The 288,358-nt window shown below is 41.8% G+C and overlaps 1 protein-coding gene across 7 annotated transcripts; it reads left to right on the forward strand.

The window, feature by feature from the left end:
* The first annotated feature begins 10,524 nt into the window (after nt 1–10,524).
* Nucleotides 10,525–241,395, forward strand: ARHGAP24 (Rho GTPase activating protein 24). Of its 7 annotated transcripts, XM_054825404.1 has the most exons (10): nt 10,525–11,145; nt 53,711–53,910; nt 97,585–97,672; nt 205,172–205,294; nt 217,919–218,126; nt 231,913–232,045; nt 234,288–234,361; nt 235,173–235,294; nt 238,885–239,953; nt 240,657–241,395. In XM_054825404.1, the coding sequence occupies exons 2-10, from the start codon at nt 53,731–53,733 to the stop codon at nt 240,898–240,900; spliced, it is 2,241 nt and encodes a 746-aa protein (XP_054681379.1). In that variant the 5' UTR covers nt 10,525–11,145; nt 53,711–53,730; the 3' UTR covers nt 240,901–241,395. The 7 variants fall into 7 exon arrangements, with proteins under 7 accessions (XP_054681379.1, XP_054681384.1, XP_054681382.1 ...); XM_054825409.1 differs by lacking the exon at nt 53,711–53,910 and having other exon boundaries at nt 10,533–11,145; XM_054825407.1 differs by lacking the exons at nt 10,525–11,145; nt 53,711–53,910; nt 97,585–97,672 and adding exons at nt 152,986–153,232; nt 153,803–154,078.
* Nucleotides 241,396–288,358: the final 46,963 nt, after the last annotated feature.

A 288,358-nucleotide genomic window follows, 5' to 3' on the forward strand; every position in this document is an offset into this window, starting at 1 on the left:
CCGCACCTGTTTTGCGTAACGTTGGGGAAACTGTGACAGGGGCTTAAGATAGACCTCTGTGGCAAGCATAATATAGATGCTTTAAAATATTCAGATGTAAAAATCCTGTTATTGTGGGCAGGGTTCTTCTTGGGTAAAGGGTCTTGATGAAGAAGGGATTATCCATACAGAGGTCTAGCAGGAGGAATAGCAGATGACAATAAGATTGCGAGAGAGAAACCCAAGAGCTAGTTGAAATTTTTTCTGTTGAAAGATTTTTATTAAGGACTGGGAAGGCATAAAATATATAGCGGAAGTACTCTGAGTCAATTGAATGGTCTTGAAAACAGCTTGTATGTGGGAGAAGAATGGACAGATGCTACAGTGGGATAGCAGAAAGAGGTCCCTATTTATGTTTTATCAAAAGGAAGTATGCAGAGTGGCAAATGGGGCTTTTGGACTATGAAGATAAAAGCCTTATTTTGCTGTACTGTTAAAATTAAATGGCTCAAGAGCTCTCTAGTATTTTGAAGTAAGTGCCACTGAGCTGGAGGATTGTCTGTCAGTCAGGCCTCAGGATGCATCCGAAGGAATGGAAGAGAAAGGACTTTGGACTGCTGTGTTTTCTTTTAATATTGAATCTGTTGCTAGAACTATCTGTCACTTGAATCCTCTGTTGGAATTTGAAGAGCTTAATTGGGAGATCCTGAAAGCTCCCAAAGCAAATAGTGGAGCAGAGTAACTGTTAAGCAGCTGTCAGTGCTTAAAAACTCAACTAGCTCCCCAGATGAAGTAGGGAGCTGTAGCTGTGTTTGTTCTAGCTCTCGGCTCTGTGCTACAGTGTAGCAAATAGTTCATGCTTATCCCCAAAACCTCTGGTCATGCTTTAAGAGCTCACAGCTGACTTTCTGCAGAGCGATAGCGAGGACTGTGTGCAATCTGTCTTCTTTAAATCCATGTGATTTCATTAGTAGTTCTTGATGCCTTTCTGAACGCTGTTTTCAAAGAAAAAGGGGACAAACATAGCAGGTCAAACATAACTGGAGAAAGTCTTGTAGAAAGTGGGCATGCTACTGAGTTTGGGAAGTGATGGATATCATATTACTTAACTGTCTGCCTTCACAGTGTCCTAACACGGGGGAAGGGAAACAAGTCCAAGTGATGCATAACGTTTGGTGAGGCACTGAACAGTTCGTAACCACTTTTGACCTGGGTGTCTAAGTAGACTAACTGCAGAGATACACCTTAATATATGGCTGAAAAAAGCCCAGGCATTTAGTGATATCACTAATAAAATAAAATTTTAAAAAGCAAAATGAGAGAAAGCAACAGTAGCCTTAATAAAAGCATTTTAAGGGCTAGGGTAATAAAAATGCATTCCTAACATTAACAAAAAAGCTGGTGAGTCTCCTAGAAGGATTTTGAGGAAATGAACAAATATTGTCCACTGTAGATGCAAATTGGTAGTATTAATACACCTTGATATATTACTCAATGGCAGACTGACAGGGTAAGCTATTCAGAGGGGTAGGAAATGATAACATATCTGGAAATATTTGTTGAAGTAGTAACATGGTGGATGTTAACAGCCCCTGATGTAGCCTACCTGCATCTGTCCTTGAAGGAAGCAGTGATGGATATTCCAGGAACGCATTGAAATTACTGCAGTATAGATCTTCCAGGCAACATCCTGCAAGCAGATCATCTGTGGCTTTACGAAAGCTCATTGAAAGTGACTGAGGTTCCCCTGGCATACAATGTGTTCATGGAATCACAGCATCAGAGATTGGTAGGGGTTGGAAGGGGCCTCTGGAAATCATCTAGTCCAACCCCCCTGCTAGAGCAGGATCACCTAGAGCAGGTTGCACAGGATCACATCCGGGCAGGTTTTGAATATCTCCAGAGGAGAGTCCACAACCTCTCTGGGCAGCCTGTTCCACTGCTCTGTCACCCTCAAAGTAAAGAAGTTTTTCCTCATACTGAGATGGAACTCCTGTGTTCCAGTTTGTGCCCATTGCCCCTTGTCCTGACCCTGGGCACCACTGAGAAGAGTCTGGCCCTGTTCTCTTGACACCCACCCTTTAGATATTTGTAAGTGTTGATGAGATCCCCTCTCAGTCTTCTCTTCTCCAGGCTAAACAGACCCAGCTCTCTCACAGCCTTTCCTCACAGGAGAGATGCTCCAGTCCCCTAATCATCCTCATAGCCCTCCGCTGGACTCTCTCCAGTAGTTCCTTGCCTTTTTATTGAACTGGGGAGCCCAGGACACAGTACTCCACATGTGGCCTCACCAGGGCAGAGCAGAAGGGGAGGATAACCTCCCTCGACCTGCAGGCCACACTCTTCTTAATGCACCCCAGGATACCATTGGCCTTCTTGGCCATGAGGGAACATTGCTGGCTCATGGAGAGCTTGTTGTCCATCAGGATTCCCAGGTCCTTCTCTGCAGAGCTGCTTCCCAGCAGGTCAATCCCTAACCTGTACTGATGCTTGGGGTAATTCCTCCCCAGGTGCAGGACCCTACACTTGCCCTTGTTGAACTTCATATGGTTCCTCTTTGTCCAACTCTCCAGTCTGTCCAGGTCTCACTGAACGGCATCAGAGCCTTCTTGTTTATCAGCCACTCCTCCCAGTTTTGTATCATCAGCAAACTTGCTGAGGGTACACTCTGTTCCCTCACCCAGGTCATTGATGAGTATGTTGAGTAACAGTGGACCCAGTACTGACCCCTGGGGCACCACCCCTGTTGGTGATAGTAGGTCCAGATTTCATGCAAGTATTATATATTCACAGCATCTAACCTGTGACAATTGCTATCACAACAATGTAATGAGATAAGACTAGAAAAGTTACTTGAACCTGGAACAACATCTGTGAAAAGATGAGATTTGCATGGTCTGGGAAACAGTATGCTCAGTTTGTAAGGCACTGTGCAGGTCATGATAGTAGCAGTCTTGACACAGTAAATATATTGGATGAATTCAAGGCATTTTAGTGGTCCTCTTTGACGCATTCTTTAAAATAATCCTTCAGTAATACCGAACAGAGTGCTTTCTTTCCATCACTCTTGCTTACTTTTGCTCACTAATGAAAGCTGACCAAGAAACGCTCTATGTGGGGTTTTTTACTGCCTTATACAAGTTTTCAAAATCAAAATTTCTAATTTGTCCCTGGTAACTAAGGCTGTTGTCTCATGCAGGAGAGTGTTTTGTGGACAAATTGTGTAAGAATTGTGTTTAGGTTTTGGTCTCTTGTTTTTTGTTGTGATCTGGTCATGTCCATCTTACCTCTGTTTCCCTTTGCATATGAGGCTTGTCACTCTTCAGAGCTGCAGCCCAACAGGTCAGGACTGCCCTTGGGGAATCCGTGTCAATGTTAAACATTGGTTCTGCTAGATTCCTCCTTTTCATGTGCCACCAGGGTAAAATACAATGCAATGGTTGTGTTCATTCTCTCAACTAAAAGATACAGATGTTTCTTAATGAATTCCTACCCCTCTATGCATGTTCTTCACTGATGTAACATAACAGCGACTGACTCAGAGGGTGAAGTTTTGCTGCAGATGTCAGCAGAAGTCATTGCTGTGATAGATTTGGACTCGGGGATTTTTAAATGGACACAAATTGTGCTTCGTGCAATAACTGTACCTGTACACATGCTGTAAAAGCTTTTTGTTACAAGAACGCATAGGACGGAGTACAATATCACCCCAAGAGGATGTTCTCTGTGGTGTTTTCATAATTCTACTCGGAGATGAGCCTTGACAGTTAGGTGAATTAGTGCCCTCTGGACAGGGTGTGCAGACAGCTCAGTAGAAGTCATGGGGATTGTGAAATAGAGACACAGTGACACTTACATAATTTCATGGTTGAGGGTTTTCTGAATTCTTTACCTGTTGACTTAGCTGTGTTAAATTCATCACATCTCATGCATTTATTCCTGCAGTCAGGTTCACTGTGGGGTGCTGGTTTTTCCTTGTAAATTTATTGGTGCTTTATAGGGTGGATGTTTCTGATTTTCCATCCAGTCTATCAAGAGGCAATGTAAACTGGAGCGCCTGTTTACTGTTGATGAATAACATTCACTTCCTAGTGACTTGAGAAGATTGCTTGGCGTAGTGTTGAGACCCTCTGAGCTCTTACGCTTTGTTTTGGGTTTGGGGTTTTTTTTCTGCTTAAGCTGGTACATTGCTTATAAAAGTGGAGTTGCTCAGAATTTGCATCTAGGAGAAGGTGAGACTATGTATTTAAACACCAGTTAGCAGGAACACAACTCTACTATTAAGTTCTGCTTGCATTCTTGTGTGTATACGTTTTAAGTGTATCACCGAAATAAATACTGACATGCAATATTTTGGGTTTGCTAATTTCAGCTAGGCCGCTGCAACTGCTAAATGGACAACTGAAGAGTTTTATGTAATATATTGCAGAATATAATGTAGATGTTAATTTTTAAGGGGAAGACATCTTTTTCTTTTTTTTTTAATTTTTTTTTTTTTTTTTGCAATGTCAGTGTTCCCAAGAGGGACAAGCTAAAAAGCTTGTGAATTTCAGCTTCTAGGAAGATCCTGTTCTTTGGGGGTTCTAATGTATTAAAAACCCCACCAATATTATTTTTGCATGGCACCAGGACTCTGTGAAATGTCCATTGTAAAACTGGGAAGAAAACCCATGCTCTCTGTATATTTGAAGGTTTTACTCTCTATATAGAAAGGAACTGAAGTAAAACATTCTGTTCTAAACTGTCCTGTGCAAACAAGATCCAGAATTTGCTGGTTTGAGCTTTGATTTATAATAGTAAATCAAGATTCATTGTTGGAATGGCTACATTAGACAGGAGATTTTTATTTTTATTTTATTTTTATTCCTTCCTACCTGCTGCCATCCCTTGTAGGGATACATATGCTTGTGTTCGGTGCTTCTGACCAAAGACACAAGGCAGTTCCCTTCCACCTGTCCTGTGAGTCCAAATGAAATTTGCTTTATGGGTGGGAAAGAATAGTGTGTTTATGCTAGTGAGGGCTAATTCCAAATTAACCTTGAAGCAATACTGGAAGATCTTTAGGAAATCAAAGTCAAGTGGTGTAAAATCAGATCTAATCTGAGATTCTGGCAACAGCCTTGTGAAAGAGTCAAATCTTGTAGTTACCGAGCGCTTAAACAAAAACATTAAAAGTTTTCTGTTGATGTAGCTGATCTCGGTTGTCTTGTTTCTACATTTCTGCATTGATCTGTCACACCATAAATCACTATATCTACTGAAGCTCTATTCTGTGTCTTCTGACACTTTTTCAGTTCTAAGGAATTAGCATGGTTTGAAGCATATGTTACTTGGGTGACCATCTTTTTCTCAGTTACAACACAGTTGAATCAGCTTCCTTCTGTGTCCAGGATAGCCTCACTTTGTTTTTCATAATGTTTTTAATACAACTCTAGACTCAACAATCTAAACTTGAGGGAAGTAGACCAGATAAAATTGTTTGGGCTTTTACGAGAGGATGATAAATTCTCTTCTGAATACTGACATCCAACCTAAACACTAGGTCATTCTGCGCACTTGCACAGAAGGGAAGAGGGAAGTGATGTAAAACGTTTTTTTTTTTTAATTAAATATTTTGGTTCTCCCATGTGACTTGTGGTATGACATACACATCTTAAGAGCCCTACATTAGTCCCAGTTAGCTAGACTGGAAAACAGAACATGTAGTTAGCAATTATGTTGCTGAGTGCAACTAAAAGTTGTACCTGATGTTCAGTTGCCAAGCACAGGGCTGGGAGAGGTTGTAAGGCAAGGAAAGCAGAGAATCTACAAACTGGTGGAGTATCTTGCTGCAGTTGAGGGAAGTGGATGTGAAAGTGGCTGGAAGCCCATGGGGTTTTTTGAGACAAAATGATTCCCAGCTGGACAGCTAGATTTTGATAGATTTGAAGATACATAAATTATCCAAATATTCCTGATGACTATGAGTAGAAGTTTCCTGTATGTGTAGGGAAGATCTTACACTTTCCAATTCATTTTCAGATGTGTCAGGTTTTGGCCCTGTCTCTGAGCACTTGCATGTCTGTGCTTCAGGGCTATTAGTGTAAGTAGCTTTACTGATTTGTGAAACATCTTGCAGAATCTGTCCCTGTGGAAACAGTAAAGATGTAAGCCACTTTTCAAGGTGTTGTCAATTAATTCTTAGTGTGGCTTGTCCTTTTCTTGCTAGGGACTAATGTTACAGAATACAATTTCTTTGGTGAGCTGTGGTTGTGTTTTCTAACTTGTGGCCTTAAATTTTCCTGAAACCTGTATTAAATTCCAGTTCTTTCCTTATCGACAACTGTAAAATTGGATGAATGAAGGAAATAGTGGTGAGCCAGTACTCAAAAATATCCAATAAAAGTTGAAACAGCAGTGTTTAAAAATCCTACATCTTCCAAAATATTCCAGGCTCTGGGGAGATAAGAGAGATTTCATCTGTGAGTGAGTTAAGGATAAAGTGAACCGATTTCCATGAAAATGAAAATGGAAAATGACTGTCCAGCCTGTTTTATTGCACAAAATAACCAATAAGAATAGGATGGTAAGATATTTCCTGAAATGTGTAGTGAATTCAGTACCGCCTTCTCCATCATTATTAGCCAACAGAAACAGCAGGGGCAGCAGATGCCTTCTGGGTTTAGTTACATTGAAAAAAGTGGTGGTTTTTCCTGCTTGTTTATACATTTGCCCCACTTTGCTCATCAGACTGCAGTGATGCCTGCAGAGAAGCCCTATTCCAAAGTCTGTGTGTGTATATACATACACAGGCTGAAAAAGTATATACGTTGACAGGCTGAGAGAGTTGGGATTGTTCAGCCTGGAGAAAAGAAGGCTCTGGGGAGATCTAATTGCGGCTTACCAGTACCTGAAGGGGGCCTACAGGAAAGATGGTGAGGGACTGTTTATCAGGGAGTGTAGTGACAGGACAAGGGGTAATGGGCTCAAGCTGAAGGAGGGTCAATTGAGATTAGATGTTAGGAAGCAATTCTTTACTGTTAAGAGTGGTGAGGTACTGGAACAGGTTGCCCAGAGAGGTTGTGGATGCCCCATCCCTGGAAGTGTTTAAGACCAGGTTGGATGAGGCTTTGGGCAACGTGGTCTAGTGGAGGGTGTCCCTGCCCATGGCAGGGGGGTTGGAACTAGATGATCTTGAAGGTCCCTTCCAACCCAAACCATTCTACGATTCTATGAACACACAAAGGAAGAGCGAGTCTCCTATATATGCTCTATGAAGTCCACAAGGTGTGCAAACCCACTCTTGCTAGATCAGAAAATGCCTGCAAAATAAGCGTGACTTACTGAATTAAATACTTTTTTTTTTTTTTTTTCCTGCTTGGGTTCCTGGGCATCAGAACTCTTCAGCATGTATCTTCAGGTGTTAACAGCTACGCAATTACCTTTAGCAGTAGATTTAAAACAAATAACCTGTTATGCCTTCTGCAGTGACCAAGTGAGAACCAGAGGCTCTGCACGGAGCAACAAAGTCAATTTGCTGCTTCCACTGGCTTTAAAGGCAAGAGCTTTAGTGGTGGACTGTAAGTAGTTCAGTGGTGGTAGTAATTACAGAACCATTTCTACATAAGATGAGCAAGGGAGAGGGAGCTTGGCTAAAATACTCTGTGACCCCCAACTACGTGACCCCAAAAAAGCATGTTTGACTAGAGGGGCAGAATTACCTTTGGAACTGCCTGTACTTGGCCATGGGTATTCCACGCCTGAGCAGGCCCAAACTGTCCCATGCAAATGCAGATTTCATCCTTCCCATTTGTTTGATTGCTTGGTAAAGATGTGGCCTGATTTAGGCTAGGATAGAGTTTTGGGGGAAAAAAAAAAAGTGTTTTTCTTCCAGAGGGAAAGATTCAAAATCTTAGTTCTCTGCCATGCAAAGGTCAAGTCTTTGAAGTCCTACAAATGAGCCCATAATGCTGCAAATATGAATTTTTATGGTCTGAAACTCAGCTTTAGAAGGGTATCAGCTAGCAAGCCATAACCACTGCAGAAAGAACAGTAGCAAAGGGCCACCAATAAGCAAACTAACGAAGGAGATCTGATTACAAAGGGTCTCTTCATTGTTATTGTTGTAATTATGTATTAATAGCCAGACTTCAATGTGCAGTTCTTCAAGGATGTGAGTGGTTTTGCAGCTCAGTTTTTGAAAGCACCTGCATAGTGGGCATAAGGCTGTGAGCTTTCTCCTGTGTGCGAGCAGGTCTGGTGCAGGACCACGGGGTCTGCATGTACCCACTACTGCAGCCAGCAGTTCCAGTCTGCCCTGCAGCTTGCTTCCTGTGTGTCTCTGTGCTTAGGAAGTACATTGTGCTACTCTCCTTTCTCTCTGGTAGCTGGAAATTTCCCTGGGGTTACTTCTCTCTTAAGAGAACTGTACACTAACAGAACAGTAATTTCCTATAATTTAAACAAGAGGTCTTGTGTGTTAATATGGCTGTTGTTCAAATAAAGGCACAGAGCTGTGGAGACAAAAGTTACAGAAGTGCCTGAGTTAAGTTTTTATATAATGTTGATTACTGTGATGCATAAAGTGAGGCTCCCATATGTACAGGCACCTCATCAGAGCAGGCATGGTCCTTGATGGTGGAAGGCCTTCCAGCCCATTAAAAAAAATGTTTTTTCTAGTATGTCATTCTGGCTGCTCTCCCTGTGAGCATGCATTTGGCAGCTAAGCAAACCGAAGGCCAGCACAGGTATCCTGCTGTGTGTGTGTTTAATTCTGTCCTCCTCCTTGCCATCTGAAGTTTATGCATGTTTACTTTCTCTTCCTGAGCAGCCATGTATCTGTATAACCTGTTTACTCTTTGAAAAAAAAAAAATTACACTGGCATAGTGTCAGCAAGACTCAGTGGTTTCTTCAAACTGGTATGGTCGTTGGGACAAGCTGCATTTTGGTGGAGTGCAGCATGCTGTCCCTGATGGGGAGAACCTCTGTTGGCCTCATCTCTGAATTTGGCAGAGAGATGATAGGAAGGGCTTTGCTCTGCCTCCTCCTTGTTTTATATCTGTGGACTTTTTTCCCAGGGACAGGAGCAGGGACCAGCCCTTGTGCTGAGCGGCTGGCTTAGTTCTCTTTTCTGGCTGGCTATCTCACTACAAGCTGGGAAGGTGAGGAAAATGTCTTGGGTATTCCACTTGGGCTGGCTGATGCAGGTCTCAACCTGTGCAGCATTAGTGAGAGGCAGAGTTCAGAGATTTGATTCAGTATGGATAACCAGGTAGCTGAATGATTTGTTTTCTGTTAAAAGTAGAAGCTGCGCCAGTGCAGTGGTATCCCATTATCACTGCTGCAAGGTATATAATGTTACAGTATGTAAATGTTCTTCAGACCTCATCTATTGAAAAACTTAGTAGATCTGAGGAATTTCTTAGAAAACCAATTTAAAAAAAAAACCTTTCAAAAGGCTGTAACTAATTCTTTTAGCACTCAGGATTTTTTAGTGCTGTCACATTGGGTGGAGTTGGAACCAGCAAACACAGAATTGTGAGAAATCGGTCATGGGAGGGAAGTCAGTGGGAGTGTGTCTAGGTCTGTCCAAGCTGCACACTCATCAGATGCTGAGATTCTGGGTCATCAAAAACACTTTTCCAGCTTCTATAGTTTTGCCAGCTCCAGTCATTAGAAGATGACCACATGCCTGGCATGTGTAGCTGAAAACAGGCAGAGTTTTGTTGTTAGTGGGTACAGTATGCAGAACCCTGCTTGGGCTTCAAAGTGTAATGTTGTGCTGTTTTCAACTATTCTTATTAGTAATTTTTTTCTTATGATCTCATTGTGGTATAGTATTAGAAACTGCTTTTTGTCTCCCAATGGGGATCTGAAAGAAGAAACCAGTAACACAGAGCAATTAGGATTTTCCAAGGGAGGTTGTGTTTCCACCTAAAACCAGTACTGTGGGGTCTTCTATACTGGACTGAGATGGTAGGAAGGAGAATGGAGGTTACACATCATTCATTGCCCTCTATGAGTATGTGGAAGAGTGCAGACTCACGCTCACTGAGTCACCTGGGACCAGACGACAGTCATGCCATTCAGAGAGGCAATGGCAGCTCCTGAAACCCAATTACAGCTGCAGTTTCCATCATAATTCCCATTCTGATCTCTGCTGTGCAACTGAGTCAGAGCTGGGCCTGCAGAGAAGGCATGCAGCGCTCCTGGTACAGGCCCCATGAAGACCTCTGTCAGGTCCACACAAGGTAAAATCCTCAGTCCTCCTTAAAACAGATCATTGTACTAAGTTGCAGAGATGCGGGCTGTTGGAAGTACATGAGTCAAGACCACTTAGAGTGTGTTTAGTTGACTAAAGAAGTATCACACAGGCAAAAATAGAAAAAGGCGGAGGGGGCGGCAAAAATCTGCATAGGGCCACAGGGTGTCTCTGTGTCAGTTGGTGGCCGCCTCCTACACGTGCAGCAGGAGAGCAGCCCCGTGCCCCGAGGGCGCGATCGAGTTGCTGCTGCGTGTGTAAGGTCTGGCAGAGGCGCACGGCGGTGCCGTGAGAGATCAGAGCGCGTTGTGTCGTGCCCCTGAGGAGCACGGGCTCCCTAGCACCAGCAGCGGCAAGCACGGTGAAACAGTTAACGGAGGGTCTCCAGGCGCTGTCGGGGCGGCGGGTGCCGCGTCGCTGGGATTTCCAGAGATGTCTGGGCAGGGAGCCGGATTCCTCCCCGGCGCAACAGCAGTGCCGCTGGCGCGCTCCGAGCTGCCAGCTGCCAGTGAAATCTGAAACCTGGCGCTGCGTCTGAGGGCTGGCCCTGGGAGGCCGTTCCAGCCTCTCGTACTGTATATTTACGCGTTCGTACACACAGAGCCACTCTTTCTAACTTCTTGGGCTGCTCCTCGCCCGGCGGCTGGGATTTCTCGAGGACGTAGGGTGGGAGCGCGGAGCTCCCGCGCGGTGGTGGAGCCCTGCGCGTGCACCGATCGTCTGAGCGGCTGACAGCGCGGCGAGGAAAAGAAACTTATAAGTGCAGTCAAGCCGAACCAAGCTGTCACTGTTTCCGAATTCATCTTGAGAAGCCCCGGCGTTTATGGGTGAGAATATTGACCCTGCTTGCGGAAGGTAGGAGTCCTGGTCCGGGGCAGTTTTGGAGCTCTCGCTGGATTGGGTCAGCACTGCAGCTAAAACCAGGGTAGGTAGCATCGGTGCGATTTTTATCTTGGTGACAAAACCGTGTGATCTTCGCAGGACAAAAAATTGCTGCAGACCAGGAAGCAGTGGCAGCAGCTGTCTGTGCGTGTTACGGCTGTTCTTGTCTGATGTGCGTGTGTGTGTACGCGCGTAGGCATCTTCAAGTGGTGTGGTGTGCTGTTATTTCTTAACAATGTTAAATACTTCATAAAAGGATTCCTTTTTATTGGTTTCAGGGGTACAAGCAGAGTACGTATCATCAGACTACTTGTCTTAAATATAAGTAAAAGCCTTTTGTGCTTTCTGCAATCTCCATGTTAATGCTCACCTTTGGATTTGTGATGGTTGTCTTGAAATCTTCCTCCTTCTACACAAATATCTACAGCAGACTTTCAGAGATAAGGTGCTCACTGGGATGGACTTTACAGTAAGACTTTGATTGTAATCACAAGAGAGGTGGGGAATCTTCAGTGGATTTTTAGAGTTACTGAGTGGATTTCTTTTTAAGATAAGGGAGTAATTGTCTTCTCTTTTTTTTTCCTCCGTTGGGCTTGTATGGAATATCTGTCTGTCTTAGCAGTAATATGCTCGTATGTTGTCAATTTGGGGGTTTTCTTTCAGCAGAGTGGAGAGTAAAATAATTCATGTTTGATGATGTTAGAAACATTTTTACAACAGATGACTGGAAATAAACAGTAGGTGTTTTTTAGATAGGTACCCTTGTCCTGTATGGGTAGAAATAAGAAACCAAATTAATTCCCTGTGTAGCATAGTGACTTATAACACTGAATTTGTCTAATATTAATCTGAATTCTGTTTGTCTGTATTAAGAAGCATGGTTGCTGGGAGAGGGTGATAACTCTTATTAGACCAGTAGGTATTAAGATGCTGTTAGGTTAAGTTTTTCTGTTGCGGAGTAGTTCTGTATCTGGAAGGTGACAATAACTTCTGTATGTTCAGGGGAAAAGGATTCCCCGTGAGCTAAGAATTAAGGGAGGCGAATTTATTAATACAAGTGGCAAAGCATCTTGTCCCAGCTAAAAATCATTTAAGTGGCATCTCATAGATAGAGGTAGAGAGAAGGAAGGACTGAGAATCAAGTGCTTGTTTCCAGTCCCATGAAATTTTCATGTTGTGGCAGGTTTTGTTATTGCACAAGGCATCCTCTAGTACGTGATGCAGTGACTTATGGTAAAAATAAATGGCTTAGAACTCATGTTTCTTTGTGCATGGTATCTAAAGTTATTTGTCTGTCTCTTCTTTGGTTGTCCTGTCTCTCAGGTGCTTTTTTCTTCGCTTGTTCTTTACTTGGCTTTCATTCTTTAATGAAATTACATAGGTGTAGTTTGGAACAGTGTGCCCACCCAAAAAAAAAAAAAAGCGCGCCCTACAGTAAGTAAAAAATGTAAAGCCATGTAGAAAGTTCAGCTAACAACATGATTCTGTGTGGAAGGCACAACTTCATTGCACTGTATGGCAACGCGCTTTTGGGCACAAGTGAGAGGGAGGCTGTGGGTTATTCTTTTAAGACGTGCCTCTCCTGTGTTTGTAGGCTGGTGTGTGAAGATCGCTTTTATTAGTGGTCCTATAGCTAGGTTCGGTTTTCTGAAGATTTTTCTGAAGATGGAGTTTAGAAAACTAGAAATGATGATCCCTTAAAGGAAATTGCCTCACAAGAAATAGTTTGAAGTCCTGATAAGGTCACATCTTCAGAAGTAAGTAGAATAGAAAACCCCTGCGAGGCCCATGTGCAGCTGTAGAACACAGGCATCTCTCAGGAACTTTTCGTCTCTTGCTGCTTGATTCAATATCTGATTTTTTTTAAACACACACCATGGAAAAAAAAAGGGCGTTGAAATTCATGGTGGGTCGTTTGAAGTGATTTGCATCCTATTACCTTTAGCTGTCTTCTCTACAGGCTGTTTGGTGTTTATTGTGACCTGATGGCCTTTGGAAGTATGCTTTATTCCTGGAGCTATTACTGGCTTTATCTATATTGGGCAGAGGGAATGCTTGACATGATTTTTTTTTTTAAATAATCTCCTGTAACAGCGTGTGACACTTTATCATATTGGGGTGGCATTTGTGTTGTAAACTGTGTTGCAGGTGAATGAACAGTATGTTAGCTTTCAGACAGGAAGAAAAAGAAAAGGTTGTCTTCTCTTGGCATTCTAAACCAAGAAAAACACTGAAGGGGAGTATCTGGTATAGTTTTTCTTCGTTTGCTGTCTGGAACTTGGCTTTCTGTAATGTTGAGGACTCTGGGTAAGATGAATGGCTGATATTTTTGGGCGATAAGGAAACACAGCTTTTTATGAAACTTGTTACTCCACTGCCAGTCTTGGAGGAATAGAAACTTAAAAAGATAATAGAGGCCAAATTTCCAGCTTAGATTCTCTTCCTATACGTAAGACTGCAGAAAGTGCTAGTGGTAAGATTTGGTCTATGTTAGCTTCTATTATTATTCTAAAAGGAAGGATTTCAAGATAGAAATTTTTTTTATAGTTGTTGATTGCATTTATTTAGAAAACCTTGATTAAGTTGCTATTTTAATTGGGAGAGAGAAGGTGGCTCAGTTCTATAGGACTCAAAATGGTATGAAAATACCAGACATCTCAAAGATGGGTATACTTTAGCTTCAGCAGTAGACAGCCCTGTGTTGAGACAGATAAATACATCTGCAGAGATGTAATCAAATGATGCTGAAATCCCAGCCTTACAGCAGCAGGGAGGGCACACAGCCTTCGGTTGCAGCAGTAGTGTGGGAGCCAGGAGAGGCCGCCTTGCCTGCACACTGTGTGTGAGCTCCCAGTAGCAGCTGGGTGGTGTTAGGAAGCAGCTTGCTTTGGTCCCCGAGCTGTCCCAACCTCAGGAGGGCAGCCAGCAGCTGATGCCTCCCAAGCCTTATGGTTTTGTCATCTTTGGTTTCCATAGGTACTCCCAGGGTATGCCCACAAGCCAGCTGTGGCAGCCAGTCTGCAGGTGTCTGAGCTAGGTGTGAGGAGCTGCATGCTGAGAAACTTCTTCCTATTCTGCAGCTTCTTGTACATTTCCTGACTCTTTACTTCACCATTTTGCCAGTTACATTCGGATCATCAAAGTGTGGATGGTAAGGACTGAAGCTGTAAATTTATTTGTATTTAATTGATTATGAATCCAAAATGAACCGTAAGGGTCCTTGATTAGCTCCCATTATAAGCTAGATCATTTATTTTCAAAAAATTTCCTGTTTTGCTAACAGAAAGTCACTTGATAGACTCTCAGTGCTCTGCAATATATTCTCTTGGTGTAATTATCATCAGTCTTAAATTATATGCTTTACTCCTTGGTTTTTTTGACTGTCTTTAACTACTAGCTTTGTTAGCTCTGGTTCTTATTAGCTCTTTGTATGTTTAATAGTCTTCTCTATCCAAACTTCTGCTCCCTCTAGAGTTACTATCTTATTCTTTACCTTCTCTTGTAAAAGTGGAACATAAAGTTCCTTCATTACGTTCTCCTGTTCATCAATTGTTCCAACCTTTTTTAAATGGTTTCTAGTTTTCCAAAATGCTTCTAGATGTTTGGATACCAGCACTGGAGGTAATACTTAGGGTGTGGTCCTGTGAAATCCAGAGGCACGATGATCTTCATACTTTCTTTTTCCTTGTTACGTAGTCTTGTGATGACACCAGAGACGGGGCTGTTGTGTTGAACAGGGACCTTGGTTTTTCCTTCAGGAGGATGCTCTCAGGTGCTGTCAGTTCTTCACAACTTGTGCATCTGCTGAGCAAGAACACACAGGCTGGTGCACAGATGACTGTCTTGTCAGTCACCTTTCCTCTTTGTAGTTAACGGCTTCCTCGGTACTTGTCACCTGCACAGTTTTTCAGTCATGAACTTTTTTCTTTTTTTTTCTTTTTTTCTTCCAAGTCATTGACTAAACTGCAAAATAAGATAGTTCCCCTGAGAGTAGAAACCACCTGCAGTATGATGCTTTTTTGTTTACGGTCATGGTTTTTAACTTATCTGTTAACTGTTTGAATTAATTTTGTCTGCCTGGCTCAGCTCTTGTTTCATTGGGCTTTCCTAATGAAAATGTCATGCTCCACTAAGCTAGAGACCTTGAAGGAGCACACAAGCTCAGTGCTTTTAACTTTGACAAACTTCTGTTGTTTACTGTTGTACTAGTTAGTTTGAAAGGGCTTTCGTGCTCTATGGCTCAATTGAGACAAACTTCAGCAACACGTGTTGAAATCCTTGGCAATGTTTTTGTAGTTTCTTGTCATGAAATACCTTTAATTTTCCTATATTTAGTTCTGTGCAATTTTGTAAAATACATAATTAGTAGCTCTTCAGCAAATACATTTTTCAAGTCAGTTACTTCCAAGAAGTAACTGGTGTGTTCCTGTTGTTCTTCTCCCACATCTGACTTTGCTTTTAGAGCAGCTTAAATTTTAACTGGACTGGTGTTCTTGGCCTGCCAAATTGAACAATCATGAAGTGTTATAAAAAATAAAATGCAAAACCCCAGCAATTTGCCTGTGTCTGGGAGGCAGTAAGATCCCTCTAGATGTCACTAATTGGGAGAACCAAACATGCTTTTTCCTGGGTTACTGTGGTCTGTGCCAAAATGTGTTGGCTATTTCCATATTTTGAGCTATTTCCATGTTTTGGAAGGATATAAAGTGCTCCTTCAGTAGGCAGAGAAAGTAGCCTTCCAGTTAATCCTTATTCAGATGACCTGACCTCAGCTGCAGTGGCAGCATCCTGGATTTTCCGTGAGCTGCCTTTCTAGCTGTTTCTTTCACCTCTCCCAGTTACCACATCCTCTTTTGTGAGAAGAAAAATGTGAAGAAGGATAGAGGTGACACCAGGGGGAGTCCCTTGCTGCCCGAAAGTGCTAGTAGTTTGCAGCTTAAGCTGGAAAAGGTTTTAAAAAGGGCGACAAGAATGGTCAAGGACACAGCACAGCTTCTGTCCAAGAAACAGTGAAGCAAGGAAGGAACTTTTCAGCCTGGAGATAAGATGATGAAGAAAATTGCATTAACTAGTGGCAGGGAAAGGGTGAGCAGAGGCCAGTTCTTCCCTTATTTTCCAGTAAAGGAATCCCAGGCTGTATCCAGGAGTGATGGATGCAGGCTCAAAACAAATGAAGGGAGGTAGTACTGTGCCCAAGATGTAAATAAGGTGTAATTAAGATGCACAAGTACTTGCCAGAAAGTGTTGTGGTTAGTAAAGGGAAAACACAGTTTTAAGGGGTAGCCAGCTGAAAGTATTGTTGCATGCTTCTTAGTTATCCTGCTTTTCCCTGAGGTTTTACTTTAGTCACAGATGGAGAGGGGATGCTGGGCTGGGTGGACTCTTTCCATCCCATTGTAGCTGTCCATTTGGTCAGTTTTGACCCTTTTTTAAGTTTGCATTTTACTTCTGTAGAGGAGAAAAAAATCTGATATTCTCTTTGTGGCTTGATGGAAGGGAGCTGGATGACCACAGCAGACCGTTGCTATATGTGATACGTGAAGGCTTGCCTTCCTCAGTTGGAAATGTGTGGACATAAGGAAGCATAAGAGTTGGTGTTGCAAAGCAAGTTGTGATGAATCTTTGTGCTTTTGATTTTTAAAGATCACAAGCTTGTTTCCAAGTAGTGCTATGGGCATGTGTGGGTACAGTTTTACAGGATGAGTATTTAGAAAATGAACTACAACAGTGGATCACATGAATTCAAGTGGAGCAGACCCCCTGAAGCATGCTGGAGCTTACTCAAGTAGAGAGTCTTTCTCTACATACCCTGCTTGACAGCCAGCACTGTAGAGCTGGAAAAAGAAGAAGCTGAAGTGCTACCGTGCTCTGACAATCCCAGTATGCTAAATGACTGTTTAGCAAATGGGAGAGCACTACTGTCAAGGGTGACTTAAAGTATGCTTAAGGCCCCTCTTGAGTTGCTTGAGAAAGAAAAAGATGCAGCGTCTGCAGACAATTAGCTTTGCTTCTCATTCTTCAAATCCTACTCTGTGGATCAGCTGGATGTGGTGACTGCCCCCCATGGCCAAAATGGTTGATCATTCTTTCAGTATTTTTTTTGGGGAAAAAAAAAGCTTCAGTAAATCCCTAAACCTTGAGGAACTCTGCATTCTACAATAGCTCCAAGATCTTGTTGCCAACATGGTCATGTGTATTTAGAACTGGCTGCTTTAATTTAGTTGATTATTACTGTAATGGAGTGCTAATCATATTCTCCTTACCTACATGGGCTTGGACTGAGAAATAAGAATTGTGGTTATCAATATATAGCACAGAGCATGATAAAACTCATTCTTCACGCTTCCTATTGGAGCATAACAGATCGCTGCAATTTGAAGACAAGTATGTGAATGCAGACATGTGTCTAGGAGATAAAGACAGCCTTCTGGAAATCTATTTATTTAGTGATATCATCGCCAGATTATCAAAGTATTGAAAAGTGTGTTGAGTACTTCGGGGTCTTAGTGTTGTCGTTAAATGTGAGATAACAATGAAGGAAAAAGCTGTGCTGTACATCTGCTTCTAATTGTAAACTACTGACCATGGTATTTTGATTGTCCACAAGGAGTCAGAGCGAGCAGCTTATTTATTGTATAAGCTTTTATATGGTGGAGCCTCTAGACACTTCCTTCAAGGATTTGGGTTTCTGGTTGTTTTGTGCATGTGTGTGTGTTTGTGTGTCTGTCTGTGCCTGTCTCTATGGTGGGCTTGTGTTGAGCTTTTACCTCCTATCTGTGAGATCAAAATTGCGTGTCAGATGCATGGATAGTCACTGTGGTTATCCACTATTAAGTGGTCTTGCAAAACACAAAACAAGAAATCCTGGATGCTAGAAAGAAATCTTATCTCTGGCAGTTGCAGTATTTGTGCAGCTGTTCCCACAGATGTTTCTTTTTTCTTCTCTTTTTTTTTAATTTCTCCTAAGAAGGAAGCAAACCGAGGGAGAAATATTAAAGCGCCTGCCTAGAGAAAGAGAAAACTTGTAGTGCCTTTTAGTTTGGACATAATTATGTACTTTGTTTTAAAAGGACTGTGAATTCTTAATGTTTGCAAGTACAAAGCCTCCTTAGGCTCTGTATTCAGTAGAACTAAATGGGCTTTGAGAGTCAGAATCTGACTGTAGTAGTTTGGGATCTTAATAGCATTGCTGGAACCCAAATTTATTTGATCTCAATAACTTCAATGTAAAATTTGCTGAGTTTAGAAGTGAATAGGAAAAGTCCCGGTCAAAAAGCTTGTTCTGACAGAGTTCTGCAGTGTGGCTAAAAATGAAATTTCAGAATGAAAGCATAGTAGCAACCCCTCCCTCCCTCCTAGTCAATAACTGGTTTTGAGATTGGGGACTAAATTTGTTCATATGTATTACAAAATATCATTCAGCATCCATGGTAAGACAGGTTTATTCACTGGTTTAAAAAAAAGCAAATATAATTCCATCATATGTCAGTGGGAAGCCTTGAAGGTGCCATTGTAAATACAGTTCAAGTAAAAATTCTTCAAAAGTCAATAAATTAATTGGAATGTAAAATATTATTAACATTTGATACATGATGCTGAAACCCCTTCTCCTCCTAGGAGAGTACAGGGCTCAAAATGGAGTCAGTTAACTTTATCCTCCAGAAATGTATAATAAATGATATTTAGAAAAACATACATTTTTATAAATAGAGATCTGTGTCTTGATGCCTGCAGGCTTTCTTAGGTTGAGTTTTTCTCTCTGGGGGGCACAACTAAATAAGCGGCAAGAAGCTGTAAGAAGCATGTTGTAAGTAGTGTTTTTGAGTAATGAAAACTTAGAAAAAAACAATACATATCTCTCCGTAAGCAAAAGAGACCTGGTGCTTTTGGGTTGTTTCATTTTTCCATGTAACCTGGTATGTGTGTGATGGCTGCTGCCTAGACTTAACAAGCCATGCTTCAGTCCTGTTTCTTAAGAGAAAATCAGACCTGGCTTTGTGTATTCTAGTGAAAATGAGAGGGCAGCCTTAATCTCTGCACATAAATATATCAGGTGGGTAAACATCAGGAAGGGAGCAGAACTATTTTGGGTGGCAATGCAGGAGTAAATTGGTGTAAACTGTCCATGAATGTGCTGGGATGAAAAAAAAATTTCTAACAGTAAAGAGTTCCTGGGTAGCCTTGGGACTGCTAGGCCGGGGGTGAGGGGAGATGATACTAAAATAGCTGTTTTGATGGTGCTTTTTTGCTATCTGAAAGTAACTGTGTTTCTGGGTCCCATGGGGCTTCAGAAGCTGGCCTTAATGAATTGGGAGGTCCTTTCCGGTCCTGCCTGTTTGTCATATGTGGACAGTTGTAAAAGAATAGTCTAGTCCCTAATCATAGGAATATTTTATATGTATTATAAGATGTGCAAGGGCAAAAATATAATCAACTGCAAATCAACATGCTCACAGTAGGATCCGTACTATTTTCACTGTGATGATTCTGTCCTGTAATGAGCTGACAATTAATTTCTTGAAACTTTACTGTTTTTGAAGAATTTACTAGGTTTTAGCATTGATGTTACAAACACTTCTGGTCACTTGCCATGATGATTCAACTCCTGATTTGGTTGGCTGTTACTGGTAGGCTTTACCACATTTAGAAATGGTTGTTGACTCTGCCCTTTGCAGTGGTCTGTGCGTCTTTGTATGGGAGTAGCCACATTAGTCCCTTCAAATGTTGCCTTCTGCCAGGCTTAAGGGGAGAGGCAAGCTTCTGGGAAGGAGCAAGGGGCAGCTGTGATGATGACTGTAAACTGGGGAGCTTGGCACATTTTTTTATGCACAGCACTTAAATTATCTTGCAGTTGGCTGTCGAGTCCTCTCCTGTTTAGTATGTGCTGAATTTCCACGTGTACCTCTTGCGCTCCTGCTGTCAGCCTGGGCTCACAAAGCTCGCAGTGCTCTTGGCTGACACCAGCAAAGGACTGAAGCAGCCGGTTGAGTGTGCAGCACATAGCGCATTCAGTGTCAAGACTATTTATCACGTAACGAGATTAAGCCATCATGCAGCACTGCCGTACAATGCAGGTTCACACAGGTCCTGATACCTTTCCTTGGCAACTGGAAAAGTGCAGAACAGGAGTTTGGCATAGGGGTGATCCTCTGCTAGCATTAGAAATAAAATCCTAAATGCTGAGACTCCCTTCAGACGTTTGCATGTTATTTGATGGTGTCACTCCTGGGACACTGCTTCGGAGATCTTCATCTCCCAGCATGAACAAGAAGGCTGTGAAACGTGAGTTTTACCATTTCTTGCTTTCATAGGGACTGCCAGAAAATGGTATCATAGCCAAAAGGTACATACTAGTTATTGTTAGTCTATGGATGACTATGCAGTAAGTATTTTGCACCTTAGGTGTGCAGTGAGTAATGATAAATTACTGTGCAAGACCTGGTGGAAATAGTAAAGGAAATAATTTCTAGTCTGTGCTGTTATACCAAATGCTGAATGAACCCCGGACAATGAAACAATAAAGAAAAGGTCATGCTAGTACAGTGTCAGGGGAAAAACTGGAACAATGGGATACAAGCAGTGCTACTGAGAAGTTTCAGAGGGACATGTCTTTGCAGTATTTCACTTTCTTTTCTGAGGATGTGAAAAACAGTTATCACTGAGGTGTTGCTGTGGACAGGTAGGTATGACAGGGAATAGATCCAATTTCACTTGCAGGCCAATTGTCCGATAGTGCGGCTGGACTCCTAAATTGTAGACAGAGTTGATTGGGATGTGTTGATAGATGTGAAAATGTGGCATGAGGAGCTAATTATTTCTCAAATAACTAGCCAGAAAATTTTTGCGCTTTTTTTTGCCTCACAGTTCATGAAAAGCTTTCACCTGCCATTTAGCTCTCCCTTATAAGTCATTATAACCTTGAGACAAGAAAGATTCTTAGGTTTCTGCTTTGAAAATACAGAGCTGCTTATGCCTCCTCTGGCAAGGGCAGGTCTCTGCTGCTGGGCTGTGCACCGAGCCTCCAGCCTCATTGGAAAGGAAGAAGGGGTCTGTATAGAAGCATTCATAGTGCGTAACAGATGTTTTGTAGGAGGTGATGCTGCTCAAAATGCACAGCTGGGCTGCAAGCCCCTGGTGTCCCTTGAGCTTAGACTTCTGAGGAAAAGTTAGCTTTGGTAACTTTGCTCACCATTGTGGCACTATGACATACGTTGTTAAGGAGCTGAATACCCTCCTCTGCTTTATAGCTGCGATGTCTTAGGCTGGTGGGATTGTCTGGGTATAGACAAAACCCAAATTGAGTGTCTGGGGCCTGTGATGCCACTCGGTTATAAAGATACTTTAAGCGAGGTCATACTTATTTTCTAATGCCATAAAATGTCCAGCAAATCTCTCTATGACATGGCTGTTGGGGGGAAAAAGAGTGTGGTGACTGTGATAACATTTTTTTCACAGAATGATTTGATTTTTGAGCTGCAGGAACATTCCTCTTCTTTTTGTACTTTCTTCTTGGAGAAAAAGTTTAGCATTTTCTTCTGAATCGTGGAGGTACCACATGATGGACTACTGTGTGTGTGACAAGTCAGTGGGCTATTCAGTTTCCTCTGTCACGTACCTTACATAGACAGCTCTAATGTGAATAGATTGTCAGATACCTTACTGAGTCATAGCCTCATTTCTCCTTTCATCCCTAGCTGGGGATCAGGGGTCCATTGTGACATATGGTTTGTACGGATCTTACTCAAAGTAGTCTTGAAGTACTCAAAAAAATCCCATAATACTTCCTGTTAAATTTACATCTTTCTCATGAAAAACTATCTTTGCATGTTACTGACTTTTATGAAATCTGTTCTTTAATGTGTGATGCACACCTCCTCTACATTTTTATGTGTTGAAAGACAATGTTTGTTTTCCATTTGCAGTTCTGTAACTTCTTAAGTCTGGGATAGAAAGGCAGATAGGATAGAAAAGAAACCTATTTTACTTGAAGAATGGCCCGTCTGCCCATTTTTACTGTTATGGCATACTCACGTAAAAGAAAAGGTGGACCATTAGCCAGATCTTCTGCTGAAGGAATATACAGTAATATCAGCAAGGTAAGGTAGCCTGGGATTTCCAGAAAGAACTGCTCTTCTGCCCATCTCTTTTACCTGTGTAGAATTTCTGCTATTTAGAAATTGTGACTTGCAGTTCCTACAGCTGAAAGTCTTGCATTTACCCGCCCCAGTGCTTTTGAGAATGAGTAAATAAGTAAGGTAGAGTACATTTTCTTTTATATCCCTAGATAAGATTTATTATTGCCTTTGATCCACCCTTTCATGATTTCAAGTAGTAAAGAGGAAATGTTGCCCTGCAGAATAACCGAAGGTATTAGGGAATTGCCTAGAAGCATGGAAACCAAGTAGCTTTTAGCTAAAATCTCTCTGTATGGGGAGATCACTGACAATTTCAGCCAGTGTGTGTTGAATATTGGCTGTGGTATGACAGTACAGCTGAAAGGACGAATGCAAACTTATGGATGCTAACTTGGAAAATATTAAGTGTGGAGCTGGTGGTAGCAAGGTCCTTTTTAGGCTAGTGTGAAGTGTGAAGTTAATCATAGAATCATAGAATGGTTTGGGTTGGAAGGGACCTTCAAGATCATCTAGTTCCAACCCCCCTGCCATGTGCAGGGACACCCTCCACTAGACCAGGTTGCCCAAAGGCCCACCCAACCTGGCCTTGAACACTTCCAGGGATGGGATATCCACAATCTCTCTGGGCAACCTGTTCCAGTGCCTCACCACCCTCACAGTAAAGACTTTCTTCCTGATATCTAATCTAAATCTACCCTCCTTCAGTTTAAAGCCATTACCCCTTGTCCTGTCACTACACTCCCACATAAACAGTCCCTCACCAGCTTTCCTGTAGGCCCCCTTCAGGTACTGGAAGGCTGCAATTAGGTTTCCCCAGAGCCTTCTTTTCTCCAGGCTGAACAATCCCAACTCTCTCAGCCTGTCCTCATAGGAGAGGTGCTCCATCCCTCTGATCAGCTTTGTGGCCCTCCTCTGGACTCATTCCCAACAGCTCAGTGTCTTGTACTGGGGCCCCCAGAGCTGGAGGCAGTACTCCAGGTGGGGGTCTCACGAGAGTGGAGTAGAGGGGCAGAATCACCTCCCTTGACCTGCTGGTCACGCTTCTTTGATGCAGCCCAGGACATGGTTGGCTTTCTGGGCTGCAAGCACACATTGCTGGCTCATGTTGAGCTTCTCATCAATCAATACCCCCAAGTCCTTCTCCTCAGGGCTGCTCTCAATCCATTCTCTGCCCAGCCTGTAGTTGTACGTGCACCAACCCGTGTGCAGGACCTTGCACTTGGCCTTGTTGAACTTCATGGAATTCGCACTGGCCCACCTCTCCAGCCTGTCAAGGTCCCTCTGGATGGCATCCCTTTTCTCCAGTGTGTTGACTGCACCACACAGCTTAGTGTCGTCGGCAAACTTGCTGAGGGTGCACTCAATCCCACTGTCCATGTTGCTGACAAAGATGTTAAAAGAGTGCTGGTCCCAATACTGACCCCAGAGGAACACCACTTGTCACTGATCTCCACTTGGACACGGAGCCATTGACCGCAACTCTTTGAGCACGACCATCCAGCCACTTCCTTATCCACTGAGTGGTCCATCCATCAAATCCATGTCTCTCCAATTTAGAGAGAAGGGTGTTGTGTGGGACAGTGTCAAATGCTTTGCACAAGTCCAGGTAGATGACATTGGTTGCTCTTTGCTTATCCACCAACACTGTAACCCTGTCATAGAAGGCCACCAGATTTGTCAGGCCTGATTTGCCCTTAGTGAAGCCATGCTGACTGTCACCAGTCACCTCCTTATTTTCCATGTGCCTGAGCATAGTTTCCAGGAGGATCTGCTCCATGATCTTGCCAGGCACAGATGTGAGACTGACCAGCCTGTAGTTCCCCAGGTCTTCCTTTTTTCCCTTTTTGAAAATGGGGGTTATGTTTCCCCTTTTCCAGTCGGTGGGAACTTCACTGGACTGCCACAACTTCTCAAATATGATGGAGAGTGGCTTAGCCACTTTGTCAACCAGTTTCCTCAGGACCTGTGGATGCATCTCATCAGGTCCCATGGACTTGTTCACTTTCAAGTTCCTTAGATGGTCTCGAACCCGATCTTCTCCTACAGTGGGTGGTTCTTCATTCTCCCAGTCCCTGCCTTTGCCTTCTGAGGGTTGGGTGGTGTGGCTCAAGCACTTGTTGGTCAAGACTGAGGCAACAAAGTCATTGAGTTTCTCAGCCTTCTCCATAACCTGGGTAACCAGGTCTCCCCTATAATTCTGGAGGATGCCTACATTTTCCCTCGTCTTCCTTTTATCACTGATGTACCTATAGAAGATGTCTGTGCTTAAAAAATAGGATGAAAACTTGAGCTCAGAAATGAGCCGTGTGTGCTGCTGAAGGTCTGGAAAAAGTAGATTTTTTTGTGTGCATTTTCAGAAGCACAGCTTTTTGGCATCTGCTGTAGATGAATAGCAATGAAGGGCTGAAGTCTTATCACAAAAAAGCAAAAAGATGATTTATTGGAAATGTCAGGAAATAAATCACAGAGCCTAATAGGCCTGTTAAACAAGCTTCTTGGTTTGGGTATGTTTAAAAGCAAAGAGGCTTCAATGGTTCTTCTAGTTTATAGACTTGGATGCCTAGACAGATTGCTTGGAAACTGATATGAGCAAATAGTTTGTTCTGAGATTCATTGAAAGTGGAACAAAAAGAAACTGTGTTTTTTTGGCTAGTCCATCATTTGCAGAATTTTTGAGGCTAATAAGGTAGGAAAAAGTAAAGTACTGTGGAAATCGTGACATAATCCTGTAATTTCTCCCCCTTTAACTGGCTTATTAAAATTTTACAGAGCTCTTTCTTTAAAGAGTGTTTTTCAGCTGCAACTTGTCATATTTTTGGTGGTGGTGGTGCTGAAATACCTCTGTAGAATGACCGGCTGTTTTAGCTGAAAGCTTATGTGAAAATGTATTAGTTTTGACCAAGTTGTCATCAAAAGGTCACTGAATTCCAAGATGGTGTTGGTAAGACAGAAGATACTTGTTGCTGTTTGGTTGGAGTGATCTGATTTTTTTTTTTATATATTACAAGATTTTTACTGACCCTGTTTAATATATACATGCTGTGTCATATAGTATAATAAAATCGTCAGTTCCATTGGTTTAAATTACATTAGAAATGAAAAACAAATAGTGCTTTACTTTTAAGTAGCATGTCTCATTAAGGCCTAGGTGCTCCATTGTAACATTAGAACGGCTAATTGTTTTGGTCATGAATTTTGTGAAACAGTAAAGGAAGGTGCAGAGGTTGAAAAAATTTCTCATGGTAAGTGTTCTAGAGATGGGAGAATAATACTGAAGCCTCTGAAGTTGGGAAATTGGGAAGAAAGCCTTGGTCTTAACACTTGCACACTTAGGACAGGATTGAATTGACTTGATAAACTGGTGGTGTTCAGATAGGGAGTCCATGGACAAGGAGGCAGTGATTTTTTTCTTGCATGTTTTGTGTCTTTGTAGATATGTAAGAGCTACTTTGTCTTAGAAATCCTAAAAACAGTCCTAGATCCATTGCTGCCAGGTTTTGCTAGTGCCATCTAGGCTTAAATTTGGCCTTGTGAGTGAATTACAACTTTTTTGTTTGAGTTGGCAGCGTTTCAACAGCTAACAAATGAAATTCAGATGTATGCGATTGATTCTTGATGCCATATCACTGTATTTTCTAGCATTACATATTTCCTCATGGAATGTCTAAAAGTGCTTAATTTTCTAGTTGTAATGTTTTTTCTACCGATTTATCTTTTGTCACCCATTGCTGTGTCATATGCTGTGCTAGTTTACTTTGAGAAAAACTTGTAGAATGACCTTGATTTGCAGGGAGATAAGTGAAGGTGGTTGTCTGCAAAATGATGTGTAGAGTGGGGATCTACAAAGTTCTCTGCTGAAAATGCATTGTGGAATCTGGAAAGCATATTACAGGAAAAATAAGACACTTCAGCCTGCCTCCTTGAGAAGTACCATGGAATTGTTTTAAACATTGTTATTCTTGTTGTCTATACAGATGAGAAATTTAAATGGAATGACGTCATTTGTGGAGCTGGGGAAAAAAAATCTCCACGGTAGAAAATCAATAATTGCCATTGCTCTCCTGGCTTTTGCACCACTTTACCCAAGTTGGCACTTATTCGGTGTATTTGCTTCTTGTTAATAGTCATACTTTATGTCATTTAGTAGCATGAATGTGTGTCCCTACACAGCTGTTAAACTTTCAAAAAGGCATTTGTGAAAAGGAAATATTAAATGTGAACAGTTTGCAAGTGCTCCCTTGCAAGGAAATAAATTCTCTCCATCAGTCAGGAAACAGATACTGTATTGTGTTATTGATCACAAACATCAAGCACAACCAAGCAAAATACTGGATTTTATCTTGCTGTAGAATTCAGGAAAACTTTGAATAGTTCAGGGTATCATTTCACAAAAATGCTGTGTTAATTTGAGCATGGGGGGGTGGGGGAACAAAAACTTAAATTAAGTGATTACAAATTATCTTAAGTGTTTTAGTGCCTTGAGAATTGTCTTGAATATTAGGGTGAACTTGAAACTGCTGGTTTTTTTGAGCAATGATGAAAATGAGTCCCCCATTATTTCAGTTAGCTATCCATGATTTCATGTTCTCACTTAGGATATGTTGCAATGTTTTAGCAGCCACATAAATAGGTTTAAGCATCAGCAAATTATAAAGTATGTTATGAATGATTCAGTCATTTCTCAATAATTAATTTAGAGCAAAGGTCTTCAGGATAACATACTTTTTTGCATAGTTATGCTTATTTTGCTGTGGTTTTTTGCAGCTAAAATAGAGAAGCTGTTAATCAGAAAAGTTTTAGTTGTTCTCAAAGTACAGTGGACTCTTGTAAGCTTGTGTGATGGCTAAATACAAATATGCTATAATAAGAGCAAATTTTTATAATTCTTGACAGCCAGATTTTGAGTGGTCCCTTTGTGGCTGTGCTGGGCTGGTAAATAAATAAAAAAAAAAAGTCCTCTGGAGACAACAGAAGAGAAGCTTCCAAGTGTCTTTGTAACCTACCTGAGAGCTGGTTGTAATGTCAGCCTCTGCGTACAATGGACCAGAAGGAGTAATACTTCATTACTGTGTGCATTCATTCAGGTAACATACATGGCACATGTCTAACACAGGAGAGGGCTCTGAGAATTTCATGGACAGGTTTAGGGTGAGTATGTTCCTCGTATGTGCTGAAATTGTGGGTCATTTCCACTGAGCATCTCCTATCCTCTCTACGTACCATTATGTTTTGCAGTTTGCCATGTTTGCTTTCAGACAGGTTCTTAAAAATTGTCAGAGACCTTAGAAAACCCTGCAACTGCTGTGCAGAAATCTGGGGATGGTTAGCTGTGGATACTAATGTGCCTTCAGTGCTTTTTGGACTTACTGTGGTTCAGTATGTGGACTTAGTACTGTTGTTGTTACCCTAAGTATCGCTGACAATGTCTTGGCATTCTGTTTGCTTGAGGGATCTGGTTTGTGACCTCAAGATACATCTGCTGTGGGCTTTTGATAGCTGATGTAATTTTTCCCCAAAGTCGTCCATTTATATTGTGTTCAGTATCTCCTGAAACCCAATAAAAATGGCAGAAAAAGTATTGCTGAGAAAAATGCAACACATACCAATAAAACAAGAATCAGGTAAACATAGTATAAGAAACAACTGTAAAGCCAGTAGTGAGTTGCAAAATGTGGAACGTATAGTTTTATGGTTATTCCAGTTGTTTGTGTCAATCTACAAACTGAAAGAGGAAAACTTCCTGCAAACAAAGTCATGTAAGTAATGGAATAAAAATTACTTTAATTGTTCAGAGGTAAAAATGTTTCATCATTACTGCTGTTTTGTCCATCACACATCCACAAGTTTGTTCACATGCTTAAATTCTTGGGTTCGACCTGTACAGGGTAGATGCTGTCTTAGTAAAAAACACTAAAAATGGCATGATTTCTTCAGATATGGTGGAAGTAATTAGCAGTGGGGGATACTAAGGTGTGTTTTCCTGAACTGCTGTATTTTCATAAATTCAGAACCACATTTAACATTTTGAGCTTGCTGTGAAATCATGCAAACCTCAAAACATGGGAAATCTGAAACAATTGGTGGTAGCAATACTGAGAAATCTTTTGGCTAAATAGCAAAATAAATGTCTTCAGAATACACATTTTGTGGTTTTGTATAGGGTCCTCATGAACAGCTTTGGGTTTATGGATCATAGTCATCAGGATGATGAAGGTGTTTGAATACTATTCAGAGCATCTTTTTTTAGTACGAATTTGGATGAAGGTGTAGAGCATGGAAAAACTGAACTTGTGCCAAATGGTGTACATGCATTTCTGGCTCTGAAGAAATGGTTTGATACGGGAGTAGTCCTCACTGAACACTTGAAGGCTTTTGCTGGGCAGTGGAAAGGTGGTGCTTGTTTTCATTCTCTAAACAAGGGACTGTTTGCTCTTTTAGGTATGCTGTGGGAAGGTAACTTTGAATGTTTATATTGCTGCCAGTGGATATTGCTGATGTACTTCCCGAGCCATTGATCTGCTTGCCTTAGTGAGCTGCTGTTTATCATCTTCCCCTTTAAGTTGTTGTTTTTCTCCTTGGTGTTTGCACCCTTCAAACATTTGTGGAATGTTTTGTGTTCTTTTCTTGGCTGTCACAGTGTCAGTCCAACCAAACACTCATCTTCATTCCTCTGCCCTGAATTTCTTCCGAGTTGTCTTTGTTGTTTCCAGTGGAGAAGAATCAAACTCAGTAAACAAGCTGATGATGGTATTTTGATATGATGTGTTATTTTCCATACTGAATTGGAAAGCAAGTTTGCAAATAATTCGATATATTACCACTGTTAGGGAACTATAATGAAGAAAGAAATCTATGTTTACTCTGTATTCCTTTCAGGCTATTTTTATCAGAGAAGGCAAATTGTATTTTTCATATGTGAATCTTACAAGAAATAGGCCAGAGTTGCAGTGTGTTCTTTGTCCATCCAATGTGATTCTTGCAGTTCTCATGAGGATCAAATTGTCTTAGAAATCTTAAAGGCAGGTTTCTATCCAAGAGCAACCACTTCACTGCCTTAGGATAGGGAGGAAAAAGCCAGAATAGTTTTGACAAAGTCTGAGTTTTGTAAATTGTTCCATCACTTCCAAATTACCACTATCAAGCCTTTTTTTCATGGATGCTAGGACAGCTTGCTATGGTTTTGCTTTGCAAATTCAAGCTTTAAATACTTCCTTGGGAAAAGATTTGTCGCAGGGCTGCTTGAATGGTAGGTTCTTAAGAAAATCTGGACCATGAGGTGAATTATGCCAGGATGCTTCCCAAGTCCCAGACATGAGATATGTTTTGGGGTACCCCAGGTTCCTCAGCAGTCTCTCAGGAAATGTCGCACTGCTGTGAGAGCTGCTTATGTCCTTCCTTCCTTTCAGCAAACATGAAGTAAAATTCCCTAGTGAACCATAATAAAGATGATAAAGCAGCTTTGTTCTGGAAACTGTGTTGAAATCTGTTCCTCTTAGAACTCATTTTGATTTTTTTCATTCCATTATGTCCTATGCTGCTTATCATGGGCGTTTTCCAGCAGAAACTTGCCCTTTCTTCTGTTTTTTTCTTTTTTTTTTTTTTTTTTTTTTGTATTTCTAAACTGCAATTCAGATAACTTGGGATTAGAGTTTAGCACATCTAATGCATATTTGTCAGAGAGAAGAACTAGAAGTCAACTTCATAATATTTTGCTTTCATAATATCCAGATGTGTCTAGACTTCCTTTGTCTGTCAACTATGGTGATGACATCTCAGTTTTCTTCTTTTCCTTTCACTTTGTGTTCTTTACAATTGAGTAATTCAAAGGATAAACTGTGGCTTAGTCCTCCATGTAAACTATGACACAGGGACATGATCAGATTCCCCTCAGCATCTGCTCTGAATTGAAGTCATGTTCTGTCTGCACAGAAGAGCTATTGTTAAGTGTGTGTCACCTTTTCATACTGTTGGATTCCTGTTTCTAGGAGTTGTGCAACACTCCAGGTGGGTATTGTATTGAATAGGGCTGGTCAGCAACTTCCCAAAACACTTTCCCGCCAGAAATTACAAATTCATGTAATTGTAACCAATAGTGGGAAATTATCACTTACATGATTTTTTTGTTAATTGAAATACTGCATTAATTGATTTTGAGAGCATATTGTAAACTAGTGTCTAATATAACAAATAATGTTTGCTGTGTTGACTTTTAAGATATTAGGATGTTTCTGAAATTATGAGTTTCAATGAAAAGTAGGACTCTAAGTTTGAGATGAGAAAATATTTAGAAAGGTGGGGGGGGTCTTGAGAATGTCAGTAATGTCTGGTAGGAATGTAGTCATAATTGCACTTTTAACAATCTTAAAATGATGCTATTCATCTTCTCAGGAGCTGTTATGCATACTTGAGCTTGTACATGGATTTGGCAGTAAATCACATATGAAGATTTATTACTAGGTATCAACTTAAAGTGATCACCATGATAAATGTCTACTTTTTTTATATTGTTGTTCATTTAAAATTCTATATAAATCTTGCCTCTGTAATACTGTGAAAGAGCTGCCATCTGACAACTCCCTCTTTTTTTTTTTTTCCTACCAGTGTCTCATTATCTTCTAGATGCAAAGACCTGGTTGTGTTGTTTTCTTCAGACTTTGAATTGTCTCTTGTAACTTCTGTGTGATGGCGCAATAGCTGTAGGCCCTGGATATATAACATCAGTGATATGTTGGTCACTAGGTTCATCTGTCCCCCTGACAAAAAGAGATTTCTTCAGAGATGGTCTCATCCTCGCTTTATGGTGGCTTTGGGATTGAAAAGATTATAATTGGGCCCTAAAGTTACCGCTCAGGTTGTGGTTCCCAGTTCCTTTTCTGTCCTCAAACTCTCGTTTTATCTTGCAGAATTAGCAGTCTGGAGCAAATATCACTGGCAGAGTTAGGTACTTCTCTTGAATGCCTTTTTCAGACTCCTTCTACAACATAGTTGGTAAATGTTTCAAGGTTGCAAAACCAAGTAAAATTGAGAGGTCATGGCTTTGTGTGAACTCTTCTCCTCTTTCTGTGCATTGTTTTCCAGTGAAAACTGCTTCACAAAATACTCTGATGTGGACCTCTGTTGCACCATTTTCTGCAAAAATTTGTGTATCCATGACTGTGGTAGATATTGTCAGTCTTGTTACCAGCAAATCAAACTGCCCTCTTGGTACAGCAGACAGGTTTTTTTGGTTGCTAAAAACGTGCATTCTTAGCTCAATATCCTTCTTGGGAAAAATGAACCATTTAGTATGGAGGGGAGCATTTTCTTACACTCTTCTTTACAGTGTACAGGTATGTTTAGGAAGGGGAGGGACAGTAGGTGGAGACTGGTTTTAGCTTCTCTGCTGCCTTTGAGAGAGGCAAGTGGAGTTTTTCATGACTGCCTTTGCCCTGTCTCCCTTATGTATTTCTCAACTGTTGAACCAGGTGTAGAGCTGTTAAAGGCTCAACACAGCTGCACAGCTGTGCCAGTGTTATGGTTGGATCACCTAGATGGGTGTTTGTGCAGGAAAGCTGTGTGACTGAGCTGGATAAAAGTAGTGGTAACTAGATCATTGCCTAGTAAATTCCTGGGAACGTATTTTGCTTGTCCCAAAATATTTACAAAGGGAATGTTCATTTGCCAATTTTGAGCAGAAGAAAATAAATTGAGGTAAATTTACAAAAGTACTGTTTAAGAAGGGGGCAGGGGGAAAGGAGATGGTTTAAAGTCAATGGGTTTAACATACACACTCCTCCTCCACCTGGAGTTTTTTGGATCCAGAAAATGAACCCAGGCCTCTTTCCCATTCATACTAGTTATTCAGAATTGGAAGCTTTATAGGTTGTTCAACAAGCTTTACAGAACAATGTGAATTGTTGCAAGTGAAATTTTTCAATGATTTCCTTAGTGAGTAATAGTAAAATACATGTCAGATTTTTTTTTTTCAAGTAAAACTACTTACTGGATCTTGTCCCATTCTGCCAAAAGAAGACATCGGTTCATGTCATCCTTAGGGATAACTTTGGTGCAATCTACAGTGATCTGTTAATAGTGATGAAAATTAAGTAGTTCTTTCAGTGATTTAGCTCTACATATTTTGCACTTAGATTTAGAACTGACTGTATTCTTTAGCCAGTGAGAGTAATTAATAATTTTGAAAAAGATGGGCTGTACAGGATTTTGGATGCTCAGATGCTGAAAAGAATCTCATCTGATCAGTTTTGGTGAAAGATTAGCAAGATCCTTAACTTGTTACTGGGGAGGGGGGATTTGAAGATCAAAGAGGTGGTGCATCTCAAGAACTTAGTTCTCTTTAAGATTTTGCCAGGAATGGATTCCAGTATTTCCCTGTCTTGCCAACCAGTAAAGCAGCTTGCACAGTTGCGAGCTAGGTCAGCTACAAATACCTATTTGTAATTCATCATCTGAGCTATGGGTTCAGTAGAGGAGCAAACCTGAGAAAGTGAGATGATTGACCTTGTTTTGATTCATACTAGTTCCTTACGAAAATTAATTTATCTAAAATGTATGAATGAAACAAGTTATAGGTTAACTGAGCTGTATTTCCTGCATAAACAATAACATTGTACTGGACCAATTAATTAAGAAACTTATTTGCTGACTGCATCCTAATCTGCCCAACCTGACGATGTGGCTTGATAGACATGCCATTTTGAAGTGCAGTTTCTGACACCATCTGACACTACCGTCATCCCTCATCGGGTCTTACTGTTCCTTTTTTATTTTATCCATTGCAAAGTCTGTAGGGCTGAGCATTGCTTTTTAATGCACTTGTAAGTTGTAGTTCACACCTGCTTTATAGACCAAGGAATGTTAAAAAGTTCATGTGTCTGTTTAAAAACAGAGTATCCCAGAAACAGAGATGTAAAGCAATAACTTTTTGACCGTAAGTGAAAATTTCACCTGTAGTACAACTCATGCTACTCTGGAGCATACTCTTGAAACTCTTTTGTAAAAACTCATTGTAGAGCAACTTCCTCCCTCCACTCCAGAAGACTGAAGCTTACCTGGACTTAAATTGAATTTAACTTCTCATAGTACCTTGCAGGCTGGCCATCTTCTCAGAGTTTGTATTTTTGCTGGTACACACACAAGGTTGAGCATACGTGAGTTTCCATTGCAGCAGTTGGGTCTGCTGTCATTTGGAGCAGTAAATACTGACAGTTAAGATAGATACACTATTGATAGGACAGTGCTCTAGCTGTGTTCAATACTATAGATGATGTAAGAGTGGAACAGATACACATAAAACCCAAACAGATTTGTGGTTTTCTTTTTCTGAATCCAGGCAATACGGGTTGTACTTGCCTTCTTCATAGCAAATTTATTTTGGAACATGTTCTTAATAGAGATAGTTGCAAGAACCTGCGTTCCCTGCATAGGCAAAATCTCAAAAAAAACCCAAACCCAAAACAATTCAGTGGAGATGGTGAGTTTTGAAAGTTGTGAAGGTTCTAGCTGAATTTATTCGTATTTCTCGTGCAACTGAAGTTGCATGAAAAGGAGGAAAAGTTGACAAAGTACAGGTAAGTTTTCAACAGTACTAGAACTGAAGGAGTTTGGAAATAAACCTATGTAACTTCTTCAGTAGCTGTATCAATGTGAACAGGATATCCGTATGACTAGATCAGTAATACTAGCCATGCTATGTATTTTACTCATGTGAGTAGTCCCAGTGAAGTGCATATATGTCTGATAAGAAATATTTGACACTACTTGAACACCAAAGTGTGTTTATGCTTGGAAATGCCGTGGTAATGACTGAACTTTCAGACTATTCACAAAATTTTTGTGGCACTTCAGCCAGAAATAGTAGCTCCTTTGAAGAAGTTTCAAACATATTCTAGGTGAGGACTAAAGCATCAACTTGTAGCGGGGATAGACAATTTCCTGAATAATCAGCAAGTACTAGAGAAAGGTATCATACAAAAAATTTACATCCTACTCCCAAGTGTCAAAACTACTTAGTGCAGAGCTTACAGGTCAAACTAATTCCTGTCAAACTGTGTGCCAAAGGATGGAGCTTTGGAAGGAGAATTTGTTCACCATTATATAACTTATAATGTGTAGAAATATTTTCAGAATGGGGAAAAAACCTGGGAAGCTGGGATTTAAGTGTGTGCTTTTAATGTTTTGGATTCAGTCAATGTTATGTTAATATTCAAGGACAAACTGAACATTGAGGAAGATAAAAATATGGTTAAACTTGTGTTTGCTGCCTGCAGCACCAATTAAAAGAACAAAGCCACCTGCACATGATGGAGAGAATGGCTTTGTTTCACAGTGATACTCAGAAGTTATATTAGCAATGGATATACAGAAATGTTCTTTCTGTGCTGTGAATATTCAAACAATAAAATGAGCAAGGTTTGTATACTGATGGCTGAGATTGAGGACTGCAAGTACTTGTGCTTTCGGTTCTCTCTTGGTTAAATATCTTACAGACTTTGGTCTGTCTTGGGGGTGTTGGGAAAGTGATGGATTTAGTTCTTTGGTCTTGGGTTTCCTGGGGCTGCCAGTACTGAGAGGTGTACATTCTTTCCCCTTTTGTCTAATTTCCTCCCTTTGAAGTGGAGATCAGACTTCCATTGAAAGCAGAGGTTGTCCAGATACATGACACATGGACATCTGACTTTATTTGAGGGTACATGAAAGGCTTTTATTACTTTCTTTTAACATTTCTGTCTCGTAATACCATCCTAAACCACACTATGAAATGAAATCATAGTAGTTACCGACTAGATTCCCTGTGTGTTGTAGAAAGCTTAATGCTTTATGTACAGGATCTTTCAAGGCCTAGCTGAGATTTTAGCTGCATTGTCTTCCATATGTTTGGAAAAAACCCTTCATCATCTGAATCTAATTTAGCAGAGAGCTAGAATGCCGGAAACATATTTTTGTTCCTGAAGAAATATAACTGCAAGTACTTTGTGAGTGAAAGCATCAAATTGGAGTGGTTCCTCTATTTGTGTGAAGTGGAGAGGATTTCAAAGTTCTAGCTGCTTTTATCTATTTATAGGTTATGGTCCATATCTCTTTGGTTGGACCTGAACCTAGAGGGCTGCAGTGAGCCAATGTTGAAGTCATCAGGTCAGCTGTGGTTTGACAGTTTTTGGTGTAGGGTAGGGGAGCCCTGGTGCTGCTCAGCTCTTGCTGCATGTATTTGTGTGATGATCTAAAGTCCTTAATGAGCTGGCTCCTCTTGTAGGTTTCTCGCACATCCTAACAAAAGATACTTGGTGATGTTTGATATCTTAATATCTTGTGCTTAGACTCTTCAGTTGGCCTTGATGCAGAAGGTAGGTGGATAATACTGCTTTATTACAATGCCTAGTCACAAATAGCAACTGAATTAACAATTTTATTTGTTGTGTCGCTGAAGCACGTGGCAAATTTCATCATCCTAAGTGGCAAAGTGAGTTGGTGCTTGTAAGCATTCGTGTGTTTTGTATGTATTTCATCCAGATTCCTTTATCAGCTTATTGCCAGGGAAGCTGAATGCCTTCCACAAAATCAGTCTGACATCTGTTAGCTGTGCTTGATTGGGTTTCTCTCTATCAGTTCTGAAAATATGATGTGTAAAGTTATTTTTTATTTCTTTGAAACTTCCAGGGCATTTGGCCATTTTGTTAGGAAATGCAAGGTCAAAGAATTCTTTTTGATGAGTCTTGCTGTTTACTCCACAGTTCTGAAGCGACACCAGCAGTCCTGTCTTCTAAAAGACAAAGGCCTTAGGAATAATTGAAAACAAAAAAGTGAAGAATTAGAAAACCTTTTCCAAAGCTAATGTAAACAGAGAACTCAGGTCACAAGACAGAAATTAGGGCATCTGTTCTGCAAACTCCCTAAGTATGAAGTTTTTTGTGTTGTCTAGAAAACACAATTGTTGCTGCAATGTCATCCATTACTTACACTGGCTATCTTTTTTTTTCAAAAGGTTAATTATATTTTTCCATTTGCAAACATTGAAAATCTGTCTTGAGAACCATTATATCGATTGGAAGATAAGTTGAAAAATCTACCTCCATCTGCATCTGTTCCATTTATACTTAGTTCCTAAATTTAGGTAAGTAAGTGTTGAATCAAGCTGATGTAGAACAGACAACTTTGAGCAAAAATTACTGCCTATGGGGTTCATATCTAGAAATTTTGCCTTCCAACTTGAAAGAACAGAGTTAACTTTCTAATCATTATCTTATCAAGAGTAGATGAAAAAGTAAGAATGTAGTTAGGGTTGCAGATGCAGAGAAAAGGGAGTCAAGTATGAAGTTACTAGAAAAATAGATTAATTGCCTTACATTGGCTTTTCTGCAATGGCTGTTCTAGAGGTTGGTTGTAAGTATAATTCCTTGGGGAAAATTGGACATAACCGATAGTTTTAAAATAATAAAAGTCGCAGCTGTTGCTTTTACTCAGCTCTACTGCACTGGCTTGCATATGGAATAAACTGTGGTGCTGATTACTGTACTTCTCTTAGCAGTCACCTCACGTAATTCATACTTTCCAGAATGCACCTTATTCTGCAAAAATAAATCCTCAAGCAACCTGTGCTTAGGCAAGTTAAATCAGCTGCACTGATTTAAACTTCTGTTGGTTTCCTGGAGTGAGAAAACATGTTGCTTTTGAAATGCAGGATGGTGTTGGTACAGGTTATAGATAATCTGGAGGTTACAAGCAAGGAAAAAAAGGTGTCCTTTCCTTCTTTCTAAAAATAACTATGTTTGAAATTACTATTTTGACACCTGCTGTAGATGACAGAGGAAAAAAATAATTATTCTGTGAAAGGAATTTGATTTTGTCCTGTTTTCCTTAACCTGTAGCCACCAAAAAGGAGGGAAAGACAGGGCAACTTACATATGCATTACTCAGTGCTACTGAAACTCCTGGAAGAGCAAAACTGCAGGAATATGAGGATGAATTGGTCCTTCAACAAAGCTTGAAACTGGGTATGGTAACTACCGTGTACAAGTTGCATGAAATGCAAGAAAGGAAATAAACAGTTCAGCTAATAATAAGAGATTAATAATATGGGTAGGAATTCTTGCAAAATAGCACTTGGGAATCCTGACATCTCTCTTAATGAGGAAAATAGTGTATAGAAGATATACTTGATATTTAAGTGCAATTCTCTCTCTTTTTGTCTACTGAAGTCCTGGATTGGAGTATGAATTAGGTCAGTGCAATTCTATTTTCCATCCTTTAAAAATATGAGTCCTTGTTCATACTATTTGATTTGTGATCAAGCTTCCTTGATTTTATTGTTATGGGCATTGCATAGCAAGTATGTCCCTCCCAGCTTTTCAGTGAGTTCATTAGGCTGGGAAAGCCCTGTTCATTCTGATGTGGAAGTGATGTTCTACAAGTACAGTAGTAGTACTACACAGTACAAGTATGTGTAGGAAGGCCTTTTTGTAGTATTTCCTTCTTTATTATTCTGTGTTGTTTACTGATTAACATTGGCTAGCTGATTGTACGTATCACAGAGCTGTTACAGTTTCTCATCTCACGATGACAATTTTTAAAGGACTGGTGTCACCAAAGGGCTGAAGCTTAAAGATACAAAAGGAGAGTCACTGGGAGAGGAATGCCTATTTGTCATGTTGCATGAAACTGCTTCTCCACTTGAGGTGAACAACAAAGAGCAGTCTGCATCGAGAACAAGAATGTACTTTTCTGCTAATCAGGAACAAGCTAACCCTGTGCTACCTCAAAGGCGAGGAACTCAGGCGGCAGTGTTGCTAGAACCGTTAGCCTAGCAAAATGAGCAGATCAGCCTGGTGATCCTAGTCCTCAGACCATGCTTGCTTGGCAAGTCATGACTGTTGCCTGCTGTTCACTTGTATTTCTAGTATCTATGTGAATGTGGTTACTTTCTCCTGCCCTGTAATTTATCGCTTCTGATGGCATGCTGCAATTTGAAATGAGTTTTATTCAATCATGATTGAGGATGTAATTTGGAGGGAGACGGGGGCAGGGATGGGGATGACATAGTGTTATTAGCTAGCTGAGCAAACTAGTAGGTAGTTTACAGAGACTGTCTTGACATTTAGAGTGCAATATTATGTAACTTGGTCTCCAAGCATGTTGATGTGTTAGCATGATGACTGGTGGCTTTCGGCAGCTCCCCAAGAAACTAATATCAATCAAGAGTTATCCTAACATGTTCATTTCCCTGTTGATTTGTTACAGTCAGCAAATTTTTGAAAGATGAAAAAAAAGTTGAAGTGTGATGAGTAACTTATATCATCACAAAAAGGAAATGTGTATCTTGGCAATTAAGCTGGCATTATTTTCAGAGCTAGTGCTGAAAACATTTCAGAATTAAGCACCAAGTAAGCATGTCATAAGTATGGGTGTGAAGAAAAGGAGGCCTGTGTTAGTGAGGGACAAACATGCTTTATTTAATATAGCACTGTATCTTTCTGGTAGTGCTGCGAAGATGACCCACATTCAGGTCCATGTATATTCCTTGCGACTTCATGCTGTAGGGGATGAGCTCAGTTAAAATGAGTGGTAACATGAGGAACACTGAAGTAAATTCTGCACCTTCAGGTTTGTAAAAAGAGAGGCTGCAACAATGAGGCTTTTTTCCCCTTTCACACACAAACTAGAGAAATCTGTTCATGGGGTTCATGTTTCAAGGTGTGCTTGTCCAAGGCAGTAGTTGCAGGCTTGTGAAATCACAGCCATTTAAATGGGGAGAGAAAGAAACATCAAGAAAGCAACAGTGCAGAGCAATGATGTCCGTATAGAGAAATGGGCTATTTTGGGGGGGAGGGCAGCAAGGCTTCTCTGTTGCTTTGACTACAGTAATGTGAAATAGTAAGGCCCTGTGAACATAGGTGATAACCTGCTTTCCCTTGGGCACGCTGCTAATCTGATGTGCAGGTAGTGACTTGCGTAAAACAGAGGCTCTCCTTACTGTAAAGGGAGTTAATGAGAGAAGGTAGATCTTGCTGGTTTGTTCTTAACATTTTATGCTGTTAATGAGCTCTGTCATTCATAGCAGGAGGAATTTATATTTTCAGGATACCCTGCCTCTCTTAAAGTAGATGCTGAATAAATTGAACTACGTAAACATGAACATGCTTAGCACAGTTTCAAAGTGGCTGCTGATTCAGGACCTGCCATCTTTGGATTGTTTCTCTTCTGCTTTTGTAGCTGTTTCTCTGAAGTGGTAGTCCTAGCTAATGCAACTGTCTCTCTTTTTGTGGCCTACTTAAAACCCAGAGAGTGCCTAATGTTGCTTTGCTACTAGCTGGTGCTTTTTTTAAGTAAACAAAACAATAAATGTTTACCTTAAGTTTTGTGTAGGTAAGTAACGTGCATGTCTCCTGTTTCTGAATCATTTACTAGGTGAATAACTTAATTTGGTTTTCACTTTTTTTTTCTTTTTTTTGGTGGAGCAGTGCCAGAAAAAGATGTTTACATGGTTTTAGCTAGCTTTCGGGTCACTGAAGATAAGCAGTTACTTGCTAAAGTGCTCTTGACTTTAGTTCTGCTTCTCAGTTCACATAGCAGATGAGTGTGAGGAGGAAGGCTACCCACTGTGGCAGCATGCAGTTATGCTCTACGTTGTGCAGATTTCAAGTGCATTTTATGTAATGACCAGAAAGATATATGTGAACACAGGATGCTCTTAAAGAAGGTGTGTTCACCTTTTAACTGTGGGTTATAGTAACAGAGCCTGAAGTCTGTGGGTGCGATATAGTAGAGAGTTGTATCTTTGGCTTTAATGATTCCTTCAGTGCAAGCTGGAAAAGTATGTGTTAGCATCCATGCGCAGATTGACCTTTCAAAGGATAGGGACCACATGAATTTATACTGTTCCTCCATATCAATTAATTTCATAGTCAAGGGGTAGTTTTCTTGATGCAGGCTTAGGACTTTGGGGAGAGTATTTGCTTAGCGCTTTACTGGAAAGTGCAGTGCCACAATGGCTTTATTAGTGTAGTATAGCATAATTTTTCATTTACTAAAACAATTTTGATGGCATAACATACTCACTACTGCTTTCTGAAATATATAGGAAGGATTGTGGACTCTATTTTTCCAATGCAAACTTGGTTTTAAAAAAATGAAATGTTAATTCCATAAGTACAAACTAATGCTTTTCTTGGGCAGAAGATGGAAATGTTAACTACCAAGTAATGGTGTTTATTTTGAGTTGGCTTTTTCTGTGGAAAGACGCACATCTGCTTTTAAAAATTTTGACTATATTGTCTCCAGTATTCTAACACAGAAATTTATGCTAGTATGTTTAATGTTAAGTGACAGAGGCAATTACCATTTATATAAAACATTTCTAAACAGCATTAAATCTGTACTGATTTCTGTTTAAAAGTAGGTCTATTTTAAGTTTAGGTCCTGCTGGGGTTGGCACACAGAGAGGACACAAATCTTGGCTCTGGTGCTGAGTTTAGTAGGAATGGAAGCGGATCCGCCCTTGAGTGCGCCAAGTTTGAGCCTTTGGTTCTGACTTGCCCAAGTTTATTTCAGTTGGGACAGTGCCAAGATACTCCCTGAAGCTGGGTGGGTGCTCCCTACCTATGTGCAGTACGTGCCTACCAGTTTACTATCCATATGCTCTTTTGGATGCATATGGTACATGTGTAACATGAGCACACACGCCCTTACAGTTGCCCCCAGGTGCTGCACTGTCCATGTGCCTCTGGAGGGCGTGAGAAATGGATGCGGTAATTCTGGATTTCAGTGCAGGCAGGTGCTGTAATTCTGTCAGTTCCTCTGAGACACTGGGGCAGGATGCTCCTAAGTGCACATTTCAGTGATGCTGTGGTCCTTCTGGGGAACACATTTCCAAGTGTGAGATGTCTACTTCAGAGGAACTCTCAGCAGAATACCAAATGGTGCTGTTACGTGAACTTCTTTGAACTGAAAAGGAAACACATTACATGTACTTAACACAGCAGAAGGAAGTCATTTTGCATTAAATGTTAATAGTAAATATGTCAAAAATAAGTCCACAGACCTCTGTTTATCAAATGTGAACTAATGTAACACTTCAAAGGTAATTATGGGGTGGGTTGAGGTGCGTTGAATCTTCCTTTGTTTCCACTGTGGCTTCTACAGAGGCACCTAAAAATAAGGTTCTTCCTGTTCTGAACATCTGTGTATCAGGAGAGACGTCACCAACCAGTACTTACTGTGCTAGCCCCTTGCTGCCAGAGTTGGGACTTTGCTGGGGCTGTATTTGCTCTGAGCAAGAGAAGAATTTGAAGTGTGGTGCAGGCAGTAAATGTTCCTCTTCCTTCCTCCCACTCTCCACCAGCCGCAAATGCTCTTTGCAGAACCTGTTTGCTCCTTCAATTTAGAAGAATTGCAGCAGGTTTGGGAGGAGGGTTTTGCTGCCGTAGACAAACTAGAATGTATTTTTCCCACCTGTCAGCATGCTTAGTGAATGTAACTTATAACATCTTAATTTTCTTGGTCAATTTTACAAGGAATGTGGAAGGCCTGAACTGCTGTGAATAGGACAACATGGAAAGTTCTATTGTGTTGGATTTCCTAAAAGAGCATGCAGCGTCGTTCCACTCTGTGATTTACTGTCAGAGAGCTGTTGACATCCATACTGAGATGCCTTTTGCCATCAGTCTTTGAGAACAAGGAGTAGTGCCAGAGATTATTTTTATATTTTGAGAGATTATCTGTTGAGATCATGCTTGGAGACAACTCTTAATCAATTCTCTTGTAAGTGAAGTATTCACCACTCACATGTGGGAATTAAGTTACTTTTAAGCTGTCCTTATGATCACTTTCTCCATGTAAAGTATGATGCTGTAATCAGGGTTTGAGGTTTTTCAGTGTCAGATATTCAGAGGCAGCGTAACCCATTGGTTGGGAGAGACATCTGGAGTTGGAATATTTTTTTCGTGTTCCAGATGCTGCTTTTGACTTGCTCCCTGACCTTTTCACTGCTCAGTATTTCAGCTTGTGGGACTTGCCAACTGTTCTGTATTTCTTTGTCCATCTTGCAAAACTTGACCCTTGAGCTACCAGAGGCTCCTTGCTGTCTTGTCTGTAGTGTTGTATGCTTCTCCAGTTACAGCTGATTTTCTGCTGTATGCAATTTCTCCCTAGCATTGCCAGTTTTACAGAATAAGACACCTGAAGTGGAAGCCCAGGCAGAAACCTGAAAGATTAGGGACCGCTCCATTCTAATCATACCTTCACTTTTTTGATCACATTGGTAGCAGCAACCTTGTATTGCAACTGTGTGCTACCATGTGATGAAAAAGCTGAGGACAGATGTGCATGATAACTAACATGCAAAAGTGTAACAGAGACAGTGTTATCCTTGCAAATTGCTCCTCAAGCCTTCAAAACCCTTTGTTGTTGTGTGACATTTCATAATTGCTGCAAAATCAGACATGGTGTATCTGCACTTAAAAGACAGCTGGACAGATTGTATGTAAATGTCTATCAGTTACATAAGTCTTCTATAGGTGGAGTCCATCTTGACTCAGAAAAGGCAGTGGGATTAGGAAGTGAGGGAGAGAACAAAATGCCATTTCTAGGTGTCAGAAGAGAGTCTGTAATGACAAACCGCTCTTAGCTGTGCAATTTCATTATGTCTTCTGCAGCACAACACTAGTGGAAGGACAAGAAAGGGTTTGTCTGAATGTTGCTGGATGTATTTAAACAGACCTAATGGCAAAGGCAGCAAAAGTTAACCTATGACAATTACCCAAAATATTGATCTGACAGCATGATGCTGTAGTCACAGAACTGCCACAGTTGCTTTGTTTTACATAGCAGCAGCTGACAGATGTGGGGAAACTTTGAAATACTTTCTTACCCAGCTATCTCTACAAAGGAAGCCAATATGATTATGTTGCTATATGGGGGAGAAATAAGTTCTAGCAAGTAGAGAAATTATGTGTTTAGGACTCACTCTGAACTCCATTTGGTGCTGACTGCAGAAGGGACAAAGGGGAGGCAAGAGGATTTGACTATGTGGTCCCCCCATCTGCCAGCATTTGGTATCAAAGACCACAGTAAATACGGAGGCACTACCATTGATCATTGCTATTTCAAGAACAATTGCAAAGCATCTGGCACACTTCAGTTTCCAATTTGCCAGCTTTGGGCTGAGTGCTGGCCTGAATGTAATAGGGCAGAAGTTTTTTGAGAGACTGCATGGTTCCTAAAAGGTAGGTCTGGTGCCCGTCAGTGACCCCAGACCATGGGCAGATTCATACTGGGACAAATGCAGCTGGTACTCTGGGATTATGGTGAGGGGAAGTGAACTAGTGTCCAGACCTCATCTGTAGGCCTTAAACTGTGCACGTGTATACTAACAGTAGTCACAACCACAGAGGATAAATATGCTCACACAGAATTTGACATTTTTAAAGGTGCATGACAGAATTTGTTAACTAATTTCCACTGTAATTCACAAGAAGTTGAATACCTTCTTATGTTCTTTCTAAATTCTCTAATTCCATTTTATTTAGGTTATTTATAGCTGTGCTTGAATTCCTGTAAGCAAACAGTAGGCTTGTAAAAGTTTGACTAGTGTAGGAATATCTGTAGGATAGTTCTGGTGTGGAAATGCAAATCATGTACTAAAGAGTTATATTTGACCAAGACCTCAATTTTCTGGCAAAATTATTTGGTCTTGGTTTTGGAACTGATACCAAAATGCATTGAAAAGTAGTGGAAGTCTTTCCCTTAGCTTCACTGGGCAGGGGATCAGGCTTTCTACAATCCGACTGCTGATAACACCTCTCTCAACTTTTTTATTGCCTAAGTAGTAATTATTTAGGCCTCGTAAGTGAAATTCTTTCAAGCAAAATATCTTCAGGCTGTCCATGATAGGACAAAGATGAGAGTGGGGAATACAGAACAGCCAGATGCATCTGTGATTAGGACTGTTACTGCCAGTAGTACAAAAGGTTTCTCAGATGTCTCAGAAAACCTTCTGGATAAAAGTATAACGTCTGTTCTAAAGGCTGTGGAGGAAAGCTACTAGCAAGTGCATTGCCACAGCTTTTGAAAAAGAACGAGACTGAAATGCTGAAAATTGTAAAACTGAGACATGCTCCTTGCAGTGTGCATCTTGTAAAAATGGTTGCTAAGCACTGGCAGAAAGTCAACTCTCCTTTTAACTATTTTTTTACCTCTGTGACATGTTTTTTCCTTCCATGTGCAATATCCTGTTGGCACAACAGATGAGTAGTAGCGACTGATTTGAAGCACCCTGATGGTGAGAAATAGGCCAGTCTTGCTTCCTGCAGCAGTTGCTCACAAACACATGCCTGGGTTGTAGCAGAGATTCAGGTGTCCTGAGACACATTATGAGTAAGGGAAATGCATACAGTGTTTTCACATACTAAATGGTTTTACAAAGTTGTTATTCAGCCAGAGTAAATCAAGAAAAATCAAAAGGAAACTCAATGGTCAGAGGCATCATTTCGCACCTGAAAGATACTGATAACCTTAAATTTAGGCACTTATGCTCTATATAGCTCATGGGAAGGAAGCAGGAAGGAACCCAAAATTAGACATCACTTGGAAAGTGAGTTATATCTCTTCATGTAAGTGTTGCAGTATTGAAGTAATTAATTTTATAGAGAACCATTGTGTCACATATATTCTTATTAATTTTGCACATGTATATGTGTGTATATATATATATTTGGCAGATATGTTCATCAATGACCAAGTCAATTGTTGCTGCAAAATTGCAGCCTTTTACTGGATATCTGAATGTGTCTGACACGGAGAAGTCATCTCCATGCAATGGTGTATTGCTTGCCCTTTTGGAAGAACAAGGAGATTCAACCTTGCAACAGGCTGGAGGAGTATGGTTCTGGGCCAGGCGCTTTGGTGGCTTCTCACCTTTATCCATTTTGTGCCAGGCTGACATTGGGCTGAAAAGGACCTGACACTGCACCTGAGCAACAGTAAAGCTGAAGAAGGGTTGCTGGAAGTGGATGCTGATGGTGTTTTCCATGCTTGAAATGTGCTATCTTGGGCATGAGAAATTTCAGTGAGAATAAAAACATACTGCAAACCATCAGGGTTTCATGCCAAACAGGTCATCTTGGTGCAATCCTGTGGCTCTTCATTGTAACTGGATTTGCTGTGCTTTAATGACTTTCTCTGACTATTTCCTGGCAAAGTGCTGGGATCTGGGGGAGCTGCTCAATTTCCTATTTAAGTATCGAGTGAGTGGTAGCTGAGGAGAAACACTTCCCTGCTTTCTGTGCATGGCACTAGCACAGCTCTTTCACATTGGTGAGGAGAACATAAATGCAGCTATTTGCCTTCTAGGCAGACTGAGAGAGGCATATGCCCTTATGGGAGCAGAAAAAGGTTGGATTTGGGCTAGCAGTGGTAGATGGCGATGGGCTCTGTAGACCAGGAGATGTTGATGCAGAGCCAGTGCGTCAGGCAACATTTCTCATTTTGTTTACTTTGCACTCCCGATGTCCAGACAAGCCCAGGAGAGTTAGCCCACAGCCAGCCCCAAACGAATAGACCATGTAGCATTTGTTCAGTTCTGGTTATTACCTAAACTGGAGGTTGGCCAAGTCAGTAGAGTTGACTCTGGCAGCAAGTACAAGTTGTGTTTCCCTTTCAGAAGATGGGTTTGAGGAATATGCTCATTCAGTGCTTGAAAATGCATGGCTTTCTGCCTCGTCTCATGAGAGTGAGAGGACTTGGAGTATGTTGATGTAATTCCACACTTTGTCATGTGTTATTTACATACTGTTTGCACCTCACTGTTCTCTGCATCAGTGCCAGAACCCTGATATTTCTGCAATTTATTTTTATGATCTTGGTGTTGAAACAGCTGTAAAAACAACTAGTGAAAGTGAGCCAGCTGCTGGAATTTCTGATTCTGAGTCTGGTTTGTAGTAGGCAGATTGTGAAAGGGAAGGAGAGATGGAAAACAACAAATTTAATCTCATGACTAGATACAATTCCTCATAACAAAACCAAGTTAGGTGGCTGAAATTTTATATGTTGAAAAGAATTAAATCACTAATAAATGAAATAATACAACTGTTTTGTACAGAAAGTGTCCAAGGATATATTACTGCTTTAAAGTAGATCTTACACTTGCCTGTGAGGGCTTGGGAGCAGTAGTATGTCATCTCTCCTACACCTCATTTGGTTTAGTATTGCAGAAATAGTTTAAGATATAAATTTTACCAAAGAGATGTAGATCAATTAACATTTTCCCTGGCTAGCTAAAATTGAAATACTTAGTTTGTACAGTGGTGTCAATACCAGTGAAATGTGACTTTGTGGAACAAAATTAAAAATAGCCTTTCATCCAAGTAGTTAATTGCTTTTGACTTTGGTATTTAGATTCTTTTTTGTGGTCCAAGTGTAATAGGGACCTGGTGTCCTTAACACTGTAGTGATACACATCATTACTGTATTTAAATTCTTCCTTTATTCCTGCCTTGAGGCTGGCCCAAGCAGCAGAAATAAACTGATCAGGTTAGCTGAAGATGAGCGCTGTGATTTTCTTCAGTTGTGCAGCAAGGAGCAGGGGGTAGCCTATGGGTAATGATTTGTTCCCTGCTTTTTTCAGTTGCAATAGCCTACCTGCTGTTTATAATGCTTTCCATAAAATATTTGCTAATTCACTTTCTAAGGATGTGAGTTGGAGGATGTCATGTCAGCCGGCAGCTGAGCACCATGTTTCTGCTCGTGGGTTGGGATAAGGACAGTTTAGTAGGAGAGCAAAGGAAGAAGAAAATAACAACAACAGTACTTACAACAGAATATACAAAACAGGTGATGCACAATGCAATTTGCTCACCTGACCCAAAGCCCAGCCTGTCCTGGAGTAGTGGCCCCTCCTCCCCAGCCAAACCCCTTTATATACTGAGCATGACATCATATGATATGGAATATCCCTTTGGCTAGTTTGGGTCAGCTGTCCTGGCTGTGTCCCCTCCCAGCTTCTGGTGAAAATTAACTCTATCCCAGCCGAAAACCAGGACAGAGGGCTGCTTCTTGGCATCTGCTTTGGCTCAGCCAAAAACCAGCAGCATCCAGGAGAAGTCTGCTCATGTTCAAAAAATGCCAGTTATGAGTTGTGTGCACTTTGTTTTGGAGGGAATGAGATAAGTCTGTCCTCATTCCTGATACATTTTCACCACACATGGCGATAAGCAGAGATAGGGTACAAGTCAGTTTATTAAAGCCCGGATGAACTCAGTTCTTGGAGATGATCTGGTCATTGCTTATTGCAAATTATTTCATTTAACCTGTTTTCCTCCTCCTAAAGAAATAAGGTAACAAGCGAGACAGCTGGGGCATCCAGGGACAAAGCTGTAGGGCTTTCAGAGGCTGTTTGGCCACTGCTTTGTTGCATTCATAGTTAATTATTACAGTGCAAAGTGCATGATAAATATTACAAGAGCCCAGACCACCTTGAAGTGTGAGCAGATGTTTATGAACAAGGCACTGAGAAAGCAAGCTATTAATTTTTCTAGTGGTAGCTGAATCTCCATTTACAGTTCCAGACTGGAAGGAGACAAGGTTCAGTTCAGAAACTCACTGCAACATCTAATATACTCTGCAGCCCTAGAGCTGCAGTTTTCAGAGCATGTACTCTGATGGTACATAACCCTGACAGAAACCCTCTGTCAGTGTGGTCGGAGGGTTTATCAGCTGGTTCATTCTTGTTAGGATGTAATTGTAACCCCAGGCAGAAAAATAATCTTTGTCTCTTCTGCTGAGAGCCAGACACATTTGTATGTTTTGCGGAACACTTTGCTGAAGTAAATGTAGCAGTACAAGTGTTCTGGGTGACTCTAGGTGAGCCCTGAAGAGGCAGGAGAAAGATTTTCTTTTCCTTTTTCTGAGAAGAATACCAAGCAATTTAAGTTTTGATCTTGCAATTTGTACTTTGCAATGAAACCTCTGTGCTCATGTTGAAGCCCGTTAACCTCAGTGGCACAGGCCAGTTAAGAGTTTTAATCATGGACATTGGATTCCAGCCCAAAGCAGGGATGTCACAACAGACTGGGTGCAGCTATTAAAAGCAACGGTGTAATGCACAGCAGAGATGGCAGCTAGAGAAGTTGGTCCAAAGGAGGGTAAGTGTGAATGTGAATGGTAGGAAGAAAGGAGCCAAAGGAAAAATGGGCTGAAAACACTCCTGACTGGAATCTCTTGATCTATTTATTTCTTCTTCCTTGATTATATTGCAATTTATTTTACAATGATGTAATACTATCCAAAGTACCTGTATTAATTTTCAGAGGGATGGTCTTGTCTATCAAATGAATGCGTAACTCCGTTTCTAATCTACCTTAGAAGCTGAGCACATACCTTTGCAATGCTGATGTCTGTTACCATGTTCAGGAACAGTATTGTTGCTGTCTGGGGGACCGGAGCAGGAGTGCCAGGCTTGGACTCACCAATATGTTTTGCCAAAATCAGAACGGAAGGCTTTGATCTAGGTATTCTTAGTCAGAGATGTCTCCTGCCTGCAATGTCTCGAATATTTTATTCTTTTCCCACCCTGATGTTTAGAAACAATGAATACATTACCTATGAAGCTGGCTTTCCTAGGCCCTAACAGCTGTGCAAGTTCCTGATTGGGCAAGAAAAGCTGCCAGTGGTAGTCTAGAAAGAAAAGAAACATGTTGTTCTTCAAGCACTTACAGATGTTGAAGTTGCACCACTAATTTTGCACACTGCTGTGTTTGTGGTTATAGTCACATTTTATTCTGTTTAGGTATACACTATTTGGCACATGTAGGTCTCAGTTTGATTTGTATTTCAACTGAAAATATCAGAACTTGCAACTCAAAATCCTGACTTTGTTGAGCTCTAGACTTAATAGGGGATCACAAAGAGCCTGTTTGACCACGAAGGTTAAGCATATGCCTGTATGTATGTGGTGGGTTGACCCCGGCTGGAGGCCAGGTGCCCACCAGAGCCGCCCTCTCACTCCCCTCATTCACCAGACAGGGGAGAAAAGGCATAATGAAATGCCCGCAGGTCGAGACAAGGACAGGGAGAGATCACTCACTAACCATTGTCACGAGCAAAACAGACCGAACTCAGAGAGGGAATTCATCTGATTTATTACTAGGCAAAACAGAGTAGAGGAATGAGAAATAAAATCAACTCTTAAAACACTTCCCCCCACCCCTCCCATCTTCCTGGGCTCAACTTCACTCCCGGCTTCAACCTTCCCCCCCTCAGAGGCACAGGGGGACGGGGAGTGGGGGTTACGGTCACTTCATCACACGTTGTTTCTGCCGCTTCTTCATCCTCAGGGGGAGGACTCCTCTCATCGTTCCCCTGCTCCAGCATGGAGTCCCTCTCACGGGGTGCAGACCTTCAGGAGCAAACTGCTCCAGCGTGGGGTCCCCCATGAGGTCACAAGTCCTGCCAGCAAACCTGCCCTGGCATGGGCTCCCCTCTTCACGGGTCCACTGGTCCTGCCAGGAACTTGCTCCAGTGTGGGCTTCCCACGGGTCACAGCCTCCTTCAGGTGCCTCCACCTGTTCCGGCGTGGGGTCCTCCACGGGCTGCAGGTGGAATCTCTACACCCCCTCATCCTTCCTCCATGGGCTGCAGGGGGACAGCCTGCCTCACCATGGTCTTCACCACGGGTTGCAGGGGGATCTCTGCTCCGGTGCCTGGAGCACCTCCTCCCCCTCCACCTGCACTGACCTTGGTGTCTGCAGAGTTTCTTACATCTTCTCACTCCTCTCTCCGGCTGCAAAAGCCCTCTCTCTAAGTGTTTTTCTTCTTCTTAAATATGTTGTCACAGAGGCGCTGATTGGCTTGGCCTTGGCCATTGGCGGGCCTGTCTTAGAGCCGGCAGGCATTGGCTCTATCAGACACAGGGGGAGCTTCTAGCAGCTTCTCACAGAAGCCACCCCTGTAGCCCCCCCCGCTACCAAAACCTTGCCACGCAAACCCAACACAATGTACAAAATCCATCAGGAAGATTTGTGACTGTCCAGAGATGGTTAAAAAGTATAGTTTTAACAAGGCCGAAAAGCCACATAAAACTTTATCAAGTTTAATTCCACTCTTCAGCTCTGGTTTTGACACACTTCTCGTGCCTTGAGTTGGTGCGCCAAAATTCTGTGTGATTTGCAAAATGTCTGTAATAAGCATAGCTGGACACACACCCACTTCAGTCAGGGGATTGCTTGTATAGAATCATAGAATCATGGCATCATTTTGGTTGGAAAAGACCTTTAAGGTCATCAAGTCCAACTGTTAACCTAGCACTGCCAAGTCCAACCACTGAACCATGTCCCTAAGCACCACATCTACACATCTTCTAAATACCTCCAGGGATCGTGCCTCAACCAGTTCCCTGGGCAGCCTGTTCCAATGATTGATAACCCCTTCCATGAGGAAATTTTTCCTAATATCCAATCTAAACCTCCCCTGGCACAACTTGAGGCCATTTCCTCTTGTCCTATCATTTGTTACTTGGGAGAAGAGATTGACACCCACCTGGCTACAACCTCCTTTCAGGTAGTTGTAGAGAGTGATAAGGTCTCCCCTCAGCCTCCTTTTCTCCAGGCTAAACAACCCCAGTTCCCTCTGCTACTCCTCTTAAGACTTGTTCTCTAGACCCTTCATCAGCTTTGTTGCTCTTCTTTGGACATACTCCAGCACCTCAATGTCTTTCTTGTAGTGAGGAGCCCAAAACTGAACCCAGTATTTGAGGTGCATCCTCACCAGTGCCAAGTACAGGGGAACGATCCCCTCCCTAATCCTGCTGGCCACACTATTTCTGATACAAGCCAGGATGCTGTTGGCCACTTTATCCACCTGGGCACACTGCTGGCTCAAGTTCAGCCGGCTATCAACCAACACTCCCAGGTCCTTTTCTGCCAGGCAGCTTTCCATCCTCTCTTCCCCAAGCCAGTAGCATTGCCTGGGGTTGTTGTGACCCAAGTGCAGGACCCAACACTTACTCTTGTTGAATCTCATACAAATGGCCTTGGCCCATGGATCCAGCCTGTCCAGATCCCTCTGTAGAGCCTTCCTACCCTCAAACAGATCAACACTCCTGCACAACTTGGTGTCGTCTGCAAACTTACTGAGGGTGCCCTTGATCCCCTTGTCCAGATCATTGATAAAGATATTAATCAGAACTGGCCCCAGTACTGAGCCCTGGGGAACACCCCTTGTGACCAGACGCCAACTGGATTTAGTTCCATTCACCACAACTCTTTGGGCCCAGCCATCCAGCCAGTTTTGTACCCAGCGAAGTGTACACCCATCCAAGCCATGAGCAGCCAGTTTCTCCAGGAGAATGCTGTGGGAAATGATGTCAAAGACTTTAGTAAAAGTCCAGGTAGACAACATCCACAGTCTTTCCCTCATCCACCGAGTCAGTCACCTTGTCAATAGAAGGAGATCAGGTTAGTCAAGCAGGATCTGCCTTTCATGAACCCATGCTGATTGGGCCTGATCACCTGGTTGTCCTGTACCTGCTGCGTGATGGCACTCACTGCGTGATCTGCTCCATAACCTTCCCTGGCACCGAGGTCAGACTGACAGGCCAGGAGTTCCCTGGATCCTCCTTCTGGCCCTTCTTGTGGATGGGTGTCACATTGGCTAATCTCCAGTCAACTGGGACCTCCCTGGTTAGCCAGGACTGCTGATAAATGATGGGAAGGGGCTTGGTGAGCACTTCTGCCAGCTCCCTCAGCACCCTTGGGTGGATCCCATCTGGCCCCATAGGCTTACGTGTGTTTAAGTGGTGTAGCAGGTTGCGAACCATTTCCCGTTGGATTATGGGGGCTCTTGGATCATTCTGCTCCCCATCCCTGTCTTCCATCTTAGGGGGCTGGGTGCCCAGAGAACAATTGGTCTTACCATTGAAGACTGAGGCAAAGAAGGCATTAAGTATCTCAGCCTTTTCCTCATCCTTTGTCACTATGTTTCCCTGCACATCCAATAAAGAATGGAGATTCTCCTTAGCTCTCCTTTTGTTGTTAATGTGTTGATAGAAACATTTTTTTATTGTCTTTAACTGCAGTACCCAGGTTAAGTTCTAGCTGGGTTTTGGCCCTTCTAATTTTCTCCCTGCAGAACCTCATGACATCCTTGTAGTCCTCCTAAGTTGCCTGCCCCTTCTTCCAAAGGCCAAAACCTCTCCTTTTTTCCTTGTGTTCCAGCCAGAGCTCTCTGTTCAGCCAGGCTGGTGGTCTTCCCTGATGGCTCATCTTTCAGCACATGGGGACGGCCTGCTCCTGCACCTTTAAGATTTCCTTCTTGAAGAATGTCCAGCCTTCCTGGACTCCTTTGCCCTTGAGGACTGCCTCCCAAGGGACTCTGTCATCCTGTCTCCTAAACAGGCCAAAGTCTGCCCTCTGGAAGTCCAAGGTAGCAGTTCTGCTGACCCCCCTTCTAACTTCTCCAAGAATTGAAAACTCTATCGTTTCATGATCGCTATGCCCAAGATGGCCTCCAACCGTCACATCACCCACAAGTCCTTTCTCTGTTCACAAACAACAGGTCCAGCGGGGCACCTTTGCTAGTTGACTCATTCACCAGCTGTGTCAGGAAGGTGTCTTCCACACACTCCAGGAACCTCCTGGACTGTTTCCTCTCTGCTGTATTGTATTTCCAGCAGACGTCCGGTAAGTTGAAATCCCCCACAAGAACAAGGGCTAGCAATTGTGAGACTTCTCCCAGTTGCTTATAGAATATTATGTCTACATCTTCATCCTGGTTGGGTGGTCTCTAACAGACTCCCACTATGATATCAGCCTTATTGGCCTCCCTCCTTCTTACCCATAGACATTCAACCTTATCATCACAATCATCAAGCTCTAAACAATCGAAACACTCCTTAACATGTAGGGCCACCCCACCTGAGGGGATATGCAGTTATTCTTGTATTTACTGTTGCTATTCCATTAAATCGACTTTACTAAAACAAAGCAAAAAAAAACCAAACCTGCTTGTTTGGTGGGGTATATTAAGCCCCAGAGAAGAAGAGGCTTCTTTAACATCCCCTGAAGGCCCCAAGCCTGTCAGGGAATATTACATGGGGATGTCTGGTAGTGAGAAGCACACTGCTTTCCTTAGTCTGAAGACATACTGTAAATTCATTCCTTGCTACTGCCTGTAATCCAGCAGAACTCACCTCAAGAAACAACTGATATTTTCCTCAATGCCAGTTAAAATATCGTATACTGTATTTGAACAAATCTTTTGCCTCTTGCCTGCTTTTTAGCATCTTAGTTCATTATTATTATTATTGTCTTTTATAGACAAGTAATATTCTCTCAGCTGATGGGGTCCTAGTATGAGAATAAGCAGACCAATGGTAAATGCTTTTCTAGCATGCCTTTGTCTTGGGGGTGTGTTTCTTTTCCAGATGTGTTGAAAGGAGCAAGTTACTGCCTGGATAATCATCTATTTTACCTTTTCCTCTTGTTTTCTCAACAGGAGAGCTGCCCAGTCCCACTATGGAGGAACACAATGGCTCTGCAGAGACTCCTCTGCTGAGCCAAGGGCGGCACAGTGCCATTAAGTGTGGGTGGCTGCGGAAGCAAGGAGGCTTCGTCAAGACCTGGCACACACGCTGGTTTGTTCTCAAGGGTGACCAGCTTTACTATTTCAAAGATGAAGATGAAACCAAGCCTTTGGTAAGTGAAAGGAGGGGATAGGCTTGGAGGTGAGGGAGGAAAATAAGTTAACGCAAGCAGAATTGTCTGGTGTTTAAAGAACCAAACCTCTCCATCTCTGTCACTGACTCAGTACAACTTGGGATTTTGATTATAGTGAACACAAAACCAAGTCAGGGCTGGGCAGTTAGCATGGTTTCCCCATCAGGCTTGTTTCTAAAACTTCCTTTTCCAGGTCAGGTTTTCTCATTGCAGCATTTTCAGGGGAGTGAAACGTACACGAAGTAGCAAGTACTCAAGTAGCAACAGTCAGTCAGGTGGACTTGACTGACACAGATGAATAAGCTGTATTTGAAAAGGTACTGCTTATTTTTTTGCTGTTTAAAATGTGGAGTATCCTTGCTTTGTGTCTTCCCAAATAGGAAATCCCTTAAGACTGTAGCCTGAATACGTTGCCATCTGTAATGTGGAACAGACTGCTGTCTGCTGCCTGGTTCTGTTGTGGTAATTTACTGCTGCTTAATGCTCATCTATTTTCCTATTTATTTAGCTTTTTTCACCAGCATGCTTTAGGGCCACCTATCTCTAGAGTACCATAAGAGTGGAGTAAATAATGCTGCCTCTTAGGGCAGGGCAGGCCTGAGCCGTAGTGATGATAATTTAAGAGAGATCTTGTGTTAGCATCTGCAGGAGTATGATAATCCTATGTGTTAATAATTTTCTAGATGCTTGTGAGTTCAGAAAAACCTTTGATGTCTGTGAGTTACCTTTGTGCAGATATTAAAATATAACTGCACTCCTGTTTTTTATGCCTACTAAATTTTTGATGGTGTACCTTTATGTGGAGTTCATAAGGAGTTCTCAGAGATGTAAATCCAATCTCATCTAGCTTCCTGTATGGAACAGGTCATGACACATTGTCAAGCTTTACAGCTTGCGTTCTGATGCATGTGTTAAGAAAACCTTTCAGTCTTGAGGTAATTGTTCCCAAAGAAGGTTCTTGTATGAGTTATTTTCTAAGTACCAGTTTCACAGCCTTGGTAGCTGTTTGCCCTTAAAATTATCCCAGATAGTATAGGTTAATTAAATAACACACTGTGTATTTACAAATTATATGTTAGTATGACTACTTTGAATATGAAATAGCTAATAATTTCTGGGAAATCAAATGCATCTTTTACCAGATATATATTGTTAATCAAGAGTGTAAAAAGCAGCCATCAAAATAAAAATGTTTATGGGCCAGAACCTGGGTTTCCAGAATACAACTCTGCTTCCTAGTACCTGACATCTGCCAGTATGTTTGCATGCAAGGACTTCATTGCTTTTTGAGAGGTGACACACTGCTGTACTGCATGGAACTTTGTACAGCACTAGGGAGCCCAAATTACCATCTTGTCTGTCTGCTTCTGACCTGTGGGATGACTTCAGAAGATCCTATTGACTTTGCTGCTTCTCTTTTGTGAAATGGAGGTGGTGATTCTGATCTTCTGATACCTTTGATAACTTAGGTAGCAGTTGGTTAAGTAACTAAAAGTTCTAGTTTTCCACCTATGTCTCAAGTAAGTTCATAAAGACACCTAGAGATACAAATTGGGGGTGGGGGAGAGAAGTGCCAAGAGAAGCGTAGCTTAAAATATGCCAGTAGGTTTGGAAAATGAATGGGCCTGTCCAAATTAGGATCAGTCAATATCTCATCTTGGTGTAGCTTTGGAATGTTTCCGAAATATGTCCCGGGTTCAATGCCATGTACAGAAATGATTTTTTGCCATTTAACTACATTGAAAGGTTTGCTGCATTTACTTTGACAAGAAAATCGCTATGACCTTCTGGGAACCCTGTTGTTCTTACTGTGGAGAGCTAAAGCAAAGAACTACACTGATACCATGAGTTTTCAGTGCATAGGGATATCATTAGGAAATGGCAAGCAGTCTTTTGTTATATTATTATATTAGCCATGTAGCACTAGATCTGTATTTAGGATAAATACCTGTTTATTCACTACTGGATTGTACAGTCTGTACAATGTACAATTGTACAATAATTCTCTTAGACAATAATATAATGGAAGAGAGTTAATGAGTTTGTTTTCTTCCAAATTGGATTATAGTTTTTATTTTGCTTACTGGTTGGTTATGTTTGGAAGGAGGCAGAGAGTGGTGATTATTTGTCCTAATGAATGCTCTAATTGCACACCTTGTGCATATATATTTATGTAAGGTGGGAGAGCTATAGCTGGAGAGGACAAGGCAAGCCAGTGAGTTTATGTTCATGGCCTCGATGTGGGTTAGATAAAAGCAGAACCCTGTTTCTGGTGTGAATTCATCAGGTGTTCTGAGCACTAGTCTGCTTAACATTTTCTCTTGGGTTCTGTCCAGTCTGTACCAGAAATTGCACCATGATGCTTGCATTTTTGAAAGTGATGGAGACGTGAATGGAACTGAATTTCAGAAAAATATTATTATCTGTTAGACTTTATTCTACAAGTGACTGTGTATAATGGGAGTAAAGAAAAGAAGTAACATCTCTTGTCTAAACAATCAGTAAATGCTTTGGAATTCCTGAAGAATGCTCATTTCCTGCTAGTAATATAGGTAGCTACCACATGCACTTTAGTCAATATATGTGCATCTCCTTGGTGTCAGACTATTAAATTTAAAAGTCATTAACTATCAGTGTGAGTGTGGGGAAATGTCTCTGCCTGCCTGTGTCAGATGCCTACAGGCACACAGGGCTATTGAAGAACAACAGAAGAAAAAGCAGTACACGTCTTATGGTCAAGGTCACTGAATTGTCATTGATTCTTTATCATCATCAGATATAAGAATCTTTCCCTTGTAATGTTTTATCAGTAAGAATAGCAGCTACCTTTTGCTCTGATATCCTTGAAACGGCTCTGGGGATCTGGCAAAGACAGCATTTCTGTTTACTGAAGACGTGGGTATGGATAGCAACAATCTACTTAATTCCTGAAGACAAAAAAGCTAATGAATAAGTGAGCAAGGCATGTGAAAAAATAAAATCTGACTTCTGATAATTCTGCGTAATTTTTACTTCTTGGAAGTGATACTGGATTTTGCCTTGTTAATTCTTGTTACCATCTTGGTAAGTCACCTTACTCCTGACAGCCCATTTTGCTTTAGAAAGCTACTATTATGTCAGATCTGAAGGTCAGTTACCCAAGCTTGAAATGTGGGCAGCTGAAAGAAATAAGCATTTAGCATTCCCCTTTTCACAGTACAGCTGTTGTTTAAATGCAGCCCATGAAAATGTATTTCTTGCTTTCTTCTCTGCCTATGGTTAACTTCTCCAGCTGTGTCTGGGTTGGTATGGTCTTAATTGAAGATTGGGGGGAGGAAGTCAGTGTGGCAGCATGCTTTCTCTGTGGTTTTGTGAGCAGCAGGAGGGTGCTTCTAAGCATCGTCTCTTTGTTGCAGCTCTCCTGGTGTTACTGAGGAAGTGAGTTTATGGGAGCAAAGCTAGTTAATCTCTACTGATGGAGCATCATTGATATGAGATTGTAAATGAACAAGAATTGGCAAGTTCATCCAGTCAAAACAATGTTTTAGGCTTAGGCACCTATTTAATGTTGTTGACACTCAACTTGTTTTATGGATTTGAATTTGAGATGCGTGCAATAGAGAGATCTTAAAAGAACTATGAAGTAGCCTTCAAGAAATACTTGTTGGTCTATGCCTGAAGGCAGACAATGATCTGTTATTTCAGTTTATGTCCCATCCTGAACATTTTGGTGTGCAATTTTTGTCCTCTAGATCTTGTGAAGCTCCTAACTGTTTGGCTTAAGTAATGCTAAACAGTATTCAGTGGCTCACAGTATCTTAGACAAACCCTGGGAAGGGGCAGCAGATTTGAATGTGAAGGTATGAATCTTAAACATGGAATTGGAATCAGTCTTTGATTGAAACTAAGTGGCAGCTGGAATCTTAAGTACAGGTCACCATTTGTCTGTAAGGGAAAGACCGTCTCTGATGTAAAACCAATATATTTTGAAGTATTGCTTTCTGGCAAAATATGTGCTTCCCATTTAATTAATTTTTTAAAAATTTATTGACGTAAAATGCATTTAACTGCATTAATAAGAAACACGACAAATTTCAATTGCATTTTCAAATTAAAATAAAGCTTCTAATGAAAGTGTTAAATAGAAATTAATATGATAATTACATAATTTGAAACTTAGCCTTTCAGTAGGGAAAAATCTTTCAGTATTGGTGTTGAATATTATTAACAATTGAGCATTGTGCTTTTTTTACAGGTTAGAAGGGAATGGATAACATTTCTGGGTGGAGGGATAAGCCCTAATTGTATATGCACTTTAGAACTGCATCACAAGAAATGACCATCTCTCCTTGTTGCCTAGAGGATTTTCAGTAAGGAACATCAGAGTATTATTCACTCTGGTCCTTTGCTTGGAAAGCCACAAGAACCAGCTTTCATGTGAATGCTGAAAAGCAGTGTAGCAAATGAAATAGCTTCTCAGTACATATTGCTTTGACTTGTAAGAGCAGCTCCTTCGGTCTTGTGAGTGAAGCACGAAGTCTGCACACTTAGCTTCATGGACCTTGCTCAAAATTCCACCTTTCATGGAGCAAATTCAGGGACTTGATGTGAAAACAGCAAGGAGTGTCCAGACCACTGATTTTATTTATTTATTTATTTATTTATTTATTTTCTTTCCTCATTGTAGGCAAAATACTTGCTATTAGTCTAGGAAACAGAAATGGTCTTGGGATGGACATGTGCTACTGGGTGAGCCCTCACCTGTGTAGGAGCAGTGCTTTGAAATACTGAGTTACCTAAAGGCTATTGCAGACTGTTTGGGAGAAATTAATCAAATACAATTATCCAGGTGTCACAAGAAATGGGGGGGGTTGATAGAGAAAGCATGTTTCTGAGGAATTTCACTGGAAACTAAATATACTGGATGAAATTATATAAGATTTTCTTGAGATCAGTAGTGATGTATGCCAGTAATGAAAAGATTTACCAGAAAGGCTGTTACTGGCTACCTTTTTTTTTTTTTTTTTGAGGGTGGTAAATATGGAACTTAAAAGCCAAACAAATAAAAAGCCTCCACAGAATATCCATCTTATCCAGCACACCTTAAGCAGTTCACGTGAATGCAGTGGAATGCAAGGATGTTCAACACACCTTAGATGAAGGTTTTAAAAAAGTCAAATTACATGGTATTCTGCAAAGGTAGTCAACTGCCAATGTCCTCCTGAGACAGTAACATGCTCTGGAGCAGTCCTGATAAAAGGTTTCCAGCTGGTCTTGATGAACTTTGATTTCTTTTTTTTTTTTTTTTTTTTGACAAAGTGGACAAGAAATAGTGGCCCCATTTTTCAGATGTCTGAATGAAGCCTCTTTGTGACTGACTGCATGCCCTTTCTAATGATTTCTGCTCGGGGAGTCCTTGTTGGGTAAACGCACTGCAGGTTGCAGTAGAGCAGTTGGCTCGCAGTGAGCAAGGCGCTGTCGTGGCCTGGTTGTTCTTGCTATCCTGTTGTCATTTGGCAGTCTGGAGTGTGATCTCTCCTTTATTTTCTTTCCCTTCACAGCTTTTGACTTTGCATATGCTCACTAAAGTAAGGTACTACTCGTTGCAGTTTTGCACACGTCGTGCAAACTAGAAACATATTTAGGGTTAGCCATGTGTTCTTGGTGTAATGATATTTCCTGTTTCTTGAAACGCTTAGTTGAAGGAAGAGAAGCCTCTGTGTAACATACCTTTCTATTTATGAAAAGTGGATTTTTTTCCTTTCTGATCATTCTTGATCTCCATCCACTGAACATAAGGTCTCTCAAGTTTTAAACTGAAAATCAACTTCTTAACTCTAGTACTGATTGAGTTTCAGGTGAGGAAGAAGAATTGTATCCCATCTGATGTGAGTAGCAGAATCTCTTGCCTTTTTTCTATGATGTGAGGCAGAAACAGGTATGACCCAGCATGGCAACAGGCAAAGCAATCTAAAACCTGGTCTTTCTCACATAGTGAACTGCTGCAGTGGTGGCTGTACAGTGCAGAAAGTCAAGTGAAAGCCCCCAAACTGCGTTGGGCATTTTTTATGGGTTTTCAGGGAATGGCTCCTCAAGTATATAAATATAAGCAGACTTTTGCAACTCAAGCACTGAAATTTCTCGAATACAGGGACGGTTACTGAAGGATAGGTCTGAAAGTTCTTCTGTGTGTGCCTTTGTAAGTTTTTAAGTCATTTATTGCTGCAGGTTTCAGCAACTTATTCGTAGACAAACTTTTTATTTTTACTCAAGTGACCTATGTCAGTGCTATTAAAGGTGTAATACACTTTGGTCTGTAGATACCCATGGGAATTTCGTACAAAAGAGATTAGTGTGATAAGGCTAAGTTTATTTGAAACCAGGGTGTTTCTAATACCATTATTATGTTGCTTGGGAAAGGTTTCTCAAATTTGCAGGACTGAATTTCTGTCCTCAGCCTGAGAAAAGTAGCCACAAGGTCCGTCACTGAGGTGCTCAACTTGGAGGTGATCAAATTCCAACTTTTATCCTTCTGCTGTTTTCTGCTTCTCAGACCAAAAATGTGAATTTGAATTCTCGGTAATTGTTCTTTGTTTTGTTCCTTTGAAAATCTTTGGAGGTCTAGGGCTTGGCCCAGTAGGAGTCTTAAAAATTTTCACAGGAAGAAAAAAGGTTTCTCTTCCAGCACTAACTGCCACATTAATTACAGGAGGGTCTCTAAACACTGTGCAGGGTTATGGATTCTGTGCCAAGATCAGGCAGTTACTGCTCAGTGCTTTGCCCCAGCTTATGCTGTTGGAAATTCAGTTCCTCCATGAAGATGGTTTTTAGGTTTCAGTGCAATGCAAGGAGTATTCAGTGTCTCTCTTAGTCAGCTTTCAATGTAGCAGTTGTGTCATTGTCTGTGACTGTACTGGTAACATCTACAAACTACTATCCTGCTATTGTACCAATTTGTTTAAATCTGTACGTACTTCATTCCTGAGGGCTTGTAGCTTTTCATTCTCAATTGAGCTTGAGTGAAAACAGCTCTCGGGTGCAGTTTTTGTCCTTGCATTGCTGCTGTTCTCCCTCTTCAGATCCAGCTCTGACCCCAACTTCCCCTGGGTTTGCCTTTGCCTCTGAATACATTGGCTGGTGAAATAACTGCCCCCCTCCTCTCCCAGTATCTATAGCTTTCATAAAGGGCCAGCTGTACGGTTGTTGCTCTCTGACGTGGTTCAGTGTCTCCATCCCAATTTGATGACTTGGAAATAACAAATTAAATTGGTTACCTTCCTACTCCCCATGCCCCCAGCAGTTTCACTAGCTGCCTGAGTAGATCTTCAGTTCAAACTAAAACTAAAAGTTTGTAACTATTTTCCACAATCAGCCTCTGTGATGCATTTTTGACACCCACTTGCCCCAAAACAAAAAAAACAAACAGTGGGCCTAGATGCTGTGCAAATCTGAGAACGTCTGTCTCCTTTTAGGCTTCAGAAAACCAGTCCAGTGACTGAAGTTCAAAATTCTCCTGACCTGAGGCAATTTTGTAGGTGGGAAGTGTGGACCTTTCATGGTGTTTGGCCTTGTGTATTCCACTGAGACTTTTTGTTGTTATAACCAAACTCGGAAAGTCAGGATGGTGAAGAAAAGATGATCCCGCCTGAGTCTGCCTGTTTATGTGGCAGGCAGTACAGCCCCAGGTCCTCTTCCAAAGTCATTTGGGAACAACAAATACGTATTTCCAGACTTCTGTATATTTAATCAATCCAAACTGTGAAATTAGTTTTAGTAAACATTTTTATAATGGAACAAAGCAAAAATGGCTCATGGCATTGATTGAAAATGCTAGCACCATTGACCTGTGTGTGCATTCAGAGCTAAAGCTCTCTAGTATGCTACCATGTGTTGTATAAACACTGTGTATAATTAGACTCAGCCAACAGCTGCTGTTAGCTTGGAAAAGATAGGCGCTCTAATAAGATATAAACTAGCCAACAGCTTAATTTCAGTTCTTGGTGGCCAATGCATCTGCTTAGTCCAAATGTTCAGAGGACTGCCCCCACCTTTCACTTTGTGGCACCAGGAAACTAGCTTGTTTGTAATAGCTTGCTAACTCTGAAGTAAAGTTAAACCCTCAGCATGCTTCATTGCATTTCATGGATGAGCAATACTTCCAGATGTAAGAAACTGCTACATGGTACAAAACTGCTTTTCCATGGTGGTGGGGCTGCCCGGTCTGTTACTGTCTTGAGTCGTGCATTTCTTTTTATGCTTGCACCATCTTTCCCTCCCTCCTTTCCTCTCCATTTCTGGCTCGTGCAAATTGACAGGATTTGGGACAGAGAAAAGAGAGGAGATACTCTCTGCTTTTCTCTGTTGCCTGCCAGATGAAAAGTGCATTTCTAGTAGTTGCTAATGAATGTATATTTAACGGTTAATGAAGTTGTGTGGAGAGGACGGTGTCAGGCTGCTGCAGCTTAAAAAAATATACCTGATGTTACATTGTGATGGTTGTCATTAATTCTTTTCTTACTACCACCTTCTTGTCTGAAAGACTGCTGATCTACATTCCTAATAATGGCAGTGGTTTTGTATTATCAACTCCAATGCAGTGCAATGCCTTTTGTTGTATTCAGTTGGACAGCAATGATCTGCTGTAAATGTTTCTGTCTAGCGTTCCTTGCTTAATAGCTGTTGTACCAGTAGGGTAAAGAATGTAATGTGACTACTGCTACATAGCATGTGTGAGGGTATAAGGTGAAGTTCTGTGTAAATCAATCTCCAAATTAATCTTCAAGTATATTTAATGCTTTCTCTTTCAAGCATATGTGGAGCCTTAACCATTATAAAAGTAAATTTTTAAATTATTTTTGCGCTCCATTAATTTGGGCAGCAGAGGCTATGTGGTAAGTTTGTCTTGTCTAAGGGCAAACACTTGAGATAATAATGAATAGATACGGATGTTGTGTTTTGGAGCCTGACTGATTCAGTGACATTTGATCAACTCATAACCTGGAGCTGCTGCAGGTAGCTTCTGGCTTAGCGTACACTATTAATAGAGTGCTTGAGATGTGGACACGTTCAGTCGGTGCTGCATTATCTTGTGTAGGCCATGTCCCTATTTAAAAGAAATCCTAGGTGTACTTGCTTATTTCCTTGCATATTGCGAAGAGACTTATTTAATGTTGTTGCTGAGGACCGATTCTAGCAATAATTTTTAGTGGCATTTGTACAAGTCCACTGATTTCAGCTTCATTCAGTTGGATTCCATAAATGTGTGCTTAGGCTCATCACATGAAAAATCACCTGAATCCCATGCAAGTTCAAATGCAGTGAAATGGTGAAGACGTGCTATGTAACATAGACACTGTGGACCAAAAAAACCTTCCTCGGTGTCTTGGTTATTAGAGCCTTTGGGTTGCCACGTGTTCAATGACAGGCTGAGCCAGACATTTCAAATCCCTTCGTACAGAACAAGTTTATGAGAATGGCCATCACAGGTGATATTTGCATTGGCAGCCTCAGAACAGAGGCCAAGGGTTGAATGGTAACAGAAGCAGCTAAATTAACTTCTAATGCTGGAGGGACATCCTTTTCAGTAGACTTGCAGCACAAAAGTTGAGCTAACAAAAGCTTTCTCTGTTACTGCCTGGGCTGCAGAATAAAACCCATTAAAAGCCTATGCAGCTACCCACAAGGAGCTCCTGCTCTGAGTGAGTAATTGCAGCATCTCCAAGAAAAAGCAAATGCTTTTAACTCTTGAATAATGACCACAAGCAATTGAAGGGTACTACGGGCTTTCATAGACACAGGCATGTGTTTTGGAAGCCTGTTGACTTGAACCAAGCATTAGTGTAATAATCTGGTCATGCAGGTGATAGAAAACAGGAGGCTGTGATTTAAGTAATGAGCTGATGCTTTAGTAAGCCACTATATGTGCATTTGCCAGAATACAGTGGGGACCTCACAAGAATCTTATTGTATGATGGCACAGCAGCGTAGGCTTTCCTCACCTAATCCACAGGTTTCAGCTCTGGTTTAGGACTACTCACCTTCCCCTTTTCCCTCTGTGTTTCCATAATGTCTGTTGCTTCAAACTTAAGTTTTCCTTTCTTCCCATAAGCAAAGGTAAAATTGCAGGTCTCCTGTACTTTGGAGGGATGACTGTTTCAGCCTTGAAATAGTGCTAGATATGTGAAGGATGGGGAGCAATGAAAAGCCTGCATGCCATGGTCCTATATCTATTAGAGTAATTAGTGTGTTTCTGTCCTTATGCTGTGAGGAGCGTATCAGCCACCCTTCAGGCTGCCCACTTGGTCTTTGGTGAGGACTGTCCTGGCTTTCAGCTGGGATAGCGTTAATTTTCACCAGAAGCTGGGAGGGGACACAGCCAGGACAGGTGACCCAAACTAGCCAAAGGGGTGTTCCATACCATATGACATCATGCTCAGTGTATGAAGGGGGCTGGCTGTGGGGGACTCGCTGCTCGGGGATGGGCTGGAACTTGCGTTCCAGGAGGTGAGCAAATTGCATTGTGTATCACTCGCTTTGTATATTCTTTTATTAGTATTGTTGTTATTTCCCTCTCCCTTTGCTGTCCCAGTAAACTGTCCTTATCCCAACCCGTGAGTTTTACCTTTTTCTTCCCATTCTCCTCCCCATCCTGCCAGGGAAGGGGTGAGCGAGCAGCCACGTGGTGCTCAGCTGCTGGCTGGGGCTGAACCACAACAAGGACCACCTCCTTTTTTTGCCTGTTTAATCAGAGCTTTCGTATCCTCAAAATGCATTTTAAAAAGCACAAACACTCAGCAGGATGCAAAAAAAATAAAAGTGAACATCTTGAAAAAAAATGGAAGTATTTAGATATTTTGGAGCCCAGTGAGAATGAGGCACACTTGCAGTTTTTTTTCCCCTCTTCCTTCTTTGCTTTTTCCTCCCTTGATGAGCAATAAATAATGCTTTACATCTGAAGAAGAGGTTTATTATTTGTGGGGAGAAGGGATATTGTTAAAAACTTCAGGTTGTCATTTGTATTAAAGTTACTATTTGCTACATACTGCCTAGTGTTAAAGTGCCAGATTTTCTCCTTGAGCTTAAAAGTGATGCCAATCCCATTGTGTACTAGCAATTACTGAAACTCTGTTTAGCTTTTGTAAGCTGAAAGTATATTTACCAAAGTATTTATATGTTGTGTTTCTCCTGATGTTTTTTCTGCAAACGAAGTTGCTGCTCAGTACACTCTATTATAAAACCTTTCATTTCTAATATGGAATCACTAACCATGGAGTATCTGGGAGCGAGCTTCACAGCTTTTCTTGGTATGTTTTGTTGAATGCACTATTACCTCTTCATCTGCATACTCTTAAATCCAACTTAATGATCTAGTTTCCTGTGAGACAGATGATGTGCTATGTAAACCAACTTTTAGATGTTACAGAAATAATCCCTTTCAACAGGGAAAAGATTGCCTAGAGGAACTTCTTGAGAAAACACCTCATGAGAAATGCTAGCGTGATTGGTATTAGTTACAACTCCTGTTAACACTTCTCTGAAAAGGATAAAGAAAAAAGACAGACTGAGATCAATCCATTTTCACAATTCCTTACATAAATGTTTAAGAGCAGAGAGCTTGGATGAGACATTCAGTGGTGTCGGGAAAGGAGATGTAGCAATGTGAAGTTTACTGTGCTGAACCTTCTTTGCGCCTCTCAGAAATGCCAGATCAGTCTCACAAGCATCAAACCTGCTTCATTTCCTTTAAATGGAGGTGTGTTAAATTCCATACAGTATCAAAACTCTTCTGTCCCCAAGTATCTTGCCAGGAGTGAAAAGCTACATGGAGGTGAGGCTTAGCAAGGTATGTGTAATAGTGGATTCCTGAAGGTATGTTCTTTGGTATGGGAATTCACAGATTAGTCTGGAAGAAGTCCAGTGTTAGATTTCATTCACAGTCTAGGCTGTAAAACATATATGTTGCATTTAACTAACTTCAGATCAACAGAAGATCTTTTTCCTTTTTGCTTCCTGGGTTTGATTGTTATTCCAGGTGTCTTTCTTAATTTTCTTTCTGTATTTACATAATGTCATTTATTTAACTAACACTATCTGGGAAAAAGAAGTACAAGTCACAGCTGAAAAATAAAACATACAGAGCCTCTATGTCAGCCTTTTTGATGTACTGAAGTTTTTGGCTTTCAATTTTCTGGCCAATTGCCTCATTTTTTAATAGGTTAACCTGAGCTGAGGTGGAGGGTACAGAAAAACTAAATCTGTGTTTTATAATATGACAGTCAGAAGAAATGCATACAATAAGTTTCTACCCTCTGGTTCTTACCAAGGTGAAGGTAAAATCTAGCTAGTAATTAAGCTGTTCTCAACCACTTGAAGACAAGGGTTCACATATCTTATATCAAGGAGATATGGGAGAGGAAATGTTGAGCTTTTTTCCTTAAAATAGTCTCCACGTTCTAATAAAGCACTTGTTCCAATAAAAAGACTCAGTCTAGCAAACATCGGTGCTATCACTGGCTCTTGTCGGCTGTGGAGCAGCTCTTTCACTGGAAAGAGAAGGCCAAGTCCTCCTCCTTTCTCCTCTGCAAGTAGGAGCTTTACATTTTCCAAGGCACTTGTGACTTTGGAGCATAGAAATTCAGCCTTTACTCAAATGAGGGTGAAATCAGGATTTTAAGACCAGTGCATTATGACCCTTGGTTTTAGGTGATGTTTCTCACAAGGCCTGTGGATGTGTTTGTGATTGTGATTGCAAGAAACAGATTACATCCAATTTTAAAAACAAACAAGTGTGCATGATGGCATTTGTTTTAACCTCTTCAGTGTATTAGCTAGTGTAGTAAACACAGTGATTATTTTAGTGTCCCTTTGCTACACTGGAAAGAAGTATCCAATTAACTGAGTAAAGAAAACACATCTACTGCTCTCAATGCACAAAAGGCTGATTTAATGTCCAAATCTGAAAGTATCTAACATTGAGTGTAAAGTTAATTAAGGTATTAAGCTGACATGAAGGAAACACCAAGTAAAACCGAGATACCCATTCTTGGCTTGCATTCACAACACAGCTGTATTCTTGCACTTTTTTTGATATGATGACTCATACATAAGTACAGTAGTACTAATGAAATGATTAATTAAACAGAAGGAAGGTCTGCTAGGTTAAATTGTTGCTGCTTTTCTTGGTATCCCAGAAGATGACAGCATTGGGACTTATCATGGTTATTTGTGTCCTGCTGAAAATACTGATGTAATGTTCAGAATAGTTGTGTATATGTGAGCTGTTGTTCTTTCAGTTGTTGGAGTAATTTTGTCCTAACTAAAGCAGTGTTGTGTATAGAGTCTGTACTACAGATGTGTCTCTCAGTATCTTTTCCATTGCTGGGGGTCCTGCTCAATTTGCTGCCTCTACATATTTCTGGGTAACATGGGGTCTCTGTTACAAAACCAGCAGTACCGGTACTGCTGTTAAAAGACACCAGGTTTCAGGAGTTATAAGGGTTTCATTAGTCAAATGATGCATATTCACTGTATTAAAAAACAAAACAAAACACCTGTTTTCTCCAAATGTTCCAATATTTCTCAGATACTTTCTTTCCTGAATATGTTTAAGTATCAGACATTTAGTACAGCTCTCAAAAGCAGCACATGGTAATTCAGTTGTGTGATGTACTCTGTAATGGCAGCCATATGACTTGCATCCAGTGCAGTGATCAACAGTTATATGTCTCCAGTATGCTGCAGGACCCCAGAAATGCAGAATGCTTTCCAGACCCTCTTCTCTTACTTTGAAAGGCTTGAGTTCACTTGTGTACCTAAGCGGGTATTCCATCATAAGTTTTCAGGTTACCCTATTATCCAAAAGAAAGTATTACCATTGAAGAGAAGAGCAAGCTTCTGTACTTGACTGGGATGGAGTCTGCTAGAAAGTGTCTATTCTTTAGTTTGGTTTTAGTTTATATTGTTTTCTCCACTGTAAATGTTCACAGTGTGCTCCTGCTGTTCTCCCTCCCTATCCCATCGCACTGTGCTTTGGGAAGGAGCAGAGCTGGGGAAGTAGGAGGAGACTGGCAAGGGCGAAAGGCCTTTAAGCACTGTTCACACTTGGCTTCCTCTAGCAGTATCCATGTGTCAGGACTGAGACCATCTGCAGGGCATAGGTGATGGATTTCCATCACCCCTGTCCCGCCATCTCTTTGCTGCTGGAATGGGAGTACTGGTGGAAAGACAAGAGGAGATGGATACTGCTCAATACTGAGATCCCAGTGAGAACGTGCTTTGTGGATCTAGTAGCTCAAAAGTGAACTAGTCCAGTTGATATTTGTAGCTTGCAGAGTGTAATTTGAGCTGGCAGCATTGAGAGGGTGCAAGCGGTGGAAATTTTGGAGAGAGGTTAAATATATGCATGCAGAGCGGTGCAGTCTTTTTCAGATGAGGGGTTTGAATGTGGTGCTGTGGGAGTTTGGATGCGAACGTAAGCATTTGACCTTGGGAGGGAGGGTGAAGTTGTCAGAGGGGCCTGTATGAGAAACTTTAGCTGTGTTGTGTAGGCTCAAAGAATGTAACCTGAGATTGAGGGAAGAGCATGTTAAATGAGTGGCTAGAGAACAGGACCAGGGTTTCACAGCAGGTGCGGGAGGAAGAGCTGGACTTCCAGACCTAAAGAGCTGGTAAGACTTTCATTAATCTGCTAACCACCATTCTTCACATTCTCTCAGTTTTCTTCAGAGGATAATTACTTGCTTGCATTATTCTGCTTGGCTCAGCTTGTGAGACACAGCATGCATCTGCAAATGGCATTAGCTTCAGTATTTGGCTTGTAGTGCTTTTTCATAAAAGACTTCAGCCACTATTGTTTTTAAAACGTTAGGCAGCTCACAGTAGAGCTCATGAAGGTATGTTCTGTGGATGACACAGGGACAAAGGGGCTTTTTTACAGAATGCTCTCTAAGTCTCAGTGTGTAGACACTTTTAAATTAATGTTTGACAATAGAATAATAATGTTAAACAAACTAGACAGTAAAATGCCAAGACATTTCTGAAATGTTAGAAAAATACATATGCTTCTCTCAAACTGGTGGTAATGCCAGCAACGGGACAAATGGCTGCTGAAGAATGAAACCAGCTAAAGGCAAAAGGCAAGCCCCCCCTCCCCGCCCCATTATCCTGTTAACTGTGTCCAGCAGGTCCCCAGTGTGTTGCAAACATTCAGGAAGAGCATAAAGGCTTTTTATGTAGGGTGGCTGTGAATAATAGCTACTATCCAGAAAAGAATTGCTGCACATTGTGGAGTTCATTAATGCATGTGTAGTCAGCAAGATGGTTGAATGACAGATTTCTCTATTAACTGCTTACACAGCTGACAATTCGGCCACTGTGTCCCCAGCAGGACTGAGGTGGTAGAGTCCCTCTGGAGAGGAAAACTGTGATCATCTGCTTTGAGAGATGCAATGGTCAGGGTTGGGAGGGAAGAGAAAGACCTGTCTGCAAGAGTAAGTACTGGGAGAAGGCTTTCTCGCTTGACCCAAAAGGTGATGTTGCAGTAATGTAGGGTTTGCTCTACCTAAATCATTTCGGGAACAGATTTACTAAGGGATACAATTATCTGCGTGAAATTTTGGAAAGCCCACATAATTGTTTTCTTATGGGCAACACTGGTGCATATCTCTCAAATAGTAGCAGTATCACCAGGAGCAAGGAATGCCATTATTGCCTGCCCTCTTCAGGGCAATATATGGAGGAGAGGGGGAAGGAAGGTTTCAGGGAGGATTGCTGAGCTCAAACTGGCTGTGGATCTGGCTGGATTTTGGGCAGTGGTGGAGTTGAGCTGGGGAGGAGGCAAGAAGCTGTGCTTCTTTAAGAGAAGAGCTAACGTGTTAAAGACTGTCTGAAAAAAAATGCTGAAGATATAGTATTTTAATGGAAGAGTGTTGGAGATGTCTTTTGACTTCCTATCTGAAGCATAAGTGATCCTGCATCATGCTTTGAAGCTCCTAGTTCATGTTACTTTCCAAATGAATCCAATGGGTTTTTGTGAGCTCTTTCTAAGAAAGCCAGAATTTCTGGGACAAGCCATTTTACATGTAGAGCCTGGTAAAAAGATTAGAATTAATTTTAGAACAGAGGCTCTGGAAACCAGGTAGATAAGAGTGAAGCTTTGGTCTTTGGCCTTGATGGTTTGCATAAAAGCAAAGGGAAAGACTAAGGAGTGAGGGTTTTGGATAGGTACACACATGCAGACTCTGTATATTAATCTCACACTTGTTCTTGTCGGGTGAAAAATGTGCACAGTCTAGCTGACAGTGTTGAGTGGATTTTAAAAGTAGGTCATTCAGCACCATTTCTTCTGTTATTGCAAGGTTTGCTTTCTTTCAGGTATCCCAGTTTTACTTCACTGCAGACTTATGCTGGAGCCTCGTATCCCTTAATGACTGTTGTAGCATTGGGTATCAGTGTATCAAGTTCTTTGCAGCACCTTGGAAAATAAATAGGACTGGTGTAATGGGTGGTAACATCACGATTATCTTAAGTGGAGACTACATGCCATTTGACAAGTGCCTTACTAGATCTCACTGTTTTCAGGTAGAAATAGAAAATATTTTAGGTTTTGTATCCAGCTTGACTGACATACCACTGGTTAAGTACTGTGAAAAGCATTGTCTGTGCACAATACAAAGAAAATGAAGGTGCTGACAGGCGTATGAACCTGAAGACAAACATGTAAAAGCAACCTATACCTTTGCTATTGCAATGACCTGGTAGCTGTGTATCTCTGAGTGGAAATGTCACTTGGGGGCTTATGAATATTGTAGCAGTTCAGGAGTTAAATTTACTTTTTTTTCTGAGACACAACAGATGTTCTATCACTTTAATGACTCTAGGTACAGTTTCATTTATTTAAACTTTATTATACAAATTTTCCAAACCTGTATAAATACCTTACTCCATATGTGCTAAACCTGCCTTTTTTTTTTTTTTTTTTTTTTGTGTGATGGTGGTAATTTGTTTCCTTTGCTATCTTTTCGGTTTAAGGCTATTTAGGTTGTAACAGTGAAAGTAGTATTATTGAGAAATGCCTTAAATCCTATTATAAAAATGGATCCTGGCTTTCTACTTTATTTTAAACAAACAAACAAACAACCCACAAAAAACTACCACCAACAACAAAAAAACCCAAACCAATAAAACCCACTGAAATTGATAATAGACTGATACACAATAATGATTACTGTAGACTCCTGACTGGCATGAATGTTTTGGAATAGACCTTGATGTTACCTGCCAAGAAGGGGCACTTGCAGCACTTCCATGGGACTCCTAAATTTAGAAGGTGGTACTGAAATGGGTGCCTGGGCAAGTTTTCACTGGGATGAAAATGGAGTAAGATCTGAAAAGACTCTTCTGGGTTTTTTTTTAATTATGCTGGGCAATAGTAGTTACATCTGGAGAGATGAAAAAACAGATTCTGTGATGGCTGAGATGAGTTCCTGAGCAGCAGTGTGTGCCAGGCAATGTGGTGATTATGACTGTTTTTCTCTGGATTTCTCCAAATGCTTTTCTGAAAAACACAGTCATAGCAAAGTCATGAGTTTGGTTTAAATGATGTGGAGACACAAATAAGAATGGGAGGAATGTCAAAATAGAATACTACAGCTTTTTCTGCATACTAGCAAAGGGGCAGGGGAGAGAGTTTGCTGACAACCAGGAGAAGCAGTTTTGGAGGCAGGAGACAACAATTGGTAGTGAATCAGGAATGTCAGGGGTAAGTTACTTGCCTTGCCAGGGATAATTATTTAGACAACTAACTTTCTTCAGCTGTGTGCTGGCAATCCTCTTGCCCTGAGTTGGGTGAGTAGTGCAATGCAGCTGTTGCACAATCTCTTTTAATGATTGGGTTCTCAGACAGCATCTGTGTCACCTAGGGCAACTTAAAAGCATACTGTGGACTACACTTCATGCAACTGCTGGTAGTACAGATTTTGCACTGATCTTGATGTGCTGAAGGAGTTTGTGGTGGCCAGTGTTCAGGCCTGGGCATTTCTCTTTCTCCCTTCAAAGCAAGGAGTTGTTACTTAAGTGTGCATATCTCTTTCTGAAATGGCTTGGTAATGGAGGAGGAATAACCACTGAAAAAATGAGTGCTTCAGGTGAGTGTGAGGAGAGTTGTGCTCTGTGTATGCCTGTGTTTGTCCTGAGTGGCAGAAACTTGAATACCTTTGTCACTTAGCTCTGGTGACAAGTCCCATTTTGCATCTTGCATTCTGATGTAAAGCATGCTCAGGATGCAATTGTGTTTTGACATAGTGTTACTCCAGGTAACGCTGGCCTTGCGCGTTCTCCCCACCGTTGTGTTGGTTAAGTGGAGTGGAAGGACAGTGTGTCAAAAGAAGCTTGGGGGTGGGAGGATATTGGGAATGTTTGGAAAGAATAAAAGGGAGGCTGGGGTCTTGGGGAAGAGAAGGACAGGAAGCCTAAGGGCATAGATCTGGGCAAACATTCATCCCTAAATGATCATCTGCCCTATGTAGCACGGCAGGTATCCGAATGAACAGAGAGATTTTCTGAACTGTAATTTCAGAAAGTGTTACATATTACGTGGCTTGCAAAATGTATGAAGGTTTGTGCAGTCTTCTGTGGGGAGAAATTTAGTATCCCAGAAGGAAAAGCCTAGGTCTGTGGTTTTCAGATATTTTCAATTATCTGCAGTTAGTTTTAGTATATGAATAATTTAATAAACACTTTTAAAATCATTGCCAAATGTGAGTGAAAGCAGGTAGGGATAAGATTTTTAATAGGATTTGAAAAGAAGATTCAATTGTAGTTAATATTTTGAAAATATACAGATCTTAGCGGGGGGGGCTTGTAGCATATTGAAAAAGAATCAAATGGACTTGACGATCATTAATTTAGTTTCATCTGTAGATTAAGACCACAATAGGATGCACATTTTTGTGTACTGTGATACAGATTTTTGTCTAAGACAAAGCCACAGATTCTGTCAGGAACCTGAAGTGGCATGGTAGAGCTATCTTAATTAAGGTGAGATCTTTTCAAAACTGTCAGCTGCATAGGTAAATTGAGTCACCAGTGTTATAACAGTTGAAACACTGATTTTTAACCTAGGTTGAGATTGTCATTGCAGGAGCAAGTGCCAATGCTAGGCTCTGTCATCAGCAAGATGGACAAATACTCATCCCATTTATTTTTTTTCTGCAGCACTTTATAGAGAGTTCCAGGAATTACATTTGTTGTTGTTTTCTGCCTTTTAGTGGAAAATAGAGGAAAAAATCCTTCAGAAGAAAGAATTAAAAGTTTCATGCATTCAGCACTTGTGTGCACAAGCAACCCAACCAATCCTGTGAAAATGAACATAGGAGAATGAGATTTTTTTTTCTGTTCACCTGAAAGAACTTGGTGAAACTACAAAGTTAGGCTCCTAAAAGAAAAATGTTCTTTTAAACCTATGGAGTATATTTTGTAAGGCACAGAGGGGGTTGATGTCCCTGCGGCTGCAGAGAATGGGAGCAGTGTGTCATATAAAGACTCCGTGAAAACAGCAACTATTCATTGCAGCCTGGCTCTTATTGTCCAGGATCACAATGGTGGAAATAGCCTTTATAAACATGCTTAAGAACACTCAGATCTGAATATGTTTAGAGCTTGGATGCGCTTTGTTGAATTGCATAGATATCCTGATGTTGCCTTCAGTGTGTTTGTAAAGGGTTGCTGAAAGAGTGCCAGATCTAGGGAATACAAGTGGGGTGAGCTAGTGCTTTGGGATAATATCCTCTTCCACAGCATGGCGTCTGAACGCTGTGGTATGGCTGCTGGTGGTGACAGTTCTGTGCCGGTCACCTATAAGAAGATTTGTAACCATTTTAAGGACAAATAAAACGGCTTTTGTATTATCACGGAATGGTACAGTTGGAAGGGACCTCTGGAGATCATCTAGTCCAACCCCCCTGCTAAAGCAGGATCACGTCCGGGCAGGTTTTGAGTATCTCCAGAGGAGACTCCACAGCATCTCTGGGCAGCCTGTCCCAGTGCGTGGTCACCCTCAAAGTGAAGAAGATTTTCCTCATATTGAGATGGAGCTTCCTGTGTTCCAGTTTGCACCCGTTGCCCCTTGTCCTGTCACTGGGCACCACTGAGAAGAGTCTGGCCTTGTTCTCTTGACATCTGCCCTTTAGATATCTATAAGTGTTAATAAGATCCCCTCTCAGTCTTCTCTTGTCCAGGGTAAACAGACCCAGCTATCTCAACCTGTCCTCATACAAGAGATGCTCCAGTCCTAATTGTCTTTGTAGCCCTCTGCTGGACTCTCTCCAGTAGTTCCCTGTCTTTCTTGACCTGGGGAGCCCTGAACTGGACACAATATTCCAGATGTGGCCTCATCAAGGCAGAGTAGAGGGAGAGGATAACGTCCCTTGACCTGCTGGCCGCACTCTTCTTACTGCACCCCAGGATACCATTGGCCCTCCTTTTGTATTATCTCTAAATTTACAATAAATTGAATATAAGCACAGCTGGCAGGAATCTGCAGATCTGCATTTGGAATTTCGTAGCTCTTCACTAGAAAATTTTTCTGTATGACCATAGTTTCTTTGGTCTGCATTGCTTATTTCACTTATCTGCAGGAGGGAACCATAAGCTTTGTGTAGAGTAAACTAAAAAGAAAACATACTATAATGTTGTCATTTCTAATTTCTTACAAGAGACAGTAACTGCCCTGTCTTGAAAAAATGAGTAAGGGCCCTGTACCATCAGCTCTGGGGAAGTAAAAAAGGAAGGACTTTTTATAACTTTCTGTGAGACTGGAAGTGCATTATTACTACTGAGTGTAGTAGTAAAATACATTGGACCTTGCACACTGTCCATGACTTGTACAGGGCTGGTGACACAGTGAAATAATAGTGTATGAAGTGTTTGCATATGGGCAATTATGTTAAGTGCTTTCCTAAGAGATGACATCTGTAGGAATTGCATAATAATGCTGGGATTAATGTAGTCACTTAGCATCAGGCAAGGCCCAGGCAGGAAGCTCCTCTCCATCCGCTCTGGTTTTGCCTCCTAAGTTTATTGATGGGTGAGTGAGTGACTCTTCCAGTGTCACATAAGCTGAACGGGCAGGGAGAAATCACATGTATGTGATGGAGTACTGCCAAATCCATTTCTTTGCCAAATATATCCAGTCATCTCTGGAAATATGCATTCTTCTGCTAGCTTAGCTCATAAATGAAAATGGGCCTCTTCTCATATGCATGCTTTTATAGATATCAGCACTGTGATACTAGAGACTGGTGGGTGTTTAGTTCCTGTAGCTATTTCCAGCTAGGCAAGTACAGAGAATAATTAGCATTGTGCAAAGATGTCTTTCATGTGGTCCTCAAGTAAAAGGGACATGGCTTTGGGATGTTAAGATGCTTGGTGCAGGAACCTGCCTGCTTCTTGTTTTCTTGAGTCTTGTATTCAAATATAAATCTTCTAAAGATACTTCATATCTTAATCGTGTCATTTTGCTGCTTGCTGTATAAGTACTTTCAGCTGATGAGTCTTATTACTTGCTAATTTTTTAATGTAAACACCAGATGTAGAGAAGGACCATCATGCTTTCTTGCTCTATTTAATACCATTGTAAAATAGACCACATGGATATGTTTGTTCATACACTCTCATATGCTAATGTCTCCCTCTTTTTCAAGGAACAATTTTACAGTCAGACACTGTTAAGAGGTTAATGTATTGGGTTTTTTTCTTGCTACTGGATTTTTTATAAGTTTTTAAGATAACTATGAGGGATTTTTAAACAATACTGTTTTGCACTTAGCACTTTGCATCACAGGATTGTTCACTCTTTTTTGTGTAGGCAAATACTGCTACTACGCTATTTTATCAGATTGTGAAACTGAGGGCTGGTTTCTGCTTAGAGAGGAACAAACAAGAGATTTAACGTTCAAATTTATTAACTGTTTATTCCAAACTTAAAATTCTTCATAACCTTTATGGAAATGTTGTGTAGCACTTAAAATGAAAAAGGCGGAACAGAAATTTCACTATTCTTTCTCTGAAATACTAAAATGTTTAACTACCTCCAAACATTTTTGTAAGGAATATATCACCCTCTATGGAATTCTACAGAATCATTTCATCAAACCATAAACCACAGCATTTTTTTTACTAACTTCTGCATGAGTTTTCCAGAAGTGTCTCCCCCTGTCCCATATCATTAAAGCACAAAAGGCAAGTGAGCAGGGCTGACAGCTCCCAACAGTTTTGGATCAAGAGAATAACAGTCCCAATAAATTAGAGATGACTGTTACCATTCATCATCTGCAGTATAAAATACAACTTGCTGGAGTAGAAGGGATGTCCTTGATCGTGGTGATGAGTCTCATGGCGGGATGCCTAAGATAACAGTGGCAATGGGAAGAAAATCTTAAAAGTGAGGAGAGCATTCTTCTGCCCTGCGTGGGGGCAGCATGGGCAGTTGTCCAGGAAGTTGGATAACTTTTGGAGATACGACGGTAATTTTCAGCCATTACTCACAGTCTGCAGACTGAGGCGTGACCACTGGTATTGCCAGATAAATTTCAGCAGGTAACTGCTGTGTTTTATAAAGCAACTTTGATTTTGTTTCCATTTCTACAGCACACCAGAAGCTGATTTTTCTCACCAGCTGTTACTTATTTCTTACTATGTTTACACTGACTTGTGAAAGACTTTGACTCAGTAGCCTGTGCATTTAGATTGGGAGTCAGATTGCCTCTTGCTTACTTAAAATTACTTACCTGAATATGCAAATAAAGCTTGAGATAAACTTGTGGAGGTATGATTGATGAGTTTCCAGTGTTCAGCTGGATACACTGACTGCATGAAATACGAGGCTTCTTATGGGGATGAGCTGAATGCCTAAAACTACAGTTCGCTGCTTTGTCATCTCAGCCCTGACACTGCAGTGGATAGTTAAAATATATCAATAAGGCATTAATGATGAAAATTTAAAAAAAAATTCTTTGTTTGAAGAAAGAATGTGCCCATATGGAAATTATTCTGTATTTTAGCAAGGTTCTGTGAAACTGAACTAGAAAATATTCAATGTCTTCTGAGCTGCCTGCCATGTTGGCTAGCAGACAGAAAAACTTGAGTTTCAGCAATGGTTGGCACTTGGAGGAGAATCAGACACTTGAATTTGCTTTTTAATTTTTTCTTAATAAAATGCACATTTCTGAAAATGATGAAAGTGTTGTAATAACTTCAGAGTCTGAGGCCTAACGACAGGCAGTGAATAGAACTTGGTCTCCTTTTTATTCCTCAGTTCCTCTATGCGTAACAAGCTTGGCCTCTTGCAGTGTTTCCTAGGGAATTCACTTGTCTTTGCTTCTGGTTATCAACCCCTTCAGTGGTCATTAATCTCCAGGAAATGTTATGGAGCTTGAGCCTTAAACAGAGTTCATCTTGTGGTTAGCTTTTTCTACTTGTGATGTTGCTCTCGAATGCTGTGTTTCTTAGTAAAGAAAAGTTTCTTTGGGAGTTGTTATTGTGAGTTACACTCCGATCATAAGGATTTCACATCTTCTGTTGGGTACATAGCTAAAATACTGTAATAGATTATTTTGAGTACATATTTCTCTACATATATGCGATACCTGTTTCATGAGTTGTGGATATCTAGTGAGAAGCTTGATTATAGATATGTCTAATTGGAAGGAATAAGACAAAGTCTGTCCCATATCTAATGTTTGTCATTCATTGGCATGTTGCAGATGTTAAATGGCAAAGAGGAATTGAGCAGAAAATAACAGCCATTTCAAACAAAAATATTGTCACAGGTAGCATCAGGAAGTGAACTTTGGATGGTCTGGTCTTGGAGAAATAAAACAGCTTTTGTGAAGGATACTACAAAGTATTAAGAAACTTCAGCAGCAGCAGAGGCCATATCATTGCTACCTCACTTAGCCAAGAAACATTAAATATATTTGTTAGGTAGAAGGAACAATAATAGAATATGGAAAGTGCACAGATGTTGACAAAATAATAGGGTTTTCTTCCCCACACAAGATACAGGCTATCCTCCACCTTGCTTTCAAACACCAGAAATAACTTTTTGTCCTCCAGTGGTTAGCAGCCCCCTTACGTGTTTCAAGTTTTTAAAGGTGTGATTAGAGGCTTGTGGCAGTCAGTCTTGGGTGGCCGCAGAGGAAGATAAAGTGGGTAGCCTTCACAAGGACTCATTCACCAAAGTGAAGGTGACAAGCTGATAACAGTGGTCCTGCTCCTTGTAATCTCACATAATCTCTTGATCTTGTCAGAAAGGAGCTCTTGTGCATTAGACTAATTGTGATATCGGGTCAATATCGAATGGCCTGAGAAAATCAGCACTCAAGTGTTTTCTCTCCCACACTCAGTCTAAATGCTGAAATGTTGCTGTAAAAATTTCCAAACGATTAGGGATGATAAGCAGTTACGTGATAATCGGTTTTGTCTACAGCTTGACCCTCGCACTATGTACTGTGATGGGCTTTTTGATGATCTTTCTCTTTTCCTGTTTAAAGGGAGTTTCAGCACTGTAGGAGGTCTGTGTCCATTAAAAGGGCCCGTCGTGATGACTTTTTTTTCTCCCTTCCTTTTATTTACTTGGATGCGGTACAAGTGCTGCATGGCTCCTAAAGTAACAAAATGAATAGCTCACAAGAGAGCTTCGTTAGTCTTTAAATGAAAATAGCTGAGTTCTTTTAGCCTATTAGTGCTTAAGAATAGCCTTCTTTAAGTCCATTACCTCTGGGATAAAAGCCGTATTTGCAGCTGAATAAGCAGCATGTACAACATGACTTGTTGCTAGGGCAAGAGGCTTTCTTAGTTCTCCGACAAGCTGAGTGGCTTGTGTAGTAGATAAAAACTGAATGACCTCAAACTGCGTTCTTGAAATCCTCTTTACTATTCAGCTGGCAGTCTGAAAATATTTCCGTGAGTGACTGGCTTCCTGGAGCTGCTCTCATTCCCTTTCCAACTCCGACGCGGTGTGGCAGAAGAAGCACCTCCTGCCTATTGGGGCCAAATCTATGAGGGTACCCCTCGCTGCAGGCGCTCGTCTCATCTAAGTGAAATGCTCAGAGCCCAGCCGAGTGTGTCTCCATCGAAGCCTGTGAGATGTGGGCAGAATAGTGTGTTGAATTGGCAGTCTTTCCTGTTTTCATCACTACAGCAAAGGGCCGACTTAGCAATGCAGAATATGTCCTGGGAAGGCAGAATTTTGGTAGCAAAACATATAATAACTGACTGCAGGGAGTTAAATAATGTGGAGCACCTTTGCAAATTTTTTAGTGTAGCCTTATCTCAGACCTTGCAATTGCTGGAGTCCTGAGCTACACAGCTGCGAAGCGTTCCCATGGTGCTGCTCTTGGATTTGGCACCAACACTGTGTGGACTAATCCAGTGGTCTGGGGTGGTGGTGGGCTTTTCTTGTTTTTAATGGTTGAACCCTGGTTTTGGTGGAGTCATTGATACTAGCCTTCATCAAGAATCATTCCAAAGTTGTTGAAATAGACCAGGCAGTGTAAAAGTGTCTTGACAGGAGTCTTGCCAGAGTACCTTTAAACAAGGCATTTAACTCTTTATCAGCTACAAGGGGTATAAAAAAGCTTTTTGCTCTTTAACAGCTGACGTTTGTAACAACTGCACAAAACACAGTGCGGTGGAGAAGAAACTGAGATGGTGCTGCACTGATTAGTATAAGAAACTTCAATACAGCAGGTCCAAGGCAGTGCCTTTATTCAGCTTGTGTTTATCAGATGGGTCCTTTTCCCCTTGTGGAAATGAGGACAGTTGGTTTTAGAACTCACCTTCCTTTAAGAATAGCAAGTTCAGGAGTTAATACTGGATGGGTGAAAAAAAAGGGTAGTTAATAGTTTTTAAAAGTTTGAATGCCAAAAAGGGCTTGGTGGTTATTGCTTTGACATCTACTGTCTTACTTTCCAATGTCTGTTTTTTGACAGTGCACAGGACAGCAGGGACCAGGATAGACTGCAACTCTCTTGATTCTTGTATGGTATTAGTAATAATAAGTGACAGAAGCCTGAAAATCCCGACAGTGTCTATAATGTGAGGCTGTGTCCTACCCACCCTCTGGATAGATGCTGTATCTGTCTCAGTTTAATAATAGAGACAAGAATCCTACAAGGCTGATGGTGGCTGTCATTCATTTGGCTGGCACTCATATTTAAAAGACCTCTTGGCCAGAGATACCTTAAGTCTTGAATATATTGTACGAAACAGCTGTATATCAGTTAAAATGCTCTGAAACTCAGTCACAAGGACTGTATACCAAATATCAGACAGGAGTGTTTGCAGGCTTTGGTTTTTCTAGATGATAAAGCCATTTGTGTTTGAAAATTAGTTTCTTTATCCTAAATTCTTCTCAGCACTCGAAGCTTTTTTTTAATCTTTGCATAAATGGGAACACAAGCCTTTATCTTATACTTGGGAGGGAGGTCATTAAATTGTAGTACAAATTTGTCTTTCAAAATGAAAATTTACTCAGTCCCCTAGAATGGAATAATATCTCATCAGTTGATCTTCTCTGCTTTAAAGGGAGGCGGGGAGAAGAAAGAAAAGTTTCCCTGGAGCGATCATTGATACAAACTCTTCTTATGAGAGGGAAAGGAGGTGGTTTAGAGATGAGGGTTTCTAATTCAGAGTTGTGGAAAATAGCCTTTTGTTCCCTAACACAAACCCTGCTAAAAATAGATGGATACTGTTGCTTCAAATGAGCTTGCTACTGTTTGTGTTTGAGTGATTATAATGTTTGTCATCTTGCAATTCAAGAGAGCTTTCAGGCTGGAGAGCTTTTTTGTTCTGTTTGTGCTAAGTGTATTCCAGGGGGTCCCGCTTCTTGACTGGGGCTCCGACAATGGATTGTAGCAGTAGAAATGATGATAGCTTGCTTCATTCTGCATAGCTGCAAGCCTCTCTTGAGATATCTCTGCTGACGCAGGCAGAAAATGAGTTTGAACCCAAGTCTTCTGTCTTTTAGATTTAGGCTATCACTCAGTGGCGCTCTCGGTTGGACTAGTTTTTCATAGTATACATACTTAAATGTTTGTTGGGCTAAATAGCAAGCATTTGTGAAAGGCTTCTAGCTGGATGGATGGGATCTGGGATATGAGGCCCTGGTCTTCTTCCTCTGCAATTGGAATGTTTAACCCCTTTGTTGTTCCTAGGGGTTATGTGCATCCAGTCTCCCCTGACAGGAGGGACATCTCCTTTGGGTGCTCATTGGAAATGGTGGGAATTGTGCCTAGGTTTTGTGCGTCCAGGTGCATCCACAAATAACTGAGTTTCTGAGTAAAACCAGGAAATCGTAGCAGCATGCCTTTTCCTTTAGGCCCGTGTTTCCCAGGACAGCTGTTCAGTGAAAAGCCTTGGCATGGCTGAAATCTTGCTTTTCCATAAAAGCAGCATTTCATATCAACCCCACATCCAACTCCAAAATCTGCCTATGAGTCTAGATGTCTCTCTTTGGATTGCTATGGGGCACGTTCAGAAGCAGCTCACCTGCAACTGTCTGCTTCGCTTGGGGTATCCATTCACCTATGTTAAATGAGTTAACCAGTTGGTGTTTGGTATTTTCTTGATGATTGTCGATTAAAATGTAAAAATTATCAGAATTGGAATAGGAAAGTAATGAAGAGAGCTCCAAAGCTATAAATATGAGATGCTGATTGTCAAAATTGATGCTAACGTTTTTACAGCGTAATTTGATTGATGTAACAGTTAAAACAGCAGCCTTGAACAGGATGCTTTTGTGAACAAGATAATTTATCTCAGCAAATGCTTTTGCATAAGTGTTTTAAAATGAAAGGCATGATAAATCTGTCTAGAGCCTACACACAGTAGAGCTGCCAAAACTGCCACCTGTTAAAGATTTTAATGAACTGTTCTTTATTTAACAGAAAAAGTCAAATTAGTGCTGTCACTTGCCTTTGCTGACACTTCCCTTATCTCAGGCAGAGATACTGTTTAGCAAATGCTTCTAAGTGGAGCAACTCTGGTGTTTTAAGTAGAATTGCAGCAAACTGGTGAAGAAGGCCATTAAATCTTAAATGTGGCTTTTGTGCAGCTCAGCCACGAGGATGGGCTTTTTGTTCAAAACCACTGGGACCTAGAGTTTTGTCAGGAGCTGAAGGATGCCCAAACTCATGTTGTGCCATGAGATTAATGGGAAATTAGTTCCTCTGGATTTTCTAAATGGAAGATTATATGTTTCTCAGAGTAAACCAAAAAATGTACTAGGATGTTGCATTTCTGTGTGTGTGAGAGAGAAAGCCTTTGAGTGCATTAAGCCCTGTAAGACAGAGCTTAGTGGAGGTTTTTTTGCAGCGGCAGGAGAAGGGTTCACCCAAGTCTCCTTTCTGCAGCCTGTTTTCAGAGGGGAATTAGGGGATGTGGAATATGTCAGACTCAAAACATCTGCATAAGGACAAATGCCATCCTTTGATGGTCTGTAGAAAATTTATGTGCTGTTTTTTTATGACTGACAAGTGTGTGTCACTTAAGGGCCTTAGATTGACAATGGTTCAGAAGATTACAATTTACTAGGAACCTTTTTCCTGTGCTCTTCAATGAATCACCACCCTCATTTTCTATCTAGGAGCATGTTGGATGCTTGTTATGTAGTTCCTTGACTGTCCATCACTTGCTGTGGATGTGGAAAACATTTCTGGCTGAGTAAACAATACTCAACTTCTAGTTAAGCTATGCAATGACCAGTCTGAAGCTCTCTGATGTTGTAGAAGGAAGAAACATGCTAGAAAAAGTAAAAGCATTAGGTAAGGAGGTAGAATAGCAAGGGAGAAAGCTGTGAGGAGATTTGTGAGGTATGTAGGCAAAGTAATGGGCACAATCACTAATAGCCATTGGTAGCAGCACAGGGGTTGTAAAATCCTTAAAAAATAGTAATGAAACCTCATTAATTACCTTCATTGTCTATTCTGACTTCAACAGGCTTTGAAACAGCCTTGAGCTAGTGACTCAAGTCTGAGATTGGAATTCAGGAGCTTTTCTGTTTTTCTTTTGGCTGAACTATATTTTATCCCATGAGACAAAATAATGTGACAGTTTTCACAAGCAGCTCTAAATTTGAGACACCCACTCCCTTTTTCTTGCTGTGTCCTAATCAGTACCTGGATTTCCCATGATGATCCCAGCCTCCAGCTGTAGTCAGTATGTTCTGTTGCTGTAAGCATGCCAGAAAATGAGGCCCCTTCTGGTTAGGCTCCAAAGTATACATTTTTACTTGCAGATTGGTGGACTAACAGATTTGACATCTTTGCCCTGTGTTTTCACTTTGAAGAAAATAAATGTGCAACAGAAATAAATGTGCAGCTAAAAATGCTTAAAACTTAAGGAGCTATCTCTCTTTCAAAAAAGCAGATTCCAGAGTGTTGACAGAAGATGACTGGTATGAACTATTTTTTCTTGTTAGTTGGAGGAAAGGCCCCTTTTCAACAATAACTCCAGGCAAGGAGCAATCCAGCGGCCAGAGTATTAGTGTGTTTGCCAGAAAACGTGGAGTTTTGTTTCTGTTCACCTGCTGCGTGAACTTTGTCTTGGTTTCTCCTCTTGTATATATTGCAGTTCATCCTCTGCTTTTGTAAGGGATGCTGCGGTCTCTCCTGCAGACCGTGAAGACCTTCATGGTCATTTATATTTTGGTAATTTATTAAAATAGCGACATGGAATCTAAACTGTTTATATTAATATGGTGTAGAACAGAGCAGCTGCTACAGTGCAGTTAATAATGTTGGCCTCCACTCACCCTGAATCCATTTTTACCCTAGACTGTCTGGCACTCTGCAAGATACACCCCCAACAGTTCTGCAGAAAGCTTGTCACGCTGTCTTATGGAAAAGCGTATAAATGACGGTTTGGTACTTAAATATGAAAACCCACAAAAAGCTGTAATAAACCCAAGTGCACTCAGGTATTCTTGCTGTACCTTTACAGAATATTGTAAAATACCTTCAGTGTTATTAGGAGGAGTAAAAATCCAGATTCTGACAGTCTTATTTATTCTCACTGAAGTAAATACTATTTTGAGACATCATAATCTTGAAAAACATTGGCTATTTTTGAAAGACATCTTTAATTCAAAAGGTCACCCTCCCTGCAGTCCCTGTTAAGGTCCAGGAGTGAGTCCTTCTGGCGCCTTTTGGATACAGAGGGAGCAACTGTATAACTCAGCTTCATCAAGGCTTTGGATATGGTCTCCCATAGTGTCCTTACAGCCAAACTGCTAAGATAAAGGCTGGAAAAGTAGAGTTTTTTCCCATGGTTACCTTTTGAGTATAGTCCCTTCCAGCCTGTGTTAGCCTATGACTATATGATTTTCATCATGCACCTTGTAAATTCCTCCGGGAGTAGCAAACTGGCCTTCCTGTCCTGGCCATTAAAGGCGTAAGTGGGAAAGGGAGATCCAAGGGGAAACAATAGGTCAATTAAACTAGCAACAAGGTTTGTTTGTGATGGTCTTTGACTGGTTTTTGCGCTATCCTAGGTTGATTTTGTGATCCAGATCAGTTCATGGACTTGCCGCAACTTGAAAGAGCCCTGAATGCAGGGTGCAAGATGAGGATTGTGAAGATACCATGTGTACACAAAAACCCCTCACCTAAACCTGTGCAAACAAAGTTGTTGAACTGTGCATGTGTTCTGCATAACTGAACTGGTCCAGAGGTTTGGGACTGTTGTGATCTATTGGAACTTGGCTTGACCTAAACCAGCTCCCACTTAAACCTGCCTTGATTTCATAATTATTTAAATTAGAGGATATCTGGCACTTGTCCAACATAGTAATTTAAGCATTGCTCTCGAAAAACACATCAAATATAATGGAAAACTTTGTTGTTGTACAGTGAAACCTGCAAGACCTGTATTCTACAAAGCTCTTCCTTTCCTTATTCCCAGCACATAGGAAAGCATTAAGGCAAATTCAGCTATAGTACTATGCAGTAACTTCTGGCTGAAAATAACCAAGTGTTTGTTTTATGTTGTCTCTCCAAAATTCCATCTAAAGTTGTGAACGTATGTTTTAATTCATAGATATATTTTGGTAGGTATCTATTTTGCCCAAGAGTCTGTTTTTTAGTCTTGCCAAAAGCATCAGCTTTCCATGGCAAACTCAGTATGTTTATAAACCATGTCAATATTTTGTATGCATGCATCTGTCAAGTATCAAACAGTTCAGTTCCTAAGGCAACTTTTAATCAGCCAGAATTCTCTGCTCAATATTTTGTTTGCATAATAAAAATATATAAGGATACTTTTCAACGCATTACTAATACTTTGCTTAAGAAACAGCTAGATCTCATGCAAAAGCTATAAAAATGTGTGATTCAGATCACTTATAAAGATGAGAAACTAATATGCTGACTTGAAAGTAAAACCTGGAAAAAAATCTACTGTACACAAATGGTACTGCTTGAGAAGTAATTTGTAATCAGTGAATCAGAGTTTTCCAGTTGTGTTAATTCTTCAGATACCACAGGAGACATGACCCCAGTCTTCCTAAGATAGAATCACTGCTAATTAATGTAATCCCTTAGACAAGGACCAACAGAGTATCTTACACTAGATGCCAGAAAGGTAAATGAGCTATTTAATTTGTATCAATGTGGTATTTGTAGTGCAGTAGCACTTATAAGCCATGTTCATAAAACATTTACTATATAGACAAAATATAAACAACGTATAGATGTTAAAACAACAAGCAATATAGGCATTAAAAAAACTTGTAAAAGACAGATAACCCTTGCCATTAAGCTCTAAAATTTTTCCATGTGAAACTAGATTTTTGTTCTTTAACAAAAAACTGCAATATGATAACTTATATAGGACAGGCAAAGTCTACTGGGATATTCTTGCTAGCCAAAAGCCAAGAAGAATATTTGCACAGGAAAAGAAGAAACGACTTCAGTGGAATCGTATTCCCATTTTCATGTCTCTGTCTGCCACCTTCCTTTACTTATGCTGTAAAAGTTGCACTTTATGTGCAATTTCTAGGAAATCTGCAGCAGCTTCAACCTTTACTACATATGGAACTGGAAATGAATTATCCTCAGGTGGGATGCTCGGCCACATACAGCTTTCCTGGAAAAAAGCTATGTGTATTGGGGTTGGAAAGAATTTTACTTCTTAAATTCAACATGGAAGTCATAAAACGAACAAAACCAAACAAATTGATTTGAATTATCCCTTTTCTCAAGGCAAGAACAATTTTATGTTAATCATTCCTGATAAATACTTGTCTTTATCTGTATTTGACATGCTTGGGAGCTGAAGACTGCAGTCTTTCAAGACTGTGCTCTCCAGCTGTTTATTATTTCTTTTCCTGTTCACACTGGACCTAGAGAACAAAGGTGGGGTTTTTATATTTAAAAATTATTTCTTGATTGATGTTTTTCAGTTTAAAAAGCCCGATTTTGTCATTTTAGTAGGCTTTATAAGAGCAGCGTAGTATAAGTTGTCATAAGCAAGACTGTTATCATAAACTAAGCCAATAAGGAATGCTGAAGAAAGGGTGTGGAGGGGGAGAGGATAGTGATCCTACATGAGAAATTTTGAAAGTGGTGAGTTGTTTCTGATGGTCAGAAGCAGCCTGATCTGCACTTGGGATTTACCTGGCCATGGTTTTAGCCACTGCTGTTTTTCTGACTGTGTGTTTTAGGATAACTGTATTTCAGTGATAGAGAAAGGAGGCTTCTGGTGCTAAACTGAAGTGACTGCAGTGTTCCTTCTGGTGGGTGTAGCAGGGTCTCCTGTGAACCTGCCTCAGACACCTGAGTAAGCAGCCTTCCCTGCAAAGGCCTCTCTGGCAGGGTGTCCTGGGACTTAGAAATGATGAAATCTTAATTGTTGATTTCATTTGATTATTATTTGTATGGCATTATTCTTTTTTCTTTTAGTCCTTGTTGATGATCTTCAGAGAATGATGGCAAGCCTGAAGCACAGGTTATTTTTGGAGCAAATTGCTGTAGCTACTTTTGGCCTACCGTCCAGCTTTGAGAGAGAGGTTGCAGGTTTTAGTGCTCTGATCACTTGTGTTGGTTTTCTTTGCCTTCTCTGTGCTGGGTCTGCACCCACCTTCCAGCTCAGGGCCCCAGGCTGGGCCCAGTGGTCAGGCTGAGGCTGTTTCAGTTTGGAGATGAACAGACAAGTTATTTGTTGCTCCATCATCTGAGGTCCAAGGTGACATTTGTTCCTTTAAGTGTTGTGATATCTATTGCTTATATTCATCTGTTAAATGTTACAATGGGTCAGGTCTTCTCAATCTGCTCTGAAAGCCAGCTGTAATTATCCAGCTGTATTTTTTCCAACAAGGATGTAACATTGTTAGTGTTTCCATAGATTGTTAGACTGTTTTCCCCCTAAATGAATCCTCCTGCAATGTGAAAGCATAATTCAGAATGAGATCCAGCAAAGCACTTGATTAGCAGTTCTGGTAACTCTAAATGTTTTTCTTGCTATCATGGACTAGATCCTAATCTTTTCCATCAGCTGTACGAGTTAAACCAAATAGAGTGTTTAAATGGTATCCACTTGACCCTTGGAGGTAAGGCAACTGTGTGCAGTGACTGCTGGTTGCCCATCTTTTCAAAATAAGAAACCGAGATAGAATAGGAAGTTCAGTTTTAGGGCCTTTTTTCCTCCCTCTGAATCTTATCTTGAAAAATGTTTAGTTCAGTATTTAATGACTGACTTGATTTAACCTGCTCAATCTACATTCTCTCACAGTGTTGCTGTATCTGTCAAGACTGTCACTGGAAAGCTCTGTATATAAATGAGAGGCCATACTTGAAATTTTCTCCTGCAAAATATCCTTTTGGGGAATAATTGCGTTGTTTTGGCTTAGATGTTCTCAGGACTAGAAGTCAGTAAATTTCCTTTGCAAAAGAGATCTGTAAAGCAAGACTTGGTCCTCTGTGTTCTCATGCTTTGTGCTTTATTGACTTTTTTCCTTGGGAAAATAGTTTTATCTAATATCAAGTTAAATTTCTTATTGACCAGAGCTACTGGAAGTAAGATGCCTTTCTCTTCTGCAGTAATTCAGTAATGCCTAGCCCTATTGTTGTCATTGCTGTTGATCAAACTTTAATTATCATTATGAAGCCTAATTTTATCAAACTTCCATGCGTTCATCTAATAAGGAGCTTAGCTTGTAACTCATGAGTCCTTAAACTCAATGCAGTCTCCAAATTTATTTATACCTGTCTCCTTTTTCTTTGCCTTCAGAAAATACCACGGGGTCCTTTCTGTAAGAAGGAATCTTATATTGTAGAGCTCCCACGTCTCTTGGCCGCTGGACCCTGTGACCTGTCCTGTTCTGTTAACTGAGCTCAGTCCTATCATACCTGTCTCCCCTCTCCTGAATCACACTCCTAATTGCTCCTTCTGGAAGTGCTTGTGTGTGAACAGATGCGCACTGTGCTTTCATGCCTGAGGTACTCTCAAGAGGGTTACTTGTGAATTGGCTCACCCCCTATAACTATCTCCTTATAACCCCCTGTGACAAACTTGGGAAAGAAAAGCAAAAGTTCTGCAGGAGGAGCAGTGTTTCTCACAGAAGCTCACATATAATTGAATAAGCTCATTCATTAGGGAGAAGTCAGGAGAAGGTGGGTAGAATAGAGGTGTTAAAGCTTCTCTAGATACCACAGAAAATCTGTTTTAGAAACGAAAGCTGCTTCATACTAATCCAAAATCTGTCTGAAACTCTTTAAAATAGCAGGCAGAATTTAGACTGGGAAGAAAGCATGTTAAGTTTTACTTTGAACTGTAAGGTAGAGGTTTGTGCTGGGAAACAGATTCAAAAGAGAAAAAGCTTTTAATAATTTCAGACATTGTCTCAGATGTGGTCAGGAAATGGTTACTCCTCTCTTGCCCTTACTAGAGAAATGAAAACGTAGGCATTCAATACCACTGTATCTAGCCTCTGGTTTTAGGCAAACTTAATTTTTTGTGGTGTTACAGCTTAACTTGGTATGAGCTTTCTTTCTCTTGTGGAACAAAAGGAGTTTTTTCTAGTGGCTGCTCAAGCCAAGATTGCTTCATTCTTGAGGAACGAAGTTTCTCTCAAGCAGAGAGAGATGCTCAACCATTAAGTGAAATGTGTGGCAGGAGCGAAAGATAGAAAAATCCTTAAAGAAACTCATATGCTAGTAAAATTGCCAGCTCTCTCTCTCATGTCAGAATAAATGTTTTGGTGTTCATTGCCTAGCAAACAGTACATGTGGTATTCACCACCACAGAGGTGAATTTTTCTTGTGTAGAAAATTAAGCTATGAGGTAGGTTTGAACCTTTCCTTAGGTAAGGGAAATATCTCCTTTATGCTCCTGTTTGTGAAATTTCTGAGAACTAAACAACAGTTCTTGTTCTTCAACAAAAACAAACTGGAGTAATGTGTTAACATAGTGGGACAAGAAAATGTCAAATGCAATGGAATTTATGCCAAAAAAAATGTATGCTGTGTATTGACTGAATTTTATCCAGCCAACCCTGTTTCTTTTGTGACTTTTCTGTCCTTCTCTGTCTTCATTCCTGGCAAGTTACAGACCCTCTAAAATCTGAATAGCTATCCCCCCCAGATGCCTCAAATATGATAGCACTTGTTCTCTCCCTGTGCATACTGCAAAACTGTAAATGGCTGCAGTAACTGCAAGACAAAGACTGTATCACCTCCTGTGGTAATTGCAGTTCTTCCAGAGCTTTGGTTCCTTAAATGGTATAAAAATCCACTCTTACAATAAAAATTTTAAAAATCTTATTATCTTATAATGAAAAAAAGAACATCTGGTTCCTTCATTCTCTTATAATTATAGCTTGTATTAACTTTTTTATTGTTGTCCCACTATTGTCATGTGTGCTAGAAAACCTGACATTACATATATAACAGTGCCAATTCAGTAAAATCAGTAATACTTGTATTCTTTATGTAGTGTTTACCAATAAGATTTAAAACCCCTAACGTACATGGAGGATAAGAGATCTCTGGACAAAAATACTTCCTGTTTAAATTGAAGAACAGCAATTACGTAGCTTCAAAATATCACTGGAGATTAGTAGTCAGAGCATTTACACTGCTTGAGTCCCTGTTACAACCTTTTAGGCCCGCTCATGGTAACTACCCATCTATAGATTTGTTGCTAAGTAATTACACCAAATTTCTTGATAGATTATAACTGTAGGACAGCAACAGGAATGACTGAAATGTTCTGAAATTGACCATTGTTATTTAACTGGATAAACAGGCCAGTGAATTTGAGGCAAAGAGCTGGCCTCTGGCAGAGGATGCTTTTTTTGCAGGCTAAGGCTGTAAAAGTAAGCTTGCTTTCATGACGTGCAGTATCAGCAAAAGGCAGAGTTGTGCAAGGGTGAAAGCAAAGAAGAGGTGCTGCACTAGACAAAGCAAGCCAAGCCACGTCAGCCAGCGTGCTGTGAACACTGCTGGGTCATGCTGTGCCACAGGGCTAAGCACGCTCAGGATCTGCCAGGCTTTGCCTAGCTAGAGGCAGCCGAGTCAGTTCTCTGCCCCTGCCACAGCACTGATCTGGAGTTTGGAGCCAGCTGGTTAACTCGCCCAGGCCTCAGTTTGAAATACAGATATCTTTGCATTGGTAGTTAAATGAAAGGGCTGGCTTTCAGGGTTGCTGTGCCCTTTTGCACTTTACTGAGATCTTGGAAATACATTGTAATGGTGGAAATCAAGTCAGGTTCATAAGAGGTTACTGCGGTCAAACTGTGCTTTTAGTGAGTACAGTACAGGTTCCATTATTGACCTCAATAGAAGTGGATTTCTGCCTGTGCTATAAATTTTCCTCCTCACCTCGTGTCTGTAGGTTCCTGACAACGCAAAGTGCTCACCTGGACTTGAGATAATCTAATTTTGTGATAGTTAAAAGGCAAAGACAGTTAACTGACATCAGCTTATGTATTCACTTTATCCTTCTTTGCTATGCATTGCTTGTTTATAAATTCACAGTACATGTAGAAATACACATGTATGTATATATGTGCATGCCTACCGGGTATATTATTTAATCCCAGTTGGTTAATAGGCTTTACTGTGAAATACAGTGGATGCCTTTCAGGCTGTGACATTGGAAATACTAGTGATGTTAACAGTATTATCCACTAAATGTAGTATTTTTCAGTTTAAGATGCCATCCAAGTTGAAGTGCACAGTTGTTCTTACGTATGACACTCAAGACTTTCCGGCAACAGCAACAAAAGAAACCACACAACAGTGCTGTGTTGCACATGGCTGTGAGTCATATAACGGACACATGTACCCAAAGATCCTTTCTGCTTCTTAATTCTCCCCATCAGCTGCCTCCTTCCTGGCTGATGATCTTCCTGCCTCTCTGAGAGGTGATTCTTCTTTACCCCTTCCTCCCTCTGTGAGCAAACCTTTTCTAAGAGCTGTGGAGATGTTTAGTCTGACACCACCTAGGGAGGGAGAGGGCGTGGCATGGGGAATAGCAGTTGATCATGGGCTGCAGACCTCCTCAGCACTATTTCTGAGGACTGGATTTTTTTTCTGAAAGATGCAGTCCAGCTGATTTGGAAGCTTTCCTGCAGAAAGGCATGAGTAGCTGGGCTGCGTTTGTTCAGGGGCTGCATTGTGGCAGGGATAAAACCCTGGAAGCCTTTGCTGCCAAACCAGTGCAGCCGCTTCTACGTTGTGGTTAACCGGTTAACCAACTTCGAGCAACAAAGAAAGAGGAGGAAGCTATGTGTGAAGGTCCTTTAAGTTGACTGAAACTATACAAAAGTACCAGAAAAATATTCCTGGGAAGAGTTTCCCATGAAACAAGACAGACAAATATTGAAATGCAGCACTTACCTTGAAAGCTGAAGTAAAATTCAATGATCTTTGGTAAATCGTCGAAGTTGGAAGGGTAGGAAGAACATCTGATATAACTGCTGATACCGTGGACTTCTGAAGTAACTTTTTTAAGAGGTGGCAGAACAAACTACAAGCAGGCAAATAGACCAGTTAAGTCTTTATTCTAAGTATTAGAATAAATACTGAAGACATTATTTTGGGCAAGAAAGGAGTTAATTTCCTCATGTGTCTGTGCTTTTTGAGTAAAATACAGCCAGAGTATTGAAAGTCATGTATTTTGTCTTTGTAGTTGCCAGTGAGCAGCTTTAAAGACATGGGAATTCCTTGTATCATAAGCTTTCTTGGAGAAAACCTGGTATCTCTTGAATACAGGTAATACGTCTGCTTCAGAAAATGAAGTTCAAACAAGGTTGGGGAAAGTGTACCTAGGGAGGAGTAATGGAAAATAAGAGAAAGAGGCACAGGATTGCTTCACTATTAGAGCATTACACAGAGCGTGCAAAACAGAAATACCATCTGTCAGCTGGTTGTCGTGAAGCACTTGTGTGGTGGCCATCCTGTCTTCTCTTCCATGCTTCTTCATGAAGTTCATCTGCTGAATGATGCAGAAAGTGTTGTAGGGGACCAGTGTGGGATGAAACATCTCTTTGAACAAGACCGTAACGCTGTGACTCTAATCCAAAGTAGATTTATGTCATTCTTGCTGCACTGCAGTGTTTTATGAGGTCCTTTGTTAACTGAGTAGTAATTTTTCTTCAGTTAAAGGTTTCATATATGCAGATTTTTAATATTAATAAAAATGTTGTTGTTCTATTTAGATGATCTTTGGTTTGAAGCAACAGTGTACTGTAGTAAAACCCATGTGTGTGAGAAGCTCCTTTGACAGTGGGCTCGATACTTGGTTAGGGCCAATGCTTCTTGAGCAACCCAAGCTTCTCCTGCATCCAGTGAGTCACCCTCAGCACTCAGCTAGAGAAGTAGAACTGCCTTGGTAAGGACAGAAGTGTTGAAATTGAAAAATAACCCGGGCTTACCACAGCAGGAGCTCTGCAAAACGCTACTGACCTGGTGGAGGCACAGCCTGCAAACAGAATGTCAGTGGGAGCAAGGAGGGACTTCGGTCAGGGCCACGTTTTTCTCCCACTCCCCTTTTTTTTATATTTCTGTAGACTATATGTCTTGTTCCCTGGTGGCACCATGTTTTTTTCTTTCTTTTTCTGAAAGCAGAATATTAATCTGGTCCAATCTTGAGATTTTTTGTTTTAACAGTTTTGAATGATTTGTAGAGTTTGATATGAAGCAATGAGAAGTTTTCTAATTATGGAACATTTACATGCACTGATACCCAAGTCAAAACATGTATTTCCTCTGGAAATCACCTTCATCTGTTATGTGCAAATTACTATCTTGTTAGGTGTCTAAGACTATATAGTTGGGGGTTTTCTCTTATTTCCCCCTGGAATTAGAGACTCAAGGAGAAAAACAGCTTTAACTTGTTGAACCTTTGCAACTCTCTGATAGTCTGTAATCTTTGGATTATCCAGGATGTAAGGATGGGCCAGATGTTGCACCTTAAGGACCTAGAAAAACAACTGAGCAAGAGGACCAACAGTGACTGGGGGACTGGGGTCCCCTCACTGGTATCAAATACCCAGCAGCCTGGGCTGTGCCACATGAAGGGCCCACAGGGGTTTTGTTATGGTAGAGGTGTGTTCCCTGGCTGTCAGCGTGTTCATGTGAAACAAGCTGCCAGCTGCTGAGAAACTAAGCAAAGGGACACGCCAGATAGCCTTGGTACAGTTATGTAGATAGCTACAAAATTTACTGAAGGGGAAGTGTTGCCGTGTGGTGAAGGCAGACAGATGGGTATGAAAGCAGACAGAATGGGAAGTGAAAGAGCTGCAATTGCTTTCTTAGGCTTTCCCCACTAGTCTGGGGCATCCAGGTGCATGTTGCACAAGCAAAGCTATTTTCTTATTTTTAAAAACACCCATATATATATATTCAAATATTTCACGTGCACTGATGTTTCCAATAGTAGTTCTGAAAATAGACAGTAAAATAAAATTACCATTTGAGGACATGTCTTCTTGTTAAACCACAGCAATATTCTGTATGGTGTTCCTGTCTGGATTCCCTTCATATTAACTCAGCTGTCATGGGTGACTTTAGGCTGCACGTTTTAGTAGATGAAATAGGTTTTATCTATGAAGTGAAGGTGCTAAGGTTATAAATAATATGAATGTTCTGTTCTTATGTTCTCAAAAATCTGTCATTAAGACAGCTCACTAAAGTAAATACTAAAAGGGTTTTACATCAAAGAATCAGAAAGCATCACATTGTAATGAGACTGCAGCATGTCTGTTGCTAATGAGTTGACAGCAAAGTTAAATGCAGTTTTCATTTACTGTCTTGTAAATTGATTTTAGTTTACAGTGCTGTAGGCTAGGCCTCCTTAATTTTGTATTTTTGTTTAATTGAATAGTAAGATGGATAATTAGCTTAAATATGTTGTATGCCTTCACTGACATAAGCTCCTGAGCAGTGAAATTTACTCCAGCATGAAGACTCTGATCTGCTCATGCTGTGTGCTGGGTGGAGCTTTTTTTAGGTAAAACCAGCTCAAGCCAGAAGTTAAAGTGGGCAAGAAAATTATACCAGTCTTAGTAGTCTATTACATGTGGCATAAAATAGACGTAGTTAAAAATGTTTTTTTAGAGATTCTTATTCCTGGTCTCCCATAATGCTCAGAAAAATTTATTCCTTGTATTTGCTGCTTTTTCTCCAGCTGTTATTTAAGAAGTTGAGATATTTTGTGGCTTATCTTTTTCCATTCATATAATTTTTTCTGTTTATGTTACTATTCTTGCCTAATAAGGTAGTTCACAGAAGGCTTTGGAGTGTGACAACTATTAACAGTTGCTGCTTGTAGCAGGAATGAAGGAAAAAAAGATTCTAGTAGAGCTATTGGACCAAGGCACTTAATGCTTATAATACATCTGTATATGCAGTGAGTGGGGAAAGCTGCCCACAACTGCTAATGCTTGCTGCTAATACCACCTCAGCAGAATACTGTTCCATTTCATCTGTTTTCAGTAAAAAGTATCATAGCGTTTAATGGCGGTGATTTTGTATGACCTGATAAAATATCTGTGCACCCTGTCTTTGACTTCCCATGACACACTGTACCTGCTGGCAGACAGCAGTATGCTGACAAGTCAGTGTAGAGCTCAGTTTCCACATCAGCTGGTACAAATACTGATTTTTGTAAAACACCTGTTACCTGTTTCTTCAGATTACTTTTCCCTGTCAATTTGTAAGGTCTCCTTTGTGAGAAGACTACAGCATTCTGCTTGTCTTGCCTTCCCCATAATTGTAAATGCTTCTGCTTGTAATGAAGGTTACAGGCCATAGCAATGAATACTGGATATCAGAATTGATGTTTTTCCTGTACAGGGATATCTTTACTGCTTTTTAGTAAAGATACCCTCTGACAGATACTTATAAGCAGCATTTCATGAAACTACTATGGAAAGCGTTGCTCCATGTTGGACGCATTGATCCTTATGGGGCCCTTCCAACTTGAGATATTCTGTATTTAAGCCATTTAAGTTATGTAAGTTGTTTACTTTGGAGATAGGGGCCTTGTTATGCAGTAATTGGAGAATATTGGTAAGCAGGAATTATCTCCCATTAACAGTGATGGAGAGCCTGTACCTAATACAATTCCTAGGATGCCGCCCTGAAAATTTACCCCTGGACAGCCATCCCAGCATAATTTCATCACAGACTGCCTGTTAACTGAAGAGAAAGTGGTACTAGGAGGAACTGTAATATCTGAAAATGAAAAAGCTCTGAGGAAAGGAGTGGTCTATCCATCCCATGTGACAGCAGGGCAAAGAGGGGAGGGGAAAAAGTTCTGTCTTCACTCCACTGAAGCCCCAGGAATGTTTTGAGTGTTGCAGGCATTGGTTTTGGTAACCAATGTTAGCAAATATGCACAGCTAAAATTTCCCATCTGCCTTCTCAAGGTAGTAAAGTTGTGATAAACATGCCCGTCACAGAGATTATCTGACATCTATCTGCCTGTAGCTGTGTTGGGTTTGCGTGGCAAAGTTTTGGTAGCGGGGGAGCTACAGGGGTGGCTTCTGTGAGAAGCTGCTAGAAGCTCCCCCTGTGTCTGACAGAGCCAATGCCAGCCGGCTCTAAGACGAGCCCGCCGCTGGCCAAGGCCAAGCCAGTCAGCGCCTCTGTGATAACGTATTTAAGAAGAAGAAAAACAGTTAGAGAGAGCTTTTGCAGCCAGAGAGAGGAGTGGGAAGATGTAAGAAACTCTGCAGACACCAAGGTCAGTGAGGAAGGAGGGGGAGGAGGTGCTCCAGACACCAGAGCAGAGATCCCCCTGCAGCCCGTGGTGAAGACCATGGTGAGGCAGGCTGTCCCCCTGCAGCCCATGGAGGAAGGATGAGGGGGTGTAGAGATTCCACCTGCAGCCCGTGGAGGACCCCACGCCGGAACAGGTGGAGGCACCTGAAGGAGGCTGTGACCCTGTGGGAAGCCCACACTGGAGCAAGTTCCTGGCAGGACCTGTGGACCCGTGGAGAGAGGAGCCCATGCCAGAGCAGGTTTACTGGCAGGACTTGTGACCCCGTGGGAGAGACCCACACTGGAGCAGTTCGTGAAGGACTGTAGCCCATGGGAAAGACTCATGTTGGAGAAGTTCGTGAAGGACTGTCTCCCATGAGAGGGACTCTGTGCTGGAGCAGGGGAACGATGAGAGGAGTCCTCCCCCTGAGGAGGAAGAAGTGGCAGAAACAACGTGTGATGAACTGACCATAACCCCCATTCCCCGTCCCCCTGTGCCACTGAGGGGGGTGGAGGTTGAAGCCGGGAGTGAAGTTGAGCCCAGGAAGATGGGAGGGGTGGGGAGAGGTGTTTTAAGAGTTGATTTTATTTTCTCATTCCTCTACTCTGTTTTGCCTAGTAATAAATTAGATGAATTCCCTCTCTAAGTTCAGTCTGTTTTGCTCGTGACAACAATTAGCGAGTGATCTCTCCCTGTCCTTATCTCGACCCATAAGCTTTTTGTTACACCTTTTCTCCCCTGTCTAGTGAATGAGGGGAGTGATAGAGCGGCTCTGGTGGGCGCCTGGCTCCCAGCCAGGGTCAACCCACCACAGTAGCAAATGCATCTTTGAACAGGACTCTTGCCACGCATGCTGTGGCTTTGTGGTGTGCCAGTCTGCTGGTGCTGCCAGTAGATGGAAGTGGGATGTTTTCTCTGTACTGCCTCCCTGGGATGGTACAGCAAAAAGGCACAGAGCAGAAACTGGGTATGTGCCCCACAAATTGAGGCTACTCTTCTGTCCACATATCCTTTGGTTTTAGCCAAGAAGCCTAGCTGATAAATTCATCTGCCTCACACATGCAACTTCATAGCTTTTCACCAATAGGGTCAAACTAACCCTTTCTTTTAGTCTCGAATTTTCCCTGCAGCACAGTGGAATTAGTACATGTGATTAGTACAAAAATCTGCATGGTACAAAAAACTCAAGAGATGAAAAAAAAGCTAAAGCCATTATTGAATGCCTCAGTTAATTAAGGGGATCTATGATGTTGACTTTTGGGATATTCCCTCCTCAGTGTCAATTTGGAAGTCAGCTGCCCAGGTGCAACACCACAAATTCATGTATACCCCAGTCCAAAAAGAAGAAGCATTAGTCTATCAGAAGTGTGGTAGCAGTTTTAATCCCATGCTTGTTGTTATTTTTTTCTTTAGGGTACCATCTTTCTGCCTGGCAACAGAGTAATTGAGCATCCCTGCAATGAAGAAAGTCCAGGAAAGTTCCTTTTCGAAGTTGTTCCAGGTAGGATATTCTACTCCATGTAAAAAGTCTTTGCAGTTTTGTTGTCAGTGACAAACAGCCACATCTGTTCTGCCAGAATAGAAGCTCAAGGTGATTAATGATTCAATTTAAGGGAAGAAAAAAAATGGTTAATTTCTTAGTACTTTCATTCATAATTTTTTCATTCACCTCTGGGCAGCGTAGGAAAAGAATGTGGTTTTTATTTGTCAGTGTAAAGCATGATTGTTCATGGCAAGGAGCTGCACCACAGAGTGGCATAGTGACAGTACAAGTGTATTTGGTAATTATTTTAGATTATACTGGATGCTATGAAGTAGGGTGTCCTGTAGTAACAAAGGAATCCGTAACTTAGCATCAACAGCTTATCAGTATAGCACATGGGCTTGATGACATCAGTACCATCACTTAAGAATGCTACCTGGTCACTGTGCATGGATAAACAGATTGTAACAACAGCAAGTATCAATGCTTTGAAACACTAAACTGGGTTTTAGTTGTGGTTTTTTTGATTGGGTGTTTTTTTTCCTGAGGATAGATTTATCTAAGGAACATTAATTACCCTGTCAGTTGAGTGGTACTCCTGACTCTGTGTATTGCTTAAGTGATTTGCTTGCCTTCTCTTTGTTACTTTGGACTTCCAGAGGGCAGACTGTGGCCTGTTTAGGAGACGGGATGACAGAGTCCCTTGGGAGGCAGTCCTGAAGGGCAAAGGACTCCAGGAAGACTGGACATTCTTCAAGAAGGAAATCTTAAAGGCAGAGGAGCAGGCTGTCCCCGTGTGCTGAAAGACAAGCTGGCAGGGAATACCACCGGCCTGGCTGAACAGAGACCTTTGGCTGGAACACAGGGGAAAAAGGAGAGTTTATGGCCTTTGGAAGAAGGGGCAGGCAACTCAGGGGGACTACAAAGATGTCATTAGGCTATGCAGGAGAAAATTAGAAGGTTCAAAGCCCATCTAGAACTTAACCTGGCTACTGCAGTTAAAGACAATAAAAAATGTTTCTATAAATACATTAGCCCTGAGCTAGAAGACAGGGACGAGGAGCAGAACGAAGCCCCCATAATCCAAGGGGAAGTAGTTAGTGACCTGCTACACCACTTAGACATACACAGGTGTATGCGGCCAGATGAGATCCGCCCAAGGTTATTGAGGGAGCTGGCAGAAGTGCTCACCAAGCCCCTTCCCATCATTTATCAGCAGCCCTGGCTAACCAGGGAGGTCCCAGTTGACTGGAGATTAGCCAATGTGATGCCCATCCACAAGAAGGGCCAGAAGGAGGATCCAGGGAACTCCTGGCCTGTCAGTCTGTCCTCGGTGCCAGGGAAGGTTATGGAGCAGATCACGCAGTGAGTGCCATCATGCAGCAGGTACAGGACAACCAGGTGATCAGGCCCAATCAGCATGGGTTCATGAAAGGTAGGTCCTGCTTGACTAACCTGATCTCCTTCTATGACAAGGTGACCCGCTTAGCGGGCGAGGGAAAGACTGTGGATGTTGTCTACCTGGACTTTAATAAAGCCTTTGACATCATTTCCCACAGCATTCTCCTGGAGAAACTGGCTGCTCATGGCTTGGATGGGTGTACACTTCGCTGGGTACAAAACTGGCTGGATGGCTGGGCTCAAAGAGTTGTGGTGAGGTCTTATGATGGACAGATGAGGGAACTGGAGTTGCTTAGTCTGGAGAAAAGGAGGCTGAGGGGAGACCTTATTCCTCTCTACAACCTCCTGAAAGCAGGTGGTAGCGAGGTGGGTGTTGGTCTCTTCTCCCAAGTAACAACTGATAGGACAAGAGGAAATGGCCTCAAGTTGTGCCAGGGAGGTTTAGATTTTCTTCACCAAAAGCGTTGTCAAGCATTGGAACAGGCTGCCCGGGGAAGTGGTTGAGTGACCGTTCCTGGAGGTATTTGAAACATGCATAGGTGTGGTGCTTAGGGACATAGTTTAGTGTTGGACTTGGTAGTGTTAGGTTAATGGTTGGACTCAATCTTAAGGGTCTTTTCCAACCTAAATGATTCTATGTTTCAACATCCAGTCAGCCCACTGTGTTTATTCAATATTTTCTGTTAATCCTCATATTACTTTTCAATTTACTTTTCCATTATGGCTATTTAAGAGGGTAAACAAAGGATAATGTTAATTGAAACTCACCTCTATGTTCTCGCTCTTAAACCATCTCAGTGTCAAGGAACAAATGTAGTTGTCTTGACTGATGCATGGAGATTTCGATACGTTGTAGAAGTGTAGGAAATATGAAGTAGATTCCAAAGCTAAGGAGGCTTGTCACTCACTGGAATTTGCAGATGCAGCTCAGCACAGCACAGCTTTATTTTTCCTTTTATACATGGCAAAGAATTTGATTATGAAAGCTGTACGCAGTAAGAGGTTGGTACGCAAAGAAAGCAAGCATGGTATCTGTGAGGTTTTCTTAACACTCAACCCAGCTTGAATCAATCACCTTTTAAAGTTTCTCGCTGTGGTCTGCATCTTTTTCATATATTCAAAATATTGAAAGAAACCTGCTATAACCATTGCAAGTCTGGGGTTGACTAAAATTTTGTTTCCATTGACAATTAAGAGAGTTCTTTTCAATTGAAAAAGTGCATTGTTTGTTTGTTTGTTTTCCTCAGAACACACAGAATGCTTTCTGACCTAAAATTTCCAGGTAAAATGGGACTTCTAGTCAGTCATTTCATAGATTAAGCCTGTATTTCTTCTGGGTGTTGTAGATGGGAAAGAGAAAAGTTGAGCTTCTGTAGTTGTAGCTGTTGCTGTTATTGCAGTAGGGTCTGTGCCCTACAGCACTGGATGTGGAGGGCATAAGGTGAACAGCCAGAGATGGACTGGCATTGATTTTGGTCATGCTGTTCTCTTTCCTCCTGGCAGACGTGACCGTGGGAGAAGCAGCTTTAGTTCCTTCCACAGTTTAAATTAGAAGACGCTGCTGAGGAAGCGCACAAAACTGGGGTGTTCCATTTCAAAATGGCTGTGATGCTGCCTTTGCTGCCATATCACATGTGATTAATTTGATTTAAAGGATTTTGCTGAAGCTGGTGCTCCATATGTCCTGATTCATATGACATCTTCATCTATATGATAACGCTTGCCCTGAGTGTGGTGTTATGCCTGTGGTCTATGTGAATTTGGCTTTCAGTGTGGAATATTTAACTGTAGGCCTGAGATGCACAAAAACCTTCCTGTGCAACCACACAGGCAGCTGTAGGGCACAGGAGGGTCACTACCTGCATGGGACCTGCCACAGCTGAGCTGCAGAAAACTCTGTCAGATACAGCTTGTAGTTTTCCGTAACAGGAAAAAATGTGGCTGCTAGGAGGATAGTAGGAAATGGTCAAACAGTCAAACATTCACATTTTGAAGGCAGGCCCTTCTGTCCATGTTCAAGCACCTTCCTCAGAGATCACTCATTTTCTGAGTGCAATGCTATCCCAAACACCACTGATGCCTGTGGGACGTGTACAGCACATTTGGAAGTCAGACCGTACTTTGCTGCTAGGTTCGAATGCTTTTACCACAGTACCTGGCTGTTAACTAAACTGAAGAAAGTCTCCAGTTAATGCAATGTTTCGTTAGGGTTTTGAGTCACCAGTACACTGTTAAGTCTCAACCACTATCTGTGTTGCTTCTGCTCCCATAATTTGCCTGTTTATTGCTGGTTTTCAAAGTGTCAGCACCTCTCACTCAACTTTCTGAGCCCTTACGTGCCGGCCCTCAGCCTGGGGTCATCCTTCATGCCCAAGTTAAAAGGCCTTGGGCAGCATAGCTGACAATGGGAGTGCCTTCAATATTTATCTGGAGCCTCCCTGAAAGGGAGGGGTTTTTTGTTTTGTTTGCTTGTTTTTAATTCTGAGTATGGAGTTTTGAATGTGTTTAGAATAGCACCAGTATATTTATTCCCCCCACCTTGCTAACAAGCATACAGCTATAGTGACTTTGTACTGGAGCAATTTTCCTGGTGAGATATTATGCTTATGAGATTCATGACAAAAAAAAGTTTTTGAGAAATCAGGACATTTCATGCCACAGCACTGGTCTTTGGGGGATGACATTAAAATCGAAACTCAGACTGACTGTGGAGGCATCACAGTGCCCATAGAAGTGTTGTCAGCTGTATATTAAGCAAAGACGAAATGAGCTTTGCCACTGTCATTGTGTCACTGTTGTTTCTCAAGGCAAGTAATGTCAGCCTTTTGTAATGGAGCTGTTTGTCATCTGTATCCTCTTAGTGACTCAGTATAAAAATCAGTTATATAGACTGACAGCAACAAAACTGAGCTCATTGAGTGTAATAGAGAAAAATATATTGTAGGCAAGGTTCTGTTTAGCCTTTGTTAGCTTTCAAATGAGAAAACAGCTACATAGCAACAGGATCTATTTGCAGGTGTTTTTAAAATTTTGTCAGCTTAAATGAACATTGTGTTGAATGTATGGCGCTGAAGCTACTTAGTTCTGTTTTCCTTATATTAAAAGTTGAAGTAATTTTAGTTATAATTCCAAAGGCAATAGTGACAAGTCCTCTTTTTGTCTACCATATCTGTGGGCGGCCTGAAAACTGTGTGTGTGTTTGTTTATTGGTAATACATGCAAATTATTTTGGGAATGTACGTGGGAGTAGGTTTATACTATGGAACTAATTCTCTGTACACAGCCATCTCTGAAGATGAATGAAAGAAATGTGTGTGGAGACAAGTATCCTGCAGTTTTGATGCTGTAATTAAAATACAGATGCCTTTTAATTTGCATTTTGAAAACATTCTGTTCATTCCTTAAGTCATGACATGGTTTAATACTTAAAATTGTTCCTTTTTTTTTCTTTTGCTGTGCTGACAAAGTTAATTTGCAGGAGTGAAACTGTCTCCTGTACAGCACGAGGCCCACACCAAACTTCTGTGCAGGAGTTTTTCTGTACCAGAGTCAGCGTGACCACGAGGTGATTAGTGATGTCTGTGGTTATTAACAGCTTCTCTTGCACTCAGAGGAATGTCTCATGCTCAGCGGAAACCAGAAGAGAGTTTAAATGAATACCTTTTTAATGGGAAATATGCACATATAGCAAAGTTGTGTGATTAGGTTTGCTCAAGTGATTGTGTTTTATTTGCTGATTATTACTAGTTTTATTTAGAAGATAAAATCTCCTTCTGTGTATTTGTTCCTTTCTAAAGGAAACCCGAGCTTTTTATCTTGGTATGCAGGTGTAATGGGGAAAGGCGTTTGTGTTCACACAGAACTGAATCAGGTGACCTAGCTGTGTTTCAGGGAACTAGGTGCAGAGGTGCAGAACAGAGGCACATGAAAGCACCATAGTTTGCGTGTGTAGTGGTTTGCACAGGAGCAACTTGATTCCTACCTGAGTCGAGTTGCTGCATCCTGTTTGCACCAGGAGGAGGCAAGCACAGAGATGTGGGAAGCTAAGACTTCTCCATTGTTTTTCACACAAGGCTTGAGCATCTTTTTGGGAGTCCTCTGGACTTTCCAAGGGTTGCTGCCTGAAGGCATTTTGAGCATTATGGAAAGCCTGCAGTAGGAGCCTGTGGCTTTCCCAGGGATGTCTGGGTGCTTGTAGGAGCTCCCAGGACTTGAATCCTCATCTCTTGATGCACTCAGGAAGCACTACCAGCTCAAAGTAATCTGGCACTCTGTAGGTAATTGCCTACAAGAGATGATGGTTATTGAATGGGTGAAGGAATGTGATTCATCGTTGACTGGACTTTGATCCTGGAAACTGAACTGTTCATACTGCTACCTCCCCAGCTGCTGTTATTTGAGATCCTTATGTGGTGGTTAATGTCCTGCTCTATGAGAGTGCTAAATCATTTTACAGCTTGGCCTCATAGGCAAGAAGCCAGATCACCACTCCAATGGTATTTCACCATTTGAATGTTATGGAATCATGTATTTCTTTGTCCTTGTCCCTGCAGATTTCATGAGAAAATAGCCCTGAAGACAAGCTTACTTACAGGACCATGTTCGCTAGCATGTGATCTGTTTGTGTGCTGTGTTCTAAGGCATGAGTTACCCTACGGACACAATGCAAAGATCTCTGAGTTGTTCAGTTGCATGAACGTTAATATTTAATTTGTACTGTTTAAACTAAAACATATGTTTCTAAATGTTGTTCTTTGATAATCCTTGTGGAATCTTTAGCTTGCAAACTTTGTATATGTGTGCTGTGTTTTTCACCATTGGCAAAATATTGTAGTCCAGCATGTGCATCTGTGTAGATGAATTTGTACTCTTGTAGTACTGAGTTACCAAAGTCTATTCATCCCTCTAAAAGCATTCTCAGTGCAGCCCCATGTTATGTGTCTGAAGCTTATGGTTTCATTCTTAGGAGTTACTCAGACTGTTAGGAAGTAACTGTAATATTTCAGTGAAGTTACTTGTAGTCTCTGCTGCTGCTTTTTTCTGCACTTTCATGTCTACTGATTTCTTGTTTGTATGGCTCCTCGGCTATCTCCCTTCCCGTCAGGGAACAGATCTTTGAGTCATGGATGGTGGAGACTGCAGTAGGCAGGAATTACCTTTGGTACTGTATGCTTTCATTTGTTTAAGGTCAGCTTGTCAGGCCTAAGAGCTGTAGTCAAGGGAACATGCCCAAACATATTGCTGAGGAAAATCACACCATTTTTAATCTGGATTAGATGAGCGCTTTCTCTGCAAAGTTTTTCTGTATGTACATCTTTTCAGAAAGTAGTTTCTCGGTGATGCTGTGCAACAGAAGTGTTGGTTCCCTTTGTGCTACTAAACAGGTCAAATGGATTGCCGCAATGAGACAACTTCTGCTTCTTCAAGTAGAAGTACAGGATATAAATCAAAATATGACATGTACTTAAAATACTTAAACTACTTCACAAATACTTCAGCTGGAAAGGATGTGAAACAAAAGCAGTTTCACTGGACTGCCACGTACAAGCCTGTCTCAGGACTTAGTTTTGATACTGTGGCAGTCTTTACTCCTATGATACTGTTCAAATATTTGGCTGCTTTTGCATCACAGCTTTTCTCATAAGAATTATTTTTAGGTAATTTAGAAGTCTGCAGTAGGTTTTACAAATTGATGTTAGGAAAGTGCTCCCCAATGCTGTTGTAGAGAGTGCTCTACAAAGTATTTTTATATTATTTTGGAGAACTTGAGTTGTTGCTGTTCACAGCACGTTTGAATCTCATTTTTCTGGCATGAAACTCTTGCACTGTGCTTTCTCAGAACAGTTAGCAGTATTTCATCAGGTTTCTAGGCTGACTTTATGGACTTGTGAAGTCTTTGACTACAGAGCATTTCCCAAAAGCCTGTGGCTTTATTAGAGAATTGCTGCAAGGGAGTGAAATATTAATTCCCAGAACATTGAAATTGTTATAATTATTTTTTCATTAGAGAAAAAAAAAGTTGTCCACAGGCCTTTTAATTCTTTATGTCTTTAATTGCACGTTATATGGCAAGTGAAGTTTCCTGCAGATTAACTGTTCTGGTAGGGAGCATGAGGTGGGTTTGAGAGCTTTTTTTTAAGCTTGCCTTACATAAAAGGTTGGATAATAAACTATTTTGCTTCTACTGCTGCAGTAGACTTTTACTCCTCAAAGCTTAATGAAGTGTTTTGTTCGAAAGGATGATGTTACTTCATTTCTACCTTATATTTAAGTCAGATTAGATTTGCTTAGGTCTGTGCACCCATGGCTGAGAGTCAGGAGGGATTTGTTTTTTGGATATGTGTATGTCGTACTGATTTCACTGTCGGTAAACAGGCCCTTTAACCTCCACAAGCGTGTTGTGAGGTTTGAGAAGATAAATGGCTGCCGGTGTGTTGTAAAATTATTAAAAACTCTCCAGTTCCCAGTCGATACACTGTGCTTAGCAGATTAAGCCCTTCAAGACTTTCGCCATGAGTTCTCAAACATCTGAAATGGGAAGGCCACAGTAGGTGATAATTCTTGTCGCCTGCTCATTGGCAGCATTTCTATAATTAAGGGTCCATGAATGCCTGGAAAATGTGGATGTGATAAGGTCACTTGCATTTTTTCCCTAAGGGACAGAAGTAAGACAAAACAGGAATTACAGATAAATCTTCTTGCTAAACAAGCAATTTTCATTGTAGTGCTCCCACGTACCTTAAAAGGGTGGATACTTACTGTAGCTTCTATTTCAATATGCTTCTATTCTGACATCAATGCTTTGCAGTCCTAGAAGCCATATGACAGCAGGACTTCTGTGGGATGGGAAAGGTTGGACTCTACAGTTAGGCACGAAAGAGAGCAGTTGATTAAGCTGATATGTTTGAGTGTGACTGGTATAATTCAATGTGATGTTTCGGGGATGGAAATGTTTCAGAAGGTTTTGAAGCCTGTTGTTTTGAAGTAGAACTGTTTGTTTTCTGTAAGGCTGTAGTCTTGTGAGAAATAAGGGGCAAGAGTTCCCTGCCATGTCCAAGGTATATACCCACACATACAGCAAGTAGCCTTCATTGAAGATGTAGCAGGGTGTTAGGAACACAATGCACTAAGCAAATTTCCTTCTCTTGACTTGAGGAGAAAACTGTTTGTGTATTAAGAGGTTTCCCACCCTGCTGCAAAAAAACGCCTTTCTATAGTGCACGTGCGTACACACCCAAGCATTAAGGTACTCTCTCTACCTTTGCTGTCGTGCAGTTGCTCTGTATTCCCTTCAGAATGGCTAGCACAAAATTGATTCCCTTTTCTCCGTGATATAAAACCCAAAAATGAAGTGTTAAACCAGTCAGCTGCTTTGACTCGTTCCCTGTGCTGAATTCCTATCTCCTTCTGGTGTGACCCCGCTGGATTTAATTGGTGCTGCCACAAAGATGAATGCCTCCCCCTGCACGTGCTGACAGCCAGCAGTGCCTCTTCATTAGTTGTCAGGAGCACAGGACCTCAAGGGCATTGCTGATAATGCCGACTGAACTAATTGTACCTCTGATATCTTCTGGAGGGAGCAGACAGGCTGTTTAATCAAATGGGCACCAGCCTTACTGCACATAGATATCTCTGTGTAATAGCATATTGTGCTAAAGCAGCTTTGAGCGCTGCTCGTTTCCTATTGAATATCTCCTGAACACATTGCCATCCTTACTGATGTCTCAAAAATGTATTTGGTAGGGAGCCACCTCTCTGCATGCGGACACATTGGCACGCTCTGTCTCTTTCTTGTCCTTCAAAGGAAGCTGTGTAACTGCCTTTTTTTTTTTAAGTGACCCTTGGAAATGCATGGAGTCAGTGAGCCAGAGAAATGAAGCCAGCATAAGCTTTGCTGCTTGTTTCTCACAAGGTTAATAGTGAGAGCTCAGTGGGAATGAACTCTTTTCCATCTCAAGCAGCAGCTCTTATGATGCGCAAATATTTAATATGCCCATAATAGGTTTGTCTCCTTCATAGTGTTTAGAAAAGGAAAACCCAAACATCCCCAGTCCTACATCCCTGTGAAATGAGATGGCAGGCCATGCCACCAAGCTGTTGTGCTGGCACCATAAAAATCTGCCAATTTCAAGCTCAGTTCTCTACAGGTCAATGCATGTAATATCTCTCTTAGCCATGTTTTTCATGCCTGTGTTGTCATGGCTACTGAACAACAGGGGAAGGCACCAAGTTAAAGATACCTGCTTTTTGTTCCAGTTCCACCAGTGACTCCTTCCATGACACCAAGCCAAGTACTACCTCTCTGTGCCCTCGTGTCCACGCGTGTTTAATTGACGTGATACCCGCATCCTTGTGAGATGTACAAGCCTTGCAAATTAATGATGTTAAGGAAATGTAAATCCAAACTATGATAGCCAGCAAGAAGTTTTTATAACCTTTGCACTGGGGATCTGGGGAAGAGAGGCAAGGCCAGGATTGTGACACATACTTGCAGAGTGGTATTAGTAGTTTTGGCTCCTCTCTTTCATGTGGAAGATCCCCTCATGATATCACATCTGTTTAAAGATCAAGATGGGCATGACTCAAGTCTTGGGTTACTAAAGAACTACCAGAAAACATCCTGTTTATCTTGCAAGGGGAGATGGGGCACCTTCTGCCATTCAGAAGATGCAGTCCCTCTTCTGGTAGAACTCCAGCACTTGTATTTAGCATAGAAGAGTCTGCAATAGCTGATTTAAATATAATTTCTTTAAATGCAGAACTATTAATTCATAGATTATTTTTTTTAACCTAAAATTAATCTGATAGAAATTATAGCAGTTTAGGTCATCTGCTTTTAAAGCTGAAGGAACTAAATCTACATGCAGAACTATTTAACAGAAAAATTAAAAAAGAGCCCTTTCTAAATGTCTTCTCTGAGGTATGCAGCATGTTCAGAATAGACAAATTATCCTCACTCATACAGCTTGGGTGTGTAACTTTGAAGTTAGTGAAAGATGAGCCAGCACAAACTTTCATATATAAATCCTGCTATCTTGAATCCTTTCTATCTTTGTGAACAAGTACAGATTATAGGTTAAAAGTGTGTGTATGTTAGAAGTAGTAATATTGCCTGCTTTCTGAATGCTATTTCCTAGTCACAGTCCATTTTGAAGATAGGTGATGGATGAAACACTTCTGAAAACTCCTGAACACTTGTAGCTTTCATTTGCTTTCCTGTGAAGTAACTCCACTTACTTTTCAATCACCTGTTCTCAATGGCATTAATTTCATGTGACAGAAGACTGCACAGACTCTATAAATGAGTGCAGTTTCTTTGCCTGCCTTTGCCATTACTGAGGCATAGTATATAAAGCTAAAGTTTAAAAAAGTTACTTTTTATTTGTGTCTTTTAATTTAGAAGCAGACTGCTTTTATTGGCCCTGCTTAACACGTGGTGCATGTGATCTGATGTGTTTGCTCCATAGGTTAAGTTAGCAATGTTGTTCATTTGGGCGCGCTTCTCTGTGTGACCCAATGGTGTCACTCTCGAGGTCATCTGCTACATACAAGAGTTTGGAACATAATGGTGGTGGCATCTTTAAAAACTTAGGTGGCAGAAAAGCAAAATTTGAGGTCAAGTTTCTGGTGAATGTCTTCAACCATCAGTGTATGTGTACATCATATTTGCTCTTAGCAAGAATGTAGCTCGTCATGAAAATTACATTTGGGAACATGGTTTATTCCCACCCTATTTTAAATGCCACCAGTTGTAATCACAGCAGCAATGAGATTTGTTTTCTCTGCCTCAGCACTGCATCTGGCACTGGAGTATGACAATTAATATTGATGTTGGAAAATGGCTTAGGTAGTGCCAGACATGCAGAGATAGTTCCCATGAAGCCAGGCGGTCCATGGGAAGCAAGAAAGGTAACTGGAAGGAAGGCTTGTTGCTCTGACAATTTTTGATAGTCATTTTGGGACCAAAGAGGGTAGCACTATTGGCTTTTTCCATTGCTCTGTTAAGGTGTGAGGAATTTCCTGAACTTTGATAGTGCAGATTCTGTGGTGCTGAAGATAAATCACACCCCAACTGTATGGCTTGAATGACTTGTGAAGCTACAGTAGGTATTCAGCAATATCTGTGTTACATATATATGCCGTGGATACACCATTTTATTTGCCAGTACAAAACCGTGTGTTGATAATTTTTGGAGTTCTCTGGTGTGTAAATACAACATTTGTCTCAAAAGAAACAAAATGCCTTTTATCTTCCTAACTACAACAGCAGTCTGAACGGCATCTTGGACAGCTACTGTTAGCTTCATGTATGTCCCTCTAGTGGCAACATCAAAAAATACAGTGAAGTTAGATAGACTTTTGTGTTGGATACCCTTTTCAGGACTTCAATTTTTAGCTTGTTTCATGTCAGCTGTATCCTTGGCATATCAGGAAGTGCAGCTTGAAACTTAGATTCCCAAACAAATTCTGTGAAGTGGGAAGACAGTACTGGGAAAAAATCAGAGGCAGTGGTAACTCAAGCTTTTTGAGAAAAGATTTTCCTAAATATCTATATTGCTGATGTTATTTTGATGAATTGTGATAATGATTACTTTGCTGTCTATGTCTGCTCACAGAATTGAGGATCCATCAGCTTTAGTCAACATGCAAAGTTTTATGATAAGATGATAATGTTTTTATTACAATTGCTTGCGTGTGCTTTCTGTATTTCAGTTGTTAAAAATGATCTGTACTTGATTACACTAAGTAATGAAAATAGGAAGAAGTGAGACAGAAATGTTATGGAGGGATGCTCTGAAGTATAGATATTCAAGTGTTCTGTAGTACAGATGTCTGCCAGTCTTCTGCAATAATGAAATTCCCATGCTTGTTGCCATTTGCAGCAAGAACCTCTGCAGAGGTGAAAAGTAAATAAATTAAAATGCATATAACTCCTCTGTCAAACAGCTGGTGGTATCCCACTTAAAATGGCAGGAAAGATGGAGGTGACTTGCCTGAAGCTGTCTGGAAAGCTGGTGGCTGAGTCTGAAGGCAGATGTTACCTCCTTGGTGCACCAAAGAGCTTGTGCCCCAGATGTAGGAGGCAAAAGTACACAGGCATTGAGCTTGTGAAGCCCTCTTGTTTCTGAAAGTAGTGGGAAATGCAAGCTCCATTTGGATTAAAGGATGGTTTAACCAAACATCCTCAAAATATGGTACTTCCTAGTGCCTAGGTCATCTGAATAGAAATTGGATTATTTTCCTAAAGTTTACAGATCTTAAGGCAGATATGCTTCGTGTTTTCTCATGTGCTTGAGTGTTGCTGCCTGACCTAATCCTCCACCCTGTGCCTGTGGCAGTAAGAGGCTCACAAGTCCTTTGCTCTTCATCCAGTCCTTCTGCAGACTCTTTCATCTCCCCTCTTTTCCATTACTGGTGCTAGGGGAACATTGATCCTTATTTAAAATAAAGCGTCATCTATCTTGTTTTTCAGCCTTGTATTAGAGGAGTGTGACAAAACTTTTCAAGCCCATGGTGAGTGTGAGGACCTCGCTTGTTTTTGTTTCTTCACCACAGGCGTCAAATCTAAGGCTGAAAAGCAGAATTTCTACTTTATATCTGCCAGTTTCACAGTTGTATCGTGCAGTAGTACATTGTGCTGATTCGTTACTCAGCATGGTAAAAGCCAGGTTAGCCTGAGTCCTTCCTTTTGACAGGAAAGGAAAACCTTTCTGAGGTATGTAAATGTCTTTGCCCAGGACGACATTCTCTCATCTTTTCCTCAGGGAGTTGTAGCTTGTACTGCTACCTCTGGAGATGGAAATCTCTGCTAATTAAATGATATGTCTTTTATAAAGCCAATGGGCATAACTGGTTGTGAAATCTTGATCTTCTGTGCTGTATTTCAGATCCCAGCTACATTCATAACTTCAGTGAGTGGTTAGCTTTTATTTTCTGGAAGAAATAACAAGGAGGAACATGTGATTGATGTATATTTGTGAAGAGGTAGCTTCAAACTACGAGCGCAACATTGACTGTCGGGTCTTAATGAAGCTGGCCTACAATTTAGGTGATGATTAATGAAGGAATAATGTCAAGGAGCAGGGATTGATGGTATTATGTTGACTTCTGCTGCAGAACAAATAGCCCTTCTCCTCCCACAGGAGAGACTGCTGCTCTGGGTTGAAACAAGCTGTACCCAGCAGCCAACGCTCTCGCTGCGTGGTGTGTGTTGCAGGCGGCGCATGTCTGGGGGCAGCCTGCCCTTTCGTCCACGCGCTGGTGTTGTGCAGCCAAGGCTGGCAGGAGGATCTGCTCTGCAAAGGGCTTCTTTCAGGACGATTATGGAAAATATGACAGCCTCATCAGCCAGTCTGCTGCGTGCCAATGTGGAGGAGGGAGAAGGAAAACACCCAGGGAAGGGTGATCTTTGTGGCTTGCCAGCTGCAGCTATGGGGTCTGGGGGGAAGACGCCATCTGCTACCATTTGGCATGACTCAGCCATGAGAGCACAGAGCGCATTATTGTCCTTGACCTTGGTGGAAGGAGCTGGCAGCGTGTCTGCTGGGCTGCTGTCTTCGGCAAGAGATAGGAGCAGGAGGGATGTGGTGGTAAAATAGCAACAACTGTGCCTTGCATGCTGCTGTGGTGTGAGTGCTGGGGAAGAGGGACGGGGGTGCCTCTTTGCTCCTGCTGCAAAAGGACACACTTCAGCAGGAGCGAGGAGGTCCTGCTCACCTGTGGGGCCAGCAAGGGGCTCCTAAACTGTAGTGAAATAATGTGCCTGTCAAGGACAATAAGACAATTAAAGCTCTTAGTGGGGTAGTAACAGGAGATTTACACAGGCTGATGAGAGAATGAGCTGGCTCAGTGGAGACCTTGCTGAACTTGAATAAACATCCTCAAACAGGATTAGCTACACCAGGGGCTGGTTTCCTTCAGGAGGACAGAGTGCCTGCAGCTTTATGCCTTTCAGATTGTGTTGTGGCTTACTGTCATCTCCTAAGTGTGGAACTCATTTTCTAGGGACAGAGAAGAGAGCAGAGGCTTAGGGAAGAACTTCAGATAAACTGCCTCAACCACCAGGTACATCTTTGCTCAGAGAACAAAATACTAACATCTCAGCTACGGGAATAAAATGGTGCAGGGGTGGGAGAGTGTACTTTTAGCAGCAGGCAAGCCAAATAGTAAAATTAAGGTATGAAAGACAGTAATGGTTGGAGCTAAGGAGAATGAATAATGGAATTAAACAATGGGCTATCAAAATGGTGTATAAAGAGGAGTGTTTTTATTGGGAGAACATGAAATAATTTGGGCCATACCCATGTTATTTCTATATCAATGGAAAGTCAAGTAAAGATATGGTAAAGGTAAAAGAAGTCATAATATAGAACTTGTTTGTGCAAGGCATGCACGCATGTGCGCGCTATTTTTCTGTTTGCAGTGTTGCAGAGGAGCACTTAAAAATGGTCAAAGGGAATCCAGGCAGGGAGAGCAGCCTGCAGTTTGTTACAGGCCTGTGATGGATAAAAGCACGTTTAGCTTCCATCTGTTCCATTTTGGACGATGCAGATAGAAGGGTCATAGCTTTGGCAGTGATGGATATTTGAAACCATTGCCATTTTTAACTGTTCCAAATTTTTTCCCATTCTGTTTATTGGACATCTATTTTTCTGTTTGATATGTATTGCCAGATACACTGCAGGTGGTGATTAGCTACAAGTGTTAGATAAAGTGAGGCTCTCCTTGCTGTCTCTCCCTCTTCCACTGCTGTACTTGGTACAGAAATGATGGACAATGGGAATAGTTAGGGATATGGTTTGGCATATTCCAGATAACTGTAATTTTGCTTTCCTAGAATTATATGCGTAATTACCTTATAGTTTATGAGATATTATTGCAGCATGTCTGTAGCTTGAAACTAATAAAGAACCTAGATGTTCAACTATAGTGCAATATAAGAAATGGATTACTTGCCAAATACAGTATTATCTATGATTACTGAAATGTAAACATTTATCTTATTTTTTGTACATCTGTGCTGCCTTGTGATAAAAAGGCATCGAGGTGTGTCTTACATAATTCTGCTTTAATTAAAAATAAAAATGTGTTGTGAATATGTAAAACAGTACACCACACACAATTACAGCACTCAGTAGTTCTTCCTGGAAAGTGGCAAGAGATCATCAGCAGGGGCATATGGGAGAGCCTGCAATTCAGCTTTTAGAAAGTAGTCATTATGGCAGGAGCTGGGCCCATGGACAAGCATGTCTTCCCTCCAGAGGTTGTTCTTTCTGTGCCTGTGTATCTCTAGAGGCAATTTGGATGGATTGAAGGGTAGGATTTTGCCACAAATGATTGCAAATCCATTTATTGTGTTTCCATATTATTAATCTTTGTAAATTTTTGTGATACCTAACCAACCTTTACTTAAAATGCTGTAATTGCTCTGTTGACTCCAAATGTATATTTGGGATTGTCATTTAAAAGCCTTGTCAAAGGCAAGTTAGACTTCAGTGCACTAAAACCCATTTAAAGAGTCCACAAAGGCTTTTTACATGTTAGTCTTTTCAAAGCCACATAGATTTGCAGAGAAGTGAGCTCCCTCAAAGAATGTGCTGTAATAGGTGTATGTGTATATGTAGATTTATTGTGTTTTGAGTACAGCTTTGTCTACACATGCAGATGGTGGGAGAAGAAAAATGTGAAAGTAATTTTCCATTTGAAAGTGCTTTTGATCTCTTGGGACTTCTATGTACCTCAGTGATAAAACCACAATTCAGATATGTTTGGCAGAGAGTGTCAACATTGGAGCTGGGATAACTGAGGTTTACGTTCTGAGAGTACCATTAAGTACTGTTGGATCTGCAGCTGGTTTTTGAATACATCAGCTCTCTCTTAATTACTTTGCTGTTTTAACAGCATCAACTACTTACCAGCATGTTATTTAAAATAAATAGACAGAGAATGCTCCCCTGGAAATGCCCTGAAGATTTGGTCACATTCATAAGTTGCCTTGCACCAACAAAGGCTGGGGAAGAGATTTAATAAGGCTTTTATTCCATAGTAATTAAATGCCCGACTGATGACACTGTAATGGAACAGATTAAATTGCTGTGTGAAAAGATATAATCTGTCATGCAGAGATGCACATTAGTAATTACTAGTGCTGGATGGCATGTGTGACACCCCCTCAAACCATGTTAGCTCTTGGTTGAGTCTCTGCGTCTAAAACAGAGGCAGTAATGCATAATGTTTTTCCTGAGGTGTTTTGTGCTTCTTAGTCTGTTAAGTGAAATTGAGACAAGTGTAATGCTACTGAGTTACGTGAATTTGAACTTAAAACTGTCATTTTTTTAATTGGTCACCATCCCTATTCCTTGACGGTTTTGATTATTGTTTGTTTTAATAAAAGTGTTGTTACTATTTTCTAAAGCAGGTAATCGGTACAGTTCAGAGTCCAACTAAAATCTCTACCAAAAGCATTTGGAGAATTTCGGCCTTGATGTAGCTGGAGTACATCGTTAGAGGTCTGTTGTACTTAACCTGCTTCTGTTTCTGAGGAGAATAGGTAAAGATTAAATACTGTGCTTAGCTCTTCGTCTTGCCCTTTTCTCCTTCTGTGGCATAACTTGCTACAAAGAAAAATACCAATGTTTTGTACAGCCCTCCTGCTCAGTAGAATTTGTGTTCTCTCTAACAGTAATATGAAAATTGCTTTTGGTGAATTGATGGCGAGATCAATGTTATGTGGAGCGTGTGGCAGTTCTTTTAGTGGTTGTTTCACTAATTTATATACTTCAGTGATTAATCTTGGCCAGTTCCTAAACAAAATGAGGTTTAAATCTAAGCTGCATTTTTGTGTGTCTGAGGCAGTGATGCCTCACCTTTGTCTGTGCTCCACAGCAATATTTTGTTCTGCAGTGTGACAAAGAACCCCTCTCCTAATTTCTGCTACTAAGCAGGCTTACGGAGTAGTTTGTCAATGCTTAAAATTAATCTAAATATTCACAGATCAGCTTCTCCAAATCCATTTATTCCTTCTGCTGAGGTGGGTGATGAAGTAGTAATAAAGACCTCTTGAACGTAAAGACCTTATAAACTGGCTGAACTCTGCCCTGGTATGGTGCCGGGTAATTAGATGAGCACCACTTGTTTGCTGCTGCTTCCAATTTTCTTCAGATTTTGTATCTTGTGGCAGCAAGCAATGGTATTGTAGCCACGCCTTTGGCTGTTCCCGTACTCCGTGACTTTTTCTCTTTGTCCTGCTAAGTGAAAGAATTGCAGTCCCTTTTTCATCCCTGATGAGCCTTTGCTTCCTTTCTCCAACCTTTTCCTGCCTTAGAGCTGGCTGTGTTTCTGCCCTTGCTGTGGTCTCTGAGAGTTGGCGGTGCCAGTCCTGTCCTTGACACTCAGTGTCCCCGTTACCCTTTGCAAACCACCCTGATCTTACTGACCAAAGCCTTCATGCAGCCTCACAAAAAAATCTTGCTCCTGACAGTCTCACGATGGGGCCACATGGGCAGGACTGAAAAGGGTGTTGTGCCAGCTTTAATTGTCAGAGGCCGGTTACAGTGTCAGCATGTACAAAGTCTGATACTGTTAAGAGTCCACTGGTTTTCAGGGAGACCTTAAAATGAAGGAAATTTTATGATCCATGCAACCATGAGGTTAATAAAGTTAATGTTTCATTTTTATTGCCTGGGATGTACTGTGCTGGGTAATGCAAGCCAAGTGCATGGCAGTGCTGCCCTCTGCAGCCTCCCGTTTTGGTGGCCACAGCGGGTGTGGGGAGTTGTTTTAGTGCAGCCCTACCTGGGTAAGGCTGGAAAGCTACCCACCCTCAGCAAGGGCATCGTAATGCTCACTCCTTCTGTCATCACCGTGCCAATTTGCTTTTCAACAGCAGGCTGTTGTACACCCCAGTCAGCCTTTCCCGTTGCTCTTAAGCAAGCTGGATTTTTCAAGTTTTCATGGGATGCTCTAAGCCTTAGCACAATGTAATGATGCTCCCAACGTCGATGCAAAGATACGTCTTGCAGCAGAGCGAGTGGAGTGACTTGACATGTGGTGGGTATGGTGAGTAGGTACCCTCACACACAGTCACAGCTTTGTTTTGCTCCCTATTCATCTCTGAAAGTTGGCACTTTTTGTGCCTGTTACCAGTTCTGGCAGCCCATTGCAAGAAAACTTACTGCTTTATAGATGGCATTTTTTGTGGAGTACAGTTCTTTGCTTGGAAAAAAAAATATTTTGGGAAAATGGGTACAATGTCCTTAGCAGAGTTTGTTCATTTCTCCGGACTGTGCATTAGGATGATGTTTTGAACAAGAGGTTGGATTTCTATGTATTTTTCATGGCAGTGATTTTGAGTGGGCTAAAGAAGAGTGGTTGGATCTGTTGAGATAACTTTGAAAAAAGCCAAACAACATTTTTCTATTCTATTTTTGTTTCTGCATTGGATAATCAAGTCTATTTAATTCATTCAATGTCTCACGTGAGCAAAGAAGGTGGTATTCTGTCACCATGTACACTTAGCTGCCTCCCTGTATTTGCTGATGTATGTAGTTATAGTGCATTTTTGTCTCTGCTGGTTTTTGCCTGGGATAGAGTTAATTTTCTTCACCGTAGCTAGTATGAGGCTATATTTTGGATGTGTGCTGAAAACAGCGTTGATAATACAGGGATGTTTTTGTTATTGCTGAGCAGTGCTTACACAGAGTCAAGGCCTTTTCTGCTTCTGACACCACTCTGCCAGCAGAATGGCTGGGGGTGCACAAGGAGTTGGGAGGGGACACAGCCGGGACACTGCATGTTTCTCAGCAGAGCCCTATTGACTTTATTGTTGTCAGTTTTTCCTGTGTGACTATTTTATGTCCAGAAATTAAACATGAGCAATGATAATCTTTTTGGGAAGCCAGTAGGGAAACTTGAGAGATATGTTAAGGTTACTAAATTGAAATGATCAAGTCATGAAGCTTGCAGAACCAATACAGGATGCTGACTATGATTTTGATGTTGACTTTATTGTTCTGTAGTCTGAGTTGTGAGTAATGGCCATCTGACAGAGGCAGAGAAGCATGTCTTCTGGTAGCCAAAAAACACCCATGATGCTATGTGCTGAAAGAAAGGAGGGATTGATCTCACGTGTTATCAGCTGTGTAAAACTTGGTGTATCTTGGCTCTTCCAGCAGTTTACCTACCAAGGTGAATCATCCCATTGAAAATTCTCCATTGAGTATGAAGTAGCCTGAACAGATGGAGAATTTTTTATGGGCTTCCTTAGATGTTGTATCAGGTCCTGGAAGCAAAACTGGCAAGAAAGTAAAGGCAATGAATGCTTAATATAATTTCCCACTAGTATAATCTCAAAGCTGACAAGTTATGACGTGCAGCAGGTGAATGTGTACTTGAGGATAGATCGTTTTGCCTCTCTCAACAGACATATAAATCTGTCTTCAATTAATATATATATTACAAGAAGAGAAAGTAAATATGTAAACAATTGCTTCAGTTTGCATTTAAATTAAAAATTATGTTGAAATTTAAAAAATCCCACTGATTTGTGCAAGCAAAAAGTTTTAATCCATGAATCTAAGTTTAAGTTTCAGTGGGCTGCTCGCTTTCTCCTCACTTGACTTATATAAAATGCTTCCCAGTTGCTTTCCTGGTAGGCAGTTGTACTCCAAAATGCTCTCTATGCTATCTTGTAACTAAAAAGAATAGCTTAGTGATACCATGCCAATGACACTGTAGGTGTCTTGTTGTCCAGGGCTACTTGAAAATTGGAGAGCATTTGAGCTAGTATAGGAGCTGCTGTAACCATTTTGTGTGATGAACAACTAGGGCTTAAAAAAACCCTCAGTTCTGGCTGCCAGACTGAATTTTCGAGAAGTGTTGGCAGACAGCAGGTATAAAGACTAATTAATCCCTATGTACAAGAAAAAAAAATCAAGGTAATCAGTAAAAACCCACCTCTCTGGAAGGTGCCAGTAGCTCAGCCATATGGCAGATGGAAGTAGTTAATGGAATATAAATACAAGAATTAAAAAGCATAGTAAGAAAAAATTATAGAATCAGATGGTATTAAAGTGGATTCTTGAAAATCATATGTATAAATGCCATAAAACTGTTAAATTAATTCAAATTATTTCTCTATATTTGTGCACATGTATTTATAAGCTGAACTATCCTGTTGTATTGTGAACAGTAGTCAAATGGAAAATTATGCATGGTCTTCATGTTGTGTTTTCATAAATCGCGATCATCCCTTGCATTGCCTTGGAAAGTAACTATTGTTTCTAAAATTGAATAGGCTATATCCCCTCTCTAGGGAACAGTCCTATTCTGTCCTTCAAGACTCGCAGAGAGCTGAAAATGAGCTTTAAAGCCGTGGCGTTAGAAAAATTCACCTAAAGTACAGTACACTTCAGATTTTTTTCCATCTGTGACATGTCTCCTGACAAGCAGTGTTTTTTTAAGGGAGTTGTCCTCCTCAGGTTGCTGCTCAGCAACTTGTCTTCTGAAATTGCTCTCAGCCTCAGCGTGCAGCTCTTCCACCCCTTCCTCTGCTTTGAGGATGAGTGCAGAAGAGCACGAAGGCTTCCAAACAGTAACATAAATACAGCTTTGTAATTGCCTTAGAGTTTAGGCCAATGACCAGCAGTGGGAATGAAGCCAACACTGGCTCACCGTGCACAAGTTGCTATGCCAAAACAGAGTGCTAAAACAGGCTTTGCCATTACTTTCTGTGTCTGTGTCTTGTAGGACTTTCTACATCTAGGTCTCTCTAGGACATCCTGGAGATAAAATTTCTCAGCTCCCAGCCACATCAGAGCAGCCATTCTGCTAAGTATCTCCAGCAGCAAGATCTCTGATAAATGCCAAATGCTCTAGGCTTCTGGTCCTCTGCTCAGCACTAACGTGTCTTAACTCTGGCGCTGGCAGTGGCCTGCTCACTTCAGTGGGTCCTGGTATAGTGCAGGCTGGCAAGCCAAGATGCAGCGGTGTCTGTGACAGTCCCCAGCAATCATCTGCAGGCTCTTAAAAGGGTAAAGGGTAAATTTGAAATGGTATTTTTGACTGGATTAGAAATACCCATTCTCAAGTCCTGAAACACTGCTTGTAACTCATTGCCATAATCCTTCTGTTAGTGCTGGGAAAAAGCTGGACTTAACTATTTTACACAGAAGCATGCATGCACAAGAGAGATCCTGCATGCTGTGGTTACAGCATTTCTGTGACTGTGTGAAAATAGAGTCTTTACCTAGGATGTGTTTTGACACATGCAGCTATTTCAGAAAAGCCTTTCTTGAATACCTGTGTATTACGTTTTTAATAATAAATAAGAATGAAATGTTCCACCTTGTATTCATATATTTCAAAACTAGCTTATGTTGAAGAGGGATGATTCACTCTTCTTTTTGAAGGGAAGTGCGCCCACACAGTTACTGAAGATGGCTGAATGTTAAGTGTTTGTTATGACACTTGACCTTACTCTCTGTGTAACCGGGAATACTTGGAAGTCTGGTCCCAAATGGCCTCTAGGCACCTCAGAAGTTGTTTAAATTTTTGTTCTTTTCCCATTCTACTATTAAATATCTAAATATTCTGTGGTTAGGGTAAAATATTCCAGATACTGTGCTAACTAGTTTTTCACCTATGTGATGTAAAGAAAAGAACCATAATTCTTAAACTGAGCTTAATTTAATCATCTTTTGCAAATGTTTTACAGGGGAACTACTTGTAAGGTTTTTTTTGTGTTGTTTTTTTGTTTTAATGTTCTGGTTAATAATGCTGTCTCGGGAAAATTGGAGAATGTTGTAGTCAGGCATGTCTCTCATTGATCCCATTGAACAGACACATTCAATCCAAAGCAGAAATGCAAACTTGGACTGGGAGAATTTTCCCCCAGGTACACAGCCTCAGGGGAGAGAGGAGAGCTTGCAGCTCCATGGGTGCAGACATGGGCTTGTCAGGAGAAGCTCAGGGTGCCACTTCCCCTGTGCACTCTGGGCAGTACTCGATCCTGTGTTTGGCAGGGTAGATGGGATTGAAACCTACTTCAAACATATTGCTAAAGATTAATTAAAAATAAGCAGAGTGGATAGTAGAGCTGAAGGGAGAATGCCAATTCTCTGGGGACTCCAGGCACTGGGATCAGATGTTGCAGCCTGTGGTGCTAGGTCCTGCCCCAGCATCAGCTGGAGCTATCTTCTCATTCTCTGATGTATCTGCAATGTAAATAATAGTACATGTTTAAAAAAACCAACCAAACAAAAAAAACCCCCTCCCCAAAACACATGCATTGTACTGCCTGGGATAAAGAAATGTATGCATTCAGAATAAAAGGTGAGCTTGACTTGAAATCGCCTGGTTGCCTCCAGCTTCAGACTGCAGAGGGATAGGAATACAACTTGAATGAACGTGAGGACCGTGCTGTGACACCTTTCTGGTCTTTGAACCACTTCTCTTTACGTGTAGTTCTGTAATAAGTGGACAGATTTACAGGGGCTTGTTTTGGAAAGTCAGTATTTATGATCTGAGAAGCTGCAGCTGTGTTGGTCTGTGCTGCTACACCTCATCTTTCAAATACATCAAAATGTTTGGCAAAACTGACTTCTCAGTGGAGATGAATTTACGTTTTTATCAGTACTGCAAAGCTTCTGTATATTATTATTGAAATAAATTTGCCTCAGAGAGGAACAGAAATTTGTAACAAATCAGAATCCTGTCACAAAGTAGCTGAGTGCTTTAGCACCTTGCCAGAGAGTATATGGCCTGTTTGTTCCTATTTTTAGCTGGCAGTATTTTGATATTTACGTAAGAGGCAATGTTATAACTAAAACATATGGTCTCATTAACGCAGAGGGGACATAATTTAGTCAAATACTTGTGTGTTGATCCTAATTGTGACTGGCTCACTGATTCCAGCAATCATTTGCAAGAAGCAAGCTCCCAAATACTTTAAAAATCTTATAATGTATTTTCTCTCACTCTTTTTTTTTTTTTTTTTAAATATATATTGGAAACATTTCATGACCTCTGTCTGGCAAACCACCACTTAGAATTTTGCAGCATTACATCTGACTCCTGATCCCGGTGGCAAAATTCCCAGCAACTGCAATATAAACAAGATTGCAGCCTGGTTATGACAGGATATTATGGAAAATACCGTAATACATTGAAATGGGAAAGAGAATTTTAGGGTAAAAACTGTTAAGTATCAAATTTGAATTTAGCCCTAATAGCTATGTTTAAAAATCCTCTTTCCCCATTCCCCCACGTGAATGCTCTGGGGGGGTAAAGTCATTGCAAGGACTTTAATAACTGCATGTGGTCAGGCAGTCTGTTCCAGATTGCATCTAAAAGCCTTATATGTAATAAGATAAACCCCAGCTCTGAGAGTATGTTCTCAAGTGGAAAATCAAGCAGTAACTTTAAAAGTTAGTCTGTTGTTCTTTGTGGATCTTATTGCATTATAGAACTACATGAAAAGAGTAAGAAGAAACCCACGCAGCCTTGCCCTCTCTAAGCTGTTCCTTGCCTACAATTTATTACAGTACAAAAAAAAAAAAAGTACTGTGAGGTTGAGTTACCTCTGAAATGCATTGACCTTTAAATAAGAACAATATCTAAAATTTCACTTTTGCTGGCTAGAAACAGATTCTCTTAAATTGACTTAGAACAATGTTTGCAAAAGATCAGGTCCGATTTCAGTGACAAGCAACACAATTTCAGTAATGAAAGCATCTACAGAGTATGTTTATACTCATCACAGGAATGTGTGTGTATAAATACAAGTATGTATGTATACTTGGTATTGTTTATTTATATACATGAGGTTATGTTTAAAACCAAACAACTTTCTCCTTTGTGAGGTCAGAATTTATGCCTAGTATTGATAAAATCCATCTGCATGGTTATTGTTTTCAGGAACTTCAAACAAATGGTGCAACATTAGAACTCTTCCACTCCTGCCCCCATCTTCTACACAGGCATCCTCCTGGGAAGCTCTTTTGCCTATGATGTATACATACCTAACAATTCAGTGTTGTACATAGTGTTAGATTTTTATTCCGTACAAAGGATTTTTTTTTTCCTTAAAAGGTGAATTTTTTACATACTTATTATTAGATAGAAGAGCATCATATTTTAAAATGAGGAAGTAAGTGTAGTTTCATCTTTATAAAGCATTTGTCAGTTATAGAAATGCCACTTCAAAGATAGTGTGTAGATATTCACCTTTTTTGCTTGTACACAAAATTTGACAACATTCTGGCTTTGGGAGTATTTGGGGTATTTTGGGGGGGCGGGGGGAGATTTGCCGGTTTTTCCTTGACGCTGCTGAAATTTTTTGTGGCAGTTAATATAGATACAGAAAATACAGATATTCCTTTCCCGTATCTAACCCGCCAGCGTGTTTGATAGTGTTCTGCACATTATGAAATCATATCAGTATGTCCTGTGAGGCTCAGCCAAAGATGAACTTTATGTTCCTTTAATGGCAGGAAGCAGAAGAAAAAGGAAAAGGGCATTCATGTACAAACACTTCCCACTTCGAGCTGACTCTTCCCCCCCCCCCCCGATGATTTAGTGGTGTAGCTACTTAATGACTTCAAATAGCACTAAAATAAACAGCTGCTCCCAGTACTTCCTAGCTAATATAGCCTATCAGCTCAACGATTCATGGCAGAGTGATTAGATTCAGTATGTTACTGATGGAGTAACTGGGAGACTGTAGACAAAGGTGTTTCCAAGAATAGCAGGCAGCTAACATCAGTCTGTCTTGTGAATCGTGGATACTTTTCAGCGGATTTGTTTTGGGAATCAGAGGGAAGAAGATTCCAGAGTATTCATAGCTTCTGAGAAGCACAGGCAATAAATATGTGATGCTGCTCTGAGTTTTTACAGTACTCTTTAGATCTTGGTCATCTTCAGAAGCTGCTTTCTAGAGGGACCAAGTGAAGAGGACACAACTGAGGAAGTGTCCTCATGAATAGGGCTAGCAATTAAAGGGGAGGCTTTAAGATTTTCCCTCTTCCTGATCTGCGTTGCCTGGGAAACAAGATAGCTCAAGGTTTGGGAGAAAAATGGTAAACAAATCTTTAGTAAATGCACGTGCATTTGTTCTCAGTGTTCGTGAATGTTGGAGCCAGTGCTTCACTGGTGAAATATGGATCCTGGAAGCCTAAGTTTTGGCCTTTAGGTGATTGCTGTTGGATACTAAATGAACAAAACATGCAGGTTAATAAACTGGTTGTTTTCTCTCCAGTCCCACAAGGCCTTGCTCTTGCGGAGATCCAGCAGGAGCTGTCCCTCGTGGTGCTGCCTTTCAGCTCCCCTCTGTCGGTGTCCCCAGCTGCCTGGGATGGTGGCCCTGGGCCAGCTGCATATCTTGAACCTTCTTCCCCTTACTCTTAATTTTTTGCTGGGAACATCAGTGCAGCTGAACCATCATCACTGGTGGCCATGGGGTGCTCAGCTCAGCTCTTCTCCTGCAGTGTGTGTGATCATAAATTTCATTTAAATTGCTTTCTTGCCATTGCTGAAACTTACTGTCAAGCAACTACCTACTTGTGCGGCCCTTGTGGATGTACTTGTGTTTTCAGGCTTTCCCTGCTGAAGCACCTTGTATGTGCCAAGCAGTGAAAGGAGCATTCGCCCACAAAGGACAGTTTACACAGCTGGTGGAGCACTACTGGAGGCAGTATTGACAGCCGGTTGGTTTACACCTTTTTACCTTGTAGTGAGATAACCCTTGCTGATGCCATTAACCAGATAAAGCTATGGTTTGAGTTGCTCAGTGTTTCAATGCTGTGGTATTAATTGGGAGTAAAAAGCAGAGTTACTGTAGGTGCCAAGCTGTTGACATTTGCTGTTGACATGGCTTACAACTATAGTTCTCCATCGTCAGCAGGCGAGGAGGCTTGGAGGCTCTCCAGCTCTCCTTAGCTGACTTGTGCTGGCCAAACATTGCTGCCTTGTGATGCTGAGTGGCCCTCCTGCAGCTGTATTGGGAGCACATGTCCCATTTCAGATCACACAAGCTCACAGGAAGCAAAAACCAACTGTGTTTCTCCTTCAGGAGCAGATGTTTGCTCGACTGAAGTAGTGTTGGCCAGATAAATTTAAGAAAAATTTTGTTTTCACTTGCAAGTTGCTCTCCCCTCTGTGTTTTTGTCTCCTCCTTCTCCATATGGTGATACTCTTCCAAGTGCTTGGACCATGTCATTGCTTTCTTGTTGGTGGTGTAAAGTGTGTGATGGTTGTGGTGAATTCATCGCTTTATTTCTGGGAGTGAGAATGTAGCCTACAGATCTAGCATGGGAGAATGTATTTGTGTTCAGTGCCACATAAGCATTAACTTCATCCCACCTAAGACAGATGTTTCTTGACAAATGAAAAGTAGTAATGCTCTAGTACAGGAGGTTTTCCTGAGGAAGTTTAGGTTTATGAGAAGATTTTTAATTTATAGAAAAGACAGTCTGTATCTGTAAACTGTGGTGCCAGATGGACACTTGTATTTCCCCAAAACTGACATTTTTGGAGACTGTTTGAAGGTTTTACATTAATTCAGAAAGTAAATAAAAGAGAAATTGAACTAGCATCACTAGCAGGAACATTAATTCCTTATAAGCTCTATTGTCTGATGACTGAGCCAAGCTGCATTCATGGGATATTTGCACTCATAACTGTGATATCTCGTTGATATACCTACAGATAGTAGTTTCATGATACAGTCAGAAACTTGGATGTCTGTGTGACTGCTCTTGCAGGCACACAAGCAGCACAAGCATCCTGTGGCTTAGTCCTTCAGTTTTTCATTGATAAAGTAACAGCACAGTAGTAAAGAGCTTTTAAACGGGATAGATAATCCCAGTTTATGCTGCATTATTAAGACAATGGGTGAAGTGAATAGGTTTTATAATTTGATTTAATAATACATTTTTTAAGAACTAAAAATTCTGAGGGATTTTATCATACTATGTTTATTAATTCTATTAAATAAAAAATTCAAATTTGTGTTATAAGGAAAATAAGGCACACGCCTTGCAGCTGCCTTTCTGTAACAGTCTGGAATCGTTCCTTGAGGCCATTAAGATTTGCATGTGAATGTGTGTCCAGTTTTAGAGATTATTTTGTAGAGTATTATGCACGGCATGATTTTTTTTATCGAAAACACTGACATACCTGTTAGAACCACATGGTATTTGTCACACATGAAGGAACAGGCAGACCCAGTATGTGTGATTGTGAGTTCCCAGTGTAGCTTTGGCAGGGAGATTGCTCTGTGCCCATCTTTGGAGAAAGGAGCTGTGCCTTCTCTGTTAGTGCTTAAAAACTCAGTCCTATTAAACATGAAGGTCATTGGGTGTCACCAGACCGAGGCAGGGATAAATTGGTAAATAAAAGCACTTTTTCTGGCTGTGAGTCATAGCTATTAGCTGTCTTATAGCAGTGGTATATGCAGTGCCCAGCTAAGCCTGTTGTAAGCCTGGAATTAAGTGATCTGGTCCATAAGTATTTTCCCCCCCACTCCTGGCACGCATGCAGCAAGCCCTTCCTTTCTGAAACAATGCTTTCCTTCAGCGTAGCTGCATGTTAAGCGTAAACTGTGCCCTAAGATAATAGGATGTGAGCACTATATGGAAGTCCTTAAGATTTGTGTGTGTGGTGCCATACATAGTGAAGCCCAGTTAGGGCATTAGGTACCCTGAACAATAAAGGATTTGCCATAAGGTGTGGAAGAGAGGAAATCATGATATTAGCTGGGATTTTCCAGTCTGCTGAGCCTTGTACTTCCAGACTTACTCACTAAGAGATTTATTATAAAAGAGCTAAAAAGATTTATTGAAGGTTTATTAAAGATTTATTAAAAGAGAGAGAAATACCCTTTGGAGACTTTTTTGTACTGCCTCTTCCCCTTCCCTGTGCTGACTTTAATGCACTGTTGTAAATAGTCGAGGTACGATCAAGCAGTGGTTTGAAGAAGCTCCACACTGGGCCCAAAACTGTCTGGGCAGGCAACTTTAAGGCTGGGATTATGAAATGTAGCAGGTTTCTGCAAAGAACCAGAAGGTTTGGACTCTAGGTGCAACACGGCCTTTCATTTCCACCCCAGGTGGGCCTTGCCGCACACAGGGTGCGATGGAGCCTAATGTGCCTGACTGGTAGTTGAGCAGGATTTGGTTATTAAGCCTTAGGAGGGAAGCATTATAAATCACACTTCTCCTGGAAAATAACTTCGATATGCTCACTTTTGTCTTTGGGTAGGTGCCAGCATGCAGAAAGTAAGAGAGAGATTATTGCTTGTTGAGAAAAATGAATGGCTTTACGTATAAAACACGGGAACCCTCCAAAACTGTATGCATGTTTGCACTGGGAAACTACACACTCATGAATCCTACCCTGGCATCCCTGGCCCTTCTCAAAGCACTTCTTTGTGGTAACCGGTTACGCTCCTTCTTTAAATGGCAATTCTGTGTGGTAGACACTATATATTTTTTTAATCCATCCAGCTAAATTCTAGATGTTAAACTAATTATATTCCTGGGGAGCTTCAGACTGGCTGAGGCTTAGTGCTAGATGGGAAGAAGGGAGTGAACTTTATTGATTGTCTAGTTTGGGGATGGGAGCAGGGATCTTGGGAACAAGAATAGTCCCACATCCCTCTCTTTTCACCCACTACTGCTTTTTTTCAAAATTCTGTGTTAAATGAGTGGAAATCTGAAAAAGTGTTGACGACTACTATAACATTAGTCACAAAAGATACGGTGAGCATGTGCGCTTGTCCCTTAATGCCATTTTAAACTGATAAGACAGCTTAGATGTTGTTAGACTGCATACAGCACAGGAGGCTAAAATTGTTGTCCCAGCAGTGTGTCCCAGGGCAAGGTGTGTTCCTGGGAGTATTTCAGGGTAATGATCTTTATACTGAGGTTTTTATGGGTTTGTGTTACAAGATATGTGGATGTGGTGTTTGTGTGGGTAAGTCTTTGATACATTCGAAACATACGTGCTCTTAGACCAGATTGTGTGCTGGTTACTCCTGCAGAAACCCTTAAATACATGTCCCTGAGCAGACATGCACTCCAGGCACCAGATGGAGACTGAAAGACAGCTAGAATAGAGTTAATAAATCTGGTGGAAAAATCTGTTTGAGGAGGGTCAGCATGGAACGGGCACTTCTTCCCAGAAGTAGCTAGGAAATTGTGAAAGCCAGAAAAAGCCCACTCTTATAATTGGAGCCCTGGGACCTAAAACCTGGGAGGTAATGTAATTCGTAGCTCGCTAGAGAGCTTGGAGTCAACATAGAGCAAGCCAAGATGGGAGACTGAATTATCTATAAAACTGCCTGTGCAAAATGATTTGCTTTCTCTTTCCAAAAATGTAATAAACATATGTTAAAAATACAATTTTTCTTTTATTCTTGAAACATTAGTGACTGAAACAAATCTCTTAAAAGTTCTCAGTAATGGGGAGACAGTATTGTCATAGGTCTGCTGTTTCGATTAGTTGAACTTGTTCTGTTCAAGAAAACAGTGAAGCCAGGAAGCTTGGGAAATAAATGTTAAGCCAGAATCCTCTTAGTTCCTGTTTAGAGAAATGCTTGCTCTTTTAGGCTATTAAAAAAAGTGTCCAGAGAATCAGCTATGCATTTACCATCTGAAGAGATTGGCAGTAACAACTTGTGAGCTTGAACTTAGAAGAGGTGAAGAAATAAAATTGTCCATCTGTGTTGATGGTGTTACGTCTTCTGATTTGTGTTCACAGCTGTAGGGTATGAGGACAGAAGAAGTTCATGTGCATTTCTAAAGAAATCAAAATATGCATGCACTGGAATGTAAAAGATGATTAAAATATCACGATTTGCTACTTACTATAACTAATCAGTCCAGTCCACTGCATATTTCTGAATCCCTCACTGACATTTATGGATTCCTTCTAATAAGATTTTTAGTGAAAATGCTGACATTGAGCGTAAATATTACTGAAATATTTAATGTACATGTTTTAAAGTCAAGTCATAATCAGAAAAAGAATGATGTATTGTATTTCTGTAAAAGACTGATAGCTTCTTTAAAAATATTTTTGTAATGCCAGATACCCTTGTTCTGCTAGTGCTCTCAGTGAAGAAGGCCAAGAATTTGAAACTGTTCCTCTGTCTATCTGTCCTCTGTTACTTTGCCCACTGAAACCCAAGAGGTACTGTTGGTCTGCGTTTCCTGGATGAACAATTAAGAAAAATAGCATCCATCTGTTGTTTATGAAAAATTTGGATGGGAAAATGCTGATTTACACATGGTCAGAGAATGGATAAACTTTGTTTTGCAAGGGATATCAAAGAGCAGCGCACTCTTGGGTCTGTAGCTGCCCAAGGAAGCTTTACACCCCAGCTAGTACTAGGCAGCAGCCTGTTGATGGTTTGCTACTTGGCTGTTGCAATCCCTGCCATCCAGTGGACAGCAGCACAAGTCAGTAGCGGGCCTGTGCAGGTGGGTGGGTTGCTGAGATTGTGCATGAAAATATTAGTTTTGCATGTGGGACCTCTTTGAGGTACTGGCAAGGGACAGTGATTCTGTCTGAAAGGGCACACGGTATAGCCTCAGTCTCTGGTAGAGGAAGTTTGCTGAAGAATTAGCTATAACCTATGGTGCCTCCAGATTTGAGGTGTCTCCATTTTTTGCAGCACTTTGCTTCCATGCCATTCAATAAAGTGCAGTTATTTCTGATATTTTTAATACTTCACATGCACAGTCCGGGAGCACGCTACCAAGGAGTCTCAAACTCTTGACATGACGCTAGAGCTTCATGCCATGACTTGAACAGCAAAAAGTGATTCTTGGTGCCTGTGCTGAGATACTATTGAAGTTAAATGTGATGGTACTTTTGCGTTTTCAAATTACAGACTACTTTTAATTGTCATTTGTCATTAATGTCTTTTTTTCCAGTTTTTTGACCATTCTCTCCTTTGCTATTCATACTAGCAACCTGGGGCTGTCTAACAGCTGGAAGATGCCAGTGCTCTGAGACTTAATCATCTCCCCTCTATTTGGACTGTTTGTGAAGGCCATGGAAAAGGCTTGGAAGCAATGCTGACATTCATTGACATTGATTTTGAAAACTTAAAGTTATTCTGAGTGTATAGCGTACTCGTTATGCCTGGCTTGCTCCAGGTGGCATGAAGACATGCAATTCAATGAGCCTGTTCTGTGAAAAGATCACAAAATCAGAATGCACTTTTACTGCATGCTAAAGAAGCAGGAAAACCTGAAGCACTGCCAAGCTGCCTGCCTGCACCCTTGGTACGTGGTGGTATTGGTGCTGCTCGTATTCGTTAGATATATTTCCCACTGGCATTTCTGCGAGTTTTGTACCCTAAGGTATCTGTCCAAGGTTACAGTTTCCCCAGGACCTGTTCTTTGTTTCTCTGAGCATTTGGAAATCTGATATAGCGTAAGTTTGACAATCCTTTTGCTCAAGCAGTTAACTTTGAAGGCGCTACCAGTTGTCTCTTCTTTTATGGGGATTGCATTTATGCTTAAAGAAAATACAATTTGGATTTATTTGTAGCTTGATTTGAAGTATTTCAAATGCACTATGGCATTCTCTGCTTGTACATGTATTTGAAGGTGAAAAGCTGAAGAGACGATAGTAATAAATTATAAAAATGTATAGCATTTTTAGGAATTGGGAAATAACAGGGCATTATACAGCAAGAAGCAGCACTTTGAAATCTTTTACATTAATTCCTCAGTGAGCAGTACACGTGAGTGTTTCCCACTGCTTTTTGAAAGTGGATTGATATCGCTTAAGACAGTGCTGTTGCCTACTCAGGCTGCTCAAATTAATTGTACGCCAAAGTTTAGATGGAAATTCTTGCCTTTCCTCTGGTGCCAAGGGTTTTCAACTAGTCATTTTAGCTTTTAAAGTATTTATTCAATATTACACAACACAAAACCTCCTGAAGACTTGTGCTTCCTAATGTGAATGTCCAACCAGCCTAGCTGGTGCTGGCTGGATGAGCGCAGTTTGGAGTGTGCGCAGGTATCACTTGTTCTGCTGGAGTTTCTGTGGAGCTCTGCATTTCTCCCTTGAGTTGGCAACTGTTGTCTGCATGAACAAATACCTCTCTCCTTTCCCAGACCATGTCTTACTGGCATCCTGACAACAGAAAGCTAGCAAAATGAAACATTATACAGACTACCTTTTCTGTGTGCTTTGAGAGTTAGGGATTTTACACAAACTCCAAAATTATTTCTTGAGTTGTTCTTGCAGTAGAGAAACTTAAGGCCAGATTTATGTTGAGGAATTCTGATCCCCTGGAAGGAGACCTGGGGGACAAGGAGCTGAGCAGGCATCAGCTGGACATTCTGGGGTAAGGGAGGCCAACTGCAGCCCAGGCTGTGTTAGCAGCCAGGTGAGAGAAGGGTGCCTGGTCCAGTCTGGGCTCCCCAGCCCAAGGAAGACCCTGATGTGCTAAGTTGTTAGGAAGATGGCTGGAGCAGTGACAGAAGAGAAGCTGAGGGAGGTGGCTCTTTTCAGCCTTGAGGTGAAGGGGAGTCAATGTTGCTGTCTGTAGTTGCATGATGGAGGAGGGTACAGAGAAGGGAAGAGAGATATAGAAATGCCTCCCCCCTGCAAAGCAAGCATCAATATATTGTTGACAGCTTTTACAGCAGGCTTTTGATACCATGGGTAGTAGAATAAAAGTCTTGCCTCACAGGGATAAGGCAAAGGAGATGCACTCACTATTTTTTGCACCAATATAATTGCTAGAGGTTTATTTTGCTCCCTTCAAAGTAAGGCAGCCTAAATCCCACAGCATCACAGCAGCTCGGTACCTTCCTCCCTTCTTGTACTCTAACTTTCCCTTCCTGTGTAAGAGAGATAATTTCTACTTGCATTCAGGGGGACAGCCTGCTGGGCTTCAGTGCCTCCAGGGATCCTTCTGGGTATGTGCTGTGTCCAGGCTGGGGCTTGCTAGCAACAGGCATCCATATGGCAGGAATTTATATTGTCTGAGAGGCCTGAACACTGAAGTACTGTAAATGGGGTTTTCACACACTGCAGTTAATTCCCACAGTTTCCATTGCTTTAGGCTGTTGCTTCTGATGAAAAACAAACAGAATGGTCTGGGAGCTGAGGAATGTAGTCTGAAGCACAGTCAGCACACAGCCTCCACTGGAGTGTACAATTGGAGTCAGAAAGGGAACTGTGTAATGCCTGTAAAAAAGAGGGGTATCCAAGCATGGCGCTCAGCTCCTCAGTGTCAAGGCTACAATTCTCGGAGGCTTTTGGAGCTTTAAGGACCCAGTGGGGTAATCCACTTCAGTGGCTGGATGCTTTACCCTGTCAGCAAATTGAAGTGATTCCTTGAAGACATACTCAGAGCAAGTTTCCACACTGAACCTGTAGAGTCAGTAAAGCAATTTTCTAGTCATGAGTGAGTAAATGGAAATATTCACTATTGGGGAGTGTTTCCCAAATTTCTTAGTGGAAAAGAAAATAACTCTGGTAGGAAACAGTGACTTTTTGGAAGTACCCTGAGCAAACACAGTGGGTGTTATGTGGCTTTGTATTCTGTTAGGATGACCATGTATGTAATAATGCTGCAGCTTCTCCTTCATACTGCTGCCTGCCTTTTGCTCAGGCCCTCATGTTCCTGTCTCTACACCTGGTCTTTCCTATGGTCTGTTGCTTGACTCTTCCTTGCATTTTGTATGCTGCATTTTCTCAGGAAGTGAAATGTATGCAAAAAAAAAAAAAAAATTGATTTGGACACTACTAAATAATTCTTCCATTGTGCATGACGTGTGGTTCCAAACGCTGATACTGATGATTAGCACATGGTTATCACACTCACAGATAATTCTCTGATTCTCACACTGGACAAACTCAGCCTTTTTTGAGGCTGCTCTTGCACAGCAAAGTATGTTGCCACGTGCAGTATCTAGAAATCTTTCCTTGGCTAATTCTATCGAACCTGTGGAACAGGCACATCTGCCTTTGGTTATTTGAGTGCTGGGAAATATAGGAAAACCTGCCTTGTTACATAAAATATCACAGAAGGATCAGATTTTGTTGGGAAGTGAGTCATCAAGGTTCAGTTGAGTTTTCATGATCAGGGTTGGCTGGTACCTGATCATCAGTGGCAACAGCTTTTTGAGACCCACAGATCCCCAAACACCTGTAGAATCTTCCTGATAGATATTATTAATGTGCCTGCACAGTCTTGCAGAATGCCACTTGTAGGCGGATGCCACAGACTTCATACATCTTGAGCTGAGATGCGTGAGTCAGCCCTGGGCCCAGGAAGGAAACTATTTTCTGGGTAATAATGTGATGAATGTTTCTGAGCTATCTGGGAATGCCGCAGCCAGCACTCTCCCTTCACTCCCTCCGGGAAATGCCGTAGCTGTGTGCATGCATGTCTGCCATAGAGGTCAGGAGAAAGGAGTGCGTGCAGTTTTGACTGCTTTTCCTCCTCTTGACTGCATTTTGGGAAAAGAAGGGGGGATATTTTGGTCATATTAACCAGATGAGATGTTACCGCGTAGTATTACCACCAACACATAGGCTCTGACTTTGTGAATGCGACGTGAGCTCCCAGCAGGACGGCAGGGGCTTATATGACAAGGAATCCCTGGGGACAGAGTGTTCACTGCTCAATATGTTTAGGCGTATTTCCCTTGTGACCTGTAGCACTTCTCATTTTGGTCATGGTATTTGGAAACTTCATTTGAGGTCACAGAGGTTCCCAAGTGTTGTCTGCTTGGGACAGTTGAATTGTTCCAGGGTGCAATTGCCACGCCAATGAGCAATCTCCGTGTAGGGCTGGCCTTCTGCCCTTTTGTAGGGAAAAACAGCAGAACCAAAAATATGTTGCTATGAGCTGGGGAGAGTCTGTGCTTTATACTATACTGTCTCTGTACATGCACCTATAAAATTCCATTTTAATTAGGATATGAGTGTAAAAGGGAATTCTGAAGACGAGTAATGCCTTGCATGTGTCTGGGAGGTTTTATTATTACGCTTATGAAGTTGTTAATTTTTTTAGTTGGTAAGTTCCCCCTCAGGAAAAGATGATCCTTGTTTCCAAGCCCTTTGTCAGTGTTTTCCCCACCCCCTTGCAGCAGCCGGCTGACTATCCTCAACACACCTGGCTGCAAACTTAGTCTGTATACAAGGAAATTGGGGTGAGATGGGGGGGTGTCCAGTCTGGAAATCTCTGCTGAGAAAGTAGCTGGCTGCACCAGTGTAGTTGCAAAGTGCATGAACCTCTGTTTGTGATGGCATTATAGAGCATGGACTGAAAGTCAGTCACCAAAAACCTGAGTACATCATCTTGTATGTGCGTGAAATAAATTTTGTAGTTTCCCAAAGTTAATGAAAACACAGAGCAGATCAGGGACAGTGGCATGCTTTCCCCTCTGGCATGTCTGTTCCCAGAACTGCTTCAACTCTGGAATTGTCATGGATGCAGCCATGGCAGGTCATACTAAACTAGTCCAAAAAAAGGGGAAGCTATCCACTTGGAGACACATTTTTCCCATAAGTCTTTAATCATAATAACTGTAAACAAACTCTGACCTGGAAAAATCTTTTCATTTTCTTTTTTTTCCCTTCGAGTGTGGGAAGAGAAGTCCCACTCCTTAACCTTTGTGCAACCACATATTAATCTAATTTCCTACTCATCATGACCTAGTGATTTGGAAATTGCAACTACGCTTAATTTGATTTCTCTTCCTATGTTTTTGTTGTTTCCCCTATTCTTGTTTTTGGTTCAGTGCTGGTTCATTAAACTTCAGTCACAAATACCAGCTGGAGGGCACACAGCTTGTTGTCATTTCAGCTAATCAGATGTTTGTAAATCAGAAGGGGTTATTGCATGCACACATGAAAATTAGGGCTATCTCCTATTGTTCCTTCCCCTTTTTGGGAGACTTTGGCCAATCACTGTTTTCTCGTTATGTTGTCCCACCAGGATACTTACTCTTTAGAGAGCTTAGCATAATAATACTCTTTTTTTTTTTTTTTTCCCCTAGCTGATTTAAAAAGCTGTGCCATCCTCTATTCCCTGCTGCTGCTGCTGTCCTTGTGCAGTATTCTGAAAGTTAGCACAGGCATACTAGCATGTTAGAAGGCACCTTATGTTTTGCTGTGATTTCAGACAGCAGGTATAATCCAACTATTGCATCTAAGATATGAGAGAGCCAGTAGATCCATGCTTAGTCATATATTTATTTTTTGTATTTTATCCCTTAATTGAAAAAATAAGATAAAAATAAATTGGTGTGAGAAGAAAATGTTTTGTATTCCTTCCTGTAAGAAATGCTGTAAATTGCAGTTAAGCTGTCAGGTAAAATGGCAGTAGTTTGAGTGATCAGCAGCTGCCACTAGCTTTGTTTTAAACCATTAAGAGCAAATGTTCAGATCTCAAGAGATGTTTTAACTTTCCCTTAGCAGAAATGTTCTGGGAAAATCAGAAACTTTTGCTGGTTTAAATTAAAAAATAAGAAACAAATTGAGTTATGGGTTATGATAGGCAGTTGACACAAATGTTTTTTTAGGGACAAAACCCCAGAGGTGCACACCTCTTGAAGAGGGAGGACTTTTTTTCCCTCAAATGTCTTCCATGTGCTAGAGGCTCCACAAAAAATGTTCATTTTAAGCATAATATTAGCAAGACTTTGATTAGCACAATACCTTGAACTCCCTATCACCGCCTAGCATAACATCTTTACCCATGCCTATGTTTAATTGCTGCAAATCCAGCAGTTCCCACGGCTTCTTATGAATTCTTTCCACTAAATTTGCTGAATCTTGGAATTCAAGCTATCAAAAACTGCATTTGTGAAAGTAATGAATCTTACATCACAATAAATCCTGAGTGATTTAAGGTTGCTTCCTTAACTGTTTTCCATCTTCTACCTTCCCTTGCAAGTTTTCAAGTTTTCTGATTGGGTTTTTTTTTTTCTTTGACCTTTTTTTTTGGTAGAACTCTGCTATCCCATCTGCAAGGAATATTATTTTTTCTGAAGACTTTATCGCTTAGATTGAAGGACAACATCATCTCAACCACGCTGGTTTGTTCCTTTGCAATAGAAGGGGGCTTTCTTCCTCAAAACTTTGCATGAGTAAAAATGTTTCTATAGGCCTTTCAAAAGTCATAGTGGAGAAATTTACAATTACGGAATTCTTGTGACCAGGGTGTACATCCTGAGTATGCTGACACGTGATTGATGATAATTTAGATTATCTCTTCACATTCACATTGCTGTATATATATATACGCACTGAAAATTCAGTGGCCTAGTGGCTCCCAAAGGATTTGACTGCATAATCAGGTTCACTGTACAGCTCAGCAGTCTCTAAACCCCAAAGTTCAATAGGTGTCTTGTTCCTCCAGAGTATAAGTACCAAAGAAAGTAAAAACTTAGGAAAATTGGCCTGACTTCTTTCAGAGAAATACAGTGGTGTGGAGACATGCTTGTTCTTTCTGTGAAGTAAAACAAGATGTCTCTGAGAGGTTACTCTGTCCTGTATCGATTTTTTTTTCTTTTTTTTCCTTCTTCCTTAAAATAAATAAGAACAACTTGAGCTTTCTAAAACTCTTACTGGAAATATTTTCCCCAGAGATCAAGGCAGTGTTTGAATGAGTTTCAAATTAACAAAAAAGCCCCTTGCTAATATCAATTAGCTAAATACCCATTGTAGTGAAAAAAACCCAAATGAGTGTTGAGCCTGTGAATGTATTGTATTTCCTTACCTTGTCCAGCACAAAGCAGGTAGTAGTTTAGATGTCTTGATAACTGCAGGCCTGGGAGGGATCTCCAGCAGCAGGTCAGTTAACTGCATCGCGAAGCAGAACCAGCTCTGTGGGTCACCCTAGAAGTAATGAGTTGCACAGGATAACAGTGGAGAAGTAGCAAGGGAGTATCGGCTGCGTGGGGATGGGCAGTGTTGAGGTACGTGGACTGCCGCTGGAGTACCCCATTGCCCATTTTCCGCTTGACAAGATGCTTTTCCTCTCCCACCTTTTGGGAGCAGAGCCTGCGGTCTCTCCATGCGCGTGTGTTTGGGGCACCTGCCCCTGCCTGGCTCCTTTGTGAGGCTCAGCCTTCCTTGAACTGACAGTGGCGTGTGCATCCTCTGCACCTGGGAAGTTTTGGGGGAAGATACAGATGGTTTTTAGACCTGTAGGGGTGTGTTAGAACCCTTTCATGAGGCATTTGCTTATCCCATACAAGATCAAAACAAGGCAATGATGATCCAAGTTCACTTTACTTACAGCTACATTTGAGGAGTGCACTGCAGCATATGCTTCCCTACACTCATGTCTTCCTTTATTACTCCCAGTTATGTACTCTATACAGTATCCAAAGAAATTACTGCTCAGTTATTTCCCAGCAAGGGTAATTCTTCTGTTAACAGACATTGATTCAGATGGTTATCCCTACATCAAAGCTAGGACAACTGGATGCACATCTACTTAGAGGAATTATCTTTAACTCTGTTATTAAATTAGTGAAACAGACTATACAGGGAGCAAAACTGGGTACCATGCCACTTACTGCAGATGCATAATGTTTCAAGTCATCCATCTGCCCTTAGTGCAAACAGATATCACATTAAAATGGAGGAAGATTACATTTTTAATTGCTCAACATTCATCTTTTTCTTGAAACATTTATGGTTCATGGAACATTTATACCCATTTATGCTAAGAAGCAATTATAAAATAAGTGATTGCACAAGTTCTTAGTTTTCTGAGACAGAAGTACACAGTTGTGTTCAGTAAACTTGAAACTAAAGGGATAACTTACCAGCTGTCTTAGAGACACGTGGGCATCTCAGCATTACCTCCTATTAAGCAAAAAGGCACTCCATCTTCTCTAAGAGCTGAGTACAGTTGGATTTTGTTATAAAATAGCTAAGAATAAGTGCTTACTAAGGAAGGAATTACTGCTGGTGAAATTATGCATAGACAATAACCAGTCCCTAATTCATCAGGGAACTTACTCCATGTTCATTTCCTTTATATTGGCCCTTAGTGCATTAGCTTTGAGCAGAAAAAAATTACTGTGCATACAGGGCACAATTAGGGGATCTGTGATAGCAGAATAATTAGCAGTCTGTGAATCCTCAGTCTGGAGCACGGACTTGCTCCCTTACAGCAATAGATCTGGGCTGGACCAGCCTTTTAGTCCTGCCTTTTTAGGTTTTAATCCATCTGCCTTTGAACTGCTCATCTCCAGGCTCCCTCAAAATGAAACTCTTTCCTGGGCTGAAAAAAATCTTTTCTAGCTCCTAAAAATATCCAGTCTGTGTTTCCTTGTATAAACTAATAGTTCATTTCCTCTTTCATTGTGTTGTGGGCATGGCAAACCCCACCTGCTGAAGTGAGGGGAGGCTAGGGCCAAGCCAAGGCAGCTCTGATGATAAGCAGTATCTTAAAACCCAAGTGTGAGAACGTTCAGAAGGAAGCTGCTCATTTGGCGGTCTTGTGTAAGCGCATGCTTAGATAATGTCAAATGACATGGCATTTGCTGGTTTCCAGCTAAGTATGAGCAATGAGACGTTCCAAGGTGGGTGTAAAAGGAAAAAGAGGTTATACAGTAATTGTATAAATGGGTTTTCCAGGATCAATGATGTTAAAAGATGCTGAAGATCCATTCAGATCCTTTTAAGGTTTTGTTTGTCTTCTTTTTGCACCTTCCCTAGTGCTATAAAATATAACTTTACATTTGCAGCTTGTGAATCACCTTAGCATGGACCAGGTTGTTTTTCAGCCTCTTCTTATGTTTTAATATTCACTTGAAATCAGGTGAACTACTTACTGCCTAATTGCTTTAATTTGCATACTGATAAACTGAAGTGATGGTAACTGAGTTTGAAATGCTTTCTGAGCAATTCTTATGGAAGACAGGTAATATCTCTGTTAACATTGCTTTCATAAACTATGGTTGTCTTTGAGCATCTCAGATTCAAAGAGCTTTTGCATAGAATCACAAAAATGAGAAAATTTATTTACTCAGCCTGAAATGGTCTTTGTTCAAACAGGCAGGTCTCTGGTAAGAGAGGATTGAACTTCTGCGTGGTGCCTTCTTTAGAACTTGACAGCCCTGATTGTTTCTTTTGAAAGCTCCTTACCCTTCTTCATTGTGTGGCTGACCCTCCAACATTCCTGTGTGCCTCTGGCTTTTTGAACAGTATTTTGAGATAAAACTGTTCACTGTGATACATTGCATATTTTAGTCATTGGAAGTGTCACTTCCCTAGCTAAAAAATAAAATGTTACCCCATCAAAATGTAGTATTTTCTTACACCAATTCAGATGACCTGTTCCATAAACAGAGTAGAGTCACATTTGCTTTAAACAGTTGTGTTGACCCTTTGACATTGCTGGCAATTACTTTGCCCTCATTGGTAACCGGATTGCTTTTTGTAATGCATATGTTTCAAAAGCATTTCATTAATATTTTTCAGTCCCCGGGGCAAAAGCTAACTGGCACCTCTGCCCTCCCTTGTCCAGATCTGCTCTGCACATAACAGGTTGATCATGCACGCGTTGTGCCTCTGGTTTGGATGCTCGGGTGCATTGTGAGACTCTTCTGTGCACCTGCATATTTCACTTTATCATGGACGCTCTTGTTGCCACCAAAATGTGGATTATGATACAGGCCTTCCCTTGTCTTAGCCAAGATGATCTCCAAGTTCTTTTTTCCCCGTGTTAACTTGTGACTGCAGTCTTTCATGGGAATCCTGAACAGATAAGATGAAAGAAAATGTAGAGAAAGGCCTATTTAAAATTAAGGTATGCTTTTAATCATTAAATTTTTTTCTCCTCAAATCCTAAAAAAGGCTGCCTATAATCATCTGACGTTTTCTCAAAGCAAATGACTTTCACCAAGAAACTTGGCTTACACTGCCCTGCAGAGCAGTCAAAGGAGAGGTAATATTTACCAGATTTGACATGAGATATCAGTAGGAATGTAAATAGTGTAGTCCTTCAAAAGACATCGTAATCAGAGCAATCATCCTGCAACTTTGATAAATATACTAACATCTGTTCTGGTGCCATTTCTGCTGTACAGACCTGCCATTAGGCATGGACAGGAAAGGGTTTTAATTAAATGAGCAGATTGACATGTTAAACTTTGATAAGATTGTGCCATCTGGGTGGGTTATATTTGCAATTCTCTCTACAGCTTCTTAGATTTAGGGTATACTTCAGCGATGCCCTGGTTATTCTCAGGAAGATGCACTGACCCTAGAGCAATGGGGTTACTAAACCAAAATGTCAGGCTATTAAGTATTTGCAACGATGTATATTGCAGCATTCTTTTCTGAGCTGCATACTTTTTCTTTTGTGAGTTTGGTTTTGTTGTTAGGTGTTGTTTTACTAACGCATCGCTACCTAGTGCTAGCCACAACTGCTGCTGTAGATTGGAGGTAGTACAAGTGTCGTGGTTCAGCCCCAGCCGGCAGCTGAGCACCATGTGGCCACTCGCTCACTCCTCCCCGCCGTGGTCAGATGGGGAGGAGGGTGGGAAGACAAAGGTAAGACTCGTGGGTTGGAATAAGGACAGTTTACCAGGACAGCAAAGGAAGAGAAAAATAACAACAACAGTACTTAGAATATACAAAGTTGGTGATACACAATGCAATTTACTCACCCCTGGAGCCCGATGCCCAGCCTGTCCCTGAGCAGCAATACCTCCTCACCAGCCAGCTCCCCCCCTTATATACTGAGCATGACGTGGTATGGAACACCCCTTTGGCTAGTTTGGGTCACCTGTCCTGGCTGTGTCCCCTCCCAGCTTCCTCTGAAAATTAACTTTATCCCAACTGAAAACCAGGACAACAAGGTATATGAAAATTATTTATTTACTGTAACTAAACCTCAGTCAATATGGGCCACAGATTAAGAAACATTTAAGACGTGCCTATGGTGGGTTGACCCTGGCTGGAGGCCAGGTGCCAACCAAAGCTGCTTTATCACTCCCCCTCCTCAGCTGGACAGGGGAGAGAAAATATAACAAAAGGCTCATGGGTCAAGATAAGGATAGGGAAAGATCACTCACCAATTACCCTCACAGGCAAAACAGACTCAACTTAGAAAAAAATTCATCTTATTACCGAGAAAACAGAGTAGAGCAATAAGAAATAAAACCAAATCTTAAAACACCTCCCTCCCTTCTTCCCGGGCTCAGCTTTACTCCCAAATTCTACCTACTCCCCACCAGCAGCACAGGGGGACAGGGGATGGGGGTTGGGGTCAGTTCATCACATTATGTCTGCTGCTCCATCTTCCTCATGGGGAAGACTCCGCACACTCTTCCCCTGCTCCAGCATGGAGTCCCTCCCACAGGAGACAGTCCTCCACGAACTTCTCTAATGTGAGTCCTTCCCATGGGCTGCAGTACTTCACGAACTGCTCCAGCGTGAGCCCCTTCCACAGGGTGCAGACCTTCAGAAGCAGACTGCCCCAGCATGGGTCCCCCCATGGGGTCACAAGTCCTGCCACCAAACCTGGCGTGGGGTCCTCTCTCCATGGGTCCACAGGTCCTGCCAGGAGCCTGCTCCAGCATGGGCTTCCCACACAGCCTCCTTTAGGTGTCTCCACTTGCTCCAACGTGGAGTCCTCCGCAGGCTGCAGGGGAATCTCTGCTGCACCATCATCCTCCATGGGCTGCAGGGGGACAGCCTGCCTCACCGTGGTCTTCCACAGGCTGCAGGGGGGTCTCTGCTCCGGTGCCTGGAGCACCTCCTCCCCCTCCTTCTTCACTGAGCTTGGTGTCTGCAAAGTTGGTTCTCACATCTTCTCACTCCTCTCTCTGGCTGCAAAAGCTGCCTCTAGGTGGGTTTTCTTTTTCCTTCTTAACTATGTTATCACAGAGGTGCTACCACTGTCACTGATGGGCTCGGCCTTGGCCAGCAGTGGGTCTGTCTTGGAGCTGGCTGGCTTTGGCTCTGTCAGACATGGGGGAAGCTTCTAGCAGGTTCTCACAGAAGCCACCCCTGTAGCCTCCCCCGCTACCAAGACCTTGCCACACAAACCCAAGACAGTGCCTTAACCAAGGCCATGTTGCTGACACTGTCTTAGCCAGCTGCTCCTATTCCTCAGGGTGGAAGAATAGTGTGGCTGGTGGAGAAGGCAAAGTCTGATGCTGGGGAGCTACTGCCGATAAGAGACTGCATTTTTACTGGCAGTGTAGTATGGGAGGCTGTGCACGAGCTGCCTGTGCGGCTGTTGCTGTGCAGACAGATGACTGTCCACTGGTACAGCCACTATTGCTGAGAGTTTCAGATAGGCCAGAACAGCCATGAAACAGAGATTAATAAAAAGCCACATTGTTCATCTAGTTATTTTCTGCTAGCAAAGTGTCATTGGGTTTATACAAAATAGCTTGCGAAGATTGCTCTTAATTCAGATGGAAATTGATAAGTAAAATTTTGCAGTGCTTTAAATGCATAACGTGCTGAGTGTATTCAGCCTATGCTTTAGTATTTATCATCCCTTCAATTTGTAATAGATTAGAGCAGGGTGTTTAATATGATGAGACACAGCTATAAATAAAAGGCTTTTATAGGTTCAGAGAAAATCTTTATACAGTTTAATTGTGTAGACAGGTTCAATTTCTAGGAGGGTGAAGAGGGAAATCAATTGATAATTCTAATCCAGAATCAATTTTATTTAAGTTTTCAAAACATGCTGATCCAACTTTTTCATGCAACAGTCTGTTTCAGCTGAAGTAGCAAGTGCGTTGTGGCTGGTGTATTACTTGAATTGGGCTCCCCCTTACACAGAGCTGAAGTAACTGGTGAACAGATGAAGCCTTTTGGGACCTGGTACTGCTATACTGGTATTGACCTATTTAAGCTCAGGTAACTATCTATCTGTCTGCCAACATTCTTATCTCTGAGTGAGATCATCCTCTTTCTGCTGCAGTATACCAGCTGATGCTAAAAGGTGCTGTTGAAAAATGCTGCCTGCTTCCTGCCTTTTCAGCTGCAGGATGGTGTCTCAAATGTTGCAGGAACCTAAAGGAAAGGATTTGTCAGGACTTAAAGAGATTTAAATGTCTGAAAAGGTCTGAATGACTGCATGGGAGGCTATCGATAAAATCTGGTAGTCCGGATAGAGTGCAGGAAAATAGCTTCAGACTATCTCTTCCTTGATAATGGCAGTTGATAAAAATAGTAAATTTTACTTTAGTTTTTATGTATCCAGTTTCTTCAAAATACAAAAAGTAGGAACTAGGTTGTCTTTGACCAGCTAGGCCACCTATTATCCAAGAGGTAGCAAGCTTCCTGGCAAATGCCTGCAACTTGCACTGTTTTTCATCTCAGTTTTTGTGTAATTGCTGTAGGCGCAGGAATTTGTTGAGCTGTTTCAATTTGAAGGAAGGATGTCAACTAAGGTGTGTTTGTAAATCCTAATGATGCTGGACTGTAGCTGATCTAGTACATCCAAGGACATGAAGTTCTGTAAGTGCTGTTTGGCTGTAATACCATGCCTGTGCACAGATTTTGTCTGGATAGGCTTTAAAAAGAAAGCAATATGAGCATCAAATGAAGAAGTCATGTGCTACTAAATGTGGGTATAAAGCCAAGGAGGGGGATAGAGAAGGATACACAAAATAAGGGAAATTTATGCTTCTAATAGTGAATGCAGAACTGCAGTTTGCAACATGCTGCATTTGTAGTATTAATGAGAAATTCATGTATGCTTTTTAAGTACTCTCACTCTAGCTGAAATTATTGAAAGGATTTTTACAGGACAAATCCTGTGCATCATACTGTGTCTGAAGTTTGCCCCTTAGTGTATGACTGCACTGGTTGGAAAAGTTTTCATTATTTATCCTTCAGTAAATAGTACTGGCTCTTTCCAAATGTTATTAAACAGCTATGTCTCCTGGTGTGATAGCGTATAGGATATAGATAGGTGCAGAATACCTGAGCCACGGCTTTGTGGGTGCTTGTACTTGTGGATTGTGTGTGTGTGTGTTTTATATGGGGAGAATGATCCTCCTTAACACAGAGTTGTGTTTGATTTTGCTTAGTTCCTCGAAGTTCCCAACATGCTTGTAATAGACACAGATACACATAGGATATAGCAGCCTTCAAGGTGTTTTGGCTCCTTGGCGCTCCGTAAGGATTACGCTTTTGGGGTGAAAGAGAAAAGAAATTGTGCTTTATCTCCGTGGAAAAGTGTGCAGTTGAGGGAAGTACAGGGAAAAGTTATCCATACAGCGTAAGGCCATGCAGAGCTTGGAAGTATATTGGATTGGTTCAGGGGTGATTACAGTATAAAAAGTCACGTTCTTGTTTCCCAAAGGAGGAAGAGAAACTGCATCTTGTGTTCATGTCCACAGGTGTCAGGGTTGCAGTGAACCTCCTGCACAGGTCAGGGAAGCACAGCACAGTGGAAGGTTCTAACAAGCCCTGACAAAGTAAAAAGCCCATAAATACCATTAGAGCTGTGATTCCATGCCCAAGCCTCTGTTTGTGTGTAAAATACTTCCTTCATGGAGTGTTGGCAACAAGCCTAGATGCTTTCTGACAGGGCTCTGCTCTTAGCATGCTGTGATCCTGCCCTTTGGAAGATACTCATAACTTCTTTCTTCTCTAGCCTGGACTGACCAAGAAATTAGGGGTTTTTTGAGTAGCTGCTAAAAGTTGTGCAGCAAGTGTGACAGCTTAGCTCCAACAGTCAGCAAAAATGGCCTGTTCAGGTAGGAGGCTCTTTGGAGTGGTAAATTCTGGGATTCCTCAGGGATGCCCACTCCATACTGCAGCTGAGCAAGCCAAATTGGAAACAAGATCACGGCTATCCCCCATGTTCACTGCAGAACAGGAGTGTGTCTGCTGAGGGCATCTCTACCCTGGGCAAAGCAAATATGTAATTTATTATTTATAGCCTAGTTAGTGATGGAGCAGCGCTTGTGGAGTAAGTGGTGGCAATGGCTAGAGAATGAATGTATTACATTTCCATTCCTGGAACTGCCTCTCTCAGGTCTGTTTTAGATATTTCACTGTTGCCTCATTGCATTTGTTTTGTTATCTGTGGAAAGGGGATACAAATATTTATCTACTTACTGCAGCCTAGAGGAATAATCTGTTTATGTTTATGTAACTCAAACATTTTATTAGCATTAGCCATAGGAATAACTGTTCTTTTGTCTTAGTCCCTGGAAGACAGTAGTTAATACCCAGTAGACTCTTATTATTTTAGGGTTACCTATGAGGGATATGGAAAATGCGTATTCACTACTCTTGTCTCTGCTTATTAATGGCACAAAAGCACTTTTGTGGACAGAAGTGAGATTTCTGCCTTCTTCCTGTGTTTTCCCTTGCCCTTTCTCAAAGTTAGAGCAATGCAAAGTACAGAAATGTAGCTTTACCTTCCAGCTTGCTGTTGAGTCCATGTTTTTGGAATAACCTACTGATCCTAGCTGTCAAGTTGCATCTGATGTGTCTGTGTGTGAGTTGGGAAATGGTGATGAACAGCTAATTCTTGCCCCCTTCCTCTTCTGGAAGCTTTGGAATAAATATAAGCTTGTATTACTCCATGCTCTAATGGGAAAGGAACAGTGTTTTGATCTCCTGACGGAGGCCAAATTACAAAGGATAAGAAAGGTCTCTACTGGGATTGATGTTGTAATTTAGGAAAACTAACAGGGCCCATATGTGTGATTTGTGTATTATTAATATTTTATAAATTAGCTGTAAGTCACATTTTTCTGTAGGACCTTTGGAAGTCCCACAGATGATATAAAAAGACAAAGCACTTTTGAGGAAGCATGTTTTCACCTTCTCAGCAAAACAGTGGTTATCAGCATCTAATTTAGCAGAGCCCAGCAGAAATGATAGTATTGCCAAGTGTCTCTGAGAGTTGGCAGGTACCAGAAAGAATACCCAGAAGTTTTAAGAGAGTAGAGACTCAGTGTGTCTATTCTTCTGTAAGCCTTTCTGTTCAGAACAAGAAGAAATCACAGGACAGAGTCTATCCTCCACATGTGCCCTGCCCTTGGCCTCTTTTATTGAGCTGGGTATCAGAGGTGCTAGTGATTACAGTCATTTTTATGGTGATGCTTCTCCAGCAGCTACAGGAGTGAAAGCACCATTTTGTTTCATTTGAGCTACTTCGCAGGTGTCAGGCTATGGCAGGTTTCAATCATTTCAGACCAGGGTTGTGTTTGAACTGATGACCCAGGAGGAAACAGCTTTAAACAGCTGGATTCATAACTGTGGTATTGCAGATGAACCGTATCACCCTGGTGGCACATGTCACTGAGCTGTTGGAAAAATTGCTGGGAAACAAACCCTGTGACTTGCAGGATGTCTGTGTTTCCCAAAGGCAAAGAGTTTGAGAAGTTTCGTTTTCCATGTAAGAGCAAGTAATGTGCTTTTCTGGCTCACCTAGAGGGTTATTTTTCATGATCAAATCTCAAAACCATGTTAATCTTCAGAACCTCTGCTTATTTTCTGATTTCCTCCCTGGGTTTGAATCCAAGACTATGCTGTTACCAGCATTTCACTTTGATGTAGAGGGAGACACATGTGGAACAAGCATATGGCCACTTCTCAGCATATGTATGACAATTTTGCTTAAGCACATGAGATACCAAAATCCATACTTGGTTACATCAGACAAGACATTAATGGCTCATGTAAATAAAGTGCCAAGTTACTACTACAGAGAATATACTGGAGACTACTGCAGAGAATATACTGGAGTATCCGTCTTGTCTCTCATGCTCTCCTTGACTCAACGTTGATGTGATTGTGTAATAAGTCTTGAATCCACATCTAAGCTTTCTGAATTCCCCATTTAATTAATATTTTTTGTTTACTCATTTTTTTTAAACCAAGCAAATAACAGCCTGTGTTTGCTTATGTCAAGAAGACAGATGCATCACACAAACACCATACTTTCCCAGCATCAAAACTGAAAGTGAGCTAATGTCTGAAGTGCAATTTGCATATAGATTTGTGTTTATGAACCTGTGCATTTCAAATGAAAAAACATATAAGAGGAAGATAGAAAATATGTTGTCCTTATGGCTTACAACAGCACAGTAATTTTTTTTCTGATGTTTTCTTCCAGACCTGCTATAACATTTCTTGTGTTTCCTCTTCTCCTTAGGAGTAAGCTCTTTGAAAAGTAGCATATTTTGGCAATTCTTTCTTGTGACCTAACTCCTGGAGAGGGTTTCTCTAAGCTGCAAGGCAGAACAGCAGCCAAAAATGTAATTGGGCAAGTTAAATGGTTGTGCAGCTGAGAGCCCTTCACACAGTACAGCTGACAGAAGCTTCCATGAGAAGATGTCGGCATGCCATGTTCAGAGTTATTTGGGCATCCCTGCGGGCTGCATGAATATAACCAGTTCAAACCCCAAATGCACAAACATGCGGAGAAAGGCTCATTTCTTACATATCAACTGAATTGGATTTGGACTGCAGTGAAGTTGGAAGGAAATGGAGGAAAGCACTCGGGAAGATTTATTCCTGTTAAAATATGCAAAACCAGATGCTGCATCTCTATCTCATAGGAAATAATTTTTGTGCCTGATTCTCATTTTCTGTGATTGTAATCTTGTCTCCCTCTTGGTATGTCCTTTAGTTTGCAGTTATGGCTGTGCGTGTGACTGACTTTTTCACCTGCCCATGGAATGTGTATAGCACAGTTTTATGCAGCGTGGTAATCGAAAGAACAGTTCAGCTTCTCACAGGAATGTCCAGTACTGTCTATCATCGTAATGCTCCTTTTAGTAATTTTGAAGGCCAAGCTGATAGCTTTACTTTCAATAGAGATTATTTTATTGACAATGAGAGAATTGCTCATAATGTGGAAGGCAGACCCAAATCTGGATATCCCTATGTTTTCTAGGGGTTTTTAACAAAGAACCCAAAGTGTTCTTGTCACACTAAATTCAGTTGGGGATTGATGGATATTTTAAGCAGTTGGGGACTGATGGGTAATTTAAAGATTCCCCTCAGTAGTATTCTGTGAGTGCCTACACTGCTTAGCCGTCTTCCTTCATACCTCATTCTTTAATATATATGTGATCATATTATTAAACATATGTCATAAACCACTAGGGATATGCTGGACAGCTAAATTTACATTAGCATATGATCCTTACAATTCACATTTCTGGGTGTTGCTGCCTTTTTGCATGGGTGTAGCCCAGCTGGCACCTCTGAAACTGTTCCTGCCTTAAGCTACTAAAACTGAAGGAAGGAAGAGGCTGGGGTCCCATTTAAGCATGCACTGTGAAAAAAAAATTGCTTTCTGAAGGCACATGAGGTATTGAAAATAATCCCAGTGTGCTCAGTTAGTCTATTCAGTAATAACAAATGATCTTTTCATTGGGATGTTGGAAACAGGAAGCAAATACTTTAAGTGGCAGACCCCGGACCTTAGAGCAGAAATTACTAAGCAGTTTGTTTCATCAGGTAAGAAATGCTGAGATGGTCCTAGGGAAGAAAGCAAAATGTCCGGCAAAACAATCCCCCTCAGCCAGCCAGTAGGAGAGGAAAACTTGTTAAACAGTCTTGGACACAGGGAGCCGCAGTCAGGATCGTGACATTTGCAGGCAGCAAAGTTGTTAAGTTTTGCGTCTCCCTGTCCCTCCCCTTGTTCCCTGCCCACCTACACACACAGCTGCTCCCTGCCTGGGTGGCCCTGGTGTCAACCAATGTCCAAAAACTTCAGGAACGCAGCCCCAGAGTGCTGTGGCCAGTGCTGGGGCAGACACAGAAACATGTGCCTTTTACAAAAGATTGCTCTAAATATTCCCTGGTGCGACAGAGAGCAGAAGTGTGAGACAACAAAGGGAACACAGAGAGATTTCTTGCCTTTTCCATGAACTGCAGGAAAGGTAGAAGACTTTTTATAGTGTAATTTTTATTGAGGGAATGCAGAAGTTGAGAGTCTGATCTTTGATGTAGTGCACCTTGTGAGGCTATTGACTTGCTTAGACGAAATGTGTAATTCACCAGTAACAGACACAAATGGTGTTTATCATCATCTTGAATTGCTGTGCTTGATCAGGAGCCATGTAACTCCTGTGCTCTAGAAACTATTTTAAAAAAGCCCTTCTCTCAAAAAAGGCTAAGGTAGCCTAAGTGTAACTCATTCTTTTGCTTTTACACAGTGTGAAGACTCAAGGTTGTGGTTTGGACACAATAGGTTTTAAGCATTAGTTGTGCGCTTGTTGGGTTTTTTTTTTTAGTTTCTAGTCCTTCAGAATATGGAATTATGTTCTGTATTATGCTTTACACTTTTAATCAGTGATTAATCTTCGGGTTTTGGTGGCGTTATCTTCCACAAGTCATGTTCCCACAGTATCTACCCTATTTCCTATATGTAAGGTGTAAATACACACACCCAATTAGAAAACTGTTGGGGAACAAAAGCAGCATTGCAGAGCTACCCACAACAAATTGCAGAGTCCACTTACCTATGGATTCGAATATCACTTTGCAATGTTAATGATCCATTCTGTTGGTTTTGATAGTTTTTCAGGTCAGCAAATTGAACCATCATAGCAAATAGAAGTAATAACTTCTAAATTTGTACTGGGAGCAGCAATTTAAGTGGTGACCACTTGCATTCAGAGGCTTCGCCTTTGAGCACTGGACAGAGCAAGCGGCCAGGGAGCTCTGCAGGCTCATGGCATGGCTTTTCCCTGGGCTTCTTCATTGCTTTCCCAAGCCCAGCTGATTTGCTTAGGTGCGGTAGCAGAGGATTCAGGCTGACCCGACTTGTAAAGAGGAATCCTACAGCATGAAGCTTTAGAGGCTTTGTCTCAAACAGTTAAAAAGTGGCCACTGTTTTCCAGAGTATTCTTGGGCCTGGGAGGTGACTGTTCTTGCTCAAATGCTTTTGACTGAACTACACCGTAGACTTACAGGCTGGCTCCCAACCAAATTCATCTTGCAGTCTGTCCCACCACTATATGGGACCACTATACTCTAAGGGATTTAGGTGGATGTTCAGAAGGAATTTTCCTCAGAAGGACAGAGAGGTTTAACCTCAGCATTTCCAATGACAGATGCCACATACTTGCTGTGATGTGGTTCAGCTGTCTGCAGGGCAATCATGTGTTCAGTGGTGAACTTCTCTTAATCTTGGCAACTATTGTGCTGTATTTCCACTCTTCCTTCCCTGCGTAGTGTCAGCCAATGTCTGACTGCTTGGGCAGTGGCTGCCTGTTGAATATTTACATCACTGGCCCGCTGTTAAATAGGAGAGGTGAATTCGTTACAAACAATGCTGAAAAGGCAGAGGTTCTCAATGCTTTCTCCACCTCTGCTTTTATCAGCCCGGTTGGGCCCCAGGCCTTAGAACAAAAATCCAGGTTGATGCAAACACCGTCAGTGAAGGAAGAGTTGGTATGCAAACTGTTACAGGAGCTTGACCTTTACAAATTGATGGGCCCTGACAATATCGACCCAAGGGTGTTAAGAGAGCTGGCTGACGTCATTGCGAGGCTGCTCTCCATAATCTTTGAGAAGTCGTGGAGATTGTGGGACATCCCAGAAGACTGGAAGAAGGGTAATGTCACTCCCATCTACAAGAAGGGCTGAAAGGAGGATCCAGGAAATTACAGGCCCATCAGTTGTATTTCAGTCCCTGGGAAAGTTATGGGACGAATCCTCCTGGGGGCTATCACAAGGCAAATGAAGCACATGATCGGGAAAAGCCAGCATGGATTCACCAAGGGCAAATCGTGCTGGACAGGCCTGATCACCTTCTATGACAAAGTAACCTGCTTGGTTGATGTGGGGTGAGCGGTGGACATTGTCTACCTGGATTTCTCCCAAGGTTTTGCTAAGAGTTCCTCACAGCCTCCCCCTAGAGAAATGGATGTGTTACGGTCTAGACAAGTGGTCTGTGTGGTGGGTGGGGAACTGGCTGACAGGTGGTGGTAAATAGCTCCTTTTCAAACTGGCAATCTGTCAAAAGTGGGGTTCCACAGGGATGAATATTGGGCTCAATGCTGTTTAATATCTTCATAAGTGATCTGGATGATGGGATCAAGTGTAGCCTGATGAAGTTTGCTGATGATACCAAACTGAGTGGGGAAGCAGACACTTCGGAAGGGAGAGCCACCCTGCAGGAAGACCTGGATAGGCTGGAAGAGTGGGTTAACAAGAACCTTACGAAGTTCAACAAGGACAAGTGTAAGGTCTTGCACCTGGGAAAACATAATCCAGGAGTGCAGCACAGACTGGGATCTACCTGGCTAGGGAGCAGCTCTGTGGAAAGGGACCTGGGGGTCCTGGTGGACAAGCAGCTCAATATGAGTGAACAGGGTGCTGCAGCAGCAAAGAAAGCCAACAGGATGCTGGGTTGCATCAACAAAGGCGCCACCAGCAGAGATAAAGAAGTCATTATCCCACTCTACTCAGCACTTATCAGGCCACACCTGGAATACTGTGTTCAGTTTTGGTCCCCACTATACAAAAAAGATGTGGACAGGCAGGAGAGGGTCCAGAGAAGGGCCGCAAAGGTGATCAAAGGACTGGGAAGCCTGCCTATGAGGAAAGGCTGAGAGAACTGGGTTTGTTCAGCCTTGAGAAAAGAAGGCTTAGGGAAGACCTTATCACCATGTTTCAGTATTTAAAGGGTGGCTACAAAGAAGATGGAGACTCCCTTTGCACAAGGAGTCACATGGAAAAGACGAGGGGTAATGGCTACAAGTTAATCCTGGGGAGATTCCAACTGGACACAAAAGGAAAATTTTTCACAACAAGAACAATCAGCCATTGAAATAATCTCTCCAGGGAAGTGGTGGATTCCCCGACATTGGACACTTTCAAGATTCTGCTAGACAGGGTGCTGGGCCACCTTGTCTAGACCATGCTTTTGGCAAGAAAGGTTGGACCAAATGGTCCTTGAGGTCCCTGCCAACCTGGTATTCTATGATTCTGTGATCACCCCATCGATGAATACACTGCAGGAGAAGCAGCTGCAGAAAGCTGGCTGCTCAGGCCTGGGGGACAGGTAATGTTTGTAGTTCTCTTGTCACCCCTCTGACCAGGTAGAGAGTTGTGAATTATTGAGAAAAACAATATTGAGTGGGATACTTGCTCAACATGACTGCAAGAGGCTGTGACCTGGGCTGCGTTCATATTAATGGCAGCATTCCCCTTCATTTTGGTAAGGGAAGGAGCTGATGTGTAGCATTGGAGTATGATGTATTGGGAGGGGAATATTCCCTTTCTCTGACTTCACTGGGTGCAGCTGGCCCTCAAATGTGTTTTGAAGTAGTTTCTCATTAGGATCAACTCATGGGAAGTAACAGATGGTGAAGTGAGGCTAAATCAGTGAGAACTTTGTGCTCTATTAATGCTTTTTCTCTATATAAATAATAGCTGGGGAGTGGAGCAGGAATGAAGACACTGTTATGTTTTTGGCTACCTCTGCTGCTGTGTAGATGTTATATGCTGCCTTGCAGTATGTTTTGTCAGCAACAGAAAAGAGTAGGAGGAATTTGCCAGCCCTTTCACAATGGCAAAAATATTGCTGTTCTACTGCAAAACAAATAAAATCGAAGCAATGCTCAAAGACATATGAGGGGAAACAAAAATGTGGGAGACAATTTTACATTAACTGCCAAACCATCTTGGTCTTTTCGGTTTCAACTTCTTCCTATGAAAATCAGTGAAACAAACCAAAAACAGTGTCTCTCCTCTGATATTCCCAGTAACTCTCCAACTTTTTAGGGTTTACTTCCGTCCTAAAATCTTCCTTTAAAATATATGTATCTATAGATTTCTCTTTCTCTGTGTGTAGGGGTGTGTGTGTATATATGTAAATATGTATGTATGTACAGTACTACTCTAACCTGGAGAGCTATTTCTGGAAAGCTTCTCTGACAGTGGCAGTTTATTTGTTGAAGTGAAGAAATAATTTTCTCGTAAATTTATCCTGACTTACAAAGTCACTAAGTATAGTGTGTAGCACAGACTAAAGATATGGATGCCACCTTCTCACTGGTGTATATTATGTGATAGAGTCTGGATTTCTAGATGCTTTTACAGAGTAATGTCCACTGGCAATAGTAAGACTTAACTCTCTGTGGTTCAGATGTCCTGGCTTGCTGCCAGGTATTCTCTGGTGCCCGCTTCACAACTAAAGCAACTACCAGGAGAATGATTGTGGCTTTACCAGCCTTTTAAAATGCCACAAGTGGTTGTTCCCAGCCATCACCTGCCATCTCATTTCTTGGCTTATCCACCTGTGTGCCACAGTGTGAACATGTGTGAGTCTCGTGTGCGCTGACTGGAAGTTTTGCATCTAAATCTGCTTCTGGGATCCCAGCTTGGACCTTGGCAGCAGTGCTGGCTTCTGTGTCTTGAATGACATTTTTGCAACCTTTGTCTTCAGTAAATGTTTTCAGGCCACGTTAAAGAAAAGCTTTGTAAAAATAATTCCCTTTGACATTTTTTTTTCCTGGACTTGTCAACATATGCCATAAACTTTCATATGCAGCGTCCTTGTGGGCCACTTTGTACTCTTTTTCCACAGACCTTATTAACAGCCCTGCAGGCTTGAGGTGTTAGCCAGTTTCCCATGCTAGTACTAACACTGCAGTGGAAGCAAGTGTTTGAACAAGTAAAAACAAACAACACAAAACCAAAAAACCCAACAATGTGAAACTTTGTTTTCTTGGGGGCATATGGATCTCTGAACAGCTCAGAGACTACTAAGGAGATATACATCCTCCAGGGATCTTTTATCATAAAAGCAGCTCAAGTGACTCACTCTTTCCCTGAGGATATTCTTAAAACAACTTCCCTCATTTCGTCTTTTAGCAGTCAGAAACAGGATTTATTTTGTGTCATCTTAAAAAAAACCCAAAAACATTTTGAAGAAAGTCAATAGCCATATTTCCAGGAGGATCTGGGCTATAGTTATTATTAAAGGTCTGTACAGCTTGCTAACGCATGGGTTGACTGGCACTATGTTCACTCAAGCAAGTGCTTCAGCGAAAAATTCAGCACTATTTTTAGTTCTGTTACAACAAACCACTTGATTGTAAGGCCTGGGGAACTGCGACATTGCGATTGCAAGGGGTCTGCTGGAAAAGGCAGGAGGACAAGACATGGCAGCGTGCTAGCTACGCCAAGGACTCCCAGCTGATGCAGAGAAGCACACATCACAAGCAGGTATTTTAAATCATTTTGTAACCCTTGCTCTGCCCACGAAATGAATTTGCTGGTCAGAGACAGGGCATGAAAGCGTTAGCTGGCTTGCTCTATCTGCTCCTGCCCTTAAAGATTTCATTCCATAAATTCCTGTCCTGACCGTCAGCTTTTAAATCGTCTCTTCTCGTTTCCTAGCCTTTTCTGGGATTTTACAGGATCTTGGGCTAGTTAGCAAATGACAATAGCAAAACAGAAATAAGTTTCCCAAAGCGAAGGCATTCTGCTTTTAAAGAAATACAGCCGTTTCGCTGCCTGGGTGAGTAGCCTGTGACAAGTACTACAATCCATTCCTCTCTTCTAACTGTATTAACTTGTAAAAGAAAATAGCCTGCCTTTGACCAGCCAGCCGGCTGAGGATTTGATCAGACCCGACTGGGGGGTGGAGGGTTTGCTGGCAAACTCTGCGCGTGTGTGTCTGAGTGTGTGCGTATGTACACGCGGTGCCTGGCGCGACTCGGCTCTGCCCCAGTGTTGTGGTCTCCCTCTGGCAGCTCTCCTGACCTCCGTTTGTCCCCGCGGTGCTTTCTGCAGGTCGGTCCCACGCGAAGGAAGCTGGTCCTGGGAGGTTTAGCGTCTGCTCCTGGCGCGTCTTGGCCCCACGTTCGCGGCCCCCCAGCAGCACCGCGCCCTGAGGGGCAAGGAGATTGCCATTCTTGGGCGATGGAGTCACGGGAGACACTGCTGCCAGCAAGCAGATAGTGGGAGCGCGGGCAGGGCTGGCCGCTCCTGGCAGTCCCAGCGGCACTGGCTGTCGCGCCAGAGGTGCCCGCGCCGGCGCTGACTGCTGCCAGCGTGTGCTCGTGCCAGGTGAGAGCTCAAAGCTTCAGATTTATTTCGTTGACAGACACCAGTACGTGCTGTGTCACAGCCTGCTGTGATACTGCCAGGGAGATGAGCTGTTGGATTTCTGCAGCATCCTGCCTGCCTTCCTCGTCGGTTCACAAGAGTTGGTGCTGTGTAACAGCTTCTTAAAGTGTGCTTTGTTTTGAGAGAGGATTTCAGCCTGCTGGTCACACGGGAGCTCCCAGCTTTCACAGGGTGCTGGAGCAGCAGCTGGACTTAGGCAAGGAAACTTTTACATATGTAATATACCTTGGGTAGCTGGCCAGTACTTTGCTGTCTTGCATTTTCACCCTTTTGTTTTAACTCGGTTGTGCAATGTTTGCAAATTCCTTGTTTCAGAGTCAGCTTCAGACTTCAGGGTGAGCCTTGATGCAGTTTAGCTACGTTGCTGTGTTTTAAAATAACTACTTGTATTGTACCCTTAATGATACCATTATCTTAAAATAGCATGACTTGCCGCCTCTTTTGAGTGATTTGGTAGAGAATGCCAGGAAGGGGAACTGTTGAATTCCCATGAACTCTGTGTTTAAAGATCCTGCCTAGCTTTCAGCATGCTGAGCTGTTGCAGCCTCCTCTGTGTACCAGAAATGGGTGTTACCAAAATGCACTGTTCTTGCACTGCTCTCTGCGCTGCTGTGGTCATGTTCTCTGCCTTGGCTGCACTTTAGGTGCATTTGAAAAGGCAGGTGAAGTTTCATAATGGCGTTTTCAGTGTATTCCTGCTAGATGTGTGCATTTGTACGTAAACCGTGCAGATGGTACAAGCAGAGTAGCTATAGCATGTGTTGGCATGAACTGAGTTCAGATAATTAGCTAATCATCAGTCCAGCTCATATGAGATTAGATAATGTTTTGGGGCTTGTTTAAAAAATATTCAAATATTAAAATTTAAATACTCTGTTTTGTTATTATTGATTCTGGCCAATCCAGATTTTTATCCTCCAGAAATAGTCTTCAACGCTGATTGCTGAGTTGCCAGTCTCAACACTGATTACTAAAATGAAGGCAAGTGGAATGAAGAGTCAGTTACTCCATGATCTGAATTCTGAGTCTGCTTGGTCTAGAACTCATTATAATTTCTCAATAATTAAGATTAATTAGTTGGGTTTTCTTCTGGAAAAAGTAAAAGTGGATGAGATTTCATTAAAACTTCAATGACAAATGTTTTAGTGCTACGGCAAATAGCACTTACCTGGGAGATGCTGTACGTATCTGTCAAGATTAAAGCTTATGGTGATCAAATGCTTGAGCTTTACCAAACTGCTGGAAAGGTTGACTGGACGTTTCTTAATCAGCGTTGTATCTTCCTGTCTTCCTCCTCCTGTTATCCTGAGTGTTTCATGGGCAGATACCAAACAAACCGGTTCTGGAAATATTCACCAGTCTTAGTACCATATTTGCATTTGCACAAAGGATACTTGTGCACAATACAGTCCATAAAACTTTTTAGGTGAGCGATACAGTTCATAACTGGTATGTGCTAGAATCAGCCTGGCACAGGAGAGAGTCTATATGACTAACTACATCATCTAATCTTGATATTCTTGTACCTCTGTATTGGAAAGACATACGGCCCTCAAAGCAAAAGACAAAGTCCATTACCTCAGCGATACTACAGTTATTCTTAACTACCTACAGTTGTTGTCAACTACTCTGCTTGAAGACAGACCAAAATAGCAGCAGTTGAGTTGGCTTTTGGTAGTCCAGATTGTGCAATATGAGAGGTAAGAGGAAGGTAGTTGTAATGCTCCTGACAGCTGTTTTGAATTGAGCATGTGCTTACACAGTATTTGGATATAAAATCCCTTCTTTCTTTTCCCCCAGACCCTTTAAGCCTTTTAATTAGGTCAGTGAGTGAGATGCTGTGCTGCCGGTCACCTGTCATGCCCTGAGCACAGCCAGAGAAGGTAGTACTATGGAATGTGTTGTAGCACCTCCGCTCTGGAGCTTCTTGTGGATATTACAGAGCTCCCCTCCCCTGCTCTGCAGATGGCCTGCTGCTGCCTCTTGCCCTCTCTTTCCAAAATGGGGTTACGCTTGTACTTTAACATCTGTGCAGGCTCAGAGACAGGGCAGAAATGTTAGTTCAAGGAGATGCAGTATCTTTCTGGCTTTACCGTCCCAGTTGGGATGAAAAAAGTTATGGATTGCACATAAGCTCTGCACCTGGTATCTCTTGCAGGCTATAAATCGGAGTGATGCAGCTCAAAAGCAAACTGTGAAGTCTGGACTGAGTTTGTCATTTAAATGTGAATTCAAAGAAATATTGGTTTCTGAGCTATTGGTGAAGATGAGCAGTTGTCAAATTCATTCTTTTTTTATGTACTATAAATGCAGAGCTGTAAATCACAGTTACATAGGCTGGTTTAAAACTAGTTTCTATTTTTGGTTGGGTTTTTTGCCCTGAACTTAATTACCTAATTTTAACTATAAGTAGCTTATTAATTAAACTTCATTTTGTAATGAATCCAGTTCATCCTTCTTAAGCCAAGTCTGATACGAAACCAAACTCATTCTAATCCTTAAATCATTAAATGAAGTCATTGACTGTCTGTCTGTGAATGTCAGATGGTAGCAGAATACTGAGGTACTTAACCTGAACGTTATCCATAGACTGCAGGTCCCTCTTATTCCAAGACACAATTATGAAGTGCTTTAATACAGTGCATGTAAAAAGTTGCAAGTTCTCAGCATTCATTCCTGCTGGCAGAGGAGCAGTTATAACCTGCTCTTGGGAACAGATCTTCTGAAAAATATCTTTTTGATTTAACAATGAAAGTAAGTGGCAGACTTTCAAAACGACCAGGAACACATTGGGGTCATTCAGGTTGTGACAAGAGCTGCTCTATGGTGCTTCTGAGAACCTTCCCCTTTTCCAGGTAGGCAGATAGATTCTTAACTTCTTCTGAAAACCTGACCCCAGCTATGGGAATGGCACTCTTGAAAACATGGCCATGAATTTTACTGTCAATTAAAAAGTAATGTTGTTTTCAGGCTCTCAAGAGATTTCCCTGTCTGCTGGTTGGATGTCAGAGTGCTGAGGACTGAACTGTGGGTTTCCAGGCTGTGTGCAATGGGCATCTAAGCTCAGAAAAAAGAGAACTGCTGACTTGATGTGCGCTGCTCCTACCCTCTCCCAAGGGCCAGCACCGAGCACCAGCTGCTGCAGCGCTTGCCAGTGGGGTGCAGGTTTCCTAGTTCAAAGCTAGCCCTAGCCGTTGTGACAGCTCTCTGGCCAGGACCAGGCTTGTCTCTTCAGTAACATCCTAACAACCCCACAGGTCACCCACAAAGTACAGTCACTAGGAGGGGTGTCTGGCTGGGAGGGATTGCTTAAGGAGTTGGTGTGGCAGTTCTGAGAATGTGCAGATTGGATAAGACTGCAGATCAACGCTATTGGTAGCTTGTAAAGGTACCGAGCCAGACTTGGAGATATTTGTATTGTTGTTATCTGTTTCCTGGTGCTCTTCTTGGATAATACCATCTTTGCATGTAGCCGATTTGACCAGTGCACTTTTCAGTCCATCTGGCAGCAGAGTGAAAAGGTGGCCTCACTTGTACACAAAAATAAAAAGCCCAGCTTCTGTGGATGGGAAAGATGTCAGTCAATGAATGCCTGAATTGACATTTTACACTTAGCAATAAATAAAAGTGAGGGAGCTAGAAGCAGCAAAGAATGTTTGTTAAAAACAAGTATCATATGCTGGGGATAGGGTAGAATAGAACAGAACAGAATAGAATATTTCAGCTGGAAGGGACCTACAACAATCATCTAGTCCAACTGCCTGACCACTTCAGGGCTCACCAAAAGTTAAAGCGTGTTAAGGGCACTGTCCAAATGCCTCTTAAACACTTACAGGTATGGGGCATTGACCACCTCTCTAGGAAGCCAGTTCCAGTGTTTGACCACCCTATTGGTAAAGAAATGCTTCGTAATGTCCAATCTAAAGCTCCCCTAATGCAGCTTTGAACCATTCCCATGTGGGGTAAATACAGATAATACTTACCTATCTATGTACTTAAGAGTGTTTCCTAAAAATGTGTGGAAGAGCTAACAACATCCAGCAGTTGTTTCAGCTTCCTTGTTTATATTCTGCGTCAGGCTTCACTTGGTTCAATTTATTCTCCCCATGGGATATTTCCATTGCAAACGAGCTGGATTTGTAATGAGAAAGTACTAAGTTTCCAATATTAAGTGGACAAAACCCCCAAATGTTTCCTCTAACAGTAAAAACCCACCATGCTTGTCTGTGGAGTTTGAACATCTGCCACTTGGGGAGCTGACCAATGGTGGTGTGTTACCAGAGGAAAGAGATGGTGTGTTTTGGCACCAAATGTTTTTTTGTGTCCTGACATTGAGATCTTTGTTTCATATATTGGAGAGATGGCCATGCAGTGTGGAATATATTTATTTAGGCACTCAGAATCAGAAGAGCTGTGGCTGCTTTGAGAAATGTGTCTTCAGGAAATATTTTTTTCATTTAAACTTAATTTGAGGAAGTTTGAAAATAGGATTCATTTTTGTGGAATTGGATTGTTACATTTCCCTCTCCTACATTATCTTTTCTTTCTCAGATCCACAAATAGCGTTTTCATCATGGTAGCTACTGGCAAAAGCCTGTAAATCGGACTTTTGGACACATACAAGTGAATCAGAAATGCTGTGGTTGGAAGTTTTGCAGTCATTAGAAGGAGGCGCTGAAGCAGTACAAGGTCAATTGGCCAGATTTAAGCAAACTCAAAGTTTTTTTCAGAAACAGCATGGTGATGAGTTAGCGCCAGCAACCTCACTGCTGAATCACAGTATCATCTGCCTTTCTGCAGCCTATGTAAGCTGTACCGTGCACTGTCTTTCCGCAGAAAGTAGGTTGCACACTGTGCCCATATAACACATGTATTACCCAGTGACCATTGCTGGCAGGAATGAATCTTGAACCACAACCTAGTGCTTTTAAGTACTGGCATCCTGAGGGAACAAGCAAACATGGGCTTATCTTTGCCTTTTGTCTGCATCTCCAAAAGATGTGGTGATAGACTGGGAAATACACAGCTCACTTTGCCTTTCCCCCCGGGTACCCTAATACATGGCAGAGCCTGTGGCTTGTGGCTGGGGGAGGTGAGGGGGTGGCTGCTGCCCAAGAGCAGAGGAAGCTGTCGGTTGGAGCAATGGAAAGAAGATGCTGAGATCCTTCATCATAGAAGTTCTTACCTTAAGCAGTCACTGACTGGTCCTAAAAGAGTGTGAGGCCACTGCTGAGATCTGCTTTGTAAAAGGCTTTGGATACCCTGAATAGCGTGGTGTTCATCAGGCAAAATGGGAAAGGTGGCCACTTAAGTGCTTCATCCCTGCTCCTGTGCTCCTTCGAACCTGACGTAACACCCCGAGGTTCACATGTGGTATACGGAGGACTGTTAGGGGAAAGAAACAGTGCTGTGGGGATTTGTGGCAGAGAAGATGCAAATTACATAAACTTTTGGTGGCTTTAAGGACACCCAAATGAACTGTCAAAAACGTTCGCTGGGCCAGCTTTCCAGCAGGAGTACAGGTGCTCGCTGTGGCTGTTGTTTACCGATGGAAGCATAAGGTACCCAGGCTCTCCTGGGAGGGTCACCCTCACCTGCCAGCCCTCCCTCTCTGGCCAAGTTGTGGTCCCGACTGCGTTTGCATCCTCATGCTTAGGAAAAGGGTCCCAAGGCAGCAGTGAGTTCTCATGAAATGGTACAGTCACTGCTGTGTAATTATTACATTAAGGACTGTAAAGTATTTGCCCTGATCCGTGACTTGACTTGTGATGTTGTCTGGTCAGGCAAGTTTTTAAGCCAGTGCGTGGTATCTTGCTTTACAGTGGTACATGTGAAATGCCCTGGGGGCAAAACCTACCGCTAGCCTTGCGGATTGCTGCAGTAGAAGCAGCAGACTGTCCCCTGCCCTTACACACTCCTTCTCCTGTCCCTGCTGGCATGTTGTTCGCTCCCCTTGCAGCTCAGGAGATCCTGTCCTTCAGCCCTGTAAGAACCCAGTCACTGGTGGCTTTCAGGTTCTGAAGTACTGAAAGGAGCTGATTCCTTTTTTTAACACCAAACTTAAAGAGGCTTTTACTTAAAGGTAGTGATAAGTAGTAGTGGGAGGCATTTTTGCTTATGCTTGTGTGGGTCCTCACTCTGTCTTTTTGCTGCTTAAAGCAGATAACACATCAACATTTATAGTTAGTAGGTTCTGCCAGGTATCTCTGATTGCAAATTGCTTTTAAATACATTCTTTCTAGTTCACCAAGTAGCATCTGAAATTATTACCTCTCTGATTACTGTGTTGTAAAATCTCAGTTAAGGTACAGTGGGAAAGTATGTTGTAGTAATTTAAATTACAACCTTTTTCTTTAAATCTAATCGGGATCTTTATTTGACACACTTCACTTCCGATACGACCTTTGTGTCTCTGTTGGGTCATTTTCTGGGTTTATGACGCACTTCGCATTCCTATAAAGCCTTTCACTGGGTAATCTTAAAGTCTTTATAGGCTTTAATTAACTGAAGTGCTATGTCTCCCCTGTGAGGTCAGTAAATATTCTTAATTGCTTTTTGCAGAAAGAAGAGAATGTGGCAGAGAAATTTTAAAGGAATTCACCAAAGATGGGTGAAGAGCTACTGAGGAGGCAGGAGCAGAGGCTGTAATTCCTGAACCCTCTTTGATGTGCACTGTTTCTCTTTATTACATAAGTATGCACAGGAAAGATGTAACCTAGCGTAGTGAGGCAAGATGTAGGTCAAGTTTCCTTTGTCAGTACATCATCTGCTTTTTGACCTGTAAGTTGCTGAAAGCAACAAAAGCCTGTGGATGAGGGAGTCTTTTCAAAACTGGTTAAAAAAGAAACAAGCAAACACTGGAAGCCTCATTCCCCCTCTAAAGAGCTATTTTTAGGAAGCTAAATTAAAGAGGAGTACCTTGGGGGGTCTGTATGCAAAGTTTCTGTGTGGCTGCCTTTGGATAGCTTAAGTTTTAATGCATTTGTCAGGCTGTCGCCATTTGTGCCTGGTGAAAAGCAGGGACCAGACAGAGCAGACCTTGCTGATGGCACAACATAGCTGCTGCATGGTGCGCTGCCATGCAGGGAGGGGATGGATCCTTCTTTGAGGCTGCTGGTGCAAAGCCTATTAACTGGAGGTTTTGTGAAGATGCAACATGCAATGTTAAGATGGCTTTCCTTCCCATTTTGATCACAGGATATTGTTGACTCTGTCCTGAGCAAAATGGAAACAAGATTTCAACTGTGTGGTTGCTGACTACTTTATCAGAAAAATGGCAGTGTGTAGAGCATGAGTAGAAGGTACCATATTTATTGATAACAATATGTGATACCCAGTTTAAAGGACTATGAAGGAGAGAGGCTTAACAGGGCATCATTGTTGTCCTTCCACAGCTGTGCAAATCCTTTAGTTGGATCCGTCATTTCAACCATGCTCCATCCCACGTGGAAATTCTTTTTTATCCTTGGGTACTTGGTTGTTTACTTTTGCTAAAGGTAGAATGACTCTAATGACAATGTTGGAAGGACTTTGAGGCTTTATTCTGCATTTGAATGTCCTGAATACAGGATGTGGTCTCCCGATTCAAGGGCAAGAGAGGACAATACAAGCTGCTCTGTTGTTGAGAGAAGAGGAAAAAAAGTGCTCGCACTGGTGTAAGAGTCGCAGTGCAGCAGAATCCGTGGGAAGGCAGTCCTCGCTGCTGGTGCTCTGAAACATTTCACCAGCAGCTGAAGCACTGGCTTCAGCTCTTGATTGTGAAAGTTGCAAAGAGGTAGAGAGCAGCTGGGGCAAGGAAGGCAAAACCTTCATTTATGGAAGTCCTTGGCAGTGGTTGTACCATTTTCTTTTATCCAGCATATGATAAGTAGATATAATAGTAAGTGCAGTGGCACAACAACAAAATTGAATGAGCTGATTTAGGTGAAAAGAGAATCGATGAGGAGTTAACTCTAGATTATTATTGCTTTGACGTTTGCAGTTCACATATTTTCTTCCTCTCCCATTCTTTTTAGAAAATAACCCCCCCCTTTTTTTTTTCTACAGGGACACTAGAAGGAAGGCTTAGGCACAACTGATTTTTATTTCAGCTCGACAGATCAGTAATAAAAGCATGGCTCTCTCATGAGAGCAGAGCTGCTCTCCCCTCCCTGCCCCCCCAAGAAAGCCTCATTAAAGCAAGGAAGGCTGGAGACATTACAGCAACAGATTCCTGTGACCTTGAACTCTGCTGCCACAGGATAGTTGTTCAGTTTTGAAACAGCAGTTATCATTTTAAAATTGCTTTGAATTCTTGCCCTGAGACTTTAATTGGGGAGTTGATACAGAATTGGCTGATAGAGAACTGCGTTAGATCATGGGGGTGAGTTAAGACAATACAAACTAAAACAAGAGCAGGTGATGGTAATACTCATTTAAAACCAGACAAAAATAGCATCAAAATGAAGAGGGGCAGACCCACAATCTGGTATATAAATGCTGGGAACCACTTTATTAGCAAACAGATCAACCCCGCCAGCCATCCGAATTGAAGGGAAGCTTGAGGGGGAGTGTATTACTTAAGGCATGGGAAGATACTGGAATGTGAAGATTTCAGCCTCTCAATTCACGGGCACCAACACAGGCAGGTATTGTTCTGTACAGCAAATTGGAATTGTGATTTTGCATTAAGGACGCTTTGTCTTATGCCCTCTGGTTATTGCTGTTAAATTTGAAATGCGAGAGTGATTTAGTTGGTTAAATGAAACTTAAACTGATACAGCTGAAGTGACTTTTTGTCTGCTGTAAGATTGTGCATCCATAGTTATCTGATGATTTGTGAATCTAAAAGATCAGTCTGCAACATGGAACACATTGGTGTGTCAGTGTTGGATACTCAGTCCTTCTAGGTAAGTTCACAGCTGTGATTCAGTGTTTAAAACTTGTTAGCACCTCATAACAGATCCAGGCAGCAGTCCTGTATTAACGAATCCACATTTACCTTCGGTGCCCATTACAAAAACTCTGTCTGCTGACATGATGCTCTCTGAGGACACAGCTGCCTGACAGCAGCCTGGCATGGCAGTGTGGGTCTTGTCATTGTGCAGCAGGGAGCTGTGCGTGGCTGCCTGCCCTGCTGCTGCCTGCCCTCCAGGTCAAAGCCAACCCAAAAGGAGGCCCTGCTGCAACCAGGAAACGGAACAAAGCATTGCAAGCTGGGATCTCACACCTGGTGATGCCTTCGTTGGATGTTAAGCCTATAGGAAATAATTTGTTAGCAAGCTAAATGCCTGGGTGGTTTTCAGCCAATTCCAGGTACTGACTATTTTGAAAATACCAGAACGTTTGAAATTCCCTTAATTGTGACAGCAGGAAGTTATTAATACGGTCAGGGGACTTAAGTGTTAGAACTCTTCCAACTTGGTAAAGCTTGCTTGCTTTGGCGGGGGTGGGAGGAAGCCCCACAAACCCTTCTGCTTCTTATCTCTTCTTCCTGTTGTCTGCCTGTGTTGTGTCTGCTGTGTTGCAGATTGAACCAATGTTTCTCCTGCATCTGATTACAAACTAGGATAAGTCTGTTCCCTTAAACAGGAAGGAAGAAGGATCAGGAGGAGAGAGTGGACCTGACCTTTATTTTTGACAGCCTATCCTCAGAGTTCATGGTAGGATTCCCAGTAGTGGAGCACCTACACAGGGAAAAGAATCTTTCGCTCTTACATTTTTCTCTAAGGTGACTTAAGTCACTTAGCAGCCACAGTCTGGATCAGGAAGTGCTTTTTGGCTGTAAGCAGGCAAGATGCAGTACTGCATAGCTGATTACTTATGGGATCTGGAAGAGGAAATACTGAGATATCACTGCTTCAAATTTTCTTTGGTGCTCTGTTAGCTTCCAGTTTGGGGAGAACTGACAGACTTGAGGATAAAAATGTAGCTTTAGTCTAGAAAATGTAATGTACTGAATAACAGCCTGTTGGTGGTAGGTACTCGGAGCATTTTCAGTACTGAGATCGAAGCATCACAAAAACTGATGACAGACATGTTCTTTTTCTGTAATCTGTAGGATCGATGTCACTTGTCATCATTGCAAAATCACTGCTGTGCTATCCATCCCTTTTGTTACATGCTCCTTTTGGTTTATAGCTATTTTATCTACTTCAGTACCTCCCAGCTCATTGATGTATTGGATCAGTATTTTGGCTATTTCTGAGTGCATTGTATACATTCAGAGCATGCAAAATATTCTAGTGCAGCTGAAACCATGCTTTGATCTGAATTGCCTGACTAAACGGAAAGAATCCCCTTAGATTCATTTTTTTGCGCTTAATATCCAGAGAGCAAGGTTGTTGTGTACTCATATAGTAAAAAAGAAATAAGTGAGTGTATCTGGACCTGTATAACACTGTGGATTTAAGTAGCCCACTTTCTTCCTCTTCACCAGCCCCCTTTGCAGGCCACTTTTACATTTGACAAATCAAAACTGCATTTTGTAAAGTGCGTTTTTAAAAAGCCTTAAACATCAGCCCCAAAGGAAAGCTTGTTCGGTGGTGGTTGGCAGGCAGCTGACTGGAAGGCAGCCCCATCTTGCTCCCCTTGCCGACTTCAGGTCACAGGGTTGCGCAGAGCAGCTTCATGCTGCTACAGGCATGACAGGCATTAACAAGAAACGGCTCTTCCATGAGCAAACTGCTGTGGTGGCGTAATCTTTGTCCGGGGCCGTTTAGGCAGCAGACTGAGCTGTCCTAATGGGAATAAAACGTACATTGAACCAGTGGTGGAGAGCTGCGCAGATACGGCCTGTTAACAGCTGAAGGTGGGGCTGTGCTGGGACAAACAAGTGTTATCTTGCTATCCTGAAAACTGGAAAAGAGGTTGGGAGTGGAAGGGAGCAGCAGCAGTACGAGCAGAGGTACTCCAGGTGCTCTTCAGTTTTGTACTGAGTAAAAGGAGCAACAGGAGTTAGAGGGATGTTGTGTTTGTGGTGAAGTGGAAAAGTCCCTTTTTCAAAACATTATACTGAAAGCTACAAGTTGTCCCAGAGTAAATATCATCAGATGAAGTTTGTAGTATTTCTGATTGAATGTGTTTGCCAACACTGTGATCTGTAATCATATGAAGACATTGACATCAATGCAGCCTATACTGGAATCTGTTTGCAAAAGCCTGCATCTGCTGAAACTTTCTGTAACGTGAACATTTCAACTTATGTCAGTTCCTCAGAATGAACATGTAGGAGCTGTGGCTATAATACATCTCCAGCTGGAGGGCAGAGCAGTGCTTCCTGACACAACATTTCCATTGTGTCCATACTGGAAAAGCCTGTGTGTATGTCAGCTTGTGCGAAGAATAATTCCCAATGCTCCTGACAGAAAAGAAGTCTTGTTTAGGAGTTTCACAATTTTTAGACAGTAGAAATACAAATTGTTTTTCTTTCCTGGAGAGAGTAATTTCAGTAAGTCCTACAACAACAAAGCAGCATTATTTGTGGGTGGTTTTGTTTTTGTTTTTTTTTTTTCATCAAAAATGAATCATGGGACTAAGACAAAAAACTCTGGACTTCCCAAAATAAGATCAGAATTAGAACAAATAAAGAATGTGTTAAATCTGTGCTGCAGCCGTGCCAGCTGTATAATGGTGGCTGTTACTGCAGTGGCATAGAATTGTGGTAGTTTGGAAAGTTGTCAGCAAACAGCCACATCAACGTAACTCTCACACTTCATATATAATACCAGCTTCTTGTGTCAGAGACTTCATAAAAATCACTGCTTTTTTAACATAAGCCTGCTATGGGAGAGCTTTTAATGCAGGAGAAATAGAGATGCTCAGATTTAAAATGAATGAGGTGAAAAAGAATTACAGGGTAAAGTGTTCTTGTAAATATGCAGGAGAAATAACATACTAAAATATGTAAATACTCAAGGGTATTCTGAAATGCAGCTCTGAGACAAAAGCTAGCAATGTAATTTAAGAAAGAAATTTGGATTTATTGTGATTGTCTCTCAGAGGATGACCTGTGAAATATTGAAAGGTTTATTTGTGGCACCTCTTTCTCACAGTGCTATACTTCAGCTGTCAAAATTTTTATCTGAGTAGAGCAGCTGACAAGATGGGAGCTGTTAGAGAGGAAGCACAGGAGAATAACATGGAAGGAATGACTGCATCTGTATCATCTCTGTACCAAAGGCCAGGAGAGGTCAGTTGCCTCTGATGCAGGAGTTGCCCAAAAGCAGAACTCCTGAGGGGAGGCTGGGGATGAGCTGCAAGTGACAGGCTACTTTGCAGGGATTACAGATGTGGTATTTTGTATCATTTCAGCAAAAATTGCAAATTGCGGGCAGGATGAAGTTAGAGGTAGTACTCATTCAATGATCAGTGGTAACTTCTTAGAGAAAAGACTCCTTACTCTGATGGTCAAATTTCTTATTTTTTCCCCTCTTGATTTTCAGTCTTCCTTCTGCTGGCTTTGGTATTGTACTGCGTGTAAGTTTTTTTTTGATCCTCTTTGCTGCCACCCAGTTGGAAGGAACTGGCTCCTCCCATCTGTTCAGCCAACTGTGCTCATAAAGGACTTTGCTTCTAATCCAGATGCTGAGGAAAGCAGTTTTGCTCATGGGTCAGCTCCCTCGACACACTGTCCTACTGGGACTTGCCTGGGTAACTCCTTTGGTATCTCATGCTTGAGCTGTCTCTCATTTTCAGGGCTGGGCTCATATCAAGGCATTCAGAGAAAACGTGGTAGCATCTCACACCTGCCCTCTTCTTAGTACTGTTGCCGCAATCTGCATTGAGATTACACAGAGTGTGAACTCTAAAATGGGATCTGGGTTGGCTGAGGCCAGTCCCTCTGAAGAAAGCAGGATTCCAAGGTGTGTAAAAGCTGTGTAAGCACAGCTAACCCGACTGCTTGTCTTGCACAGGTTTCTGCTCTTTGTTATTAGTGTAGTGTAATTAATTTGCAAGGCTTAGCTCACCATTTCTGCTGGGAGCTAGAGGGATTGCCCGGTGATAATTGTGTCTTAGGCTACCTAAAGGATGTGGTCTAAAAGTATTTCATAACTATTGTGAGGCTCAGCTTAAATGCATGTGGTATAGGGGACAACAAATGTCCTGCTTTGCTCTAGTGTTGCTCACAAAAAAATGCGCTTCCCTTTCCATTTATTAGGCCTTTTGAGCCTTAGTATTATATAAGCCACGTGTCCACCAAATCTGTTGTTAAAGGCTTAGAAAAATTAATGGCTTATTTTTGTCATACCTTGATAGCACAATATGGGATGCCTGGGACAAATGAGGTCTTTATAGCACCTGCACATTGTACTTTCCTGCCCCTTTCCCAGCAGCTGGAGGTTTATATTCCTTAGCTCATGTTAATTTGACTGTGAGCAGAGGCTCATACTCAGAAACTTGCTGTTCAGCATGGCTTTCAAGGAGAAACGTGAACTTGATGAATGTCCCTGACCTTTCTGTCCTTGGCCATAAAAATCTTTCCATCATGTGCATCTGCATGTATGGCAGGTTGGCGTTTGCCTCCTCGAAACACATCAAGGATTAACCTTTTGCAAAAGCAAATTGCAGAAAGCGAAACCTGCCCACGGGTGGAGACTGCCTGCTGCCACCTCTCCTTACTTTTGCCCCTGGCCTGGGATTCCATTGGGTTTTCTGCAAATAAAAACATTTGTCTTGCCCAATGAAAGGAGCATTTTAATGAGGTTCTTGGAGACCTTTTGCATTTTCTCTTGAAATCTAAATTTACCCAGGGACGGAGATTATTTTGGAAGAGCAGGAGCAAGAAAATGATGCCTTTGTTGTGAACATTGAGAAAGCAGCCTGGTGGTTGTGTTAAAATGTCTGCGCCTTTAATTAATATTGACTGAGACTGCTCAGAAGAGAACGGTTATATTATGTGCTGTGGCTGAGGGGATGTTGAAATACAGGCAGGAGTTATCAGGCAGGTTTCACTCAGGGCTGTCGTCACTGTTGTGTTTCTCTTTGGCTTTTAAATCCTTTCCCTGTTTGTTAGAAGAGCGATTCACAGAACAGCTCTCCTTGTGGAAGCTTGTTTTATGGTCCTAGGATCTGGCTTTCTGTTCCCAGCTAAAGAACTTAGGGAAAATATAAGAAATGGAAGACTGCAAGAATAACAGTGTAAATGAGTTGGAAATAAACATTTTGCAGTATGTTAAATACCATCCGTGGGCTAGGACACAGTCTCCCTGTGGTGGAGAGTGGCAAACACATTCCAGAGAAAATCAGGATGAGGTTCCTATGGGGGAACGGGTGGGAGAGAGGGAGAGGAGAAACGAGGCCAGGAGAAGCTGCTATTGCCCAAAGGTGCCTTGGGCAGGCAAGCACAGATGATGAGGAAGAGCAGGGGAAAGGGGCTGCACTGTGAATTGCCCGTGTTACCTCTGGAGGTCAGTTCTGAAGGCCAGAATTGAGGGCCTGCGTGCTGCAGAGCTTTGGCTCCTAGGGTTGAAGGCAACCTCCAAGAAATGCCCCCCCCGACAAACAGCATGGTAATGCTGGCCCCTGGAGTTCAGCTAGCAAGAGGTGCCAAAGTAAAGGTTAGAATAAGGGAATGTTGTTGGTGTTTCTTAAGTTGGCAGATTGTCATTTTTATGCCTTTTCTCTATAACTTTTTAAGCAAGACTAACTCGGCACATGGAGTGTGAAAAGCAGACGTGCTTTGTATTTCCTCCAGCATAAAGAACCCAGGGATAATGGAGTTACTCAGGGCAACTCAGGACAAGCCAGGGAGTGCCAGGGGTTGGGATCAAAACACCTGGGGCAGGGTTGCCCCACAGAGTACAAAAAAAAGGAGAGGTGTTTGCACAGGGATGTTGCTCAGTGGCAGAAGCCAGCTGAAGGACTGACACTGCTGACTGGCAATACGTAAGGGAGCACATGCATTACAGTGTGGGTAACACCTCAGAACATGTATTGCTTGTTTTCTAAATGTTTTTCCTGAATGCAACGATGAAATGTCATGGTTGAAAGGTATCAATCATGGTACCAACTGTATACAACTATGGGAGAAGCACTACCTCAGAAGTATCCTTGTATAAGACTTCCAACCAAAAGTCACCAGTTTGGGATGTTAAACAGTAGTTTGTGATTATTAATTTTCCACCTCAGTGATTATGCATTTCTTTTCAGTTTGGTTATTGAGTATACATTGATATTGAAGCTGTGAGGGCAGAAACATTTGTTTGCATTATGAACAAAAAGATCTTAATTCATCATTTGGGAGCATTGAGAATTCAGATCAGCTTTTGTGCTGACAGTTAGCTGCTTGACCCAGGTCAAGAAACTGGGCTGCATTTTATGGGCTTCAACCCAGGCTGGACCTGCTGGCCCAGGGAGCCAGGTGCCATCCCTTTTCTTGCTGTTGGGGATCTTCTGTTAAACCAAACAACGCAAACACATCTGCCAGGATCTGTGCAGTGACACACCAAAGAAATTGCTCCTGCTCTTTGTGCCTTATATTTAATTGCCCATCTTAATGGTTTGTTACTAGAAATATGAAATGCTAGCTTGCTTGCAAAATGAGTAACATACTGTGGTTGGCAGCCAGATTCCAGGTAATGTGTTGCCATGGTATCAAACCGAGCACAGACAAGTTATCAGTGTGATAATGAATGTTTAAGTGTTTACACTCATTTTGCTGTAGTCAGTAAGACTGGTGTATGTGGAGGAGAGCAGAGAGGAACTGGACAGATGGTGGCTGGAGTCAGTGCTTGGTGCTGCGGGAGCTGTGCCCGGGCCCCGAGTGCTGCCTGTGGCCACGGAGAGGCTTGCCCATTACCTGTGACCACATAGACGCTGCAAGCAGTGCTTTATTTATTCAAGACCAAATTTCTGAGACTAGAAAGGGAGAAGAAGTGTTTTCTGTTAACTGATGCTTGGGTGCTATGGTAAAAGAGGGCTGGAAAACTTGGTTCATATTTTTGGTTGACTGAAACTATACATGAAGTTGACTTGAATTCACCAAATGGGTCAGGTAAAAAATATGAGTAGATTTTGCTTGATGTTTTCAACAAATAATGGGTTTGGAGGTGGTTTTTTTTTCCTTTTGAAAAAACCTTATCTTGCTTTTAAAATTATCAAGATTGCTATTAAAACACTGCATAAAATGAACAAAATATTTTCATGTTGGATTACCATATTTTTTTTGTTGCTCTGAAATAAGTATTTTCAGTTTTGTTTTACCAAGGAAGCCAAAAAGCTTGTCATTTTGAATCAGTGGAGTGACTGGTTTTCTTTGGCCAGCACTCCACAAACTCACATGTTCACATAGCTATAAATAAGGATATCTTAATATTTTCATATCTACGCATTTTGATTTATAGCAGCAGCAGCTAAAGAAAATAACTACTTTCCCAGTCTACAGCAAGCTGCTGAAAAATATGCTCACATATGTGTCTTTTTCTTCCTTAATTGAGTTATACACATGACAGAAAAATCCTGATGATACGAAAATGTGTGTTGCCTTTGGGCCACAGCCCATGATAGATATTCAAAAAAAAAAAAAAGATTTATGTGGGGATCAAAGGTATTTGTTGAGAGAGATTTTCCTAAGCAACAGTAACAAAAGGAGAGGTCCCTCAGACTCCCTGGTGACACAGAGCAGACTGAATCCCGAGTTGTGGAGTGAGTTAAGAAAATATTGACTTTCCCACCCTCAGTCTCTTCCCTGGCTAAACGCATGTTCAATTAGAAGCAGACCTGGTTGCTACAACTGTTAATTTTCCTGTCTGAACCACGTTTTCCTTCACCCTTCCTCTCCTTGCCAGGCAAGTGTGTGTGTATGTGTGTGAGGGACACAGAGCCTGAGACACTGGAGACCATGTCCTCTCCTAAAGGCTCCCTTTATATTGCTTTTCTGGGCGGGGTGTTGCAGGAATCTCGACGATTGTGTTTACCTCGCAGCCTCATCAAAGGAGCCTGTTGCTTTTTGCTGGCTGGACTGGAAATGCGTTTCAAAAAATAAAAACATAATAATCTTGTGCGTCACAGGTCACATCTTTCCTGCAGAGAGTTAATTCACAGAGCCTGAGGCAGGCTGTTGACACCAGGCTGGAGAGAGGAAGGGGAAAAAGGCATGGTTGTGCTGCGAAATGTAACCAATAGAGCGGAGGGCTTTGGTTGGGATGGAGCCATTTGTTTTCTTTCTGATTTTCTTTAGAGAAGCAGAGGTTTGTTTCTTGACTCTCTTTCTGAAGCAGCAGGTGATGTGATTTGATGAAAATGAAGTGGCAGTGTTTCAAGGACAACACAAATGTGATGTATTCTTTTAATCTTTGCAGGCCTAGAGGGAATGAACTGCCACGGGGGTGGGAGTAAGGCTGTCTGGGAAGCATTACTGCTGGCCAAAGGCTTCTGCCATTCAGAAATAGCTGTAGCTGCTTCTGGTGCATCCCCTCCTCTTGCTTTGAGAGAGCCAGCCCTGATGGCATTTGCTGAGGCTGCTCATTGGTCAAGCCCTGGCTCTGATTTCATCTTTGTGGGGTCATTAGCAACTTGGCATCTGTTAGCAGCTTGAGTCCTCACCTTCTCATAACTGGCTTTTATTATCCTTCCACAGTTATAATGGCCTCTTGTAAAGGGGAGCTCCACGTGTGCATTACAAAAAGTCGTAGCTGTGAGCCAAAGCTGTGCTGAGGTAGGAGTTGTCACCCTGAGAGCTAAGTCTCAGTTTCACATTCCCTTCTCCTCCATGATACTTGCAACACAAACCTTATACCAAGTGTTACATGAAAAATAGCATGGACCCAAGGCACAAAGCCCTGATTCAGATCTCAGCTCTACCAAAGTGTTTCTAGGGGAAGGGGCTCAGATGCTGCATTCTGGTCCAGGGCAATCGCTAATGAAAATGCTTCACTTGGGTAATTACTGCATTTCTGTCTCAGTGATTTCAACTGCCTCGATGCTCTGTTGTTGTCCATGTTGCTATGGCTGTGCCAGCATGAGGCTGGCTCCTCCGCAGGAAATCATGAAAAGAAGTGGCTGCCTTTCTGCTCTCTTATTAAAATATGCCAGGGGTGCTCACCAACCTGGAAGGCCTGTGTTTTTTAATAAATCCATGGCTGTAGTAGCCAGTTGTTTAGCAGCTCTCCACGCCTTTTCACTGTAGTAATTGTGGTGATTATTAATGCCTTTTGCAGGTGCTGAGAATAGAGCTGCTGTTGTTCAGCTGCTCGTCAGAAGTAATCCCTGTGTGAGGCAGCCTTGGCTATTTAACCTGCTTTAGGGGTCCTTATTTAGGAAGAATGTCTCCAGTGAAAGCCCATCAAGCTGCAGAGAACAGCACTGCTGATGGTAGCAGCAGCAGTAGCCTGCCTGCTTCACTTGTGACTGGATGTATTTCCTTGGGGTATCACCAAGCATACAAGGTGCCATTATAGCTGCTGGTTTTATGGAGGGATGAGAATGTCTGCTTCCTACAAATGCTGTTGCCATAGCAGCTATATGCTTTAAGAATGGCTTCTTAGTACAATCTAGGTATTTAATGTTTGCTGTAAGGTTTAAATGCAATACAAAACAATCGCTTTAAGAGCCAACGTAGTTGGGCCTTATGCTAAACCACAAACATAACTGGAACCAAGCCTTTGGGGCCAATTGTCCTTATCCACACTCATCACATCAGCAGTATGGAGGCATGTCGTGTTCAGAATTGCTTGTTGTAAGCTGACATCTACTTGTGTTAAAATAATACCGCAAGTTACTTTTACTGCAGCCTAGGAGAGTGTGCAAGTCTGCACATGTTTTCCATGACTAGGCAGATTTTAACCATAACAAGAACTTAAGTTTTAATGATGCAACTAGACCAAGTTTAAGAATGAGCCACCTGAGTCTATGGAAATGATGGTACCAGAAATGGGGCTGAGGAAGCCAAGACAGAGGCTAGTTTGCACATTTTTCCTCTACATGTATATGAAAAGACAGAAAGAAAGGAGGCTCGAGCTGCAAATGTCAGGCTGGAGCAGGGTTAACTTCCTGACTGACTTTTTTTTTAACACTATGTCATGTCTGATACCTAATTTCTACCTACTGGGAGAAGGAATTTCAGTGTAAACTGTGTTTTCATTCTCCTCTTGCCACATTAGCATGGAAAATGGTAAAATGTCATCTGTTTGTATAAATGTTTTACATTTTCATTCTTCATGCATATTGTCTAAACAAATAAAAATTCCTTAGGATCGTAGTAGCCTAATTTTACTGAGGTCCTTTTGTGAATCTGTAATGAGAGGTTAAATGAGCAGAGAAGGGAAACGAGAGCTTTGTCAGATGCTTGCAGCTCTTGGCATAAACCACAAAATACAAACTCAGGACTATAAATCCCACTGGTACCTCCATTGCATTTGGTGTCCAGGAGCTGAGTGCAGTGCAGGTTTACATTCTGAGTAAAATCCTTGTCGAAATAGAAATGTCATCTGTAGCTGAGTAATGGGGTAGAGTGCTTGTTTGTGTGCCTGGTCCCGCTTTGGGCTGGGGACTACACACACTGTCTCCTGTTAGCCTTAGTTGTCATGAACAAGACCAAACATCACCCCTCACATGCACACATTTCTAGACTGGTTGATTTTTTCCCCTGGTTTCTGTGCTGTAGTCAGTAGGTTTGGAGACTTTGTCTTCAGTAATCAAGCTTGACTGTGACCATTGAAGCATCACAGCTGAAACAGGACCAGGTCAGAAATGTGGCACAATCAGCTGTTTGTGGAGGTCCTCTGATGCCCGTATGGCAGGGCAGACAGGTGGCTGTCGCCCTGTTCAGAGCAGATGCTGTCCCACCGGAGCAGGTAATAAGCAAAGTATTCACTTAGCCTCCAGACAGGCTCCTGCCTGCTACCTGCACTGCCTGCTTCCCAACCACAGCTCCGCACTGTCTTCAGGGGACCCATCTGCAATAATTATGGCTGCACATATTTATCCATATAATTTAAACCACCTGGTAGAAATTGCAGCTGCCAGTTAATGTTTGTCTACAATATCTTGAATACAGAAATCTAGGGAAACACCCTTCTCCCTTAGTCTCCTTCCTCTCCCTACCATTAATTTTAGCTTTGCAGGTAAATACATCACATACAGCCCCTGTGAAAAGTGCCAGAGGAAGAGTTGGTGCATGTGGGCCTATGTGCTGTCCTACACTGGTCAGCAGTGAGTAAGCTGCTTTGCTACCATGGTCATTGGGTGACTTGGAGCCAGAGGAGCCACTGCATGTGTCTATAGCTTGACTGCTCCGGCTCAGTTTGCGCAGACCACTTGCAGGTTTGGATTGGAGCTGCAAGACAATGTACATTAGTACATTTCCAGCCCCAGGCTCACAATCTCTACTCCTTTCATCTCACAATTTACAAACTGTGGGTTTGGGGTTTTTTTCCAAATATGTCAATTAAATTTGTAATTCCATCTCATTTTTCTTTAGTAATTATATCACTGTATGCTCAAGGTTATGTGTTACTAAGCCCCACTCCTGAATTACAGACACAGTATGTCGAGTTGGAAGTATCATCCTCGATAGGTATTGCAGTCACTGTGCAATAATAATATACCTATCACATCAATATGTAGGGAAGCCTAACAGCATGGTTTAAAACCTTTTTAACTGTGTTCTTTCTACCAGAACTTAGTTTGGCAATTATATGAATCAAAACTAAGGTAAAAAGTCTATTAATGTAAAGCCTGGAAGACAACTGCACTCCAACTTGAAATGCCATCTTGGTGTGTTTTAACATGTGCTCTAGGTGGACTGAAGAACTGGACCTGTATCTGAAAGAAGGAGCTCTGAATTAGTGTAAGAGGTGAGCTCCTTTTTAAGAAATGATAGTCTAAATTCTGCTTTCTTCCCTTCAGAGCTATGGATGTTAGTGCTGTCTTCATAGCTGGATCCCTGCTGCCCCCTAGGAATTTTTATAATGAAATATTGTCAGCAATACCACTATACCTGTATCGCAAGCTGTGGATTACTTTATTAATGTTCAGTCATAGTGTTATTGAAAATATTTCAGATTTCTACAGGGACTGCTGAATTATCATATCCTATTTTTGTTAGACCCTCAGGAGTTCTGCAAAGCATCTCCGTTACTGCTGAGTCATTTAAGGCATTGGCAAAGAAAGCAGAAAGTTACTTGTAATTTAAATAAACTAAGAATTAAATCAGCTTTTCATTTCAGTTTACCCTTGCCTGTCAGCAGAATAGAGGTTGTAGCATTGAACGACACTCAGTTTCAGATTTCCGGTAGAGAGATGGTATGCAGCGAATCTAATAGAAACGTAATTTCTGTCATTAGTAAGGTTTTCTACTGTAAATAGCCCGTAGCAGGATATTTAGCAGGCGGTGGGCATACCAGCTCCACATGTTGTAATGAGAGGTAGTTTCAAAGCAAATCCCAAACCAGTAAGAAAAGTTTTGTTGCAAACTGACATTTTGTAACTGACAATTGGATCAATATTGATGCCTCATCATCCTTTCTTTTACATCTCCCCTCATAGGAAAGAATAAGTGCTATGACAACATTGTGTGGGATCTGACCCCTGTTATGAAAATAGTGGATTAACTAATTGTCTGTGGCTAATAAATGCAGCTTGATAAGCTAGGATTAGTCCAGAGATAAATGCAATGAAAATGCTTACCCCTGGACAACTGAGTATCCTGAAAGGTCCTTTTTCAAGGATTAGAAATTTCAGTTTAAATTAATAAATGTTTGAATATGTTTCAGGATAGATATTCAACTGGTTATTTAAGAAGATATTTTAATTAATATTTAGTAAGTGGGAGAAACCCCACCACACAAAGTTGATGTGTGGCATTTAAAAGCACACAGCATCAAGGCAAAACTGACTACCTGAATTCCCTACACAGAAATGGCATGTGGACAGCAGAGCAGAGCCTGGCTGTTGGCAAAGTGCATTGCGTTGGTATGTCCAGGCTTCTCAGGGCAGTGGGAGACAGTGGAGGGATCAGAAGGTTGAGTTTGTGCAGTGCAAAGCTGAGAGATGGATCAGTTGCCTGGTTTCCAGCCCAAGTTTTCCAGGGTTCTTGCACTGAAGTAAGCTCGATGATACGCAGGCGCTTCACAGCAGTAAGCGTTTTCTGGAGCACATCCCCGATTTGGTGTGCATGTGTGGCGTAACTGCAGGAGCTGGCTGCAGTGTCGCTTGTGACTGCTGGATTTGTTTTCACGGGCCTGTTCGGTAACATGGGCTTTGCAGAGAAAAAGAAAATAGAAACTTCTGAGTGCTGTGATTAAATAGTGTCCTTCTGCACTATCCTTAAACCATGTCACAGTGTTGAGTGGGCTGTTACTTTTTTTTCTGAATAGTTTCCCTGATAAAGTTTGTTTGAAGGCATAATTAGGTAGTAAAATTCATTTTTACAGCTGATAAAAAGAAAAAAAAATCAATCTTTTATGAAGGCCAAATGAGAGAGACTGCAGTGTCTTCTGTAAAAATGAAAATGAAAGATTTTTGGAGTAATGTTTTTGGCTCCAATATATTCAGTTGTGCATTCTTTCATTACATGATTAGCATTGATATCAACAGATGTTCGAGAAAGAGACAGGAGAGAGATTTACATTTTTATTGTTAGTTAAAAGATTAACTTGCAAAAGCCTGCTGCTAATATGTTTGGACCAGTTTAACCCTGTTGTTCTCAGTGGAAATGTTCTTAACTTGCACGTTGTGTTGGGGTTAGAATTGGCTGGTTGCTTGTTGTGTAGTACCATGGTATATCAGTCATCGTATGTGATACAAAAAAAGTGTTGATCCAGAAACGTGTTTCTATTTATATGTTGTAATCAATGAAACAGTGATGTCTGAGGTGAAATAGGCAACTTAAAATCAAGGTTAGTGGAAGCTAATACAAATCCCTATAGTGAAATTAGGGATTTAATTTGCTGTTTACACAAGGGAAAATATTATCACCTACCCAGAGCTGGTAAAACACATAATGAATATATGCTTATTGCTGTTAATGGCTGCCCCTGAAAGCTGTTTGTTTTGCATCTGACTTCTGTCAGCTGATGCAGTCTGGCACCTGAGGTTATTACAGAGAGGGAATTTGTTTGTTGAGGAGCAGATTGATCCCCAGCACCTTTTTGAGCAGCTGGGCCAAATTCTCAGCAAGTCTTGAAGGGAGAGCAGCCTAGGCAGCTCTGGGGGCAGAGGGTGGCATGGGGAATAGGTCACAGGGTTGCTACAGCTGCTGACCCTCCTGTGGTGGTAAGGTCCATGCCCCACTGGTTATGGGTTTTGTTTCTGTATAATACTTTGGGATTTCCATCCCTGACTCCCCTCATTGCAGTGTCGTATCACTGTAGTCTCTGGTTCCTGGCAGTGTGGATAGGTTTGGGTGCGTGCCTGCTACAACTGCAGTTCTGTCTGTCTCTTTTTTCTTAAATAAGCCCAGCACATGGCATTTCCCACAGCTCAGTGGTTTTCAGCTCAGAGAGGTTCTATGTGCCCAGCTTTCTGTTTCACAGACTTCACATGCTAACATCACTTGGGACCTGCCCTTTCTTTGTGTTTGAGGCTTGTGGATGGTGCTACCACATCTCACACATGATCAATTATTTTGAAAACCTCAGGTGCCTGCCTCCTTTGCCCTCCCACTGCTGTGTTTCAGTCATGTTTGTGCTTTCAAGGAGGGAGCAAGGACCATTTCCTAGCTGTGGTTAAGAGCAAAGAAGCAAGTCTGAGCCCATTGCTGCTAGGCAGGTACAGCCTGCTGGAGTCTTCAGGTGTGTCCTTCAGGAAGCGCTGGGGTCTCAATGCCATTTATTCCTGGTGCAGAAGGAGCCAGATGCTTATCTTCTTGTGGCCCGTACCTGAGGCTTTTATTCTCACAGAAGAAGTTAATGCTGCTTCTGATAACCCGTGTTCCCCTCCTGTTGTATGGCTCGTGCACAGAGGGTGCGGCGGCTTGGCCGCTGTTGATTCAGTAGCGTCAGCTTTCCTGTTGAAACTGGATCCTGAAGCTTGAAATGGGATGGAGGTTCCCAGCGGGCAACTGAGCTTGAAATGCCTCCACTGCAAACAGCAAGCATTCTGCAGGCTCAGGGAGACTTGGGAAACTGCTGAGTCGGTTCTTTGGGTGATTTGCCATGATTTTTATGATTCTCTAATTGCATTAATTTCTCTGGTGGCCAAGTTATGCTTTGGGTTTACTTGGGGTTTCTGGTGTTGATTGGGACTTTTTGTTTCTATTTTTATGAATCAAATATTTAATTTTTTACTTTTAATTTCAAGTACAGACTTTGTACTTTGTTTGCAGTATTTTCAGCAGAGGATTTAGGCTGAGAATAGCTCCATGACTGCATGCAAGATATGGTCCATTCAGAAGGCAGCTTTTGCATATCAATAACTATCATATATGCCTTGAAAGCTGGTGCGTCAGTAAAAGCTGGTGCTTACTTGATAGGGCTAAATTCTGTTTGTCTCTAACCTCACAGACCACTCATGGAGCTTACTTTGATCACGAGTCAAGGTAGCCCCTTATTTTCTAAGTCATCGCAAAGGCTGAAAAATTCACAGATACCTTTTAACTAAATATTTCTGATTATCTTTGTCCATTTGCAGATCACATGATAGAAAAAGCTATTGAAATTGTGTGCAACAATAGATAAAGGTCTTGCCATCAGCCTCTATTGCAGATCTGTATAGTAGCCTCCTTGTTTTTCCAGTACATTGAACTTTTGACGATGCCACAGGAGGAAACTGTACTGCATGCAGCGATGTGCTCAGCATGCAGGGTACAGAAATGAGAGCGTATTTCTTGGGTAGACATACCCAAATGTCATCACCTGGTGTACAGGACAGGGATATACTTGCTATTTATTAATTACTGTTTCCAAATACATTGTCATCTGAAATCTTATTAATCTAATTTTCTGTGTTTTGATGAGTCTCATAAATTTCTAATGCAGTGTAGCTTCCAGGTCCTAGCCTTCACAAATGAGCAAATACATTACTGGTTCCCAGAACCTGGCTGTGAGACTTAGTAATTTCTCTGGTATCTCTGCCAAAAGCAGCTTTCTGAATGTTATTTGCTTTATAGAGTCCATGGTCAGGATCAGCAACTCCTTTACCCTTAAAGGCTCAGGGACTAAATACAGAGGAAGTGGGTTAGGGTATAGGAAACATGTTTGGCTAATATGTTTGTTTATTTTTTAAGTAAAGCCTCTCTACACTTGCCCAGGTTAGAAAATGCAAGGTTTTCTTTCAGAACTTGAGCCAGTATATGTGTTTTTCCTCCCTTCCCTGAACGCAGCCTGGGAACAATTTCAGCATGGTTTGTCCTCAGAGAGGATTTGCTTTTTTAAAATTGTTGGCTTCTGCAAATCTCACAGTCTCCCTCAACTCACTCCTTTTTACAGCAAGGTTTTTGGCTTCAGAGGAAGTTTGTTATGTACCTGATACTGTACTGATAACTTACATGGATAGCATTTCACTCCTTTAAAAATACAAATACACATACAAACAAAATACCCAGCAAAGATGTTTTAGATGACAGTTATGCTTCAATTCCCAGACCTACATCTTAACCCCAAAATTAAATTTCTAATTTCACTCAGCTAGCTGAACTGCTTCACCTTACCCTCGTACTATAAAGAAACTGTCTGACCTGTATAGTTTGTGATGCAAATAACACAAACCTCCCAATTTCTTTTCTAACCCTATATATTGGATAGGATTAGCAGTTTATCCCAAGTGTAGTCTACCAGTGTAACTCTTCTCTAATGGAATTGCATACTGGTAGCCTGGCACTGGAATCTGTCTCCCCCCTTTACCTTTCAGCATTGTTCATGCATCTCTATGCACTCACCGGAAGCCTTCTTTCACCCTTGATAAATCCTTTCAACCACTCCATTCTTCCTCATCCTTGTCCAAGAAATAATTATGTTTTCAAGGCTAACAATACATTTAAAAATAATTTATACATAAGGACACTGATTTCTAAGGCTGGAATGGCAAGTGACCTAATCTCTAGTGATAGGATGGCATCCAGGCAGCTGACTTTGAGGACCCAGCCACTTCCTTCCATAAAGTAATTTATGTTTGGTTTGGTTTGGTGTATGCAGGCAAGATTTTCCTGTGTGTAGTGAGGGTACTTCTTTCTTGCCATGTTAAGTGTCCTTCCAGCTAATCAGATACGCATGCTGGGAATGAGATAAGATGTAATTTTGTTTTGACTGCTTCCAAGGTCAGAGCTGTTGTTTGCATGGCTTTGAGCAGATTTGGTAGGCTACTGATATCCTTGTCTGTCTTCTTTTGATCATAAGCCTCCTTCACCACTTGCAGGGGGGGGAGACGGAGAGGCAGACTGCAAAGAAACATGTGTTTTGCAAGAAACTACTGGTGAATTCCATGGATATCAGAGCAAAAAGCTGTAGAGCTGGCTGGAAGGTTGCTTATGATATGAGCTACAGGGAGCATACAGTATTAGTGCATTTTGAGCAGCATTTCCCTGTTCCTACTTGTCAAATAATCAGGGTCTCTGAGAACCACACAACTAGATTTGACAAGAGCTGGGGCCAAGGTATGCAAAGCTTCTAGTGGTGGTCTGGGGTTTCGGTAAGCCGTGCTGTGATGGTGATAGGAAGCGGTCGGAGCAGTCCATCTTCTGGACAAAGACCCATAGCCACAACTCCTGGCAAGTGACAACAGGGAGTCTGTTCCATTGCTGAAGCTAACACAGGTGACCCATATCTCTAGCCTCTACAATAGCGTGGGAAGCAGTAAAAGCAGTAAAAGGGTTCTCTTGGTTCATAGGACTATATTAACTGAGGTGGGTGAGTGAGCTCTAGGATGGCTCTGAAGTGCAGTGCACTGCAGAAATGTTGGGCAATAACTTCCTTTTCAGTGCCTTTAGAGAGCCTACCTGCATGAAGGTCAGCTGAGAATTACCATCTGCTGAAGGTGCAAGCCTTCCTACAGCAGTCTCTGAGGGAAGTCTCGCAGCCACCAGCCTCTGACACAACAAACAGGCTTGGTGCCTGACTGTGGTTTTTCCTCAGTTGTGTGCTTAAACACTAATAGATCCATTTTCTGTCAGTTCAGTTTTGTTTAGTAGTGTCCTAGAGAAACATAGTTTGTTTTAAAACAAACTGTTGTTCATAGGTCTTACTGAGGCAGCTTGCAGCTGCTTTAATAGGCATGAAGCCTTATATCAAAACTTAACAAAAGAAAATAAACGGATGCATTTGTCAGACATGTCAGTGTCACAGCTGTCTCCTACCAGCAGACAGTGAAATGGAAGATTTCATGCAGCATACATAAAAGCCTGGCCTTTGGATAACCATTTTGGTACCTGTGGCCCATGCAAGATGGGTTAGGAGGGGCAGTGGGATCGTGTCGCAGTGGGGCCCCCTGGATTAAGGATTGAAGTTGACACTGTTTGTCCAAAATGTGGAGAAAAGAGCAGTTGGAATAGGGTGTCTTAAATAATTATTATACCCACTGCTTTCCATCTGCACTTCATCAGAATATAACCATTTTGTGTTGCACTATTTACCAAATTCATCCAACACCTCATTACTTCAGGAGGGGATTACTGTAATGAGCTCTGCATGGCGCTACATCTTAAGACCACTCATAAAATGAAACTGGTGCAAGAGGCCATGATTCACTTATTAAGTGGAGTTGGATGAGACTAACTTGACCGTAGTACTTTGGGATGTGCAGTGACAGCGTGCTGGTATGTAGGTGATAGCATTATACCTTTTACAGTTAGGGTGGCAGTTAAGTGATGAGCAGATCTCTTCCTGTGCCGGTCTGTTTTGTGGAGCTGTAAGGGAGGTCTTATGTGCTGCTGTGAGGAGGGGACTGCTGGGAGAAGATGCTCCTCTCCAGTTGTAGTACAGTGCCTCTCTCCTGATGCAGCATGACTGGACTGTGTGGATCTGTTGGTCATTGTGCGAGATGTGTTTTTTCAACCTGTGATGGGAGGATGAGTGAAGCTATTCCTTGTGTGCTGCAGTTGGTTATTAGATTTCAACATGCTTGCTTTAGCCTGGGAAAAGTAATAAAATAGCAAAGTTAAATGAAGTGAATATTGAAAATTATTTGGTTTATGTGGTACTTGAGTTAAAGCAAGTAACGGAGCAAAGCCAGTTCAGTGTTGGTTGGCTGTTCACATGAGCACATACATGGATGTGGAATGTTGATCCAGAGTCATCCTGAGGGCCAGGTTTACTGGATGGGGAATCCCAGGTGCTTTAGATGTCTGTAACCTAAACACAGACCAGGCACCACTGTCACCCTCCCTTCCCTTGGCTTTTCCAGGATATGTGTGTCCTTGTCTAGTGACTCCTCCCTGGAGCTGAAATTTGCACCCATTATCCCGTCCCCAGAGGTCACTCTTGAGATCCTATCTTAGCACAAACATAGCCTTTTGTGGGCTCTCTCCACAGGTGATGATAGCCTTGTGATTTATGGGTTACTTCTTCAGACCCATGAGGTCAGGAGCGTTGTAATCACACTTTAAAAAAAAAAAAAAAAGGTGGCTCAACCTTGTGTGGTGTTACTAAGCACACAATTGTGTTTACTTCAGGATAAAGCACAAGAGATTAGAAATCATCTGAAATCAGTAGCATTCCTAAATGTATTGGGTTTTGTTTGGTCTGTTCTTCACGTACAAACTTTCTGCACATCAGAGTCTGGGATGGCAGGTGGGTAGGCGGCTCAGGATGAACCTTCTCTGCCTCTGGCAGATGTGAGAGCTGCTCATTGCTGTCTGAGACCACGTGCCCTGCAGGCACCACTTTCCCTCTTGCCTGAAGGTTTGTTCCTACATATCTCTCTGACAACTCCTGAAAACCTTCCTTTGTCACTCATCTTTGTCGTGTGGATGTAGCTTTTCCTTCCTCTTTATTTTTGCATGTTCCCCCTTCGCAAGGGTGGGAAATACTTTCTTCTTGCTTGAGCAAACATATAGTCCAAGAAATTTCCAAAGAAGCAGCAGCTGCTGAGTGTAATGACTCCTGTAACGAATGTAATGGCTCGTGATCATTTCTGGTCTGTCATGGATGGGTCCGAATCCTGGCAATCTCAGGTGGATACACAAATGGAAACTATGAGAAAACAGCTTTCAGACTAGCTATTCATGTTCCCAGACAGATTTCAGAAAATCCAACAACAAATTACACAGATCATCACTGTGAGTGTATATGGTGTGGACCTACTCCTGAGAAGTAAAACTAGGCAGGATGATGGATAAAAGAAAAACAGGAATGAAGGATCAGGGCTATATGGCGTGGGACACTGAAGCACACAGAAAAAGTAGGGAGAAAATAGTTAAATGGGAGGTGAAATGAGAGTTTGTTTATGTTTATCTGCCACTAGATTAACATTGTTTGATAAGTCCTAGCTGTTTTCTTAGCTTCTTATTGAAGTTAAGTGTTAATTGGTCAGTCTTTTTTTAAACTATTTGTAAACTGAACTGTAGCAAGTTAGTTGGCATTTCATGAATATTTTGTCTTCTACTCTATCATTGTATATGTAAATGCTGAATCAAAACAAGTTTGAGTACCTGTGCTTTATTTTCTCAACGTCTAGCATTCCTTGGCAGAAGCTTAGCACTCTCTTTGTGCTGTAAACTGAGTCAGCCCTTTGCTTGCAGCAGAGGATTGCAAACAAGGACAGAGCCATGTGCTAGCTAACATGAAAGCCGAGACCACCAAACTGTGCTGGAGTAGACTTGATAGTTCCAAGGGAGACCCCCAAGCTAACCGTTCTTCCAAGCTGTGTGTCAGGATGCCTTGTAGCTGTATCACCAAAGGAACCTTCTCATGCCTGGTCACTTGATGTCTATGGAAAATAAGTGTGGGGTGGGAAATTACCCTTGAGAATGCGTCTTCTCCAACAGGTTGTTCGGATTCAGAGAAATAATTATTTTGTGTTGTGGCTAAAAATCTCTTCTAAACATGGCAATATTGTCACCCACTTTAGCTAAGAGTGTGATTTTTTTCATGAGGACTTAGGCTTCAAGAGCACCATGTGGTAGGAGACTTCTTTTTTCTGGGAATCTTTCCTTTTTCTTTCAAGTTTTGATGCTTAGATAGGTCTGTTGGGATTTCACCCCATAAATGGGGTTCCATTCCTATCCACCCATTCATGTGTAAACAAGCACCTTCATTTTATCACTGCACACTGGAACAGAGCTGTTGGACATCATAGCTAAATCTTGATGAGAAGCAGAAGTAACCTTTCAGTGGCCCAACCTCTGCAGCGACAAATCTGTCTCCCAGACCTAGGAGCATGGTGTATGTTTTAGTACAGTCATGGAAGTTGCCCTAGAAGGTTGAGAGCAGAGATCTGTGAGCTTAGTTACATGGCTAAGCAAAATACATTTTAGGGAGAAAAGCTGTTAAACTGCAGAAATCTTATTAGCAGTCCTGACTTTGCTATTAGTTTTTTAAATTGCAATCTTCTTGTGTTTGAGTTCATCAGAGTTAAAGCATTCTTGTGAGAATTATGCCTACATGGTAAGAATGCATAGTGACATTTATTTTAATATAGTGATTCATTACCTCTAGATTTGTTTACCACTCTAATTGTATCATTATATTTCCACCATCGTCTTGAATTAACCTATACTCTTCCCTCAGATCCTGCTGCCTTTTTCATTTTCTTTTCCACGGGATGTTGTCTCATTTGTAATTATTTTATCAGCATTTAAACAGAGTGTTTCATCTCAAAATAATGAGCAGAATAAGGCATACGGCATTTGTCCCCATTTTGCTAACAGAGTATCTGAAGCTCAGGAAAATGGCACAACTTCTCTGAGATTCCTGGGTAAGTCAGTAGCAAAGAGCTATGTGACTGGAAAACGAGAGGTAGTTATCTCTCCTGTGCCCGACTACTGGACAACTTGTGTGGCAATTTTGGCATACACAGCATACCTACTGCAGTAACTGGCTAGTGGAGAAAAGAACCAACTTGATCACTGAGGTGCAGGGCTTGACCTGTGGGCCTTTGGGACTGTGTTAATCCATTTGTTGATCTGTCAGCATACTGTTGGCTGGAACAGAAGTTATTTCTGTAATAGCCCAGCCCCCTGAGAAGGAAGGCTTGCAGATTACTGCTGCCAGATGCCTTTCAAGGCATGGATAGTTAATCCTTCATTAGAGGAGAAATCATCAAGTTCTTTTGCGTAAATTAAGTTTATTTACTCTGTGTGTACCAGTTATAGAACAGATGAATCTGAATATCGAACATGCCATTTTTCTCTCTCGGAAGTCTCTATGCAAGGGCTAAAACCCAATTCTCTGGGAGTGATTCTGCATGAAGTGAGCTTAGTCAGAGACTGCAAACTCCCCTGCCACAGCTGACTCGGGCAGAAGCTCCATCCTACAACAGAGCAGTGCAGCATTTCTCAAAAGCTGACTAGCATGTGTACATGAAAGACTTTTTCTTAAGTGTTGTCTCTGAAGTGTCGCATAGGTTTACCCACGTGAGATTTGACCTGGCTCACTCAGGTGTGGCTAGCAGCCTGGCCACAGCCAGCACAGATCTCAGTACAGCCTGGTTCTTGTATTATGTACCCTGCTTCTTAGGTGGGGATTTTTAGCCTGGTTTGTGTTGCTTCCTCCCATTGCCAGGTCACTTCTTTCTCCATCTGTGGGTACTGTAGCAGCTCTGGACGGATAAGCTGTGGAGTAATGTGGCTTCTTGGTTTTTTAGCAGGGTGTCCTTTGGTCATTCAGCTCACTTCTTGTGCCATTCATTTTGAACAAGTCTTTTCTGCTCAAAAAACCCCCAGCTATCAGGCAGTCAAGTATTATTCTCTCCACTTCAGTGCTGTGTAGTCACAGAGTAATTTGTAATGCTGGGCATCAGCTGACTTTGTATTTAATATATAAGGAACATGGTGAGATTAACAGGATATTGACCATCTGTTCATGGCAAGAAGATCTCTTATACAGATTTGCAAAAATTAAGTAAGTTTTAGTCTCCTTCCCTGTTTAATTAACCATAATCAACTTGGGTTTTTTGTTTCTTTGTGAGATTTTGTTATGGAATAGAGTTACTGTGTAGTTCTTCCAGGATTACTTGTGCATACAACTTCAAAATGTAGCATGTGTGGAAACTGTATTCCTGTTCACCTTGTTATCAATAAATGTTTTTACAGTAGAATACTCACAGAAAGAAACACAACACAGTTCCACAGAATTTGCTTAAAAACCTGAACATTCGAAGTGACTTTGTATCCAATTTATTTTCTTGACAGTTCAGAAAGTGACAGGGGAAGTGTGTTTGCAAAGGAAGCATAGCACTAGAGATAAGATTATGCTGCTTTTTCCATAGCTGTACAATAGATTTTTTTTTTCTGTAAAGCTTTGAACAAATTATTTACCTTTTAAGTGCTTTTATTATTTTATTCACAATTTAAAGATGCTATATCTCTGACCATAGAGATGTTTTGAAGATTACTTCTTTGAAAGAAGTTAAAATTGCGCTGCAAGTGCAATTCAGGGTTGGATCTCATCGAAACATCAGCTTTTAAGTATTTTCATTTGCTCTTTTTTGTTTTTCATTTTGAAAACCTAAGCAGACACTGGTATGTAGGAAGGCACTTCTGCATCTCCCCACACTGGCCGAGCAGCCCTTCACGGAAGGGTTTGATGAGACTGGTTGCACTCGATCTCCATGTAGGAGCAGGGGGACCCCCAAACTGCAGTCATTCCCACAGGCTGCTAAGGCTGTTGTACCGCCTGCTGTTGTTGGCTTTGGACTAGGTAGCAAACTTACAATTTAGCTCTGCGTGAGTGCATAAGCCAATGCTAAACTGAATGTTTCATTTTGGAGAGAAAACTGCAAGGGAGGAAATTATTTCAAACTGAGGGCTAATTGTGTTGTGTCTGATAGATTGACCACAGCATCCAGTAAAGTCTGAGGCTGTTCTGTGGTACATGGGAGAAGCGACTTGGCTTTCATTATGATAGGGAACTTCTCTTTGTCTGGCAGCTGCTGGCTATACCATAAAATACTTGGAGAAATCATTTGAAAGCTCTGTGTCAGGCTTACCTGGGATTTCTGCTCATCTCTTGGGAGCGCAGCTGTGCCCTGCATTGGGTGTGTTACTTAAAATCCCCCTGCTCTTGAGGGCAGCCTCCCTCTCTCCTCATGGTGAGTGCCTCTGCACACTTCATTAGGGCTCAGCAGTTCAGCTTGGATAAGCATCAGAGAGTTTGTGTCCCTATCAGAAAACTTAATGTTTAGAAAGTACATGGGAAACCGTACAAAAGCCAGCACTCTCACAAGCTTTCTGATACTTGCCAGTTCAAGCTGTGCCACTGATACTGAAAGAGTCTTTCTAAGATACCAGAGTCACCTTTCCAAAAAATTGATCAGGTTTTGGCAGCTTCTATGCATAGCACAATATGGGGTCCTGCAATTCCCACTATATTTGGAATAGGAGGTCTTGGTGATGACTTTAGTCTTCTTACTAGTAAATATTTATCTCTTGCTGACTTCTATCTTATCATATAATTTTTATTCCTGTTCTTATAAAAATATCTTCTGCCATATAAGCTGCATGGTTTAGGGATTTAGCCAGTGAGTGCATGGCTTTGTTGGTTACTACGTTGCTGGTGTCCAGGTTGTCATTGATGGATTTCTGTCGCCTTTCCCATTGTCAGAGTTTGAATCCTTCCACTGATGTACAGAAATTTGCCAAAAATCATGTGCCAAAATCAGAAATGCCTACTTGTTACCTCTCATGTTTGTCGTGCACTGTCATGACTTTATTATATGAAGTTTTTCTTTCTTTCCTAGTAAGAAAAGCAAATATCCTGATTAACTTTTTCTGCTTAATTACAGACTACTTACTTTGTATGTTTACTGATATTTCTTAAGTAAATAGTTCGTAGCTACTTCAGGGGTATGTTTTCAACTACCAGCCATTTAAGAAATGCTCATACTTCTTTGAGTCCTCAAAGTCATATACCTGTGCATGTCTAAAAGTTGACATGCAGTCCAGAACAGCCTGGGAAACAAGGTGCTAACATTCACATGTAGAAATGGACCCTTAAAGCATGTGTGTGCACACGCAGACACACGTGCACATCCACAAACTCACAAAGAAAGCCAATGTGAGTGTGCCTGCATGAACAGCTCAGAAGAGAAGTACTATCTCCACAGCGTGATTCATCTCATTCTAGAAGAGGCTCCAAAGATAGCTCAGCTGAATCACCCTCTGGCAGTTCTTCCTTGCCATAAAAAGAGGGTATGGTGACTAGTTCAGATGTAACTATCTGACTGCTTTCTTAAACCGTATCATTGGAGCACATTTGCAAGTTGTTCTCGGATGGAATGAGGATCTGAGGGCAAAACCAATGGTGTGAAGAGGTGAAGCTCCATTGGTTTGCAGTGGCCCTGAAACCACTTAAGCCAAGCCTAAAATCTTTGATAGGCTCTCTCTGACTAGCGCAGTGATGTTCTTGTGAGTGAGAAGACAGAAGAAACAATAAAAAAATGTGCTTTAAGCTAAACAGCTACTGTTGGAATTATGCGTAATATTATCCCTGCTTGCTACATCTGCCTGATGGAGGGCATTGATGCCTGCTGTTTCCTTGCTCATACAGATGACATCAGTCCTCAAGTGTTTAATTTCTTGGGACTGAAGAATTCCTGGTACTTCTAAGAAGGAGTGGACCCACGATGAGCATTTCCCAAGTTATGCATGGTGCTGCCAAACAGTTTTTGAGTTCGTTACGTGTGTCAGGGTTTCTGTGGATTTCTTCTGTATGGGAAGTTGACGGAGTGTAAGTGTAGAGGGAAGGAGGGGCCACCTTCACCTGTCAGAGACAGGTCTGTGGCTGGTGGGAGTCTCACCTCATTGGTGATCCTCTTCCAGTGTTTTAGAGAAATGGCAAGTAGGCACAATATTTTCTTTGGATAAGATCTATCTGTGAAAAAGTATGTATATTATCCATTTTACATTTTTTCTGTACTGTGGACCATGTTAGTATTTCATCCCATATAATATCCTTTAAAAAGCAGTAATTCAAAATATACTGGATTTTTTTTCCTTGTAAGTACTTTTTGTTAGCATACACTGCCAGAAATGAGACCCAAGTGACCTTGTCTGAAAAAGACCTCCTGTGGTATATAGGCTCCAGCTGTCAAGGCCAAAGTATAGACCTACCCAAATTAGAAGTAAACGCACTCTGGGATCATTCTGTGCTCATGAAAGAGAAGGGGAAGTGTGGACCATATTATCAACATGTGTCTGTCTGTGGCATATATATAACAAAACAAAGCTGAAATGAGGTTTCTGCTCATTCTTAGCTTGATCTGCTCTATTGCAAGGTGTGGAGATCTACAGACCACTAAGCACTGTTTATGCTCTGCAAATAGCTGGTGTTTGGTGGCTCTTTCTTGAGGAACGCTGCACTTGAATTAGACATTTCAGAGACATTTAAAGGACAGGAGAGTTGAGCTGATAATTCGTTAAGTGGCACACTTCTGTCTGAGTTAATATTGAACTGATATCCCAAAATGGTGCTAAGAGGCACAATGTTCCTGGAGATGGCTGATTTCAGATGAGCTGTGTAGCAAATGTCCTGAACTGATGACTGCAATCTCCTACTACTCTAAATAAGCAACATCATCTTAGGCTGAGACTGTATTAGGTAATTGTCTTCTGCAAATGTCAATTAGCCCACATGTTTTCTTGAATAACTTACTTATTCATTTTCTAAACTGCTAAAACATGATGTTACATTATTAAACAAGAGATGTTACAATGAAATGATGTGTGTGCATAATATATACTTGCTCAGTTAGGATACGTGCATCCTTTTGGCTTTGTGTCTATGCCATGAAGAGCTATTATTTTTATTTCTGAACAGATTTGAAGTCAGATATGAGCTGAAATAACTGGTTGCTCTTTGGAGAAATGAAGTATTTCTATGTTTGCACATAATTCAGTGCAGACTGGAAAGCACCATGTCCAGAAGTTGTGAGAATATGGTCAGCTCCTGTTAAAGAAGGGAAACTGCTTTTCTTGGTAGCTGTTTGAAACACAGTATCTTTTATGTCTGTTTACAAAATAATTGTAAAATTAGAATACAAAATTTTCTGTGTTTGGCAGATCAGTTTTGTTACCTGAGAATTAAGAAACAATAGCATTGTCTGCTTGTCTGTATGCAGGAATGGCCATAGGCCACTGTATGAGATGATAGAATTTCAAAAACTAGCTGAAGTTATGGCTTAGCCACTATTCACTGTCCTGGGATACCAGCTGGTTACTTCCTGATCAAAGCTCCTCTTTTTGGCTGAACTCCTTCTAAAGAAATTTAGCTGTTTGTTTTTTGTACTGAGTTAATTCCTACCCCCCCCCCCCAACACACACACACACACTTGTGTTGTGCACACAAGACCATGTTTAGACTGATAAAAGAGCAGCTCAATTTGTACCTGCTGAAGGCTCAGGATATTCCATATTCATGAGGAACAGAGAGCTGAATGAGTAGATGCCGAGAGCTGAACTGAGTGCGTGCTTTGAATGTTGTTCGTGTTAGACTCTGAGGACAACCTAGGTCTGGCATGTTGGCATGCTGGCTTTGCAGCCTAAAGTTCACATACCAATGTGTATAGGTAAGTCCTCCCGGTCCCTGGGTGAATTTACACTTGAGGAATGCTCTTCAGGTATCGATCCTTCCTTACTTAAAATCATCAGAAGTTTTAATTTCCTGCTAGGTCAAATGCCATGCAAATATGTGCTGTGGAACTGACCTTTCAAAATAATCCATTTCAAGTTGAGTCTGTACTTCAGTGCAATTCATGATGTGAGGCTGAAAAGCAAAGAAAGCATTTTGGTAGCACAGGGCAGCCATCTCTCCAGTAGCAACAGCTGCAAGATCTTGCTTTTTGGCAAAGCAGAGTCCTTGCACTCAACTGGTAAAGCATCTTTCTACGTTGTTGACTATGTCTAGACCAGCAAATGCATGGGGCTTTTCCCCCTCTCTACTTATAAGTAGAGATGGATATACGTTTGCAGAGACTTTCTCTAAAATAGAGATCAGCCTAATTTCAAGTAACATGACGCTCATTTTGGGTGTCCAACTTGAGACACTTCAAAGAAGGTTCCTATTGTCAAATGACAGGAGTGCAGTAATTTAAGGTGTGTCACATAGGACAGAGCAAATAAGTTTGTTACAGTAATTTGTATTTATGCTTTTCTCTTAGAATAAATCAGTTACAACAGATAACAGTGAAGTCATCCACTAAGTCTTGTACCACCACTAATGTTTGATATTGTGACCCTCTCACTCCTTCGCAACTACATAAGTATATTGATTCCCTCTTGCCAAGTCATATGACAAGCCATATTTTTCCACAGATTTTAACTGTTATTGGAAGGAGCAAGTAAAATAGTAGTTTCAGGTGGTGAGAACTGTTAAATTTGAGAAATTGTCTGTAGACACTGCAGCAATATTCCAACAATCAGATGGCAACCAGTGGGCAGATGAAGCAGTTAAATGTGGAGCCATTTCTGTAGTTCTGCCCTCCCCCATTTCTAACAAATACACATAACACTATTTGAAAAAGGTTTCAATTGTGTAGTGAAGCCTTTCTATTAAAGCCAATAGGTCTTCCTGGTGGAACTCCTCAGTGCTGAGGACATTTGACATCCTCTGATCAATCATCTGATTAATTAATGTCTGTTTGTCTGGAGGTCTTCTGCATTCCTCCTTAAAATCACCTACCCTGTAGGCATAGCATCAAATACAACCCTGAGTAGTCAGTGGCTGGGTAAAATGCTGTGCCACAGAGCTGAGACCTGGCTGCAGCAATCCACTCCTCTCTTGGTTATTGCAATTCAGATGTAGAAGTGACATAGTCTGATGTGAAGGTAGTAGAAATAAAGCAGGAAAATATTTGAACATCACAGGTCATTGAAAAACCCATGTTCTTCTCTCTGTGTTATTTCTTCTGGGAGGTCACAAGCAAGTTATGCTGTCTGTAGGAATCCAAGCTGTAGTTCAGAAAGCAAATCTCTCTTGCCTCTATCTCCAGGAAACTATTGACCAATGTCAGAAGAATGGGGGAAGAAAACTCACAAAGATGGACTTAGTCTACTGTCTTTGTCCAAAAAACAAAAAAAAAGGCCTTGACAATTTGATTTTGTATCTTCTGTGTGTACAAGTTTTAACTAAAAAAGCCACAGTATGTTTTTAATAGTTTATGGCATTAGGCAAGACTCTCTGCTTTATTTTTACTTTCTTGAACTCATAATTTCAGAGGAAACTTCTTTGTGGTTCAGGTTTTGAAAGTAGGGCACTGTGATGGCACTGTACGTGTTCATAGATGAGTGTGACCAGCAACGTTTTTTTCTATGACTGGATCAATATTGTGTATGTCTCAAATCCTAGTCGTAATGAAGGACATAGAGGAGTGGATTCCTTATAGCCAATCTGTGGGGTTTTTTGGTTATTTATATTTTCCACATCTTCCTACCAAAAAAGCCTATGTGAGATTCCATTGCAAGAGACAAGAAGTGAGAGAAGCCTTCTTGAGAAGTGATACTGAATGTGTCTATTGTGGATCCACCAAATTATTTCTCTGCTTCCCTGCACTAAGTGTAATAGTTTGTCAAGACCAAGTAAAATTATAATACATGCTTTGTCAGAATATTTGCTAAGTTTCATGTTAGTGCCAGAGTGTATGTTAAGGATATTTGCAGTCAACTGCATGGAAGCAATTTCTTTTCTATAAAGGTATAACTTGCATACTGTAAATCTGACCTTTTTTCCCCTGATCCACCTGCTTCTGTGAGTTCATTGCCAGTCTTCACTATACAGGCAGAACAATGATTTCATCTCAGTCAGTATGGCTGAAAAAAATGTAGAAAATTTTTTTTTTTGCTTTTGTGTGGTTTCACAGAACTTCAACATAAATAAAAAAGTGAAAACATTAATAGATGCAGAAAATGTTACCAGCAACTCTGAAAACAGCTGAAAGTCACAACAACAGAACAGCAAACATGACAGTTCAGACCGCATTTTATATGACAACAATGCTGACAACATTGAAAAATTCTGGAAAGCTGAAAACTATCAACAGCAGTGCAAAACAAGCATGCCTCTGACTTCCGCGTGGTACTGATTAACTGGGAAGGCAGTGAAGTGTGCTGCTGCTTAGGGGCTGGTGAAGTGTAGAGCTGTGATGGGGTTCACACAACTTGATGGCCTTTTAATGCAAGCAGTAAACAAAATATTCTGGGCGGTGTGCCTCGAGCAAGAAGATGAGGTTGTTTTCAAGCGGGAAGGGCAAAATACAAAAGTTAACTCTGCTGGCACCACCATCTTAGTGCCAGGGAAGGGCAGGAGGAACAGACTCTATGAAATAGGTACCACTGTAGGGAACTCTGTCTGAGGATGAGGTTGATAATTGCGAAGTATGTTTTAAGTGTAGCGGAAGTTCAAACTAGGAATAAAAGAAGGGCAGCAAAAGTAGGGGAGAGGAAGAATGAGACATGCCTGAAAAGATTAAGTGCTCTCAAAAAATCAGAGCTCTTATATTGTAGAAAGGATGATTTGAATTCACATCTCTTTTACTCATTAATGACATCTTTCTAACACAATTATAACTGCTGATGAGCAAGCATCACAGTTTTTTGCTCAGGTATTTTAAGCAAGAATTGTTATGTTAGGAGAAAGCCTTGGTAGCTGTGCAATACACAAAATGCTTAAATGTGGCACTGATTTTATGCTTTTATTGTGCAAGACACTAAACTTACCCTTATAGACAGATGTGCTGCAGTTGTAGTTCTGCAGCACAGAAGAAAGCTACCTATACAGAGTATTCATCATGTTACACATGATGAATACATTTCCTGAGCCTGATTTCAGGTATCCAACAGCAGCTGATTCAGAGCTTCATGAAAACAACTCTTTTATTGAAAAATCCCTGCTGTCTTCCAGGCATTCTGCAAGTGGGGAAATTGTGATAGAGCACAATGCCCACCAAGGAATGTACTTGTGTTAGCAGTCTTTTGCCATTTAGCACTTAAATTAGGCTGCAGCCTTTATGTTGAAAAGCTAATATGCCCAAAAACCAATACACCTTTAGCACAGAAAACTGCTATTCAAGATTATTAATCCAAAAGATTGGCTTGGATATTAGCAGCAGAAAATGATAGTTGTACCGAAGTATTTTAAAAGCAGTATCATTCGTTATTGACTTGATTGCAGTTACTTAATTCCTCTTTTTAGGAAAATGTGTTAGGTCTTTGTGAAGAGAGAAATTAAATAGTGCACCTGATATGGTTTGGCAGTAAAACAATGGTGAGTTTGATAACTCTGTATTTCAAAGCTGGGGTTTCTCAGTGGTGGTGGAATTACCAATTTAAAACACATAGGTATCTTCCAGCCATCTTTGTCTCCTTTCAGAAGACAGAGCAGCATTGAGCCATACAAGAACAGAGGACATAATAGGACAATCCTGGGTAAAAGAATTGAAATTGTAATTTCTGTGTCTTCCTCAACCAAGTCTATTACCTATCAAGGCTTTGGAGGTAATGCAACTATGTAGTGGAACTCAAAATAATGAACTGGGTCTGCTACCTGCTCTGGTTTTAACAGAACAACAGAGGTTATATTTCAAGTTTTGTGGAACACCTTTTGAAAATGCATAGGAGTTAAATTCTAACGGTAGCTACTCATGTGTTGTAATATCCAGCAATCTAGATGGGTTTATCTGCCTGAACACCTGTGGAAAACTAGCCAACATATTATTTCACCTAATATTGTTCAGACTTTTAAAGTAAAGGAGTTTCCTCTTAATATCTTTATGATCTTTGGAATCTGGTTTGCCATATATTACATAATAGGGCCAGTGAGAAGTTCCTTGTTTCAGTTACTGGTTTGTCTCAATTTTTTTTTATTTTCACGTGTAAGTGAAGTGTTTCAGCTTGTTTTTCACCAACTCTTATGATGAGATACTAAGAAGTGCTACAGTGGTGACAATATGCTGATTTATTAGCCTAAGTTTTTTTTCTAGAAACAAGTTTCTGCACTCAGTTTTGTCATGAAGGTCTTCAAAACATGGATCCTAAAATCTCAGGAATCATCAAATAATAAGCCAAGATATATGATTGCCCAAATCTCTGATTTTAAGCTGGACAGTGTTTTTTGTGGATCTGAATGAAATGCTAAGAGGTGACAGGTTGTAGGTTCAATTTAGTATCTGGGGAGCTCGGTGCAAGATAAAACAACTGGGCATTTTAGGATTTGATTGTTTAGCATGCAAGGAGCCTATAACTTCCTCAGTGCAGCCTAGCTTAGTGCTAATTTTCTATTTCCCTTGGAGTTCCCATCACTGATGGCTCTGATAATGTCTCTTAAATGGAGACCTTTCAAGGGTGCTCTCTTTTATACTGCAAGGTCAAGCTTTCCCTCCACCCCCCCACCTGCCTTCATTTTAGCCTCCCTGATTGATTTTCAGCTTCATCAAGTACAGCATCTTCAGTTCATGCACATCTTTCCTCCTTCGTGATGTAGACATGTTTTAGACAAGCTGGGCCGTGAAAGATGTAAGTTGAGTGTTGTCTGAAAATACAACGTTCTATGTAGGTCCTATGGAGCAGGTCTCTTCCGATGAGAAGATACAGCGTATATTCTGTAACAGTCACTCCAGAAGTAGTGCTGAAGCTCCTGTAAATACAGAGTATTTATCCCTGATAATCCTACAGGGTGGGTTGTTATTTTTGGCAAAGAGTTTTTGCATGATCATTAAGAACTTGATTCTCCAGATTCCTTAATTTTGTGGTAAAAGAAAAAGGCAGCAGTGACTTGAACTTAGGCTACGTACTCCTTTTTTCATCCTAGTTGAACTAAGAGGGTGCTGTAAATTCTTCGTAAAGTTTTACACAGTCAGGAAGAGCAGGAGCAATACCAGCCACTTGCAGAATATAGAAGCTTTTAAGAATTACAAACAAAACAACAGAAAAACCAAAACCCACTCCCCCGCAGCTTGTCTGCAAGCTCCATGTTACACCTGCATCAGAAATAAGTCTCCAGCTGATATGCAGAAATGCATTGCCCCTACTTCCTCTCCACCGGCACATCTTTAAGAACATATGCTTCACTGCTTAGCAAGCAGTATGCACATTTCAAAAAATATTGAAGGTTTCAAGTAGCTATGTCTCTGTTCCTTAAATTGGTCATGTGAGATGCAGCAGTTGCTAAGAAGATGCTCGCTTGCTCTGAAGAAAAGTTTCTCAATGAATCCCAGAGCCAATAAGACATTAAAATCTCATTAAAACACAGTTGCATCCCAGAGCTTAGCTCCTTCATCTTTGCAAATTTCAACCTGTGCTCTGACCAAGCTTTTTGCACTTAGGTGTTTCCACTGGCCCAGTTGGAATGAACATAAAATGTTTTAGTGCTCAAACTGGTCTAACAGTTTGAGGGCAGTTGGAATGGCAAATTGTCCCATATCACCTCAACACAGGAACCCAGATCATCTTTGAAAGACACCTACGTGTGGTTTTCATCAGGCTCAGGATGCAGAGAGTTCTTACGTTACATTGAAGTTGGGCGTGAGTATAAGATTTAATATCTATGATAGAGTTTCTTGACTCACTTGAGGATGGATGGATCTTGTAGTTGCCAGTGTCGTTATATGGACGACAGACATGTATGGATTTGAACCATCCTTTAGTGGCTCATCAGTATGTCAGACTTCTATGCTTAAAGCAGCAGTGTTAGTGTTGAGTTAATATCAAAGTTGGTTAATCATAATTTCTGTTTTGTTCTTAAACAGGAAGTTTCATTAGGAAAAGAAAAGGAGAGTAAGGTTGTTCATCTTGGTCTCTGATATTCTAGTATCCTCTACAACTTGCAGAGATGATTTCTGCTTAGGATTAAAAAGCCTGACTACAAATGCTGTAAAATGAAAGTTGATCGAGGAAATGCAGATGGGATTTTCCAGAGAAATAGATTAAATACGCCACTTAATGTGCAGTTCATTTGCAGCATAGCGGAAAATTTAAGAACACAAAATGTAGTGGAAGAGTCATGAATTCTGTTGTAATTATTGGTGGTTTGCTTGTGAAGAAATACTAATTGGAGTCCTGATCAGGAACTATAAATTGTATAATCTTACCATATATCCGAATGGAGAAGATCATGCTTGCTTCATTGCATATGGGGATGGTGCTTACTTCTACATTGGGCTACACTTGGAAGATTTATGCAAAACACAGATGCATACGTTTCTGAGTTGCAAGCAATTTGTATGGAATATCAGTTGTACAAAGATCAGCTCTTCTACCTTAAAGGCTGGTACAACTATGAGACTTCGGGTGATGCAGGGATGCCTGGGAGAAAAGAGTGGCATTGTTCAGTGCACGTATGCAGAACTGTGGTGATGGACAGTAGTAGCTGGAAGAGAATTCCAGACCATATAGCAGCAAGAACTATTTGAAAGACAAGCTAAAAAAATAAAGAAAATAAAGTGAAAACAGGGTGCAGTAGAAAGAAAACAAAGGACTCCTTAGGCAAGATTTTCAGAAATTAATGTCTGAATATCAGCTCCTAAATCTTTTTGTAAGTATATGGCGTGATTTTCTTTTTGTGAGGTGATGAGTAGCCAGGAGTTTCTATTTGAATACTGTATAGAGGTGCATTTAGTGTATTCATCTGAAACATTAGCAGGCTAAAATTTTACTATTTAGCATTTTCCTGAGAAATTAAACATTTAGGAAACAGACGTGAAGCATCCAAGCAGGAGAATGTTTCTAAAGAAAACCCAGTGGGTTCTGTTGTAACACCAGTCTGCCTTTCACCATCTTTCAGTTCCCAAGCTGAGAGCAAGGTTCAGAAACTGTGGCTATGAGAAATGCACAAGGGAGTAGGGAACTGTTTCACTTAGAAATTGGCCCTCAATTTTTTGTTGTCGGAATGTGAATATTCTTTTGAGGTTGGCCATGACATTCTCAGCTCAGAAAAATCAGATTAATCCTAGTTTTTGATGTTCCTCCTGGGAGAAAATTCTCATTTAAACAGTTGGTATGAATATAATCCCTTTGCATTCCATTCTCAAGAATGCTGGAACTACTGGTCACAAGAAATCCAAGATGCTTTTAAAAGGACAAGCAAATTTTTCAGTCGGAGTTCGGCCTGGGTACATTCAGGTAAGACGAAGGTGTTGGGTTAGATAGGAAAAGATTAAAAGAAAAAACACCTTGCACAACTCCCCCCTCCCCCTTGCAGCTGAATACAAAAATGTCTGTGCATTCACATTTAATTGATGGACAATAAAAAGCAGGAGAGCTGTTGAGCCTGGTATTTCAGGAAATAATCACCCTTAAATTCAGTCACTGCCTCTTCATGTTTTTCCAAGTGCTGCATGAGCAAGCGCAGGCTGTTCCCTTTTTTTTTCCCCTGCAGAGTGAATCCCTGCAGGAATTGGCCTCTCCGAATTTTAATTGTTTTTTCCGGTTGCTGGCAAGAGTTCTTAAAATACTTCACTGCGCTCGTATTGGAGTGGCGCTGGCTCAGTTGCACAGAGCTGCACCCAGCATGGGGCTGAGTGGTCACAGGCTGTCCCGATCAGGGAGCACAGCAGCAGTCTGTCTTCACTGGTTACTAAGCCCCCGAAGGAGGCAGGAAGGACTTGGGAACCTGTAAGTCATTGCTAGTGCCAAAGGGGAGCAGGAGGAGAAATCTAAGCTGTTCAAAGTGGAAGATTCATCATGGTATTGTGCCGTTTCACTGTTTCCACTCCAAATGGATGTTATGGATAGATTTCTTCAATAAATAAGAATTCCTTTCTGATGCTGCCAAGAAAATAAAACAGATTAGGGATTGGTTAGGGCTGCAGAAATAAAAATAGGTGATATACATTGCAGTTTTGAGAAAAAGTATAGATCCAATTATTTTTGGCTGTTACCAAAGGCTAACAAAGAAACAGGATATACACATCAATTGTGTAAACAGCAGTTTTTCATCTTGAATATGCCAGAGTCAACTTCTTTGGTCAGGGAGACTGGGTTCTGCTCCTTCCTGTGACACATGCTAAGTAACAAGGGGGAAAAGATGGAGAGAAAGGTAAAAAAAAAAAAAAAGGCAGAGTTCATATTCCAGCCCCTCGAGTTGGCTATTCACAAGCAGGCCCCATCACACAGGATTAGGCATTTCCTGTACTTGAACTGAAAATGCAGGAAAAGAAATATGAGAAGGCATAATCTGGAGCTATACAACAATACAGATAAAATACACTATGATTTGCACACCCACAGGAAAAGAATAAGGATGCATTCACATCTGTAATGGACTTCATGCTGAGCAGCACTTTCAAGTTGACATACTTAGTTCCGGTATCTATGGTATGAATAGATGTCTGATTTCTGGAGATTGTGATCTACTCATGCTTCCTTATAATCATAACAATAATATTATAAGGGGGGTGGAGAAGTGGAGATTCTAAAAAGCATCTTTCAGAAGTTTCCTGCAGACCTACTGAAGATTCAGAAAGGTTCTTCTAATTCTGTTTCTGTTTATCTGATATTACTTATCTGAGATCCTGAATCACGGTCATTTCTTCTCATCTGTCCCCCTGATCTTGTTAATTTTGTATTTAAAATATAGTCCCACAAAAATTAACATTTGCAGTAAAACACAAATCCAACATGTGCTATTATATCCCCAAAAATGTTTTAGTGAGGCTTCAGTTCTTGAAAAATAACTTAATTAATGCACAAATAGAAAAACCCTGCAAGATCTGATATTGTGGTGTGAGAGAAAGGAGTTGAATTACAAAGCAGACACATCTGCAATCACTGTAAAATGGTGAAAGTCCTTTTGTTAGGAAAGCTTCGCTTTCTCATACCTAAAGATAATGTAACCAAACATTATATTTTTACTTCTCTGCAAAATTAAACACAGATTAATTGTTGAGTATGTGTTTACCTGAGTTAGCTATTTAGAGTACTGCTCTAGAATCCATGCTGTAAATCATAGAAAGGTTTTAGTTGGAAGGGACCTCAAAGATCATTTAGTTCTAACCCCCCAGCCATGGGTGGAGACACCCTCCATCCAACCTGGCCTTGAACACTTCCACAGAGGGGACATCCACAACCTCTCTGGGCAACCTGTTCCAGTGCCTCACCACCCTCACAGTAAAGAATTTCTTCCTAACATCTAATCTAAATCTCCCCTTCTTAAGCTTAAAGTCATTATCACCTGTCCTATCACTCCATGCCCTCATGAACAGTCCCTCTCTAGCTTTCTTGGAGGCCCCCTTTAAGTACTGGAAGGCTGCTATAAGGCCTCCCTGAGGCCATCTCTTCTCCAGGCTGAACAACCCCAACTCTCTCAGCCTGTCCTCACAGGAGAGGTGCTCCAGCCCTCTGATCAGCTTCATGGTCCTCCTCTGGACTCACTCCAACACAGCCGTGTGTTTCCTGTACTGGGGACCCCAGAGCTGGATGCAGTACTCCAAGTGGAGTCTCATGAGAGTGGAGTAAAGGGGCAGAATCACCTCCCTTGACCTTCTGGTCACGCTTCTTTTGATGCAGCCCAGGATGTAGTTGGCTTTCTGGGCTGCAAGTGCACACTGCCAGCTCATGTTGAGCTTTTCATCCACCAACACCCCCAAGTCCTTCTCCTCGGGGCTGCTCTCAATTCATTCTCCGCCTAGCATGTAGTTGTGCTTTTGATTGTGCCAACCCATGTGCAGGACCTTGCACTTGGCCTTGCTGAACTTCATGCAGTTTGCATCAGCCCACCTCTCCAGCCTGTCATGGTCCCTCTGGATGGCATCCCTTCCCTCCAGTGTGTCGACCACACTACACAGGTTGACATTGTTGGCAAACTTGCTGAGGGTGCACTTGATCCCACTGTCCATCTGTTGCACTTGTCCCACTGTTGCCAACAAAGATGTTAAACAGTGCTGGTCCCTATACAGACCCCTGAGGAACATCACTTGTCATTGGTCTCCGCTTGGACATGGAACCGTTGACTGCAACTCTTTCAGTGTGACCATCCAGTCACTTCCTTGTCCACCAAGTGGTCCATCTGTCAAATCCATGTCTCTCCAATTTAGACACAAGGATATCATGTGGGACAGTGTCAAATGCTTTGCACAAGTCCAGGTAGATGATGTCGGTTGCTCTTCCCGTATCCACCAAGACTGTAACCCCGTCATAGAAGGCCACCAAATTTGTCAGGCACAAGTCGCCCTTAGTGAAGCCGTGTTGACTGTCACCAATCACCTCCTTATTTTCCATGTGCCAGGAGGATCTGCTCCATGATCTTTCCAGGCACAGATGTGAGACTGACCAGCTTGCAGTTCTCCAGGTCTTCCTTTTTTCCCTTTTTGAAAATGGGGGTTATGTTTCCTCTTTTCCAGTCGGTGGGAACTTCATGTCAGTGGACTGCCACAACTTCTCAAATATGACGGAGAGTGGCATAGCCACTTTGTCCTCCAGTTCCTTCAGGACCCATGGATGCATCTCATCAGGTCCCATGGATTTGTGCACCTTCAGGTTCCTTAGATGGTCTCAAACCTGATCTTCTCCTTCATTCTTCCAGTCCCTGCCTTTGCCTTCTGTGACTTGGGTAGTGTGGCTAGAGCACTTGCCAGCGAAGATTGAGGCAACAAAGTCATTGAGTATCTCAGCCTTCTCCATATCCTGGGTAACCAGGTCTCCCATTTTATTCTGGAGGGGGCCTGCATTTTCCCTTGTCTCGTTTTATCACTGACCTGCCTATAGAAGCTTTTCGTGTTGCCCTTGGTGTCCCTGGCCAGATTTACTTCTGTCAGGGCTTTGGTTTTCCTAACCTGATCCCTGGCTGCTCAGACAATTTCTCTGTATTTCTCCCAGGCTACCTGCCCTTGCTTCCACCCTCTGTAGGCTTCCTTTTTCTGTTTGTTTGTCCAGGAGCTCCTTGTTCATCCATGCAGGCCTCCTGGTGTTTTTGCCTGAGTTTATTTTTGCTGGGACGCATTGCTCCTGTCTATAGAGTTCCTCATCTGCTTGGTCTTCCTGGTTGGGTGGCCTGTAGCAGATCCACACTACATCGTCCCCTGTCTCTGTGCTCCCTCTAATCCTGACCCATAAGCTCTAGGTTGGCTCCTCATCCATCCCCAGGTGGAGCTCCCTGCACTCCAGGTGGAGCTCCCTGCACTCCAGGTGGTCATTGACATAGAGAGTCACACTCCCTCCTCATCTCCCCTGCCTGTCCTTCCTGAAGAGCCTGTATCCTTCCATCCCAACACTCCAGTCATAGGAGCCATCCCACCACATCTCTGTGATGCTAATGAGATCATAGCCCCGCAGGCGTGCGCACGTCTCCAGCTCCTCTTGTTTATTCCCCATGCTATGTACGTTTGCATAGAGGCATTTCAGTTGGGCTCCTGATGAAGCTGACTGACTGGCTGGAGTGGCTGGAATTCCTTTCAGGTATTTCACCAGTGTTTCCCTGTTGGCTCCTTTTACCTCAGAAGCCCCTGGCTCATCTCTGTCAGACTTCAAGTGTGCTGCAGTGTATCCAGCATGTCTCTGAGCAACAGGCTGAGAGCTCTTACTAGCACCCTGTCCCTCTGACCTTGGCATCTCATCCCACAGCTTGTCACAGGCAAGCCTGATATTATCCCCCTCCCCCTTCAAGCCTAGTTTAAAGCTCTCCTGAGCAAAGACTCTCTTCTCCCTTTGAGAAAGGTGAATCCCATCAGAGGCCATCAAGCCTGGTGCTGTGTAGGCCGTCCTGTTATCGAAAAACCCCAGAATGTTACGGTGAACTATCTAGACGTGTGGGATTAATCCAGTTTATCATCTGGAGAACACCCTTTAATTTGTCATAACATGATAACTGAGTAAATCTCACATAATCAGCTGAATTTAAATATGCAGGCTATTAAAAGAATATGGAGCGATCTGACGGACACCCAAGAGAAGGACCATCACTTGGCTATGGCTGTTATCTTTTTTGTTGTTTCTTTAGTAAGAAAATCAGGTCACCTCTAGTTATATTCCTGAATCTGATACGCATTTTGTGTGAACACATCTTTTTGTTCTTTTTGTGTATGGTACCTTACAGGATTCTGGTCCATTGAAAAAAAAAAAAGAAGCTGCTACTGTACAATATGATAGTATAAATATTTAATTTTTACAGCCACAAAAAGGGTGCAACTGTGTTGCATGCTTTTTCTCTGTACTGTATTTGTTACTATTATATTTAATAGCTGTGACAATATATTGAGGCTTTCTGATTGTATCTTTATTTTGGCGTCTTTTCAGGATGAGAACTCCAGATGATATGTAAAATATGCCAGTTCAAGTAGACAGTATCATGCTTGAGTGAGACAGATCTGTTCTCTGGTTAGGTCAAGGTGGCTATGTAAAAGGTAGAGATGGAGAGTAAATTACCAGGGCCTGACTGTGCACTTTCTGCCTGGTAGGGTTGATGTGGAACGCTACTATTTGGGATACTAATGCTTCCCACTCCCCATACCCTCATCTTCCACTTCTTGAAAGGTAAAAATGATGGAACATAGCATAGAAGTAAGACCTATGTTTTGTACCAATTGTTATGCCAGTCACTGAAAAGATTCCAAAAAAATACAATGCAGTTTAGCTTATGCTGATAATTCTCTAGTATTGGTGCTTAAAATAAGTTCATCCCTACCTTTCAACTATGTCTTAGAAAAAAAGTAGTGTTCTTCAGCCTTTTAAACTGTGGTATAGTACAATTGTATTGTACTTCAAGTTGTTGCATTACTTCTTTGAATGCCTTTTTGGGAACATATGGTATATGAATGACTGTATTTTGACTGTAGAAAACCAGAGTCTCTCTTTATCTCCAAGTTCAAGTTTAAGTTTTGAGTAATGATGTAAACCTTATGAATAAGTCTTCAGTAGAATCTGCCCGTGTCTGAGAAAATCTGGCTTTTGTGTTTGCCAAGTTTCAATTAAGTCCCTTTCACAGTTGTGTGTCCTAATTCTGTAAAGTGTGGACTATACAACTAGGTTCATTCAGAACTTTTGAGCCAGGAAGTTGTGGTTGGGTTTTCTAGCCCTTAAGAAATTTCTCTTTAGAAACCGAGCTGCTCCAATGTCCAGCACTGAGCATGGCACTCTTCAGAAGACCTTCCAGGAGCAGTATTGCTGCTGTAATGAACAGAGATATTTACTTTAGATATGACTAGAATCAAGAAGTAAGGATGGAAGAAGCTGGAAAGAGATGAACACAGAACTCACAGGATTTCTAGGTGCATCGCGTTTGTGCATGAAGTGTATATGCGTGCCCTTGGCTCAGTGAAAGGGCTTCAAAATGTCTGGTGCTGTCTTTCTGGAAGGGTTTGGTCCTTCTGCAGTGCTGGGAAGGTGGTTTGAATCTGCATGTGCTCTTGCACTAATACAGTACCCATGAGGATGGAGGTGAAGCAGTACCACAAGTGTGAAAACTCGAAGCTGTGGCAAGCCAAGTTCTGGTTTTGACCTTCTTAGTTTTGGCCCATCCTTTAAACAAAGGATAATAAGGCAGTGTGTTCTCTCTTAATCTAATCATCATCAGACCCGTCCAAGGCAGTGGGTTGTACCATGTCAGCTGCTAGCATCGGCTGCCTTCTCCTTAGAGATTCACAGCAACACTTGGGTGTATCAAATGTCATTGCCATGAATGTGATACATTGTGTCCCTGAAAATAAAAATGGAGTCATCCCCACTTGTTCAAAGCACGATTATCTCTCTCTGCATTTATTCTCTCTGTCATGGTACAGTAACTGCTGCAAAATTTCCAGTGCGTATATCAAGTTACAGATTAGTGCAGGCCCCTGTGGTTCTTGGAACGGCATGGGGCTGGTTTTGTTTACTGATGACATTTATCCTCTCATTTCCTTTTGGAAGCGTGTCAGCTTCTCACTGTCTGATGGGGAATGTACTTACAGGACCTTCTTTTCATGCCATGTCTGACAATAACCACTCCACCGCATAGTATCCATGTCTGCGTGCTATGGAGCCACTGTTTCTGCTTTCAGCAGTCTGGCAGGAACTTGGCTGGGCCGGAAAGCAAAAGGATTTCTAAGTGCAATTATCTTCTCTTGCAGGAGGAGACCGAGAGCGGATGACAGCTAATCATGAGACGTACCTTCTTATGGCGAGCACGCAGAATGACATGGAGGATTGGGTGAAATCCATTCGCAGGGTTATATGGGCGCCATTTGGAGGAGGTGAGTCAGTGAGGGAACATGCAAGGCTCCCAGATACACAAAGGCACATAAGGGTTCTTCTGTCATCTCAGCCACAGCCAGAGTTTTGAAGTGAAGAGGAAGAGAATGGTCTAGATCTTTAAAAAAAAGTGGAGTAAACCCTTTGTTTTCACTTGCAATGCAGCTACCAGGCATGTTCCATGCAGAGGGCTCAATTAAAAGACTTTAAACTGTCTGGAACCACTTCCTTGATGAGGATAGCACATGACAGCACATTACCAAGGCAAGGGGAAGTTTTCACAGAAGTTTGGTCTTCTAGGAAATCAGCTTTCCTGCAGGGAGAAGCAGGGTAATTCCTTTGGTCACCATCTAAAAGACAGTTCATGTGTTTCATAAATGCCTGTTGCAAGAAGTTGTCAGTGATTCTTCTGCAAGTGACAGCTAGGTCCAGTAACAGTATTACATAAAGCTACGCATTCCGATATAAGCCTCAGAATATTAGCACTAGAGTATAGGATAGATTCTTTTTCTTTTGATTGGCATACCCAATAATTTGAGTAGTACTGGATGAAAATTTACCATCGGATGTCTAGTTGTCTTTTTAAAAAGCTCTCATGTTGAATGGGCTGCAAATTATTGTCATCATTTTCATCATTATTATTCTGGTGATAATGTCTATGATAGTGTAATACAAGTATGATTGATATACTTGTACAAAATGTCAGTACGTTAATCATTCTGTTCCTTGGAGCTCTCAAATCTCCAAGTTCAGGGACAGAAATATTTTTCCACAGTGAAAGAGCACCTGTATTGCATCAGTCACTTTTTGGTCTTGTCAGGAAAAGTAAGTCAGGCAGGATTGTCTGTGCTGTTTCATGACAGAGAAACACAGTTATCACTGAAAACTGTGATTGCTGTCTGCAAATGTCTTTTTCTCAACTGCCAGGTAGACCACATGAAAGAGGATCAGAGGGACTGAAGGAAACTACCATTTTAAACAAAACTTTTCTTGTAAGCCACCCATCTTCCTTTGTGCTTTATTCAGGTCACACAGCTCTTAGGAGAAGGCTTTGGCCTCGCTGGTGGGCTGCGCTGAGGGACTTGGTCAGCTAGAGCCTGCCCGGTGACTCTTCAGACATGACTGTCTTCTCTTTGGCTCCTCCTGGGGAAACGTGCTCTGGGAAGATGGTCCTGAGCAGTCATTTCACTGGGATCTGGCCCTACACATTAATAAGTTGGCGCAGTCCTGGACCTGAGCATGTAGGTCTTATAGCAGGATGCTTAAAAACAAACTCCAAAACCCACAAAGTGAAAGGTTTGTCTTAAAAGGCGTGATCAATAGAGGCGTATTGAGTTGGTATGGGAGAGGGGAGGTGGGAGGAGCAGAGTCTTCTACAATTAGACTGGGTAAGAAATCTGCTTGTTTATATAGCACAAAGATTACCCATCCCCAACTTCCTCTTTGTAAAGGAGGCCTCATGTTGGGCTCTTTGGTGTTCTCTTACTCCAGTCCAGTAGCAGCATAAGCTACTGTGTCAATAATAAATTTGGGGGCATAACAGAACTGGGTTTTTCGAAGAGTATCTTTGTAGTTTTTTGCACTTGGCTTCCAGCACCACAAAGTCTTTCTGTGGCAAATAATGTGGAAAGGCAACCTTGCAGTTCTTCTGCAAGTGGAGATGTGTTGACATTTTACAGGCAGGGAGCTGAGATTAGGTGAAACCCCATTTCTAGCCCAAGTCCATGCACAGAGCTATGAATAGAAACCAAATCTCCTGAGTCCTGACCTTATACTTTCTTCACCAGCCCCTCATTTGCTTTTATAGGGCAGAGCTATTTCTGGTTTACAGCTGGGAATCCTTCCAACCACCATGAAAATTCTCAGGACACCACCATTATTTAGTGTTGTAGGAATGTTTAATGCCAATTACTGAGGGAAGCACCTCACTGAAGACTTCACATGCTGATTTGCATAAAATAAGAGATGGGTGCAATCCTTGAATTACTGTTTAAATTCATTTGTAGTTAAAACACTTCTAAGCATGTTCTTTTTGTTCTTCTTACTGGATTTCTTGAGCAAATACACTGACTCAGGGTTATTTGTATTGGGAAGCAAACAGTTAACTCCCTGGAAAACTTGAGAATAGATGGAACATGATTTTGAGTTTAGTGTTCACTGAGAAGGTTTGACCATGATAACAAGGCAAAAGCAGTATCGTGGGATGTGTCACCGTTAAGAATCATGCTTCTAGCATGTCCCCCATTTTATTAACTACTTGTAACTTAAGATGATAGTCTGAGCTATCTTAACAAGTCTTAATAAGCCCTATTAACTGTTCTGTAATTATGTGTGGCCGGACACACTCGTATTTTTATTATCCCTTGCTACATGGATGTTGCTACAGCTGCTTCAACAGTCTGACCCTTCTAAAGAAGGGCACTTTTGTCTTAAGTTGTCTAAGAGCCTGCCTTTATGAGCTGTAGCCACTGAAGTTAAAAGCCTCTTTATCTTTTACATTAGCTATAAACAAGATATAGAAAAGTTGCAGTCACATAATAATGACTAGCCAAACCCAAGTAATTACTTGCAACACATAATTATTTCAGACAGCTAATTGATCAAAACACTAGTTTTATATCAGCTTCCTAAATTTCAGTACTAGATGGTAAACCACAATAGTCTGGTGTCATACAAGTCAAGTGCCACTTTGGGTAACATATTTGAATTTTCTGGTTCTTTTAAGCATTGTAAGCAAGGTCTGTGTGTGTTGCGTGCACATGCAATGGATGTGTCTGACCCTTGGTGAGCCACTAATATTTGAAGTTTGTCTGGCAGTGGGAAAGGACTCCTGGTACCAGAGCAAGGAGTTCTGTAAATGATTAACCATATCATTAAATTGTTATTTGTTAACCTGTGCTAGAAAGAGAAGGCAGGAGGGCGGCAGGTGGGAATCTGCTACGGTGATCAGAAACAGCTTGGGTTTTGCACTGAAAGAGTAAGGTGACTGTGGAAAAATTTCTGAAAGGGAAAAGAAATGTAAATGAGCCAGGGCATGTAATGCCTGTTTGCACATGAAATTCCTTTCCTGATTAGATTAAAATGGCAATTTTTTACAGGAGGGAAAGAACTGAGCTTTAATTGCAGAGCTTGCAACTAAGGGGGAGGGAGGGGGCGAGAAGAAGGAGCATGAGCATTTTAGCAGGGGTAGTAGTGCAAGGTCTGGCACCTCCTGCAGGAGCCAGGCACAGCCTGCTTGGTTTTCAAGCTGCCGCACACGACAGCCGCCTGAAGTCAACTCAAAGTCACCCGGAGGAGCAGTCAAATCTGCGTTGCGGCGGCTCCCTCCTCTGCGTTGTTTCCCTGCACCTGCTGCTCGTGAGGGGCTGGCGCAGGCGGCAGTAGCAGCCGTGGCTGCCATTGCCAGGCGTGGGACCAGGAGGGAGCAAGCACACAGAGCATCCCCGTGTGGAGGCACGTATTCCTCAGCAGCTCCCCAGGATCCTGCCGGCAAAGATGCGCTGCTGCCGCATCTGACGCACCTCTCCCATGAGAGCTTCTGGTAGTTTGAAGGCAATAAAACAAGCGAGAAGCCCATGAGAACATCAGACGGGGAGCTGGGTATATAAAAGGCCTTTTGAAAGGAATCTCTTATGGACAGAGAGCCTTTTGGGTGAAGGGGCTGTTGTTTTTGCTTCTCGGTTGCAGAGATAAAAGGAGCCAGCGAGGAGTATCGTATCCTGGAGGATTCTTCAGTGGCCTTTTTGGTATTGTTCTTCCCTTTCCCCTTGTGCACTGCGAAGCGCTGACCTTTTCCTGTGGAATTGGAGTCTCTGCCACTCAACGCCCTGTTCCAGCTGGGAGGAAGAGGTCTTTCTCCCCCTCCGTCTGTGCAGGCACTTCTGTTTGAATGGAAGATACAGCTTTTTGCTGAAATTCTTTTGTTGTGACATTGCATAATAGACAGTTGTCTCGCCGCAGGAAATAAAAGAAACGAAAGGAAATAGACGGAAGGAAATTGTTCCCCAAAGCAAAATTGAAGCAGGGAAGAGAACATTAAAATCACTTCAAGCCCTACCCAAGATTTAGAAGACCACAAATCTCCCAGCTCCCGAGGAAAATACACTATTATAAAAACTCCTCAGCAGTCAGTAATGAGCAGTCGTGGTGTTTCGTCTGCATGCAGCTGGTAAAGGAAAGCATTGGAGGGACGTGGGGGCTCTGGCCTGTATGATGCCTGAAGACAGAAATGCTGGAGTCCGCAGCCCAGGTGCCTTAGCAGCAGCTCCTTTCATTCCTAAAACTACTTATAGGAGAATTAAGCGGTGTTTTAGTTTCCGTAAAGGTAGGTCCATTCTGTCGCTGTGTTCTGCTTAGCTAGTGAAGCCATGGTTTCTGAGAAGTCAAGGGGGCTGTGTGTGCAGGGGCAGATGAAGCTACTGAAACAAAAGGTATTAAACAATGCAGATGCCGGCATTCCATGAATGATTTATTTACTTCTTTGTTCATTTGTTTATAGCTGGCCAGCTGATACTGTCTCCTCTAAATAATAGCCCATGAAAGGGCTGCCTGAATGAGGTGGCTTGAGACAAGATTATTGTAGAGCCTCTGAGCAAAAATCAGTGAGAGCAGTGGAGTATCATACCTGTGATACTCTGAGTGAGTCGCCTATTTGTTCTGGCAAAACATCAGGGAAAAGAGTTTGGGTTTGCATTTTGTCTGTGTGGGAGGAGGGGGGAGACAAAAAGGAGCTAGGCAACATGATAAATGTGCATCTGTGCAGAAGACTTAAGTCCTTGGATGCAGAGATTTCTGATGGATTGAAATGTAGCCCTACAATGCAGCGTCCTATTGCAAGTGCTGCATTGCCACTTCATCCTGCTGCCCTGCAGCATACGTTTACCTTTCCACCTGCTGCATAGAGATGTTTAAAGCCAGTTTTCTTCTGCATTGCACGTACTCCTGTTGAAGCAGAGCATGGCAGTACTGAGGGGAGGAGGGCGAAGAGGAGGCTGGCTTTCAGAATATGTCAGCTGGAAGCGCTGGAAGGGAAACACATGTCTGAGAAAGAGATATGACAAGTGATGATAAGGTGCCATGGTGCTTGGGATAGGTGGGGAGAAACTACTTCTATGCCACAGACAAAAACTTTGTGTGGGGGAAGAGGAGAATATTGGTGCTGCCTTAAAAACTGTGCTGGACAGAGAAATCCAAGTAAGAGCGCTAAATTGTCATGTTGTTCTGAAGTGTGAAAAATTATATTGCACAGGGCTTATACAAATACCATCATCTTCATCTCCTGCTCCTCCCTAAACTGTTTGTCCATGCCGCCATTTGTCCTTTTGCAAGACCATGCATGCACTCAGTGGGATGTAGTGGTGTCATTGCTTTTGAGGGTTGTGTGCGCAGGCAGTCAGGGACGATGCCTTGAAATGAGGGATTGCAGCCAGTGAGACACTCACCGCAGAACTACAGCAGAGATCGGCTATCACCTGCAGCTGAGATAGCATTGAAAACTGTTTGCCCCCTGTGTCCCCCCTCCCCAAGGCCATCATTTCCCTTGGTTGCTGGGAGTTCAGTCCTTCTGGAGACTGGCCGGGAGGATGTGGATGTGTCTGTATGAAGTGTGCTAGTGCATTTCAAGGTGTCGGTGTGAATCAGAGCTGTCTGTGCCCTGTTTATACACTTAACTATTTAAGAAATGTTTGGAAGTTGAATAAATGATTAACTGATAATTTTGCAGACAGCTGCATTTGTGCCCAGGGTGCAGCCTTAGCTGCTCCAAGAAGAGCTTCAGCTGTTGATTCTTTCCCCATATGTTCTGACACAGAAACTTTTCATTTGTAAAACTCCCAAGTGAAGGTGCAGCACTTGGGCCAGAGGACAGAACGATGAAGGCCACGCTGCTAATTTTCTTTCCTCTACATATCATTTGTTTCAATTGCATATACACATTTTCTGTCAAGAAAGTTGTCACAAGGCTCCTAGATCCGAGCTGCAGAATGCTGGGTGCACATGTTTGGCTAGGTTTGTGTCCCACTGAAGTCAACAGAAAGATGAACATTAACTGGATTTTCAGTCAAGCCTTTACTATGGTTGCACAGGCAAATTAGGCTAACTACACTTGTCTTATTAATCAGCATACCAAATTCTTATAACTTCATTTGCAGATTGTATAGCTAAGTATAAAAAAAGGCAAAACTAGCCTTCTGCAAATCTACCCCATACTTGCATAAAGCAGATCAGTTAGTTCTAAGCTGTGCAACTCGATACAGAAAATAAAATTAGCAGGAAAAAACATTGGATAGTCATTGGAAGAACTACAAGGGAATCATGACATTGTATGTTTAGGTAGAGATACATCGTCATCTTCACTGATAATACAAGGTGTAGAACGCTTCCTGGAAATCCAGATCAAAGCTGCATTGTGATAGGCACCAAAACATTAAATGTCAGACCTCTTTGGAGGTCATGTCATAGGAGTAGTGCTCAGAGGGCAGCATCTGAACAGAGACAGAGCCAAGCATCTTTGAAATCCAAATTCGAGAAGATGCTCTCTGTTTAAGTACCACCACAGGAACCTCCTGAGAGCACATGCAGAGTAAGTGGAGAAAGCAATAACTGAGGGTAACTTTGCTGGCATGCAGTGGTGAGAACATTCAATAGCATGGTGAATTGGGGTGAGCAGTTTTGGAGGAGGAGGTGGCATGGGGCACAGAGAAATGACGCAGGCCCTGACGTGATTGACTATGGTAAGTTCCCAGTGATGTATATAAAATTGCCTCCCTTCCTTTCGATCCTGTAACTAGTTCTGCTCTTATTTCAGACTTGTTTTTTCTAAGCAATAACCTCTGGTGTTCAGCTGTGCTGAACTCCAGGGCAGGAGTTTATCCTACCATATCTACTGACTGTGGGGTAGGAGAAGGCTTGAAGAAAAAAGAAAGAAAATGAGTCAACAAAACTCCACCACTGCTGTTTTTTATGGGATTTTTTTCTCTCCTGTACATTACAAAATTTTGTAGAGAAGAAGAAAATACTCCCCTGCCTTTGATCCACTCAAAACAGCACTTAGTGTTGGGGAACAGCAAAACAGAAAGCTGATAAGAAATAATAATTTAAAGCTTCATATTAAGTGTTACGTTATCATGACAGCCACTTCTTTGTGTTATTCCAAGACCTTTGTTCCCAGCCCTGCTCTTGAAAGCCATTCACCTGATCTGTTATTTTCAGTCAATGAATTACTGATGTAGAATTGAGAGCTGCTTAAAATTCTTGTCCAGATCCTAAGATGAGATTCCTTTGACCTTAACTGATCCTTTCTGATCAGTATAGCCCATAAACTCAGAACTTGTTTTGGAAGGACAGAGATCCTCTGCTGCACATTGAGAGAACACACATACAGGAGTGGGCCCTCTATTGAAAACATCAGCCCTCTGTGCTTTACGCTGTCTGAAAATTATGCTATCATCATCTGAATTCCTGAGAGGTGGCTTGGGAAAGGCAGAAACCTTCTGGCTCGCTGAGTGTGCATGCTGTGGTTGAGCTAGAGCGGCAGGTGGGCTTTCTCAAGCTATTCCTTACAGAGTAAGGAGACAGAACTGCTGCCTAGATCTTTCTCCTTTTTTCTTACTGAATCAGAAGCTTGGAGTCAATAGACTTGAGATGTGACCTCTGCCTGTGTTCAATAGCTAAGGAAATGATTGACTAATAGCATTCTAAGATTTTAAAAACATACTCTAAGTGTGAATATGTACCGTGGAAAATACCACAGTGCTTTCATAACTCTTGAGTAGACATACACAGAATTTGGATATAGCACTGTAGTGTCTTTCATAAGCTTTATGGGTATCTGTTAGGCTTGGAAATCCAGTTTCTCAAAATGTTTACAAAACTTCTGCCACGGGAATGTTCTAGTTAATGAATAACCACTCGGTATGCCCTTTACTAGCATGTGATTTTCCTCTTTGATGTTATGCGTGATCTTGGCTTAATTGGATATAGCTTTAAAGACCTACAAGGGCCTCTCCGAAAAAGCAGTTCTGCTGATTAAATCTAATGACTGGTCAGAACTGGAATCCTGTACATTTCCCTTCCTACCGCCAGCTGTGGGGAAGCCAAGCTGCTGCCATTCTGAATCTCAAGGTTTCTTGTTGGTTTTGTTTGTTTCCCCTCTGGCACCCTATCCCAAGGATAAACCAAACTATAGGTCAGCACTTGTGCATCTGTGCGTTTCTGGGTTTTGGAGACATTGAGATTTTGGAGGAGATCTTGGATTTGGATTACAACATGAGTTATGAGGGCTTACCTTTATTTCCTTCTCCACAGAGGTGTTCTTACTTAGGTCCTGTTTACGTTTAAAAAAACAGCATGAGAAATTATCTCTGTGGCTTTGGTTATGTTGTAGTCTCCATAACTTGGACTGTCTCTTCCTTGCTTCTCTGTGAAGGAAATGCTAGTAGTTACCAGGTACAGGTGTAGTGTTCACTGTTGTTTGCTTCTGCCAACCACTAAGGTAACTGTATGTTTGCAACCACAATTCTTCACAGCATTGCCTTTGCTTCATCATAGTCAACATCTTAGGCTTTATAAACTATTAATCCGCAATATCTCTGTAGTAGTTAGTTGCGATGTAAGAGGGGATAAAAGCATTAGAAAGGGACAGTGGAATAAGGTGCACATTACAGGGCAGTGATCATGGCTTTTATTCCAAAAGAGTGAAAAACCTAACAGATACCAGAAAGATGATGAACAAGGTAGAAGTTATGACAACATGATGTGGAAGCAGAGTTGTCAAGTTTCTGCCACTTTTGCCCCTAGCAACAGAGTACTTTTTTCTATAAGGCATCAGCAAGTCTGTAACTTCAAGACAGTACTTATACAGGCTTAGCATAACCAATTCCTTTCATTCACTGCCTGGTGCAGTGTTCTGCATTTGTTAGGTGGAGGAAATACTTCCTTTGGAGAAGTTCAGCCTAGACTTTGAAACCAAACCAAGCCTGCCTGAGATGAATTCCAAAGCCAAACAAATTGGAGAATGCAGAGCACAGTAAATTGTGACTTCAAAAGCACTTCAAGGTTTGATGTGGTGATTTTCCATGAGACCTAGGTCTTAACTTTAGGTTATTACAAGGTATTGTCAGGCTCACCATGCTAACTATGAGCTTTCCAAAACTGAGTGTGAAGATCCTTGTGCCCGCGAGGTAGATACGGTATTATCGCCATTCATATAGATGGGGAGCCAAGTCCTTGAGGCTTTATCTGACATTCAAGGATGGTGGGGCATACACCTACCCCTCTGGCCATGAAGTATATATGTGGCCAGACTCACTGCAACTGTGTTCTGAGGATTGTGTAAGATCCAATCTGTCAGATCCGAAACAATTGCTGTAGTTATTCTGTCTCTCCTTCAGGCATTCCTAGCTATGTGTATTTTAAGAGTCTCAGTAAAAGTACCTTAATTTACAGTGTACGTTATTGCAGTCAGTAGTAGAAACAATTCAGTGTTTACACTCAAGGGACCAGAACTGGGAAATTTTAGGCTCTGATTTGGATTTTTTTTTTTCTTGATGCTGGTTACCTCTCCATCATATCAGGTTTTATTTTTCCTCAGATATAGGTATTTTTAAGGTTTTCTTCATTCACTACCTGAATACAGAACCAAGTTTGTCATATCCATTTAATATATGTCACCTTTTATATGTGAATCACTTCTTACTTTCTATGTGTCTTAAAAATTACTGTTTGACACTAGTTACAGACATCTTAATGCTTTATGGTTGCCACCTGTTTTCAATACATTCTGTGTTGTGGTGCATCAGCAATTTATAATATAGGAATGGGGTTTGTGCCCCAAAAAACCTCTCTTATTCTGATTTTATTTATTATCTATTTGACATGCTTTGAAAGCCAATTGTAAAATGAAGAAAAAAAAACCACCCAGTAACATCCCAAAAAATGTATTAATAGAAAGTGGTGTGTTTTGACTGTAGTGTCATTACTAATAGGACCTTCAGAGCAGTCTGGTAGGTTTGAGAACTTACTCTTTCCTCTCCAAATGCAAGCTGCAATATGCATATTACTGATTGAAGAATGTGAACATGGAGGGAAGTATAGCCAAAAGGATAAAGCTTATTCATACTCTCAGTAGGCATGAGTTGTAATCGTACATCATGTAATTGGAATATCCTATCTTTACTGATTAATTTTGTTTGAAAAGAGGCATAAACTCTTGTGTTTAAAACCAAGAGATCTCTTGAGGTCTTGAAGGGGAGCTCAGACTGTATGTTCACAGGATAAACTGGAGTAGGATAGCCAAGTCCTACACCTAAGAAGGAGTAACTCTGGGGAAGGAGCTCTGCGGGAAGGGCCTGGGGGACAGTAAGCTGGACACCAGCCAGCAGTAGACCTGGCAGAAAAGAAGGTTTGACAGCAGTCTGGGCAGTATCAGCAGGAGCAGAGCCAGCAGAGGGAGGGAAGTGATTAACCCCTTCTACTCAGCATTTTTTGACCATATTGCAAATATAGTGTCCATTAAAAAAAAAAAAAAAAGACGGGGAGGGAGGGAGAGGTAAAACTGGAGGGAGTTGAGCAAAGGGCCACCAAGATGCTTGCAAGCTAGAACACACGCCCTTTGAGGAGAGACAGAGGAAGTGGGGCTTGTTCAGGCAGAAGAAGTGACAATTTTGGGGGCACTGAACAGCAGCTGCCTTATATATTAAGAAGGACTTTGAAATCCCCAAAATCCCATAATCACACAGATTCCTTAACTGACTTTCAGTGGACTTTCCTCCTTAATTCCACTACTTTCAGGAGGGTCTAGAAAATGGAGGGACTTGAGGATTTTCCTCCATGTTGACCAGCAGCAACCCTTAACTCAGACAAATACAAGAAACTCGAATTCATTTAATACTCCTGTCATCCCCATAGGCAGTTTGCAGGAGGTTAGGAAGAGTATGTAAGAATTAAGAAAACATACTTTAACTCCTCTCCCAACATGAAGAGGCTGAACTTTGCAGACACCAAATAGTCAACATCAGTCAGTATTCTTCTAAGCTTGACTCACTCCGAAATTTCAAAAATGTCTTCTTTAATTGCTAATTGTTGGGTTTTGGGTTTTGTACAGCATGAAAAATAGTGAGCTAATAAAGAGTGACCGTGTGATGTTCAGTCCCCTTTCCTACTGCTGGTTTTGGCATCCACAAGTGCGGGTACCATGGTAATCACAAAATATGTTGCTCTGCATCTCAGAATACTTTGTGGATGTCTTAGCTGGACATCAGTTACTGTCTCCAGTTATTTCCTGTGCTGCAATAAAAATAATTGCACTTAAATACAAACCCCAGATCTTCAGTATGGGTGACTGACAGCTTGCCATAACATCCTGGAGCATATGCAAAGCAACTTTCCCCCCTATAACTGAGGCATGAATTATCTTTCTTTTGTTGAAGGAAAAATGTATACATTGAAGGTTACCCTGAAGGATGTTTCAATCTGAATGCTGCCTTAGCTTGTGGTTAATTTCAGGTAATTGTAATTTATGGGTGAATGAAGTGTTTGGGCCAAAACCAAAAGCTGACTAGCTCAACTTCGGGCTTTCTTTAGAGAAAGCAAACCAAAACATACGGTTCTTGTTGAATATTTTAAAACCAGTAGGAACTGTGTGCTCAGTGAAGAGCACAGTTTGACTTACTGCTTTTTCTTTTCACTTTATAGTGTACGTAATTGGAAAAGGAGACTTCCAAGCATAGGTAGTTATTTGGTCTTTAGTTTCTGATCATGGCTGCCTTAGAACTTATTTATTGTCTTGCTATATAAAGAAACTGAAGTGCCTCGCTTCAGCCCCAATAGTATTCAAATGGTGGTCTCAAGAGATGGCTATGATGGCTGGCTCTGCGGTTTGAAAGGGAGAGGCAAAATAAGTTATGAAGAGTAGCTGTCTTTCCAGTGGTAGTGATTATATCCTCAGACCAGGGTTGAAGTTAATTCTGTCAAAAAAACCCTCCATGTTCTTCTGAGGTTAAGTCCAAATACAGGTTTCCTGCAGTTGATCTGACATATTTCACCTTTCGTGTCAGGATCTTTTTTCACACACAAAATTTATTCTTGCTAAAGCAGACAGTGATAATGCAATTGGTAATACGTTATAGGAATGTTTTTTGTTTATGTGTGAAAACTTAATTAATAATTTGGTTTAGTAGAAACAAAATTCTGAGTTATATTTATAAATTTTTTGCCCTCCGTGTGTAAAGGTAGTGTTTATATGCCATTGAAACTGATACAGGAACTATTTATTTTTTATAGATAATTAGGCATGAACCAAAGAAGGTGGAGATATGTATCTCTTTTGAATCAGAAGTTTTGTGACAGAAAATCCTATTTGTAGTATCTCTGTTTTCTCTGCTTATGGTCTGAAAAATCATTTACAGTATTTTATTTTCAGTAATGTTTTTGAGCATTGTTGTGAAATATGTCAGCATTGTATTTCCATGAAAGTATCAAAGGTGAAATTGAGCATTTTATTCTTAAGAGTAGGTTAATTGTCCATGCATTTAAATCACCTGTAAATTACATGGGTTGCAATAGAAGACATGGGCTCCTCAAATGTTTTTGTGAATCTCAACCACGTCACATGTCTCTTTTTCATGCAGGTATATTTGGCCAGAAGCTGGAAGATACTGTCCGATACGAAAAACGATATGGGAACCGCCTGGCTCCTATGTTGGTTGAACAGTGTGTGGATTTTATCCGACAGCGGGGGCTAAAGGAAGAAGGCCTTTTTCGACTACCTGGGCAGGCTAATCTTGTCAAGGAGTTGCAGGATGCATTTGACTGTGGAGAGAAGCCTTCTTTTGACAGGTAAAATCCTCCAGCTGTCCCCCACTCCCTGATGCCTAGACAGGACATGATCTGCTGTAAAACACGTGGCAGCAACAGATAGAATGAGATGGTTTTGTAGGTTTTTCTGTATGTTTCCTATTATCACTTTAAAATGTCTTCTCTTTTTTTTTTCTGACTTTGATGTCTGATTTCAAAGAGTTTCTGGAGAATTTCCATTTGTGAAAAGCTGGTTAGGAAAAGTATTGCTAATGGTTTGGCTTAATCAAAAATATCTGGATTGCCTTGATCTTAGTATCATTTGAAATACAGTGGTGATGCTGGCATTTAGTCAGTTCCAGAGAGGAAGAATTTCTCTTATCACCAATTTCAGTATGTTCTGTTACCTATAAAACTGACTGGAAGGGAAGTCTACTTTTATGTATTCCTTTATAATTTTGGGCCTTTGGTCTTAAAATAAAAGTTGCAATGACCATAATAACAAACCTATGTGGTTTTGAGGGTCCAGGTCCAATTTGTATTCCAATATTTATATGTATTTGTAAAACTAATGAGAATTTTCTGGGCCAAGGAAGAACCTAGTCCTGTTCACACAGCTGTGTATGATTTCAGTCCTTTGTAAGATTAATTTTTTCTGCGAGTTCAGCTCTCCTCCTATAAGCATTGATAGCAGTTGTCCATGTATTCAGAGTGTGCAATGAGAGAAACAGAACCAGTGGATTAGGAATGCCACGTAGCCTTTTTAACTCCAATCAGAATTAATATGATAGTAATGAAATTCCAATTCAAGAGACTGTTAAACAGTAGTTGTCCTCAGTGTGTGCCTTAAGTGACATCCGAAACACACCTCCAAAATGGAATCGGGACACTTCAGTTGAGGGTGTAATGTGAATTAGGAGGAAGAGGCAGGTTACATTTATTTTGTGGGACCTTTGACTGATAGCAATGCAAGCAACAGGAAGGAAAGCATAGATTGATCTTTTAGTGCAAAAACATGCCATGATATGAACCCGATTGCTGGAAATCATTTACCTCCCTTCCTCCCTTCCCTATTCCTATGAAGTGAGCAAATTTGTTATGCATGAACGTATGTGTATCACAGACGCACAAAGGCAGACATCTGTAATGCTGTTTTATCTCCAACGGCTTTCTCAGTCCTGACCCTTACTTCAAGAAATGTCGAGAATTTATAATGCTCTGGAAAAGTCAATTGTCTTCCTATGTGGTTTATTAGTTTCTCACCAGAAGGTGAGAGTTAGGATAATTGACCAGAAAATAGCTTTAAGGAGCCAGAGGACTGCGGGAAGTGACAGTGTTAGCTGATAAACGTTTGTAGTACACTCATTGATTGGGTAACTTCTTTAAAAATGGTGAAGTAGCATCCATTGGGTATGTTTTCCTTACTTGGACATCAAGATAAATATTACAGGTCATGTCTCTGGCACAGCCTCTACCAGAGATACAAGTAGGCGCATGGCAGAAACGAAAGGTTCTTTTTTCCGTGCCTGTAAGCCAAATAATTGTGGAGGAAATGCTTAAGAAAACAACCCACCCTCAAACTCCAGGAAGACTATGTACTGAGCACCCCACTGAGAGGTACAGCTTGAAAGAGGTGTACAAGTTCTATCTGTTTAAAACAAATGAGACCAAGGCTCAGCTGCTTTTTTTTTTTTTTTTTTTTTTTTTTCAAGGCTATCTAGCAACATCTGTAGCACGCACTAATGAGCCCCAGGAACAGGCATGCTAGCTGAGCTTTAGCAGAAGAAATGGAGAAGAGATTTTACATGCTACTGCTGTGAAGAAGGCACATAATCTCTACTGTAGCAATTAGAAACATCAGCAGGAGTTGCCTATAAATTGCTGGTCCTGCAGTTCTGCTTCTGAAGCTTGGAATTTATAGAACACTGACCTTGTATATCCATGTGTCTTGTTGTGAAGGGTACTTTTTCACATTTGAGTTTGGAGAGTTGTGATTTTGGTATAGCAATGGTCCAGAAGTCAGACAGACATAAATTCTGTTCTGATACCTGCCATTGTTTCCATTGGGCATCTACTTTTTTCCTCCAACCTTTTATTCCATTTGCAAAATTTTGAGGCGACGTTCATTTCACAGTGTTTATAGAGTGCCTATGTGATTTTGGGGTAACTTTTTTTTTCATTGTGCTGAACAGCAGCACAGTCTCCAGGTTTGATGCAACCTGTTTGACAAGTTGAGCTCTTGGAAAGTGGCCACAATATGAAAAGTTGCTGTAGAGAAAAGAAAAAAATATATACGTTAGGGGTCTGTGCTTACTTTCTCTCATGAGCCTTCAGGTCAAGTGTTTAATCTCTAATTATGTTATTGCTAGTCGAAAGTCCACTGGTGCAAAATCTAGCTCGGTTCTGTTTATTCATTTACATTTTGCCCATTCTCATACATCAATAATAATAAAGATGTGTGCAGTTAGAGCTGAGCTGGTGTTTTTGTTGATGGGACACGAAACACAATGGAATCCAGGTCACGCTTCTGTAGTGATGCTGGGTCACCGGCTCTGACTGGGAGAAAGACTAGCTGCTGTTATCAGTGTTGGAACTAATACAAAGAGCTGATGTTTGAGGAGTTTGGCATTTTTCATACTGGCATTTTTTCTCTGTATCAGTGCACATAAGTCAAACAAAGACTTTAGAACAAGTGAAAGTGTTTTGAAATGTATGCGTAGGTTTGTGTATATGTTTGTGTGAGAAATTATTATTAAATAATCCTATTTATGCTTTCTTAGCTAATTCAGTAAAATACGTAACTTGTAGAATTAAATGCAAAAACAAAGGTAAGATCATACAGCCATGATTAAGTACTCCTTTAAAACATCATCTTTGTTTTAAGATGGTTGTACCATCTTAAAACACCTTACAGCTGCTGGGAGATGGAGTTCAAAGGCACAGATCTGCTCTTTTGCCCAGAGTTCAGCTGCTGTCCACGGTTCTGTGGAGACCCTCCTCTCTTGCATTCCTATCCGCGTCCCTTTGGCAAAGACCACAGAACGAATGCAAGCAGAACAAATGTGGCACATTTGAAAGAAGAAGTAAAATAGCTTTGCTCAAAAGAAAATGCAGCCATGTTTTGAAACATAAAACTGGTTTTATAAATGGTAGCTCTCACATGAGTTAGCAGCTGGATGTTCCAATACTTAAGTCAGTTATAAAAACGCAGAGTGCATCCAGGACAAGTCGGAGAGTGGCAAAAACCTTCATGTATTAATTTGACCTTGATCTTGTAGTTGGATAAGATGTTGCTGGAGAATCGTGAGCTTTGTGTATGACAGTGGAACCAGTATTTGAAATTTCTCAAACTCACAGAATGAGAAACCCCAGTATCTGATCTGAAACATCAAATACCCCACCCCACCTAGTATGAAAACTGGAACATCAGCATTTCTCACAGTCTTGGAAAGGGGAGGTACAGCTGCTGCAACTGAAAACTGCTGAGGCCTTTTGTGTGAAGAAAGAAAAACACAATTGAAAATTGTATGTCAGTTTAAAAACAAAAATCAATAAAACCCTCGCTCCCTCTGTATGTATCTGCACATATTATGAAATCTACTTTAAGGAACTAACAGTGCAATTAGGCAATCACTCATACTTGCTACTGTTTGAAATATCCTTGGTATTTCCAGTACAGCTCCACCTCTGTGTAAAATTGTCCCCTCCAGGGAATCCATTTTGCTTGCCCTTGGGGTATTTGCTTCTCTCTGCTTGTATGGCTTCTATTTTAAATGTAAAGTCCCTCAGCTCCTTTGCAAATCACACATTTGTAATGACACAAAGTGGATTATGACTATTTGTTCTGTAAAATTAGCATAGCAAATATGGCACTTCATAAGGAAAATAACATAAGGGTTTGTTATACAATTTTTACCTAGAAGGGGTACAAAATTGGATTTCTCTTTTTGTGTTACCCCTTTCCGTCTACTGTTCATCACAATTGCTACCAGATGACACGAGAGTTAAGACTGCTCAGGGAGAATAAAATATTTGAAATGTCACTGAAACAAATATTAATACTTACGTGATTGATTGATTGATTGATTGATGTATATGGCTTGGATTTTCATATCTACTATCACAGATGTATATAGTCCAGTAGTTCAGAAGAGTTTAAAGTTACATAGCTCACCTGCCTGTGTTTGTGTGTATGCAAAAAAGAGAAGGAAAGCACATAAATGCATATTTAGCAAAACAAAATCCCTGTTACTTTCTCTCATGGGTCTGAATTCCTCTAAAGAAATATCACTTACTGCTATAGGCACCATTGCAATCAGCTGAGGAAAGGGTATGTAAGTGGCAAATGCTAATGGTTATTTACCAGAGCCAAATAACCCAGAATGTAGGACTTGTATGTTCCTGTGCATTTAATCACTGGGATTGTTGAAGCAAAATAAGACAATGACGACAATGGTACTAAGATAATATCCTCAAGGTGAGAAGGACCACATGTACAATCCTTACTGTCCTCCAGAGACAAAGAATGTTTTAAAACTTTGGTGAATACAAGAAACTGGACCTGTCTCAGTGGGGCTGTGGTCTGCATTGGCACTGTATAGACTGCAAATAGACATTGACTTGGAAATCGCTGGTTATGAAAGTTGTTCTTTTATTTTACAAATACAAGCCTGTACATAAGAATTTCTTTGTTTAGAAGCAGATAGTTCCCCACAAGGAAGGGGCTTTATTCCCTTCTGAGTGGGAAAGTACGGTAATCCCTAAACAAAACATTTTTATGTGAAATGATGTCTTCACTAGAAAGTTGGTTCCTGCCAAACACAAATGGCCTTAGGTCTGTGAAAATTCCTGTTTGTTTCTGCATGTTCCAGGCTTCCTTCCCTGACCCTTACAATCTGCTCATCAGTTATGTCTCTGGAGCCACTTCCACATCCCTTCTAATTCCAGCCCTCTTTCTAACCAGCTAGCAGAAATAACCTCTGCATATGTCACAACTTAAAGACCTAGCCTAGCAATTAAATACACGTTAGGAGACACATTTCTAGCATGTTGTAAGGGTCATTAAATCGGTTTAATTGGTATCCTGCTGTAAGAGAGTGTGTTTTTAGTTATTGGCAGTGAATGAACATTTGTAGTTGATTCGCATGAATTTCAGTTTCAGAAATGGAGTTGGTATGTCAGCTGTGATTAAAAAAAAAAAGGCAGTCATGTAACTTGCCGATGACAAATGACTTCTTAGATGGCCATGGTCACCTTCAAGAAAGGATGACATTTTGTTACTATGCGGAAGGTCTGAGAGTGTGGTTTTTAAAGCATCTTTACTTAGGGTTACAAGATTTGTGGCTTTCTTTTCCAGTAAACAGTAACAGGTAGGTTATTTGTGGTGGTTTTCCATGTTTTATATATACTTGCAATCCTTGCAGAATCTTACAGGAACTTAACAGCCTTTCTGAAAACCTGTCAAATGATGAAATAATTTAGCAGTGTATTCACTGGAGCTGGTTGATTTTTTTTCTTGATGGGAACCCATCTGTTTCTTAGGCCTCTGCCCACCTTACCTGAAAGCATTTGCGTCTCTCTTTAAGGATCTATATTTTTCTAAGTAATTTTTAATGTCCTTCCATTGAGTTTGTCTTTTAATTTGTCTGTCCTAAATTGCTGTCTTCATTGCTGCTTTTAAAGCATCACTCTGTAGCCTGGATGAATTGGCTGCTGTTATAGTAACTGAAGTGGATGTCTAACTTGGAAATAGAGTCTGTCAATCTTCAGTATTCCTTGCGGTGCTTACTCCCCTGAATGGGTCCCTGGAAGGCAGCATGGATTGTAAAAATCATGAGCACAAGGACAAAGGAGTAGAATACTGTTTGGTTTTTTTTCTCTGTCTAAGCAGAAAAATAAGAATTGAGATCAGTGTTAACTTAAAGTAGAGCCAGGCTCTTGTTGCAGCAAGGAGAGGAGGACAGACAGCTCAGGGCTTAAAATGGTAAATGCTTTCATATATGTTTCACAAGTTGTAGGCAAAATTTCAGCTGGTACTTCGATTAGGCAGGGTACCACTTGCACTAGATATGCATTATGTAGGAAAATGATACAGAGAGTAATGCTTTGAAGATACCTACACAGAGGAACAAAAATCACAGAGGACATTCAACCAGTAATGTTATGCATTTGACCTGACCTTTGAATTTCTGGACCGATGCCTGACTACCAAAAACAGTTGAATCACTGTTGATTCATCATGACATTACTGACCAGGCTTTGCCCTCCTAGCCTCTGGGTACTGGCTTCTCAGCAGTAACAGTGCTCTGATTCTCTCTATATATACTTATGGACATTTGTAATATTCCCTTGATGTTGCTTACTCAGTGTTTCATCGCTAGTTTATCATGCACTTAAGCTGCCTGCAGACTGGCAGCAAAGGTACACACTGGGCAGCCAGTTAGGAGCTCATCCTCCCATGTCCGGAAAACATGTACTGGCCTGAGAGCTGCTCTAAAGACCTGAATGCTGCTAATCAGGAGCACAGTCATCAAATGTTGTGGTGGATACAGGCTATGTTGGTGAGGGAGACTCTCTGTTTCCAGATTGTGATCTGTGACACATCTGAAATGATGGAGCTGTAATTCTAGTAGTTCCAGGAGGTACTGATACACAAACTGAACTGTATTGTTCTCCTTTGATTTAGTACCAGAACTCCTAAAGGCATAGAATCATAGAATGGTTTGAGTTAAAGATCATCTACTGCCATGGGCAGGGACGCCCGCCACTAGACCAGGTTGCCCAAAGCCCCTTCCAGCCTGGCCTTGAACACTTCCAGGGAGGGGGCATCCACAGCTTCTCTGGACAGCCTGTTCCACTGCCTCACCACCCTCACAGTGAAGAATTTCTTCCTAATATCTAATCTAAATCTACCCTCCTTCAGTTTAAAGCCATTACCCCTCATCCTATCGCTCCATGCCCTTGTAAACAGTCCCTCTCCAGATTCCCTGTAGGCCCCTTTAGGTACTGGAAAGCTACTGAGTCTCCCCAGAGCCTTCTCTTCTCCAGGCTGAACAACCCCAACTCTCTCAGCCTGTCTTCATAGGAGAGGTGCTCCGGCCCTCTGATCATCTTTGCGGCCCTCCTCTGGACTCGCTCCAACAGCTCCATGTCCTTCTTATGTTGGGGGCTCCAGAGCTGGATGCAGTACTCCAAGTGGAGTCTCATGAGAGTGGAGTAAAGAGGCAGAATCACCTCCCTTGACCTTCTGGTCACGCTTCTTTTGATGCAGCCCAGGATGTAGTTGGCTTTCTGGGCTGCAAGTGCACACTGCCAGCTCATGTTGAGCTTTTCATCCACCAACACCCCCAAGTCCTTCTCCTCAGGGCTGCTCTCAATCCATTCTCTGCCCAGCCTCTAGTTGTGTTTGGGATTGCCCTGACCCACATGCAGGACCTTGCACTTGGCCTTGCTGAACTTCATGCAGTTTGCACCAGCCCACCTCTCCAGCCTGTCAAGGTCCCTCTGGATGTCATCCCTTCCCTCCAGCGTGTCGACTACACCACACAGCTTGGTGTCGCCAGCAAACTTGCTGAGGGTGCACTTGATCCCACTGTCCATGTCGCTGACAAAGATGTTAAACAGTGCCGGTCCCAATACTGACCCCAGAGGAACACCACTCGTCACTGGTCTCTGCTTGGACATCGAGCTGTTGACCGCAGCTCTGTGAGTGCGACCATCCAGCCACTTCCTTGTCCACTGAGTGGGCCATCAGTCAAATCCATGTCCCTTGCCCACCAATGCTGTAACCCCGTCACAGAAGGCCACCAAATTTATTAGGTATGATTTGCCATTAGTGAAGCCATGTTGGCTGTCACCAATCACCTCCTTATTTTCCATGTGCCTGAGCATAGTTTCCAGGAGGATCTGCTCCATGACCTTGCCAGGCACAGAGGTGAGATTGTAGTTCCCCAGGTCTTCGGTTTTTCCCTTTTTGAAAATGGAGTTATGTTCCCCCTCTACCAGTCAGTGGAAACTTCACCGGACTGCCATGACTTCTCAAATATGATGGAGAGTGGCTTAGCAACTTCATCTGCCAGTTCCCTCAGATCCTGCAGATGTGTCTCATCAGGTCCCATGGACTTGTGCTCGCTGCCCTAAGGATCTTGAACTCCACCATTTCATGGTCACTGCAGCCAAGGCTGCCCTTGAGCTTCACATTCCCCACCAGCCCCTCCTTGTTAGTGAGAAAAAGGTGCAGCATGGCACCTCTCCTTCTTGGTTTCTCTATCACTTGGAGAAGGAAGTTATTATCAACACATTCCAGGAACCTCCTGGATTGCTTATGCCCTGCTGTGTTGTTCCTTCAACAGATATTGGGGTGATTGAAGTCCCCAGTGAGGACCAGGGCTTGTGAATGTAAGACCACTCCTACTTGTCTGTGGAGTTCCTCATCTGCTTGGTCTTCCTGGCTGGGTGGCCTGTAGCAGACCCCCACTACAGTGTCCCCTGTTCCTGCCCTCCCTCTAATCCTGAGCCATAAGCTCTCGGTGGGTTCCTCATGCATGCCCAGGTGGAACTGCATGCACTCCAGCTGGTCATTGACATGCAGGGCAACACCCTCTCCTCGCCTCTCCTATAAATGGAATTATAGCTTCACAGCTTGTTGTTCCCTACTGTTTGTTCTTTATGCAAACTGTTTATGTGTCATCATGATCTAGAGCTATTTTTGGCACAGCATTAATCTTTTCGTAATGTGACATACCCTGTTAATATTTCCTCTCTGAGAGTTTATGAGGAGCTTGTTGGCTTAGTGCTCTGGAGCACTGACTCCAGCTCTCTGAACACACTGTCTGCTTGTCCGAGTGTGAGCGTTATGTGTGGATTTCTGGTGACCTGCTGGCTTCAGTAATTTTTGTTTATGGTAGAGAGGATGAAAAACTCCAAGCGGTGTAATCGGTCTGACAGCCACTTCCACAGTGTCTCTGTGGTATCACAAAGGAAAGTGCTGTCAAAACAGCAATGCCATGAGGGATATTAATGACAAAGTTCAGATGAATGGGGCTTTGAATATGTGTAGTCTGATGACTAAGGAGAGGCTGTGGTGCATTTGCATTTGTAATGCTTTTGCATGGACAGTGGGGCTGTGGGGGATGCTCCTTTGTAAACGTATTAACAGTAATGCAGTATTAATGTTTTAGTGAGGTAAGTAATCTTTTTCAGACTTTCCAGCACGACATGCCAATATTGACTGTATCTTAGCTCGCTAATGCTTTTTGTGTTGCATTCAATTTTCTGCTTCGTGCTTTGTCATTCCCATTTCAAGCTTGTAATTATTCATTGTGCACTTGGAGAAAGTCTGCCTCAAGTAATGAGGGTTGTTCCAATTTAGATAACAGAGGAGTTTCTGCTGGTATTGACGTTCTCTATTTTAATACTTGTTAATGAATCCTTTTACTCATGTTAATTATGAACGTGTAATCATGGAACACTGTCAGATAGCAAAAGAAATACCAAGATAGGTCTAATCATTAAGTTTCTGTAGCTGTAATGGTCCTAGAACGTAAGCAAGGCCAGGTTTGAAGGGAGAAATACTGCCTTGTCTTAAACTAATCAGTTGTAGCTGGAAAAAGTCCAGCAGGAAAAGATCCTCTACAGGCCCTGGAAAGATCCATGTCTTACAAACTACACAAATGCCCTCAAGGCAGATATATAAATGCTGTTGGTTGACTTAGACTGTGGACAGAACACTGCAGACCAGAAAGGGAAATAAATGCTCCCAATCCTCAAGAGAGCTTGAAGTTCAGCACTCTTTTGAAACTCACAGCTGTCCTCTGTGGCTAAAATGCACTTAATAGTATATGTGGATTGAAACACCTAAAATACAGATGAATTAAAACTGGATTCTGCCATTCTTAAGTTTTCCTCTGTATTTATACCAAAAGGTGTGAAAAACCAAACTAGACTGCAAGGTCTAAACAGGTCTCAGGCTATATGAAACACTTTTAGTTACATTATTATAAAAAAATGGACATATTTTTATACCAATATTTACATTGAAATAAGAAAGTTTCTAGCTTTTGTCTAAGTGCTGTTAAATAGAATTTAAAAATCCAGTTCTTAAAGAACTTTGTAAACAGTATGTGTGTGTATTTATCTATGTTTATTTATGCTGCCAAAATCTGTATGGTAATTTCTGTATAGATAGATTAAGTCCTAAGCAGTTTTTCAGTACAGTTTAGGAAAATAAAGGTAACAAAAATTTTCCAAAACCTATTTGCAGTCCCACCATCTTGTGGCAGTCTGTGGTATTGCCTTAGCATTCGGTCAGCAGAAGGAAAAAAAAAAATTAAAAAATTAAAAATTGCAACTATGTCACTGTCTACTAATTGGGACCTGGATTTCTAACCCCAGATCAGAAAGCACCTTTCTGTAGACTTGTACGCAGCATGTACTTTAGAAGCTTAGTTTGAGAACACAAGTCTTTTTATTGTTTCCTTGCTCCTCAGCATCCTGCCTTCCCACTTCTCTCTCAGTTCTTCCTTAGTAGAGCTACAGTTCAACTAATCCTTCATAGTGATAGTCTATCAGTAGTTCACACTGAAAGGAGAAAGTTTATAAATTGCATTAGTTTTCAGGACTTTTGTCCCCTTCTTCAGCCTTTTTATCCTTCATTTGCTGTGCCCTCAAGGAGCAAGTATTCTACTTCACACTCGGGACTGGTGTAAAATTAATCTTATTTACTACACAAAGCATGATCCTGGCAGTAAAAAGAAGAGAAGATATTGCTTGATCCCCTCACTGGGAGACCTGTGTGCTAACTTTTAATTATTCTTCAGTAACTTCTCTCACTCAGCGTGCTTGAATCTTGTATTTTGGAAAGGCCTCTCTAGTTTTATGCAAATGGTCTGGTCTCTGGAAAGATGTGGTTCAGTTCTTCAGCAAGGCCTGAGGAGTTTCTTTGTTCAAATAATAAAAATCGTAATAATACAATCTTCAGAAAGACCATCAATGCTGACCAAAGTTACATTCTCTGCAGAGTGATGGCCTGTGCTCCCTTTGACGCCGCAATGTAGGGCACTGTCCAACAGCTGCCAGCTCACATCTGCTCTCTGTGGCTGCTGCTCTCCTTCAGAGTCTGCAAAAGTCTTTCCTTCTGTATTTGCTATTTGCTTTCCTGATGCACCAACAACTTAGGAAACTGAAGATCTCTCTGTAAAATTTGCTTCTTGTATAAGGCTGAATAGTGGCAACTGCCTGGGCATGCATGCCATAGTTCTAAAAACTAGCACCAATGACAACAAGATGTGTAAGCAACTACCTGAGAGATTACTGGGGTCTTGGTTTTAAACCCTTAGGTTGTGCAGTCTGTAAAGAGTTTTGTTAGCCAGGATGACAAGAAGAGCTTAAATTCACTTAGTTGAATCTGGATTGGGTGTGGGTAGAAGGCAAAGGTTAGAGGTCAAATCTGACCTAGCATTTAAATTTCTCATGAAATAATACAACTGTGTCTAGTTTCATGTATAGTACTGTTCCTTACATATCTTATATATGCATCTGAGCAATGGGGCAGATTCCATTTTGGATCCAAGTCAATCTACAAGTAGAGGATTGCAATCAAGGGATTAAAATTTGAACCTTCCTTAAAAATGCAGACTTTTGTTACTGCTTTGTTTATAGAGTTTCTCTAGAAAATGCTTTTTGGAATTTTGGCTGGGAATTATTAATGACTGAAATAGAAATGTTTTCTGGGAATTTATTTCAAGGGGTGGTGGTTAACATTTAAATAGATACAGTGCTTTATTATTTCTCTTCTGTTTTGACTTCGATTGCTCATACCATACCACATTAATCTAAGGTTGTTCCCATCATTCTTGTTAAGATTTAACTTAGTAAAAGCCATTATTGTTTTAACAGATCATTCCAAAATAATGATTAACATACCTCTAGCAAAGCTTAAGTGTGTCAAATACCAGTGGTTCCCTTTGAGAGACTGTGAGTTTAAAAAATGTTCCAAGTGTGAAGTCTCCAAAGAAAAAGAAAATACACAATAATGCACGTTGTAGAAACGTCTGTGCATTTTCTGTTTCTTATGAATGAAATTACCATAATTTAGTATCTGGTTTTTTGATTTTTCAGAAGTTGGAGGGAAAGATATCAGCTTGCAGTGCAACTCTTTATGTGAACCAGGGAAAGCATGTAGAACATTCCAGTAAGGATTTGAATAAATGCCTGAGTAGCTAAATCCAGAGATGGGTCAGAAGTAGTGCAAGAGAGGTTTCTTCATGCTAACTTGTAGTTTTTATCTATTTCTATTTATTTCTTTTCAGAGAAGCACTCCTAAGTTACCAGAATGTCACTTTACACACCACAGAAACATTTAAGCAGGTTTTATTGCAAACTCTGAACTTGTGATTTTGATCTTTCTCCCATCTTACTTTCAGTACACCTGATAAACAGCCTAGGCTCCTACTAGCTGTATCCAAAAACCCATTAAGTTTCTGATATGTCATACCAGGTCTTTGACTGTCAGCCCTATAACATTACCTGTTGTGCTAGCACTCAGACATTTTCTAAGTTCGGTTGCAATGCCTTAGCTTACTTAGTACAGGATAGAGCTAAAACTCATTTCCCATGGAATTATGTTCCTGTGTGTAAAGTATATCGAGGTTTTCGGTGTAACGGTACAGCTAAAAGGCACAGTAGTCATCTCGTGGGAGCCCATAGGAAAAAGATGCATGCCAGGGAAAGAACTGCAGTTCAGATGGGGAAGTTTCAACTAAACACCTGTGGTATATATGGTCTCCTTTAAAACTTGCTTAATACTGATACCAGAGTGTCATGATTTAACCCGGCAGGTAGCTAAAACCACCACAGCCATTCACTCATTCCGCCCCCCCCCCCCCCCCCCCCCCACTGTGGGATGGAGGAGAAAATCGAAAAGGAAAAAAAAGTAAGACTTGTGGGTTGAAATAAAGAGAGTTTAATGGGACAGAAAAGGAAGATTAATAATAATAATACAAAAAAAGTTATGAACAGCAAAATTTCTCATCACCTAACGCTGATGCTCAGCAAGTTCCTGAGCTGCCCCACCTCCTGGCCCACCCTCCAGTTATATACGGAGCATGACATCATATAGTATGGAATATCCCTTTGGCCAGTTTGGGTCAGCTGTCCTGGCTGTGTCCCCTCCCAGCTTCTTGGTGCTCCCCTGCCTCCTCGTTGGCAGGGCAGTGTGAGAAGCTGAAAAGTCCTTGACTGCTTGGCAACAACTAAAAACATGTGTGTTATCAACATTATTCTCATGCTAAATCCAATGCACAGCACTATACCAGCTGCTAGGAAGAAAATAAACTCTATCCCTCCCTAAACTAGGACACAGAGGAGATGGTGATATAGTGGAGTGGAGACATGTTGGGCATGTTTTGGGAGCTGGAGCCATCTCTGGTAGGAGAATAATCCCCACTGTGTAAATATAATACCTGGTTTCTTGCTCAGGTGAAAATGAAAAACATCTGTTGAGATGGATTTTGCATGCCTGATGTGAGATGCCTATGTAAGAGAGCCAAGATCTTCTCAATACCTGTGCCTGCAAATAGGACCTTATGTTTAATTATATATGGTAATAAATCAGCAGAGTTGACAGACTCTTGCTTGCAGGTATTCTTTATAGGACAAACACACATGCCCCCCCGCCCAAAAGATTACAGATACAATCTATAAATGTATATACTGGTGCTGAGTAAAATCTGAGGTGACAATAGAAACATTAAGGGGCAGTTTTTAGCCTGTCAATCTCACAGTATTATCCTGATTCACAGTAACGACTTCTTATACTTCAACCCAACAGCAATACAGATGTGCACACAGTGGCATCACTGCTTAAGCTGTACCTAAGGGAACTCCCAGAACCAGTGATACCGTACGCAAAATACGAAGATTTTCTTTCCTGTGCCAAAATGCTCAGCAAGGATGAAGAAACGGTGAGTTGGGAACTTGACAAAGATGAAATAAAAGGCTGGCATGTTAGAACCTGCTCCAATTTTGAGCAGGAGAGAGGCTGGTGATTACCTATCCTAATTTAAGATGTGCATCTATTAGTTGAGGCTGGTTTTATATGAAAATTGTTGCGACCTAGGTCATTTGGAAGTCTAAATAAAGGCACATAGCATAACCTTAGCTGTATTTATCGCATGTAACTGTATCCAGTTCAGGTAGACATCACTGTGGTCAATAGCTTCCATTTGGCATGGAAGAGACTTATATTTTCATGGATTATCATTCTGAACTGTAAAAGGAAGGGTCTTAGTAGCTGCTGTCCAACTCTTCCCATTGAATCAGGGGTCATTTTCTTCTAAGCATCAGGATGCCAACTTTTACTGATTTCTGACTGAAAGCCAACAGACTGTCATTGCCTGTCATTGAATCAGAAGGCCTCAAAAAGATGGAGGCAGGCCAGTGGAAGCAGGCCACCTTCCAGACTCTTTTAAAACAGCATAACACAGATGAACAAAATAAGGATTCTGACTGATAATATGTGCCCTGCAGTGACACAGGCCTACGATATATTAGTCTGAAGACATAAGAAACTGATTGCTTGTTTTCACATTGTTCTGTGTGCTTATGGGTAATGAGGGCAACCCTGATATTTTCTTTTCAAAGTAAATACAAATAGGCTCATTCTGTTGATTTCAGTCTACTCCCCTAACTTTCTAAGGTGGTTTTTTTTCTGTTTAATTCCTTTTTTTATATTTCAAATCCTGCTAGAACCGGAACCTCTTCTATCTAATCTTCTAATCAATTGAATAGGAGCCCCTCTTTTCTAACTAGGAGACCATCTCCTTTCTGAGCCTTCAGTTGATGACTGCCAACAGCAGAGGTGGTAGTTGTTCTCATCTGATGGAATGGTGGGGGGGGAAGAAAGGTCTGTGGCAAACTGTCTACTATGGTCATAATCTCTTACACACGCTGAAATCAGACTGGTTTCTTTGCTGTCCTTTACAGCTTGCTACAAGGTGCAGATTTTTGTCAGCTGCTTGCAAAAGGTGTGAGCGGGCTGTTCAGCTGGTTTAATTCGAGCTGCTCTTTGCACAAGTTATGGCAGGAGATCCTCAGAGCTAAAGTTGTTAGTGCATGTTGCATTATGTCTCTAACCATTGATAGTTCCAGCGTAAAGCCACCTGACACCTCTGCAGTTAGTCATCATGCAGTTTATACTTGCAGTGATATTCATTTTCAGATTAAATTTTTAGCCATTTTATATTGGCTTAGTCCAGAGCATATTTATGTAGTTCCTCTGCAACTATGTCACAAAGCACTTTATTAAATTAATTTTGAAAGCATGATTCAAATTACAGTGGTCTTTTGGTGCTGGAGTTGGTGCTGGCAGTTTGTGAAAAATCAGTACTATAGGTGATGAGCCACATCAGTCCTCTTTAGGCTGGCTTAGTGGTCTAGCTATAAGGCTGTCTGACCAGAATTTCAGTTGATCTTTCTCCATGCAGCAGTTAAAAGTGCAGTCACTGTTAAGGGAGAGTGCTGTGCATCTTGTTTCCTTTCTTAGGCCACAACCAGCAAACTTGTGCACTATGATGGTCCACCCATCTTGATTTGCATTTGTTTCAAAACCCCACTGATGCTGGCAAAGTACCAAAACTCTATACTGAAAGAGTCTAAAGGCACTGGTTGATAACGAGCGTAGCCAGAGTCTGTTTCCACTGGGCACAGAAATTAGTGTGTGATGTTCTGCTTGTCCCATTCCAGGATGGGCACAAACTGAAATAACTGTTTATTGGTCTGAATCTAGTATGGACCAGAACTTGGTAAAATACCTAAATAGTTTCTCATACGAAAGTGCCAACTAGTTCAGACCAGAGCTGTTCCTGGAAGCTTCAGCCTTGTTATCAGCAGGAGGAGGAATGGAGCCCCTGGTCAAAAAAAGAAAGAGTGAAAGAGAAGGGAAAGACAGGATGAAACCAAGTTATGTATTTACTTGTTTATTTTTATGCAGAGCTAATCCTTGTTAACCAAATACAGCTTTCCGCATCCAAAATGGGTTCTACAAGCTTTTCCTGATGGTAACTGTTATATAGCATTTAAAGCTGCAGTTTCAGTGATGTGTTTATTCTCTTGTAATTTGAATTGCTGACATTTTTTTGAATCTCTGGTAAAATACTAAGAAACTGTGCCTCCCCACTCTTTTTTTTTTTCTTAAACCACTTAAAGGGCCTGAAAGAACTAGTGAAGCAAGTGAAGAGCCTGCCAGCTGTGAATTATAATCTGCTGAAATATATCTGTAGGTAAGTGCTCCTGCAAGAGTATCACAATGATATCATTATAACTGCGAGCTGACAGACAAACCTGTCTGTGTATGTGCCCTGAAGGAAAAGCATTACTCACAGTTGGAGGATTGGTGAACTTAAGTGAATGCACTAAAAATATAGGTTTACTGCATGACTAATTACTAATTTGTTCTATCAAGGTGCACGGTTATGACTTTCCTTTCATAAGCAGGCTGCACTCAACAAGAAATGCAAGAAGGTAGAAGTGAATATATTCTATCCTCTTTATAGGACCCTGTTTTCCCCATTTCTAACTGCAGTTATTGGCCTTGGCTGTGCGCTCCTGAAGCATGGTATCCTTGAAAACTATGTGTGTCTTGTAGTATATACAGTAGTTTTGTGGATACATCTAAGATCTTAAAAAACATGTCTCACACAGTTGCAATTTGTGAACTATAGAAAGTTCCCAGCATAAAAAAAAATATTTAAAAGAATATAAACTTTTTTTTTAATTGACAGTTTGCATTTTGAGGATGTTTAATGAGCCAAGTAGTTGATTAATTATGCTGGAGAAAGTTACCATCTTCAACAGAGTTATCTTGTAGTCAGTCCAGATTCAGATTTAAATTTTGTTTCCATGTATAATTTTGAAGAAAATCTGAAGAAGTTGAGGAGAATAGCCTTGAGCTTTCAAGATGTTCCATGAGGATTTGGAATGGAATACTTGAACTATGTTAAAAAACCATCACACTCTTTGAAGTTTGTTTGTTTTGTGGGTTTTTTTATTTCCTTTTCACATGTTCTTTAAAGGCCTCTTTCTTCCCCACAGATTCCTTGATGAAGTCCAGTCTTATTCAGGTGTAAACAAAATGAGTGTGCAAAATCTGGCTACCGTTTTTGGGCCCAACATCCTTCGCCCCAAAGTGGAAGATCCTCTGACTATCATGGAGGGTGAGCTTACTGTACATAACTTACAATAGAAAGAAGTAATGTACATACCAGTCCATGTGGTATGTGCAGTAAGTTCTATATATCTGTTTTATAGACAGAGAATTCTTCAACTTGAATGAACTTATGGGTTAAATCTTGCAGGTTATTATAAGTGACTTAAATGTGCAGCATTGCAAACAGACTTTGTATGAGATTGTGCTGCCCTGGAAACTTCTCTAAAAATGTACTTTTTCTCTCAAAACTTGCTGCAAATATGGCATGTTCTTATTCAGCATGTGTGGTTGGAGTGCGGTTAATATTCTACCTGCAGTTCTTAAGGATGAGAAGAAGTTAGTACAGGTTCATGCTGCAGTGACCCATGTAGAATCCCCCTACAAGGCAGTGGTATATTACATGCCTTCTTGCACAACAGTGATCGAATTGTCAGCTGCCTTCTGTTGTTTACAGCAATGTCCAGATGTAGCATTTTGCTGTGATTAAGACAGAAATACAGCCATGACAAATCTCCTGTAATTTCCTCCTAGGCTTAATCTTTGTGACTTTAATTCTCCATAAAATACATGACGCCTTTTCTCCCTCCAAACGCTTTTTTCTTAATATGTAGGATTTACTTAACTTTCTCAGAAATTAGGGCTGTACACAGACCCTGCACTGAAAACTTTGCCAAAATTCAAAAATGCAGTGTTCATAGTGTATTTGAGAGTGTGGGGATTTATTCTTTTTCCGAGAGTTTGATGCTTATTCTCTTCCCCAGATACAACAATTCCCCATATACTTTGTTCCTTTACTTGTTTTACTGAAGTCTCATGTTTCCTCCTCCTTCAATTCTTAACACACAACTATGTTGTTGTGAACAGAAGCATGGCGTTTCCAGATCATATATGAAAGCAGTGAATGCCCAGGGTTAGCTGTCTGAACAGTAGCTCAGACAAACCAGAAAACCTTCTAACGTGGAAAGGGTTTTTAATCATCATCTTCACTTTAATGTCTGGATTCTCATTGTCACAAAGAATGATTTGATCATGCATTTGTCGCAAAAGGGTTTGCAAGAGCAGGTGTCCAATTTATGTGCCTGTTTATTATGACTCTGCATGAGTATCGTCAAACCTGTGCAGCTTGAAATACCCTTAAATCTGCATTTGTGGCTTCCCCCTGATTTCTGTACATACTTGTCTCGAGTGCGCTGTGACTATCTCATATGGGGGTGCAGGGACGAGCTTCGCTGTGTTATTGAAGTCCTAGTTTACACGTTATATCATCTCCCCATGGTATTTTAAGAGAGAAACACAAGAATCTTTCCTGCTTTGTTTCCTTCCTCTTCAACTGTCTTGTCTCTCGCGGGAGTTACATTTTGTGTGTGTGTGCACGTGCATGCTGCCTATCACTTCACTTTGAACTTGTCTCTTTGTTTGTACCTACAGAACTGTCAGACTGACTGGAATAGTAGCTTCTCTTACCCTGACACTTCTGTAGAGCTTAGCATCCTGGTAGATAACTGCTGTGAATGTTTCTCTTGGTCAGGCAGCAAACTGTCCCTTTTTTTCCATGTTTTTGCATTAAATAGTACAAAAAGTACTTCACATTATTCGATAGATTGGAATTGGAAAGACATGTCACAGAGCTGATTTATACCACTGAAGTCAATGAGAATGGTATCACAGGATGACATTTACTGATGGCATACCATGTATCTTCAGCTCACCTGGGGCAGGGGAGATGAATGGAGATTTGGGATGGGGAGAGACAAGTTAGCCATTCCTAAATAAAATACTAACTTCTAGGTTTTTATTTTTCCAGAACTGGCTACTGCCTAAAGTTTTTGGGCTGGTTTAGGGGTGGGGGGTTTGTTTGGGGGTTTTTTTTAAAGTTTGAGCAAGAAAGTTTTTGGTTTGTTTTTTTTTTTTTTTTTAAACCAGGTGGAAAGGGAAAATAATACGTTTTTCCAGTTCTTGAAAGCAACTCTCTAGCTTGCTTATCAACAGCCCTAGCACTAAAATGATGGTGGCTGGTGTAGGAAATGGCATGTATACTACACTCATTGAAGGGAAATGCATACATTTTTTAACTAATGAGAAACAGGTTTGAATTAACAGATTTATGACTTCTCTTTAAGCATAACTTTAAGCTTTGACATGAGACAATGCTGATTTGCAATTAGGCTATGCATAATTAAATGCATAAGAACTTTTAACAAAGACTGTACATCAGTTGATGCTCATGGCCACCCTTCTTCATTGCTCTTTGCTTTTTGGAAAATACAGAGTACTTTTCTTGCACAGTCATTCAAAGTCAAACATGCAGCTATGGATAGCCATACCTGTATAATGGGGATGAGGAGATGGTTTTGTTTGGTTCAAGAGAGACTTTCCAGAATTCCAATCATGGGGCAATTTTTTCCTGTCAAATGCAGTGGTAAAATACCAGAGTACAGTGCAATGTTTGTAGTAAAATTCTGCACATAACAGTTAGTGTTCTTGGAAGGAATACAGCTAAACATGCCATGGGAATAACTAAGTGAATTGTCCTGCTGCATAGTTCTAATTTATGATTTTGCCTTAGCAAACAAACAAAAAAGAACACTAAAAAGAAGATGTTGTCCAGTACCCACATTGAATTGGCTCTTAGTAGTTGTATGTTAAAAGAGTCAGGTATAAAGATCTAGAATATTACAAAGGAGTTGATGTGAAACAATATTACGCAGTGGGAAATTATTGATCAGAAGAGCACAGCATGCCTCTGAAAGCTCTCTAGGAGCTTAAAAATGGGGTAGTTGTTATAACTACCTTGACCTTGTTCCTGTAATATTCCTAATAATCCTTAATGGGGGTCTGCTTAACAAAATAGAGTTGCACATTACCCCAAGTCCAGTTATAAATGCTAGAGTGTAAATTACAGTGCAGTCAAGTGGTGTGCACACCAAGGAGTTGTTCTTTAAGAGGAAAGGTAGACATCTATTACAGCAAGTAGCAAGCTGTGGTCCTGCATTACTTTCGTACTGTACTCTAACATGGCATAGTTTCCTGGTTCTATATAGTATCACTGTGGAGTGGTTAAAGGCATTCACATTAAATTAATTCTGTCATATTACTTCCCTGTTTTGCTCCAAAAGACTAAAATATCTGTGCTTCAGCTATGCAAATCCCTTGCCTGCCTGTTTTCTTTAAAACTACTAAATACAAGTACTGTGCCAGAATAAGACTGTGGTTTTACAAACAATTGCCACATTGAGTTGAAACACATCACTTACAATGATGTTATCCTTTGCTACTCATTATCTCCTCCTGTGGTCTTCCTGGGATGCAGTTACTGTCACTGTAACAGCTTCTTTGCAAAAGTTCCTGTTCTTGGGGGGTCTGTGAGGCCTGCTGGCTTGGTTTGATGGAAGGAAGAGGTGGTGCTGGTCTGGCCTGGTAGCCAGAGGCACTTCAGGCGTGTTAAAAGTTCACAGTGTTACACAGATGGATGCATTGCGTAAATGTTTGTATAAACTGAATGTTTACTAAGTATTTGTGGAATCTGATGGATAAAGTATACTTATGCCCTAGACGAAACAGGCCATTAATGACCACATGCTTGCTGTCTCCTTTCAGGTACAGTAGTAGTCCAGCAGCTAATGTCAGTGATGATTAGCAAACATGAAGAGCTGTTTCCCAAGGATGCAGACCCTCAGTTGGGACCTGAAGTATGCAACAACAACAATGAAATGCCAAAGAAAGCGATTGCAGGGCAGCTACAGAACAAAGAGAACAACAACACCAAGGAGACAGCAGTGAGGCGCTGCTCTTGGGACAAACCTGAGTCTCCCCAAAAGGGAAGCATGGACAATGAGTCTCCAACTGCTCTGCCAGGCAGCAAGACAAATAGCCCCAGGAACAGCATCCAGAAACTGGATGTCACCAGAAGCCCACCACTCATGGTGAAAAAAAATCCTGCTTTTAATAAAGGCAGTGGCATAGTCACCAACGGGTCCTTCAGCAGCTCTGTGGAGGGCCCTGAGAAGAGCCAGACCTTACCAAACTGTAACCTGCAAAGCAGGAGAACGTCATCCCTGAAAGGACCGGTGACTAAGATGGGCACACACAGCGTACAGAATGGAGGTGTGCGAATGGGTGTTTCTAGCACAGATGGGCACAGCAACACCCTCAACAGCCGGACCCCGGGCTGGGTGCCCAATGGCTACGTCACACTGAGGGACAACAAGCAGAAGGAATCGGTGAGTGAGTCAGGCCAGCACAACAGGCTTTCCACCTATGACAATGTCCACCAGCAGTTCTCTATGGTGAGCTCGGATGACAAACAGAGTGTGGACAGTGCCACCTGGTCAACATCCTCTTGTGAAATATCCCTCCCTGAGCACTCCAACTCCTGTCGTTCATCCACCACCACCTGCCCTGAGCAGGACTTTTATGTGGGTAACTTTGAAGACTCTGTGCTGGATGGACCACCACATGAAGACCTCTCTAACCCAGGTGACTATGAGAACAAAAGTGACAGAAGGAGTGTGGGGGGCCACAGCAGCCGAGCTACCAGCAGCAGCGATAACAGTGAAACGTTTGTGGCCAACAGTACTAACAATCACAGTGCTTTGCACAGCCTGGTGTCCAGCTTGAAGCAGGAGATGGCCAAGCAAAAACTAGAGTATGAGACAAGGATAAAAAGGTAAGATGATTTGGCTCTACCATCTGACTGCCTTTTGCAGAGTAAATCCAAGAAGATTTCCCTCTCATGACTTACTAGCAATCTGCACTAGCTGCAGTCACTTTTTGAGCATAGTATGCAGCGTAGTAGAGCACTTCTTATAATGTTTAATATGCATGACGACTATGTGTTTAGTACCACTGGGATTTCTGGTGCTTTCTATTGGAAAGCTAGATCCGAAATAGAGTCAATTTTTTAGACAAAACCCATGATGATAGCATTTTTTTTAAAATTGTTGATCCATATTTGCAACAACAGATAAACCATCTGAAGAAAGGAGATTAGCAGTGAAACAAAAGCATTCAGGACATTATCCTGACCTTGTAAGTGACACAAGTGCAACTACAGCAGGAGCTGAGTATCTACACTTCCAGAAGTAAAAGGAATATGTAGCCTGTTCCTGGACAATTAGATGGAGCTATTTGCTACTGTGCACCTTGGCAGTGGCTGTTATTAGGCATTTTCTAAATGAGCTACCGAAGCGATTGCCCTGTGAGAATGGTTCATTGATGAAGCCATGGTTTGTAGATACACCTCTCAAAAATTGAGTCTAAGCTTTTTAAGTGAACAGACACGTGTATGGATTTGTTGGTGGTGTGCATTTCTGCTCGAGTGAGTGAGGAGTGCTACTCAGGAGGTGTCTGCTTTTATTTCATTTTTGCAGCTTGGAGCAGAGAAATCTCACCCTGGAGACAGAAATGATGGCCCTGCATGAAGAACTGGATCAAGAGCGGAAGAAGTTCACAATGGTAGAAATCAAAATGCGTAATGCAGAACGGGCCAAGGAAGATGCAGAGAAGAGGAATGATATGTTGCAGAAGGAAATGGAGCAATTTTTCTCCACTTTTGGAGAACTGACAGTGGAGTCTCGCAGACCAGAAAGAGGCAACACCATCTGGATCCAGTGAGCATTGGAAGTGTAGACTGTGGGACTTTGGGGAAGGGCTTAGGGGTATTGTACTGTATCAGGTGGCTGGTCACCTGTCTGAGGCTAGTACTCAACATAATGTTATAAACCCTTGAAGGAAGAAATCATACAGACATTAACCACTCATATCTACAGTGTGTACTTATCAAATTATACTCTTTTTGAATGCTTCATGAGACTACTGTCAAGTGTTACAACTGGATATGTGTATATAAATTTTAAAAAAATCACCTTAGAGAGCAAGAGATGTATCTCAAGAAATATTTTAATGCAAGTCTTGTATTTAAACTGGTAAATTGAAATGTTGTTGCAATCAAGCTTTATATCAAGGCTTTTCTCCCTTGCACTTAACATAATAAGCTATTTTTGGCATTGTGTTACCATCAGCTTATTTTGTATATCAAATGTTTTTTGTTTTTTTTTTTTGTTTGTTACCCCTCTTGCTGGGGAGTGAAGATAAACAGATATGTTAAGCTATATGTGCCCGTGGTTAACCCTGATTTGCGTCGCTTCTAAAAAGACAGCAGGATGAGAAACAGCAGCACACTACAGGCAAAGTAAAGCAGTACTAATTTAACAGAATTGATGGCCAGGGTAGAAAGTACCATGGCACTCGTGTTGTAAAAACCAAATGAGGCTATCAAGTCTGCAAAATTGGAGACAATGGCAAAAGCTGCTTGTTTGGGAGCATACATGAGTGACAGAGTAAGAAGTTGGGAGAGGGGAAAAGGGAACTTAAGGGGAAGTCAATCACATGACCAGAGCTTTTTGGGGTACCCTAGAGAAGCCCTGTGCCTGATCACTGCAGCTCAGAGCAGAAATATAAACCAGTTGTTCTGACCATATTTGCATCTGACTCTCCTCTGGGTGAAAGTGAATCCTTTTTGTAATGCTGGTGAAGGGACACACAGAGGGGGTGAACCAGACGTCCTGAGAGCCTTGTCAGTGTGATGAGTGCTGAAAAAAATAACAAAAAAAATTATGTCCAGACTAGAAATTACCGGAGCAACTGTGTAACAAACAGGAAATAAGGAAGAAAACACACTAACATATTCACCACCCATATTTACAGTGTATATTAGCAAGTTATCATGCTGTCTGAATGCTCCATGAGATTACTGTCAAGTGTTACAACTGTGAAAGTTCCCAGGCTCTCAGCATCACCAAGGGAACAGCCTGGAGCCTACCAGCATGCAGAGTGCCAATGAAAAAGAAACAGCAAAGCCATGCTGTAAATTAATAATTTGTTTGGCATCTTTAAATATAGTAAGTATAAATGGTATTTTCTACACCACGTTAAGGGTTTTTTTTGTTTTTAACTTTGTGTTTAGGACTGTATTATTAGAGAGTGTTGTTGAGACATCTTGGCTTCCCTCTAGTGTCTGTTAAATATATTGCAATTATTTTTTAATTCCAATTGAGAAAGAATGATGAAGGTAGCCTCAAAGAACATTCTTGGTTATAGCATGTATATTAGAGAAGTATTAATTAGATGTGGGAATTATACTGGGAAGCAAACATGAGGTTTACATTTCAGAGAAATACTAACTTACAATGGAGAATTACGCATGGTGTTTGTGGATGCATTATTTGTGTCTGGTGAGGTTCAGAATCCCCTGTCAGGGCACCTGTTGTACTAATTACTGTGAACATGTCTAATGCACATCCAGTCTGTATGTAAATCAGAAAAAGACAGGGAAAGATCAGGATAATAGGAAGGTGCATGTTTTATATCAGTTAGCAGCAATCACAAGATGTCCCCCAATGGTGAGAGAAGAAAACAGATTACTATGTTAATTCGATTTTTAAATTGAATGAGAGAGACCTTGATATGTGATGTAGTAGGCCTCAAGTCGACTGTATCTGACATCTGTTGACATGACAGCAAAGTCTCTGAGATAAGTATTTTCTTAACTGGAATTCATATTTTTACAGTAGCTGTATACAGTAATCCCTGCAGCAGTATCCTGAGGTGGAGACAGTGCTGCATTCTCATTCAGGGTAAGCCAATTTTCTCATTTTGATTTCCTCTAGCAGTCCCCATGTCGCTCAAGCTCTGTTCTTCTCTTAAAATTTAAAGGAATACACAACTCCTAAGACTAGTTCAAGGACCTGTGTAAATGAGGACATAAAGTTCAGTCACCAGGCACAGCAGTGCCACTCCAAAGTTACCAGTTGATATGATAGCAAAAATAACAGCTACTTGATAAAATTTTATTTCTGATACTTGTTCAAAATTGACAAGGAATAGGAATTTCATTTCACATCCACATCTGCCTCCAATGCCCTAGGCTATGCAATATGAATGGAAGAAGGGAAGGTATTTATAGTCATGTACTCAGCATTCTGTGTTCAATTTCGATTATCCTTGGTCTTCACAGGAACTCACTGGAGGCTTCCAGTGATTTGTATGTGCTGCATGTTTTCCTTATTTGTTTGAACAGGCTTCTTTATACACATCTGTTTCTGAACTCAGATTATTTGGTTGCTTTCTGAGGGTTAGTTCTTGGTCTACCCTGAAGTCTACCGACAAACTACAAGAATGCAGTTCAGAACGGGTTTTTGCTTATCTTCAGGTTTTTGCATTCACCGTGCCCAAGATGGTTTATAAGACAACCTATTTCAGTAAAAAAATCTTCATTTTTTGTGTATATAGATCGTCCTTATTTTTATATTGTTCTTTTTGAGGATTGTCATTAAACACTCTTAACTCAGACTGAATAATCCTACTGCAGTGATTTCTTTAGGGCATGATCCTTGAAAAAAAAAAAATTCTTCTGTTTTTGCAGGGACTCTGTGAAGGTGGTTCTCCATGTGAATTTTATGTAGGGGTTAGGCTGCAGTAGACCTGGCTCCTTCTGACTGATGCCAGGCTAAGAAATCAGAATTTCTGTTTTGTTTATGTATCAGACCTGCTTTGAAATTAGGACTCAGTCTTGGAGGAAATTATAAACCATCCACAAAATTGTAGTTGTTAAAACTAGCTAGCATTTTTTAGTCTTCTGGACACAGAAGCAAAATTCTTTAGTTAGAATGTCTTCTAGGAAAGTCTTTGTTACTCTAGGAGCAGAGGCAGCTCAGATTTCTGTCCGTTTGGCCCAGCTCATTTTGGCTCTGATTCCTTGATGAGTTTATGACCATTCTTGGTGCTGCTGTCACCTTCCAGCCATCTATTCCTGTACCCTACTTCTTAATGCTCTTGTCACTCAGCTCATCCCACAGCGGTCCATTTCCTGGAGCTGAACCTGGACAAAGCTGTTAATTTGGGTTAGCTTTCTGGTGGTTGAGGTCTTGGCGCTAGCTCAATAATATATCAGGCAAGTTCACTGTAGCTATGCCATTTGGAGTCAGCTTAAACAGTCATGGGATCACACTGTTAGTATCTTTGAAAGCTTTTTTGGAAGCACGTGTTAGGCAGGATTTGTCTGTCTGTTTGAAACTTGTATTTGTCTAGATTTGAAGCTTGTCTTCTGTTGTGATTTAACCTAGCCAGCAGCTAAAACCACCACACAGCTGTTCACTCACTTCCCCCATCCCAGTGGGATGGGGAGAGAATCAAAAAGGGAACAAAAAGTAAGACTCCTGGGTTGAGATAAAGACAGCTTAATAGGACAGAAAAGGAAGATTAATAAATAGTAATAATATTAATATTAACAATAATAATAATAATATATAAAACAAGTGATGAACAGCACAATTTCTTACCACCCAAAGCCAATGCTCAGCTAATTCACAAGCTTCCCTGTGTCCTGGTCAACCTCCAGTTATATATGGAGCGTGATGTCATATGGTATGGAATATCCCTTTGGCCAGTTTGGGTCAGCTGTCCTGGCTGTGTCCCCTCCCAGCTTCTTGGGCTCCCCTGCCTCCTCATTGGCAGGGCAGTATGAGAAACTGAAAAGTCTTTGACTGCTTGGCAACAACTAAAACATCAGTGTGTTATCAACATTATTTTCATACTAAATCCAAAACACAGCACTATACCAGCTGCTAGGAAGAAAATTAACTCTATCCCTGCTAAAACCAGGACAATATCCACCCCTTATTCTATACTATCTACATCATGCCTAGGTCCCACACTTTTTAATACATTGCAATTAATCACCACCACTTTTTCTGTCTATTAATGTGTACACACAGATACCATTCCCTTAGTCAGCGGACCACCCCTGTGAAATGTCTGTAAAATATTCATAAATGTCTACAAAATATCCGTTGAGTTCATTTAGTCCATGACTTTTGGACTCCATCTGTCATAACAGTCTCTCAGGGCAGGAGAGATGGTGCGTGGTTTTGGATCATTGCATGCTGCATCCAGAGCTTGCGGCTGGTGTATCTGGCATGGTCCATGCTCACAGTCTCCAGGTAGAAGATGTCAATCTTGAGGAAGTTGGTGGGCGCTCATTGCTGAAGCCAGTTCTGGTTTCATCATGTCCGCACCTTGCTCGGTTTCATCAAAGTTCATTCTTTATTAGTCTGGGTGATTCTTACTGTAATACTGTTACTATGGCATATAGCAATCATAGTAGTGATGACATGCATTATTATGTAGCAATTAACATCATACAATTTAAATCATTGGCTATTCTCACCCAAAATCAAATCCCCTTGAGGTACACATCAGACTTCCCCATCCTTCTGCATCACCCAGTAAGTGCACCCAGGTCCTTGAGCAAAAGCAGTCCCATGCATGGGTTTGTCTTTGTCTGAAGCAAGGCTAACCCAGACTGTCTTCCCTTAACATGTTCTTCATGCGCACTACGGGGACTTTATCCCCTTCTACAGTACATGGAAGTTTTAATTGGGCAGGGCCAGCTCGATTGGTAGACCCCCTAGTGTTAACTAACCAGGTGGCCTTTGCTAAATGTGTATCCCAATGTTTGAAGGTCCCACCACCCATTGCTCTCAGTGTAGTCTTCAGCAGTCCATTGTATCGTTTAGTTTTCCTGGAGGCTGGTGCATGACAGGGGATGTGATACACCCACTCAGTGCCATGCTCTTTGGCCCAGGCGTCTATGAGGTTGCTTTGGAAATGAGTCCCAATGTCTCAATTCTCTCTGGAGTGTCATGTCACCACAGGACTTGCTTTTCAAGGCCCAGGGTAGTGTTCCAGGCAGTGGCATGGGGCACGGGTTATGTTTCTAGCCATCCAGTGGTTGCTCCCACCATTGTAAGCACATAGCGCTTGCCTTGGTGGGTTTGTGGGAGCATGATAGAATCAATCTGCCAGGATCATCCATATTTGTATTTCAGCCACCGCTATCCATACCAGAGAGGCTTTACCCGCTTGGCTTGCTTGATTGCAGTGCATGTTTCACATTCATGGATAACCTGTGAGATAGCATCCATGATTAAGTCCACCCTTTGATCATGAGCCCACCTCTATGTTGCATCTCTTTCTTGATGGCCTGAGGTGTCATGGGCCCACCAAACTATAAACAATTCACCCTTATGTTGCCAGTCCAGATCCACCTGAGCCACTTCAGTCTTAGCAACCTGATCCACCTGCTGCTTGTTTTGATGTTCCTCAGTGGCCTGACTCTTGGGTACATGGGCACCTTCCCCTCAAAGGGAAGTCTGCTGCCTCCCTAGGGCCCAGGTTAAGGACATTACTAGGAAACTTCCTAGCCGGCTACGGCCCTCAGACTATTACTCACTACTGCTCTTCCCTGTGGGTGGCAATGGAGCCGCCATGCATAGTCCAAGGACAATCAAAAGAGATTTCAGGGCCTTGGCATGGTTGGTGAGGGAATCTGGTACACAGGTTGTTTTTTCCTCTCTCCTGCCAGTTGCAGGCAGCAACACTGTGAGAAACAGATGGACCCAGTCTATCAATACATGGCTCTGTGGCCACCACAATTTTGTGTTTTTTGATAACGGGATGGCCTACACAGCACCAGGCTTGCTGGTGGCAGATGGGATTCTCCTTTCTCAAAGCGGGGGAGAGGGTCTTTGCTCAGGAGCTAACAGGGCTCATTGACGGAGCTTTAAATTAGGCTTGAAGGGGGAGGGGGATAATATCAGGCTTGCCTGTGACAAGCTGTGGGATGAGATGCCAAGGTCAGAGGGACAGGGTGCTAGTAAGAGCTCTCAGCCTGTTGCTCAGAGACATGCTGGATACACTGCAGCACACTTGAAGTCTGACAGAGATGAGCCAGGGACTTCTGAGGTAAATGGAGCCAACAGGGAAACACTGGTGAAATACCTGAAAGGAATTCCAGCCACTCCAGCCAGTCAGTCAGCTTCATCAGGAGCCCAACTGAAATGCCTCTATGCAAACGTACATAGCATGGGGAATAAACAAGAGGAGCTGGAGACGTGCGCACGCCTGCAGGGCTATGATCTCATTAGCATCACAGAGATGTGGTGGGATGGCTCCTATGACTGGAGTGTTGGGATGGAAGGATACAGGCTCTTCAGGAAGGACAGGCAGGGGAGATGAGGAGGGAGTGTGACTCTCTATGTCAATGACCACCTGGAGTGCAGGGAGCTCCACCTGGGGATGGATGAGGAGCCAACCTAGAGCTTATGGGTCAGGATTAAAGGGAGGGCAGGGACAGGGGACAATGTACTGGGGGTCGGCTAGGAAGTTTCCTAGTAATGTCCTTAACCCAGGCCCCAGGGAGGCAGCAGACTTTTCTAAAGAGGAGGGTCTGTCTGGCATACCAGGCCTTCTGTACCCCTCAGAAGGGAGTCGCCTACAACTATAATAAACCATCTCCTGCACAGCTAATTCCCTCAGGTACCGGATACCTCCCTCCATGGCAGTCCACTTGCCTGAACAACATAAAACATCTTCTTTGAAGGGATACCTTTCCCTTATGCCTGACAGAAGTTGCCTCCAGAGGCTGAGGGCTTGTGGGTTTTTTCCCAATCGCCTTGTTGATGTCCCCTTCCCTAGACAAGGATCGCAGCTGCTTGGCCTCCCTACCCTCTAATTCTAGGCTACTGGCCCCATTATCCCAGCATCAGAGCAGCCAGGTAACAATGTGCTTGTCTGGATGGTGGCAGAAATCCTTTCACATATCTCGCAACTTACTCAGGGACAGGGATCGGGTGATTACCTCTGCTTCTGCCTCTTCCTCCTGTTCTCTTGATGGTCCTGGTTCATCATCATCCCTTACTAAGCAAACTGATCTTTTTGTGTATTTCTTCTTGTGTCTAGAGGTGACTGATAGTGGCATGGGTTGTTTTTTCTGGTTCAGCCACACTGCCTGCCACCAGGGTTGGAGTGGCTGCAGTCCCTGTCACGGGGGTTCGAGTAATGACAGTGCCTGTCATTTTGCTGTCTGATGCAGAGATCTTCTCTTGCCCTTGAGGGTATTGAATAGTGTTGAACAGAGCTCAATAGGCATAGGCCAGGCCCCAGCACATTGCAATGATTTGCATCTCTCTGGAATTGCCAGGGTGACAGCATATTTTTTTCCAAAAAAACTATTCTACTAGTTTTTCATGCCCACGCACCCTGCCACTCATAACTGTCCAGGCTCAGGAGAGATCTCTGCATGATATTTTTAAATAGTTGTTTAACCCTAAACAAGACCTGAAACACATTCAGGAGATATAGCAATAGGAGCATGCTGGTCTGAAATATTCAAAATTCTCAAGAGCTGTTGTAACTAGCCTGAAGGAGAAAGAAGGGAAGGTAAAGGTGAAGGTATTCCCCTGTCTTACCTGTAGATTGGTTCTCCACGGAAAAAAGGTAGAGAGTATGATTATTAATAATTACCGGGAGATAGTGCCCAAGGTACAGAAGTGACAGCAATGCTGAACACACAGACCAAATCATTCTCATGGCCAATAATGTTATCTTATCATAAGCGAGTGGTAGACAGTGCAGCAAAAGGAACATTCTCATCTAGGTCCCGGTGATAAGTATCACTATAGGGAATACATAGTACAAGTAAGGACTTACATGTCACAACCATGCAAACAAATAATACAACATTGTGTCCAGCAACTGTTAAACTAATACAGTGAATGCTGACATCTAATTTAACACACTCTGGTCAGATCTGTCATTATCTCAACCCTTTGAGGCCCACATTGGGCACCAAAAGAACTGTCATGGTCTAACCTGGCCGGCAGCTGAAACAATCACACAGCCGTTCACTTAGTCCCCGCACACACACACACACACCCCCTCCCCCCCGCTCTCAGTGGGATGGGGGAGAGAATCGAAAAGGAAAAAAAAAAAAAAAGACAGACTCATGGGTTGAGATAAAGACAGTTTTATAGGACAGAAAAGGAAGACTAATAATGATAATCAACAACAACAACAAGTGATGAACAGCACAATTTCTCACCACCTGAAGCTGATGCTCAGCTACTTCCCAAGCTGCCCCATCTCCTGGCCCACCCCCCAGTGATATATGGAGCATGACGTCATATGGTATGGAATATCCATTTGGCTGGTTTGGGTCAGCTGTCCTGGCTGTGTCCCCTCCCAGCTTCTTGGTGCTCCCCACCTTCTCCTTTGCAGGGCAGCATGAGAAGCTGAAAAGTCCTTGACCGACAACAACTAAAAACATCAGTGTGTTATCAACATTATTCTCACGCTAAATCCAAAGCGCAGCACTATACCAGCTGCTAGGAAGAAAATAAACTCTATCCCTGCCAAAACCAGGACATCTTCACATTTGAAAAGGTATTCCAGTCAGTTCCTCAAAGAATGTTCAAATTCCAGTTATTCCAAGTAATCCCAAGTACTGATATCCCAAATTCCTTGCTATGCAATCCAGGACAATACTTCATTGTCTCTGCAGAAATCATCTAGACAGACCAGGAAACTTGAGCAGACACAGTGAACTTAGAAAATACTGCCAACAACATATGTCCACTCCCATCACGATCCATCCAAAGTATCCCTCTCCTCTCCTCCTGTGAGGTTTCATCAGCATTTAGGCTGTGGTGATAAAGTTTATTTATGGCCTTAATGGTTGTCTTCATATTTCCTATTATTGTCCTACTTCTTTAAATTAAAAGCGTAACATTCTCAATGTTTCTTTAATTCAGAAGGAAATAACAAAATGCTATTCTTCTAACATTTGTAACTTCTCAATTACATGATACTGTTTCCATGTGGTCCAGAACTGATTTGCTGCTTTGTTCTCTTTTGCATGTCCAGCCTGTGTGTGAATTGACCTGGTTGGCAGAAGCAATGTTGTGGGGGCATGCTGATGGGTCTAAGTGGCCAAAGGATAAAACTATGCTCCCTCTCATGTAGTGGAGTTCAAAGGGGCAAGACTTACTGATGAGATTAAGGTCAAAGCAGACTGAGCCCAACAGCTCTGAAAAACAAAAATAAGGATTTCGTGCAGCGTATTTATTGATCATTGAAGGTAGTTTTTTTCAGGAATCTTACTATTAAGGTATTGAATGAAGCTAACACTTTAGCCAAGATAACTGGTTTTTATCACTAGTCTGTGTAATGGAACAAATCATGTTCTAATGCCAAGTTGACAGTGCTGCCTACTGAGAGGACACTAAGCAAGTTTCAAGTACCAATTAAAAAAGGTGTAGTAATAAATATGCTTTCACCTCATTCTCACAGGTGTTTGAACTCCCCACATTAATAATCTCTTGTGGGAGTTCACTGGCCAGCTTCAAACTGAGAACAGCAGTTAAGAGCTCAGCCCTTCTAGCATTGTCACTCTTTGCCTTGTGCACAGCGCTCAAGAGACAATGCTTTTAAAATTCATTAATACAGATAGTGGGAAAAAATCCTCTCAGCTAATAACCTTCTGGTCCAATCACAGTGTTAAAGGAGTAGCTGCTGCCCCTGCAATCTCACACCATTCATGGTGTTGCATGCGTGCACGCACACACGGACACACACACACACACTTATTCTCGGGCGTGCTTCCTCCTTCTTCAGGCTCAACCCTAGGTTTCCCACAGCAGAGTCTCAGGCGTCGGATTTTATAAAATCATTAATTTAATTGAAAGGTGCTGCAGCAGGATCAGCCCGGGCTGGGTGCCTCCACCCGAAACAAAGAAATCCCAAGGCAATTATACCCTTGGGACCCACACACCCGCCCCTCACGCGCCGTCCATGCATCCTTTAGTCCAATGGTGATTTTTGGTCTGGGCTCTTCTAACATCTAATTGGATTCTTCTTCTGTGTCCAGGCAGGCAGGCTCTTATCTTGTTGACTTGCAGTTTCCACAGTTTTCCCCGAAGGCTGGAGCCTCCTTATCTTCTGGTTTACACTCCTTGTGCATCTGCCCTTGCTGACGGAACATGGAGAACTGAAGAGTCCCAGATTGGGAAAAACACTGCCGAGATATCAGTGTGATACCAAATACTTTCCCATACTAGAAGACTAAACACAGCACTGTACTAGCTGTTAGGAAAACTACTAGGAAAAATATCTCTATTGCAGCCTAAAGGCTTCAGCAAATCTAGCCACTCTATTATATTCCTAAGTAATTTATTCTAATTAAAACCTACTTATTTAGGTTAAACAACTCATATCCCTCAACAGCTCCTCTCTTTGTTTTTACTGAGCATCCCTGCTATTATGCTAAGTAAAGTTTGTGAATTCTTTCAAGTCGCCTGATCATTTTTCCCACTTTTATGTATACTATAGGATGTAGCATACAGTTGTAAATTCCTGTTGTCATGGCTGATCATCCAAAAAGGGTTTCCCACCATCTGTGCTCTCCGTACCTTTTTACTCTTTCAAGAACGTGGTGAATTTCTTCTGCATCGTGGTGTACAGTGACTAGAATCCTTTGTCTATCATCTCTTACACGTTTTAATACTCATTGTAACTCATCGTGCTGTAGTAGTTTTTGTACTAGTGTTAAATTCATACCTATAAGAGTGGGCAACAAATTTTGGTATAATGTATAGTTAGACTGGAGCAATTGGTGGGATGTGATAGGAGCTGAATAATTAAAGTCACACCCCATAATTTTGGTAAAGTTACAAATACAAATATTTGAGTGACTACTTGTGTTTACTATGACATTATCTACAAATGTAGTGCTACAAAGTGTTCTCATGCAGGCACAACCCTCACCAGTATATACAACTACAATTTTGGGGTTTTCATCGGGACTTATCTCAAAATGGCAGATTTTTTGTTCCGTGTCAAGGCAAATGTCTTGGGCTTTTATGTTGTTACTTTCACAAACAAATCTTCATTGGGCTTGTGCAACATATGCATCTATGTCAACAGTTTGCCATTTATTCCCAACTTGTTGAGCCCATTCTCTGTGTTCTAATGGGTACAGTACAGTTCCATCGCGATTTAATTCCAATGCAATAATTGGGTATATGGTGTACAGTGAAGCATTGCATATTGTTAAGACAAAAGCAGTGGCCCTGTTGTTAAGAGAGTCATGAGTAAAGTTGACCAAATGCCACCAGGCTTGGAACTCCTTTTCAAATTTAGTTGCATTATTCCAAATTATTTTTTGAATCTCTGTAGCTAAAATGCCCTCTTCACTTTCCCTTATAATTGCTGCTATTGTAGGCTGCATCCACAGTTGATCTTGGATACAGCTAAGAGCTCATGAAACATTGCCCTGGACTGCTTTAACAGCTTTTACAATCAACTGGTGATCTTTTTCATTACTTTTTCCCCACTGAGGTAGTATATCAGACGTAAGTTGTTGGTTGCCCAAGTCATTTCCAGTTGCACTTAGTTTGTTAACAAGCATTTCAGCATTTGTGCTATTCAAGACTCCCAGTCCTGTCCCTATGATACCAGTTGCATCTCTTTTTGTTCACCTTGGAATGATAAAGGTTCATTCATGTAACCATGCTGAGCAACCTGCATAGGATGTGCCTAGGAATGGTGAGCAGGTTGGTTCAATTGCTCTGCAGTATCAGTTCTACTTGTTTCAGTGACCATGAGGGATTAAATATCACTTCTTGTTGCCCTTTATGTTTAATAGCATAAGGTCCAACTTCAGATATTTGTAGGATCAACTCCTTTCTTATTAGTGGAGTTGACATGGGGTACCAGGACTGTTGTTGGTTTAGAATAAATTCTTTCACAGGATACATTCATTTCTACATGGCCCATTTCACCATCAACCACCACACAGCACCAATAATGAAGGGTTAAACAGCAACTGGTGTCATTGGGGCACTGAGATTTAATTCTTTTGAATATCTCTGTTACTGGTAGATCTTTTGCCTTATCTGGTTCACAACAAAAAGCAAAAGTCTCTTCTTTAAAGTTTTTGCGAATTGGGAATCCAGGTCCTTTGTACTTTAAGCAGATTTTTTTCTTTTTCTGTTATCACCATTCCACCACTCTGGTTCATCCATTCTTTTTAATTTTATACTTAGCTGTGTTGTAACAGTCATCAGAGCCAGTAGTACCAGAAGTAGCACAATATTCCACATCATACTTTGTTGACTTTCAAGTAGCTGTCGTCTGTCAACTGGCCTGGCTTTCCAATACTTGTATCATGTGAGACTGGTGTATCCAATTTTCTTTCCCTAGAACTTTAACAGCAATATAAGAACACAATAAAACAATGCATGGTCCCTCTCATTTGGGTTCCAATTTTGATTTTTGGGAAAACACTTTAATTAAGACCTCACCTCATCTCCTGGCTGTATATCATGTACCTGTATTTCAGGAGGTGTGGGCTGGTAACATTGGGCACATTTCCTTTTGTCTTCAAATACCTTTTGCATATATAATATGTACTGGGTCAACCGTTCATCTCCGTCCAATAGGCTGGTCTTAGCTGGAAGTTCCTGGTATAGCTAAATGTCTCCCAAAAAGAATCTCTGCTGGTGTTAGTCCTATGAGTTGTCATGCAGTGTTTCGAACATCCCATAGGACTAAGTTTAATGCTTCTGGCCATTTTAAGCCAGTGTGTGCACATACTTTCACTATTCTTTCTTTCAGTGTTCGATTCATCCTTTCTACTTGTCCTGAAGACTGTGGGTGATAAGGGGTGTGTAGGTTTCTTTCTATTCCTGGTGATTTGTACAGTTGATTGATTATACTTGCTGTAAAATGACCACGCCTATCTGACTCGATTCTGGAACTCTGTATCTTGGTATAATTTATTTCAACAATGCTTTTATTACTCCCCTGGTGTCAGCTTTTCTTGTTGGAAAGGCTTCCACCCAGCCCAACAGTTGATCTACTATTACAAGTAAATGTTTGTATCCGTAAGTGGGGGCATATCTGCGTAATCCACTTGTAATTGCTGAAAAGGGAATTAGGCCCACGGTTGGCCCCCCCCGTCTCTGAGCTCGATCTGGTGCGCGAGAACTTTTGGCAAGTTGGGCAGCTACTGGTGATTCTTTTCGCAGCAGCATAAATTCCTGGTGCTGTCCATGCTTTCTGTACTTGCTCCCTCGTGGGCTTTATCATGAAACCACCTAGCCACAGTAATTACATATTTCTTTGGTAGTATTGGTATTCCTCCAATTGTCCATATTCTGTCATCATCTTGGCTCACTTCCTATTTTGTCCATTGTTCCTTTTCTTCTACCAGTCTTTTTCATACATAGTTTTGGGGTCTGTTAAATTAGGCCATCCACCTTGGCCTGATGCTGGAATTACAACCAGGCATTCTCTCAGGGGTTGTGGGGCTGCAGCTTTCACAGCCGCATCAGCTACGTCATTCCCCTTACTAATTTCTGTGGCGCTCTTGGTATGGGCTGGGCAGCATATAATAGCAATTTCTGTAGGTAGCTGGATCGATTTCAGCAAGTCATATATGTCTTCTCCATTAGCTACTTTTTTCCCTGATGATGTAATAAATCCTCATTCTTTCCACAACATCCTGGTGGCATGACATACCCCAATGGCATATTGAGACTCTGTATAAATATTAATTCATTTACCTTTTCCCAGACATGCTGGTTAAAGCTACCAGCTCTGCTCCTTGTGCACTCGTTGCTGGGAGGGGTTCAGCTTCTATTACCTGCCCTTGGCTGATCACAGCATATCCAGTCCAACATTGTCCATGCAGGTAATAGGATGAGCCATCTACAAACAGAGTTAGGTCTGGATTCTGCAAAGGAACATCAGTTAAATCCGCTCATGGTGTGCTTGAAACATTCATCACCTGCTCACACTGGTGATGTTTTTCCCCATCGTCAAGCTGGGGTAGTAGGGTTGCTGGATTCAAAGTATTACATCTTTTCAAAATTACATTATCTGCCATTAGAAGGATCAATTCGTATCTGTGTGCTCATTGTGGTGATAAAGCTTGGGTCACATACTGTTTCAACAGTATTTCCACTTCGTGTGGGACATAAACTGTCACAGGATGTCCCGCTATGAGGGGGCGACTTCTTTCTAATATTGCGTCTGCTGCTGCCACTAATTTAATGCAGGCTGGTGCTCTTGCTGCAACTGGATCTAGTTGCATGAAGTAGTATGCAACTGGTCTCTGGTGGGGTCCTAATTTCTGTGTTATTACTCCACTGGCTATTCCTTTCTGTTCATGCACGTATAAATTGAAAGGCTTTGCATAATCTGGGAGCCCTAGAGCAGGAGCTGATGCCAAGGCTCCTTTTATTGCTTTAAAAGTTTGCTCTCTTTCCAAACCCCACACAATAGGTTCTCCCTCTTCATTTCTTGTTGCTTCTGTCAGAGGCTTTGTTAATTCTCTTAATCCAGAAATCCACAGCTGACAAAATCCCACAGCCCCAAGAAATCCTCGCAACTGTTTCTTTGTGACCGGACACAGAAGCTTTATTATTGCCTCTACCCTTTCTGGATCTGTTACTCGCTGCCCTTCCCTTAGGATGAACCCTAGATATCTGACTTCTTTCTGACACAGCTGAAGTTTGGACAGAGGTGCACGATGCCCTTTCTCTGCTAAGACGATACATAGATGTATAGTGTCTTTTATACAAGTGTCTTTATCTTTGCTTACTATCAGCAAATCATCTACATATTGTATAAGAGCTGATTCACCCAATAGTTCTACATCTTTCAAATCATATCTCAGTCTTTGAGAAAAAAAAATGCAGGTGATTCTGCAAATCCTTGCAGGAGACGTGGCCAGGTTAATTGTTGTCCTTTCCACGTGAAGGCAAATAAAAGCTGGCTGTCTTCATCTAGAGGGATACTAAAGAAGGCGGCAGTTAAATGAATCACAGTGAAATATTTTGCCCAATGTGTTATTTGCAAAAGTATAGTAGAGGGATCAGGCGCTACTGGGTGAGGAGTCACTACATGCTAATTAGTTACCTATAGATCTTGTACAAAACAATATTCTGGGTCCCCATCCTCATCCAATCGATTCTTTTTTTACAGGCATTATACGAGTATTATATGGTGACACACATACTTTTAAAATTCCTTGAGCTAAATACCAGCCTATTTGCTTTTGAATGCTTTTTCAAGCCTCTTGGGGAATAGGATGCTGTTTCACAGCTGGAGGAAGACTTCTTCCCTTTGTTTTTATGTTTACAGGTTGAGTCAAAACTAGCAGTCTTATATCCATGCTAGTTTTGCTCCACAGCTTTGTTGGTACAGATTTTAATATTTCCAGTATTTTTAGCTCATTATTTGGGCTCCCAGTGACCACAGCCACACCCATGATTATTAAATCCATTCCTTCAGGTGACAAGTGTAATTCTATGTCCAGAGCCTGCAAAAGATCTCTCCCCAACAGACATGCTGGGGAGTCCTCTGCTAATACAAATCGCCTCCATGCACTCTTGTTCCTTATAGTTACTAGTAGGGGTTTACTTAAATGCTGCTCTTTCTGTCCTGTGACTCCATGTATTAAAATTTTGTCTGTAGTCCTAGATCCTTTTGGGGTAAAATTCAGAATAATGTAACTCCTGTGTCTACCAAGAATTCAACTGCACAACCTTCAACTTTACCTATAATACGTCCCTGCTGGTCCAATTGGGTTACCCACATATTGAAAATTTCCAATTCTTCTAATTTTTCTAGCCTCCCCTCCAGTTCCACAGGGTCCCGTTCCTCTAGTCATTGTGTCTGCGAAACTTCCCGGGGAAACTCCCCCCATGTAAATCTTTTCCTGGTGTCCTGTCCTGCGGCTGGTATGGGCATTCTCACCATAAGTGTCCTCCCACAATAGCAGCACTCCCTTCCAGCATTCTTTCCCTGTTCTCTTTCCGTTCCTCCTGGTCTTAACTCAGACCATGAATCTGATCTTCTCCCCCTCCAACCCCTATCTGTAATTTGCAGATTCCTTCCTAAAGCCACAGCCAGTAAATTTGTCTCCTGTTCTTTTGGTTTTTCCTTCTCTGTAATCTGCTCAATTTTTTTTTCCCTTTCCTCACGTCCATCATATACAAACACGGCAACACTCAAAATCTTCTGCAAATTTTCTCCCTGCCACCCCAGATATGTTCTTTAAAGTATTTCCATATATCAGGGGCTGCCTGACCCACAAAGATGCTAATTGTGAGGATTTCATTGAAATTCCTCCATATTTCAACAAGGCTTGTTGGAGTCGCATCCAAAAATCACTAGGGTGTTTATCTGGCCTTTGTCTGCACTCCAGTACCTTAGCCAAATTTACCCGTTTCTTTGCATGCCCTAATTGCTTCCACTAAATTTCGGAGTGCAGTTTGGCAGGTTGTTTTATCCCCTGCATTATTATAATCTCAATTTGGATTATTTGCCGGCCAGGGGTTTCTTCCTTCTCCAGCCTGTTGTGCTAATTCTGCATCCTTATTAATTATCTTTTCATGTTCATCTGGCCGAAACAACTCTTAGAAGTATTTGAGTGTATTCCCAATTTGGGTTATACTCAGTGGATATATTAGAAAACAACTGAGCACATTTGTCAGCATCCTCTCTCAGTCTTGGTATTTTACTCCCCCATGTAGCTAAATCACCAGAATTCCAAGGCTGATTAGTAAATACGTGCAGCACAGGGGGAGCCCCTCCACCTCCCAGTTGCATAGCAGCAGGATTAGGTAAGATGTTAGAAATCATAGGATAGAGTCCAGCAGCTGGCAGAGCAGAATCAGAAAGCAGAGGAGGAGCATTAGGCATAAAGTGGAGCAGACACAATTGGAGCATTATCTGAGACTTTATTTGGGGCAGTAGCCTCCGTCACTGCAAGCGTTACCTTTGGTGAGGCCTCTTTCATCCTGCTCCTCTCCCGCACCCCATCATCCCAAACATACCAGTAATCCAATTGTCCCGAGAACCTATCCTCTAGGTGATGTTGCAGAAAGGTAAGTTTGTGCTGGTCCAAGGTCCCCTGCGGTGGCCATTGTTCTGCCAGGTTTCCATCCCTAGTTATAGCTGGACAGCCTTCTCGACATAAAAATGTCGCTTTTTTTGATAGAGTCACTGTAGCAAAAATGCTATTCCAATTTTGCATGACTTTGGCCAAGGGCGTCCCCTTCTGTGAGCCGGGTAAGTTTCCCATTGCTTTCTCAATCTCTGTGCCTCTCTGCGATTTTCGCTGGTCAGGCCATGCAGCCCTCCCTTCCTTTCTGTGCAATTTATGCTGATCAGGCCACGCACTACCAACAGCTGCAGCAAAAAAATAAACCTCTTCTTTCTCTCACTCCCCTCAAAGTCTGCTCCAGGAATTTTACTGCTCGCCCTTCGGCGCCTCCCGCTCCAAAGGTCCCAGGTGAACTCACCCATTGCCAGCAGTTGGAAGTTTGGAGCCACGAGGATCTGAAGGTGGTAGCCTAGGGTCCCATCTGGGTCGCTAAACTATTAAAGGAGTAGCTGCTGCCCATGCAATCACACACCATTCATGGTGTTGTGCATGCACACACACACACACTTATTCTCGGGCGTGCTTCCTCCTTCTTCAGGCTCGACCCTAGGTTTCCCACAGCAGAGTCTCAGGCGTCGGATTTTATAAAAATCATTAATTTAATTGAAAGGTGCTGCAGCAGGATCAGCCCGGGCTGGGTGCCTCCACCCGAAACAAAGAAATCCCAAGGCAATTATACCCTTGGGACCCACACACCCGCCCCTCACGCGCCGTCCATGCATCCTTTAGTCCAATGGTGATTTTTGGTCTGGGCTCTTCTAACATCTAATTGGATTCTTCTTCTGTGTCCGGGCAGGCAGGCTCTTATCTTGTTGACTTGCAGTTTCCACAGTTTTCCCCGAAGGCTGGAGCCTCCTTATCTTCTGGTTTACACTCCTTGTGCATCTGCCCTTGCTGACGGAACATGGAGAACTGAAGAGTCCCAGATTGGGAAAAACACTGCCGAGACATCAGTGTGATACCAAATACTTTCCCATACTAGAAGACTAAACACAGCACTGTACTAGCTGTTAGGAAAACTACTAGGAAAAATATCTCTGTTGCAGCCTAAAGGCTTCAGCAAATCTAGCCACTCTTGCTAAGTAAAGCTAAGCAAACAGTACAAATCACACTCTATTATATTCCTAAGTAATTTATTCTAATTAAAACCTACTTATTTAGGTTAAACAACTAACATCCCTCAACACACAGGGTATGACTACATTACATTCAGAAGTGTAAGTTCAGGACAGCACACACACTTAAAAGCAGGCTGTTTTTCTTTCAGCATCTCATAGGGCAAGTTTTCCAAATATAAACATTAATAAATAAAATGTTATGTTAAATGATATGCAAAATGTATGTTAGGTTTTCATGAGAATGAGGAGGAAAGGGGCTTACTAAGATTACCAGTCTAAGATCTGTAGCAGTACTTGATCCAATAGTTAAAGTGATGGTCCATATTTTTTTGAGAAAGATCCAATTCTCTGAAAAGAATGAATATTTAACAAATATTTATTGTATAGCATCCCCGGAAGGATGGAACAGAGGTGGGGTAAGGAGACAGTGAATAAACAGGTACACTGATTTACATGTTTTGACAACCCAGTCAAACCAGCGAGTTGCCTCCAGCTGTTATACACTTGAACCCTTCTTGGCTGAGTGAAACTCCTAATTAATTTTCTTTCTTATTCCGAATTCCCTCTGGAGTCTGTCCATTGAAGAGGAGAGTGTCTGCAGACTCTCTGTGCCCCTGGCAAATCTGCAAGGAAGTCAGGGTGGGGGGGGAGGGAAAGGGGAGATGAGAGAAAGAAATTAGCATGTACTTGTGATGTGAGCATGCAAAAATAGAGGAAGCAGATGGGAGAGATGAGAAGAACCAGGAAGTGAATATACCTGAAACTGCCATGTGTAGGTGGTGGTAATTTGCCCTCAGTTAGGAGCATTCTTTCTGAAAGCTTATCTCTACAAAAGGGTTACTATAGTTAATGTTGCGCTATTCTTTCAGAGCTTCTTCAGCTCTAAATTACTTTCTGGCCGACACCAGTAGCTAGGTCAACTGTTTCACTGACTACATTCCTTGCTTTTATCAGTCCTGTGTGCTAACAGTGAGAATTCATGTAGAGAAATACCTAACAAAGCTGTTGCTGTAAGAGCTGAATGCAAGGCACGGAGCCCCAGAAGGTCAAACGTTCTCCATGGCTTACCAGCACTCACTGTGGGAATTGCTAATGGCCCTCGGACTGTCGTTCAGCATCTCTAGAGCAGTGTTTCTCAGGAAATAAAATTATATACGGCAGATGCCCTGCTGACATAAATTGCCATAAGTCTACAGAGGTTTAGGAAGCAGTGAGAGAAGCTGAAGAGCTTTCCCTACCTTGCCATTAGAAGCTGTCATAATGTGTGTATTTACAATTAGCGTTGGTGGTCTAGTTTTGCTGGAGAAATGCTTGTCAGCAATAAAACAAGTTTCTTCAGTATGCCAATAATAATGGAGAGTGTAAAAAATTTTTGAGGCCAGAAAAATGAGCGTGATGCAAATATATTCCTCCCTTTTTCCCTAAGGGATCAAGGATAATGAGTTTTATATGCAATACAATTCCGCTTCTGAATCTCCTAAATTCAACAATGGAAAATCTTTTCTCCCTGTGTGTGTATTACTCTCGTCATGCAAAAGAGGTTTAAAACAATTCATGTTCAGTAGGACTTTATTGTGATGTTTAAAATACTATTATGAGCATGGCTGTAATTTTTAAACTGTATAGATATAGTATTTTGGGGGTGACTTGGCTCGAGACCAAACCAGGTAGTTTTAAGGACCAGTATTTTCTCTGTTGTTCAAGTCACAAAGGCATGCTCCTTATTTTCCAACCTTAACAGTTAACCCTAACAATTGGACAAAAGGGTGTTTCTTAGTTTGGGGGGTTTTTTTAGGTTTAGATTGCTGAAATGTAGTCTACAGTTCAATCAAAATGATAGCAATTGTTGCATGTAGCACTACTTGCAAATCAGTTCCCCACACTTCGTAACAGAAAGTGCTCTCCAAGTCTTCATCACTGCTAAACTATGCCAGTAACTGGTACTTTTAACCGCACATTCTTTATATCAGGCTGAACTACAGCACCTGGATTTTGGCAGAGCAGGATGACTAATGTCATGCTAGCTCTTTCTGTAGCCACTTTTAACCTAGACTGAGCATTCTGGTGAGGTTTTGCTTAATTCACTGTTTCAGATGTGCACTTTGTATAATAGTGAGATCTTATTCAGGGAGTTGTGTGAAAAAGTTACAAATTCACACCTACCTAATTGCATAATAGTTCCCATGTGTAGACATGCCCTAATACTAATAGTGCATGTGGATAATGGAGATATTTGTATAATTTAGTATTAATAGTGAGTGTATTATAATTGACTTAATTGATATTCTTCTGTCTGACTGAAGGGACCTACATCAAAGGAGGCTGTAATGGAAAGTAAGCAGGGTATGAACTGCGACAGAAATGAAGCATCTCTGGGGGCAATTCCAAAGGCCATTAAGAGAACAGTTCATGAACTATTAATCTGTTTCTGTGCTGCCAGCCAGGTCTGTTTTTCCCAAGGCCAGAACCTAAGATCAAAAGCAAACTGAGCTATTAAAAACCTTGCCTAACAAGGAAAGAGGTGGAGAGCTGCTAGTATCAACTCGGGAGGACATGCTGGGTAAAGATGGACAGTTTTTGATGCACTGAAGCCAGCAGGGGCTGGGTAAATTTGCAGCGATTTGCAGGACCAGGCACACTTACCAACTTAGGTTCTCAGTCTGTTGGGTGTTCCTGTAGTGCTGCAGTCCAGCCAATATGCCACTTGGCAAAGCAAGCTTTATTTGCTTGGGCACACAGCAGTGTACAGATATTGCTATGCTAAATCTGGAGGTGGGTCGGTCCATGCAGAACCAGCTCCAGGCATTGTCAAGCTCCTCAGCATTTCAAGCTGGGGTGTCTTTCATTCACATTCTCCAAACTGTACAGCTACAGCCCGAGTGCTTCTCCTCCTCTACATCTCTCTCCTTAGCTCTATGGCTACAGAAGAAAGGTGGAGGCAGCTGGGCTTGAGTGTCCTTTGAAAGAGGTGGTAGGTGGAGTAGGAGCAATCCACCTGCTCACTTTATACCTACAGGTAAATGAAGTTTGGAAGACACAGGTTTATGTAGCTGTTATCAGTAGTTTGCCACAGGCACTGAGAAATGAGTCCTTAGCAGTTCCCAAACATAGTAGGGCCTGCTATGTCCATGGATTTGGAAAGGACTGCTAACTCCCAATGGATCCATGCTAACCTACAGCTTCAGGTTTCACTCAGACAATAATGGCTAAGAAGAATGCTTTCCCTATGACTGTGGCTGGCAGGTGAGAACAGGTTCATGGTAGATCGACAGCCTCATTTATTTCTGTGCTGGGAAACATTCAGTGAGAGCTGGTCCTTTGGGAAGTGTGTCCACAAGGGAGAGTGGGAGAGAGAGAGGTCACAGCTGAGGTTTACTTCTGAGCTATAATGACACTATGGCCTGCAATTGAGGTTGGAGGGGAAGTAATCGTGGAAGTCAACTACAAGGTGTATATGTGTGTATAGACTGGTAGAAACAGGGAACAAACTCCAAAGGAATTTAATATTGAGAATAGTGCTTTTGCTGTTGAAGTCTGTATTGTGAGTCTGAATCTTATGTTGATGAAAGGAGCTGGGTTGGCAGATCTAAAGATGTGTCTTCTGTTTGTTCAGGCAATGAGTACATGGCATGTGGTAGTCATAAAACTACTCCCTGTGCAGCACAACAGTGCATTTCAATCTTTTCTGGAACCTCTGCAGATAAAAGTGACCTATGTTTGCCTATAGTGACTGCACTCTTTCTGTTCATTCTGCCCACACAGCCGTAATTTAAGTCAATTGAGTGGATGTCCTCAATCACACAGCTATGTCTGATTACCAGGTCAGGACTGTGCGGTACCTGGGGGATCACTTTCAGATTTGCTTTTAGGTGATGTTGAATTTGAGCCTGTGCTCTGCAAGTAAACAGTAAAAGGGATTGGTCAAGATTACCAAGGTACTTGTTCTTGACCTAACAGTTTTAAAATGTGGGGCTTAATCATCTTAATACTGAAGTTGAAGCAATTTTCGCCATCACAGCAGGGATAAGGACTAGGCTAGGTCAAAATAATTTATGTGAGAATTCTAACTATATTGCTACCATGGGTCAGAAATTATTGTCATTGCAACAGGGGAACTGAGGAGAAATCCTTCACGATTTTTTTACTATGTATTTTAGGAATAGTTTAGAAGAACTTTAATCTTGATTACATACACATTAGAGGTAAGTGGTGTGTGGTGCTGTGGATTTATGATGTGACAGGTTTTTGTTTCCTGACAAATAGGGTAATTTTTAAGAAAATTTAAACAAATTTCTTGTGTTCTACTTCTCTGTTACTCAAGTTCTACTGTCAAGGCAAGCAGGACAAAAGGGGCATATGGCAGGAGCACACCGCACCATCCCCCCCCGCCCCCCCAGGTCTAACAGCAGAGCACGGGAGTCATGGTGGGTGGTTTGGCGGGAAGCACATGTGCTGCCAGGCACGTACGCAGAGAACCCCCAGCAACGTTCCCCAGGTACCTGAGCCCACCAGGAACCACCTCAACCAATAAGTCCACCTAGGAGACCCCTCCACCAGTGGGAGCCATATGCGACCACGACCAACAGATGACCACAGTTCAGATCCAGCCCAGGGTATAAATGGGGCCCCCGCCGGAGACCCGCTTTGAGTGGTTCTCCTTGGAGCAGCGGGTCTGTGAGCAAAGCCCTCCCTTTGGATCGGGACACTGTCCAAAGTAACTTCCTGGGGCTGGGTGTCCTCACCTTATAGGTGAGTGTTTTGTGTCATCATTCTAAGCTTACATTCAGTCACATACCATGTACTAACAGTTCCCAGCCAACATCCTGGATCTGTGAGTTATGTCTGCTGAAGGGTTTGTAATGTAAGATCCCTACTCAGTTTGACCGTTCTACCTTTTTCCTGACCCTAGGAAATTGTTTTAGAACATTTTGTCGGTCTTACACTTCCTCGACATTAAATTGGCGTAGCCGGCAGGACGCCGATCGAGGAGCTGTTACGGAGCACGGCTGTGCGGCTTCTCCGCCGGGACTTGCCAGCAGCGGTCGTGGAAAGGGGAGCAACGCCGCCGTAACTTAGGGATGGTGAGAGAAAAGGGGCGGTGTGCGCCATCCTGGGTGCCTGCCTAACTCAGGCACAGGAGCATCGCAAGTCTTCCGGAACATTAGAAGAAGGTAATTTACAGGAACAACTAGAGGTAGGCAGCCAAAAAAATGAATTAAAGAGAGAGCGAAAGCGTACGCTCCTGGTAGAAAACTGAACTCACGTAGTACAAGCGAACCGCCCCCCCGCCCCCCGACTGTTGCCCAGATCTAAAGCTAATTGCGGGAGTAGATCCCCAGGACTGGGACGGGGATATCTGGGGAGAAACAGAACCTGAGGAAAAGGCCCCGGGTAGGGGGAGAATTTGGAGGAGTTAGAGGAGAAGGAGGAGTTAAAGAAGGAAAATGTACGTCCACTTATTAAACCCGACAGGCACAGGGGCCCCGCGCTGGTATCCCCCGCACCACCATGCACAACTCCCTGGGCGGGTCCTCAGCTTGCCGAGCTCCAGGCCAAGTTTTCGCGCAAGCCGGGCGAGACGGACACTGAGTATTTGCAGCGCGTCTCTTCAACGGGGTGTGTGTGTGGGGGGGTGGGGTGTTATTTGTTATATCACACATATTGTTAAGTGATGCTGAAGCGGGAGGATTCTGGGGCCCGGCAGTGTTCCTGAGTGACGGACCGGCGGCTGATCATTCCGTAACTTCCCGGAGGGCATACTGGGCGGGGGCCGGTCACTGGTAAAGAGGCCTGTCAGAGCTGCCGGCGCGAGTGCAAAAGCCTGCCTGTATTCAGGCGATGTCAGGACAACGGGACGTGCCGATGGACCCCAGCCACCTTAGACCCCTCATCCGGGGATTGCCTGATGCTTTAAAATACACGTGCAGTCCCTCAGGGAACAAATTAAAAGGGCCATAGAACATACCCGGCGGCACCGCCAGAGTCCAGCGCACGCACTACCTTGGGCGGAAAGGCTACACACGATAGTTACGTACGGGCGTGAGACGGCGTGGACCGGTCCGGGCGGGAGCAGGCGGGTTCAGCACACGAGCGGCAGCCCTCTGTCCGAGCGGGCCCCCCGGCAAAACTGAGCTGTCTGAGGGAGGTCCGGTAAAGCCCGGACCCAGATAGGAACAGCCTCTGGCGAACGGCGTTAGCTCTAGGGGTCCCTGGGGCAATGCTGCGCGGGCAGCCTACCGACCGCCTCCGGCAGACAGTGCGATCGCTGGAAGGGAAGGCCCGGGGCTCGGGAAGCGCAGAGGCGGCGCCCCGCTGTACCGCCGACCCTTTTGCGCCCCAGCGGGGGTACCGAAAGGGTCAAAAAACTAGAGGCCGCGGTTTGGGGTTCGGCCTGCCCAATCCTACGAGTGCTCCGCCGAAAAGAACCATCCAGGCGGCGGATAAGTTTAGAATTTTTAATTGTCACAGGGTGTTACCGGAAAGCGGCAAAATAATTCACTCTCTAAGACTTATTTTGAAGTTTTAGAAAGCAGGCATTCTTTATTGCAGCGCTGGGTGCACGGGGGATAACTCCACCTAATGTGTACACGCAAAAGACAAAACTAGCAAGTATTTATACTATGTTAATATACATATTCAGTATATTTCCCAGTAGTGCTTATCACATTCATGGATTTTTCCGGGAACTCGTTAGCTTATGCTAATGTCTTTCACGCGTGTTTGTTGGCACCTCCGGGTGGTCGTTGGGGGTCTTCAGACTCAGTCCTGGTATCACCTATACCTTATCCCTCAAGGCTGGTTTTGTGATCACCTTGTAACTTTCTTATCTTTGCGCATCTGTTCTTCTAAGGCCGAGCTGTTTAAAATGAGATCATTCCAGAGCTTCTTATCTTACAACTAATTATTTTCTAAGTTACAATGGTTTCCCTTTTGTTTGGTTACATCTATTGAGCAATGGCTCTAATTGCTTGAATTGATCTTAATATTTCAATATTCAGAGGTATCAAGGGGCCCACATTAGTATTTTGAATAAGTGGCAAACTGATGAGTTGGGGAAAAAGCCATAAACATAGTGAGGATGTAGCCTTCTGTTCAAAAGTGGTATGCATACATGGAGGCAATTAGCCAGCTACTATGGCTAAAAGAGGGCCCAGCCAAATCCTCCAAACTGCAGCAGCCCATAAACCCAGATCCAGCCATGCTATGCCACACAATGTCAGACTGGTTGCCCACAATGTTAGACAAGACTTAAAGCCAACCACCCAAACCAAGCACCTCCCCAACATACCATGCAGGGGAAAACCCTCTGGGGTTTTGCATCTGGCAAATTGACTATATTGGCCCTTAAGACCATTCCACGAGAAAAGATACATCTTGGTAGGAGCAGAGGTGCTGTCAGGATTGTCTATGGCCACCGCAGTCAGTGCCGCCACAAGTGACCAAACGGTCACGGCTCTGCAGGAATGGTTCGGCATTCTGCCCATGCCTGAGTGCATCCAAAGCGACAACAGTTCGCATTTTACAGCTACAATCATACAGGACTGGGCATGGGCAGAAGGCATCAAGTGGGTGTTTCACAAACCATACTACCCCTATGCCAATGGCATAGTAGAATGGGCTAATGGTCTAATTAAAAGGCATGGCAATGTCTCACATCACGATTGGGACTTATGATTGGCCCAAGCAATACTAATCATAAACAATTGCTGGGGAGACTATGGGAGCCCAAAGATTCAGGCATTATGCCCTACTGGACCACCAACAAGCAACATCTCCTTACTTGACGATCAAAGGGGTCAGCTCCCATCAAAAACATATGTGGGATAGCCTGTCACAGTAAAGCTGCCTTCTGTTGGCATTGTGCCTATGACTCTGATAAAGCCCAGAGGCTAGCATGCCTGGAAGGCCCTAGATGGGAATGGGAATGCTCATTGCATCAGCACTCAGTAGATAATCCCTGACTTTTAAGACCCAGTCCCAAGGCCTGAGGTGTGCACTTCATGTTCTTTTGCAGGACCATGAGAAAGCAGATCTTTCCAACACCCCACTGATAACAGTAACAACAGCAGACATGAACACCCAAGGTCTAGACAACAGCATAGTAGTCAGGTTGATAGTTGGATTTGCGTGTATGGTAAACTTAACTTCAATAACAGCCTGCTTGCCTACCCCTAAGTCGGTGGAGGACTCCCTACCAAGCTTTGTGCAAAACATGAGCACTGGTCTTTGAACTTACATGGAGACAATGCAGTAATTACAGCTGGGCATGGGGAACAGATGGGAAAAGTGGGGACCACACCCATACCACTTTAGTTGACCATGTAGCTGGTCTCCAGACGCAGTAAATGCTAGTTCAGTATGGGAACCCAAGTGCAACTATCTTTTCCAACCCCTTGACAAGGCCACAGGGTGAGGTTCTAACAGCACAATGTCCTGTTTTAACATCTACTTATCTAGGAAATGAGTTAGTTGTGAAAAAAATAAAGATAATGCCAGCTTGTGCTTTGTAACCCCCTGGATAATTGAAACCTCTCTCTCAACCTCATTTTTTTTTTTTTTTGTGGAGGTGGGGGCAGAAATTGAAAGGCGATAAAGTAAAAGAAAGATTAAAAAATTAACCGTATTAAAACTCGAGTGTCTGAGATGATACAGTATTGGGAAATTTCTGTGTATGGCATTGTATTGTCTGGTAAAACAGGCTGTTTAAATGTGACTTGCAAGATAGCTATTCCAGTCATAGGTGCATACAGGCTTGTGCCACAAAAACAAAACTCAGGCAATTGCTTGGTAGCGCCCAGAAATGCAGAGGGGAAAAGAATCGGTTGACTGTTTCTCTTTGTCCAGAAGTAGTGCAGAGACATGGAGCAACTGAATGTCAGGGAAGCTTTCTTCCTACCTTGGGACTGTATGTTGTACTTGATCATACAGCAGAACTTTCTTCCTCCTGATGAAAAATGTTTGGCAAGAACAAATTCCATCTCCAAGGTAGACTCCAAACCTGCTAATTGTTGTGGCTCCAGAAAAGGAAGGGCATCTTGGAGGTCGTCTTTGGAGCTTAACTTCACTCTTGATGGTGACCCTTTTACCCTTAAGAAATTTTTCTCTTGGGCAATTGTAAATATCTTTCCCCACAGAGTCTTGATAGCCATTGCTAAAATCTTCCTGGGCTTCTTTTCACCTACGAACTCAGTTGGTTTCTCAGGTTTTCCACAGAGTACTAACAACTCTGACCAAGTATCTGCACTGATGAAACCATATGGCAGAAAATGACTAATGCTAAAATGGGTTAACGCTAATGGGTTTAAGCTAAAAGAGGGTAGATTTAGATCAGATGTTAGAAAGAAATTCTTTACTGTTGGAGTGGTGAGGCACTGGAACAGGTTGCCCAGAGAGGTTGTGGATGCGCCCTCCCTGGAAGTGTTTAAGGCCAGGTTGGATGGGGCTTTGGGCAACATGGTCTAGTGGAGGGTGTCCCTGCCCATGGCGGGGGGGGTGGAACTAGATGATCTTTGAGGTCCCTTCCAACCCAAACCATTCTATGATTCTATGATTAAAAGAAAAGCAGCTGCAGAATAAACCTTGCAAATATAAATAGCTGTGATCCAAATCCAGGAAATGTGTGTTTCAGTAAAACCTGAAGCCCTGAGCTCTTCGTATGTATATAAATTTTAGCAAGACTTGACCTACCATATTGAAATTATGTGAGTATATTATCAGGCCAAGAATAACTTAAAAAAAACCCCAACCTGCAAACAAAACACAAAACCAAAACCCACATCTATCTTTAAATGTTTTCTCACGTGCAATTCAGTTGTTTGATACTAACACTGAACGCCATTACTTGGCAAATAAAACTTGTTAAATGTATGAATTAACTAGTTTTTAAACTGACGTAGTAGAAGGAAAGGCTAGTCTCACCATTTTCAATCTCATTGAGAATCATGCTTTCAAAACAACCATGAAGGACAGAAATGGTTTAAAGCTTCAAAGATTTTTTTTTTTAGAAGAGTGATAAATACACAATGATATGAAAACAGAGAGTACTCCAACTGTGTCTGCAATGATAAATGAGACTTCCTGAGAGCTGTATAACAAGACACTGTATTCTTTCTTATTTGCCTCCAGTAACCACAGTATTTCTTCACTGGAACTATCTGTTCTTACTAAGTAGAAAAGATGAGCTGTAGCAGCCACAGTAACGTAAATGATACTATTGATGACGCAGTTCATCTGAATACTGATAGAATAGAAAGAAGAACTAAACCGTCACAGCCTGTAATGTACATTAGGAAGTCATTTCAGGTAGTAAATGGGAGAATGTAATGTCGTATCTCATAAATACAGACAAGAGTAATCATATTGTACTATTTATACAGAGATTTTTCAGGATGGAATTTAGTTGTGCAGACTCAATGCAAAATTAGAAGGGTTAGCGTGACTAACAAAGTCCCTTTGCTCACTGACCAATTCATTCATTTGCTCTGATCACGGAGATTTCTTTTCTCACCGGAGCTGCTCAGGTGCCCAGCTTAGATGTGTAGTATCTTCTGTGGGCTGTGCAACACAATCCAGTAAAAGGGAAGATACAGTAAGTAAATTCAAAGCTGTCCAAAAGTGTGAAAATTATTTTTGAAGGGGGAGCTAAGGAAACATGAAGAAAAATTTCTATAAGCAACCAATTCTTCCTTGCTATGGTAAATTCCAAACAGTTTCTTAAGCATGCTTTATGCCTGCAGATTCGTTCTGCAGATTACTTCTATCTTTCCTTTAGTTCCCAGCATAACCTGCAAGGCTTGTCGGTTTTCCAGGGCAAAACCCAACTACTTAGCAAACTAGCTTACGTGAGAAAGAATGAGGTTCAAGGGAAGGCATAGGTCTTACCATGGGCTGTGCGCCTCTTACTCCAAGTCCTGAATCAGTGCTTACACACCTGTTCTGAGTGCTTTGTTGGTCCTTTAGACTAGTACTTTGTAAATATAGAATGTTACATTTATCTGCAGCTACTGCAATCTGTAAATATTCAAGTGTCTGCTACCAGTTTTATGAATGCAAGAACCATGTTGCACTAATGGCAATTATATTCAATCACAAATGAGGAGGACTTTCAAGAGACGCTTAAGAGCAGTGAAGTATTAGATATCTAACAAGAAAGAAGTCCTAATAAATAAAGAAAATAACTATGGCTTTTCAGTGGAACTTCACAGATAGCTAGCTCTGCAGATATCCTTTCTCTGCACCAGAATCTCAGCAAGCCTGATAATTCTCCAAAAAAAAAAAGCAAAAATACTTCATTCTATAACGTTTCATGAAACGCGGTTATTTATTTCTGCCACCATGTACATACCACTGTGTGTTCAGAGAAAGGGGTGTTGCTTACATGATTCCTTCAGTCTCCTCGAAAAGCAAGGCAGCTCTCCTCTGTGTGCTTCTAGTCAGACAAAAAATGTTGTGGAGCCCTGTGTAAGAGTTTGCTGCCTGAGGCCTCATCCATGCCTTAGCATTCTCTCCTGAGAAATCCAGTCTCACATTCTCAATCAATCTTATCCAGTTTTTAATTGTGGATTACCATATTCTTAACATTCTTAGGTCTCCTTGTGCATTCCAGCGATTAGGAGAGATGGGATTCAGTCATATTCCTGCGTTATCATCTGTGAGAAGAGGTTTTCTGTGCCAGTGGATATGCTTTTGTAAGGGGTGTGGAATTTCTTTCTGCTAGCTATCGAGTGTCGCATTAGATGTTGGTAATACAATGCATTGCATAAGAGTATGATTTGTTCATCCTCCCACAACTTGCCTGAAAACCTCTCAAATACTTTTCTGTACCATCCTCACCTTTATTCTACAAAGACTGCAAATAAATGTTGAGGGTTGGGTTATATTTATTTAAATAATTAATTGGATCATTATCAGAAAAGCAAGAAAATTCTCTTTTCTGCATGTGCAGAATAATAGTTGTAATACAGCAGTTATTCCTAGAAAAATCTAGATATAGAAACTGATAGACTGGCATAATGATCCTGATTGGAAGACCTTGTACATTGAGGAGCTAGTCATCCAAAAAACAGTGAACATGAGTAAGTGTAGGCTTTTGCTGAGCTGTGCTGCACATACAGCTTAGCTTTCAAGCCTGCATTGTGCTGGGCATATCCCAAGGCCGCAGAATAGATGGAGATCACAGAATCACAGAATGATGGGGGCTGGAAGGGACCTCTGGAGATCATCTAGTCCAGCCCCCCTGCTAAAGCAGGTTCACCTGCAGCAGGTTGCACAGGATCGCATCCAGGTGGGTTTTGAGTATCTTCAGAGAAGGAGACTCCACAACCTCTCCTGGCAGCCTGTTCCAGTGCTCTGTCACTCTCAGAGTAAAGACATTTTTCCTCATGTTCAGATGGAACTTCCTGTGTTCCAGTTTGTGCCTGTTGCCCCTTGTCCTGACCCTGGGCACCACTGAAAAGAGTCTGGCCCTGTTCTCTTGACATACCGCCCTTTAGATATCTATAAACATTGATAAGATCCCCTCTCAGTCTTCCCTTCTCCAGGCTAAACAGACCCAGCTCTCTCAGCCTTTCCTCACAGGAGAGATGCTCCAGTCCCCTAATCATCCTCATAGCCCTCCGCTGGACTCTCCAGTAGTTCCTTGTCTTTTTATCAAACTGGGGAGCCCAGAACTGGACACAGTACTCCACATGTGGCCTCACCAGGGCAGAGTAGAGGGGGACCTGCTGGCCACACTCTTCTTAATGCACCCCAGGATACCACTGGCCTTCTTGGCCATGAGGGAACATTGCTGGCTCATGGAGAGCTTGTTGTCCACCAGGACTCCCAGGTCCTTCTCCGCAGAGCTGCTTCCCAGCAGGTCAACCCCTAACCTGTACTGGTGCGTGGGGTTATTCCTCCCTAGGTGCAGGACCCTACTCTTGCCCTTGTTGAATTGCATTAGGTTCCTCTCTGCCCAACTCTCTAGCCTGTCCAGGTCTCGCTGAATGGCAGCACAGCCTTCTGGTGTGTCGGCCACCCCTCCCAGTTTTGTATCATCAGCAAACTTGCTGAGGGTACACTCTGTCCCTTCATCCAGGTCATTGATGAATATGTTGAATAAGACTGGACCCAGTATGGACCCCTGGGGCACACTGCTAGCTACAGGCCTCCAACTAGACTCTGCGCTGCTTATCACAACCCTCTGAGCTCTGCCATTCAGCCAGTTCTCAATCCACCTCACTGTGCACTCATCTAACCCACACTTCCTAAACTTGCTTATGAGGATGTTGTGGGAGACAGTGTCCAAAGCCTTGCTGAAGTCAAGGTAGATAACATCCATGGCTCTGTCCTCATCCACCCAGCCAGTCATGCCATCACAGAAGTCTATCATCAGATGAGTCAGGCATGATTTCCCCTTGGTGAATCCATGTTGACCACTCCCGATAAGATGGTCTTTTGCTCTGTCTGAATTTCAAGCCAACATACTTTCACCAGTGAATTAACCTTAGGACATAAAGAAATACAGGGTTGCAGGAGACAAGGAAGGAAGGAAGGCAGGCTGTATCAGATCAAGACCACTTACCTGTTTTACTACTTCTCTAACCCCTTTTGTTGACTTCCTTATTTTCCTTTATCCTGTAAATTAGTAGCCACTCCCCAAACCATTAAGACTCCGGGAAGAAGAGTTTGGGAAATGCCACAGATGAAGTAAATTCAAGTGAATTCAATAATTGCAAGCATGGGCCAACACCCTTCATTTTGAAGAGAGGATAGAGTAAGTGGAATCTGTATGCTACGCATGTATGCATACATGCAAGACTAACTTTAATGAATCATATAGCTTAATGAACTGGCTCCCCATCCCACAGTGACGAAACCTGATTTTACTAGGTTTTGCTTGGTTGGTTTAAGCCTTCTGATTTGGAACCCAATGTGATCATTCAGGGATAGAGGAGCTGAATCATAACATCTGATCTCTGCAGCTTAGTGACTCCAGACAACTTGTGCCTAGACTTCTTTTATAATATTGGTTACTAACAGACTTGAACCCACCGGACCTGCTTCATAATTCACCCTCTGATTTACTTTAATTTAATTACACTCCTTTTGTTTGTTTGAACTCTGATGGTAGCTGATTGTTCTGATACATATATAAAAAAAAAGATTTATGTCTTTGCTTTCATGATCATGCTGTCTTACTGCTCTTTGCCCAAGCTTCCATGCATGCTTTACAGATCTTCCATCTCCTCTATTAATTACTATTTCTTAATCTTGAACAGGAAGACTAAAGCCATTCATGATTCAAAAAACATTATATATCTGCCTGCAACTTCAGCACTAGTTTTCTTTCTTAATCTTCTTGCCTTTGGCAAAATGAAAATATTATAAGAAAAGGCTGAGTTGTGGAATTTTTACTGTAATCCATATTTCTTTTGTATTTTTTCAGCTTCACCTGCACTTACCAGAAATTGCTGTATCCCAGGTGAAAATACTAATATCTTAATTACTCTGTAAACAAAGTTGAACCCGTATTCTAGTGTTGTCCGAAATTCCTACAGTCTACTTCCAGGAAGCTAAGACTCTAGTTACATGGCTACTATGCCAGTTCTTTACTAACATCCTAGTTTTGAAGCATACAACTTTATTTGGTGAATGTATACTTAACTACCAGAAATTGGTAGTTAAGCCAAGGTTCTTTTGTTTGGTTCCTTCACTCATATACTTCTGACACTCATCTGCTTCAAGTTGCTTTCTTTGTCTTTCTCAGAATCATGAATCCCATGGGGCCACCCTCTGGCTCTTCTCCCTGTTACTTCCTTTTTTCTTCAGTGCAGACGATGTGAAAAGAGTTAGTGGCATGGTATATAGAAAAGGATTTCAGGAATTCGAACTCCTTTGGAACTTGTAGCTCAGTGTATCCATTCTCACCTTCCCCTGTTATGACGCTATCACTTATGACTGATTTTTTATTTTTCCCTTGGAAATGGTTTAATACTCATATAGGGTTGATATCTTCTCTAGAAGAAAAATTACAAAGTTATTAGGGCCATAAAAAGAGGCAGTCAGTAAAAACACTCATTTGGACCGCTGCCTCTGGAAATGTCAAACTTTTCTCATGACTTGACTTTCCAGGTGGAAACCTGGGAGTTTACAATGTGGCATGCTTTTAAAATGTGAAATGCTAACATGCGCTTGGTGATTATCAATGAATTTGATAATTGTGACTATTGTTGAGCAGTACACTCTGAAATGTGTCATGTGAGCAACACACTTTATGGCTTCGAGTATAAATCAGAAGTTATTGTTCACGTTTTTAATAACGAAAAGACTCTTTTTTTTTTTACAAAAGGATTACATGTATTTGAAAATACAGAATTTTCCCAGTGCCTGGCCCTCATTAAAAAACCCCAACAGATTAAACTGGAGAATCTTCAACATGTAAGAACAATAATCCCTCTCTGGGTGTCCAGCAGATCCCAAATGCTGCCCAGGATATATTGCAATTATTTCTAAATAACAATATCCTTCCTAAACTCCTATGTCAGCATGGCAATCTTTAAGTGTCAATGATTACCACTCATCAAGTCAAGAAGATTAGATATAGTCCTTATCAGATGTACTTACATGTACTCATATAAGCCTTCACTCAGCAGCACTCTTAAGTATGTACTTAACAACTGTTAACTTTATTGGCACATAATCTATGCTGTGCTAAACCAGACCTGTGTTGAATATTGTAGCCTCAGGAAGCTATGCATTGTGGAAGCTGTTGTTTCCCTTCACTGATACTGGTACCCAGATTTAAGAAGCTATATTACAACGCACTTAGCCAAGGTTAACCAGTTGTTTTGCACCAGGTGGCAGTTCCTTAGGATCCCAGCAAGAAAGGCACTCCCAGTAAGAAAGGCACTCGCACTCTGTCAAGTATCGCTTAAAATACGATAGAGTTAGTGGAGCTAACTATAAAGAGGAGGAGAATTGTACAAGTAAGTCCCTTCAGAAGCTGGAAATGAAGAGTTGTGCAGTATCAAATGGGCCCCTGATCCAGGCAAAGCACATGCCGATCCCGTCCTTTGCAAGGTTACATTGGGTCGTGGTTTAACACCAGCCGGCAGCTAGGCACCACCAGCTGCTCGCTCACTTCTTCCCCCTCCCACTCTGCCAGCAGGATAGGGGAGCGAATTGGACGAGTGAAAGTGAGAAAACTCATGGGTTGAGATAAAGACAGTTTAATAGGCAAAGCAAAAGCTGCACACGCAAGCAAAGCAAGACAAGGAATTCATTCACCACTTCCCATGGGCAGGCAGGTGTTCAGCCATCTCCAGGAAAGCAGGGCTCCGCCACATGTAACAGTTACTTGGGAAGACAAACGCCATCACCTTGAACATCCCCTCCCTTCCTCTCCCCCAGCCCCTTATATGCTGAGCATGATGTCATATGGTGTGGAATATCCCTTTGGTCACTTGGGGTCAGCTGTCCTGGCTGTGTCCCCTCCCAACTCCTTGTGCACCCCCAGCCATCCCACTGGTGGGGTGGGGTGAGAAGCATAAAAGGCCTTGGCTCTGTGTAAGAACTGCTCCACAATAACAAACACATCTCTAGATAACAAAAACATCTCTACATCAGCAACGCTGCTTTCAGCACAAATCCAAAACATAGCCCCATACTAGCTACTGTGAAGAAAATTAACTCTCTCCCAGCTGAAACCAAGATGCATTGTTTTGGTCACTGAAGCTACTGTATGTTTTTCTTAAAAGTAAACAAATACCTTCATTCTTTCCACTGTCAAATTAAAAAGATGTTCACATGAGAACTTGCTGCAGTATAGATAGAGGTAATGCTGTGCAGGTGGCATAGTGGCTGATATCAAGTGGAAGCTGCCTGCAGGCTCCTCTGTTACCATCAACCATGTCCTGGTGAAAAGGTAAGTACCTGCACAAGGTGTGCACAGGTTGATGATCTGTTACATCAGATGGCAGAGTCACAGGAAACAGTTAAAAGGCTGTGCAGTATTAGAGGAGCCGAGATGGAGACAGATGGTTTCATGACCAAGTTCCTGTAGCAGACACCACTGAGAATGAGACACCTTGGACCCTGGTGACCCACAAAAGCAGGACTCTGCTTCTGTCTCCACCCTCCAGCTTCACAACAAAAAACAGATATGAAGCTCTAACAGCTATAGACACCCATGAGCAAGGTCTGCCAGGAGAAACTGTACTGGCAGCACACAGTGGATACTGTATAAAGAAATGACGAGTGCTTATAGTGGGTGACCCTCTGTTAAGGGGCACTGAGGCACCCATCTGCCGACCCGACAGGGAGTCACAAGCGGTATGCTGCCTTCCAGGAGCCAAGATCCGAGATGTTGCTGCAAGGGTGCCACAACTTGTCAAGAGCACAGACTACTATCCACTGTTATTCTTTCCTGTAGTCATGAATGACCCCACAAACCGGAACCTGGGCAGAATCAAGGAAGACTATAAAGCCCTGGAGATTCAAGTGAAAAACACTGGTGCCCGAGTCATCTTTTCCTCCACTCTACCAGTTGGAGGAAAGGGGGCAGCCAGAAATAGACTTACAATGCATATCAACTCCTGGCTACATGGCTGGTGCCATCACAAGGGTTTTGGCTTTTATGACAACAGGACATTCTTTGATGCCTATAACCTGTTAGGGAGGGATGGGATCCAGCTGTCTAGAAGAGGCAAGGGAATCTTTGGGAGGAGGCCAACCAACTTGATGAAGCTGGCTTTAAACTGAAGGACTCAGAGGGTGGGGTCCAACATGGCAATGCTCATGCCATTGCATCCAACTGGGGAATAAGCCAGGCCAACCAGAGCAACAACAAATGTTCCGTAGCTGCCTCCCAAGAGGAGAACCAGAAGGCCAACCACCTCAAGGGTGTGTATGGCTCTGGTAGATCCTCTTGCACCCCCTCCAGGGAAACCTGCATGCTCAATTACCTCTCCAAAATGCCTGTACACCAATGCATGCAGCATGGGAAATAAACAAGAAGAACTAGAGGTCTGTGTGTGGTCACAGGGCCATGATCTCATTGCAGCTACAGAGACATAGTGGGATAGCTCGTATGACTGGAATGTTGTCATGGATGGCTATGTACTTTTTAGGAAAGAGAGACCAGAAACACGAGGTGGTGAAGTTGCTTTTTACATGAGAGAGCAACTGGAATGTATCAAGCTCTGCCTAGGGGTGGATGAAGAATGAGTTGAGAGCTTATGAGTGAGAATTAAAGGGCAAGCTAATATGGGTGACACTGTTGTGGGTGTTTATTACAGGCCACCTGATCAGGATGAGGAAGTCGATGAGGCCATCTACAGACAGCTGGAAGTAGCCTCACAATCACAGGCCCTGGTTCTCATGGGGGACTTCAATCACCCTGATATTTGCTGGAAAGGCAACACAGCTAGGCATGCACAGTCCAGGAGGTTCCTGCAAAGCATTGATGATAACTTTTTCACACAGAGGGTGGAGGAGCCCATGAGGAGAGGTGTGCTGCTGGACTCTGTACTAACAAAAAAGGACTGGTTGGAGATGTGAAGGTTGGGGGCAGCCTTGGCTGCAGTGACCATGAGATGATGGAGTTCAGGATCCTGTGTGGAAGAAGCACAGTGATAAGTAGGATTACAACCCTGGACTTCAGAAGAGCTAACTTTGGCCTCTTCAAAGACCTGCTTGGGAGAATCCCATGGGTTAACGCTCTAGAAGGTAGGGGGGTCCAAGAGAGCTGGTCAATATTCAAGCACCACTTCCTCCAAGCTCAAGATTAGTGCATCCCTATGAGTAAGAAATCAAGCAAAGGAGGCAGGAGACCTGCATGGATGAGCAAGGAGATTCTGAGAAAACTCAAAAGGAAGAAGAAAGTTTACACCGTGTGGAAAAAGGGACTGGCCACTTGTGAGGAATATAGGAATGTAGTCAGTGTATGTAGGGATGCAACAAGGAAGGCTAAGGCCCGCATGGAATTAAATCTGGCAAGAGATGTCAAGGACAACAAAAAAGGCTTCTTCTATTTCATCAGCAGCAAAAGGAAGACTAGGGAAAATGTGGGCCTGCTGCTGAATGAGGTGGATACCCTGGTGACGGAGGATACAGAGAAGGTGGAGTTACTGAATGCCTTCTCTGCTTCAGTCTTTACTGGCCCTCAGGAATCCCAGACCCTGGAGGTAAGAGAGAAAGTCTGGAGAAAGACAAACCTTCCCTTGGTTGAGGAGGATTGGGCTAGAGATCATTTAAGCAAACTCAACACCCACAAATCCATGGGCCCCAATGGGATGCACCCATGAGTGCTCAGGGAGCTGGCAGATGTTATTGATGTGCCGCTCTCCGTCATCTTTGAAAGGTCATGGAGAACAGGACAGGTGCCCGAGGACTGGAGGAAAGCCAGCGTCACTCCAGTCTTCAAAAAGGGCAAGAAAGAGGACCCAGAAACTACAGGCCAGTCAGCCTCAGCTCCATCTGTGGCAAGGTGATGCAACAGCTCATTTAGGATGTCATCTCTAAGCATGTAGAGGAAAATAAGGTTATCGGGAGTGGTCAACATGGATTCACCAAGGGGAAATCATGCCTGACTCATCTGATGATAGACTTCTGTGATGGCATGACTGGCTGGGTGGATGAGGACAGAGCCATGGATGTTATCTACCTTGACTTCAGCAAGGCTTTGGACACTGTCTCCCACAACATCCTCATAAGCAAGTTTAGGAAGTGTGGGTTAGATGAGTGCACAGTGAGGTGGATTGAGAACTGGCTGAATGGCAGAGCTCAGAGGGTTGTGATAAGCAGCGCAGAGTCTAGTTGGAGGCCTGTAGCTAGCGGTGTGCCCCAGGGGTCCATACTGGGTCCAGTCTTATTCAATATATTCATCAATGACCTGGATGAAGGGACAGAGTGTACCCTCAGCAAGTTTGCTGATGATACAAAACTGGGAGGAGTGGCCGACACACCAGAAGGCTGTGCTGCCATTCAGCGAGACCTGGACAGGCTAGAGAGTTGGGCAGAGAGGAACCTAATGCAATTCAACAAGGGCAAGAGTAGGGTCCTGCACCTAGGGAGGAATAACCCCACGCACCAGTACAGGTTAGGGGTTGACCTGCTGGGAAGCAGCTCTGCGGAGAAGGACCTGGGAGTCCTGGTGGACAACAAGCTCTCCATGAGCCAGCAATGTTCCCTCATGGCCAAGAAGGCCAGTGGTATCCTGGGGTGCATTAAGAAGAGTGTGGCCAGCAGGTCCCCCTCTACTCTGCCCTGGTGAGGCCACATGTGGAGTACTGTGTCCAGTTCTGGGCTCCCCAGTTTGATAAAAAGACAAGGAACTACTGGAGAGTCCAGCGGAGGGCTATGAGGATGATTAGGGGACTGGAGCATCTCTCCTGTGAGGAAAGGCTGAGAGAGCTGGGTCTGTTTAGCCTGGAGAAGGGAAGACTGAGAGGGGATCTTATCAATGTTTATAGATATCTAAAGGGCGGTATGTCAAGAGAACAGGGCCAGACTCTTTTCAGTGGTGCCCAGGGTCAGGACAAGGGGCAACAGGCACAAACTGGAACACAGGAAGTTCCATCTGAACATGAGGAAAAATGTCTTTACTCTGAGAGTGACAGAGCACTGGAACAGGCTGCCAGGAGAGGTTGTGGAGTCTCCTTCTCTGAAGATACTCAAAACCCACCTGGATGCGATCCTGTGCAACCTGCTGCAGGTGAACCTGCTTTAGCAGGGGGGCTGGACTAGATGATCTCCAGAGGTCCCTTCCAACCCCTACCATTCTGTGATTATCTCCTTGCAAGAGTGCTTCCTGCAAGGTTAGAAATGCTGTGTGTCACGAACCTTACAGAGCTGAATCCCTCAAGGAAGGATTAAACAGAAAGAAGATCTGGAGTGTTTCCTGGTGTAATGAAAAGATTTAGTAAATATTTGGCTAGAATTCTGAGACCACTGGAATTAGAGTTTAGGGTGTTGGACTTTTTTTATGACAAGACTTAATTTCCCACTTGGAGTGAAGGGTTCAGCAACTAGAAAAATTCAAAAAATAATGAATACTAAATGGTTTGAGAATAGTTCCTAAAGAAGATTGCGTCAGCCATGATGTGAGAAGAGGCTTCTTGCTGAGGAAGAGCCAGCATTAATTAATGGCCCAACAGCACTACATACACAGGCATGTGTACATTGGTAGTTCTGCAGGGGTCCTCCTGCACACTATTAAAGGTGGTTGATGCTTCAAGGGATACTATAGGAGAGAATTGTTGTTAGTTGTTAAAAGCTTTGAGAGTACACTGTTTCAAGGATATCATAGCTTGGGGGTGGGTCAAAAGAATAGAAAGATAGTACTGAGAAATACATCTCCAGTGAAGTAATACTACCTGAAAGCAGATACTAAATGGAAAAGCCAGACCAGGTTGAAGAAACCAAGACCAGAGCTGCAGATGAGCTACTTTATCCTTGCAGATAATGGAGTATGGACATACGAAAACTGAACTGGGATCTTTTTTAAGTATATCTTATATGTGAAGCTTATATATCTTCTGAGGTCAATATATAAGCCTCACTCAAGTAACTGAGAATATGTATTTCAAGGAACTGAAGTTTAAACTTCATACATATTTGTAAGAGGTGTGTGTTACATCTTTATCACTTCTATACTAATACTCTATACTAATAGAGAAAAATTTGTCGGGTACCCATTTTTTCCTAGCCTTTTTAACAAAGGTTCTCTGAAGAGTGCAAGTGTGGTTTTGCTATGGAATGATATTTTACAGTAGTTGCAAGCTCATCTTAATTTAGGATTTGTAGGGGAAATAAAATATGAAGGACTTGTTTCTAACTCATATGCACAGCTTACTGACAACACACTAATGATATTGCAAGCAACATTAATTTTGTCTACCTGTCCTATAATGAAAAAAATTTTGTTTTGTTAGAAGAAATATGTACTTCTTGGTACTAATGCATAATGTGCTATGAACAGCAAATGAAAACCAGCAAGAACTGAGGTTAAAGCAGTTAATCAGGTTGAGGGTCAAATCCTGAAGTCCTTGTTCTGAAGTCCTTGTCCCATTGCTTTACCTGGAAACTTGCATTACTTACTCAAGGAGTGAGCTTTATAAGATTGTTTACCATAGTCTTTCAAACTAAGTAATAAATAGATTAAGAAAGTAAAGTGCTCCTGAGAAGTGCTTCCTGAGATGCAGTACAGCAAATTCAGCAGCTGCATTTGCAATTTATGGCTGAATATGGCAGCAATACTACAGAATGAATATGAAGTTTAATACATTTTAAAGTTATGTTCACTGGTTCTTTCGACAGAAATAAAAAAATCTTTAACTGAGCCCCATCTTATAAGCTGCACTGTAATACGGTTGACTCATAAAAGAGGTCAGAACCTCTTCTTGAAACTACTTAAAAAAAACAAAGAGGAAGTATTTATTTTATCTACATATAAGGTGTCTTGGACACATGTTTTCCACTCCAGTGTAGAAACCATTAACTCGGGGCAATGAGCTACTACAGCATCCCTAAAGTGCCACAGGATGGCAGCCTTTTAGAGTAGTGCATTGTTCTGTGGAAAATCCTGTAGTTCATTTTCCGCCTGAGAACTGAAGAGCATGCTATCTTTGTGGCTTATTTCTTTGCTGTAGAAATCATTGCCCGGTTATATCATATTGTATTGTGTCTGGATGGTTATGAAGCTTAAAAGGCTGTGGTGCAGTCTACATTTAAAGCCTGAAGATGGGATTATAAAACAAGGGCAATCAAATATGGTTGTGGAGAGCTAGTTCTGGCTTTCTGCTCTAACCTACACTATGCTTACTGGAGTCTGTAGGGTTAACCTCTTTTTCCTCTTGCATGTAGTTGATTGGTTTTGTCACGTGTCGTCATGTCCGTCCATCCCGTCCATCCCATCCCCCCTGATCCTTCAAGTACTTTGAATGACGTTTTAAGTAGGGATTACAACTTTAAGAAGTACTTCGAATATGGAAAGCCATTATTACTGTTGGTATATGAAAAGCAATTATTACTGTTGGTTGTTGTAAAAGGATCTATATACATGTAAAAGTCTCTGAGTTTCAGAGACTTCTCTCCACAGCAGAGAAGGAATTGTGTTGTGGAGCCAACTGCTACAGTGCAAAGGACTGTGTGACCTCAAAATTAATACAACCTTAATACCCATAGAAAGAATTAATTTAGTCCATTCCACACAAGTTTGCAACTGTGTTCAAAGGATAAAAATTGCAAACAAACCATTTTAGTAAGATCAGGATCAAAAAAGATTCCTTAATACATGATTGTGAGGTAAAACAACAGCTTTGAGACGACATTGGAGTTGATGATTGTGTTAATTGTGAAAACTCAGTCGTTACAAAATGAAAAACAATAAATACTTCCACATAAATCGACAGATGTTACTTGATTGCTTCCTGTATATTCTTGCTTCCTCTGGAAAATCTCTGCTGGCATACAGTACTTGTTCTCAGAAAGTATGCTGGTTTACAACTAGCAGAGTTTTGTTAAAGGCACATAATTATCAAGCTCCCAAGACAAGCCCTGCACCCAAGCAGGCATGTGCAGGTGGCTTCAGTCTCAGGCTGACCAGCAGGTGACAGCTTCTTCCAAATTTGTTTTCTAAATTATCCTGAGGAACACCAGAAACAGACCTGTAATGCACAGTGTTGGAAATACTATATTCAGATGCTATGGTGATTATTTAAGCTAAAAGAAGTCTCCTTAAAGTGAAAGGTTAACTTAAGGGACAGTGCCATGACTATAGTATTTTTAAGGATCTTTCAGTCTTATTCACTGTAGCCTACTCGCTTATGGGGAGTGAGAGTAAAGTGAATGCTAAGGAAAGCCAAAGCCATCAGCAGGGGAAGACATCCCAAATCCTAAGAAGTTTTCAGTTAACTAAGACTGTAACAATACAACAGATGAGAAGTAAAGGGGGGAAAAAAAAAAAAAAAGAGTACCAGGACCTGGATTCTCTTCTCCTTAAGCTCCAGTTAAGTCCTTCGCTCACCCTGGCTTCATGAGAACATAGTGCACAATACAACTGGTGATTTTGAAATGCAGAAGACTGCATTATTTATTTCTAACATTATGATGCCTGAAGCTTTGTCAAAGAGCAGGACTGCACTGAATGAGGCTATGGAGAGACACGCAATTAAGGTGCAAATTAAACTCAGAGAGTATGATAGTTTATGCCAATTGATTTTGCAGATTTGTCTACAGTTATGTATTAGATGTTGGAGCTGCGTAAAGTGAAATTAATCTTAGAGAAGATTGGTAATATGTTAGTAGTCAATGACAGATGCAGACAAAATCTCCACTGTGTATTGAAGTGTGGTGGGTTATTTTTTCTTGAGCACAAATCTGAACAGAAAAAAAAAATCACACACTCTTTGCTAGTTTCATTACTTGAAACCAAGTAATGTAGTGCATGCTGAACAGACCAATAAAGCCAAAGCATGCATTTCCATGCAGCTCTAAGAATGTAAATTCACTCTTATACATAAAACTGCGAATATTGTTTTTTAAATTGACATTGTTATTTTTGAAGGCTAGATGGGAACATGGGTTGTAACATGAGTGAAATGAGAGAGAAGAGCAGAGGCTGGAATGGTGAACAGAAGGTGAGCAAGTCAGGAAACAGAGGCTGTGCCACATGTGAAGCAGTACTGTCACTGCCAGTGCAGCTGTTGACCACCTAAGGTCATGCCCAAGAACAGAGCTGGTACTCATTTGTTTATACACATGGCTAAAAGCCAACTTAGGAAAAGCAAACTATCTGCATGACTATTAAGAATTTTTGAAGGTGATATTCTTGTGCAGAGTATTATTCATTAACTTAAACTTTGATTAAATGCATCAATGTATATTTGCATGTATTTGTCCTCCAAAATTATTTTGATAGGCTAATTATATTCCAGATACAATACGCTTGTAATGCAGGGGATAGCCTCTCCAGAACTTAAAGGCTGCATTTGGGGTGCCTTTTTTCTCCACCAAGGTACAAATCTCACGGGAAGTAACTTAGGTTCTCCAATTCATGCCCACCAGGTAGCACTATGTTACTTAAGAATTATAGCAGTCTAATGTCAACAACTCAATCCTAAATCAGACAGTGGCATCTCCTTGCAATTCCAGGCTCTCAGAAGAGAAACAGAAACAGGGAACTGCTGGCCTGTAATGAATTTATTTAAGCTTTGAGCAGAATGCTCTGAAAATGAAGACATAAAATCCACTAATAAAAAAAGACAGAACTATTTACCAATCTACTTATACGAGCCTTTTTAAAGTAAATAAGAAATGTGTGATTGTCTTTTTTTTTTTTTAATAAACCTAAAGTAGATTAATATCAATATCCATTTATCTCACCTCTTGGACCACTCAATCTCCACTTTATTCAGGTCTTAGAATACACCTACCAGGATACCTGTCAAAGTAATCAAATGTCCACTTACTGTGCTTTTCTTCAGAGACCGGGAAGGAATGTACTAAGGTATTATATAATCAGTCATTGGGGGAAAAAAACCCAACTCAGTATTACCTTGTAGGATAGACTGCGTCACCCATCATTACATGGAAATTCTTTAGAAACAGGAAAAGAAAAGCAATGATTCTGAAAGCATCTTTCTGGCTTTTCTTGTATGCTCTCTTCAAACTCCCTCACATTATGAAACAATCCTGACCAATGAATTCTTCTATCCCTCCTCTTTTCTTTTGCCTATTCACAGAGCATACTATCTATACTACCGTTAGGACAGCAGAAAGTCTTTTATTTTCTCCTTCTCTTGATCATGTAAGCCAAGGGCAGAACTAGTCCTTTACAATCTGTTTAAACTACTTGGAAAGAACCAATTCAGTAAGGTTAAGAATGATGCTATTCCTATCATTTAATCAGTGCTCAAAGGGACTGCACTATCTGGGTTTATGGGGCAGTACTTGGGGGATGTGGGGGCCAGAAACACCAGTCTCTCTCAGAGAGAATATTCCTCATCTGAGAGAAACCAGTACTTTTCTTAGGAAGTTAGGAAGCTAGGAGGTAGGAAATCCTGCCTTTATAGTTAGCTCTCAGCTGACCCATGAGTGTGTTCAGAAAGCAGTCAATGCACATTTGGCACATGTTTCAGCATATGCAGAAACCAGGGCACACAGGAGAGACTACTGCAACCATTCAATAGGAGCGTGCCTAAGACATGCACTGGGCCTTGCAAGCTGAGAAAGGCTTGTGGTTTGTTGGTAATTGAGGTCTAACACCTAAATTGTGAACCACCTTCCTACATGGGTGGTAGGTATGCTGGGGAGCTTGAAAATCAGCAGGATGGAGGAGGCAGGGCAGCTGCCTCACACTTTTGAAAGGTCCTGTTTTTCTGTGCGGCAGAAGCTATAAGATCAGAGAACTGTGCTGAAGCATTGGCTTAATCTTATTCCAGTTAAGTGCTGAGACTTCTTAGAGTCGTCTTAGTCTTAGAGACTTCTGGGTGGAGCACCTTCTGCCCAACTGTAGTGATAGCGTCTTCTCAAAACTCAAGAACAAACCTCAGACCAAAAAATCAAATGCTGGTATAGCACGTTGCTGCATGCTGCTCCACTTCAAATGCCTCCTATGAATGTTTCACTGCATTTTCTCTTCAAATTGCAGATCTCTTGAAAATAAACCACAGAGTAATGTATGGGAAGAAACACATCCTAATTAATACAAATAGCAGTCATAACAATAAAATTACTTCTAAAATTAGCATAACTGAGTTGGCAGAGAATAAAAGCAGTCGTCTCATTTTGAGAGAGAGTTTCTTCACAGAAAATGTTAATAATGGAAGGAATTCTGAGATCATTTAATGTTTTATGCCCTTATTTTAATAAAACCTTGGTTGTTTGCTGTGAACCTAGAAATTTATTTTATGACTGCAAGTTTATGCTTGCAGATTGTGCTTGTTATAAGCATAATTTGCATCCTTTGGTGCACCAAAGCAAAATGACACTTTGGCTCATAAATTGTGGTTAGAGGAGCTCAAGCAAAATAATCCTATGAAGCCCATGAAAACTTTCTATATTACAGTGGTGCATTTGGTGCAATTTCTCCTTTGATCCTTATTAACAAACAATTGCCTTATTTTAGAATCCACAGCAAGCAGGTTCCACCACAGAGGAGCTGGCTGTGGGCAACAAGTTCCTTTTGAATATACACATTAATTATGTTATCCTATATACTTATGTTGAAGTGTTCAAGATGGGCTTCTGAAGAAGGCTAGATTAAATAGCATGATGTCCTTCTGGAATGAATGTAAGCAGCTGGTAATATTCTGCCATGGCATATAATAGGGGAAAAAAATCTGGGTTCATTTCTAAGATCATAGAATCATTGAATGGTTTGGGTTGGAAGGGACCTTCAAGATCATCTAGTTCCAACCCCCCTGCCGTGGGCAGGGACACCCTCCACTAGACCAGGTTGCCCAAAGCCCCATCCAGCCTGGCCTTGAACACTTCCATGGAGGAGGCCTCTACAACCTCTCTGGGCAACCTGTTCCAGTGCCTCACCACTCTAACAGTAAAGAATTGCTTCCTAACATCTAATCTAAATCGACTCTCCTTTAGTTTAAAGCCATTACCCTTGCCCTGTCACTACTTTTTACCTTGTAAACAGTCCCCCTCCAGCTTTCAAGATGACCCTCTGTTATGTATTAAGTAGATCCAATATATATGAGAAGACTTTGAGAAAGAAAGACAAGATTGATATGTCTTGCTACCCTGAAGCGAGATGGCCTTGACTTGGGTCCAACATGAATAACCAAGCCAGTTCTGCAGAAATATTCCAGAGGTGTTTGGCAGCCAGTGTAAGTCACAGGGATACTTGGATAGTGTCACTGGATAGTGTCACCGAAATTCGGGAATAAAAGAAAACTCCTTAACACCAATTTAGCATTAAGCAGCAGGCATTCCCTTTTATTGCAGCGCTGGGTGTCAGGAGGATAGTTCCTCAAATCAGGCACCTCTAACGTTGGTTCTCTTGTCATATTTATACACAAATGTTACAAAGATTACAAAGTGGTACACTCCCCATTACAATAATTGGTTCATATTTCTTTGCCTAGTATGCAAACTAGAACGCATGCTCAGTTCCTTTCTCTGCCTCTATCTTTTGAGTAGGTGGTATAATTTGGGTAGGGGGCTTGTGTAGCAGGTGCTCATTCTAAGAATCGTTAGCCTTCTACCTAAAGTAATAATGAATAGTTGCTTAACACATATAAGTAGGCCTCTGTTACAGGCCTATCTTTTTTGCTACAATAGGAAACAAGGATTTTTCCCTGTTGAAGCTCTTTTTCATTTGTTTTGCATTTTGCTTATGTCTTCTGCTGCTGCTTTGGTCAACTTCTTGCTGCTGTACAAGGTTATACACCATCAAGCATCAGTAGGGGCATGCATGTTCTGGATTTTTTCATACTGGGGAAAAGAGAATGTATGGATTAATGTTTTGTCATCTTTGGTTTTCCAAGTAGCTGTGCCAGACAAATTTTGTGGTGTTTGGGGCAGAGTCCCCATGGATGCTACTTATTTTGTAAGCAGGCAGCCTGGATTAATGTTACAATTTCTGAAAGCATCTGGTTCACATTCAGCCATTTAATTTGCTTTTGCTACTGGTATTTACTAGTAACATGTATAACCTGCTTTGTGCTTAGGTCTGGACTTGCTGAGTCATGTAAAGAAACGTGACTGTATCTTTTAATGCTCATGAACAGAGCTGTTCATTTCTACTGCCATCATTTAGGCAATCGCTTTCTGGGAACAATCATCTGGTTTAGGGTGCTAGGCAAATGTGCAATAGGAGAAGGATAACTTAAAATGCAAACTCGACAAGAAACATGGTACAAAGACAGCATACAAAAGATCATGTGTCTAACTTATCCAACATAAAAACTGCACAACTCATTTGCTACTCACAACCTTTTTGCTTCTTGTAACTTGCTGGTATAGATTTACTATTTCTAAATCCACAAATTGAAGGAGCAGAAAGTGGCTCTTACAATTTTGAATTCCTTAACATTGGGTAGTTTTCAGTAAGTTGGTTATAAAGCACATTGAATTTAAATTGTCATTTATTATTCCAACTCTGTACAGT

Source organism: Grus americana, chromosome 4 (genome assembly GCF_028858705.1).
Source record: "Grus americana isolate bGruAme1 chromosome 4, bGruAme1.mat, whole genome shotgun sequence".
NCBI classification, from domain to species: Eukaryota; Metazoa; Chordata; class Aves; order Gruiformes; family Gruidae; genus Grus; species Grus americana.

Excerpts from the sequence above, each read along its gene's own strand:
- ARHGAP24 (XM_054825404.1), top strand. The coding sequence starts at position 53,731 with ATGGAGGAACACAATGGCTCTGCAGAGACTCCTCTGCTGAGCCAAGGG. Across the intron at positions 218,127-231,912 it reads GAGAAGCCTTCTTTTGACAG|CAATACAGATGTGCACACAG; the intron begins GTAAAATCCTCC and ends TCAACCCAACAG. Across the intron at positions 235,295-238,884 it reads TCCTCTGACTATCATGGAGG|GTACAGTAGTAGTCCAGCAG; the intron begins GTGAGCTTACTG and ends GTCTCCTTTCAG.